Source organism: Maylandia zebra, linkage group LG6 (genome assembly GCF_041146795.1).
Source record: "Maylandia zebra isolate NMK-2024a linkage group LG6, Mzebra_GT3a, whole genome shotgun sequence".
Classification (NCBI taxonomy): Eukaryota; Metazoa; Chordata; class Actinopteri; order Cichliformes; family Cichlidae; genus Maylandia; species Maylandia zebra.
Window position 1 is genome coordinate 41,193,295 of NC_135172.1, and position 280,911 is coordinate 41,474,205.

General features: G+C 41.4%; 15 protein-coding genes and 1 long non-coding RNA gene across 25 annotated transcripts; 9 read left to right on the forward strand and 7 right to left on the reverse strand.

The window, feature by feature from the left end:
• Positions 1 to 5,553: 5,553 nt before the first annotated feature.
• Positions 5,554 to 33,491, forward strand: LOC101467624 (integrin alpha-L). The gene is made up of 28 exons (XM_014411956.4): positions 5,554 to 5,659; positions 7,090 to 7,164; positions 8,986 to 9,115; positions 10,606 to 10,688; positions 10,773 to 10,858; positions 10,945 to 11,059; positions 14,353 to 14,483; positions 14,585 to 14,727; positions 14,872 to 15,022; positions 15,245 to 15,380; positions 15,480 to 15,553; positions 16,133 to 16,247; positions 16,436 to 16,578; positions 17,082 to 17,228; positions 17,315 to 17,512; positions 23,498 to 23,628; positions 24,379 to 24,533; positions 24,626 to 24,792; positions 25,097 to 25,213; positions 26,411 to 26,481; positions 26,565 to 26,706; positions 30,307 to 30,405; positions 30,561 to 30,640; positions 30,722 to 30,802; positions 30,912 to 30,987; positions 32,379 to 32,486; positions 32,581 to 32,622; positions 33,277 to 33,491. The coding sequence occupies exons 2-28, from the start codon at positions 7,122 to 7,124 to the stop codon at positions 33,415 to 33,417; spliced, it is 3,105 nt and encodes a 1,034-aa protein (XP_014267442.3). The 5' UTR covers positions 5,554 to 5,659; positions 7,090 to 7,121; the 3' UTR covers positions 33,418 to 33,491.
• Positions 33,492 to 34,202: 711 nt separating this feature from the next.
• Positions 34,203 to 90,013, forward strand: dnah6 (dynein, axonemal, heavy chain 6). Its single transcript, XM_024802720.2, has 84 exons — positions 34,203 to 35,530; positions 35,618 to 36,586; positions 36,722 to 36,798; positions 38,579 to 38,649; positions 38,799 to 38,981; positions 39,880 to 40,029; positions 40,621 to 40,959; positions 41,098 to 41,232; positions 41,356 to 41,449; positions 42,461 to 42,521; positions 42,728 to 42,914; positions 43,035 to 43,136; positions 43,219 to 43,326; positions 43,491 to 43,577; positions 43,663 to 43,783; positions 44,814 to 44,965; positions 45,134 to 45,286; positions 45,410 to 45,661; positions 45,792 to 45,920; positions 46,082 to 46,195; positions 49,147 to 49,290; positions 49,452 to 49,607; positions 49,800 to 49,850; positions 50,325 to 50,417; positions 50,524 to 50,643; positions 50,920 to 51,100; positions 51,492 to 51,588; positions 52,368 to 52,593; positions 53,260 to 53,424; positions 53,764 to 53,874; positions 54,022 to 54,147; positions 54,275 to 54,430; positions 55,156 to 55,317; positions 55,690 to 55,827; positions 56,551 to 56,718; positions 56,849 to 56,997; positions 57,735 to 57,842; positions 58,170 to 58,296; positions 58,431 to 58,643; positions 58,735 to 58,956; positions 59,160 to 59,282; positions 59,883 to 60,065; positions 60,383 to 60,526; positions 60,988 to 61,209; positions 61,995 to 62,142; positions 62,586 to 62,743; positions 63,793 to 63,924; positions 64,273 to 64,444; positions 66,209 to 66,355; positions 66,477 to 66,550; positions 66,656 to 66,810; positions 67,764 to 67,995; positions 68,081 to 68,233; positions 70,814 to 70,954; positions 71,406 to 71,648; positions 71,860 to 72,027; positions 72,155 to 72,390; positions 72,847 to 72,991; positions 73,179 to 73,295; positions 74,316 to 74,439; positions 74,576 to 74,772; positions 75,118 to 75,321; positions 75,634 to 75,759; positions 76,022 to 76,186; positions 76,684 to 76,751; positions 78,263 to 78,443; positions 78,583 to 78,762; positions 78,908 to 79,141; positions 80,181 to 80,316; positions 80,527 to 80,693; positions 80,929 to 81,119; positions 81,827 to 81,987; positions 82,679 to 82,767; positions 83,211 to 83,357; positions 83,485 to 83,623; positions 85,434 to 85,553; positions 85,697 to 85,818; positions 86,163 to 86,292; positions 86,442 to 86,569; positions 86,768 to 86,953; positions 87,835 to 87,907; positions 88,143 to 88,294; positions 89,376 to 89,598; positions 89,824 to 90,013. Exons 3-84 carry the CDS (start codon positions 36,732 to 36,734, stop codon positions 89,925 to 89,927), a joined length of 12,258 nt encoding a protein of 4,085 aa, XP_024658488.2. The 5' UTR covers positions 34,203 to 35,530; positions 35,618 to 36,586; positions 36,722 to 36,731; the 3' UTR covers positions 89,928 to 90,013.
• Positions 90,014 to 90,967: 954 nt separating this feature from the next.
• On the forward strand, positions 90,968 to 117,307 carry LOC101466075 (integrin alpha-L-like). Its single transcript, XM_076885255.1, has 25 exons — positions 90,968 to 91,023; positions 93,129 to 93,246; positions 95,438 to 95,526; positions 97,611 to 97,693; positions 97,790 to 97,886; positions 98,230 to 98,354; positions 100,068 to 100,210; positions 100,337 to 100,487; positions 100,768 to 100,903; positions 101,011 to 101,063; positions 101,971 to 102,076; positions 102,151 to 102,281; positions 102,376 to 102,518; positions 102,645 to 102,795; positions 103,076 to 103,211; positions 103,319 to 103,371; positions 106,197 to 106,281; positions 106,434 to 106,573; positions 106,778 to 106,924; positions 107,037 to 107,234; positions 108,672 to 108,796; positions 108,885 to 109,024; positions 109,122 to 109,252; positions 116,133 to 116,249; positions 116,435 to 117,307. Exons 1-25 carry the CDS (start codon positions 90,987 to 90,989, stop codon positions 116,444 to 116,446), a joined length of 2,847 nt encoding a protein of 948 aa, XP_076741370.1. The 5' UTR covers positions 90,968 to 90,986; the 3' UTR covers positions 116,447 to 117,307.
• Positions 117,308 to 117,906: 599 nt separating this feature from the next.
• On the reverse strand, positions 117,907 to 124,651 carry LOC143419069 (uncharacterized). Of its 4 annotated transcripts, none has more exons than XM_076885252.1 (11): positions 124,309 to 124,650; positions 124,165 to 124,231; positions 123,244 to 123,534; positions 122,904 to 123,014; positions 122,691 to 122,806; positions 122,480 to 122,588; positions 122,241 to 122,377; positions 120,420 to 121,942; positions 120,248 to 120,340; positions 120,062 to 120,135; positions 117,907 to 118,716 (listed from the first exon to the last, which is right to left on the reverse strand). In XM_076885252.1, exons 1-11 carry the CDS (start codon positions 124,389 to 124,391, stop codon positions 118,396 to 118,398), a joined length of 2,925 nt encoding a protein of 974 aa, XP_076741367.1. In that variant the 5' UTR covers positions 124,392 to 124,650; the 3' UTR covers positions 117,907 to 118,395. The 4 variants fall into 4 exon arrangements, 3 of the variants coding, with proteins under 3 accessions (XP_076741367.1, XP_076741369.1, XP_076741368.1); XR_013099046.1 differs by having other exon boundaries at positions 118,653 to 118,716; positions 120,248 to 120,329; XM_076885254.1 differs by lacking the exon at positions 117,907 to 118,716 and having other exon boundaries at positions 120,001 to 120,135; positions 120,248 to 120,329.
• A 1,189-nt stretch (positions 124,652 to 125,840) lies between these two features.
• Positions 125,841 to 130,209, forward strand: LOC101465303 (group XIIB secretory phospholipase A2-like protein). Its single transcript, XM_004538746.6, has 4 exons — positions 125,841 to 126,195; positions 127,839 to 127,927; positions 129,214 to 129,379; positions 129,514 to 130,209. Exons 1-4 carry the CDS (start codon positions 125,928 to 125,930, stop codon positions 129,630 to 129,632), a joined length of 642 nt encoding a protein of 213 aa, XP_004538803.3. The 5' UTR covers positions 125,841 to 125,927; the 3' UTR covers positions 129,633 to 130,209.
• A 1,430-nt stretch (positions 130,210 to 131,639) lies between these two features.
• LOC101464820 (uncharacterized) lies at positions 131,640 to 139,267 on the reverse strand. Its single transcript, XM_004538745.4, has 7 exons — positions 139,050 to 139,267; positions 138,217 to 138,704; positions 137,720 to 137,857; positions 136,485 to 136,637; positions 133,745 to 136,303; positions 132,608 to 132,708; positions 131,640 to 131,977 (listed from the first exon to the last, which is right to left on the reverse strand). The coding sequence occupies exons 2-6, from the start codon at positions 138,682 to 138,684 to the stop codon at positions 132,613 to 132,615; spliced, it is 3,414 nt and encodes a 1,137-aa protein (XP_004538802.1). The 5' UTR covers positions 138,685 to 138,704; positions 139,050 to 139,267; the 3' UTR covers positions 131,640 to 131,977; positions 132,608 to 132,612.
• A 1,262-nt stretch (positions 139,268 to 140,529) lies between these two features.
• Positions 140,530 to 145,587, reverse strand: LOC101464160 (uncharacterized). 2 transcript variants are annotated; one of them, XM_004538742.5, is made up of 4 exons: positions 145,415 to 145,587; positions 143,924 to 144,552; positions 143,686 to 143,793; positions 140,530 to 142,626 (listed from the first exon to the last, which is right to left on the reverse strand). In XM_004538742.5, exons 2-4 carry the CDS (start codon positions 144,542 to 144,544, stop codon positions 141,421 to 141,423), a joined length of 1,935 nt encoding a protein of 644 aa, XP_004538799.1. In that variant the 5' UTR covers positions 144,545 to 144,552; positions 145,415 to 145,587; the 3' UTR covers positions 140,530 to 141,420. The 2 variants fall into 2 exon arrangements, with proteins under 2 accessions (XP_004538799.1, XP_004538800.1); XM_004538743.6 differs by lacking the exon at positions 145,415 to 145,587 and adding an exon at positions 145,221 to 145,354.
• Positions 145,588 to 151,494: 5,907 nt separating this feature from the next.
• scrn2 (secernin 2) lies at positions 151,495 to 162,972 on the reverse strand. 2 transcript variants are annotated; one of them, XM_004538740.3, is made up of 9 exons: positions 162,736 to 162,965; positions 161,461 to 161,623; positions 160,113 to 160,294; positions 159,515 to 159,714; positions 157,212 to 157,427; positions 156,954 to 157,119; positions 155,693 to 155,873; positions 153,420 to 153,576; positions 151,495 to 151,885 (listed from the first exon to the last, which is right to left on the reverse strand). In XM_004538740.3, exons 2-8 carry the CDS (start codon positions 161,620 to 161,622, stop codon positions 153,424 to 153,426), a joined length of 1,260 nt encoding a protein of 419 aa, XP_004538797.2. In that variant the 5' UTR covers position 161,623; positions 162,736 to 162,965; the 3' UTR covers positions 151,495 to 151,885; positions 153,420 to 153,423. The 2 variants fall into 2 exon arrangements, with proteins under 2 accessions (XP_004538797.2, XP_076741371.1); XM_076885256.1 differs by lacking the exon at positions 151,495 to 151,885 and having other exon boundaries at positions 153,437 to 153,576; positions 155,693 to 155,829; positions 162,736 to 162,972.
• Positions 162,973 to 175,666: 12,694 nt separating this feature from the next.
• Positions 175,667 to 187,709, forward strand: sp6 (Sp6 transcription factor). Its single transcript, XM_004538739.4, has 2 exons — positions 175,667 to 175,876; positions 182,965 to 187,709. The coding sequence occupies exon 2, from the start codon at positions 183,085 to 183,087 to the stop codon at positions 184,003 to 184,005; it is 921 nt and encodes a 306-aa protein (XP_004538796.1). The 5' UTR covers positions 175,667 to 175,876; positions 182,965 to 183,084; the 3' UTR covers positions 184,006 to 187,709.
• A 2,753-nt stretch (positions 187,710 to 190,462) lies between these two features.
• Positions 190,463 to 194,400, forward strand: cwc25 (CWC25 spliceosome associated protein). Of its 2 annotated transcripts, none has more exons than XM_014411940.3 (9): positions 190,463 to 190,637; positions 191,124 to 191,296; positions 191,392 to 191,628; positions 191,720 to 191,789; positions 191,921 to 192,081; positions 192,425 to 192,497; positions 193,193 to 193,401; positions 193,668 to 193,835; positions 193,944 to 194,400. In XM_014411940.3, exons 1-9 carry the CDS (start codon positions 190,620 to 190,622, stop codon positions 194,053 to 194,055), a joined length of 1,221 nt encoding a protein of 406 aa, XP_014267426.1. In that variant the 5' UTR covers positions 190,463 to 190,619; the 3' UTR covers positions 194,056 to 194,400. The 2 variants fall into 2 exon arrangements, with proteins under 2 accessions (XP_014267426.1, XP_014267427.1); XM_014411941.3 differs by having other exon boundaries at positions 190,464 to 190,637; positions 191,921 to 192,069.
• A 2,134-nt stretch (positions 194,401 to 196,534) lies between these two features.
• On the forward strand, positions 196,535 to 200,441 carry psmb3 (proteasome 20S subunit beta 3). Its single transcript, XM_004538736.5, has 6 exons — positions 196,535 to 196,694; positions 197,913 to 198,097; positions 198,723 to 198,830; positions 199,056 to 199,233; positions 199,476 to 199,570; positions 200,244 to 200,441. The coding sequence occupies exons 1-6, from the start codon at positions 196,692 to 196,694 to the stop codon at positions 200,290 to 200,292; spliced, it is 618 nt and encodes a 205-aa protein (XP_004538793.1). The 5' UTR covers positions 196,535 to 196,691; the 3' UTR covers positions 200,293 to 200,441.
• Positions 200,442 to 201,641: 1,200 nt separating this feature from the next.
• LOC101487008 (phosphatidylinositol 5-phosphate 4-kinase type-2 beta) lies at positions 201,642 to 216,983 on the reverse strand. Its single transcript, XM_004538735.6, has 10 exons — positions 216,363 to 216,983; positions 210,871 to 210,968; positions 208,316 to 208,412; positions 208,076 to 208,228; positions 206,894 to 207,040; positions 205,109 to 205,147; positions 204,639 to 204,752; positions 203,370 to 203,631; positions 203,152 to 203,255; positions 201,642 to 202,757 (listed from the first exon to the last, which is right to left on the reverse strand). The coding sequence occupies exons 1-10, from the start codon at positions 216,504 to 216,506 to the stop codon at positions 202,677 to 202,679; spliced, it is 1,239 nt and encodes a 412-aa protein (XP_004538792.1). The 5' UTR covers positions 216,507 to 216,983; the 3' UTR covers positions 201,642 to 202,676.
• Positions 216,984 to 220,666: 3,683 nt separating this feature from the next.
• On the forward strand, positions 220,667 to 233,296 carry LOC101486725 (polycomb complex protein BMI-1). Its single transcript, XM_004538734.5, has 9 exons — positions 220,667 to 220,934; positions 221,515 to 221,642; positions 224,745 to 224,841; positions 224,944 to 224,999; positions 225,089 to 225,218; positions 226,691 to 226,730; positions 226,842 to 226,940; positions 227,876 to 227,956; positions 231,799 to 233,296. The coding sequence occupies exons 2-9, from the start codon at positions 221,525 to 221,527 to the stop codon at positions 232,171 to 232,173; spliced, it is 996 nt and encodes a 331-aa protein (XP_004538791.3). The 5' UTR covers positions 220,667 to 220,934; positions 221,515 to 221,524; the 3' UTR covers positions 232,174 to 233,296.
• A 420-nt stretch (positions 233,297 to 233,716) lies between these two features.
• LOC143419071 (uncharacterized) lies at positions 233,717 to 257,052 on the forward strand. 2 transcript variants are annotated; one of them, XR_013099047.1, is made up of 3 exons: positions 233,717 to 233,814; positions 255,133 to 255,190; positions 256,923 to 257,052. It is a non-coding gene; the product is annotated as an uncharacterized LOC143419071 (long non-coding RNA). The 2 variants fall into 2 exon arrangements; XR_013099048.1 differs by lacking the exon at positions 233,717 to 233,814 and adding an exon at positions 253,771 to 253,811.
• On the reverse strand, positions 234,544 to 242,786 carry LOC101486242 (uncharacterized). Of its 3 annotated transcripts, XM_004538732.2 has the most exons (4): positions 242,581 to 242,786; positions 240,218 to 240,334; positions 235,671 to 235,787; positions 234,544 to 235,105 (listed from the first exon to the last, which is right to left on the reverse strand). In XM_004538732.2, the coding sequence occupies exons 1-4, from the start codon at positions 242,671 to 242,673 to the stop codon at positions 234,920 to 234,922; spliced, it is 513 nt and encodes a 170-aa protein (XP_004538789.1). In that variant the 5' UTR covers positions 242,674 to 242,786; the 3' UTR covers positions 234,544 to 234,919. The 3 variants fall into 3 exon arrangements, with proteins under 3 accessions (XP_004538789.1, XP_076741373.1, XP_004538790.1); XM_076885258.1 differs by lacking the exons at positions 240,218 to 240,334; positions 242,581 to 242,786 and adding an exon at positions 236,371 to 236,660; XM_004538733.3 differs by lacking the exons at positions 234,544 to 235,105; positions 235,671 to 235,787 and adding an exon at positions 238,821 to 239,479 and having other exon boundaries at positions 242,581 to 242,785.
• LOC101485764 (MLLT6, PHD finger containing) lies at positions 244,495 to 277,831 on the reverse strand. The gene is made up of 20 exons (XM_004538730.4): positions 277,302 to 277,831; positions 276,201 to 276,280; positions 274,853 to 274,907; positions 274,623 to 274,732; positions 267,811 to 267,914; positions 266,509 to 266,602; positions 266,104 to 266,214; positions 262,733 to 262,822; positions 262,497 to 262,644; positions 259,301 to 260,110; positions 258,682 to 258,878; positions 257,652 to 257,769; positions 257,388 to 257,454; positions 256,886 to 257,034; positions 252,626 to 252,826; positions 252,313 to 252,389; positions 251,780 to 252,150; positions 251,086 to 251,173; positions 248,682 to 248,894; positions 244,495 to 247,447 (listed from the first exon to the last, which is right to left on the reverse strand). Exons 1-20 carry the CDS (start codon positions 277,408 to 277,410, stop codon positions 247,412 to 247,414), a joined length of 3,228 nt encoding a protein of 1,075 aa, XP_004538787.2. The 5' UTR covers positions 277,411 to 277,831; the 3' UTR covers positions 244,495 to 247,411.
• Between the last annotated feature and the right edge of the window lie 3,080 nt (positions 277,832 to 280,911).

The window sequence follows — 280,911 nt, forward strand, 5'->3', positions numbered from 1 at the left end:
CTCAAAGAGGCTGCTTTATTGCAGTGCAAAAAACTCCATAAAAACAAACACACAAAAAACAAACCCAAACTACAAACTGGAAACTGATACTAAACACTAGGAAACCTGGAACGAGAGACTAGGGACGCGGATCACAGGGAGCACGGAGGGAACCACACACAGCATGACGAGGGTACGACGTGACACAGAGCAAGGAAAACACAGGTCTTAAACACACTGAGGGACACCGAGTGAATGAGACACAGGAGAAGAGCAGAGCTGGGAGTAATCAAACATGATGAGACATGGGATGGGTAAAGCAAAAGTAGAAACACTGACATAAGACAAGGGACCGTCAAAGTAAAACAGGAAGTATAACACAGAGACGGGGACTTAATGATAATACAAAATCAAAACACTGGGTCACTGACCCAGGACCGTGACAGAAGGGTTTTAATATGATGTTTATGTGATCCACTAAAGTGAAACTTAACACTATATTTTGTGAGAGGGGTCTGGAGGTGACTTTTATTACCTTTGGACAGGTAACAGAAACTGGAACAGACCAATCTCATTTTTAGCTCTACAACTCCAGGAAAAAGATACCACATAAGAGATGACCTTTATGTCTTTCTGCTACTTAGCGCTAAAAGACGAGAAGATGAATAAATCATTAGAATTTTCTTCGCTAAAACTAAATTGCAAACTTGTTGGACACACAAAACAAGCCACATCATATTATTATTATTATTTAAATCACGAGCGTTACCAGTGAGTATACTCTGGATAATGTTTCTTTCTGACTCTAAGAATGACCAAAAATTACCCAAAAGTGGGCTCAATGTTTTATTCATTGTGATATGAAATGAGTGACAGAGCCCATAAACTCATCACCAAAGTGTGTGAATGTCAGATTTAGTGCTATGTATTCATCAGTTGGTTCCAACTATAGCTTTTATAATGGCTCTTTGAAGAGACTGTAGTTGTAAAATCATGCTGTTAACAGTGAAGTGTGATCTGCGTTTACTTGTTTAGCTCAAGCCTCTTTAACCCTTAACCTGGCAAAGTGCGAGTTTGGGAAAGCTGTCGACATATCTAGGTAAGCAGGTTGGACAGGGGCAAATTCGTCTCATAACTGCATAAATGGATGCAATTCTGTCCCACCCTACACCCAAGACAAGAGATGAACTCTCTTGTTTTGGGCGGTTTCTAGGTCTAGCTGACTATTACAGGTGTTTTTGCCACAACTTCTCTGTGGTAGTAGAGCCACTCACCACTCACACCATTGTTCTTAATATATCTTCTCCCCCTCCAGCACATAATGGGCTCTTTTGAGGAGATTTCTTATCACTGTTATGCTGATGATATTCAGTTGTACATCTCTTTAAGCCCCAGGATTTATCTAAGCTTCAGCTTTTAAATGACTGCTTAAATTCTATCAAACGTTTGATGGCTGTAAATTTCCTCCAACTCAACGAGGGGAAAACTGAAGTCCTCATATGTGCTCCGGACAGATTTGTATCCCAGATAGTGAAAGCCCTTGGTCTTCTTTCTGTGTATGTTAAATCCTCTATCAGGAATTTAGGTGTCACTTTTGACTCGACTCTTACATTGGATGGGCATGTGAAATCTCTGGTTCAGTCTTGTTTTTATCATTTAAGAAATGTGGCTAAGTTAAGCCCTATTTTATCTCGCCCTGAACTGGAGATAGCTATACATGCATTTATTTCCTCACGCTTGGACTATTGTAACTCTTTGTTTATGTGTCTAAGCAAAGGTTTTCTGGATCGTCTGCAGGTTGTGCAAAACGCTGCAGCTAGACTTTTGACAAAATCCTCCAAGTATTCTCATGTGACACCATTGCTATTTCAGCTACACTGGCTTCCTGTTGAACTTAGAGTACATTTTAAGATCCTGGTCTTGACATTTAGAGCCTTGCATGGACTGGCACCTCCCTACATCTCCGATCTGCTACAGCCCTATGTCCCTAGCAGGTCCCTGAGGTCATCTGATCAGGGCTTACTTGCTATAAAACAGGCTAAAATGAGAACTAATGGTGACAGAGCTTTTGCCACCGTGGCCCCTAGACTGTGGAACTCTCTCCCCCAAACATTAAGAACTGTGGACTCAGTAGTTGTTTTTAAAAGAACAACTCAAAACTCACCTTTTTAAAACTGTGTTTGGTTAAATTTCTGCCTGTTTTATATTGTCTGTTTTACCCTTTTATTATTTGTTATCTTATGTGCAGCACTTTGTGATTCTGTCTAGAAAGGTGCTATAGAAATAAAAATGTCTTTATTTATTTATTTATTTATTTATGTACAATCACAACCAGAGGTTGATCCTGATCAGATGTGTTCTTCCATAGACTTCTACAATATCGGAAGTCTTTATAACCTCATGTATCATCCCCTCTGGGAGGAAAAGATGACTTGATGCTTGTTTAGTCTCCAACAAGTTAACAGGTTGGCAGCTGAATTTTCTATGCAGTTCAGTGTTGACCCCAAAACCATTTGGGAAGAGAAGGGGTTGAAGATTTGATTGTTTTATCATGCTCTTAATGAAACGAGGAAGAATAATAACGCCTCAAGATATTCAAAGATTCAAAGCATTCATTGTCATGTGTACCAATAAAAAGCATTTCTCTGTACAATGAAATTCTTTCTCTGCTGTCCACACACAGATGCTGGTTAATATGTACAATAGATAGAATACAAATAGTATGAATAAATAAATGGAGACAAAAAAGAAAAATTGAAGTATTGAATAGATAGATTTATGTGCAAAAGAGCTATGAGCTTAATATGCTGGTTGATATGTGAGATGACCTGAAGTGCAAAAATTATTGATACTGTTAAAATAGGTCAGCTGTTTAAGAGTCTGATAGCAGTGGGGAAGAAGGAGTTGCTGAGTCGAGATACAAAATCAAGTCGAGTCTGGATTTCACACTTCTAAACCTTCGTTCCGAGGGCAGAAGTGTGAACAGTCCGTGTTGGGTGTGTGGGGTCTTTGAGGATGGAGGCAGCTCTCCTATGGACTCTGCGATGGCAGATGTTCTGCAGAGAGGGCAGCGGGGTCTTGCGTTTGTTATCACTCTCTGCAGGCATTTGTGGTCCATAACAGTAGTGCTGCCATACCATGCAGTGATGCAGCTGGTCAGGGTGCTCTCCACAATCCAGCTGTAGAAACTGCTGAGGATCTTGGCCAACACCCCAAATTTCCCCAGCCTCCTCAGGAAATACAGCTGCTGCTGAGCCTTCTTGACCAGCTGTGTGGTGTTCAGTGTGCAGGTGAGGTCCTCAGACATGTAGACGGCCAGGTACCTAAAGCTGCTCACCCTCTCCACTTCAAGCCCCAGGATGAACAGCAGCTGGTGAGGCCTCTTCTTCTTCCTCATGTCCACAATCGTCTATTTTGTCTTATCAGTGTTGAGGGTGAGATTGTTCTCCTCACACCATGACACCAGACCGGCCACCTCTCTCCTGTAAGCAGCTTCGTCCCCTCCAGTGATGCAACCGATCACTGCAGTATCGTCCGCGAACTTTAGTATGGTGTTATCCCTATTGGATGCAACACAGTCGTGGGTGTACAGGGTGTAGAGGATGGGACTGAGGACGCAACCCTGTGGAACGCCAGTGTTAGTACTAATGCTGCCTGCCAGTCATAAAGTCCTGTGGTGGGTGGATAGGGTTGGGTGTAGGCCGAGTGTTGCCAGCTTGTGAGTGACACCATCTGGCTGAGGCCTGTCTATGCGCAGTTTGCATGTTCTCATTGTGTCTGCATCGGTTCTGTCCAGGTAGTGTGGCTTCTTCTCACAGTCCAAAGACAAGGAAATGGTAAATGGACTGGTTCTTATATAGCGCTTTTCTACTCTGAGCACTCAAAGCGCTTTACACAACTCGTTCATTCACCCAATCACACCCATTCACACAAGCACTTTTCTAAGTTTGTAGTGCTATCTAACTAACTAACATTCATACTCTGATGGAGTTAGTATATTGCCAAAGGATATTTAGCATGCAGATTGGAGCAGACTAGGAACGAACCACCAACTTCCGGTTAGTAGGTGACCTGCTCTGTAGCTAGTAGCTAGTTAGCAGGATTAGGTTAACTGGTGATTCTAATATGCCTGTAGTTGTGAATGTGAGCACAAATGGTTGTTTGTCTGTGTTACTCCCGCGACAGACTGGTGATCTGTACCCCAACTCCCACATTATGGTAGCTGGGTCAGGTCCCCCCCAGTTGATGAATGGTGTGGATTGAAGCCACGCTGTTGTAATAGATGCATCATGGGATTTTTCATTGTTCTGCTGAAATATGAAAGTCCTTCCTTGAAAAAAGATGTTGTCTGAATGGGAGCACGAGTTGCGCAGGTTATCCTGCCTTCTGCACATGTAGTTATAGCACTTAAACTGTCACTTATATTATACCCAGAGGTGGGAAGTAACAAAGTATCAATACTTTGTTAATGTATTTAAGAACTTTCAGGTATCTGTACTTTACTTGAGTAGTTATTTTTCTAGCATTTTTTACTCCCTACATTTTTAAACAAATATTGGTACTTTCTACTTCTTGTGTTTTGAAAATAAGCCCAAACAAAAGTTGAGCACAAAAAGAGCAATGTTTTTTTATTGTCAGGTATTTTCAAATACATTTCTATCATCTCAACAAACATCTGTGAACACACAACCTGTTTGTGTGTAGTTTGTCACACGGTGTGTTGCTAGCTAAAGGTTCAGCTGCTTATTTCAGAGGGAGAGAAAAGAAAGAAAGCTTACATGTAAGTTCACATATAATCTTGATGTTGTGTTCACTCTGATGTAAATTAGCCCCATCTGAGTCTGTGAGTTTAACAGTTACAAAGTCGGCTGCCTTTTTGTTTACTTCGGTCTTTAAAAGGTAATTTTAGATCTCAGTGACATTTTCAACTGGATGAACAAATATAATAAAATATTTGCACTACTGGCTTTTACAGCTTATTTCACAGGAGTGAATATATATATATAGAGAGAGAGAGTGAGAGATAGAGATAGAGAGATCTTAATGCTGAGAAAAACAAAACTGCCCACATAGACTGTGCTTTATTCACTTTGAATAAACAAACTTGTAAAAGCAACTTTAACAATATTATTTTGGACTTAAATGCACAAAAAGGGCAATATTTGTGTGGGCTGAAGTCATGTGCAGTGTAAAAAGATCTTTTAGTGCTCCCTCCTGGCAGATCTGTGTATATGCAGAAAGAGAAAAAGTCACATTAAGTCGTTTTCTGTGTACAAACGTCATGTTTGTCAGAAGCAGTAACCAATGAGGATGAACTCCAACAAGTACAAGCTCACCTTTTGAACTGCACATGTTTTAAGTTAAGCCTTTAGTCAAAACAACACCTCTGAAACGGACTGACAGGACTCAAGTGCAGCCTTTTTTCTAATGTGTGTGTGCGTGTGGAGTCCTGCCTGTGCCCCTCAGCAATAACATTTAGCTATTAATCACAATTTTGGTAAATAAAAGGAACGGGCGCGCATCAGTCACATGATGACCATTAACCAATCCTCGCCATTGACAACAGAGGAGCCGGGAACGAGCACGCAAAGAGCACGCGCATTGTTTTCCTCCTGGACTGTGCGGAGCTGTAAGAGAAACACAAATGAACTGGGAAACCAGACTGATGCCGCAAAAAACAGTAAGCAGGGTGTACAACGTACACTTCAGTCTTCAGCACACGGGAGTATTAGCTTATTATGTACACGTTGGCAAGTTGTCTTGTGGCAACTGACGAATTGAAACACATGAGCGTGCTGTGTTTGCGACACACAACAACTGTCCTTTTATAACCCCACAAGTAGTGCTGGTCATGGGTCTGTAGCTCTGTCCACCGTTTTAGGGACATATTTAGTTTTAAAGTAAGTTACAGGGCTTTCCCCTGCCTTTCTGGGGTGCTTATTTTTCACTGAAAACTATCTAATATGCATAGCCACGTAATTATGGATTATTATAATTACGCTATAAAATCACTGTAGTTTAAAGAAAATACATTAAAAACAGATTATATTCGATTAATATTTCAAATATGACCAAATGCCGATTTTACAGGAACAAAATTATTGTATCTTTACACAGATAAAATAACAAGCTTTCTGCCTTGCGCAGTGGATAGTCAAACAAACTGAATAATCAAAAAGACATATTGTTTATAGAACTAGGAATAAATATTAAGGGAAGGATTCTGGATCAGCACCATAATGCAAACTTGTGGCCATAGTATATACAGTATTCTGGAAAAAGTATAAAATATCACTGTGTGTGTGTGTGTGTGTGCATGTTTTATGTAACAGACTTTATTTAAATTAAAACTTATAAATAAAAACAATAATAAACACAATTACAATAGTTTGGTTCTATAACATTTTTCTATCATTATTATGGATTAGGCGCAAGAATTGTTAAATTTTGATTATTAAATAATAGATGCAATAGCAAACTGTGCCTTGTTATCAGATAAACAGCAAGTGGAGAGTGATAGATCACATGAGGAGATGGAAGGAGGAAGAGTCGCCAAGAGTGAGTCACATCAGAGACTAGATTATGTCCCACAGTTTTGTTTTGTTTTTAATCTGTTGCCTTATGGTTCCAAACGCTGTCACCAATCTTTGCATTTTTATTACTATCTCATAACACTTGTTTAATCAGCTAACACCTCTACTATGGACTTTTTAATGGGAACATATTAAGTTTGTCAGATCAACACAGCCCTGCCCATCAACACTATCAGCAGCAGGAGCAGCAGCAACCCCTCAACAGCAACATTGTTCCCCATCAGGTTAAAAAAAGGCTACGTTTGCTTTGCGTTGTCCCCACCTGATGACAATGATATATTTTGATAAGATTCCATATTAGATTATTGATGAATGTGGGTTTTTGTTATTCGGCCTGGTTCTGTGCGCCCCTTTTTAACTTTGAGAACCCGCCCCTTCAAAGATCTCTGCACGGCCCTGTGTCCAGATAAATGAGAGGTGTGACCCTCCCATTGTTTGTGTTTCCTCCAAGTTCTTGAACCGGGCATCCTGTTTGGTGCTCACTAAAATGCTGGCTTGTGTCTTAATCCTATTTCAGACTAAGAGATCGGACTAGAGCAACACAGGACGATGAAGGACCACATAGTCTGGCTCATCTGTACAGTGGCTGTTGGTAAGATTTGAAACAGGTTTCCTCCATTTGAAATAGACAGAGATCCTTTGTTTGTCTGGGGAAAGAGTTGTGGGAGTTTTTCTGAATATGGACTTTGTGTATGCACTTCAAAAACAGGCAAGTGATTTCTTCCACATGCTCCCACTTTTAGAAACAAAGCCAATTCAGTTCTATTTACATAGTACTAAATTAAAACAACAATCATTATATTATAAGGTAAAGACCATACAGTAATGTGGCAAAAAGGACGCCTCTGAAACTGATGAAATCTTCCCTTAAACCTTTGTGGAATTGTTTGTGTTACGTTAAAAGAGCAGATTGTATGAGTATCTGTGTTATAGATCGAAATTTATTGTATTATTTTTAGACACTCTCTCATTTCAAATGTGTAAAGAGTAATAAATATATCCAATGTTCCTCTGATCCTCTAGGATAAGCTAGCTAACTATACGTAATCACATTCAGGAGCTGGAATTCCTGAATGTGTTATGTGTTCCTGCACATGTGTTATTATAGTTAACAAAAAGTGGCCTCCTCCTAACCAGAGAGGGAATTGTTTTACTATGGAGGGAATGGTTTTTTAACTGATGAAGTACACAGAGCTCACATACAGTGGAGGAAATATTTATTTGATCACTCAGAAAACAATGAGTTGCCGGGGGGGAGCGACAGCGCAGCTCGAGAGAACCCAGCAAACAGATTTTCCAGGGCCTGGGTCTGGCGCTCTGCCTGGTCCTGTAGCTTCTGCAGTTGTTGTCAGCTACCCAGTCAGAGCGCAGGGGTTTCCAGTAGTTTATTGACTGTGTTGTCATCTCGATTGAACAGTAAAATATATCGGTCACTGGAAATGTATCAGGAAAGCCCACCCAAGTAAACGGTGTGTGAGAAACACCATATATAGAAAAACGTGTTCATAGATAATGAGTGTGACAAGGCTCACTCATGGATTCCCTCCAAGCACAGAATACCAACAGTTCATTCAGCTCTCACAAACACATTATCTCAGCTCACATATACAGTGTTGTGGAAAAGGCTTTGCCCCCTTCCTGATTTCCTAATTTTATATGTTTGACATTGAGTCCTTTACAGCTCTGTGGAAGAATTTTGGCCCACTCATCTTTGCAGTATTGTAATTCAGCCATATCAGAGGGTTGCTGAGTTAGTTTTATGCCAGATATAATGGGACACACAGCTTCCAAAAAGTCAACTTTTGTCTCTCCAGTCCACAGAGTATTTTCCCGAAAGTCTTGGGGATCAAAAAGATGTTTTCTGGCAAAAATTTATATTTCGCACATAGCCATATAGGGTTAGATTATTTCTCACTCCATAAATACAATCATTTAGAATATGCATTTTGTTTTTACCTGTGTTATCTTTGTCTAATATTTAAATTTGTTTGATGATCTGAAAGTGTGACAAACATGCAAAAAAAACGAAATCAGGAAGGGAGCTAACATTTTTTTACACCTTTGTACATCATATTCAGTGGACCTGCCCTGTTATCAAGTCCAGTTCTGGGCGTGCTCTTTTCATATTCCTTTTTTCACACTAGCTTCTCACCCCGTTCCACCATGTGCTCTTTGTACTGCCTCTTCTTCAGGCCCCAGCATGATACTGAAATAGGAAGAGACTGACTGATACAAAGTGATCAGTCTTACCCGACTCACTGCCCCCAAATGATTCAGGCACACCTTTCCCATCTGCAGCAGTGCAAAAACCATTTCCCATATAAGCTGTGCTTTTTGTTTATTGGTGATGCAGGTTTCATTTAGGGTATTAAAGTCTTAGTTAGTATCAATTTCATGCTTTTCACTTTCTCAGCTTCAACCATCCCTGCCTGTTTGGCTTTTAATATTGACACAAGAAATCCTGAAGTCTTTCTGGGTGAACCAGGTGATTTCTTTGGATACCGAGTGCTACAGTACTTGAACAAGTCTAGTAATAACAAAGGGTAAGTTTGACTCAAGACATCGTATAATACTGTATCCTGTGAGTGATCTAACACTGTTGAAAGCACTAATTAAAACTCTTCTGCTGCACTTCAAACCCAACGTTCAACGTAATTACATAGATTTAGTAGAAAATTTAGTAATAATTTAGTAAAAATCTATTTTTTAAAATAAATATTTAAGTTTCTGTAACATTTCTTCCTTTTTAAGTGCATGAAACTAATTGTTTTTGACTAATTTGAAATACTGCATGGATGAAGGGAACCACATTTAACAGTAATTTCAAGGAACTGAAGTCAAATGTCCTTTAATACTGTAATGAGCAGGCATAAGCAGGCACGAGGCGCAGTGAGTGAGTAGCTAGTTATTTACTGTGACTGGTATCACATGTTGGAGTGTGCAGTGTGATGCTTTCCTTATTAAAGAAAAAATATATTTCGGATGAATTTAAACCATTCTGATCCTTTTACAAAGTGTGTAATCACCTTTGGTGTTCTGACTCTGTTCCTCCAATCTTCTCTCTGTGTTTGTTTGTCTGTTTTGTTCCCCCGCTTATGTCAAGTTAATCTCATCTCCTTTTTCAGTTTTCTTCCTATTGTAAGTTTGGATATTAATATAAAGGAGTACAAATATATCCTAAAAACTTTCATATTTAATGAACCATCTATTCTTCAAAGCCTGAATATCTAAATAAAGGGGGAGGAGAGATGGTAAATGGACTGGTTCTTTAGCTGTTTAGCACTTAAACACTGATGACCCATCATAGCAGAACAGAATTCCAGCAGTGATAGGGGATAGGAGAGGACCCCCTGGAGTTTAGACACTGGTGGTGGTGTTGAAGATGCAGAGGCTTGGATGGGGGTGAGATAGGTTTTACAAACAAGTGAATGAGTACTGAAACTTAAAGCAGTCAGAGTGGAGAGTGATTGGCTCACAGAAGGCAGGCAAGAAAATGACTGGACTAGAATAATGAGGTTGGTATGAATTTGACACGGCACGGTGGTTAGCACTGTTGCCGCACAGCAAGAAGGTCCTGAGTTCAATTCCACCATCAGGCCGGGGTCTTTCTGTGTGGAGTTTGCATGTTCCCTCCGGGTACTCCGGCTTCCTCCCACCGTCCAAAGACATGCAGCTTGTGGGGATAGGTTAATTGGATAATTCAAATTGTCACTAGGTGTGAATGAATGTGAGTGTGAATGGTTGTCTGTCACTTGTGTGTTGGCCCTGCGACAGACTGGCGAACTGTCCAGGATGTACCCTGCCTCTCGCCCTATGACAGCTGGGATAGGCTCCAGCGCCCCCCGCGACCCTGAAAAGGAGAAGCGGAAGCGAATGGATGGATGGATGAATTTGACAGCGTGGGAAAATGTAAGCAATGTAGAGAATAGACTAGGAGCTGAAGACCCAGGAAAGCAGGCAGATGATTACAGACCCTCCCCATAGAACTTATGCATAAACTTCATTAACTAATTAGTGTCATCATTTTCCACAGGATAGTCGTCACTGCACCTCTCAGGCTAAATGGATCTGGAGGAATTTACGAACCTCACCAAAACAAGTGGTTCAAACCTACTGGTATCAACAGAATATTACACAATTTACAACTTACAACTAAATACATTACTGTAAAAGTTTGTATTTTATAATAAAATGCTTCAGTTGCAGAGGACCTGCAGTCAAACACAACAGCAGTCAAACATCTTGGCTTGTCGATCGCTGCTGATTCCTCCGGCTCCAGATTCACTGTGAGTAAATCACTCTCTCTCCTCATCACTGTGAGCAAAACAAATTAATATGCAGAGCTTTATTTAACTTTTATGCTCTGATTTAGGTTTGCAGTCCAAGTTTGGTGCATGAATGCAATGAGAACTCCTATCTGAACAGTATTTGTTATGAGCTCTCTGATCAACTCCAGAAAATCTCCTCTTTCAAACCTGCGTATCAAGGTAAAGTGTTCCTCCATGTTTATTTTAGTAAAAGTAAGTAAGTAAAATGTATTTATATAGCCCTTTTTACAGATAAAATGACAAAGTGCTTCACAATAAAACCAGAAATATAAATATAACCTTTGTGCCGCTGCCTGAAAAGCCCACATGCTTTGAACCTAGTATGTGGGACCAACAGTAACCTCTGACCTGAAGACTTAAGAGTTCGGGAAGAAGGAAGAGGTGCTCAAAGCTCAGAGATATACTGGGGAGTTTCATCATGTTGTACATTCTGTACAGTCTGAAGGCGATCCAATGATGATTCGCTGAAACAAGTAATCAGAGCATTACAGTAATCTGAAGAGAGATGAAAGTAGAATAATCCTTTTCTCTCCCCACATGCCACTGCCATTCTTGTTTATAGCCTGGTCACTTCCCGGATCGATTACTGCAACTCTCTTCTTTTTGGTCTTAGTCACAAATCTATCCATAAGCTTCAACGTGTCCAGAACTCTGCTGCTCGTATTATCACCAGGACCCCTTCTATGCACCACATCACCCCTGCTCTGCAGTAGCTTCACTGGCTTCTGGTTAAATACCACATCAATTTCAATATAATTTTGTACATATTCAAGGCTATACATCATCTCTCGCCTTCATACCTCTCTGACCTGGTTCAAATCACCATCCCTTCTCGGTGTCTCAGATCCTCCTCTTCTCTTTCTCTGTCCATCCCTTCCCACCGGCTAGCCACCATGGGGCGCAGGGCTTTCTGTTGCTCTGCCCCCCGTCTTTGGAACTCCTTCCACCTGAGATAAGAAACATCACTTCCCTCCCTCTTTTTAAGTTCAGACGCAAAACTCAGCTATTCACATTAGCCTATTCCACATAAATCTTTCCATCCTGCTACTTTAATTTATTTTATATATTTGCTCAACATTTTATCCTTATTATTTTGTAAATTGTTACGTTTGTTGTTGTTATAGCTTGTGTACAGTGTCCTCGAGTGTTTTTTAAAGGCACTTTCTTAAATAAAAATGTATTAATATTATTATTATTTTGATTTTGTCTGTATTTAACTGGAGGAAGTTGCCATTAACCATTGTTTGATTTCTGACAGACAATTATTTAAACAAGACCATTTATAAAACTTAGAAGCTTTGAAAGAACAATATAACTGAATGTCATCTGCACAGAGGTGATAAGAACTATTACTGCAACGTCTGATAATTTGGCCTAGAGGGATTATATAAAGCAAAAAGAGAATCAAACCCGAAACAAATCATTGAGGGACCCCACAGGGCAGAACTGATGTTTCAGACAAAATTTGATACATACAGACAGTAAAAGATCTTTCACATATATGCAACATGAACCATTTCAAAACAACACCAGTAATCCTAAACAAGCCCTTAAGCCTATTTATCATGATCAATGGTATTAAAGCAGAGGTGAGATCCAGTAGAACCAGAATTGTTTACTTTCCAAAGTCTGCTGTGATCAAAATGTCACTAGGCATGTTACAGTGGGGCAAAAAAGTATTTAGTCAGCCACCGATTGTGCAAGTTCCCCCACTTAAAATGATGACAGAGGTCAGTAATTTGCACCAGAGGTACACTTCAACTGTGAGAGACAGAATGTGAAAAAAAATCCATGAATCCACATGGTAGGATTTGTAAAGAATTTATTCGTAAATTAGGGTGGAAAATAAGTATTTGGTCACCTCAAACAAGGAAAATCTCTGGCTCTCACAGACCTGTAACGTCTTCTGTAAGAAGCTTTTCTGTCCCCCACTCGTTACCTGTATGAATGGCACCTGTTTGAACTCATCATCTGTATAAAAGACACCTGTCCACAGCCTCAAACAGTCAGACTCCAAACTCCGCCATGGCCAAGACCAAAGAGCTTTCGAAGGACACCAGGAAAAGTATTGTAGACCTGCACCAGACTGGGAAGAGTGAATCTACAATAGGCAAGCAGCTTGGTGTGAAAAAATCAACTGTGGGAGCAATCATCAGAAAATGGAAGACATACAAGACCACTGATAATCTCCCTCGATCTGGGGCTCCACGCAAGATCTCATCCCGTGGGGTCAAAATGATCATGAGAACGGTGAGCAAAGATCCCAGAACCACACGGGGGGACCTGGTGAATGACCTGCAGAGAGCTGGGACCAAAGTAACAAAGGTCACCATCAGTAACACACTACAACGGCAGGGAATCAAATCCCGCAGTGCCAGACGTGTCCCGCTGCTGAAGCCAGTGCATGTCCAGGCCCGTCTGAAGTTTGCCAGAGAGCACATGGATGACACAGCAGAGGATTGGGAGAATGTCATGTGGTCAGATGAAACCAAAGTAGAACTTTTTGGTATAAACTCAACTCGTCGTGTTTGGAGGAAGAAGAATACTGAGTTGCATCCCAAGAACACCATACCTACTGTGAAGCATGGGGGTGGAAACATCATGCTATGGGGCTGTTTTTCTGCCAAGGGGACAGGACGACTGATCCGTGTTAAGGACAGAATGAATGGGGCCATGTATCGTGAGATTTTGAGCCAAAACCTCCTTCCATCAGTGAGAACTTTGAAGATGAAACGAGGCTGGGTCTTCCAACACGACAATGATCCAAAACACACCGCCCGGGCAACAAAGGAGTGGCTCCGTAAGAAGCATTTGAAAGTCCTGGAGTGGCCTAGCCAGTCTCCAGACCTCAACCCCATAGAAAATCTGTGGCGGGAGTTGAAAGTCCGTGTTGCTCGGCGACAGCCCCAAAACATCACTGCTCTCGAGAAGATCTGCATGGAGGAATGGGCCAAAATACCAGCTACTGTGTGTGCAAACCTGGTAAAGACCTATAGTAAACGTTTGACCTCTGTTATTGCCAATAAAGGTTATGTTACAAAGTATTGAGTTGTATTTTTGTTATTGACCAAATACTTATTTTCCACCCTGATTTACCAATAAATTCTTTACAAATCCTACCATGTGGATTCATGGATTTTTCTTTCACATTCTGTCTCTCACAGTTGAAGTGTACCTCTGGTGCAAATTACTGACCTCTGTCATCATTTTAGGTGGGGGAACTTGCACAATCGGTGGCTGACTAAATACTTTTTTGCCCCACTGTAAGTAAAGTGGTTTCAGTGGAATGCAATTTGCTCAAACCAGACTGGAAAAGGTCCATTACGTTGTTTTCTTCAAAAAGTAGTTAAGTTATTCTGCTACTGTTTTTTTCAACAATATTTAATACAAATGGTAATTTTGACCTGTAACTGCCTGGAAGAGTTATGATTAAATATGTTTTATTTTTCCAGAATGCACCAAAAAGACAGTGGACCTCGTCTTTCTGTTTGATGGATCAGCGAGTATGACTGAAGAAGAATTCAACAGAAATAACGATTTTATTGTGGAGATAATGGACAGCCTGAAGAACATGTCGATCAAGGTCAGTTCACTACTGCAACATTTAAGCATTCACAGCTTTTATTTGTTAAGATATATTTACCGTTTAGTGTCGTATCTAAATAATTTATGTTGGTTTTTCAGTTTGCAGCAGTTCAGTTTGCCACAAGAGTCCACAAAGTGTTTGACTTCAATGACTATAAAGCCGGACGTGCTCTTGATAAACTCATGAAAGAAAATCATTTAAAAGGTCTCACCAACACACACAGAGCCATCGAATTTGTTCTGTAAGTTCAGTTATAATAAAAGAAGAAAGGCTCAACACAACTGTGACATTATTTGCATCTTAAGTTTGTTGATTTACTGTTAATGTGTTCATGTTCACAGCTTGGTTTATTGTGTTACAAAAGCTGTTTTTACTTTTGTTTCAGTGATGAAATCTTTGACAACAAAGCTGCAGGCGCCTCTCCTGATGCAACTAAAGCTCTGATTCTAATCACAGACGGAGATCCCTCTGATACAGACAGAAAAGGGATAATTAAAAAATATGATGAGAAAAATATAATTCGTCTTGTTATTGGGGTAATGCCATATATCATGTCTCCTTTTTTGTCACGTTTGGTTTCTTCTGTTCACTTCTGTATAACAATCAATGCTCTTTTTAATATATGTGATGAATATGAGTTTATTGTTGTGGGTCAGAACAAGTAAATTCCAATTTTTATTCTAATATTGTGTTTTTTTTCTTATGCTGATGTCAGACTTGGAACTCCTTCATGTTTTAAAGCTGTGTTCTGGTTTCAGATCAAGGATGCAAAGCTGGATAAATTTAGGGCCATCGCTTCAGAACCAAAAGACAGAAATGCCTTCAAAATTGAGAATTATGATGGACTCACAGGAGTACTGGAGAATTTTCAGAAAGATGTCTTTGTTATGGAAGGTGGGGTCTAATTTCTTTCAATCAAGAATCAAGAATTCATGTCATCTCATCTTCCACATGTGCAGCTGTAACGTGTACTCCCTGATGGTCCATATTTAGGTTCCAAAGGGGCTCAAGCAAGAAACCTGACTGATGAAATGTCTCAGAGTGGATTCAGCGCTATTTTCAACAAGGTGAGCAAAATCTATCTGAGCACCCTAAAGAATCATCTGGAAATCAGACTAAAGCAGGGGTCTCAAACTTAAATGAGCTGTGGGTCACTGCCTGCACTGTCATCTCATGTGAGGGCCACTTTTAGTGTTCAGTAGTACAAACAAGAAAACACCCACAAATATTTCCCAAAATGTAGTGTTTTGTTTGTTTGTTTTTTAAATTTCAAATATTGTATAACAAGACAAAACTGCAAACATGAATGCACATTTTTTCTCACACTTAACTAACTTAAGCCTTTCATTGACCTACCAAATAAGCGAATTGGTACTCTCTTTCTGGCCAGACACAAGTGCAGACATAAATGTACAGTGAAGGGCCAAATTGCATTATATTTCTTCATATCAATATACGGAGTTTGAGTGAAGGACTTTATCCATGCTAAATTTAGCACTTCAGCATCCTTAAAACTTTTCTGCTGCTGACTAACTGGAAAATGAGTCCAGCTGCAGCAGGTCAGATGACACAGTTGATCTTCCGCTTCCTTTTCTAACCATACCTGGGATTCCTGTTTCATTACACCTGCACATTCCTGTTTATAGGATACACTGATTCTGGGTTCAGTGGGAACAAACAGCTGGCGTGGTTCTCTCCAAGAACGTCGAGATAAAACAGAAACAATTGAGGATCAAGAAATGGAGATGGACTCCTACATGGGTAAACTTTATTTACACATTATCTGATGTTTCTTTTTTAAAAATAAGATTTCGTTATTTGGCTCAACACTTGAACAAATGAACTTTGGAAGGTTCCAGTCTAAATCAGTTTTAATATCTTCCAGGTACAACAAATACACACATTAGTTTTTCAAATAAAAACATGTGTGTTATATTTGCCTCTTGCAGGATATTCTGTCTCTGTTGGAGAGAGAGGTGGGGTTTCTTTGTATTTCACGGGTGCACCCCGGTTTCAGCACACAGGACAGGTTGTACTTTTCAAACAAAACAGCAACAACTGGACCACAGCACAAAGAATAACTGGAGACCAGGTCGGTTACTTATATGGTAATTTTACTCTTCATATGGCTCAGTTTGTTTTTCGAAGTCATTGTGTGTCACCATGTCATTGTTGATACCTGATTGTAGTGTTGCCTTGAAATAAATGCAAATTTTCTTGATCAAATCTACTGTTATTTCTATTTTAAATCACTTCTATGTGTAGATCAGTGATTCACATTAACAATTATAGAAAGGTGCTCTATATTATAAAGTAAAGACAGTGAAATATTAGAGAACCACAACAAGCAGACGATCAGCATGATCAAACACTTGATTGAACTCTAGTAACAGGAACAGACATCTAGCAGACTGGTTGAGATAAAATAAGACAGAAAATAAGAGCATGGAGATAAACCACAAATGTCAAACATGACAAAACACAAGCTAAAGGAGAGAGAAGACAGAAGTCACCAAGGTGCTTTAGTGATATCCCTAAATGATATAAATCTATAATTAAAACAACACTGAACTAATGATATAACTAACTTGTCAGATCGGTTCCTACTTCGGCGCCGAGCTGTGTTCGGTGGATATTAACTCAGACGGTGACACTGATTTCCTGCTGGTGGGAGCGCCAACGTTTTACCAGCTTCAGGAGAAGAAAGAAGGTCAGATCTACATCTACACTCTGACTGATGAGGTGAGCCACCACTTTGTGATATTACAGTGTGACATTCAATGCTTTCATGATCAAACTCAATGAACTAATCTCCTCTTTTCTCATAGCTGCAACTGAAAAGTGAACTGATTGTGATGGGACCATCCATGGGTAGATTTGGCACCACCATATCCAGCCTCGCAGACCTGAATGGAGATGAACTCCGAGACGTTGCTGTCGGAGCTCCGCTTGAGGATGATAACAGAGGTGCTGTGTATATCTACCATGGCAACAAGCAGAGAGGAATATGCAGCACTTTCAGCCAGGTGAGAGACGGACAGAGGCAAAAAGGTGACCATAAATAATCAGCAATTTCAGTTTCCCTTCTTATGAATCCCTGCTTATCAAACTATATAAACATAAAAGATATTTAAAGCTACTGTGTCATCTTCATCTGGTTATTACATTCCTCAGGAGCCCCTTGAAGTTAAAAACTTCATTCTGCAGGACACTGGGCCAACAATTCCAATGACTTCAGATATGAAAACACCTTATTTTTATAAAAATTCTTGGTCTTGGACCTGGGGTTTAAATATTGGACTTTATTGTTCTATATTGGTTTCTCAGTTGCTTATCAGTAGTATATAACTGATAGGTTTGCTCGTTCACGTACGTGCACGCACACATTCACATTCATGCATGTGAACGTGTGCGTGCACTACCCTATCCAGAACTGACAGGCTTGCTCGTTGACGTAAACCCCGCACCTGTTTCCTCCTAGTGGGTGTGTTTTAATTAGGTTTTAATGTTTTCTCTGTTGATGATGTATTTCGGTTTTCAGTGTGAATTTATACAAACAGGAATTACTTTTTTATAGATGGAGGATCCAATTTTTTAATGTTGTTTTATCCTAACACTATGGAAAAGCCCTACAACAAGACTTGTTTGTTTTTAATCAGCAATCTGAAAGCTACATTTTCTGGATTTGTTTTTTAACTTGGAAAATAAAGCCTTATAAGAGTATTACTATTTCTAATTGTGGAGTGGAAGACCTATTTGGTTTTTTGGATGTTAGAAGCAACCTTATTGGATTTGTTTGACCCCCGTTATCTTACCCTCTGCAAGTCGAATTGTCAGTTAGACCAACACACGATCTTGCTCAACCTCCTGTTTTGCTTTCCTTTTATAGCTCTTTCCTGTTGGAGGACGTATTGTTTAAATCATGTGTAGTCTGTCTGAGAAAACGCAGTCCAAACCTTTGAAATGTCCTTTCATCAAAAACATTTGATGTCTGATGGCCAGCATTTGTTTCCCGAGAATTTGGACACCTACGGACATGTGAGGGCGTCCTGGTGTGTATCCTCAGTTACCCCCACCCAGCTGACACGTTTGCTCATCCATGTAAATGAAGTATTTTAGGGATCTACATTTCTAAATGTAAGACAAATACCATGTATTGAGTTCGGTGCCATCTTCAAGCGTAGACGTGTTATTAACAGGCCATATATTATTTAATTCAGTGTAATTATACGTAGTACACTAAGTATTTCGGTTTTCAGTGTGAATTTTATAAAAAAAGGAATTATTTTTTTAAACATGCAGGATCAAATTATTTAATGTTGCTTTATCCTTACACTGTGGAGAAGCCTTAAAGAAAGGCCTTCCTTGCGTTTGCGTATCAGATTTGTTTTTAACTTGATAAAACACAGTGTTAATCTTTTTTTTTTCTTAAATCAGCTTTTTCACAGGTATCTGGGAAAACGCAGGACAACTTGCGTGAACTACCCTCCAGAACTGTCTAGAGTTCAAAGACTATGCGTCTCTTTTTTTTGCCTGTCCCGTTTGGCTCTTTTGCCATCAGAATTATTGTTTAAAGGCGAAGAAAGATGCCCAACGGATTTACTTTACCAAATGGACCATCCCAGACTTGCTGTAATGGTCTATTTGATTCACCTTTTATTGTTTATTTTATTTTCACTTGCTAAATACGGGACAGACTTGACTGGGGAAAAGAAAGGGGAGAAAGAAAGAGGGAAAGAAAAACAGCGGGGAAGAGTAACGGTGATAAAGGGCAAAAAACAAAAACCAACAAAATAAACAGACAAAAAATACATATATCAATCACCTGGATCACCTGTTGAGAAAGAAAAAAGAGAAAACAAGCAGAAAAAAAAACAATATAATAAACAACATCATCACGATGATCTATGGGAATATGACAGTAAATACTAAATATTAAACATTATTGTGCAGCACGTAAGATCGACAGCACACAGTGTGCTTTGAGGTAGCAGCCAAAAAGGGTGTAGTTTGTGGGTGTGATCACCCGTGTGTACACCTGTGAGCATGAGCGCGCTTGTATTTAAAAGGTTCCCTCATGTAATGATCTGCTAGAGGGTGTGGGGGAGCCACAGCCCTATCCCCCAGGGCATGAAGCAGGTATGGAGGAGATCAAGACTCCAGACATCCAGAGGCCCCAAGAGCAAAGGAGACCAAGGAAGAACAAAAGAGGGGCAGCCGCGCCACTATCCCAGAAAGAGCTGAGGAGAGTCCCAGATGAGGGGTCACACAGCAGCCGCGGAGCAGAAGACAGGGGGGGTTGCAGTGACGCGCCCGGGAGCTCCGCCGGCAGCCAGCCGTGCCAGAGTGACCGAGCCCCAGGCTGAGAGGCCGAGGGCACCCCACCCCCGAAGTGGCCCGAGCGAGCCACAGGCGCCAGGCCCCGATAAGCGGCCGCCAAGGAGTGAGTCGGTGTGTACCTGGACGCCCATCCCCGGACACAAAGAACCACCAACGCACCGATGTCTGAGGGAGTCCGCCACTGGCAGGGGGAGTGGTGGTAGGGGGAGATAGGCCTCCATACCTTGGAGGGCCTGAGATGTCCCCAGAGAGGTGGCGTCTGATACCCAACCTGACATATAGACACAGACATACAGGCACACACAGATACAAACATCCATTCCCACCCTCATGCTCTCATATGCAATTACTCAACACTCACCCAACGTGGAGACAGACATAAAGAGACGCTGTACACACGATCACACTCCCCAAGCGTACTCTAAGCCCCAGGTCTAGGTACCCTTGCCCCTGGAGGGGGAAACTGCACCCAGACCCAGGTGGTGTTACCCTTTTCCCTGCGGTGGGGAGAGGCAGACCACCCCGACTCCGCAGCAGCAGGGAGGCCCCACATTCCAGACCCCAATTGGACGGCCAACTCCTCCTCCTGGCCCCCCCGCTCCAGCAGGCAGCAGAGAACGGGGGTTTGTGAAGACTCCAAACCTCCCTCCGCCCGCTCATTGTAGTGTTGATGCATGTGTGTTCTAAGGTGCATTTAAAACCCAGGAGGGCATGGAGCTGCCTGCCAGAGAGCAGCAGGTAAGCGCATAGCCCCCCCTGATAGCCCTCAATGTCTACGTGTATTTAAAATTGAGAGGTGGGCAACGACGCCAGGGTGAGGTGTACACCCTGATGGTAACTTGGATTCCGTGTATCGTGCCCACCCCCAAGATCCTATATGTATGTGTAATGAGAGTGTGAGTAATGTGAATGTCTAAGTTGTGGGATAAAATTGAGGCAGAGGCAGCCAGAAGGGGACGGGGGGGGGGGGTAGCCTCCTCTGCACCCTGGTGACATACCCCTACTCCAAGGCCCTGCATGTGTGGGCGATTGTGGTGGAGCGGGAAGAGGGAGGCAGCTGGAGATGGGGAGGGAAGGCCTGTGTGTCTCTTTAAAATCGTAGATGTTGAATTTTAGGCTACATGTTATTTATCTCCCACTGAGTCTGTTTGTCATATGCTATGTATAAAGGCTCTGGACCTTTCCAAAATGGCGTAGATCTGGCTTTAGTGTGATTAATTTACCACAATTTCAATTTCTGGGACGTTTTCAATTTTCACTCCTGTGACTACGACGAGTGTGGCTAGTTTTTTGTCTATTTGTGAAACTGAGCATGGGTGTGGACACTTCAAACTATACTGAGTGATGTGAGTTTCGTGCTGGATCACTTTCTTCAATTGTTAATTTTCTGGGAGCCCTGAAGACCCAAATTAGGGCTTTCAAGTTTTGCCCTGCCCCCCGGTCTGTGCAAGGTTGTGCGGCAAATCCCAATGTGGATGTTGAAGGTCCAGCCAGTCGGCGGAAAGACCAATTGATGCCTGGACGTGCATTGGAGCCGCAAAAAAAAATTGGATCCTCCATCTATAAAAAAACAATTCCTGTTTGTATAAATTCACACTGAAAACTGAAATACACTCCTAATCAAACAGATAAAACATTAAAACCTAATTAAAACACACCCACTAGGAGGAGACAGGGGGTTACGTCAACGAGCAAAGCTGTCAGTTATATACTACTGTTATCTACGTTTCTGCATAGAACATATTATATTTGTTCCCTTAGTATTTCCTCCCTCATTCTCAGGTGTCTTTATTCATGTCAGATAGCTGAAAGGCTACTACGTGCAGTGGACCCAAAAACAGACTCAGAGTCTGCTTACTTGGAAAGTGGGGAGTAGGGATGGGTATCGTTTAGGTTTTATCCGATACTGGTGCCAAACCGGTACTTTTGAAACAGTGCTGGTGCTTAACCGGTGCTTAAAGAATGGAAAACACAAACTTTGTCCAAAAACCTCTCATGTTTAGCTGTTTTTTTGTAAAAAGATAACAATGTTAGCCTTTTTTGCAGCTATGGGGCATATATGGCATCACTCTTGGCTTGAAGCAGTGCTTAAACAATGGAAAAACACCAACTTTGTCCAAAAACCTCTCATGTTTAACTTTTTTCCACTTTTTCTTTGGTCATTTTAGCCTTTTTGGCCAGGGTGAAGGGAGTATCTGCCATCAAACAAGAAGACAGCCGCATGTAGCTATGATGGTGTTTGCTAGTTCACCTTACATGCATTCATTTAATAACGTGGTTAGCCTACTCAACGTAAATTACACACGAACAACATTAAGCTCCTCACGCAGAGAAGAACGGCTGCTGCTGCCATCATCATCCTCATCATTTCTGCTACACTGGCAGGGCTAGGGGCCAGGACTCTCCTCTTCGGGTTCTTGGGGATGTTGCTAACTCCGGGTCTGATAACAGGCACCACACCCGCAGTAGATGTGCTCGGTGTGAGCTCTTGCAGCAAGCTATCAAATACGGTGCATTTCTTGGCTTTTAAAAAAACGCTATGCGTTCCCAGGTGTTTCATCAGATTCGAGGTGTCACCTCCTTTGACAGTATCAGCTTAAAGCACTTGTTGCAGGCTGCTGAGTTTGCATCTTTTGCTGTGAAGTACAGCCAGACTTTTGACCGCTTCGCCTTGAGCATTTTTAATCTGTAGCTCTGCTCTAAAAGAACGTACGTACCTGGGCCCGCCTACTATCCTTGGAAAGGTAAAATGATTGGCTAGAATCCAAAGTGTACGACATCTCAGGAAAAATAGCACCGAAATAAAGCACCGAAATAAAGCACCGAAATAAAGCACCGAAATGTGCGCTGCTTTTCGGTCTGGTTACTACCGTTTACCGGTACCCATCCCTAGTGGGGAGTAGTGCGCTCTGAGGGGGAGTGAACTGGGTGAGTGTCCAGGCTTAAGGTGAACTGAGCAAACCAAGATGTCTGACCTTTTCTCTCCTTTGCACTGACCTGGAGGTAAATGGTGAGAAGGAGGGCAGGCAGGTGAGATGTTTGAGCTTTTGCTTTTTCCAGAGCAGTGATCGAGGAGTAGACTAGCAGCAGAGAGAACCAGTAGAGCAACAGGTAAGTTTCAATGCTGACCCAAGGAAGAGGAAACTGGAGGTGCAGGTAGACTGATGTTAACACTAGGAGTAACAAGGTAAAGCTTAAACATTGAGGCCAATTTATCACCAAGGGGTAGCAGACGATCTGGTGGAGAGTAGAAGTCTGTGCTGTTTATAAATAGCGTCCCGCTGAGTTATTTGTTTCCTTTGCCTTGTGTTTAGTTTATTTCCATCCTTCTATCTCATTGACTTGATTTTCATGTCTCATTATCCTCCTCTGTCCACTTAGCCTTAGCTATTGTCCACATAACAATATTTTCTATTTACACTTTGCCACAGCATCGTATTTCCCTCCTCACAGCAAGCAAAATTATTTGTCCATTTCCAGGTCAGTGACTCCAGTTAGCTGAGGTAAAACCTTGCAGACAGCTAGGAGCACAGTTGTCCAAACAAAACAGCCATCTATCTGTAAACAGAAAAGGCTTCGATGAGAGAGTGAAGAGGAAAATGTATAAATACAACTTTTGTCTCCACCATGCAAGATGAGCATTGTTTTAGCTGTCAAATCTCTTGTTCCAGAGAATCACAGGAAAAGAAGTCACACCTGGGATAAAATTCTTTGGACAGGCCATCGATGGAGCTATTGACCTTGGAGGGAACGGACTCCCAGATATTGTGATTGGATCACAGGGTGCTGCTGTTGTCTTTAGGTATCAGAACTCTGTGCACGATTTATGTTGCTAAGTATTGTACATATCTACCTTACAAAGGCTTGATGCCAAACTACATACAAGATGCAATTATAAAAAACAAAAAATCTTTCCTGACTTAAATTTACTCTCCACCGCTCAGTTTAACTCATTTTGCCCTTTGGATCACTTCCTGTGCTTCTGCTACATGTCGTCCTTAGAAGCCTTGTTCTGACCAGCTGTCTGCACCTTTGCAAAGCGCTCTGCTTCTGCTCTACTATGTCAAAATAGCAACCCTCATACTTTGTGTTTTTTTCCAAAATTAAAATAAAGTTGGAGTTATTTAAATGCAACCTCAGATGGATAGCCACATAACACTCACCAATTAGTTACACTGTGGGAATGTCTTAAAGGCAAAGACCTGGATGGCCTTCAGCTTGCAGGCCCGTCTTTTTTTGGAACCAGCTCCCACATTAGATTCTGGAGATAGCTACCATCACTACTTTTAAGATTAGGCTTAAAACGTTTCATTTTGATAAATTATAACGTTGAGGCTGGATCTGGTGACCCTGAATCTTCCCTTAGATAAGTTAGAACTAGAACCAGCATGCTGTGGATTTTGTACAGTCTTTACCTTACAATACAAAGTGCCTTGAGGTGACTGTTGTTGTGATTTTGTGCCATAAAATTATGTCCTGGCACATAAAACCTTACTACTGAAATGCGGAAGTACGTTCTATTTTGACACGCCTGTTCATAAATGTCTTTCAGGGCCAAGCCCATCTTTGACGTGATGGCTCATCTAACTTTCCAACCTAAGGAGATAAACACTGAGATATTTGATTGTCTGGGTGCCGATGAAAATTTACCTATGGTTACCTTAACAGCCTGTTTTGAAATGGTAAAAGTAACAAAGAGCAAACAAGGTAGGTACCACATCCAGTACAGATAAACAATTAAAAACTGCTGATTGCATCCTGTAAATGCATCATTTCAATTTTGCTTTTCGGGTTTACAGAGGCTGTGAGGTCTGGACTGAACATCACATTCACAGTCGCTGTGGATCCGATGAGACAAAAATATCGAGGTTTCTTCAGTCAAACTGATAAGACAGCCAGAAGTCTTACCTCCACCTATGAGATGCTTGATGAAACAGCTTGTTTTAACTTCTCCATCTACATGCATGTATGAAGCTAATAATATTTGCAAATATACTTAATCTGTTTATAATAAACTTTCCCATTCTGATCTTTGACTTAGCTTTTCTTTACTTTTCCCCATAAAGATGACATTTAATTACTTCAAGAGTTACTCCTAGTAGGCTTTCAAAGGGGTAAAGAGATAAAAGAATAACAGTAATGTTAACCATGATCCTAATCCTTTGTTATCCTGTCCTTTAGCTTTTTTTAAACTCAAACTTTCAGAGATAAACAAATAATTTCTAACTCTATATAACAGATAAACCTTTTGTTCTGGTTTTGCTTTACAGAAATGTGTGAGTGAATTATTGTCACCTATCAGCATCAAATGTAACTTTTCCCAAGCTGACAATGAGACTGCAGCCACCACCCTGAATGTGGACAGCAAACGGCAGTCCGTTGTTGAGGTATGTACGGTGGCAAAACACCATACAATGAAATTAAATGTTAAATGGATCGGTACTTATATAGTGCTTTTCTACTCTACCCTGAACACTGACAGTTGCATTTCAGGGTCAGGGTACTGGGCCGGGGGCGGCATTACCTGGGCTAACGGTACTCTGGGGTCTTGGGTTGCTTAGGGTTAGCATGTGGTTTGTTCAGGTGTTTGCAAAGGCCCAAAGTTCTGTTAGCAACATCATGCATTTGTTTCTGTTCTCGATGCAGTTTCCACTTTACCATCGCATTCTTGTCCTTTGTCCTTCACTTTTGTAAAGATGATGTCCATAACCAGGCTGTAGACTCCGCCAGAGTGATGCTAAAAAAACTAGTTTCATACATTTATTACTTCTAGGCTGGACTACTGTAATTTGTTATTATCAGGATGTCCTGAAAACATCCTGAATCACTTTCAGTTGATCTAAAATTATATAAATGAATTTAAAATCCTGCTCCTCACATACAAGGTCTTAAATAATAAACTTATGGGATAGATAAAGCTTTTGGAATGGCCTTCCCGAAGCCCAAACCTCAGCTCTATTGAAACCTTGTGGACTAAGCTTAGGAGCCAGGTGCGTGCCAGGAAAGCAACCAAATGAACTCTAAAAGTTCTGCTAAGAAAAGTGATCCAATATTCAGCCCTAAGTTTCTTGATGGCTGCCAAAAACATCTGGTTATGTTGCAGCTTGCTAACTAAATATTAGTGGGGTATACATATGTATTTGGGTCGGTATGTATAGTTTTTACCTTGTTTGGATAAATTAAAACTTGTACACCCAATTTGTATTTTTTTTTTAATTAATTAAAGATATTTCAGTGAACTGTGGCTAATTCCACAATAATACATACCAAGAAAGAAAAGAAATTCTTAAAAGCCCCAAATTACCATTACATTCATGCCCATAATAAGCATAGGCAAACTTATAAGAGGATAACAGGCAACAGAGCCTGTAAACTACAAAGCTTTTGGCAGCATATTAATTTCTTTACATTTGACGGGACTTTAACATACTTACCAAATTAAAAGTTAACTTAGTTTGTCACATCAACATCATTTGGATCCAATAAGACATCGAAATTGTTCTACTCCAACTTTTTAGAACTTTATATTTTGATACAAACCAATTCTCTGACATCAGATAAACAGATGTATTATTTTTTCACAGGTTCCCTTTAAAAAAGCGTGTAGAAAAAATGACACTTGTATCGCTGAACTGGATGTGGATTTCAGTTTTATGTACGTATATGTGACAATCATAGCATAGAAACTATAAGACTGAAGTCACATGTTTAATGTAAAAGGTTCTTTGTTTCTCTCAGGACTACACAATTATTAGTGGCAGAAGATGCGTACTTCAACGTGTCTATAAAACTGGCCAATCACGGTGATGACTCGTACAACACCATGCTAGCGATGCACTATCCTCCAGGCCTCTCCTTCAGTAGAATGACACTTATAGAGGTAACTCAGACTTTAAACTCATCTAATCTGATTAAATGATCTAATTTAATCCCAAAATAGATTTGAATAACAACTGCTATTTAAAGAATCAAGCCATGGTTTTACACATCACTAAATTTACAGGTTGTGGGGAGCACTGCTGTATGTGCATGAGGGGTGTGCTATATGCATATGTAAAAGTGTGTTCAGAAACTGAGCTCTCTTAACTTCTTCCATGTTTCTGCTGGGATTAAGAAAAGCATCTAAATGTATTTGGTGTAAATACTACAAGTTGAAAAATAATATTGTCACATAATATTTCAGTGAACAATTCTTTTCATGAAAATAAAGTTACTATGATTTTGGAGCAACTTAATGGTCAAAAGTATACAAACCTTTGAAGAGTATTAGTTGTTCCCTCAATTGCTGGTTCATGACAGTAGTAGTAATATTATTATTATTATTATTATTATTATTATTATTATTATTATTATTATTATTATTATTATTATTATTATTATCATTATTATTAATAATAATAATAATAATAGCAAATTTTGTTAAAAAGTTACAAAGTGCTTCATAAAAAGAAATATATAATTTATTAAAAATCCAGAAATAGTGGGAAAAAAACAAGACAAATAACAGAAAAATAAGGAGAGGAATAAATAGTGGAGCAGATAATTTTAAAAAATTGTGCAAATAGTAATATAAGCACCAAATCTGGCACAATTCCTCAGATTAATACACATTTAAAGTTTACTTGATTATCCACTTGAAAATCCAAGATGGTGGATTTTTTAAGACGGCCACCAAAAAACTCTCAATTGTTTAGTTTTTAGTAATCTTGGTGTCTAAACAGACATTTTCAAACCTCCCAAGTTCATTTTCCCATTATCAAGAGCCTAACAGCAAGACGTATAACCAGATTTATAATATTATTTTGAAAACAATATGCAGTCAGTTATGTCGTGTAGATGTTTGCTATTTAGCAGATCAACAGATTGCTGCAAGAAACAAACACATTTTAATATAAAGCACAATGGTGGAAATGCACCTGCCAAAGCAAGTCAGAGTTCACTGCACATTGTAAGGGCAGTGGCACAGTGTCGATGACATCTGCCCCTGCATACTCAATATGTCAGTTCCTGGAAGCGTGCAGTTAATTGTAGGGAGTGTTGTCCATGAAACTGCCAAGGCCTTTTTTCCTGTCTGCCCGGTCATCTGGGTTCCCATTGTTTGGATCCTAATTGACTGCTTGTTCACAGATTTTTCCGACCTAGCAGGCAGTACGTTTCACATGCTCCCTGAGGGCTGCAATGGTGGAATAGCATCATAACCCTTGTTTCCATGCAAATAACTAACCTTATTTACCAGTAACTGAATTTGTCCGGTCCTATATATTAATATGGTGAAGTGGCATAGACGTTCCCAGGGAGGCTGAGGAGTGTGAGTCTGTATTGGAGCACACCCTCTTCTTGAGGATGAGAACCCCCAGCTAAGTCTGCCAATCAAGAAGTACCGCCAAAATATCCATGCAACATTGTAGAAGTGTGTCAGTCAAGCCCTACAACATCCATAGCCTTCAGGAACTAGTGGTCTCACCCCCAGAGATAGACAAGAAGATGTGCGAGTGGAATTTAGGAGGTCTTCGAAGTATTCCTTGCACCGCCCGACAGTGTCCTCAGTCGAAAGCGCTCCACCCACACTATACATAGTGCAGGTAGAGTACTGCTTTCCCCTCCTGATATGCCTATAGGTTTGCCAGAATCTCTTAGAGGCAGTCCAAAAGTATTTTTTCCGTGGCATCTCCAAACTCCTCCTGAGGTTTTGCTTCAGCCACTACCTGAGCCACGTTCCGCTTGGCCTATCAATACCTATCAACTGCCTCCAAAGTCCCATAGGCTAACTAATCCCAATAGGACTCCTTCATCTTGATGGTTCCCTTTACCTCTGGTGTCCACCATATTGTTCAGGGGTAGAGGCAGTTACAACCACGACAGGGACCAACCACCTTGCGGCCGTACCTCAGTGTAGCAGCTTCAACAATGGAGGTGCTAAACATGGTCCATTCAGACTCAATGTCTCCAGTCTCCCTCTGAATGCTGTCGATGCTCTGCTGGAGGTGGGAGTTGAAGATCTTATGGACCGGGGCCTCTGACAAGCATTTCCAGTGCACCTCACTATATGTTTAGGCATCCCAGGTCTGTCCAGCATCATCCACCGCCACCTTCCCAACTCACCACCAGGTGGTGATAAGTTGACACCTCAGCACCTCTCTTCACTCGAGTGTCCAGTACATATGGCCGCATATCCAATGATACGATTACAAAATTGATCATCAACCTGGGACCTAAAGTGTCCTGGTGCCACGTGCACTTATGGACACCCTTATGTTCAAACATGGTGTTTGTTATGCAGTTTGCACAGAAGTCCAGTAATAGAACACCACTCGGGTTCAGATCTAGCAGGCCATTCCTCCCATTCATGCCCCTCCAGGTCTCACTGTCATTGCCCACATGAGCTTTGAAGTCTCTCAGCAGGATGACAGAGACACCACCCCGCACAGGGGCTCCAAGAAGGCCAGGTACTCTCAATAGTCTTTCAATGCATAAGCACAGACGACAGTCAGGATATGTTCCCTTACCCGAAGGCTCAGAGAACAAACCCTCTCGTCCACTGGGAAAAACCACAATGTACAGGCAGCAAGCCAAGGGAATACTAAGATATCCACCACAACCTGCCACCTCTCACCAAGGACAGCTCCAGACTTAGGCAAAGTTCAGCCCCTCACCAGGAGAGTGGTTCCAGTTAACTCTTAACCTCACGCACTAACTCAGGCTCCTTCCCCACCACCTTAATGTACTTCAGAGCAAGGCCATTTAATGCTTTCTAATGCTAATGAATGGAAAGTCGGTACTAAATTTAATCGACAACCAGTTTAAATCCACCAGTACTGATTACTGGATATAACGCTTAAGTCAATATTAGGATTCAGCAAACAGCAGCAACTTTAAAGCAATATGGCTGACTTTGGTCTTGGCAGTAGTTGGCTACATCACCCATATGAACAAGACAATTTGAACAAAGAAAATTAGACTAGAACTAAATTACCTTAAAGTGAATTATTTTGTACATTAATCAAATTTCCATTAAGAAAACACCCAGACCTGAGTCTGGGTGCTGAGTTTTGCAAACACTTCGCTCATTGTTGTCCCCACTATTCACACATTTCAGATGATTTTAGAATTCAGACAGCTCGGGGGACTCAATTAACTTTGTACCTCAACAACACTTTGTACAAACCAATGGGTTTGTGGCTTATTTTGGCTGTCTGGTGTTTGGCAGGGGGCTGGTGTATAGCAAATAAAAAAACAGAAAAACCTCTAATTTATGTTTAAGGGAGACATTTGTATGAAACACAGAAGACTTAAGGAACTATTTAGTGGGACTTGGAGTTGTTTGTAGGTACAAAGAGCTCTTTCTTACAGTCTACAATCTTCAAAATTTTAAACTCAGTCTTACAGAATATCAAAAAAACTGTCACAGTAGCTGAAAAAGTTGTTATTCTAAAGAGTCTCAGCAGAGACTATTCTAAAAGTCTTTTTTTTCTTAAAACAGTCATCAAGATCAACGCCCCACAAATGCTCAGATCTAGAAGGAGTACTTGACAAAACCATATGTGGTGTGAGCCTTCCTCTGTTTCGCAGCAGATCCTCTGTGAGTCACAAAACACACAGATATCCTCCCAGCAGACAGAACTCAAGTTTCACAAATGGGGAACTGTCACAAGCTTTCTGAAACTTTTTGAGAAATATTTTTCTCTTCGTCTATGAATCAGGCCTAACCTCTTTTTAATTTCTTCCCACAAAAAGGCAACGTTTGAATCTTCTTTCTATGTCATGCATGACTTTGAATGGGATGATACAATCTCCATGACAATTGATGCAAATAGGTACGGAAATACTTAACATACAAACCATATCTTTAAAAAATTTGCTTCTGATATTAAAAGACACTGCTTTCTCATCTACAGTAATAATCAAGACTCTAATAGGACCAGTGCACTGACCAAAAATATCCCAGTACAATATGAAATTAAAATGATATTAACAGTGTAAGTTTCACTATTCACACAAAATATTATGGAATGCTTCTATGTTATTTATTTCTGCAAGTCTGTAGTTGCATACTTGTTCAGCTGCATGCTGCGAACATATTTTCAGGAAGCAAGACAGCGCTACCTATCTGAACTTCACAACAGAGGACCCTGCACCTAAAGAAATGGGTATTACATACAGGGTAAGACATAATTACACTGTCAAAAAACCATTCAACAGAACTGATGATCAATGATCAAAATGAATACTTTTTCTTTCATTTGAAGTTTGAAAAGGGCATTCACTATTTTATAAAAATATATATTTTATTTATTATTTAATATATATTATTGACCACTATCCAGGAGCATGTTCAGTTTGATAAAAAACCAAACTGAACTGAATTTCACATTTTCATTGTTGAATCCGATTGTTCAGTGATGACGTGACGAATCCTACTTCCGGGCCTAAAGTAGTCTGCGTTTAATATGGCTTTTGTGTTGTTAACATGTTTAATGTTATGTATTTTCTTCTATTTAATCTCAAAAAGCTCCTAAAACAGTCAGTGATCCCTGTTGACCTCCCTCGGCTTTTATTACCGGTAATCATTTATTTAAGCTCAGTTTTTAAAACCTTAGGATGTAACTACAGCCCAGCCCATGCAGCAGTATATGAATGACTAACCTCGTATTGTGGATGGATTATCTCAGTTGTTCTCCTTGGTCCTTTTACAGCATCCTGCCATGCGATTACATTTGTTCCTGACCACTGAGAACACTCACGTTAACTTTTATCGAGTGGAAAAAAAGTTAGCTTGTTTATATTATGCTAACATAGCTGTGTCGCTAGCGGTCACGTAGCACATCATTATATACCAGCTAGCCCAACTTCAGTAACCCTACAAACGTCACTGCTGTTTAGTTTTCTGTCTTCATTTATGCTGGAAGTGATATCAGAGCTGTACGTTTTAATTTGTTTCCAAAACCCCGCAGTCAGGACATGCTATATTGTATTTAGATAGAAGCTAGCGAGCTAACTCCCTGCTAACTTCTAACTCCGTTAAATGTCATAAATTCCGTTTTCATGGATGCCTGGATGTTAAACTCAATTGTTACACCTGGTAGAGCAGAACGCTGATCATTTTATTAAAGATGAAAGACTTTAGACAGTTTTTCAACTCTCAGTAATGCCATAGTGATCGTTTGATATATGGACCTGCAGCGGAGTTTAGGTCCAGACACGGCTAGTGACGTCAGACTGAACAACCGGATTGCCATGTGTTCTCTTGACAGTAGCAGTTTATAAAGAGATAAAAAAATATTAGCAGAAAGAAGGTAATTCAGCTTGTTGTTGGTGCGGCCTTCTGCGCTGGACCGAGTGATCATTTCACTGGATCAATAAAAATACCAACATTTACTTTGGACAGTGGTCCCAAAACAATATCGATAGGTTCAAGTAAATGTTAAGCTACACTTACTGACTGTAGCTGGCAGATGGGAGGGTGGTATCAATATTTTGATATTCATACATAAACTAAAATATACAAAAAATGTATGTATTTAAAATGACCATTCTCTCTCTACCAATTTACAGATAGATAACTTTGGTTTTAAGGATTTTCCTGTCAATGTTACCATGTTCTTCCCAACTGAACTGGAGCATAACTTTGAAATAAAAAGCTATGAAGTCTTTGTCAAGGAGGTAACTTTGTGTCTGCCAGAACATTTCTCAGTCATACTGGTGCTGGATATGAAAATATAGAGCCTTAAAGCTTACCATACTCTGTCTCTTTAAGAACAAAACGCAGTGCACAGCCACTACTAACCAGACGTCTGAGGTAAGTACAACGGATTTCACATAAAAAATATTGCTTGTATATTGACTATATGCTTAAACTTTCACAACATTGTCAAATCATAAGCGTAACCTGTTGTGTTTGTTTCTGTGTTTTTATGCTTGTACTCTACTGGAATCACTCTGCATTGTTCACAGTTCAGAATAATGACATCATTTTCTTACAGTGGACCTTGCTGTAGCCTTTCAATCGAGGCTCTCTCTTAAATAAGCCATTTTAGCTAATTTTCTTACTTAAGCTAACTTTTATCATAATCAGAAGGTTCCAGGAACATAATACAAAGCAGTCTCCTCCTGTGCCCACCTCTTAATCTAGCTTGGTATCCGGTGACAGGTAGGATGGTTGGGATTGATGGCTTGCATCTTATTATACCTCTTATATTTTATTTAAAGTCACACAAATCACATAAATAATCCCAAATCTAATGCTTAGATTGAACGCAATCAGGTAATCTTGACAAAGTTTACATGTCTAAATGCAATGTATTGCGTGCCATTTGATTGGCTGATTAGATATATGTGTTAAAAAGTAGTTGAACAGATGTAACTAAAAATGTGGCCAGTGAGTGTATGACAGAAAGTCAGGAAAAGCCTAATAGGTCTCTCTTAAAAAACTAAACCTCTGGTTCCATTACAGGATTGCTTGCTAGAAAATAAGTGCATAACCATGGTCTGCAAAAGTTTCAATTTGGAGAAATATTCAGCCGCTGAGTTTACCCTGTTGGGAAAAGCAAATTTCCGAGACCTTGAACAGAAGCCAGCCGTATGTAATAACTAAATATGCAGACAAAATATACTCCACATATACATTTTTATATTAAATATAGAAAATCTTGTTAATCTGATCTTAACTTACAGAATCTTCCTTTTCTCAAAAAATACACTGGAGACAGTGGAAATGTAAAATTTGTAAGTTCTATACATGTTGGCTATAACAAGGATCGGTTTGTGTTGGAATCTCTTAAACAAAAGGTATGTCTAAGTTTGACCACAACATATTTCTGTCATTGCTTTTTCAGTAAACCTAATTTATTATATTTATGACCCACAGAAAAAAGACGATTTTACGCCGTTCCAGTTTCCAATGAGAAGGGTACCTGCAGTCTTCACTCATTCAAATAATACTACTAGATGGGTCAACATTAAAAAGAGTTGGGTAGCACTTAGATTTCTTTTCTGTTTTCTCTGGCAACAGATTGAAGTTCAGTTTGATTTCATTATCCCTCCAAATAAACTGCTGATTATTTCAACTGGAGTTAGTTTAGGACTCGTGCTCCTGATTGTAATCACAGTCGTGCTGTTTAAGGTGAGACTTAAAGACTTTTATCTTTATGTTAATTTAAGTGTAACTTGATTAAGCATATTGAAATAATGGTTTTACTATCTGGTCTAATGATTCTTTTTTTCTTTCGTCTCTCTCAAGTTGGGCTGCTTCAAGAGGAGAAAACTCACATATCACATACAACGAGAACGCATCAAAGCAACTGAAAATGTGGAGGAAACGAAAGTACAGATATTTCTAATATACAACTACAGTGAAGGAGTAAATTTGAACATCTAGAAAATGCATTTAATTGGTTCCTTAAAATCTCAACAATTTCTAATCTACCTAGCAACAGCTCAATGAGAAACAGTCCCAAAACCATCGAAAGAACCACTGAACTTTGAAAATGAAAATTGTCCATTTCCAAAGTTGATAAAATTCCCCTTCAAGCTCCTACACTAAGCCATGTGATTATGCCATGCGGGGGGGTTTTGTCTTTAAAAAAAACAAAACAAGAGACCAAGCTTGGACCAGTGTACCAAAGTAGATCATCACTGATTATGATTGAAACCCTAGTCCCATTCCAAAACCTTAAACTTTTGTTTTGGAGAATAGAAAATGATATTTCTTTCTAATAAAATGAAGTGTCTTTGATGAACAGAGAAAACCATGTAAGTGACTGCTTATCTTGTACTTAAAGTTCAGTTTAAAGGGCTATTTCATTATCATTTGAATGTATATTATTTGTGTCAGATCCTTGTATTGAGTTCCCTTAAAGACAATGGAAATGCCAAAACATTGGACACATTAGTGATGTCAGCTGCATTTATGATATCCTAATTATTAATTATATGATGTCTTTATTTCGATGTGTAGAACATATCGTTTTATGAGTTAAGAGTTGGATGTTTGAATAACAAGGAGAGTATTTCTGAGTAATGTAAAATGTGATGGAGTGGCTGTTTGGTTTCTCCTATGTCGAGATCCAAACTTTAAATAACTGCACAGCTATTATTTTAAAGGTTCGGCAGATGCTTTCGATTATATGAGCTCTAAAATGATATTTTATGATTTTTTTAAATGATTTTTTTTTCACATAATGCATATATAAGAATAATATGTCCTGTGCTTAGTAAATATGTATAGAATGAACCTAGAACTGAAACAAACTGAGTTCGTTTAGAAACGAATGAATTGCACTGATATTGTGAAGATTCACTGATGATTGTGAAATGCAAAGCTTGCATCTATGAACAACAGTCTGGGAAAATAATTATATTTGTGGTAATGGAAAATTATAATTCCACCATATGTGTCAGGGTCCTGGGACTGGGCGACCCAGGATCCCTGAGCAGTTATGTATTATATTATTATTATTATTATTATATGTATTTTGGTATTGCTGCTGCTCTCCTCCATGATTGTAGATGTGAGTGTGTGTGTTTATGTCTGCGGGGATGCTTGGAGGATGGAGCTCAGCCACCTGCAGGCCTGAGGGGTGTGGCCCTGCGGAAGGACTGGCCACACCCGAAGCCACACACCTGCCGCTGATCAGGGCTCGTCGGGGGAGCTACTTAGGAGAGTCTTGGAGCTCCCACCGACGCGGGATCATTGCTTGGGACTCCACGTTAGTTACCCAGTTTAGGTTTTGGTCGTGTAGTGTATGCCTGCCATTGTTCAGTGTCCTGACTGCTGCCGCTATTGTTTCCCGCAGGAGGAGCGTGGAGGGCTTAAGGAGCAGCGAGCACCGGGAGTGCAGACACGGGAGCAGAGAGCACTTGGAGGACACGACACGGGAGTCTGGGGAGAAACACGGGGATTTATTGTTGTTTGATATCACCCTCTGTAAATAAACACTGTCTATACGTAGAGCACCGCGCCTGGGTCCTCCTTCCCCACTCCTTCCACGGTGTGCCATGCCGTACCGTGACAATATGTCCCTTAGTACTTTTAGATGCTTTAAAAAAGTAAAAGATTTAACACTGAGATATTTGTGGTTTACTCAGTGTATATCTAACTGACATATGCAGTATGACAAGCTGCCAGCAGATGATCCCTGTAAAGGACTAGTACAATAGTCTCATGATGTCAGTATGATAAGAAGGACACCTCAATTCCAATTACATTTTGCGTAATAAATTAGGATATTTATATTCCGTTGAATTCCGTTTTCCAAATTTTGCCAGACATAATGGGACATAAACGTTGTTTTTACTGCCTTTTACTGTATATTTCATTTAACTCTTAGCTGTTATATGCCTGTTAAGGGGATGAAACTCTTTTGTTTTGCTCAGCTGTGGAAGAAGATGAACGTGTGGAGCGCTGACACCCTGTAGTCTCATACAAATTACACGGATGCTTGCAATAACTGCATATAGACCACTTTCACTCGAGGGGTGTGTTTGTAGTAAAATGCCAAACAAGGGACGTTAGGCTGCGTTGCATGCTGGGAAATAATTTTGTTGCTAGGAGACCGTAAACCTCATTCGGTGACGGTACAGCGCTTTGTAGCTAGTTTGACAAAGCTCTAAACACTAAGGCAGTTTAATTATTATTTTGAGAGAACAATAAGATATTCTGGTGCTGAATATTTGATTCGATAGCCTGCTTAAATACAAGGTGACTGCAATCACAACACTGTCATCAGGCATCAACGAAGTTGAAAACGTTTTCTAACTTAACGGTAGGTTCAGTACAGGCCAACTGTCAGTTCGCTTCGACGTTTTCCAGCGTTTTAAGTACGTGACTTTAGCTAGTTGCATCACACTGTGCACTTGCTTTTTGCACTTCCTGTCCTCTTGTCTTTTTACTCTCTCAGGGACGAGAATATGGACTCAACTACGAGGGGCGCGCAGCCGATCCTCCCTGCCCAAAGAAGTGCTAGTGGCTCCCCAGGTGGGTACATCCATTATTCTGTTCATTTGTGTTCATACAGCGCCAAATCACAACAACCGTCGCCTCAAGACGCTGTATATTGTACAGAGAAAACCCCAACAATCAGACGAATCCTTGAGCGCAAACACTTGGGACAGTAGGAAGGTAAACTCCCCATTTAACAGGAAGAAACCTCCGGCATGACCAGGCTCAGGGAGGGGCAGCCATCAAGAGTGTGAGAGTGTGGGGAGTGAGACAGGACAAAACACGGGCTGTGGAAGAGAGACAATAATAACCAATGAATAAATGCAGAGTGGTGTATTTAAATAAGGTGAATGAAGAAGAAACACTAAGTGCATTGTAGGAAGCCCCCAGCAGCCTTGGTCTATTGCAGTATAACTAAGCAGGCTTCAGGGTCACATGATCCAGCGCTAAACATATGCATTGCAAAAATAAATTACAGTTTTTAAGTCTAATCTTAAGAGTAAAGAGGGTGTCTGTGTCCTGAATCCAAACTGGGAGCTGGTTCCATAATAAAAGGGTCTAAAAGCCTTAAAGGTCTAAAAGGCTAGTCTCCTGTTTTACTTTTAAATATCCTAGAAACCTACAAGTAAACAACCAGTCTGACAGCAAAGTCCTATGGTCCTATGATGTCTTTAAGATAAGATGGGGCGTGATTATTCAAGACCTTGTATGTGATCAGAAGGAGTTTAAATTAAATTCTCAATTTAACAGGGAGCCAATGAAGAGAAGCTAATGCAGGAGAAATATGCTTAATCTCTCTAGTGCCTGTCAGTACTCTCACTATAGCATTTTGGATCAACTGAAGGGGTTTCAAAGCTTTTAGTTAATGAATTACAATAGTAACAAATATTTCTGGCACAACTACACCTACTGCATGGAGAAGATAAGGATCTAATGACGCAGAGACTCCAGCAACACTTAAAAGTAATGAGAAACAACTTTATTAAGTGACCAACACATTTCGGCTTGTAGCCTTCATGAGGGTCATTGTAAAATGTAAAACAGTTTGTGTTTAAGTAAAAGCCAGGAAACAGAAAACAATTTCAAATGGATAATTAAACCTTCACAAATAAACCAGCTGACCAACTGACATTTAACGAGGTGGTATTGGTCATTTAGTTAAGTCACAGCCCAAGTCACAGCCTTCGATTCTGGACTAAACCATTAAAGATTAAAAGGGGAGGGAAAAAATCCCCACATGTCTTAACGTAATACATACTCAAAATTACACAGAAAGATGCAAATAAGTTAATATAAAGAATAAAAAAAGATAAAATTTAAAAGTAAATATAAGTACAGGAACATTAAAAGAGGAAGATGATGGAAAAATGTAGTTAAAAAATCAGTTGGTCACTGAATAAAGTTGTTTCTCATTACTTTTGCTTGTGTAGTGTTGCGGGAGTCTCCGCATCAAATTAATTACAATAGTTCAGCCTAGAAGTAATAAATGCATGAAGTAATTTTTCAGCATCACCCTGAGCAAGAATGTTTTTAATTAAAGGGATCTTGCGTAAATGCAAGAAAGCAGTCCTACATATTTGCTTAATATGCACATTGAAGGACATTTCCTGGTCAAAACTTCAAGATTCCTCCCAGTGTTACTGGAGCCCAGGTAATGCCATCCAGAGTAAGAATCTGGTTAGACACCATTTCTAAGATTTCTATCTGAATTTAGAAACAGGAAATTAGAGGTCATCTAGGCCTTTATGTCTTTAAAAAGTCAACCTCTTTTGCAAATGTTAGGAATAAGTTTGGTTTCTACTTGATACTGTCACAGAGCTGCTGCAAAAGCTTCCTGAACTACAGAAGCCCCCTGACCCACCAAAGCCTCCATTCAGAGATCCCCAGGTGAGACTTGGCTTATTAAGTTCAAATGGTAGATGGTATGAGATCCAGTTTACTGTATACCCAGTGTCATCCATAGGAGTTTTTGCTTATCCATAAAATAAATGAAATGATAGGGGCTTTTGCATGTCTTTTGCTTTCCTTAAATGTAGGGTGTGTTGAAGAGATGTGTAAAACGAAACGAGCCCAGTGTTCTACATTTAAAAGCTCGCGAAGAGATGATTTTTCCAGGTTGGTACACAGAGCCACAGTCATCTAAAAGTCTGGAGCAACGGCGCCGTGAAGTTATCGACCTAACTTCTCAGCCATCCTCTAAAGATGCCACTGACCAACAGGTATTAGACGATAATATGTATGAAAAAAGCCTACTATGAGCTTTAATTTGTATCATATTTGCTACATCAGCATTTGTGGCAATTTGTTGCTTAATACTGTGTTGTACAATTTATTTAGTTTGGTTTGTTTGGGGGGTTTTTTTTAGAAGGTGCCTCTTACAGTGATAATGTAAACGTCTCAAAACTATCAAATATTCACCTGGGATTAAGGGTTTAAGGGATTCATTCTGCCTGGTTTCTAGGCTAAAACTGTATCCAACTATGCATTGCTTCACTTTTTGGAATTGCATTGTCTGCACAAGGGGCCACAGGTGACCATATTCCACATAGCCAGAGTGTAGTGGCGCAAGAACAAGTCCAACCATTGGGCCTTTGATGGGTGTCTTCGCCCTCTGTCTCCCCACGTTCCTGTCCCCCAGTTTGTTTTCACTGCTGAGCTATCCAATAAAGGCATAAACATGCCCTATTTTATGAAATCATGTGAATGCAATAACTGAAAAGGAAGTCACTGAGGATGTATGTCATAGCTGCATCTACTAGGAGGCTGAGGGGTTATTCTGGTGGCTGCCAGTGTTTATATATTTAGCAGTACACGCTTTGAGTTTTTTTAATCAAATCCAGATGAAATATTAACACTCATTCTTCTACATTTTTGTGTGCAAACTTTGGCTTTCACCAGTTCTGCACTTTGGAATGATTTAGTATATTTCAACAGCTTCAACATGTTCCTTAAATAATTCAATAATTACAGCAGTTCAACTCAAACCATTCAGCTTTCAGCATTCACACTGCATTTTCTTTAGGAAGTTAGTCAAGCTATCGTTATAAATCTTTTCACGTCCATAAAAGAATCAAACTGTTATGGGCTTATGCAGTTTTTTGCTTACCTTTAATGTAGGTTGTGCCAAAGAGGCTTGTGAGACCTAAGAAACCGAGTCTCCAACACTTAAAAGCCTCTGAGCAGTCATCCACACCAAAAGATCTGAAACAAAGGCACCATGAAGCTGTCCACCTACCTCCTCTGCCATCCACTAAAAATGTCCAACAGGTATGAGAAGTCAATAGGTATGATTTTAAAAAAGCTTGCCCTTTAAAATATTGTGTGACCAGCCCTTGTCTGATGTCGCAAGCATTGCACACACAGTACAGAAAGTACTCTAGTCTAGTATTTATAAGTTAAAGTTAGTTAAAGTAAATACTGTATCATAAAAGAGGTCCCTTGACATATTCAGGCAGCTTGATAATGTAGCGGTAACACTACACACCTTTGGAGTGGGAGTCGGAAGTTCGATTCCCACCCAGTATCCATTAAGTAAGGGTCCTGGTTAGACCCCCCATGCTAAAAACCAAGCCCTGGAATGGTGTGGCTACTTCTGCAGCCTGTCAGCAGCTCAGACGCGAAACATTTCACTGCGTATCGTACTCTGTATGATTGTGTAGGTGACAAATAAAGCTTGTTTGAGGAATTTGTAATAATGGTAGCATATTTTACATTAAAAAGCAATATAGTGCTGTAGTACATCAGTAAACAATATCTATAGTGTACAGTGAATAGGTAGTTCCAAAATATGTCTAAAGCAATTTTCTGTCATAATTGCCACTATAACTGGAAAACTTAACTTCTCTCTTCTTTCCTCAGCCCTTAAAGGGTGTGATGTCAACCCCCCCTCTCCCAAGGCTTCCCATTAAGAGTTATATACAGTGGGACTATACTTCCAAATCTCAACTTAATGAGTACCACAGTACTGACTTTGTTTTGACTGACAGTCAAACTGTGATTTCGGAGTCTGATGGTGATGATGCAGGATTGCTAATTGTGAAGCGCTGGGAAAAGAACGTATGCAAGCTGCGATGCATCCCCTTCTTTGCACGCTACAGACTATGGAAACCTTTCTATGTCTGGCACAGAAATGTTCGTGCCAACAAGATGACTTTGGCCAGGGAGTCACTACAAAAAAATTTGTTTATTGTCATCCCGGTATGTGTATGTACAAACTGAAGTCTGTTTTTAGTGAGCTCTAAATATTTTCAGAGAGAGAAAGTCTTTGAATTATACAGATTTTAATAAAAGTGTGGTTCTTTTATCATGTTCTTTACATTTGTCTATGTTAATCAGAATCTAAGTCCTGCACTGATGGATATTAGGAAAATGTGCTGCCAACTTATTGAAACAGGCTTCTGTCACGTGAAGAAAAAGTATGCATACACACTGCAGGAATTCCAGGACAGTAAGATCAAACAACTACAAGAGGTGCAGTTGTATAAGAACTTTTCATATATATATGTGTATGTGTATGTATATACTGATATTGTCTGTTTCATTACATTGGTTATAAGGTTATTATTACATTATTGCTTTCTTTCTTATTATCAGGCATACAGCGACCTGAAGGGGTTTCATGAACTAGTAAAGGAGGAGACAGTTTATACCTGTGGCCGCTACTTGATGGATGCTAAAGCTCGTGTTGGTGCGTACATGATGTGGATACTGTTTAAGACACATGCTGGTGGCCACGAACTAATTGCCACTGTGGCTATATAAGCCACATAGGTTAACCTTGGCTTGAAGACCTTTCTGAGCAGGTTGGAACTGGAGAGATAGTCTCTTCACTCTGAGAATCTGGGTTACAATGTAACCAACTGTTCTCTTTCATCTCTCTGTCTTACATATTTCATATGTAAGAGTCCATATGAACTCCATGTGTCCATAGGCTTATATGGACTCTGTATAATTCAAAGACTTCCTTCAGTGGACTCTGTAAGACACCATGAGAAAACCAAGCATATGCAGCTGTTCAGGCAGTTCAGGCATTAGGCTAGACCCCTGCTAGCCACATGGGCACGGTCTGGGCCTAAGTAATACACACACTTACCATGGCCACCCTCTATAGGCATATTTATTCCACAACTTAAATAGGTGTCGTCCACTGGGCTAGCCATATTCTGTCTGGGAAATGTGCTGGAGTAATTTGGGTAACAATCACACGTCATATACTTAATGTTATACAGGTTCTAAAAACTATGGGTGTGATGCAGTTTTCTGTCGCTGCGACTGTTGAAATGTGACTCTGAGAGTCAGGTAGCAATTGCCAACAGCACAATGTTTTTTTGTAACTGTCTGGTGAGTTGGGTAGGATGAATGAAAGCAGCCTGACTTTTCCTCTAACTGGCCAGATTTCACGTGGCAAAAATGGCTACGACAGCAGGTTGGTGAAGCACCCAAGCTTTTCACTAGTTTGTGTAGGGGGAGACAACAGCCATCTCTGAAGAGGTCGGGGTGACCAGCTCTCTTCTTACAATTTAAGCAGACATGCTGATGTTACGCACACTACACGCATTATAGGTACTTAAAGAGTATCCATGCTGCGCTGTGGGGATGTAGGTTGCAGAGATAGTCTTGACACAATAGAGAAAGTTGATTTGTATATCCAGATGTAGATCACAAAGTTCAAAGCCTGTTCATGCTCGGTTTGTCACAGAACAAGAAAAGAAGATCGCATCAGGGACCAACATGTCTTTTTTCTTCAACCACGTCATCCAGTGGGTGCATTTTATTTCTGTCTTTGCTTCCCAAAATGTAATATGTTTTCTGTATTGATTTGTATATTAAGCATACTGTACTTTTTTGTTTTAATAACAAAACACTCACATAAGTAAATAAGCAAAATGGCAAAAATACAGAACAGATAATCATGGCTCAAGCACATCTGTCACACTAACGATGTCTTTGTTTCTTACCTGCCCAGCTTTGTTCGACTTGTTGACTATTTGGTTATCACCACCTTGCACAGCTGTGCAGTGATTGCAGTGGATGAAATACTGACTCTCCTGCAAGTGCAGGCAGGTCCAACACCCAGCAATGCCATCATTCAAAGCTGGACCCTTGACTCAGACGCTGCCACTGACTGTACTGAAAAAGAGATGGATGAAAAGGTAGGGGAATTATTCAGTACAAGTAACTGTAAAAATATTGCATTTATTTTTGTAGCCATGAGAAATCAAGATGTCAAGAGAACACATTCTTGTTTATGCCAATATATGTATCTTCATCAGACTATTGAGTCAGAAGCTCCTCAATTCCATCCTGTATTCATGTCTGAGTTGATCCTGGACACAAACAGCTTGACTTATAAACCCTCTGAAGAGAACTTCTGGGTATGATTAGTTTTTACACTGTATAGTTTTTTTGTTTCTAATCAGAAAATACCCATCAACATTATGTTTCTATTTCCTACAGGAGACTGTTGCAGATTTTATCAAGCATTTTGAGAACATGGTGACGTCAGTTAAGGATCTTACTAAAGATCCTATTTTTAATTCAGTGATTGAACCTCAAAGGGGTGAGGTTAGTGACGTTCTTCAATCTATTTCAACATATTTTCAACCTGCCTCATATTTATACTTAAAATTGTCAGATTTTTTGATATGATTGAAGTATTATGGTTATGTTGAATTTTAATTTGCAATTAATATGGGATTTTATTTGAATGTTTTATATGTTTCTGGAAGGTGGTAAATAAATATGAAAATGCACCCTCTTTGAAAGTTATCCTAAACAATGACGTCTACCTGCAAAGTTTAAAGCAAAGCATCCAGGTCAGTGTTTTTACTGTGTTGTTTTCCTAAGGTCTCATGGCGTCCTGATAGCTTTGAACTGAGCTGCTGTATTTTTCTCCTTCAGAGGTCATTCCAGATTGTATTTGCTGCTGCAAACGTGTACTCACACATGTTTGAGCACTTTCTGAGAATCTACAAGGAGAATGAAAGTTTGGATCTGGATGCACTGCAGGGACAGGATCAAGGTAATGTGCAGTACATCAGCATCAACACTGTTAGAGCTTTCTGTAAATTTCTGTGTTTTTTGTCTTTGTTTTGAAAAGATAAAGGTTTTATTTGTCAGATAGTTGGACACTTAAAAACAGCACATTCATGTGTTGTCACTGGGTGTATCGTTGAAATATGACAAATGTCCTCCCTCATAATATGCTTTTTAATATTTATTTAACTTTTGCATTGGTCCTTTCGGTCCTTTCTTGGCCTGCTGCTTTTCTTTAATGCGTTTTTTTTTTTGTTATGGAAATGTTTTATAGTTTACTGCCCAGACAGGATCCATATGACTCAGTGTGATTTCAATTGTGTCCTTACAAAACATATTTCATTTTGTCTTTTAATACTTCAAGCTGTCACCAAATTCACATACCTTCAGAGACCATTACATATTATTATTTCTACTCCATTAAGAAAATTATTATTCTCTTCTTGTAGCCAGCAGTCAGTTTGCAGCAATATTTTGTTTTAGCATATTCATTCCACTCTCTGTTGAAGCCTCTATATCTTAGATCATAGCTTGGATCATAGACCCCACAGTTTGATTGTTCTCAGCAAATTAAATTGTTCTTTACAAGTTTGGCAGAGTCTCTCTACAAGTAAAAGTCAGTGTACGTAATGATATGGATATGACATGGAATCTTTCTTATCACTGTAGGTTTAGGTAACAGTACAGGGTCAATCAATTGTTGTAGCCTATACTATATTGATTTTTTAAAACATTTTTTTCATTCTTAGTTTGATGGTTGTTATGTTTATTTTAGAACACCTTACATTATAAATGCTTTTAATATTCTTGGGAAAACGTTCGGTCTAAAAAAGCAAAATGGGGATATTGGACATGTTTCTGAATAGGAGAAAATAAAATAAAGTCACGAAGAATAATAAGTTAATAAGTTTTACTTGTTAACTTATTGTTCTTGTGGTTTGTTTACAAAAAGCAAAGAAACCACAAGATACATGTTATTTCCTTTTTTGCTGATAATTCTTGATTTTATCTCACAGATTTATCCTTCTTTCAAAAAGCGCTCAAGTTATACCCCACACAGCAAAAGGAAGCCGCGGGTATTCAGCAGAGGACACATCTTGGTTTACTGGTTGTGGACAAAGGACAGCTCAAAGAGAAGCTTGTGTCATCTTCCCTCCGAAATCTGGAGGTTAGGATTAGCCTATCTGCACATGCATGCAATACACTCAATAAGTTAGTCCACTAAAATGTATTTTTTTTCCCATTATTATTTTGTTTTTTGTTTTTCATCTAAATTTTACTCTTGATTGTTTTGGAAACATTTGGAAATGTTTTTGACCATAAAATGTGATTTAAGGTCATCAATCACATGCTCACCCAACTCGCTAAGAGGAAAGTAGACGCCATAGTGACGGAAGTTTGTGAGGCCGAAGTTAAACTAGGTTTCAGTCCTTCTACTACAGCTCAGCTGGCTGACTTTCTCACATTTGTGGATGAGATTCAGGAGAGGGTGAGACGCTCCTGTTTAATAATCAAATCCGATAAACCAATAAAACAGCAGCTTGTTTTCTTTTTCCTCAGCTTCCTTTCTCTGCTTTACTTGACTCCATATTTCCATTTTTTGTTTTGCTAGATTATAGAAATAAAAGAAGAGCAGAAATCAGTATCCAAAATGTACGATCTGATCAACATGTACTCAGTTCCCACACCACCAGAAGATCTTGTGAAGTTTGCCGCACTGGAACCCTTTATTGAGTCGTTAAGCTCTGTCATGCTAAAGGCAGTGCTACAGCGGAATGGTACTATGGAAAAGTTTTGCAGCTGCTTGCAGAAGGATATAAAGGAAATCAAACAGGAGGACATGAAAATCCAGCTTAAATTGCAGGTATAAAAAGATGATGACTTTGTTTTTAATTTTGTTGTTATTTTTCTTTTTAATAATGCTAACTAATGGACAATTAAAAAAAACAAAATACATTTGGTATAATTAAAAACTTGTGGATTTCAATGTGTAGGATCCACAAATTCTAGACATCAATGCTGATTCATCACAAGTGCATCTGCTGTTGAGGGAGATCAAGATTTCCATAGAAAAGCTACAGGCCAAAGCATCCTCCTGCATAGCCTACCAGAAGAAATTCAAGGTATTTCTTCTTTCAATGTAAACATATTTCATAGAAATTAGATCAGGCCATAACAGTTTCAATGTGTGCTAAAAAAAAGTTGTTACTTTAATTTTGAAAGCCAAACTTCTGACCACCTGAAAACAACTTACTCTCCCATTCTCTGTTTTTAATTAATAAAGATGGAGGTGACCAAATTTGAGTCACTGGAGCAGCTGACGGCAATGTTCAAGCTAAAGCAGTTGCTCTGGACCTCTCTGGAGCAATGGGACCCTTTACAGAACGGATGGCAGCAGGTGAGGTGCAAACGTTTAATTCTATATCTACAGCACTGAAAGTAATTCTTTCACCACCTGCTCAATTTGTGAGTGGGCGCAGGGAGGTTTGGGGTCTTCACTCACCCCGGTTCTGTTAGCCGTCAGGGCTGGGGGGCTGGGAGGAGGTGCTGGCCGTCAGATTGGGGTCTGGGATGCGGGGCCTCCCTGCTACTGCAGATAAGGAGGTGGTCCGCTTGCCTCCACCCCAGAGAGAAGGGTTACATCTCCTGGGTCTAGGTGCGGCTTGCCCCTCTGAGGGCGGGGGTACCTGGACCTGGGATATAGAGTATGTTTGGGGAGTGCGACTATCTGTGCAGTGTCTATTTGTGTCTGTCTACACGTTGGGTGAGTGCCGAGTATTTGGTTGTGCATATGGGGTGGGAATGCACGTCTGTGTCCGCGTACGCCTGTTCGTCTGTGTCTATATGTCAGGTTGGGTCTTAGACTCAACCTCTCTGGGTACATCTCAGGCCCTCTAAAGTACGGAGGCCTATCTCCCCTCACCACACTCCCTGCCGGTGGCTGATGCCCTCAGACGTTGGTGTGTTGGTGGTCCTTGTCGTCTGGGGCTGGGCGCTCATGTATGTACCGGCTCACTCCTGGTGGCCGATTGGCGGGGCCTGGCGCCTGTGGCCCGGCTGGGCCCCTTCCGGGGGATGGGATGCCCTCAGGCCTCTGGCCTCTGGGCCTGAAGCTCGGTCCTCTCTGGCACAGCTGGCTGCCGGCAGAGCCCGCGGGCACGCCACCGCAACCCCCTCTGGCCTCTGCTCCGTACCCTCATACCCTGGAGGACAGGGCTGTGGCTCCCCACACTCCCTAGCAGATCGTTACATGGAGAAACCTTTGGAATACAAGCATGCTGATCCACACAGGTGTGCATACGGGTGTTCACAGACGCGGACTACACCTTTCTTGGCTGCTGCCTCAAAGCACATTGTGCGCTGTCTATCTTGCGTGCTGCACAATATCGTTTAATATTTAGTATCTACTGTTATCTACTGCTAGCTAGTTTGTTGTGATGGTGCTGTTTTTTATTATGTTGCTCTTTTTTTGTTTGCTTTCTCTTCTGTTTTTTTTCTCCATACAGGTGATCCAGGTGTTTTGCTTGTTTTTCTTTCTTTCTCTCCCTCTCTTTCTTTCATTCTTTCTCCCTGTCCTATCCCCCAGTCATGTCTGTCCCATTTGTAGCAACCGAAAATAAAATAAATACATAATTATAATAAAGGTCAATCAAATGGACCAATATGGCAAGGCCATGATGATCCACTTGGTAAAATAAATCCGCTTGGCATCTTTCTTGGCCTTAAGACAACAATTCTGATGACTAAAGATCCAAACGGGACACAAAAAAAGAAAAAGAAAAGAAAAAAAAAGAAATGTCTGCAGTCTGAATGTCTGAACATACACTCACAAATACAAATGTTAAAAATGTGGAGCTGCTTTAAACCATTTTCGTGTCACTATATAATGAAATAAAAGCTGTCTGTATTTGACAAATATTACCCTGTTACCAGGATGACAGACAGCTAGTATGAACCCACAGAGAACGTGACTTTTTGGAATTGAAATGAAAGTACTTTGACCCACCCACAGCTGAGCCGTGTCATAGAGGCCACTCTGTGTGTGAGTTTGTGTGTGTCAGTCCTTCATGTCAGCATTCATCAGTTTGTTTGTGACTGGCAGAAACTTTGATGGCAGCAGCACAGTTGACCATGAGTGGTGTCACAACTACCAAAGGCTTAGTTATGATTTTGACTCTGATGTGTCTGCTCCATCTTTCAAGTGCACTGATAAACAAGGACAAACTGGAGGAGCTGAAGGGAAATGTTGAAACATCACAAAAGGAAACTGCGAGAAGGAAGGCTGAAAATAATTTAGACAGAGCCTATGTTCCAGCTATCTTTGATGATTTTGGACGTCTCATGGATCCTTTGTGTGAAGTTATGAAGCCATTGTTGATTTCTACATCACTGCTTAGACCAGTGTTGGATGCAATGGATGACCTAAAGACTTGTGATGGCAACACTAACACAACTAGAAAATAATAAAGATGAAATGTAGCATGTTAGTCAGCGTCTGTCTCTGGTATTAAATGTTCTGTATCTGTAAACCTTCTCTTTCATACTGTGCTGCCTCAAAATCAAAGCTAACTGTACACTTGACTTATAAACTTTGACAAGAAAAAAAAACATCTAAATGATTCAGAGAAGACTTTGAAGAAATTGCTGTGGTTGGATAAAAGTAATATCAAGCTGGGACAGGGCCCTATACACAAAATCTTGGGAATTTAGTTCCCTCAGCCAGAACACTGAAGAACACTGTGGATGGATCTTCCAGCATGACAATGACCCTAACATACCACCAAGGCAACAATGGAGCGGCTAAATAGGAAGCACATTAATGTTATTGAATGGCCAATTCAGTCTGTTGACCTGAATCCCGATAGAAAAATCTATGGAAGGAACAGCCATGCGACTGTTAAGATAGCTCTAAATCTTTTAGGATTAGAGAGTTTTCCATTAAAGAGAAGTGGGCCAAAATCCCTCCTGTGTGCAAACCTGGTGATAAATTACGAGAAAAATCTTACCGCTGTGCTTACCAACAAAGGTTTCTCTGTAAAGTACAAAGTCATGTTTTTCTTCAGGAACAAATACTTTCACTTAATGATTTCAATTAATTACATGCAAAATAATTTATAACTTTTATGCACTGTTTATTTATATGGATATTTAGATGATATTCCGTCTCTCACCATGAAAACAAGACACTGTTCATTTCTTTGTAAGTGAGCCAAGTTACAAATTTAGCAGGGGATTAAATGATTATTTCCTCCACTGTATAGCAAGTCTGTCCATGCATACACTATAAAGTACAGTTTATAAATGAATGCCATTAGCTCTACTGTGTTCTTTCATTTTATCCATCACTAGAGCACGCTTCAACAACTGGACATGGAGCAGTTTAGCTCACAAGTCAACAAATACAACAAGTACGTCAACCAGCTTGAAAAGGGTCTGCCACGTAACAATATAGTTCCCTGTCTGAAGAACAAGGTGGACGTGATGATGCACAGAGTGGGTAGAAAAAAGTGTTATGAAATATCTCATATTTTTTGTTTCATAGATAATGTTGCCAGCAGCCTCTTTATAAAATCATACCACATTAAAATATGGGCTGAAAGTAATAGACTGTTTTTGTGACTGCCCAAGTGGTATTTATGTGTTCTTTTTTTTAGCTGCCTGCGATCACTGATCTTCGTAACCCATGTCTGAAACCGGAACATTGGAAGACTTTGGAGTCTTTGGTGGGGACTTCCCTCAATGTGGATGAACTTACCATAGCTGGTTTAGAGGAGCTCAGTGTTTTCTCATATGGCAAGGAGATTCAGGAGGTAAAATGTATATAATATGAGATTTGCTTGTTCTGCTTAGGAGACTCTGGGTACTACTGAGTACACAACACATCCTAATACCTAATAAAAGTTACAGATTGATTAGAGATCCCAAATTTATCAGCTCATCATTAAATTGCAACTATAGTTATGGCAAACTCCTTAGGAACTGACACAAATATTAACTTTTAGGTTTCAGGACAAGCTTCAGGTGAGGCATCAATGGAGACCATTATCACAAAGGTATGTGGGTTAAATATAACTATTTATACAGATATTACATCTCATTAAAAGTACTAAATTAGAAGTTACATTTACATATCTCTCTATTTAATATACTATCCCCACATTTTATACCCAAATATGAGTAAAAGCCACTCAAATGTTACTTGATTTCAGAGAAAAAATGCTAATCTATTAGTGTAAAAGGGAAGAAACAGTTAGCTACGTTTGCATAACCAATTAAAAAGACAAGATACGACACGTTACATGGCTATAACTATAATAGCATAAGAGCTCTAATGCAGCAGATGTTTCCACCATAGACAGGTTAACTGTTTTGGCTGCAGTGACAGATTTAGCACACTACTCAACACAATATCTACGCTCCTTTTGGAAATTCACGTTTATGGGAGAATAAACATGCATGCAAAACGATATTTAAGAAATTCCATGTGTTACTGCGTGTTGATGAAGCACTCCTAATGGGTCTTGCAGGTGGAGGATTTGTGGAAGAACACAGAGTTTACTGTGCTGTCCCATGGTGACACTAAGGATGTCTTTATCTTGGGAGGCACGGATGATATCCAGGTTGTGATGAGTTGCACTTTCATGCAGTCTATTGTAAAACATCACCAGTGTTTCAGTATCTCTAAATGTTTATGTTTCATCCCTCTGTGTTTATTTATGTGTGAAGGTACTCCTGGATGACAGCATTATCAGTGTGGGCGCAGTGGCATCCTCACGCTATGTAGCTCCCATCAAGGGGAGGGTCAAGAAATTGCTGACACAGCTGATCCTTTTTAACCAAACATTGGTAAAGTCTTTTAAAATAGTTTATTTCTAAGTGAAACTGGTTCAGCTGTAATAAAGGTTTGCTTTCTTAAATGCAGATCCAGTTTCATTCACATTGGCTTTCCTCAGTGGCTGTAGAAAAGAAAACAAAATACTTGCAAAATATATGATTTTTCAAAGTTTACTGAGTTCAGTAGATGGTTTAAGGGAACATTGTTGAGTTTTTTGTCTTTTTCATTAATTCCTATGCATTTTATATACTCTGTCTGCTCACTGTGTTTCTTTTTTTCCTTTCTAGGAGGAGTGGCTTACATGTCAAAGGAACTGGTTATACCTAGAAAGTATCTTTTTGGCTCCAGACATAAAGAGACAGCTGCCTGCTGAATCAGAAATGTTTCTTAAAGTTGACAAGTCCTGGGAAGAGATCATGGCTAAAGTTAACTGGATGCCCAATGCTTTTGATGCAGCCACACAGACTGGTATGTGACTGTAAATGATTCATGACAGACGCGACTGTGTTTCAGCGGTTTTCAGCATTCTTCATTTTCATGGTTGCTGTTTTACACACACGGCTGTAGCTTTGCAGCTCACAGCTGAACACATCACCCACAACAACAACAAAAGACAGACAGGACCCAGTTCAGACTTTAAGCCGGCGAGGCATGATTGCGGATGTCGCTCAGGTGTCGTCTGTGTGGTCTGCGGTGCCCCTGCAGCGCCACAGTGACCAAACACGATGCATTAAAACAGCATTGTAGGGATGTTAATGCTGAAAGACGAAGGCAGAATTACTGTACATGCAAATACATGCATTCATGAAGGCGACTATGCTGACACACTGCATACAAGCCTGTTGTTTTATTCCAAAAGGTCTGTTGGAGACTTTGCAGCAGAACAATGCTCTTTTGGATGAGATACAGAAGTGTCTGGAAGCTTACCTGGAGTCCAAGAGAGCCATCTTCCCAAGGTACTATGCACACATGATTTGTTTGTTTGTTACATGATAGAAAAGCAGGCCTGTACACTGTATTGCAGCTAGAAGCCTCAGATAAGAGTAGAAAAACAATGCTGTCAACACCAGACACCAGCAACTAGTATCTTCAGTTCCCAGACATCCCAGTTAAAATAAGATGGGATGCTACACAGTCATAAACACGGCCCTGTCCTCATTTTTTTTAAATTTGTTGTGACATTTGATGTTTTCTGTTGTGTGAATAAAATATGGTTGTATGTGATTTTAAAATCCCTTATTCCACCACGCCAAGTATATCATATTTGATATGCAAGTTTTGTGCATTCTTTGAGTTTTTGAGACTTCTACAACAACAGTGTAAATTTTGAATTTACACACATTTTGAATGGACTGTTTTAAACTTCACTTTGCTTGATCTTCATAAAAATCTCATGCTGCCAATTGATTCATAAAAATCAATCGGCAGCATGTTTAATTTTTAAATGCAATTAAAGATGCGGAGTTTGAAAGATTATTTGTGGATGCCGCGGTAATCTGGGTTCACCAAAAGTACATTTTGAAAGCAACAATTTTCATGTTTAGTCTATCGACATCTGATTGAAGATCATGGCAATGTAATATTCTTTTCCTTCCTTTAGATATGTTTCATAGACAATCTGATCTCTTAATGTCTAATTATTCATATTTTACATTTTTTGTTTTTAGAAAATGACAAACATTATTGTTAGATTGTTTGCATGCTGTGCTATGTACCTTTTGTCTGTGACTTACAGGTTTTACTTCTTATCCAATGATGAACTGCTAAAGATTCTTGCTCAGACACGTAACCCTCAGGCAGTGCAGCCTCACCTCAGGAAGTGTTTTGATGCCATCACTCGACTGGAGTTTGCTTTATTGCCTGAAGAACCTTCTGGTGCTCCAGAAATGTTGGATGATGGAGAGCAGAAGACCATATATAGCACAGACATCCTGAATATGGTGTCCCCTGAGGGAGAAAAGGTCAGGCTTGAGGAACCTTCAGTCATCTGGTCATTATTATCTGTGTTTTATTCTGCATGTTATTCTCTCTTTAGGTCTTTGTTATAAAGTAGAAAAACTTTCTGATGTTTTTTACTCATTTGGCAGGTTAGAATTCCTAAATTGAACCAGTCATTGAGATACAAGTAAGATATGATTCTTAGGTAGCCAGTCATTTGAAAGCAAGAAGCTCACATGCACAAAATCTAAGAGAACAGTCTTAAAGAATAATATTATATCCTAATCACAAAGTATATGTAATTTTTAATGCAAGTGTGGATTTTATAGTTTGAGCTCTCTTTAATAAATACTACTTCTCTCTCACTTGGCAACCATCTTAGTATAGTAAGAACTACTGTATCTCAAGTGCAAGGACTTAGCAAGTATCAATTAAGGCATAAAAGGGACATCCCAAGTCTTAGTTTGCACCCAAAACTAGAAACATAATAAGACATGAATGGTGATGTTATCATGGACATTTGTTTTACAAGAATTCTTTTGTTGACATCTGTTTGCTGCTCTGGGTTTTCTTATTCACATGAAAAACTCCAGTCTTTGCTCAGGTGTCAATTACAAAATAGTATAATAAGCACAAGAGGTGTAATCAAATCCTCAACCCTAACTGATTCTGTGGTTCTGTGCTTGAAGGTGGGTTTGGCTAAAGGTCTGAAAGCACAGGGAAATGTGGAAGACTGGCTTTGCAAAGTGGAGGAGGCTATGTTCTCCTCACTGCGACAGCTCAGCAAGGCTGCCATTGTAGACTACCAGAAGAAGTCTAGAGAGGAATGGGTGGTGGCAGGACACCCGTCACAGGTACACAAATACACGAACACACACACACACACGTGTGTTAAAGGAAAGTTGGGTGCTAGAGCCTTTTAGACTTTCGAAGGAGCACAGGTGCATGCTATCCTGTGTATAGTCATTTATTAGATTGGCACTGGAACAGATCAGGAAATCATTACTACTAAATTCCATTTTATAGGTATATTAACAATTAGCACTGCATAACTGTTTATGAGTCAACCAGACTCTTGCTGTCATATCTAAAGCTTTCATAGGTTTCTCAATTTATTTATATACTTTTTTGATACTTTTTGCTCAGTTTTGTTTATAAAAGATTTAACTTCACTTTGTCTTTATGCCCACCAGGTGGTGCTGACCATATCACAGCTGATGTGGTGCAGGGACATGGATGCGTGCCTGGAGGGAGACCATGACCATTTTGCTGCCTTGCAGAAATTTGAAGGCACCAACTTTGAAGTAAATCACAGTACAGATTCTTTTACTGCTTCTTTAATTCTGTGGTTACATTTTAACCTCATCAAACAAACCTGGACTTTTTTTGCTCTTTAATTTCAACGTTATAACCCAAGGATGCTTGCTTGATTATGTTTCTGTGCACTCCAGAGACTGAATGCCCTAGCAGCATTGGTACGAGGACAGCTCCCTGCTTTACATCGTAATATCATCACAGCCCTCATCACCATTGATGTTCACGCTAGAGACATAGTCACTGATCTAGTTCGACAAAAGGTACAACAGTGTAGTGTTAGCGGGACACTGACTATAGTTACCTGATTTTTCCTGTGATCAGTGTTATAAAAACAAAAACAAGTTAGTAACAAGTCACCACCTTCAACTGACTTAAGGTTTTCTTCAGGTTGACAACAGGTCCAGCTTTGAATGGCAGAGACAGCTGCGCTACTACTGGGACATGGACCTTAACAACTGTGTAGCCACAATGGCACTGTCCACTTACATTTATGGCTATGAATATCTGGGAGCTTGTCCTAGGCTGGTCATCACACCACTCACGGTAATGGAGAATATAAAACTACATTCACACAAATGTAGAGTTCCAGTTGTAAGTATATTTAGACTGTTCTTCAATTTTGTGTGATACTTAAATAAAAAATGTCTAAGAATTCAATTTTAATTTAATTTAGTGCCAATTCACAACAACAGTCACCTCAATGTGTTGTAAGGTAAAAGTAAGACCCTATGATTTTATAAAGGAAACAATCAGATGACCCCTTTTAGCAAGCGTTTGGTGACAGTGGGAGGAAAAAGCTCCCTTTTAGCAGGAAGAAAACTCATGTAGATCCAGGTCCAGCGAGGGGCAGCCATCTGCCATGATTAGTGGGGGGTGGGGAGAAGGAGAAAGCAGCGGAGAGGGACAGGACAGAAGACACTGTGGGAGAAGGAGGCAGAGTTTAATGATTAAATGCAGGAGTGCTGTAAAAACACAATGGAATACATACAGTCAAACGGGCCACAAAACAAAATACTAGCAAAACCCCCATATGCTACTGGCAATAACTTATCATTAGAATCAAAATACAGATTATATATCCAAAACTGTTTAGATAAATGTAAAAATTAGTTAGAAAAACTTACACTTGGCATATTTTTGTAAACACTGTTTTATTTCATTTAGACTTCTTTAAGTGTTAGTTGTTTTATCTGTCATCTTTTTAAATTCTATAGAAACATGGATCCTTTTCTTCATTTTTGTGTTTCTCTGTCTGCCTTGGGACGCAGGACCGTTGCTACCTTTGTCTTATGGGAGCTCTTCAACTGGACTTGGGAGGTGCTCCTGCAGGGCCGGCAGGGACGGGCAAAACAGAGACCACAAAGGACTTGGCAAAGGCGCTGGCCATCCAGTGTGTGGTCTTTAATTGTTCAGATGGACTGGACTATAAGGTCAGCTACAAGGAGTTTTATGAACCTAGATCGCTTTTTTGTCATTGCTAGACTACACCTGAAATAGATTACAGCTGGACAGGTGCTTGGAATCACTGTGACCAGCATAAAGGGCCGTTTCTGGTATTTTATAAGCCTGTTTATGAACTGCAAATAACTTTGAACAATGCTTTATGTCATCCATTAAAGTAAAATTACTGATGTCCTATTTACAAACACAAAAGATGTACAAAATCCTCTTTGAATAATTACACTTAACAGTGGAATTGAGTATTTGCCACTATTTGGAAGATAAGAGTAGTAACTACTTTTCAAGTCTTGGTATTCCACACATAATATCTGTTTTTAATGAATCACAATATTCTTATACAGATGATGGGTCGGTTCTTCAGTGGGCTGGCACAGTCAGGAGCCTGGTGTTGTTTTGACGAATTTAACAGAATCGACATTGAAGTGTTGTCTGTCATCGCTCAGCAGCTCATAACCATAAGAAATGCCAAAGCTGCTAAGGTATACAAACACATGCACACAGTTTTGCAAGAAAAAATCGGCTGTCATGTCCTAGAGTCACCTCACATAAAGTTAAATATTTCAAGTCTAATTTGTTGTTTTGATATTTCTGGCTTTTGATTTACAAAATACAAATTAGTAAAAGTTTAATTTAATTTCAAGTTTGTTATAAGTTACTCAAATTTGAATTGCCACCAGGTTGAAGACACCGAGTGTATGATCACGTCCATTTTTACCACCATTTCCTCCACTGATTTCGGGTGTTGGTGATAGTTGGTCCACTGTGTTTTATAAAGGCCAAAGTCAGATTTTAGAGTATTTCACCAACTGCTGACAAGCTGTATGGAGGTGCCAATTTCCTTTTCCAGTAGAAATAATTACCTGCCATTATTAATTGCAGTGCCAGACTTACTAGCAGATGGATTGCTGGCCATATTATAACTCTCCTTGAATAGCCATGGGTATTACAGTAGATGGGGTGTTGTCAAGAGGAAGATACAAAAGACTGCACTCACACTTTTTTTAACCCTTATTTAACCAGGAAGTGAACATCTTAAAGAAATACAGAAATACATTTCTGTATTGTAAAGCCTTATTTGATTGCGCTTAAGAAAAATGGATGGATGGATGGATATTTCACTTTATCCATAGTGAGTATATAGTTTAGGATAATAAAGTTGACCTTTTACTAACAAGAGTGTCTCTTTTATCTTTGTTATGTAGCTGTCAAGGTTTCTATTTGAGGGCCGGGAGATCAAGCTGGTGATGACATGTGCTGCATTCATCACTATGAACCCAGGCTATGCTGGAAGAACAGAATTACCCGACAACCTTAAAGCTCTCTTTAGACCAATAGCAATGATGGTTCCAAACTATGCTCTTATTGCAGAGGTAACTTCCAGTTTGTGTGTTTATGTGTCTTATTCTAAATTCTCTGATATTTCTCCACAGAATAAGCTATCATTTTCCCTCTTTTATTGACTTAAGCTCAGCTGCATTTGTTTCTCTGTTCTCCCTCCAGGTGATTTTGTACTCAGAAGGATTTGAGTCTAGTAAAACCCTTGCAAGGAAGATGACCCAGATGTACAAGCTGTGCTCAGAGCAACTGTCCCAGCAGGACCACTATGACTTTGGGATGAGAGCTGTCAAATCTGTCCTGGTCATGGCAGGGTCAGAGCATTACACGGACACATATGCATTGAATAATCAGGGCAGACAACCATCTTCTCTGAAATGTCTTTCTGCGACTGCTGTGATTTTAAATAGTCTCACACACATATACATGGATATGTTTAGCATTTACCATTTTGTGTATTCTGAAGCTACATGTACATTATGTTTACTGTGACATGTTTCACATTTTAAGTAGATAATTTGTTTTTCAAGACAAAGTGCTGCTGTCCACAATAAGACCAGTGAAACTGGTGATACTGGTGATTACTCAGATTAGAGGCTAAGAGCTTAGGATCAGAATCAGACTTTATTTATCCCCAAGGGGCAATTAAGAGCTCCCAGCACTTCCTCATTTAAACTCTAGTTCCTCTCTGAAAAAAATAATTTACATTTATTTTATTTATTTGATGCTTGTCATAACAAAGTGTTTGAAACACATGAAGAGATGAAGAAATGACACATTTTGTAATTACAACTATTTAAATGAACTACTTTAGAAGAGATGCTCATACTGGTTCTTTAACCATGCGGGTTTCCTTTTATATTTTATCAATTTTTTGTGAATATGACCAATATGAAGACAAAAGACAGATTTTAGGATGCCCATTACTAACACAGAACTATTTTCATTGTATAGCAATTATTTGCGAACCTGGAGTGACTCTGCAATATTAAATATAAAAAAATGTTTAGGTCACAAAGAAATCCATATAATTTTTAATGTTTGCTCGTAGGTCACTGAAGAGAGAGAATCCTCACCTTAGTGAGGATGTGGTTCTAATTAGAGCACTGAGAGACTCCAACCTGCCAAAGTTCCTCACTGATGATGCCGTGCTGTTTGGGTAAGTCTATCTGACATTGTAAGGGACTGTTTCTTGCTCTGCAGCATAGGGATTTATACATTTGGCTGCGAAAGATCCTTATTACAACCCTGGGCGCAGACACAAATCCTTTTGGGGTTGTGTCCTCTGCCAAATTAAACATGTGGAGCTACCCACCGTGGTGAATAAGGGAGCAATAACTGAAGTAGCTTTGTTATTTCTTGTTAAACTGCACAATAACAGTAAGAACATTAAGTTCTAAAAGTAAGAGTTTGTATGGTACCTCTTCTTTCTTTTTTTTATATATCTGTATGTTTATGTTCATGGCAATCTTCCATTCCTTTCCAGTGGTATCCTGTCAGACCTGTTTCCTGGTGTTTGTATCCCTGAACATGACTATGGTGTGCTACACTCAACCATTGTGGAGTCTCTGGTTAAGCGAAACCTTCAACCGTTGGATAGCATGACTAAGAAGGTAGAGTACAAGTGGAAAATATTCCAAGACAGACACTTCAGCTCAGTTAATTCCAGCTGCAGACGTAAATCTTTTTAAAAGATCAGAAATATTTTGAGTATTTAAAAAGCCTGTTCCTCTTATCTTCCTATTAGGTGATCCAGCTTTATGAGACCATGTCAGTTCGCCATGGAGTTATGTTGGTTGGACCAAGTGGTGGAGGTAAGACCACTGTCTACACCATCCTGGCAGACACTCTGGAGACCCTCCATCTCAAAGGACACCAGGCTGTCAACCCCTTCTATCAGCCTGTCAAGACCTATGTGCTCAATCCAAAATCTGTCTCAATGGGAGAGCTCTATGGAGAGGTACAGCACACAGGAGACTAAATCTGACATCAGCAGTATTTCCTTTTCTCTCACTGCAATTATTTATTTAACTTTTGTGTCAACCTCTCAGATTAATACTTTGACATTGGAATGGCGTGATGGACTGATGGCACTGAGTGTCCGTGACGCAGTCAGTGACACTAGTGATGACCACAAGTGGGTTATCTGTGATGGACCAGTTGATGCCCTTTGGATCGAGAACATGAACACTGTATTGGATGACAACAAGATGCTCTGTTTGGCCAACAGCGAGCGAATCAAACTTACTCCATCCATACACATGGTGTTTGAGGTTAGAGCCAAACAGAGTGAAAGTGGAACTGGATCACTTTTGTTGACAGTAAATTGGATTATAAATTAATTTGCAGGGTCTTAAACATGAGCTCAAGAATAAACATTTAATGCTTTACTAAGAATATGAAGCTGGATTATAATGGACTCTCTTATAATAGGAGCTTGTAAATCTTAAGTCGTCTTCATAATGTGTATTTGCAGGTTCAGGACTTGGCTGTGGCATCTCCAGCCACAGTAAGTCGCTGTGGAATGGTTTATGTTGATCCTGATGAGCTCAAGTGGATGCCCTACGTGCAGACATGGATTACTGGGCTAGGGGACAGGGTATGTGCATGTTATATCTCCAAATTCTAGATTTCTCTTATATTATACAGATAGGATCTTAAGTATTTTGACAGCTGCTCCTTTGCTTCTCCATGGAACTGCGCAGCCTCCTTTATGGGATTTTTAGACAAAATCCATCCTGTTCTTCCTGTCCTTCAGTGTAACCAGGTGTTGCACCTTGTTGTAAACCCTCTGGACTTATACTGATATGAAGATATCTCTTGATTGCTGACTACTGCAGTCATATAGCCATTATAACTAGTAACAGATGCAACATATTGTATATAAAGTTAGATCACCTAAAACTAATTCCCTGTGGAGAAATGCATTTAAATTTAAATGTATTTTTATTTTTTATCCCTATAGGTTAATTTTTACATTGTAGTCAAATTGTTGTTTTTTTGCAGTGCATAGTTCTTCCCTCTTGATGTCAGTCCTACCTCTGGGCATTAAGAAGACTATTACTAGGGAGTCTAAGCCAAACTAGCAAGGTTACTTTATAAATTGTGTAGATAATGTAAATGCATGACTCTGCATACACTTAATATCCTGCTACAAGCTTCTCTGTAAACCTCATTTAACTTTCTCCTGTCTCTCCAGCTTCCAGACCCAGTGGGTGCATACCTGATGGAGATGTTCAAGCAGTACGTGGAGAAAGGTCTACAATTTGCGTCCAAGCATTGTGTCCAAGCAATTCGCCAAGTGGACATCAGTAAAGTCAGCACTCTGTGCTCCTTGCTGGAGGCTCTTCTGCTGGGTAACGGAGGACCAGACCTCAAGATGGTACATTTAACACAAAATGTAGCTGTCATGTTTAGTCCTTTTTTTGTAGGATGCATCAAAAGAATCAGTCATTTAGTTCAAACAACAATTTTGCAAACTTGACAATGAAATAAAAAAAGTTAATTTTTTTCCACAAAGGAAAAGCAAAAAATGTACAGGGAGCAACTTTGGTTAAACCAGCAATGCGTTAAAGATGAGAGTGTGCTACTTCTGTTCGACAAGACAAAGCCATAAGTTATATACATGCTTCTTGTAGAATTATTGACTTACTCACCCATGTTCTTACTTATTGATATGTCTTCTTTTTGTGGTGGCAGAATCCCAAGCACCTTGATGGTGTACTATGTCAGACCTTCATATTTTGTTATCTATGGGCCGTAGGTGGCAATCTGACTAGTTCTTACTGGGATGCTTTTGATACCTTCATCAGAGAGCAATTTGAAGGCAACAAAAATGCAAAGGTATGCAGCTGTGACCACCACACCTACAGAAATGGATGAGCTGTGAGGATAATGCAATCTAAATTATTTATTTATTATAGAACAAAACTGGGCAGTTTATTCAAATCGGTCAAAATTCATACACTTGTATTCAATGTATATAAAGTGGAATAATTTAAGCTGTTCACAGAGTGCCGTATCAAGCTATGTTAATGGAGCATTGACTGGAAGGAAAAGTGTATTAAGAATTCCAGATGTGAAACCGTAATTTGAACTTAACACACATAGGCACTCACATCCACACAAAGAATTGTACAAAGCAACACTTCACCAAAACTGCTGTTACCAAAGCTATTAAACAATGTGAGTGAAACTGAACATTAATGATTTAATGTTTTTTCTAGCTAATGGCATTTGGGCTGATACTTAATAAGACACCTAATAATTTTGTAGTAAGTTTTTTACATTTGTGTGTTTTGTAGCTCCCGACGTGTGGTACCTTGTGGAGTGTCTACATGAATTTTAATCACAGGGATCTGCAGTTATGGACAGCTATAATCCCTTCATTTAAATATAATAGGGAACAACCTTTTTTTGAGATGCTGGTTCCCACTACAGACACTGTTCGCTATGGATATCTGATGGAGAAACTGCTATCCGTGCGCCGTTCTGTACTCTTCACTGGTGACACGGGAGTGGGAAAGGTAAAGAATCTTAGAACAGATAATAAACGGATGACAAAGGGTACATTTTATAAATCCAAAGCTTCTCTGATATTAAATGGTAAAATGGTAAATGGTCTGTATTTGTATAGCGCTTTTACTTGGTCCTAAGGACCCCAAAGCGCTTTACACTATACACAATCATCCACCCATTCACACACACATTCACACACTGGTGATGGCAAGCTACAGTGTAGCCACAGCCGCCCTGGGGCGCACTGACAGAGGCGCCCCAGGGCATACTTGATGATGCAAAAAGAACAGCTGAAAAAAAGCACATACGTCTAGGATACTTCAGACTCCTTTTTGCACTTCATAAACAAAGACCCACTGCATGTGTTGCAGATGCCTTGCTACAGCCACACTTAGCTTTGGACAGAACGCTGCACATACATGTCATATTTTGTTGAGATTTGGTTCTGTGTGATTTGTGGAACAAACATTCCCATGCTTTTGGCATGACATATGTAGAAGGTTAATTGTATATATTAGTGCCACTGTTTATTTCATTCACCTGAATGACTGTGTGTACTGATGGATCTGGCAGTTTCCACTAAATTACTTATTATGATGGTGACGTATTAATAAAATGCTGAGGAGTTTTAGAGGGGAAATAGCACGAGTCTGCAGCAATGCTTAGTTATAGTTTCATATCCAAAATATCCATGGTGCTAAAGCAAAGGTAATATTTTGGTGTTGCAATTTAGAAAGGAATGCAGATATCAAAATTTATATGTGAAAAGTAATTGATGAACATGTTCTTGCAGACTGTGGTGGCCCGGGGCCTTCTTAACAGGATCCAGGAAAGTGCAGGATATCTTCCTGTCTTCATCAACTTCTCTGCTCAGACCTCCTCTGCCCGTACACAGGAGATCATTGAGTCCAAACTGGAGAAAAAGAGAAAGAACATTTTAGGTAAAAGAGCAAGTTTGGCAATGACAACATAAAAGCAAACCCAAGAACCATACATGTTGTGTCAGACTGTCATATGCATTTGTTACAATTGTTTGCACCATCTGGACAGCAATGTAGCTGAAAGGAAATCCTTTGAGAAACTCCAACTGATAAAGTTTTTCAGACAAAAGCTACCATCTTATTGTTTGAATTATAGGTCCATGCTTGTCAATGACATGTCTTCAGGGTCTAACTTACAGATAACACATTAAGAGGCCTTTCTTCAGCACATTCCCAAATTGTTCTGGAGCTGCTTAACACAACCATAGAGTCGCTTCCTTTCCATTAGTTTAACAGTTGCTTCCACTATTCATCTACACATCTACTGCCTGGCCATTCATCCAATAGTGCTTACACATTTACTTTTTTCTTCTTGAATATTTATTATTTTTCTCTCCATGTAGGTCCTCCAGGAAACAAGAAGTTGGTGGTCTTTGTGGATGACTTGAATATGCCTAAGCTGGACAGTTATGGATCTCAGCCTCCTATAGAACTCCTGCGTCAGTTCCAGGACTTTTCTGGGTTTTATGACAGAAACAAGTTCTTCTGGAAGGAGATCCAGGTATGCAAATAAGATGAGCTACACTGTAATGAGACATTAAAATATAAATGTGCGTGTGCATATGTGAGACTATGGTTGCAGTTGAGGTTATCTATTTTAGACTTTTCCAAGCAGTTTAAAAACAAAACCACAAGAAGGAGCATTTTCAAATTTTCAGATTTTAGAAAGATTATGGGGCATGTTTCCTATAAGTACAAGCACGTATCTAAAACAAGGGTAGGACAGTTCCACTAGCACAGCTGTTCTAGACTAGCTATAAGTTAATTGCTCATAAGTCTTAACCTTTTGTTTTTAGTGTCTGTACATTCTACGTTCCCATAAATATTGCCTACAAGTAAAGACAAAATCATTCTAGTCTGAACTACTGTGGATGTTTTCCCCGTGTTCAGTTTTTGAGCACAGTTAAAAACCTCATTTGTTCTGTTTGGTGTTTTTAATGAATACTAAATCCTTTTATGTAGGAAACCCAGTCATCTTGTGGGCTATTTGTTAGCTTTTTTATTCGCCATTTATAGAATGAGAATCAGAATCAGAATGTCTTTAGATTAGATTAGATTAGATGAAACTTTATTAATCCCTCGGGTGGGTTCCTCCGGGAAATTCCGTTTCCAGTAGCAAAGCACCGAAAGAAGTTGCATGTTACAGATACATTAAGGGGAATGAGAGTAAGGATATAAGCATAAATACACCATATATACACATATACACATGTATAGATACAGAATATACAATATGGATAAATAGGATTGCTCATTTGAGTGAGTATTTATTGTCATCGTCGCAGGTACAACGAAATTAAAAGTGGTCTCTGATCAGTGCATCATCCATAGAATGTTTACTACCTTAACTTGTGCTATACAAACACACATATACACACAGGCACAACTGATTTTAGAACATTTCTGTACTGTCCTTAAATGCCCCACACAAGGAACCCCTCTTCTTAAATGGAACATTTTATTGTCAATGGTGACATGTCAGGAAAAAGTAACATACTAGCGTTTTATCAGCTGTTTAGTAGTCCCTTTATTCTGTCTTTTTCTTCTCAGGAAATGACCATTACAGCAGCATGTGCTCCTCCAGGAGGGGGGCGAAATCCTGTGTCCCCCAGATTTATTCGCCACTTCAGCATGTTGTGCCTGCCAACACCCTCGGACACCAGCCTCAAACAGATCTTCAAAGTCAGGAGTCCTCCAAAATACTGACACACACACACACACACACACACACACACACACACACACGTATGTAAAGAATTACATTTTAGGGAGTAGTGTTTACAGTTCAAAATATATCATGTCCGTGCTTATTTATTATTATTTCAAGTTAATCTTGACAGATTAAGAATCTTTATTGAGTAGTCTGTATGTGTTATGTCCATGAACTTCTCTCTATGAGATGTTGCGCTTACTTTAAATGTTTTAATTTTTCCATTTCCTGCTCCGCCAGTATATGTAATTTTCAGTATACCCCTCTTCATGCCCTCTCATTTGTGTTACAACCACTTTTCATACCCAACCTCCTTCCAGGCTATACTGAACGGTTTCCTCAGTGAGTTTTCCCAGGCAGTGAAGGACTGTGCCGGACAGATTGTGGATGCAGCTGTGGAGATTTATAACTGTTTAAGTGTGGATCTGCTGCCCACCCCGGCCAAGTCCCACTATGTTTTTAATCTCCGGGACCTCTCCAAGTGTGTCCAAGGTGAGTATTCCTTTGGTCTTTGGCTGCTTTTTCATTCATTGGCAATCCAGTCCTTGTATCTGACTATTTTCAGAGAATTATTTTCTTGGTTTGTTAAGTGGCTTAACACTGACCTGTGAACCATTCAAGCAGGAAAAACGCCCCTAACTGAAGAGCTGAACCAGCATAAGTCTACACATAACAAACTTCACAAAGAACCAATTTCAGATTGTATCTTCGGGCACTTTGTTACTAGCAGCCTGTTGCAAAAACTCATAATTTGTTGCCATCTCTTGAATCTATGAGAAATGCCAAAAATAACACAACTTGACCATCATAAAATTTTACTTTTACAATGACAAGGTGAGTCGCAGATTATTAACCGAATTTGACCTATCTCAGGATGGTGTGCCCTTAAATAATCTGGGGAAACAGGACAAGTAGAGCACAAAAGAACAACCTACTTCAGATATAAGATAAGATAAGATAAGATAACCTTTATTAGTCCCACACGTGGGAAATTTGTTTTGTCACAGCAGGAAGTGGACAGTGCAAAAGTTATGAGGCAAAAATTAGAATACAATAAGAATAAATACAGTACACAACTGTACAGAATAGAATAAAATAAAATACTATATACAGTAGAATAAAATAAATATACAATAAGATAAAAATAGAATACAAATACAAATACTATATACAACTGAGTAAAAATACAACGATGACAGAAAGGATTATTGCACTTAGTATTATTGCATATGTATGGATGTGTGTGCTTGATCAGTTAAAGTCTTTATTATGGAGTCTGACAGCAGTGGGGAGGAAAGACCTGCGAAATCTCTCCGTCCCACACCGTGGGTGCCGCAGTCTCCCACTGAAGGAGCTGCTCAGTGCTGTCACAGTCTGCTGCATGGGGTGGGAGATGTTGTCCATCAGGGATGACAGCTTAGCCGCCGTTCTCCTGTCACTCACCACCTCCACTGGGTCCAGAGGGCATCCTAGAACAGAGCTGGCCCTTCGGATCACCCTGTTCAGTCTCTTCCTGTCCCCAGCAGAGATGCTGCCGCCCCAGCAGACCACGCCATAAAAGATAGCAGAAGCCACCACAGAGTCATAGAAGGTCTTCAGGAGTGGGCCCTCCACTCCAAACGACCTGAGTCTCCGCAGCAGGTACAGCCTGCTCTGCCCTTTCCTGTAGAGGGCGTCTGAGTTATGAGTCCAGTCCAGTCTATTGTTCAGATGAACACCAAGGTACCTGTAGCTGTCCACAGCCTCAATGTCCATACCTTGGATGTTCAGTGGTTGCAGTGGAGAATGCTTGTGCCTATATAGTATCTAAATGTCCTTAAGAAATAGAAAAAATATGCAGGAAAGTCCTGACACAGGACCTGAGAGATGCATTTCAGAGCAACACCCACACAGTTTTTATCAGAAGTGGTCTCGTTGGAAGGGTGGGTCTCAAAAAAATTCCGTTTTAAGAGAGGGAGAAATAGTTAAGGTTTGCTAAATTACACAAGAACTGGATTCCTCAGAGTTTGTACCTTGACATTATTGAAGTAGTGTGGGATCATCTATACAGGGAATAGAACAAGAGGAAGTCAAGCTATAAATAAGAGCTTTGAATGTCTTCAACAAACCTGAAGAACTATTCCTGAAGACTACTTTCAAAAACTGCAAGAAAGCTTACCTAAGGGTTCAGACTGTGTTGAAGAATAAAGATAGTCTTACCAAATATTGATTTTCAAGCTTGTTGTGAGTATATAGATTCTCTCTGTTGATTACCAGGCATACTGCAGTGTGAGCCAAGTCAAGTAAGAGACAAGACCCAGATCTTTCGCCTTTTCTGCCATGAATGCCAGCGTGTATTTCATGACCGACTCATCAACACCCAAGATAAGACCTACTTCAACACCATCATCTGTGAGATGGCCAGTAAGAACTCTCACAGTCCAGCCTCTGACTTTATTTTCTGAATGCTCAGTTAATTGTTATCAGCTCAAAATCTATATTTTGGCTTTATGGGTTTAAGATAGACCTCTCTCTTTTTTGCCAGGGCGATATTTTGACATCCACTTAGAGTCTTCACATTTTGTGTCTCATCCCATAATATTTGGGGACTTCATCAAGGTCAGGTTTTCCTCCAAGCAACTTATTTACAGGTCGACACAAAAATACTGTACATTATTTACTGATTTGCAGTTTTGTTCTGTGTCCACCTAATCATCCACATAGATGCATGCAGAAAAAGAAGATCGCCTGTATGAAGACCTGACAGACATGAATAAGATCCAGACTGTACTTCAGGACTATCTTGATGATTACAACATGACCTTCTCCAAGGAGATCAAGCTGGTTTTCTTCCAGGATGCCATTGAACATGTCTCCAGGTGAGTGAATTTAACTTATAGTTATAGTTTCTTAACAGGTAGTTGATTTATTTTAGCTGTAGTTGGGACAAACTGAGTCACCCAAAGGCAGTAGCTGTCACGGTTTGCCGGGGCAAGCCGTGTGGAATATGAAATAGGACCCAAAATGCGGCAGCTCTGGTGCAGATGAGTGTTTATTTACAGGGGTGTGAGTACAAACAGCGATGGCGACAAAACATGAAACCGGAAACCTAAACTGGGTAAACTAATAAGACAAACCAGAATGAGGATGCAGGGAGGTCCGGAGAAATACATACAGGGAGAGCGAGGGGAAACAACACAGACGAACCAGCAACTACTATGACAGAAGACACAACTTAAATACACTCAGAGAACACAGGGGGATTACATACAGGTGGGAACACAGCTGGGAGTAATTAACATGACGAGACTAGGGAGGCAAACTGAAAACACTCACATAAGACACAGACCTTCACAATAAAACAGGAACTTACACATGAAAGGACACAAACTAAGAAACGCGGACTAGATACAGGAACACACGGGCAGAACAGAGTAAACACTAACCAGAGGAAGAACAGAACCAAAATCGCGAAGAGAAAACACAAAACGCTGGGTCAAAAGGACCCAGGATCATGACAGTAGCAATACGAGTGATTGTGTTTTATTGGTTTTTAAAATAGAACATGCAATGACTGTGATATGGACTGTAAGGATCATTTATCCATAATAATAATTACTTGCATGTCTAATTAGTAGACATACCTTCCACATAAGTAAAATGCAGGCACTCTTATTTTAACATCAGTAATAAAATTTAACTGCACATCTTCTGATTTTTTTTAAAGGTAGTGTCATATCAAGTGATTTGATCTGATTATAGCTTGCAGTACATTTTCTAAATGACACGATGCATGTGCCATATGGAATGAAATAATCTTATTATTTTTTAGGATTGCTCGTATGATTCGCCAGGAGCGAGGCAATGCCTTGTTAGTCGGGGTGGGAGGTACAGGCAAGCAGTCACTCACTCGCTTGGCAGCCCACATGTGTGGGTACCGCTGCTTTGAGATTGAATTGAGCAGAGGGTACAACTATGACAGCTTCCATGAAGACTTGAGGAGGCTCTACAAGATGGCTGGTGTGGAGGGCAAAGATATGGTGTTCCTCTTTACAGATACTCAGGTATTGCAAAAAGATTGCAACAAAAGTACTTACAGTATTTAAGTTTCTGTGTACTTACTGTGTTTAACTATTAAATCTGTTGTAGATTGTAGTAGAAGAATTTTTGGAGGATATAAACAACATGCTAAACTCTGGTGAGGTGCCTAACCTTTTTGAAAAAGACGAGCTAGAACAAGTACTTGCTGCTACCCGCCCTAAAGCCAGAGAGGCTGGAATCAGTGAAGAGAACAGGGATGAGGTATGTACGGTACTTATGTAAATACATAAAGTGTAGAAAACATGTGTCATTTAAGCAGTAAAGATTAAATACAGTGTCAAGTATATCTACTTTATTTGTGAGAAAATAAATGAATTAAAATTTTCTGTGAAAGTTTCGATAAAGTTACAGTCAACAAAAATTAACAAATACAATCTCGACACAGAACTTTGTTTTCGGATACTACCCAAAATTTTAACAAATTAGAAAGTGGGAAGAACGTGGAGTCATGAATGTTCATATCCTGAAAAGTGTTGTTTTCTAATCGAGTGGCTTTTCTTAAATGTAGGAAATCATTCTTTAACTACCAGATATAATCACTTTGTTAGGATGCCTGGGTCGTTGACCCAGGGGTTTTGAGTTTATGATATTATTTATACTTTCTAGTCTTTGGTTTCTTTGAGTTCTGTCTTATAGTTTATGTCTCTGTCTTCTCTAGCTGCTCTGTCTCCCCTGTCAGCTGTATCCCCTTGTCTAGTTCGCATCTCTGTGTGTCCTTAGTGGCTATATCCCCGTGTCCAGTCAGTGTTTGTGTCTGCCCTGGTCCCACGTCTCTGTTCCCTCTGTTGCAGTGCGTGCGAGTCTGTGTCTTTGTTCAGTCTGTGTTATGTGTTTCCTGTTTTACTTTGAAAGTCCATGTCTGATGTTAATGTGTCTGGTGTTGCTTCCCCTTGTCTCGTTAGGCCTGATTTGCCCCAGCTGTGTTTCCCTCCTGTTATTCATTCCCTGATTGCTCCCTCTGTGTATTTAAGCCCTGTGTTTCTCTGTGTCTGTGTCGTGATCTACCGGTTACGTTGCTGTGTGTTTTGTCAATCCGCTGGTGTTAGTTTATTTTTGAGTTTTTCCAGTTATGTTATGTTTGCGTTCAGCATTAAAGCTGTTTTGGTTAAGTTCTGTCTCCGGAGTCTGCACCTTGGGTGCCGCACACAGCCGACACCTAACACTAGTGATGGGCAGATGAAGCCCCATGAAGCACTGAAGCTTTTCATCCAATTGGTTCACCCCAACGCGAAGCTTCATGAAGCTTCATTTGCTCTAGCAGGACACCTACTGGACGTAAAAATATTAGTTGGCATGAATTTGAAGAGTGTGGCATTTTGCACACAGCCTGTAAATGTCAACAACAAAAGGAGTGTGTAAAACATGTATATTGTAGTGATGGCAGTATACTGTGTATATTTATACTGGCAGTATGGGAAATGATTATTTGGAAATGCTTGAAATGGAAACGATCATTTACTGTGAGGTGAGGTGTGGTTGGGGTGTGGACAGTGGTTGTGCTTTTGTAACGTTGAGGTATGGACAGCTACACACTGAGGCTTTGAGCCTCAGTCCTGCCTGTTCACATTTTATTCTGTAAAAACTAAATTTTCACTGCTTTTATGACCTTTTTAGTGGGGAGAACATAGCTGGGATCTAATGATTTAACAAATCTTTTGAATCCTTTGTCCTCCACAATGCTAAATGGCTGGGAGTCCTCAATCACCATGCTGACCAGGTCTTCATCTATTTGAGATTGTTCTCCTGAGGAAAGACAATAAAGATAAAGCACAAATATAAATATCACACACGTAACTTATAACAGTTGTATAATATTGTTATATCATTTAGTAACATTACTGCATCCTATATTATCATTGCATTTGATGGCTCACCTGGTCTTGCTCCACAATCGGTGTTCCTCTTATTCTCATGCAAAGCTCTGTAGTGCCTAAGCATGGATGAGGTGTTGTTGTTATATCCCAGCTCCCTGGCACAGAGCAAACACTTCACCTTGTACAAAAGTCAAGACAGCTCAACATAAATTGTATTGCAGCATCAGTATTATGGAAATACATCTTCTGTAGAAATTTACATACCTTGTTGGGAGGAATAAGATCAAAATGTTCCCACACAGGGGAGGACATCCTCCTCTTCTTAGCTGGCTCCATTCTCTCCTGACTTTCTTTCCTCACTCTCATAAACCTCCAAACTGTCTCCAAACTCTCACTAACAACTCTCCATCAAACACCCACATTTTTGAATGAAGTCTGAGGGGTTTATATCGCTGTCATATCTCGCGGCAAAGTTCGAACCACTTCATGAACCAGTCACGTGGTACAGCCGGGCAGCGAGGCTTCGGACGTCATCATTTTCAGCTCCTCCCATAAATGAAGCAAGCCTCGATACGCGCTTCGCGGAAACGCCCCCTCCATTACTCGACACACGCTCCGAAGCCTCGATACAGAACGTCCCATCACTACCTAACACACTTAGTGTTTTCAGCAACAGTACATAGATCTGCAACAAGATAAACAAAATGAAATTAAACATTAATTTCTGATATAAGAGAAGTATGATGAAGCCTGACCTTTGTGAGTTGTTTAAAGAAGATAATAAACACCTAGCAAAGCATCTGAGATTCCCACTATGGGCTAAAATTTCCACAGACTGTATAAAAGCAGACAGTTAAAATCAGTGTCCCAGGCAAAAGGAAAGAACACATGAGAGCTGATGCTATTTGCCTGTTGTGATCTTCTATGTGTGTGTGTCTTTTTTACGTGTCTGTGATGGTGCATTCAGGTGTTCCAGTTTTTCATCTCCCGTGTACAAGAAAAACTACACATTGTGCTGTGCATGAGCCCTGTGGGCGATGCTTTCAGGTCCCGATGTCGCATGTTTCCTTCACTGGTTAACTGCTGCACTATTGACTGGTTTGTGCAGGTATGCTGATATAACTCTGTTTCTCTGATATATATGAATCACTCAGTATATACGTCACTACCCTTGTCTATGGAATCACTCTTGTTCATGTAAAATATTTCTAATATAACCCTTTTTTATAACACCACCGTCCCTTTAGATTGAATTCTTTTTCATAATCTATAGCTTTAAGGTAATCCTATTCATGTCCCTTTTTATAGAAAAAAAATTGTTTCATCATCGTCATGGAAGTTGTAGTTTCTATATTTTTTAAAACTTCTTTTGAACTTATTAGTTTAAAAAAAACTTTTTACAATTTCTGTTTTTAAATAAATGTTTTATGTCCATCTGCTGGCGCTCTGCTGAATAACTGTTCAGTTGACAGGAGCTAAAGGTCAAAGCTTCAAATTGTTGTCCTCGCTGCTAACTTTATGTCACTTTCCTCTCTTTTGCTGTTCGTTCTGGTGCTCAGTGGCCCCGGGAGGCGCTGCTCTCTGTCTCTGAGGCCTTTTTCCAGAATGTGGACTTTGGCAATGAGAAGCTAAAACAGAACATCTCTGCGATGTGTGTCGAGATACACGTTAGTGTCACTGAAATGGCTGAGCGCTTCTACTTAGAGCTGAGACGCCAGTACTACACCACACCTACCTCCTATCTAGAGCTTATCAACCTCTACCTCAGCATGCTTGGCAACAAGAGACAGCAGTTAGTTCTGGTATGTCAACACAATAATGGGCAATTTTTCACATATGTTGTTGATGATGAATTGTTACCTGATATTGTGTAGGAAAAATAGCAGCTAGATACATTAGCTGGTGGTGAGTGCTAATAGTCAGTTTTATTTTTACTGTGACGGTAATGCATCATGAGTTGTTATGTTGATTATATCAAACATGATAATTATTTATGCGTGTGTTACTGTATAGGCCAGGGATCGTGTAAAGAATGGTGTCACTAAGCTGCTGGAGACCAATGAGCTTGTAGACAAAATGAAGGTGGACCTTTCTGCTCTGGAGCCAGTCCTCAAACAAAAATCTACTGATGTTGATGCCCTCATGGAGAAATTGGCTGTAGATCAAGAGAAGGCTGATGAGGTCTGTCTGTGTTTTATCAAAAAACTTTCAAAAACCTGTCTGATGTTGCCTATATTTCAATTATAAATCATGGTAACTCTTTGTCATTACTTCATGAGCATAACTAAAATAATTCTCCTTGTCACAGGTACGTAAAGTAGTAAAAGAAGATGAGGCACTGGCCCGAGTTAAGGCTGAAGAAACCCAGGCCATTGCAGATGACGCACAGAGGGACTTAGATCAGGCTCTGCCAGCTTTAGAGAGTGCCAACCAGGCCCTCAGATCTCTTGACAAGGCTGACATCTCTGAGATCAAGGTGTTCACTAAACCCCCAGCCCTAGTGATGACTGTCATGGAGTCTGTCTGCATCTTGCTTGATTGCAAGTGAGTGTGCACTATTTTCTTTAAAAAAAATAATAGATAAATAAATAGCTTCTTAACATGATATACTTTTATTAGGTATCCATCCTGCACTGGTGATGGTTTCTAAAAGTGCAATTCTTTATAATGACAATAATAGAAACACAATAATGTAATAACTTTATCACTCCTTCACTTCACCGGGACTATTTTTTCAATCTTATGTATTTTGCATTTAACATTAAACAGAGATAACTTGAAGATTTCACCATTCACTAATCTACTGCATTGTTGATCTGAATTAAATCTTCACAATATCATATCCTCTTTAGGATTTTGAAACTTGCTGTTCTGCCCAAAGAATTTTCAGTACTTTGAAAAGATCAACTAATGTCACGGTCTAATGTATCGAGCAACCGTGACATTTCTTTAGTCCTTATTTGTTAACAGTGTCTCACTAACTTTCTTCTCTCCTAACAGACCAGACTGGCTAAGTGCCAAGCAATTACTGGGCGATCCCAACTTTCTCAGGCGTCTGACAGAATATGACAAGGACAATATCAAACCTAGGATCCTGCTGAAACTACAAAAATACATCAATGACCCTAATTTCATGCCTGAAAAGGTCAGTTTGGATATTTTGGCAGATTAAAAAATGTCATTGTACAAACAGAGCCAGTGAAAATAACAACTTCTTACTGTATTATTATGACTAAACATGTGGTTTTCAGATAGTATAACCTATCAGAAATTCTGAAATGTTTCAGTATGTTTTTGCTTGGCCTAATTTCTTATTGTGTCGCTCTTGTTAGGTGGAAAAGGTATCAAGGGCGTGCAGGTCCATGTGCATGTGGGTCAGAGCTATGGATCTGTACTCGAGAGTCTTCAAAGAGGTTGGCCCCAAGAGAGAAAAACTGGCCAAGGCACAGGTCAGTTACAGAGTGCATTGTTGGTGTGCCGTCATTGTTAGCTGAAGCTGAAATAAATTCATGCTCTAGGTTTACCTCACTAAGGAAAAGTATGTTCTTACAGGCTTATTCAAATGTAAATTATTAAGTGTTTCAAAGTAATTATAAGGATTCAACCTGTAAAACAAAATAACAGATTTGTCCTGTGGGAGCCCTGATTTAGGGTTTTAACATTATCTATCAGAGTTGTGTTAATTTTAGCCACATCATACAGGTTAAGGGGGAAAATATAATTTAGATATGAAATAGTTTGTAATATTTTGGGGTTTTTTGGTTTGTTAATAGTGTTACACTAAACCAGGACAAAAAATATCTGCATTTGTGGGACTATGACTGCTGACATTTAAGTAAAATGTTGATCTAAACATTATTTCTTCTTCATAAACATAAGAAAGAGTTAGTGTCATCTGTGTTACCTGCTATATATAAGCACAAAGCAACTTAGTGTCTTTAGCAGACATATTACCAATGCACCAGATCATGATAGAATGATGAGGTCTAAAGAAGGAGATGATCAGTTTGACGCTGTTCACTAGTGGATCATGAATCACAGTTTACATAATGGAAGTTTGTAAGCTACCCAGTCTAAGATGGGTCACTGCAAAGCCAAGTGTTGGTGGTGGTCTTCAGCTCTCTCATTAGTGTTTTATTCCACTCGCTGTTTCAGATTATTGGGGAATTTTAGAAAATTTAAGGCAGGAGACTCTTATTTTCAAGACAAACGCATTGCTGGATTTCTATGGGCTTGTAGTACTGTAGCTAGAGCTATGCAGCTTATTGCTTTAAGGAGCAGTCAAGATTTTGGCCAGAGTACGTTACAGCACTAAGTCTGATGTGGGTTTGGCATATGTGCACTAAACTTAATGATGAGAAATAAAAACCAGACCAACACGTACAGTACTTCCAAATATTGCTTTAATGATTCCTGTATGATATTACCCTACCATTTCCCTCTTCATCTGTGCTTACTCATTTGTGCAGGAAGAGCTGGATGTGACCATGGCAACCCTAAAAGAGAAGCAGAAGAAGCTTCAGGAGGTGGAGAACCAGATCAAAGTCCTGCAGGAGCAGTTTGATAGCAGCATGAATGAGAAAGAAGATTTGGGTGAGAGTTGTGCCAAAAAGTACAACATAAAATATACTCTGTGAAATAAGTTCTACCATCTGTCTTTTATTAAATGTTTGATGTACCTTGCTGTCTTTGGCTTGCTAAAATTCTTTCTCTTTCTTTTTCATCAAAGTTAATACGATGGCTCTGACACAGGCCCGTCTGATCAGGGCAGGGAAGCTAACGTTCGCTCTTGGTGACGAACAAGTACGCTGGGAAGAAAGTGTAGCCCTGTTTGAGCAAGAGATCATCAATGTTGTGGGAAATGTCTTCGTTGCAGCTGCTTGTGTGGCATATTATGGTGCATTTACTTCCCACTATAGACAGCTGGTAGGTACAGGTTTATTCTGTGCTTTTTAAGGTTTTACAGGCTGCTCTAACAAAGAATTAGCAGCTTGTGCCTTTAGTATGAGTTTAGTCTAATTTTTGAAAATCAGTAGAAAATAGGACACTACATAAGACAAACAAAAGCTGGGCCCAGTTTTCTCATTACTGCTATTGTGCTCAGTCACACGCAATCCCCACTATCGTAATGGCCTTACACCTTGTTTGTTTTTATTATAAGACAGGAAATAACATGTAATAATAAGGGATGAAATGAGGAAAACAGTAGAAACTCTGGAGGATACAACCTGAGTTGTTGTGCTTGTGTGCGCTCTGTTTCCCTCTCACCAGCTAATTGACCAGTGGATAACGCAGTGCCAGAACCTGAACATCCCAATCAGTTCCACTTTTAGCCTGATTAACATTCTTGGTGATCAATATGTCATCCGCCAGTGGAATGCAGAAGGTTTGCCTCGTGACACTGTTTCTACAGAGAATGGCATCCTGGTGACTGAGGGCCACCGGTGGCCTCTTATGATCGACCCACAGGATCAGGTGAACTAGAAACAAGTTTCCAGCAGCATCCATGTAGTGCCGATAATTCCAACACTGATTACTTTATGAATGAAATGGGTTATTTTTTTTAACACTTTAACTTCTCAATTATCTGTATAATCCCAAGTCATTAATATTCATTTCACACATTTATTACACGAGAACCTTAATTTTAAAACTAATTTTGATTTTGAAAATAGTGGTATACAGCTGCATAACAAGGATAAATAAGTTTAAATTCGTTCTTACAAATTTTTTTAAAGAAGTCATCTTCATCACATTAGGGATTAAGGATATTTCTTTCATTCTCAGGCCAACCGATGGATCCGCTCCAAGGAGGCTAAACATGGTCTAAAGGTGATCAAGCTAACGGACTCTGGCTTCCTTCGTACCCTAGAGAATGCCATAAGCATGGGTGTCCCTGTACTGCTAGAGGAGGTAGGATTGCACCACTCATGTGACAGTAAAACAGACTTAATCATAAAAAAGACAATTTGTGGTCAAATGTTGTATTGTAATTGTGTATTTTTTAAGGTGGGCTAACACTGGGCGACATTAAATAAGTTGAAGACCTTTATTGGACAGATTGTTATTAAATAGTGTTTTTAATTTTGCGTTGTCCCAGGATATCATTATAAAAGAGTTAAGAAAAGCATGTGTACTGTGAATGGCTCTGTTTGGGTATTTTGTGGGTGTATAGTTAAAGGAGACCCTGGATCCAGCACTGGAGCCCGTCTTGTTGAAGCAGACGTTTGTGGCTGGCGGCCGAACAATGATCCGACTGGGAGACTCAGATATTGACTATGACAAAAATTTTAGGTTCTATATGACCACAAAGATGGCCAACCCACATTACCTGCCAGAGGTAAGGACAGCAGCACACCTACTCAAACCTACTTATACTATATGTGTACAAAAGAAGATACTGTAAAGAGACGCAGTCATATGTCAACCAGCAAAACCCTATAGCTGAACAGTCTAGGAGAATAATAATAATAATGGATTGCATTTATATAGCGTTTTCCTAGGCACCCAAAGCGCTTTACAATTCCACTATTCATTCACTCTCACATTCACACACTGGTGGAGGCAGCTGCAGTTGTAGCCACAGCTGCCCTGGGGCAGAATGTGGCTACAGTCTGCCCCAGGGCATTTAGTGTGAGAATGGGCTCACACTAAATGCAGTCATGTACTGTCTCATTAGTTCAAGCCAACAGTGCATGCATACATCACAGACATTATAAAAGAGAGACATGGACTCCAAAGAATCCTGAATTAAAACCACAAAGACGATCATTGAGACCAGCAAAGTAGTTCAAGGTTTCATTGTGATTTAATGAGTTTCTGTTTCCACCTTTTAAGGTTTGCATCAAAGTTACAATTATCAACTTCACTGTCACTAAATCTGGCTTAGAAGACCAACTTCTCAGGTAAATACATGCACACACATGAAAAAAGCTATTGCATTTCAACTATGTAACAAGTAGAGATGGACCGATACCGATGGTCCGATACTGACCTAAATTACTGGATCGGATATCGGAGAGAAATAAAAAATGTAATCCGATCCGAAGTATCACAAAATCATCTCACAAAGGCGCTACTTGGCGTAACCCAGCTCGGCGCATCGGAGCAGTATGTGTTACGTGATAGAGCAGCTGTTGTCTGCAGGAACTGTCGGCGGTCTGGTGGAGCATGTGGAGCCTCGCTACATGCTTCCAAACCGCGACATGTTATCTCGGCGAAAACTATCCCAGAGAAGTAAAGCAAGTGCGTAAGTTCATCCCTGAATGTTTGCATAGTATTTCCACATTAAGCTTAACAACTGATATATGGAGCCACAGCTGGACTGGCCATCGAAAGCGATTTGTCTCGTACTTAAGCTAGAATGGAAAAAAGACACAAAGCTAGAGTTATTCTGTTCTTGCTGCAAAGCTGATTCTTCTTCTCTCATTCCCCTTCCTGTTGCTACTTCAAACATGAAACTGGTCAATGATCAGCTGGTCGGCTTTTCTGTCGCAAATCCTGCCTTTCTTGTTTGTTTATCGCCCACTTTGTGCCAGAGAGAGGAGACCAGTGGATAAACAACAGCAGCACGTTTAAGCTTAATTAGCTGTTGTTAGAATTTATTTAATATTACTTTCTAGTATCAGTTGATGTTTGCTGGAGCCACAGCTGTAAAAGCTGCTGGTCATGATGTCGGTTTGGATATGTGGTGAGAGGGAAACTTGTAGATGAAACCAGGAGATGTCCTTACTGAATCATCAGAGCTGAACAGGTGATGGAGAAACAGGTTTACCTTTTAGGTGACATGAATGAGTTGAAGGGAAGTTATGAACTTATGCATTTGTTTTACAGGTGCATTAAATTAAAGTTGATTACGTCGATTAAGCATCGAGGGTGGGGGGTGGTTCTGGGAGATTTATGTTAGGAGTTGGCAACCCTATTAGTTAGGTTGTTTAATATTTCTGCTAAGGACTCTTTAAAATACCAGAATAGGAAGGATGGTGCAGGTTTAAATTTATTAGATTGATCAGTGTTGCTGAACTATAAAATATTTTGGGTGCAGTGTATTTTTTGCATACAAGTATAACAGAGTAGTTTTAGTGTCTTGTTTTTTAAAACTTGAGTATGAACTTATATAAAATGCAGCAAGATATTTATTTAAAAAACAGTTTTGTTGATTAAAAAAAACGCTATATCGGATTCATATTGGTATCGGCAGATATCCAAATTTATGATATCGGAATCGGTATCGGACATAAAAAAGTGGTCTCGTTTATCTCTAGTAACAAGCATTTACAAAGCCATCTACATTTTAAAAAATGGATAGAAATACTGCACATAATTTTATGTATCCTAATTGTATGTATCCTTTCCCCCCTTTCTGATAATGACCTCTGGAATCTCTTGATTCAATCTTTTTTCAATCTGTTTTAAGTGATGTGGTGCGTCTTGAGAGTCCGCATCTTGAGGAACAGAGGAACGAGCTGATTGTGCGCATCAACGCTGACCGCAGCCAGCTGAAAGATATTGAAGACCGCATTCTTAAGCTTCTCTTTACCTCTAAGGGGAATATACTTGACAACGAGGAGCTAGTTCAGACTCTCCAGGAGTCAAAGGTAGGGATTAGGCTATATGGATATGGAGTTGTGGTTGTTGAATTTAACATTCCCTGCAATGACCTTTTTTTAAACTTTCCTGTTTTTCTGATGCTCATCCTGTTTATTTCCATGATTTTTTGCATCCTCTTGTCTCCAGGTGACTTCAGAGGCCATAAAGCACCGTCTGGAAGAGGCAGAAGCAACTGAGCTGATGATAAACTCTGCGAGGGAGCGCTACAGGCCTGTGGCCACTCGAGGATCTGTTTTGTACTTTGTCGTTGCCAGTCTGTCGGAGATCGATCCTATGTACCAGTTCTCACTCAAGTACTTTAAACACGTGAGGGAAAAAAGAGCTGGGCTTTACTCTCAAATTTACAAAGCTACTTGTACAGGAATGTTTAATGAAAATGTGTAAGTACCCATTTAAAGAAATTATTTTCTTTTTTTCTCTGTTTTTTGTTTATTTCTTCCTTCATCTTCAGCTCTTTAATTCCACCATCGAGACATCAGAGCAGAGTACTGTGCTAGAAGAGCGCCTTCAGATTCTCCTGAATCAAATCTTGCTAAACTCCTACATTAATGTGTCACGTGGACTCTTCGAGCAACACAAGCTTATCTACAGCTTTATGTTGTGCGTAGAAATCATGAGGCAGCGTGGCGAGATCTCTGATGGGGAATGGTGGCGCTTCCTAAAAGGAGCTTCTTCACTGAAAAAGGTGAGGTGGGAAATCCAGCCATAGAAGTTCAGCTTGATAAAAGCAATAATGAATAAAATAATTAACTAAAGAAAAAGATTTCCTATGATTGTGCTCATGTTTTTTTATAACCTCCTAGGACCTGGCGTCCAAATATGTGGACATCACATTTTGGGTTATTTAGACCAAAATACTCAATTTTGCTCTACAAGGGCCTGATATCCACTTACGAGGACATTATACTGCTACTGTTCTATCGAAATTTTATATGAATATCCTCATACGTGGCTCTCATTTTTCTTAGAAACAAAAATTAGGTGAAAAAAAAATCTGGCAATTCTTTGTTTTGACATTTATCGGGTCCCAATCAGCCCAAATATCAAAGAGAAATAAAAAATGCATGCTGTGGAAGAGTTCGGGTCTTAGGAGGTTAAAGAAGTATATAGTGATGGTGTTAACCATGCCACTAGACTGGAGGCACTGATTGTTAGCAGTCACAGTCCTCATGCTAGTTCTGTTCTTCTTTCTCCTACACCTCTGTTTTAGGTCTCCCGTTTATTGCCTCTTAGCATTTACTGCTCAAAGGTTTGGAGTAACAGGGAAATGTATGTTTCTGACAAAAAGCAAGCTTTTTAAAAACCAAAATAAAATAATAGTAGTTTGATTGAATACGCTAAAAAGGAGTAATGATTAATCAAATCATTAAGTATAAGGGATTTTAATGAAATATTTACACAGGTGTATAGAAGCGAATTTTCAGACTCATCACCCAAATATCTGAAAGCTGTTAATCCGAGTAAACACTGAATGCATCTGACTAGTGGAGTGCCTGCAGGTGTAATCGTAGTTGGTGATTCAAACAAGAACTTTTTAGTGATCCCAAGTATTTCAGATTAAAGTGTCATTTTTACTTTTTAAAGCTGCTTGTCATAGAAACCATTTGTCATCATCCCCTCACTCTTTTATAATTCTAGTTAACTTTCTCTTTACTTACACCAGTCGATAACAATATGTCTACTAAATTTGTGGGCATAAACTTTTCTTTTTCTGCATCTTCCAGGAGTATCCAGAGCAACCAGATGTGCCATGGCTAAGTGATTTTTACTGGCAGACATGTTGTGAGCTGGAGGACACACTGCCTTGCTTCAAGGGCATCTCCAGAGAAATCACTAGAACCCATATCCATATTAAGCTAGGTACCCTATCCCCATTGTTATTGTTGTTGAGCTGATAAGGATCTGTATATGTCAGCATGTTACTTTTAAATATAAAACTAGAATGTTTGACCTACATACACTGTCATTTTTCATTTTTATAAAGAGATGTTCTAATCATTCTTATCATTTACTTACCAAACTATGTACAAATCCTATGTCTGATTCCATAGAATTCCTTTTCTCTTATAGGGCATTTTGAAGCATCTTTAAATCCAGAAAAATGGAAAGGCTATGTGTCAGAGTTTCCTTCTCTCGAGGAGTCCATAAAGGAGAAACGGGAGATGAAAGGCTACTGGAATGAGCGATTGGGATCTTTCCAGAAACTAGTTCTTATCAAGAGCTTCATGGAAGAGAAGGTGAGCCTGGATGAAGTCCGGGGAAAGATATTTACTGAGGTTTTTTTTTATTGTTTTCCAGGTGAAGAGGATCATTTTAAAAAAGTGTAACTTTTGTCAGTATTAAAGAAAGGATCTCAGTAAAAGAAATAAATGACATGGGTTTATAGCTCTCCGCGGAGCTTTCCCATCACCACCAAAGCTTGGTCAATTTTTCCCAGCTTTTCTGTGACTTATATCCTCTTTTTCCATCCAGGTGGTTTTTGCAGCAACTGAGTTTGTGATTGTCAGCCTGGGGAAGGAGTTTGTGGAAAACCCTCCAGTTGACCTGGCTAATCTCTATAATGACATGTCCCCTACCACCCCATTGATCTTCATCCTCAGCACAGGTTCTGACCCAATGGGTGCCTTCCAGCGCTTTGCAAATGAGAGAGGGTGTCTTGACAGGTAAGGGAGAAAAAATGGTTAGAGGTCCCTCCAACATGACTCGCAAAAATGTCTTTGTTTTGTTCACCAGGCTGTGACATCTGAGATATAGACATATATAGCTGGTTGGGTTTTTATTTTTATTTTTAATAGTCAGTAGCTTCTGTCTTCTGTAAGCCAAGTAGTGGGAGGTTTTTAGGATGATGCCATGAATTTGACTGCACCAAGCAATAATCTGCAACTTGCACTGGGACAGTTCAGCCATGTGGTTCTCTGCCAGAAAAGGGTGGATTGTCCTCTTCAGTTTGAGAATGAGTTGCTTCCTCAAATGAACAAGTTCAAGTTTAAGACTACAGATACAAGCAGTGGAAATGAGCTGTCTTATAAAGGGTGTCTAAGCTCAGTCTCAGACATAGGATGAGGAGTTTGGGAGGGGCTCAGAGTAGAGCCACTACTCATCCACATCCAGGAGGCCTTCTGGACACCTCTTACACGAAGGGCATGCCCAAAGGTCATGCTGGGTCATATCCAGAAGACATGTTCCCAAACCAGTATTTCACTTCGATATCTGCTTGGGGTATTGTATTGGGGTAGTGGCTGGGAAGAGGGAGGTCTGGGCACCTCTGTCTAAACTGTTGTCCCTGTGATCCTGGACTAGACAGGTTGTTGCAAATGAATGAATAAAGTTTATAAAGGCATCAAAATGGTGATTTTTCTGTGTTTTTCAGGGTCGAGGCTATCTCACTGGGGCAAGGCCAGGGACCTATAGCGGAGAAGATGATCCATTCAGCGCTGACGAGTGGCAACTGGGTCTTCTTGCAGAACTGCCATCTGGCAGTGTCTTGGATGTTAGCCATGGAGGAGCTCATTAAGACCTTCACTGAGTCTGGTACTATTTTTAAATTGAGCTCAAAAGTTTCTGTTTATTTCAGCCTTCTGTCCTAACATTTGTGACATATTTTTTATTAGTTAAGGCTTATGAGGGTTGTATGAAAAAATAGTATTAAATTAGAATAATTACAACATTTGCTTCAAACTGGGAAATCCCAGCGGTGGTAATTTTAGTGTTTATGGATGGGGATACCCAAGAAAGAGATGCTGGGCTGCAGTTTAGTTTCAGTTTAGTTACACTTTGTTTGTACTCAGTTGGAACCCATTTGACCTTCAAAAAAACTTACTTTAGTTCTTCATTGTGCAGACTCAACAATGCTTAAAGCATTCCTCAGAGGTTTTGGTCCACATTAACATGATAGTGTCACACAGTTGTTGCAGATTTGTTGATCGCATTATAGCCACTAGATAATGGGTACGCTGTGGTCATAAAGGGATGAACATTGTTAGCAGCAATGCTCAGGGACACATCTAAACAAGTTCCTTCATATTTCTAATGTCATTAGACATCATTTGTAATTTACACGTGCATTTCTAATCTCTGAGAAACAGAAATGAGTAAACTGTGATATTGTATGCTTTGGTTTTTCAAAGTGTTTGTATTATTGATAAAAAATACTGCAGGACCTTTTTAAGGCCTTTTCTTTTTTATGAATATGCAAATAATTTTCTCATCTGTTTCTCTGCAGACACATCAGTCCATGAGAACTTCCGTTTGTTTCTCAGTTCCATGCCGACCAAAGTATTTCCTGTTACAGTGCTCCAGAACTCCATTAAGGTAGTCACACAGAGACCCAAACACTGTAATACTATATAATAAAGCTATGGATGATTAAAAATACTGTTTTTAAAAAAGAACTTGTCTATACTGGTGGATTGAACATGAGTGAAACATAAAAATGACTTTGGTAATTACCAGTACTGTTTATTTAGGGTATCTGTGGCATAAACGTTAGTTAAGCACTGCCTTCATAAATATGGGTCGAAATCTTTGATGTCAATTAAACGTACATTAACTACCAGCACTTGATTTATCGTCATCATGACCATGACCTGATCATTTGAAGAGTGAGTCACACGGTACACTGGTTACCTTGAAGAGTCGTTGGGATTGTATGTGCACTTGAAAACAGCCTGAACAACAAGGAGGAGATGCTAAACCAAAAGGTTGTCAGGATTGCTGGTAGTCTTCTCAGTAGGTCTCTGTGATGTCATTGCCAGGTGACTAACGAGCCTCCTAAAGGCCTGCGAGCCAACATGCGACGAGCCTTCACAGAGATCACCAGCAGTTTCTTTGAACGCCACATTTTGGGACGCCAGTGGAGGAAGATTGTCTTTGGAATCTGCTTTTTCCATGCAATCATCCAGGTTACATACACTCTTTCTCAGTATTTTACATGTAAAGTGCCTCATCATTATTACTTTGTTTTCTTGGATGTGTTTTACTTTGTGTGTGGTCGTACAGTACTTCTCTGCCTGTGTGTCTCGTGTTTAGGAGCGGAAGAAGTTTGGTCCCCTGGGCTGGAACATCCGCTACGAATTCAATGACAGTGACAGAGAATGTGCTCTGCTCAACCTCAACCTGTACTGCAAAGATGGCACCATCCCTTGGGATGCTCTGGTCTACATCACTGGTAGGAAGCAAATATCAACAGAAATGTTCTTGTATCTAAATTCAACAAGGTAATAAGTTAGGGACTGTTTGTGTAGCATCTTATTTCCCATATGTAATGCATGTCTTATTTGTATTTTGACATTTTATATTAATAGAAAGCCTTTTCACAAAACAAACATGATTGCATGTCCTTGAACCTAAACATGCAGCCGTTTCATAAAAATAAAAGTGTGGGAAGAATAATAGGACACTTTAAACCAGCGGTCAGCAACCTTAAACACCCAAACAACCATTTGGACCTGGTTTCTATGGAAAAGGAAACACTGGGAGCCGCAAATACTTTTTGACATCTAAAATGAAGATAACACCGTGTATATTGTTGTTTTTTTACCTTAATGCTTTGTATAAACAACTATAGTGTGTTGCTTATGAAATCCATGAAGTGCTATGGAGAAAATTACATTTTATTTATGTAATGAACACAATGTCAACCCTTAAAAAGTAATAACTATAAAGAAAGTCAACCAGTTGAAGGTGTCTTTAAAATGAATTCAAAAGCTGAACTTAAATTATCCATGTAGCAAACAAAAACAATGAGCCGTCATCCTTGTATCGCCTTCTGGGCTTTCGGAGTGTAGCGGAGCCTTGACCAGAATTAAAAAAATAATTGGAAAAAAAGCACCATGCTCCTAAAAAATTTAAAATAAATATTTTCAAAATATCTGCATAATATTTATTGTACCTGGTTAATGTGCTTCGCGGGGCGTGGCCCGCAGTGACGCTGCAGGAGAGGCAGACGTACCTGAGTGGCATCCGCAATCACGCCTCACCGGCTTACTCTCTCTGCTGTTGTGTTGTTGTTTGTGTCGGGCTGTGAGCTGGAAAGCTACAGCCGGCTGTGTGTGAAAAGTGGTCAATAAAGAGATGCTGAGGAGCATGTTCATGTAAACATCGTCGGGTCTGCCGTGATGTGTTTACAATCGGACTTCTGCTCCTGAACCTCTGCGCACAGCGTCTGCTGTACGATCGGGGCTGTACGAAGTCACTTCATCTTTACGCAGGACTGTAAGCTGTCGTCTGTGAGGCGTGAGCGGTGTTTGTTTTTAACATAGTTCATGGTGGAGAACAGCTGCTCACATACGTATGTGGATCAGGTAGGTCACTCTCGTCAGAAGTAAATACAAATGAATCTGCCCAGCCATCATTAAATGTTGTATTTTCTTCAGATATTTTTCTTTTCTTACATTTCTCCATACTTGGCCTACCTGGGGCTGAAAGTCTCGGTAAATGCATGTCGTTTCGGCGGGTATACCGGCTTCCGCAAGTGTGACGCTAATAAAATCTAACTTTATTTTTATTATTCAAGATCACAATAATCTTCCAATTTAGAACTACAAGTTTTAAAAAAGAACTAACTCAAATAAAATACACTTCAGTTAAATACTTATAATTTATCTTTCCAAACCATGCAGAGCCGCAATGTAAGGCTCCGGCTCCGGAGCAGTTTCCCCTAAGTTTTCTGTTCTGTAATAGATTTCTCTTTTTAGTGTTTCATCTTTAAATTGAATGACCTGGATCCAACTTCTTTCAAAATTATCTGTATAAGAACGGGAATTACACATATCTATGTAAATATACTATATGCATATTTTTTAGTTTAAAGTTGTTGCTGTTTTTTCCATAACTTTTTTATTTTTCTGATTCTGAGTGAGATTTTGATCAACTGAAACTAGAAGAGGGTCTGGTCTTTAAAAGCAATATCTCCTGCATTCATAAACAAAGAAAGCCATGAAATATCTCAAATCCTACTGTGTTTTTTTTCTCTTCAGGTGAGATCACGTATGGAGGGAGAGTGACGGATGCCTGGGACCAACGGTGCCTAAGGACAATCCTCAAAGGCTTTTTTTCTCCAGAAACTCTGCAGCCTGGCTACACCTACTCCCCCTCAGGTATTGTTCTTTCTGCCCTCTTTTGTATGTATATGTGTGTGTGTGTACATGTATGTGTGTGTATGTGTACATGTGTATGTACGGGCGTGTATGCACAGTGAACGCTATGCATATATCTCAATTAATGGTTTTCTCCCTGTAAGGTGTTTACTACGCTCCAGAGTCAGATGAACTCGAACAATATAAGAAGTATATTGAGAATCTTCCAATCATTGATGATCCTGAGGTCTTTGGTATGCATGAGAATGCCAACTTGGCTTTTCAGGTGAAGAACAATACTGTAACAATACCAGTACATTACAAGCGAATGTCTCTGTCTCTATTTTATACCAGACTGCCAGTTGTTCTCTTAAATATAAATGACTGTGCAATTTCTTATTTATACGTAGTTTTTCAAAATTTGTTAAATTTTTCACTTCACAGCAATTATAAGAAATGGCTTGTGGTCCTTTTAGTGATTTAAACTTATGTTTCTCATGCAGTTTATGAGCTTTGGGAGTGCTATGATAAAATATCAATACATGAGTGTGTGTGTGTGTGTGTGTGTGTGTGTGTGTGTGTGTGTGTGTGTGTGTGTGTGTGTGTGTGTGTGTGTGTTTGCCTCTGCAGCGTCAAGAAACTATAACTCTGATCAATACCATACTGGATGTTAATCCTCGTTCTTCAGCGCAACATGGAGCTAAGAGTAACGATGACATAGTCTGCGAGCTCGCCGAGCTGATTCTAGCCAAACTGCCCGGTACGCTGACCCCACATAGATTCACCTGCACATCGATCTCAGTTACTGCTGAGACTTTGCATTATTACACTCACTCTTTTTCCCCATGTTTTCATTGGTTTGTGTTGTCTTTTGTCTCTTTGTGAACTTGTCTTTCTTTTGGAGTGCAGAGCGACTGGACATGGATGAAGCAATTGGCACACTGTTTATCAAAGACACCAATGGGCACCTGAACTCCCTCACAACTGTTTTGGCCCAAGAAGCAGACCGATTCAACAACTTGCTTAAAGTTCTCAGGGTGACGTAAAAACCACACACATTTAATTGGTGGAGATCATCTCATGACCACTTCAGGAGTTGTTTTCTTTGGATTGTTGTTTATTTACTTGATCTTAGAGAAACATTCAAATAGAAAAAAACCTGAACAATCGAAAATATGCGTTCTGTTTAGTTTCAGAAATACTGTGATGTGTTATTCTCACTTTCTTTTTCGTAGATGTCTCTTATCACTCTGCAAAAGGCAATAGCAGGTCTTGTTGTGATGTCAGAGGAAATGGACCGAATCTACACAAGCTTTCTGAACGACCAGGTCCCCACCCACTGGGCAAACTCTGCCTACCCTTCCCTCAAACCGCTGTCTTCTTGGGTCAGAGACTTGACTCTCAGAACGTCCTTTATCCAGGTTTGCATACAGATATTAACAAAAACACACACGTTTTCAAGTTCAGTCCAGAGGAATTATAGAAGTTTGTGTGAAATGTGTCTTTATAAAGCTAACATACATTGGATTAGAATAGAAGTCTTTTCTAGCTCAGGTCTGGGATATTCGCTGTGTTTTATTGGTTCGGGTGTGTGCATGTGTGCACGTGTGTGTGTCTGTGTGCATGCATATGTACGTTTGCATACATTTGATTTGTGTGTTATCTCATTAGTTTGGAAAACTGTAATAACACATGTACATTCTGAGTTCATCTTTCTGCCTCTCTGCACATCCTGGTTTAGTGTTTGGTCCATTTTCTCTGATTTAAGCTGCTCTTAAGTCTGCTCTGAACATGTATCGTACAGTCACTATAATTCACTTAAACAAGCACAAACAGGGTAAAGTCCTGTTAGTTTATACAGCAGTGGATAAACACTGAGTCACACTCCACATGCTGATTATCTTAGGAAACAAAATCCAATGTAAACTGATTCACTGGGTCACTTACAGCACAGGTGTTGAACTCCAGGCCTCGAGGGCCGGTGTCCTGCAGGTTTTAGATGTGTCCTTGATCCAACACAGCTGATTCAAATGGCTAAATTACCTCCTCAACATGTCTTGAAGTTCTCCAGATGCCTGCTAATGAACTAACTATTTGATTCAGGTGTGTTGACCCAGGGTGCGATCTAAAACCTGCAGGACACCGGCCCTCGAGGCCTGGAGTTCGACACCCCTGACTTACAGGATGCCTTTAATGCACTATATTGAATAAAAGAAGGAGATACTGCATAAACAAAGATATCGTTATTTAAAGATACTTATATTTTAATTGCATCTCTTCTTCTCTTTTCCTCTCTTGCAAGACTTGGATCACACGTGGTCAGCCCAAATCACTTTGGATCTCAGGGTTCTTCTTCCCTCAAGGCTTTCTTACTGGTAACACACTGAAACATGCTCTATGTTTTTTAATAATGCCAACAGTAAAGCACAGTTTTAGAGCTGAGCTTGAGGATTACAATGATCACTCTGACTACTCTTTCAAGTATACAGTGTAAAAATAAATGAATGAAGTTTAAAAGAGAGCTATTAATTAAATTTGTGTTTATTGGTAGATTTTGCTAAACAGCACAGTGACTTATTTCAATGCTCTTGTGTCTTTGATGGCCTGTAGGAGTGTTGCAGAATCATGCCCGGTGTTACAGTTTGCCTATTGACGAGCTTAATTTCCGCTTCAGCGTGGTGCCGGCGTACAGGGATGAGGAAGCAGTCTGTGAGGCTCTACGCACTCTTCCCATTGGTGCAAAACTGAACATGGATGAGGAGGTACTGTAAGAGGAACAGTACTCTTAGTTATGCTTTCAGTAGTGCTTTAAAAAAAGGGCACAAATATTCTTTTCTCCAGCCCTTCAAATATTAGCAGTACTTTAAGATGCTATTTTTCTGGCTAATAGCAGGAGAGCTAATGTGGAAGAGCAGATCAACAATCTCAAGATGCAATCTAAAATATTACATCAGTTTGGTTTCTCTACAGTTAAAGTTTGTTGCTCCTTATATTTGTTCAACTTAACTTACTTAACTGCAGTTAATGTTTTTATGTGCAATATTTTATTCAAAATTCTTCTTACATTTTTACACAAAATCAGTTATGTTATCAATTGTGTTTGTGTTTGCATGATTTCAGTTAGAGTCCTTGGAAGCAAAACAAACCTAGCAGGCTGAAGATAAATCCTTTAATCATTAATATGACCACTAGCTTGTTTTGTTTTTGGGCAAGCATTTGAAATGGTCAATGTAAAATGTGAATTAGATATAAATACATATATCAAATAGGTCAAATCATGACCTATTTGATATATGTATTTAATTCTTGTATTAATTGATTAATGTTTTTGTGAAATTACTTTATCCTGAATCTCTAAATCTGATCTGGTGATCTCAAAGTTAGCACCACAGAGCAAATATATCCTAAATGATCAAATTAAATCCATTATTATCCATTATTTTTGATTGGACTACATACTGGTTTCTTTAGTAAGGTTGTGTTATACTTGACTCCGGTGTGAATCTGGAGGGCAGTACAGCCTCCAGTATTGTTTTCTTTTTTAAAATACTGAGTTTATTTCCTGATGACATATCAGATTGATGCCCTCTTAAGCGTCATAAATAGTGAATATCAACCGCAGCAAACATCGTGTCAACTCTTCTTTAAATCTCTGTTCATGAAAATGAAATCCTTAAAGAATAAAAAGCTCTCGATACATCTGATAAAAGCAAAGCCACATGTTCTTTGTTTTATTTTCTGGCTTTGCAAGTCTTGTGTTTACTTTGTTTCAAGAGTTTGTCAGTAAAAAGTTAAAGTAAAATAAAAAGGTAATTCCTTTAATATGGTTACTTGTTAAAACAGTTACCAGAGCCGCAGGATGGTGTACTTGTTCACGGTATGTTCATGGATGCCTGTCGCTGGGATGATGTCGGCATGGTGATGGATGATGCGCTGCCTCGGGTTATGAACGCCATGCTGCCGGTGGTGCACTTTGAGCCACAGCAGAACTACGTCCCAGAGCCTGACCTCTACCACGCTCCTCTGTACAAGACCTCAGCCAGAGCTGGCACTCTGTCCACCACAGGTACACACCTGATGTATCCAAAGTCACTCACTCGAAACCTTTTTACATTTAAAGTCATGACACATTTTATACTATCATAAGGCCAAGAGCTAGTTTTTGGGCATCGCTGGGAGTTTTGGTGGGATACAGCGCACGCCCCTGTTACCAACATACAATGTCAAAAAAAGAAAGAAAAGGATGTTTGCTCAGATTGTTTCCTCACCCTTCATGTCTCTCTCCCTTCAGGTCACTCAACTAATTTTGTGGTGACAGTAATGCTTCCCTCCAAGCGACCCAGCAACTACTGGATATCCAAAGCCTCCGCACTCCTGTGCCAGTTGAATGATTAAATATTTATTCGAGGACAAAGCATTGAATTAAATTAAACTTGTGTAATAGCAACACAGACCGTAATTAAAATTTCACCCCAAACTGATGTTTCTGCGTCCTTCATCTCATACATGTGTTTGACTACATTTATTTATATAACAAACTCTTTAGAAAGGAGACGTCCCAGTTTCACAGTGGAAGCACTACACTGCCTTACACTGCTTCATTTCATCTGCAAGTTAACAAGTCACAAGAAGCAGAGGTAGCCATCACCATCCAAGGCAGCACACGGTGAACAAGAGAGGCAAGGTGGAGTGGGTGGAGACGAGTGACAGAAGGATAACTGTAAAAGTGAAAGGAATTTTTTTTTTAAGTTGATGACTTCGTGAAAACAAGAAAAGAAATGTTTTAGAAAAACTAAGAATTCTATTTTTTTTTTTTTTTTTTTTTTTATTTAGGCATTTATTAGACAAATAAGACTAATATACCCAAATTTGAAGCAGGAAACTGGACTTCTCAGAGATTAGTCAAATATAATCAACAATTCTCTGGTGTCCTGGATTGTTGATTACCTGACAGGAAGACCACAATATGTGTGACCACAGTGTGTGTCTGACAAGGTAATCAGCAACACAGGGGCACCACAAGGGACTGTCCTCTCCCTCTTCACCCTTAACACCACAGACTTCAGCCACTGCACAGAGACCTGCCATCTTCAGAAGTTTTCTGATGACTCTGCGGTGGTTGGATGCTTTATGATTATTCATAAAATATTAACAAAAAGACCTAAAAACTGTGAGAATCTGAATTTTAGCAAACAATATACAATTATTTATACCTATATTTCAACTTTTCTGAGTCAGGAGTCACAAAGTGGTGCACAAAGTTAACAAGTTCATAACATTTAAACTGTATATTTCTGTCAATACATAATTCAGTCAAAACTGAAGCCATGCACGTGATGTGTAGAAGGATTCCTCTCAAAAATTAATTCAAACTGCGTGGGCCCTCCTCGTTTTCTGACTCCTCCTTAGCCTTTATCATTTTCTACCATTCTGTGGAAACGACCAGTAGAAAAGATGAAGTTAGTCTGGCTCATCTGCACAGTGGCTGCTGGTAAGATTTAAACAAATACATTTCTACAAAATCATATCAAAAAAAGAAGCTGAGTGTGGGGAAAGAGTTGTCTTTTCAATTTGACTGTTTGAAGGCGTAATTCAGCATTTGGAGAAATGTCTTTACTGATTTTCTTTTTAAGAGTTGGATTAAAAGATTGAGAGGAATCTCATGTCTGTTTTTAAAGTAGAAAGATCCAGTCAGTGTGCATCTGGCCTGATTTAATGCAAAAGAGAAAACGGCCGACTGTAACTGTGTCAGTTTAAAGTTCAGACCTGTGCACAAACAAAGCTTTTGTGTGGGTGATACATGCTAAAATCAACAACAGAGAGAAATGTTAGGAATACTATGGCCTTTATTTTTTTAACCATCTTATATCATGTTGTGGAAAATGTGTCACACTTTATCCTCCGATCCTCTGGATGCTCAAATTAGAACACAGTATTTGTAGTATGTTTTTGTCACGAGCTTCTTTGTATGTAGACAAAAGTTCGTAAGAAGCCAATACACTTAATCAGATGTGTATTGTGTATCAGGACCCCCTCTCGCCACATCGTCCCAATTTTGATTTACGGCCTCAGTCGAACCGTTTCTGTAACTTTCTAAAACCGATGATCTCAAATTCAGTGTGTTACCATTGCCAACCAAACGTTTTACACACATTACTGAAGCACTTGGAACACAGGAACACCTATGCACGGCTCCTCTTTGTAGACTACAGCTCGGCTTTTAATACCATCCGGCCATACAAACTCCGTCCCAAACTCCACCAACTGGGACTTAACTCTTCTCTGTGCAACTGGATTGTGGACTTCCTCACTAACCGTAGACAGAGTGTCAGAGTGGGTAAGAACACCTCTTCCACCCTTGTGGTCAACACCGGTGCCCCTCAGGGGTGTGTTCTGAGCCCTCTGCTATACACTCTCTTCACCCATGACTGTATTTCCTCCTGCGCGTCCAATCTCATTGTTAAGTTTGCAGATGACACTACAGTGCTTGGACTTATATCCAACAATGATGAGACAAACTATAGGACAGAGGTGCAACAACTAGAGTCATGGTGCCACGACAATAACTTGGTCTTAAACACCAAAAAGACCAAGGAGATCATTGTAGATTTCCGGAAGAGGGGTCATAACAACCATCTGCCTCTCTTCATTGGCAGTGAGGCGGTGGAGAGGGTGAGCAGTTTTAAATTCTTGGGGGTAACTGTGACCGAGGACCTGTCCTGGGGCAACCATATCACCTCAGTTGTACGGAAGGCCCAACAGCGCCTCTACTACCTGAGGAGACTGCGGAGCGCACACATTCCCAGATCTCTGATGTTGAACTTCTACAACTGTGCCATCAGCAGCGTTCTGACGTATGGATTTCTAGTGTGGTTCCCCAGCTGCACCAAGGCCGATCAGCAAGCACTCCAGCGGGTGGTGAAAGAAGCTGGCAGAATTATTGGAACAAGTCTGCCAGAGATCAGCAATATCTTCCCCACTCGCTGTCTGAGGAGGGTGCACAGTATCCTGCGGGACCAACATCACCCTGCGCGCCACCTTTTCCATCTGCTGCCCTCAGGGAGAAGGTACAGGTCTATACAGGCCAGAACATCCAGACTGGCCAAAAGCCTGTATCCACAGGCTGTGAGGCTCCTGAACTCTCTGCCCCCCTCTCACGGACAATAACCATATCCAACTTCTTAATAGCAATGAACTGGTCTGCATTGGTGCATCATATCTTTATTCTCTTCCCCCTCCTGCCCCCCCCCCCCCCCCTCTTTCTTAAATAGATAACTATCATATCTGATATCATATCTCACAGTACAATAATATTGAATGGGTTGCATTGTTGTATTTTGTCATGTTTCTCAGGTCTTTGTCTGAATTTCTACGAACATTATTGCTAAAGATTGTCTTATTGCATTGGAGTCACACTGGGTTAAATATGTACACTTGGGTTTTAAGGGGTATTTATTATTTTCTTCTTTTTTTTTGGGTTGTATGGAAGCCCCAAACGCAATTTCATTGTTCTTGACAATGACAATAAATAAATAAATACTAAATACTAAATACTAAATGAAATCATGATTATTTTTTTTTTATGACGTGCTGCAGCCACCTCCGTATGTCTGGCTTTCAACATTGATACGACAGCCACCCGCATCTTTACTACAGAACAAAAAGATTTCTTCCAAAACAAGGTGCTTCAGTTACTGTCTGACAAGAACAATGGGTGAGTATCAAAGCTAATCTAAAGATGCAAAGTATCAAAATATTAAATCATATCTGCATCATTAATGTGGTGTACAGCTTTTCTGTGCAAATCAGTGCATGTTTTTTGTTGTTGTCTTATTTCTGTCTGATCAGATCTCACTAAGGCACAATAGAACTTTTTATTTAACGTTTCTCATAGAGGATGGGGACAGGAAATGGACTGGAAAGAAAGTAGGGGAAAAATTTAGCTGGGATTTGATGATCAGAGCACGTTTGATGTCCCAAAAGTGCAAAGATAAAATGAAAGGTCATGTAACTCTAGTTGCTGTCTTAAACTTGGGTAAAAGTAAAGATTACCTTTGTCCTGATCGAGGGAAAAATAAATAACGCCCACACAGCACATTTACTTTCATTGACCCCGAGAGTATTCGTGGTTGTTGTCAATGTGGTCCAGGGGCGTTTTCAGAGACGGTGCCTGTATTGTTGCTACTGCCCAAGTAATTGAATTCAAATTCAACTGAAAGGTTAAAGTGACATACAGTGGCTTGCAAAAGTATTCGACCCCTTTGAACTTTCCCACATTTTGTCACATTACAGCCACAAACATGAATCAATTTTATTGGAATTCCACGTGAAAGACCAACACAAAGTGGTGTACACGTGAGAAGTGGAACGAAAATCATACATGATTCCAAACATTTTTTACAAATAAATAACTGAAATGTGGGGTGTGCGTAATTATTCAGCCCCCTTTGGTCTGAGTGCAGTCAGTTGCCCATAGACATTGCCTGATGAGTGCTAATGACTAAATAGAGTGCACCTGTGTGTAATCTAATGTCAGTACAAATACAGCTGCTCTGTGACGGCCTCAGAGGTTGTCTAAGAGAATATTGGGAGCAACAACACCATGAAGTCCAAAGAACACACCAGACAGGTCAGGGATAAAGTTATCGAGAAATCTAAAGCAGGCTTAGGCTACAAAAAGATTTCCCAAGCCTTGAACATCCCACAGAGCACTGTTCAAGCCATCATTCAGAAATGGAAGGAGTATGGCACAACTGTAAACCTACTAAGACAAGGCCGTCCACCTAAACTCACAGGCCGAACAAGGAGAGCGCTAATCAGAAATGCCCAAGAGGCCCATGGTGGCTCTGGACGAGCTGCAGAGATCTACAGCTCAGGTGGGGGAATCTGTCCATAGGACAACTATTAGTCGTGCACTGCACAAAGTTGGCCTTTATGGAAGAGTGGCAAGAAGAAAGCCATTGTTAACAGAAAACCATAAGAAGTCCTGTTTGCAGTTTGCCACAAGCCATGTGGGGACACAGCAAACATGTGGAAGAAGCTGCTCTGGTCAGATGAGACCAAAATGGAACTTTTTGGCCAAAATGCAAAACGCTATGTGTGGAAACTAACACTGCACATCACTCTGAACACACCATCCCCACTGTCAGATATGGTGGTGGCAGCATCATGCTCTGGGGCTGCTTCTCTTCAGCAGGGACAGGGAAGCTGGTCAGAGTTGATGGGAAGATGGCTGGAGCCAAATACAGGGCAGTCTTGGAAGAAAACCTCTTGGAGTCTGCAAAAGACTTGAGAGTGGGGCAGAGGTTCACCTTCCAGCAGGACAACGACCCTAAACATAAAGCCAGCGCAACAATGGAGTGGTTTAAAACCAAACATATCCATGTGTTAGAATGGCCCAGTCAAAGTCCAGATCTAAATCCAATCGAGAATCTGTGGCAAGATCTGAAAACTGCTGTTCACAAACACTGCCCATCTAATCTGACTGAGCTGGAGCTGTTTTGCAAAGAAGAATGGGCAAAGATTTCAGTCTGTAGATGTGCAAAGCTGGTAGAGACAGACCCTAAAAGACTGGCAGCTGTAATTGCAGCTGCGAGGTGGTTCAACAAAGTATTGACTCAGGGGGCTGAATAATTACACAGACCCCACTTTGCAGTTATTTATTTGTAAAAAATGTTTGGAATCATGTCTGATTTTCGTTCCACTTCTCACGTGTACACCACTTTGTGTTGGTCTTTCACGTGGAATTCCAATAACATTGATTCATGTTTGTGGCTGTAATGTGACAAAATGTGGGAAAGTTCAAGGGGGCCGAATACTTTTGCAAGCCACTGTAGAAATTCTGAGAGCACAGGTCAGAAAAACTCTCTTTTTAGTGATTATCACGAGTGTTGTTGTGTCCACAGGACACTTGTCACTGCACCAGAGCAGCTAGGACATGAGGAGACATGCACATCTGATCTGAACCTGACCCACAACTGCATCATTGTTCCAGGTACATTAATGCGGTTTTTGAAATGCAAATGACATGTTTAATCAGGACATTAAAAATTATTGCCACAGTATGGAGGTTGTATATGAAACAAAGCTGTTTTGAAACCATTACTAAACTGGATTTGTAAGAGTTAGCTCACTCAAACCGAATGAGCACCTACTCTGCAGCTGCTGCAGTTTCCAGAGTCACATTCAAGATTTTATTTTAAATTCAGCTTTGTTTTTTGTTTTTCTTTCATATTGCACCAAATCACAATAACAGTTGTCTTACTGCACTTTATATTGTAAGGTAAAGACTCTACAATACTACACAGAAAACAGAGAAACTCCAACAGTCATATGACCCCTTTGACCTAACTAATGATTTAATGCAAATAGGTGTATAAACACATATCAGTGAGTGAAAAAGAAACACTCAGTGCATCATGGGAATCCCCCCCAGCAGCCTAGACCTATTACAGTGTAACTAAAAGAGGATTCAGGGTCACCTGATCCAGTCCTAACTATATGCTTTTTTTTTAAAAAGGAAAGTTTTAAGCCTAATCTTAAAAGTAGAGCTAGTGCCTCCAAATCCAAACTGGAAGCTGGTTCCACAGAAGAGGGGCCTGAAAACTGAAGGCTCTGCCTCCCATTCTACATTTAAATACTCTAGGAACAACAAGTAAACCCGCAGTCTGAGAGCAAAGTGTGTCGGGTCACAAATTTGGAACCCAATATGATAACCTTATCCCACTAACGCTGTGGAGGTCCAGCGTTTCAGATCCAATTAAAATCAAATCACTCAAAAAGGTCCTCTGGAAATGAGTGGAATTCTTTGAACAGAGTTTATTCAACAGTGATGAACAGCAGAACAGTACATTTACAGCAAAAATAAAACATAGAGAGCAAGCAAAACAAATGATAGTGCCTTAAAACACAAACAGAAACAACACACAAAAGACAGACAGGAAAGAAGCACCAGCGGGGGATAATGACCCTCCTCCTCCTCCTGCAGGTACCCTTTCATCCTTCATTCTTTCTTTTCATCTGCCACTTCTGATACATACGACCCTACACCATAACTTCTCACACACCAGTCTTTCATCCGTCATTGAATTTGTGAGTTTTATGGCCAAAGTCCAAAAGTCTGCAGAAAGGCAGTTAACAGTTAATCAGTTCAACAATTATGTTGGGTGTGCAAGCCAGACATAAACTGCTATCTATGCTGAGTAAGGATTTTTTGCTTCGCCGCCTGGCGTTTGAGGCAAGAACCAGAATCTCAGGTACATGTCCAACGAGGACCAAGTTTGTTTGCTGTACAGCCATTTAAACGGCTGCATGCTTTTAATGTACAGCCATGGAAAGGGAATACACATTTTATATACACATATATGTATAGGTCTGAATCCGCTCAGTGAGATCTTTAACAAGACTGGCTACGGAATGGAACAGTTGTCAGCCACCTCCTGTACATGGATGACATCAAGCTGAAACTCAGTGTGGAGAAGTCTGAAGGGATTGAATGTACAAACTCTTAAGACTTTATTTTGCCCATGTTTAATATTAGCAACTACAGTTATAACAGGATATATGGCAGAAAGTAAGGAGAAGTATAATAGGTTTATTGTAGGGTCTACCTTACAATATAAAGCACCTTGAGGTAACTGTTGTTGTGATTTTGCACTGTATAAATTCAACTGAATTCAATTGAATTATAATAGGTACCCTTTAAAGGGACGAATTTATAGGATCAGCCTGTCCAAACAGCTAATCTTGATATTTTTATTAGTCATAGCAGAATAAATTCTCATACTTTTACTGTTTTACTGTCATATCAGTAGTGCTATTAATTATTGGCACAATTTAGACATCACAATGTCTATGAAGGCCATGTGAAACTGCAAACTGCAAGAAACATCATCTAGATCACGGCAAAGACTACAGTTCACCTGGTCTGGTCCATTTAAAATCAAAGTGGACTGTATGTGTCCCACAATGTAAAATGAGTTTTAATTCCCAGAGCGAGACAGGGTTTTTTCTATTGCAGAATGATGTAGTGTATTTGTATTTTTAATATAAGGTACTAATCTGATGTTATTGTCACAGAAATTTGGCCCGAACACATGCAAGTACCCATCAGGCAATTTGGACTGTCGATATCTGAGGACGCCATGCGCTCTCAAATCACTGTAAGAAACACTCAAAAAACATTTCCTCTGACAATATTCAAAACAAAAAAATGATCTCAGATCATACTTCTTTGTCTCGTTTAAAACCTGATGTAGGTTTGCAGCCCACGTGCAGTGCATCCACACAGTGGGAACTCGTCTCTGAACAAAGTGTGTTACAAGATGAAACTCGACCGTGGACCGTCCACCCAAGGTAAAAAAAATATTGGGGACGGCGGGTTCTAGCAGTAAAGGCACTGTCTGTGTCCAGCAGACCGTAGTGGTCAACAAAATGTTTGAACTTGACAACTATGAAGCTTCAAGTGTCTCACCAACACACACAGAGCACTCTGATTGATTCTAGTTCAGTTACATTAGAAACAGTGGCTGAGTACAACTGTGAGATCATAATTATTGCATTTGTTAATTAAATAATGTTCATGCTTATACATGAATCTTTGTTTCATCAGACCAGAAAATCTAGTAGGACTGTTTGAGGTATATTTATGTCTGTTTCCATCTTCCAGGCTAAATATTTTCATGCTTTTTTCCCCCAGAACGAACAAATAAGTCTGTGGAAGTCGTTTTTTTATTTGATGGATCAGCGAGTATGAGCGAAGAAGAATTCAACAAAAATAAAGACTTCATTGTGGAGATAATGGGCAGCCTTAGGGACACGCCAGTAATGGTCATTATATATTGATGTATATAAACTATACATTATACAGTGGGGCAAAAAAGTATTTAGTCAGCCACCGATTGTGCAAGTTCCCCCACTTAAAATTATGACAGAGGTCAGTAATTTGCACCAGAGGTACACTTCAACTGTGAGAGACAGAATGTGAAAAAAAAATCCATGAATCCACATGGTAGGATTTGTAAAGAATTTATTCGTAAATCAGGGTGGAAAATAAGTATTTGGTCAATAACAAAAATACAACTCAATACTTTGTAACATAACCTTTGTTGGCAATAACAGAGGTCAAACGTTTACTATAGGTCTTTACCAGGTTTGCACACACAGTAGCTGGTATTTTGGCCCATTCCTCCATGCAGATCTTCTCGAGAGCAGTGATGTTTTGGGGCTGTCGCCGAGCAACACGGACTTTCAACTCCCGCCACAGATTTTCTATGGGGTTGAGGTCTGGAGACTGGCTAGGCCACTCCAGGACTTTCAAATGCTTCTTACGGAGCCACTCCTTTGTTGCCCGGGCGGTGTGTTTTGGATCATTGTCATGTTGGAAGACCCAGCCTCGTTTCATCTTCAAAGTTCTCACTGATGGAAGGAGGTTTTGGCTCAAAATCTCACGATACATGGCCCCATTCATTCTGTCCTTAACACGGATCAGTCGTCCTGTCCCCTTGGCAGAAAAACAGCCCCATAGCATGATGTTTCCACCCCCATGCTTCACAGTAGGTATGGTGTTCTTGGGATGCAACTCAGTATTCTTCATCCTCCAAACACGACGAGTTGAGTTTATACCAAAAAGTTCTACTTTGGTTTCATCTGACCACATGACATTCTCCCAATCCTCTGCTGTATCATCCATGTGCTCTCTGGCAAACTTCAGACGGGCCTGGACATGCACTGGCTTCAGCAGCGGAACACGTCTGGCACTGCGGGATTTGATTCCCTGCCGTTGTAGTGTGTTACTGATGGTGACCTTTGTTACTTTGGTCCCAGCTCTCTGCAGGTCATTCACCAGGTCCCCCCGTGTGGTTCTGGGATCTTTGCTCACCGTTCTCATGATCATTTTGACCCCACGGGATGAGATCTTGCGTGGAGCCCCAGATCGAGGGAGATTATCAGTGGTCTTGTATGTCTTGCATTTTCTGATGATTGCTCCCACAGTTGATTTTTTCACACCAAGCTGCTTGCCTATTGTAGATTCACTCTTCCCAGTCTGGTGCAGGTCTACAATACTTTTCCTGGTGTCCTTCGAAAGCTCTTTGGTCTTGGCCATGGCGAAGTTTGGAGTCTGACTGTTTGAGGCTGTGGACAGGTGTCTTTTATACAGATGATGAGTTCAAACAGGTGCCATTCATACAGGTAACGAGTGGGGGACAGAAAAGCTTCTTACAGAAGACGTTACAGGTCCGTGAGAGCCAGAGATTTTCCTTGTTTGAGGTGACCAAATACTTATTTTCCACCCTAATTTACGAATAAATTCTTTACAAATCCTACCATGTGGATTCATGGATTTTTTTTTCACATTCTGTCTCTCACAGTTGAAGTATACCTCTGGTGCAAATTACTGACCTCTGTCATCATTTTAAGTGGGGGAACTTGCACAATCGGTGGCTGACTAAATACTTTTTTGCCCCACTGTATGAGTAATGAGTAATGAGTATAAGTAGTAACGTATATTTTTGTTGTTGTTTGTTCCGTTTCCAGTTTGCAGCAGTTCAGTTCTCTTTTACAGTCCACAAAGTGTTTGACTTCAACGACTATGCAGCTGGACTTGCTCTCGATAAACTTATGAAAGACAAACATTTAAAAAGTCTCACCCGCACACACAGAGCCCTCGAGTTTGTGTTGTAAGTTGTGTCAAAAGCAGCAGGATCAATGCAGCTGTGAGATAATGAGCACTGTATTTGTTCATTTATTCATATTTTTAAATGTTGTTCATTCTGAGTGTTGCTTTGCTTTCGCATTTGATTCAGAGATGAAATCTTTGACAACCCAGCTGCAGGCGCCTCTCCTGATGTTACCAAAGTTCTGATTCTAATCACAGACGGAGATCCCTCTGATACAGACAGGAATGGGATCTTTAGAAGATACGATGATAAAAATATAATTCGTCTTGTCGTTGGGGTAGGATGTGATGTGTTACACCAGTCCCAACAGAAAAATCAGATTTATCCGTTAGACAAATAAATGTGATCATTTTGTGTCACATAAACACTCTTATAGTATTAGACTGTTTTATTCACTGTTATTTAGATGATACACAGTCATACTAAAGTAGAAATGCATCATGGTGTCAGTCTCAGCACAAACAGCTCAGCAGATTTCAGTTCTTAGTCCAGTTTTTATTTCCCATGCTGATGTCAGACTTTGAATTTCATGTTTTCAAGCAGTATTCTGATTTCAGGTCGGACATGCTACGCTGCATAAATTCAGGGCCATCGCTTCAGAGCCAAAACATAGAAATGCCTTCAAAATTGAGAACTATGATGGACTCACAGGAGTGCTGGAGAATTTACAGAAAAAGATATTTACTGTGGAAGGTGATGTTAAACTTTGTTCCCTGTTTTGATAAATACATTTACAGAAATCACTGTTATCTTCCTGGTGTGGACCAGTGGTGGTCACATGTATCTCTTTATTTATTTAGGCTGCACAGCTCCTCGGGCAGAATTCAGTGGATTCAGTGCTGTTTTCAAAAAGGTGAATATCTAACTTCAACTCAGCTCAGGTCAATTCAGTTTTATTTATATGGCAGCTAATCACAACAACAGTCACTTAATATTATAAAGTAACGACTTTAAAATAATAAAGAAAATCACATAATCTCCACACATTTGATGTCCAGATAAGTTATTGATCTATAATCCAGCAGCACTGATTTTATTTCTGTGAAGTAAAATCAAATTTTCACTGGTTTGTGGCAACCTGCTCTTTCGAGTGACAGTTCAGTAATTTTTTAAAGCGATAAAATAAAAAAAATAGCTTTACTTTTTATTTCTATACATCCTTCTATCAATTTTCTGAACTAGTGAGCACCATTTGTGGTTGTGGGGTCCTGGAGTGTATGCTGTCATGCTGCGTGAGACTTTTTGTGTAATTGAAACATTATGTGATCATCTCATTGGTGTAAATATTGATTCTAGCAGTGTGACATCAGGGTTTAGAAAGGCTGACGAAATTGAACAATTCTGAATAAGCGCTGAATGATTTGCCTTGAAATCATGTTCTCCACAGGATGCAGAGTAATCACTTTAATTATGCTCATTCATCTAAAGGGAGTTTTTCCTTCCCACTGTTGTCAAAGCGCTCGCTCACAGGGGTCATCTGATTGTTGGGGTTTTCTCTGTTTTATTGTAAGATCTTTACCTTACAGTATAAAGCACATTGAGGCAACTGTTGTTGTAATTTGGCACTTTATAAATAAAATACAATTGATTTGTAGCTATGTAATATTCTAAAGTCAACATTTTAAGTTGTATCTTCTGTTATGATTACGCAGCACAGATGGATTTCCCGTAGATTTGAGCTATGCTCTGCATTTAGCTGTACTGTAACTGCTAAATATTTCCATTGTTGGACATTTAAGTTCAGTTATAATTTGTTTTAGGTTTGCAGCACAACTGCAGTCAGCAACTGTTCCGACAACTCCTACCTGAATATTGTCTGTCACCAGATCCCAAATCTTCAACAAACCTCTTCTTCTGTTGTTGAAGGTAAAACTGTTTTTTAAAGTTTTATATGTTCCTGGTTACATTCTCTTTAAAATTGTTCAAAATTTTCCCCCCAGAACGAACAAATAAGTCTGTGGAAGTCGTTTTTTTATTTGATGGATCAGCGAGTCTGACCGAAGCTGAATTCAACAAAAATAAAGACTTCATTGTGGAGATAATGGGCAGCCTTAGGGACACGCCAGTAATGGTCATTATATATTGATGTATATAAACTATACATTATATGAGTAATGAGTATAAGTAGTAACGTATATTTTTGTTGTTGTTTGTTCCGTTTCCAGTTTGCAGCAGTTCAGTTCTCTTTTACAGTCCACAAAGTGTTTGACTTCAACGACTATGCAGCTGGACGTGCTTTCGATAAACTTATGAAAGACAAACATTTAAAAACTCTCACCCGCACACACAGAGCCCTCGAGTTTGTGTTGTAAGTTGTGTCAAAAGCAGCAGGATCAATGCAGCTGTGAGATAATGAGCACTGTATTTGTTCATTTATTCATATTTTTAAATGTTGTTTATTCTGAGTGTTGCTTTGCTTTTGCATTTGATTCAGAGATGAAATCTTTGACAACCCAGCTGCAGGTGCCTCTCCTGATGTTACCAAAGTTCTGATTCTAATCACAGACGGAGATCCCTCTGATACAGACAGGAATGGGATCTTTAGAAGATACGATGATAAAAATATAATTCGTCTTGTCGTTGGGGTAGGATGTGATGTGTTACACCAGTCCCAACAGAAAAATCAGATTTATCCGTTAGACAAATAAATGTGATCATTTTGTGTCACATAAACACTCTTATAGTATTAGACTGTTTTATTCACTGTTATTTAGATGATACACAGTCATACTAAAGTAGAAATGCATGATGGTGTCAGTCTCAGCACAAACAGCTCAGCAGATTTCAGTTCTTAGTCCAGTTTTTATTTCCCATGCTGATGTCAGACTTTGAATTTCATGTTTTCAAGCAGTATTCTGATTTCAGGTCGGACATGCTACGCTGCATAAATTCAGGGCCATCGCTTCAGAGCCAAAACATAGAAATACCTTCAAAATTGAGAACTATGATGGACTCACAGTAGTGCTGGAGAATTTACAGAAAAAGATATTTACTGTGGAAGGTGATGTTAAACTTTGTTCCCTGTTTTGATAAATACATTTACAGAAATCACTGTTATCTTCCTGGTGTGGACCAGTGGTGGTCACATGTATCTCTTTATTTATTTAGGCTGCACAGCTCCTCGGGCAGAATTCAGTGGATTCAGTGCTGTTTTCAAAAAGGTGATTTCAAAAGGTTAAAACTGCACACATTCAAAGTGTAAATTATTTACTTGTGACGAGATTAAAATTTCTCAGTCACGGCTAACCTGACATACACAGGTGCAGCTAAAGCGCAGATAATAAAGCACTGACTACTGCTAAACTTTACTTTTACTTTCTAAAATTTTAAATTCTTATTGTTTGTAAAATAAAATCCGCACTGACAGACTTTTTGACACAAAGAGAAACACTGGAAATGTGCTAGAATTGTAAAATGTACTCTTCAGTCTTTCTGTTTGTAAAACAAGTTGTTTTAGAAATCAAGAACTTTAATTTGAACCTGTACCCGACAATCCACTAATATTGGATTTTGAATATCTCACCAGCTACAGTACAGCATATCACCAATAGATTCAGTGAATCAAGAGAAATCTGTACACAAGGGACGAGGCCAAAAATTAATATTGGATGTCTGTTATTTTCGGGGCCCCAGGCAGCAATGCATTAAGATGGTGAATAATTATTTCATGGAAATCAGATGAGCATGGGCTCAGGAACACTTCCAGAAATCACTGTCTGTGAACAGAGTTCACCATTCCATCCACAAACGCAGGTTAAAGCTCTCTCATACATATGTCTGTGAAGGTTCTCAGTCATCCAGGTCATCGTAGTCAAAGGAGCTTGCAAAGAAAAGCGTCTGGACTTCTTTAAGTTACTTGAAGACGTTTCACCTCTCATCCGAGAAGCTTCTTCAGTTCTAAGGTCAAATGGTGGAGAGTCCCAGATTTAAACCCAGTGGGAGTTTCCCCCCACAGAGGGACAAAAGGACCCCCTGATGATCCTCTAATCACATGAGCCAAGGTGGGAAACTGGGCGTGGGTCCCAATCAGCCAGAGTTTCGGGTGTGTTCATTGTGAAACCTGGCCCCACCTTATCATGCGAATTCCTGAGGTCAGATGGCCCAGGATGTGAGTGGGCGTTAAGGCGTCTGGGAAGGGATCTCAAAACTGGATTATAGATGGCAGAGAGTTGGTGTCGTAAACCCCGCCTCTGTTCAAAGATGGTCGCTCACAGTGGATATAGATGGCTTCTTTCACTCCTCTTTCAAACCATCTGTCCTCTCTGTCCAAAATGTGAACATTGGCATCCTCGAAAGAGTGTCCTTTATCCTTAAGATGCAGATGGACTGCTGAGTCTTGTCCTGTGGAGGTGGCTCTTCTATGTTGTGCCATGTGCTTGTGAAGTGGCTGTTTGGTCTCTCCGATGTAGAGGTCTGAGCATTCCTCGCTGCACTGTACAGCATACACCACATTGTTAAGTTTGTGTTTTGGCGTTTTGTCTTTCGGGTGAACCAGTTTCTGTCTGAGCGTGTTGCTGGGTCTGAAATGCACCGGGATGTCATGCTTGGAGAAAACTCTCCTGAGTTTCTCTGATACACCGGCTACATAGGGGATGACAACGTTGTTGTGTCTGTCCTTCTTATCCTCCCTCGCTGGTGTCTGGTCTTCTTTTCTGTGCCTCTTTGCTGACTTTAAGAACGCCCATTTAGGATAGCCGCACGTTTTGAGTGCTTCCTTTACATGTGTGTGTTCCTTCTTTTTTCCTTCAGGCTTAGAGGGAACATGTTCTGCCCGGTGGTGTAGGGTCCTAATTACTCCAAGTTTGTGTTCCAAAGGGTGATGGGAGTCAAAGAGGAGGTACTGGTCTGTGTGTGTGGGCTTCCAGTAAACTTCGATGTTGAGTTTGCCGTTCTCTTCAATGTGCACGGCGCAGTCCAGGAAAGGCAAACAGTTGTCCTTTGTGTCTTCCCTGGTGAACTTGATGTTTTTATCCACAGCGTTAATGTGCGCAGTGAAGGATTCCACTTCTTGTGTCTTGATTTTGACTCAGGTGTCGTCTACATATCTGTACCAGTGGCTGGGTTCCTTTCCACTTCCTCCATGTAAAGGTTGGCTACAATAGGTGACACGGGGGAGCCCTTGGCGCAGCCATGTTTTTGTCTGTAGAAGCCTTCATTGTATTTGAAATATGTGGTGGTAAGGCAGAGGTCTAACAGTGTGCAGATCTGATCGGCTGTGAAGTTGGTCCTGTCTTCTAAGGAGCTGTCTTCTTGTAGTCGACTACAAGAAGACAGCTCCTTAGAAGACAGGACCAACTTCACAGCCGATTCTGTTCAAAAATTTGATATCTTTCCTATATTCTCTTGTGAATAAAACAATGTGTAATGTAATGCAAATAACTGCAAAATTCTGTTGTTAATTACATTTTCCACAGCATCAGCATCAGCAACATGAGTTGCATCTCCACTGTAGTTATTGAAATACAGAAAAATCAGTATGCTGCTGTTTTTTTTGGAGTGATCGGATGCATTTTATGTACAGCAAAGAAAACAAACCATAAAAGCTTTACTTTCCCCAAAAAATCCAAAATGTATATCAAACTCAAAATATGAAAACAGTTTGAAGAAACTCTAATAATACATTTTAAACTGTCCGTCAATACAACTACAGAATGTCGATTATTAATTAAAATAATAATTACAGTGGATCATTAAACCCATGAATGAGACTATAAATGCAATTTCTCTGCTTCAGATTATAACCAAGCGTAGCCTTAGTAGTGTGCTTTAAGTGATAGTGGAAAAACATCATTTTCCTACAGTTCCTATCACTTAATGTGAACGAGGCAGCTCAAAATCTCCTTTTTAGCTGAGCTTTGCTTTTTTGTAAGCGTTCTTATTTTAATTCATGACTGATTTGTGACATTACCTCATCACTGTTACTGGTATCTCAGTTCCTCTCTGTCTCTGTTCAGCCTGAACTGTAATCAGATGTTTCTGTGAGCAGGATAGCCTGATCGTGGGTTCTGTGGAATCGAACAGCTGGCGTAGTTTTCTCCATAGACCTCAAGAACGAATGCAGGGTTACCTGGGTAAACCCATTTCTTTTTTTTTATTATTACCTACTATCTATATGATACCTGCTACTTTAATAAGATTACTTTTCTATGACTTGAGATACCATAGTGTAGCACATATGAGATCCAGAGTGAACATTTAGCAGATTATTATTTGGCTGTTGCAGGAAATTCCATTTCCATCGGAAAGAAAAACGGTGTTCCTTTGTATTTCGTGGGTTTACCAGAGTTTGAGCAAACAGGACAGATCGTTTTCAGACACCACTGCATACACTGGACAGAAGTGCAGAAAATTCGTGGAGAACAGGTTGGTAACTGGAAATATCATGATTTTTAAAAATATTCAGATTTGAGCTAAAGCATGGAAATATTTGTGCCAAAACTTTTGTAAAAGTTTGGATTTTGTGTCATATTAAGAGGACAGCTCTTAATAACTGTACTACTTTGAAGCTGTGTCTTTGGGTTTGGTTTTGACTTTCTAAATCATCCTTTACACTCAAAACATTTTTAGATTGGTTCCTACTTCGGTGCTGAGCTGTGCTCATTAGATGTTGATTCAGATGGGAGCACTGACTTCCTGCTGGTAGGAGCTCCACAGTTTCATCTGCCTCAGGTGAAGAAAGAAGGCCGGGTCTACATCTACTCTGTGAGTGATGAGGTGAGCTATAATAAAAACTAAGATCCAGTGTGACACTGTGTGAGCTTTAAAGCTGATAAAATACATGCATGTGTTTTCATAGTCCATTATTAACATCCTCGTTTCCTATTAGACTGTACTGGAAAGTAACCAGGATGTGACGGGACCATCTATGGGTAGATTTGGCACCACCATATCCAGTCTTCCAGACCTGAATGGAGATGGACTCCGAGACGTAGCTGTCGGAGCTCCGCTTGAGGATGATAAGAGCGGGGCTGTGTATATCTACCATGGCAACAGGCAGAGAGGGATAGTCAGCACTTTCAGCCAGGTGACACCGACAATACTACTGTGCAAAGGTCTTGAGCCACATGTCATGTCTTTATATTCTGCTTTTAAAATGCTAAGTAGGTGTAGTGATTTCTTGCAAACATGTGCAAAATACATGGAAACACGATATAAGAGGCAAAAATAGAGTTTGTACAGTTATAACAAGCTTTGGACTGCCTCTATTCTTTTACACAGCCCGAACTCTCTTAGGCAGGTCATTTCTTTCTTGCAATTGGTAGTCTTCAGGATTAGTTCCTTAAAGGACATTCAAAGCTTCTCTTTGGATGTTGGCTGCCTTTTGTTCTCTATAAAGATGATCCCACACTGCTTCAGTAATGTTGAGGTCCAGGCTCTGGGGAAACCAGTTGATGACTGTTAGTGTTCCACTGTGTGCTTTTCTATAAAGGTATACTTTTACTGTGTTGGCAGCGTGTTTGAGATCATTGTGATGCTAAAAAAAAATGTAGCCATCGGCAATCAGGCGCTTTCCAGGTGGATCAAAATCTGACTGTACTCTTCCGTGTTCATAATTCTGTAAATTGTGACAAATCGTGAACCCGACTGGCCATTTAACGACAGCCCCGAACCATAACAGAGCCTCCACTGTGTTAGTTCAAAAGAAATTATCTTTTTTCTGTCCAACTCTGTTATCTTTGACATTTTTGAAGATTCCACTGAAAATATTGTGTGGAATTTCCTGCAACTCTAAAAAACAAATCAAACGACACGTGTCAAAAGAAATTGAATTAGAAGAACAATTTAGATAATTTCAGTCTTTGAGTTTTGTTTATGCTTTAATGATTCACAGGTCAGTGTTAGGTGGTTTTAAAAATGAAAAAAATGATCAGGTACAAGAACTGGACCGAAAATGAATTAAAAAGCAGCCAATGTTTTTTTTAAAAAAGCCTTTAAAAGACCTTTATTACTTACGTTATTATCAAAGATTCAGGAGGAAAATTATTTCTATAACCTTCAAATCTTATAAACCATCAGAGAACTGAGGCACAAACGATGGATCTGCACAACACTGTTGCCCCTCCATGCTTGCCTCTTGATTGTTTTAGTAATGCTGTAATATAACTTCAAAGATATGACAACCTGCCCAAAGAACTTTGTGTCCAACACTAGTTCAAATGGTGGGTTTAGAACATGTAGAATCTCTGTTTCTCTGTCAGACTCCACAACCTGCCAGCCTAAATGTATTCAAGTCAAAATATTGTAGAATAACGACTGAACGACGTGCAGAGCCTTTTCTCTTTTTTGTCTGTGCTTATGGAGTTGTGTTCGTACACTCTCAAAACCCTCTGTGCATTTGCATTGAAGTTTAATTATCTGCAGCATGATAATATTATCAGACTTACACTTATGAGAGCACACAGACATGTAATGTCATCTGAAAGAGGTATTTAGACTCGGCTCTAATATCTTCTTATTTCAGAGAATCATGGGAAAAAATATCGACCATGGGCTGAAATTCTTTGGAAGGGCCATCTTTGGGGAGCTCGGGGAGGATGGACTCCCGGGTGTTGTGGTTGAATCACGTGGTGCAGCTGTTGTATTCAGGTGAATATTATATGAACACTGCACCTATAAAAGAAGCTAAGCGACAGAAGAAGCGACAATCTATTTAAGTTCATTCGCTTCCTTTCAGATCCAAGCCGGTCTTCAACGTCTTGGCTCGTCTGTCTTTTCACCCTGAGAACCTTGACGCCCTGAGTCCAGATAAAAATGTAGCTTTGGTTAAAATAACGGCATGCTTTGAAAAGGTCGAAGCAACAAAGAGCAAAGCAGGTAAGTTTGTCGTGATGAGCGGACAAATGTGGAACATTTAAACTGTTTTTTAAAAATCCAGATTAATGTGTATTTATTTAATGTGACTTTTTTTCAGGGCCAGTGAGCTCAGCATTGAACATCACATACACACTTAATGTGACGAGTCAAGCAAGTCAAAGTATGTTCAGTCAGACCCTGAAGCTGAGAGATGAAAACACCTGCGTCAGCTACTCCATCAACAGAGCAGTAAGAATGCTGAACATCATCTGTTTATTTATTCACTCTCTGATGACTTTAACACATCGTTCAATCACCACTTTTCCTTAAAGCGCCAGTTTTGTGAGCTGTTTTAAGCCATAGCACGCACTATGGACATGTCACATAAGATTCTGAATTTAGCCGAGCCTCAAAGGGCTTGGTGCCATATAAAAGACATTTTACATGATTATTTTACACTTTACATTTACCTGACTGACTGCCCCTCGCAAGCTTGGGGTTTAAACCATTGAGAAAAGGTGGGCGGGGATTTGTCTACAAGTCCTTTTCTTTTTCCACGCCCTTTAGGGTTTGCCACAGGAAATCATTTGACTGCAAGCTTTGGACATGCTTAATTAAAGGCATTATATATCGCCCTTAATATCAATAATCAGGTTTATTTATATTGTACCAAATCACAATCACCTCAATAAAGATCCTACAGAAAACACCAGCAATCATGCAGCTTCCTATGAGTTGGCACTCTGCAGCAGTGGAAAGCAACACTTCCCTTTCAACAGGAACAAACCTCAGGCACAACCAGTGGAGGGACAGCCATAGATCTCCTGTTACTGGTTGGGGGTGAGGGGAGGGAGACAGGACAAGCTGTGGAAAACAGACAGAGATTAATAATAACTAATGATTAAATGCAGAGTGCTGAAGAATGAAGAGGTGCTTGCGGAACAAAATCCCAGCAGCATAGTCCTAATGCAGCGTAACTAAGGGAGGATTCAGGGTCACCTGATCCAACCGTAACTATAAGCTAGGGGCAGGCAGACCCTGATCCTGTATCCAGAGACCAAAACACCACAGACAACAGCAGGATAATGTCGTCTTTTTAATTTAATTTAATTTAATTTAATTTTAAAAAAATCAAACAAATGGGTATTAAAATGGGTAAATCTGCTCATTTAGCAGCAGTGTGTGTGAAATGTTAGGTGGATAAGATGAGGCGATTTGTAGCTACATTAAAAAAATGAAATAAAAAAAAATCCCAATGAATCTACCTGAATGATGCAAACGGAAGTGAAAAACTCATTTTCATCAGTATTAATGCTTAGTTTTTAAGGGTTACTCTAAGCAGTGGCAGTCCTAGCCAGGTGGCGGAGGGCTTTCACCTCAGAATCTCATCTCTGCTTTTCGCGGATGATGTGGTTCTGTTGGCTTCATCGGGTGAGGGCCTCCAGCTTGCGCTGGAACAGTTTGCAGCTGAGTGTGAAGCAGCGGGAATGAGGATCAGCACCTCCAAATCTGAGGCCATGGTTCTCAGCCACAAAAGGGTGGAGTGCCCACTCCGGGTCGGGGATGAGTTCCTGCCCCAAGTGGAGGAGTTCAAGTATCTCGGGGTCTTGTTCGCGAGTGATGGGAGAAGGGAGCCGGAGATCGACAGACGGATTGGTGCTGCGGCTGCAGTGATGCGGACGCTGCACCGGTCCGTCGTGGTGAAAAGAGAGCTGAGTGTAAAAGCGAAGCTCTCAGTTTACCGGTCGATCTACGTCCCTACCCTCACCTATGGCCACGAGCTGTGGGTAGTGACCGAAAGAACAAGATCTCGGATACAAGCGGCGGAAATGAGCTTCCTCCGAAGGGTGGCTGGCCTCTCCCTTAGAGATAGGGTGAGAAGTTCGGCCATCCGGGAGGGGCTCAGAGTAGAGCCGCTGCTGCTCCACATCGAAAGGAGCCAGCTGAGGTGGTTCGGACATCTGACAAGGATGCCTCCTGGGTGAGGTGTTCCAGGCATGTCCCACCGGGAGGAGGCCCCGGGGCAGACCCAGGACACGCTGGAGCGATTATATCTCTTGGCTGGCCTGGGAACGCCTTGGTGTTCCCCCGGATAAGCTACTTGTGTCAAGCCAGCCTCCAATTCGAGACTTGCAGTCAAGCCAGCCTCCAGTTTGTTTTACGTTCCCTGTGTATTCAAAGTATTACGGGAATGGATGTGGAAACCGGATTTCAAAATAAAAGCCAACTTCGAGTGAATTAACAGATATGTTAAGAACATAATAACATATAATTTAGTTGTTTTTGGGTTTTTTTTACAAACTCTAATGTTAGATCTATATGACACAGCCTTGTACCCTAATTGTGCCCTGTCACTATCAAGGCCATCTTATTTTGGATTTCAAAGTAAAAGCCCTGTGAATCTTCATTTTTGAACTACTCTTTCAATGACTTAATAATGCTCTTAAAAGCAAAAGTCGTATTTCCAAATACTATTTGAACATTATATCAACACTTTCCAACCACAGTCTTTTTCACAGTGATACCATATCAATATCAAGTCAGTCTGATTTTGCCTTTCATAGTAATGGCCCTTTGAAATTGCCGATATTTGACTTAATCTTCTAACGATTCAAAATGCTCTAAAATGAAAAATTCTTGTTTCCACAGGGTAAGTCCACTTTAGATCAACAGTATACAGACCCACAGTGATACCATATCAATATCAAGTCATTCTGATTATGCCTTCCAAAATAAATGCCCTTTCAAATTGAGCATATACGACCTACTTTTTTAACGATTTCAAAATGTTCTTAAACAGAATTTTGCGGTTTCCACAGGATAATTTCACTTTAGGTCAACAGTATACAACCTCACGATGTTACCATATCAATATCAAGTCATTCTGATTTTGCTTTCAAAAATAAAAGCATTTTCAAACTGCCCATATCTGACTTGCTCCTGGAACAATTTCAAAATGCTCTAAAATGGCAAATTCCTGTTTCCACAGGCTAATTCCACTCCAGATCAACAGTATAGAGCCCCACAGTGATACCATATCAATATCAAGTCATTCTGATTTTGCCTTCCAAAGTAAAAGCCTTTTCAAATCCATAATTGACCTACCTTTCAGTGATTTCAAAATGCTCTAAAATGGAAAATTCCTGTTTCCACAGGGTAATTCCACCTTAGATCAACAGTATACAGCCCCACAGTGATACCATATCAATATCAAGTCATTCTGATTATGCCTTCCAAAATAAAAGACTTTTTAAATTGTCCATAATTGACCTAACTTTCAGTGATTTCAAAATGCTCTAAAATGGAAATTTCCTGTTTCCACAGGGTAATTCCACTCCAGATCAACAGTATACAGCCCCACAGTGATACCATATTAATATCAAGTCATTCTGATGATGCCTTCCAAAATAATGGCCTGTTGAAAATGCCCATAATTTACCTAACTTTCAGTGATTTCAGAATGCTCTAAAAAGGAAGATTTCAGTTTCCACAGGGTAATTCCACTTTAGATCAACAGTATACAACCTCACAATGTTACCATGTCAATTTCAAGTCATTCCGATTTTGCTTGTCAAAATAAAAGCTTTTTCAATTTGCCCATATATGACTTACTCTTGGAGCGAATTCAAAATGCTCTAAGATGGAAAATTGCTGTTTTCACAGCATAATTCCACTTTAGATCAATAGTATCCAACCCCACAGTGATACCATATCAATATCAAATCAGTCTGATGTTGCCTTCCAAAATAAAAGACTTTTCAAATTGCCGATATATGACCTACTCTTTTAAAGAATTCAGAACGCTCTAAAAATGAAAATTGCTCTTTCCACAGGATGAATCCATGTTAGATCAAAAGTGTACAACCACACCATGGTACTATGTCAATTTCAAGTCATTCTGATTTTGCCTTCCAAAATAATGGCCTGTTGAAAATGCCCATAACTTACCTAACTTTCAGTGATTTCAGAATGCTCTAAAAAGGAAATTTTCTGTTTCCACAGAATAACTTCACTTTAAATCAACAGTATACAACCTCACGATGTTACCATGTCAATTTCAAGTCATTCTGATTTTGCTTTCCAAAATAAAAGCCTTTTCAAATTGCCCATATACGACCTACTCTTTTAACGATTTCAAAATGCTCTTAAATGAAAAATTCATGTTTCAACAGGAGAATTCCACTTTAGATCAACAGTATACAACCCCACAGAGATACGATGTTAAGATCAAGTTACTCTGATTTTGCCTTCCAAAATAAAAGTATTTTCAAATTGCCCGTAGACGACCTACTCTTTTAACGATTTCAAAATGCTCTTAAATTGAAAGATGCTGTTTCCACAGGATAATTCCACTTTAGATCAACAGTATCCAACCCGACAGTAAAACCATGTAAATTTCATGTTGGTCTGATTTCGCCTTTCAAATTAATGGCCCGTCGAATTTGTCCATATGTGATATACTCTTTGCAAGAGTAAAAACTTGTACCTCTTGTGCAAGAGGTTCTTTCTTTTGGGGGGGGGGGGGGGGGGGGGGGGGTTGTTGCCGATGCCCATGATGCCACCCCCCACCATGATGCCATCCTGGGCAACCGCCCATGTCGCCCGTATCAAAAACCGCTACTGACTCTAAGACTTATCAAATAACAGTGCTTGAGTTTGTTAGCATCGTAGTATTTTTAGGCTTTGAAATACCGCGGTAAAGTGAGCCATCATTTGTGAGCCGCCTCCTATCCGCCGCATAAATTTCCTTGCGCTTTTACACCAGTCTTTACGGTAGCGCCTTTTCGCTTTATATCCCACACGCGCGCACACAAATTACAATGGAACAGCCCAATACAGTCAATACAATTATGGAAATTTCAGAAATTCATTAAAAATCATCCTGAATAGTTGAGGTCCAACTTTCAACAGATTCCTTCTCTGGGACACCTACTGTACCTGTGTGCCAAGTTTCAGCCAGATTCACTGTAATATTCCACAGAAATTAATGGAAACTTCTATTCAACCTAATACAGTCAATACAATAGGATTATGTCAATTTTCAAAAATTCATTAAAAATCATCCTGAGTAGTTGAGGTCCAACTTTCAACACATCCCTCCTCTGGGACACCTACTGTACCTGTGTGCCAAGTTCCATCCAGATTTACTGTAAAATTCCTCAGAAAATAAAGGAAACTTATATTCAATCTAATACAGCCAATACACTACAATTATGTCAATTTTCAAAAATTGATTAAAAATCATCCTGAGTAGTTGAGGTCCAACAACAACATAGACATCTATATTTGCTCAGAAACTCTACTTCATTGATAAGATGAATCCACTACAAATAGTCTTCTGAAAAAATATTTTTCAAGTTGTTTCAATTTTTAAAAATATGTTCTTAAAGATTACCGCAAGGTTTAGAATGGAATATGTTTTACTTACTATACAGCGGGTGAGATGATGTAATTTAAAAGCAGACTAAAAAGCAGGACATAGAGGACAACAAAACTGTGATGAACTAAAAGAGAGCCCTTTATTGTGGCTGATGGAAGAAACTTGAACATACAACAAGGCAAAAGCAATAGGTTACAATAACTGTAATTAATCCTGAAATGGGCGAGACTAAAATACGACTGTTATTAATATTACTGTGACTATGTCAACACTACTACAGACCTGAACATGATGGCGACCAGCAGTATGAGATAAAATATTAAGGGGTACACCCAAGACTTGAACATGAGAAAGGAAAACAGACTCTTAAAACAGGAAACATGACGAATGTATACCTCACATTAACAAACAAGGGCGATTGGAATGAATTGTAATGGTAGGTGACACGAAACGATCTATTTAAACAAAGCAGTAAAGAATGAGCAACTATGAGCTGTCAGGGAGAATTAGAAGAACGTAACAAAGTATCGCCAAATTAAAAGTACTAACTAATAACAGCAAAAACAAGAATTACATACATTGATCAATAGTAATCTTAATCAACAAATACCAAAACTAATGCAAAAAGGGTTGGGTCACAAACCCAAACTGCGAGAATCACATTATTTTCTAAACTTAGTGTAATTTTTTAGAAAAGGTATTAAAATGAAAAAGAATGCAATACAAAATCTAAACGAACAAGCTCTATTTACATTTCTGAAATACATAACCTACATATGTACAGAAAAATCAGAATCGGAGAAGCTTTATTAATTTGACGGTGAAATTGAATAAAAGTTTCCTGTAATTTCTGTGGAATATTACAGTGAATCTGGCTGAAACTTGGCACACAGGTACAGTAGGTGTCCCGGAGAAGGAATCTGTTGAAAGTTGGACCTCAACTACTCAGGATGATTTTTAATGAATTTTTGAAAATTGACATAATTCTATTGTATTGACTGTATTAGATTGAATAAAAGTTTCCTGTAATTTCTGAGGAATATTACAGTGAATCTGGATGGAACTTGGCACACAGGTACAGTAGGTGTCCTAGAGGAGGGATGTGTTGAAAGTTGGACCTCAACTACTCAGGATGATTTTTAATGAATTTTTGAAAATTTCCATAATTGTAGTGTATTGGCTGTATTGCATTGAATACAAGTACCCTTTAATTTCTGAGGAATTTTACAGTAAATCTGGATGGAACTTGGCACACAGGTACAGTAGGTGTCCCAGAGGAGGGATGTGTTGAAAGTTGGACCTCAACTATTCAGGATGATTTTTAATGAATTTTTGAAATAAACATAATTGTAGTGTATTGACTGTATTTCACTGAATATGAGTTTACTGTGATTTCTGAGTAATATTACAGTAAATCTGGGTAAAACCTGGCCCAGAGGTAAAGTAGGTGTCCGAGAAGAGGATTGTGTTGAAAGCTTGGCATCAACTTTTAAGAATGATTTTTAATGAATTTTTGAATATGCAACCAGACTGTCACGATGGCTGTATTGGGCTGTTCCATTGTAATTTGTGTGTCTAGGCTTTCAATCAGGATATAAAGCGAAAAGGCGCTACCGTAAAGACTGGTGTAAAAGCGCAAGGAAATTTATGCGGGGGATAGGAGGCGGCTGGCTTGACCGCGGCTCACAAATGACGGCTCACTTTACCGCGGTTTTGAAACGATGATGACAACGACTTTGTTTCTTACAGAACTATGTGGATGACACATCAACACCTCTCAGGATCAGACTTAACTTCCTTCAACCTGACAGCGAGAGCGCGAGCGCCGTCCTGAGCGTGGACTCTGAAAGAGAGGCTGCCCTTGAGGTAAGTTCAGTCGCCCGTACAGTCTGTATTTACATGCTTATTGTATACAACCAAAGATACAGCTATAGTCATGTCCTATTATATTTACCAAGAGTATTTAGTAGGATTTAATATGAGGTTTGAAGCTTTTTTCTGACCTGCGGTTTAAGTTTGACCTGTTTTGTTTTTTCTTTTACTTTTTACAGATTCCCATTTAAAAATAATGCAGAAGAAGAAGTGAGAGCTGAACTGTTCAAGAACGTATTTCTGATTTTTAGCAAGTAAAAAACATGTTATTATCATGGAGTAATTAAAAGACTTATTGATGAAAACAATGAGAAATAACTTTGTCTTTAAATGTAAAACTTTTCAATTCGTTCTTTCCTAATTTTTAGTTATTTAATTTAGATTCAGTTTTGTTTTATTTACACCCCACATAATCACAGCAACAGTCACCTAAAGCCCATAAAGACTCTGCACAAAATAGAGATGAATGCAGAGAAAACCCCAACAATAAAAACTACCCCCCATTAACAAGCACATGGCAACAGTTGGAAGGAAAAGCTCTCCTTCAACAGGAAGAAGCCTCCAGCATAACCAGGCTCAGGGAGGGGCAGCCAGCTGCTGTGACCAGCTGTGGGTGAGGGAAGGAGGGAAGGACAAAAGACGTGCTGTGGAAGAGAGCCGGAGATTAATAATGACTCATAATTAAAAGCTGAGAGGTGTGTAAACACACAGAGAGTGAGGAAGAAACATCATGAGAAGCTATCAGCAGCCTGGGCCTTCAGTTAACCAGAATCTATCGTTGTTTCACAGAGACACTCTGCTGATGTGTTTAAACGTTTGTCTTGTCAAATGCAAAAACAATAAAATAAAACATATCAAAGCCTGTCACATCACACAGCACTGTCACTAAGCTCCTGGCCCGTTTCTATGCATTAAAATTACTGCCATCTTGTGGCCACAGTCAGCTACTGTCGCTGAAAATCTGAACTCTAAAGCATAAACGTGTCAGTTCCTGCCTCTCAATATAAAAAAAGGAAAAACTGTTTGTGCACTAAATAAAACGTTACACTTACCTTGAGGATTTTTCATTTTGTTTTGTTCGTTCTTATTTTTCCACCCTTATCTTTATCTATCTTATTTCCCATTTACCTTTTTTTACTTCCATCTTGGGAATTTGTTTGTACCTTTTATTTATTCCTTTAAATTTTACCTTTTATAATAATTTTATTCAGACTTGTTTCCCATGTTTGTGTTGTAGAAGCACACGTGGTTGTCTCCTTTGATAATCAGCACCCAGATTTGATCCACCGCCACCCTGGTGTTAGTCATGTTCCTGTTCCACTTGGCTATCTTCAGTACTGGATGACAAGCTGGGTTTAAAGATTAATGAGCTTCATTTTATTTATTTTACCTGCATCGTTAGGATTGAATGAAGAATCCTCCAGAAGGGAAAAAAATGTCTTCCACCAAGAATACCCATATGAACACGTGTTTTATGTATGTTTTTTCATTTAACTATGCACTTAGTTGCATAGATGTTCATCTCTTTTTTACGCTTCCTGAATCATGACCTGAACTAATGCTGTCAACATTTTATTTGAGAAAAAAACTTTTAAAAAAACTGGCAAATATTCACTGAAAATGGAAACAACAAATGCTAAACATCAGACAATTTGGAATATATGCATAAAGTTTACTTACAGTATCAAAGTAGAAGATTTTACACCTTTACCAAAACGTTTGAGGCACAAATGAGTGTTTGGGGTTATTTAATTAAAATAAACACGTTTTTAATAAAAAAATCTCTACAGTGAGCTAAATTTAAGTCACACAACAATAACACACAATGAGCCTGTTAAAACACAGGATTTACTTAAATGTGTCAGATGCTGAACACAGTTACGCGACTGATCACAAAGCAAAAAATAAAAAAAACACTGCAGGAAAAAAGTGTCAGTTTTAGTGTCATTTTCAAAAAAAACCCAAAAGACTGACAGGACTGTGCAAACACTGGTAATCTGGTTTGATGCACCGATGTGATTTAGTCAAAACTTTGGTGATGCATGGATGAACAAGCAAACGTGCAGGTTTAGTGCACACTCACAGTCCCATCACTAGTATGATTTTCGCTATGATTGCATCTAACAGAGGAAACCCAACGTTAACGTCCCAGGTGGAAAACAGCGCTGTCCAGAGTCTTAAAAAGGTCCTTCAGTGGAGTCACCCCCACCCTCCCACGCCCCCTCTTTTCTTTCCTAGAGCAGTGCATCTCTCTCGGGTCGGTGTGGTGGTTGATCTCCGGTGTTGCTGGTTCCAGTGGCAGCTTGTACGTGCCAGAGTTTCTAACCTGAGGTTCGGTCACACCTGGACTGCTGAGGGTCGGCCCTGCTGTTACCTCTGAGGAGTTCTGAGGAGTTTGAAAAGAAAGCTGGTCATCTGTTGAGCGTGCAGACGCCTTCACGGTGGGCCGACTGCTGGACGTCTGAGGAGCAGAGCACAAAGAAATAAATAGAAAAACTCACAATATTCAGGTGTAAATCATCTCTGATCAGTGTCTGTGTAAAAACTCTCACACGAACACTAAACCGCTGAAATAAACAGACTTCAGAGGCCAAACTGCTTTTTTACAGCAGTAACTACCAACTCCAAACAGGGCCCCTCACCATTTGAAAAATACTAACTAAATACTAACCAAACAATGCTGAAATGCAGTATTATATTTGACTGCCGATGAACAATAATATGAAAGGTGAAACCTTTTTGGATTTTGAACAGTTGGCCCTGCAGCCATGCCAGCCCATTGTGACCAATTTGTCACATTTTTATTTTGTATTTTTCTCTCCAATTATTCGATTAGCTTAATGCATACGTACCTAAATCTTAAAATAGATAAATGTGTACAATCACCACTGAAAATAAACAGACAATAAATGTGAGCAGTAACAAAACTTAAGTTAAAAGCTGTATTTTCTTCCTACCAGTCTCAAAAATATAGTCTTTCATCAAATTTATGGGAAATTTAAGTCATTTTATGCTCTTAATTTTGTTGATTTTTCAGGCTTTAAAACTTTTGAAGAACTCTCGGGAACCTTGTCGATGTAAAGAATTACTGCCTGTGGAGGCTGATGAGGCTGAAGAGAGCATCTCTGGACCCAGTGGAGGTGGTGAGTGACAGGAGAACGGCGGCTAAGCTGTCATCCCTGATGGACAACGTCTCCCACCCCATGCAGCAGACTGTGACAGCACTGAGCAGCTCCTTCAGTGGGAGACTGCGGCACCCACGGTGTGGGACGGAGAGATTTCGCAGGTCTTTCCTCCCCACTGCTGTCAGACTCCATAATAAAGACTTTAACTGATCAAGCACACACATCCATACATGTGCAATAATACTAAGTGCAATAATCCTTTCTGTCATCGTTGTATTTTTACTCAGTTGTATATAGTATTTGTATTCTATTTTTATCTTATTGTATATTTATTTTATTTTATTCTACTGTATATAGTATTTTATTTTATTCTATTCTGTACAGTTGTGTACTGTATTTATTCTTATTGTATTCTAATTTTTGCCTCATAACTTTTGCACTGTCCACTTCCTGCTGTGACAAAACAAATTTCCCACGTGTGGGACTAATAAAGGTTATCTTATCTTATCTTATCTTACTTCTCTTCCACACTAACAGTCTTGCAGATAAAGAAGTACAGTTTGAACTGATCCTGATTCTTTGAAAACAGCAGATTCTTTCTGCTTCTTCTTCTTCTTTCTGCTCAGTTTGGGGGCGTGGCCTAAACCTAAACTGTTTTATGTTAAACATGCACTCACGTACCCGATGCTTCTTTTCTTCGTGCTGTTGTTTTCCAAAAGTGTGCCCGACGCGACCTTTGTTGCTCATTTCTAGTTCTGAAATTAAAAAAAAAAAAAAAAAAAAAAAAAAAACAGATTTCTGTTTCATTCCACTAAAATTTTATTTAAAGTATTTAATGTTTTTAGGGGGCGTGAATAAACGGCGCACCACTGATCTGAATGCCGCCCCGCTGCTCTCCATCCTCCTGGTATGGGCTCAGGCTCACAAACAGGGATTTCAGGACTGAATCCTTAGGCGCCCCTATGGCAGACGTTAAGAGCACATTTCAGACACACAAATGGACATTAGACATTTTTGTACGTGTTGAGCGCATCCTTACTTGTGGGCGATGAGACGTGAGGCAGTTGCTGCTGTGCCGGAGTTTCAGATGGATTCGGACCACCCGGAGCTGGACTGGAGGAAGTCTCCTTGATTGAATCCTGCACGATGCTGCAAGCTGGATCTGCTGGCTGCTTCACAGGATCAGGCTCAGCTTCAGAGGTTGTGGAGCAACTATCAGGACTTTGTTTAACATCAGTTTGGACCTGGCACGAAGGAGCCAACTCTACATTAGAAACGCTTTGAAAAGGACTTTCAGCTGACGCCTGACTGCAGGGAGGCAAACTCAAAGTCTCAGAGAGGGGGTTTGCAAAAAGGCTGAGGAAGGAAGCAGCAGAGGTTTTCTCAGGTTTGACTTCAGTTTTTAAATGTCCTTCTTTGCTGGTGAAATGTGCAGGCTGTGAGGCTCTCACTGGGTCAGGTGTCGGTGTCACGCTCTCAGCGATTGGGTTTTTAAAAAGGCAACTGAAGGGGATTTTCTGAGTCTTTTTACGTCCAGCTGAACAATCGGATAGAGTTGGAGTCTCCCCGCTGCACTCCGGTGACATTTTAGCAGAACAGCGTTTCTGTGTACCGGGTTGGAAGACAGATTTGGTCTTTCTTTGGTACCGAGGGATCTCAGCAAGCTGCTTTGCTGCAAAATGGTGAACGGCAATGTTTGCAGAGTCACTCGTCTTAATGGAGCCATCTGCAGGTTCAACAGGAGCAGAAGTTCTGCTTTTAAACTCTGAGACGCCTGAAGAGGGAGAAATACCCGAGAGATGTTTAGGAGGACGGGTGTTATCTGTAGGAAGCTGTGAGCTTTCATTCATGTCCGATTTGCTTTTGGAAGATGCAGGATTATCTTCATCTATAACAGGAGGATGCAAACGCTCCAGTTTAACTTCATGAAAAGCCATTTCAGCAGATTTCAGGGACTCTGGTATAGCTCCACATTGCTGAGTACCAGAGGAAAGAATAAGATCAGAGCTAGAAATCAGGCTGTCGTGCACTTGTAGGGAAGACAGGCTCTTGTACATTTTCTTGAAGGGTTTGTTTGGCTCATGTTTGATACTCAGTGAGACTTTTTGTACTTGATGTTGTGAACTTAAGAGAGGATCCTGGATTTCCTCAGTTTTTACACTTGAAGCAGTGAGTCTTTGACCAAGGGTGTAATTTTCCACTGATTTTAAGGACCTGAGGACAGCATCAACAGAATAGGGAACTTCCTTTTGTGTCGTGGAGCCTAAAGTGGCCTCGGTGGTGGTCTCTGCGGCAGAAGGGGTAGTAGATTCTTTGCTTTCAGGAGTATTATAGAAGCTAGGGAAAGACCTGTACAGCTGAGGTCCAAGCATGGCTTCCACTGAATAACAAACTGGCTCCGGGCAGTTACTGCTGGTTGATGAAGGGCTGTGAGGTCGGGCGGTGTCTGCTGCACACCGAAGAACAGCTTCATCTGTAACTGTGGCCATTTCTTGTATCTGGTGTACTGAGGGTTCCCCTTCTGTAGCTGTAGCTGCATCTGCGCTGCGGTAAAAGTTAGGCCTGAAAAATAAAAATGTCCAGTGAAGGTAACGTGCATGGATTATCAGAAAAATTCCTGTTAAAGGCTAAAAGCATCGTAACAACTTAAGTTCCTCTTAGAATACAGCAGCGAGTCGTGTTCAGATTAATGTTTGCTGCTCTGTAGTCCAGAGAAATGTAATCCATCTTTTATGTACAGTCTATGCCTGCACATAAAAGCCCATCTTCTGTGTCGTCGGTCTCATATTCATGAACTAATCCTTCAATTACACTTACTGCACGTGAGGATGAGGACATGTTTAAATTCAGAGGTGCATACCTGAGCGGGTCCATGAAAACATTGGGGGTCCCCTTTGTTTCTGTCATTCCTGCCTCCTCTTTGCTCGCCGGCTGTCCCGGAGGCTCATGCTCAGCTTTTTTTGCAAGCTCAGAGAGGTCACGTTGCCATTTTAATAACTGCAGTGAAAAGAAGCAAAGCATTTACATTTGATTTCAGCACAAAGCAATGCATGCAAAACATTTTGAGACCATTTTCATGCCTGACTTCTCCATGCACACCTCATCCAACAGTTTTCCTGTGACGTCAGTAAGCGGCTCGTGAGAAAACTTGCAGTCTTCTCCTTGATAGCATTTTCCTTTTCTATGGAAAAACTTGCAAGGAAAAGACTGTGCAGCTTGGTATAGGAAATACAAGACAGCCAACAACCTCCGCTTTCATTTGGTTAACGAGATGTGTTTGTGGCAGCTTACAACAGTATATCAAAGGATATTGTGCATGTACGGACAGCTCTCCCCTTTTGTGCAGAAGCCTTGGATGTAAAATTTACAGACTTCTTTGATGAGATCGTTGTAACCCTGAATATGCTCCAGCTGGCAACTCTCAGCCTGTATCCAGGAAAGGAAAGAAAGCACATTTTTCATTTTTGCAGTCTGAAAAAAGAGATTCGGGTAAAGTTAAATAACCAGCTGTGATGCAACCTGCCTTTAGGCATCGTCCGTAAAGAAAATGTCGACAAAGTAACCGCCCGTCCACCAACAGCGCATTCTGGTCCTTGAACTCCTGAGTCATGAACCTTGGCTTCACTTGAAAGTCCTAAAAGAAAGGAGACGAGTTAAATTTGATTCCACTGAAGGATTACTTGAATTAATGTGTCCGCTTCAATAAATATTCCAACTAACGCCGAAGGATCCGAGTATCTGTTTGTACTGATGGCGTGACATGAAATGGCGAGCCAATCCATCATAAACTCAAGCTGCTGCAGCTCTAACCAGCTGATGGTGGATGGCGTTTGTAATTAAAGCCATCCTGGAGTCTTGCTTACCATCATGTCATTTTCATGTCCTCTTCCGCCTCTCCCACCTCTTCCAGACATCGGTCTTCCTTGTCCACGGGAAAATCTCCCTCTCCGTCCCTCCTTGTGCTGATATGGATCTTTCTGTCCATCCTTCTTCTTCAGATGTTTCTGCCTTTGAGATTGACGGCCTCTGTTACTGAAGCCTTTGCTCAGTCTTTGCTCACCATCGCTGTTCTGCATTAAACACACTTTGTCCTTTGTGTTATCAGCTTTGGCGTTACTTCGAGTTCTGGGTCCCTGGGCTTGGACACACGGCTTCTGCAGAAAAATAAACACATAAAAATTTGATATAAAAAAAATAAAAGTTCTACATTTTATTTTATTAGCAGCTACCGGCTGCTCCTTGGCCACAAAGGCTCACCACAGCAGGTAGGTTGGTAGAGTTTTACACCAAATGTTCACATTATAGCACTCTTCAAGCTCTTCCCTTATCCTGCATGTTGTTGAACAGCGAGAGATCATGCAAACCAGACACTCTTCAAGAAGCTCCTTTCCACCACTCCTTCAGGCACTACCCACACCAAAACAGAGCGTCTACAGCATCACTGCCAGTGCTTCCCCAATTCATCTCCTGTCTTCTCTTTCCCTTACTCATGAAGGAGCAGCTCATTTTCATCCCAGCTACCACACATTTGATACTAACCCCCCAACACTTTGATGCCAAACCCACCAGTGGAAGCTGGAGGTCACCGATTGATGAAGCGAACACATCTACATCATGATACATTAAAAGAAACAGCGCTTATCTGACACTGGCCCTCCTGTTTTTAAGCAACTCTCTTATGATTGGCTGTCGTAGAGACAGGATGGGTTGAACTCAAACTATGACAAACTAAAATATATTGTTTTAATGTGTTATGTCAAACCTTAATGCCAAGGTTAGCTCACCTTTTTGTGAGATCCAAACAGCTCGCACTGAGTTTTCCTCTTTCTCCCACCTCCCCCAGGCTCATTCCTGCCAAACAGAGAGAGTGAGTGATGAAGAGGAGGCCATAAAAACAGATCTAACCCCGGTAAACTTTCATTAAGTACCGCTGCGTGACGGCAGGCTGACCCGCACTCTTCACTCCTTCATCCACAGCGGAGAGCCTCGAGAACAGGTTCGCAAAATCCATCTTACTCCTAGTAATGTGCGTCTCTGTGTGTACAGAGCTCGGTCCGGAGTTATAAAGGTCCGATATCGAAAAACAAACAGGAAATAAACGTCTTTCACTTTACGCCGTCACGCGGATCACTTTATCAGAGGTCGCTCCAGCGATCGGGGTTTCGCTTGTGTACATGACGGGACGTTATTCAGCCGTTCACATTTAATTCCGTGTAAAAAAAAAACAAAACCATTTAATTCCGTGTTCGATATTTACGTCACTCCACGTCACTTCCGTACGACAGGGTCATTGGGTTAACGCTACGGACGCTTGTCGCCGCCTAGCGGTGAAGATTTGTATCGTCTCGCGTTAAACCTTGCAGTAATGGCACAGCCCTGAAACTTTTTGGATTCTCACTTGATAACAGCGCATTTTTTGAAGTTATTTACCATATTTGATCGGACAGTAATATAAAATACCAAGCCAAGTGTGTTAGACTGTCTCTCACAGAGTGATACTGAAATAAACAATCAGTGCAATCTGAGTTATCCACCTTTGTTACTTTTTTTTAAAATGTAAGATACATTATTAAAACCATGATGTTATGAAGTATGTAAGATAGTTGACAATTCAGTTTAACTGGTCCAACCCTGGTCTCAGAGGTTCAAGGAGTCCAGCAGGTTGGGAAATCAAGAGAGCAGGAAGGATGTAGAAGAGCTGAGCATCATAAAGACCAGACAGAGGTGACAGCTTAAAAGTGGTTGTTGTGGCACACTGGCCCTAACGTTTAAAAGTTGAATTAACACTGTCAGCATGTGAGCGTGCCAGACAGAAGCGGGCTTACATCATCATGCAGGTGAATCAAAGAAAGCAGTACTTTAGACAGCATTGAACCAATACGTACACACACCTAACCTCAGATCTTGTGCCACATAAAGCACCTGGCCAAAAATATTAACTCCAGCTCAATGTACAGGGTGGGCCATTTACATGGATACACCGTAATAACATGGGAATGGTTGGTGATGTTAAAGTCCTGTTTGTGGCACATTAGTATATGTGAGGGGGCAAACTCCTCAAGATGGGTGGTGACCATTTAGAAGTCGGCCATCTTGGATACAACTGTTGTTTTTTCAATAGGAAGAGGGCCACGTGACACATCAAACTTATTGGTAATGTCACAAGAAAAACAATGGTGTGCTTGGTTTCAACGTAACTTTGTTCTTTCATGAGTTATTGACAAGTTTCTGACCACTTATAAAATGTGTTCAATGTGCTGCCCATTGTGTTGGATTGTCAATGCAATGTGTCTGCTTTGTGTGTGATTGGATCACCTTGTGTGAGCTACTGAACAAACGCACTTTGTCATCCGTCAACAGGAACAGCACAAGTTCAGATATGCTAAAAAGATGAGATAGAAGCCGGACTTTGTTCCTCCACATATGAGGCCGTCCCTGAGTCAGGTTTAAAGTTCAGGTCACGCAGACAGTTTCAGTATTACCTCACTGAGTGTCGCTCCCTCACTCTCTGAACTCTCTGTTCACACTGAGCTGCCTGTATCACAGGATGACCCGCTGGGCTCTTCTCGCTCCCGTCCTGCTGCTCCTGCTGGGCCTGTTCATCCACAGCGCTCTCAGTCAGGAGGCCGGAGACCCAGCAAATGCACCACCTGCACAGGGCCAAGCAGCTGACAGCACACAGGGAGAGGATGAAGATGGGGACTGGGGACTAGGGACCCTCCGCGACAGCTTTGAGGCCGTCGGCGGATACTTTGACTCCATGCTGGAGTTCATGGGCGGACGTGACGGAGTGTGCCAATACCGCTGCAGATATGGTAGGTCTGCTAGGTGAACATGTGGTATAACATAGTCTGGTATAAGGCCATGTGTGTTTGTATTATTGTAGGGCCTTTATAATTAAAAGCATACATAAATAAAATTATTGATAAACAGCAAAGCTAGATACCTGCACTGGAAATGGTCAGAGTTTCAAATTACGAGGTCAGTAAAGATAAAACGCTTCAGGCTGCTCTAAACATTCAGTTTCAGGCAGCTTTTTTTCTACTGCTGGCTCTGTATGATGTCATCCCTCATCTGCGGTCTGTGACGAGCAGCAAATTAAATCCCCGATCCTGAAAAAGTTTGAAAAGCTGTGTAAAGTGTACATAACAAGAGAATGGAAGGATTTGTAAATCTCATAAACTCCTATTATATTCAGAATAGAACATTTGACGCTGAACGTTACACATTTTTAAACTGACAAAATGCAACATTTTGAGAAAAATGTTACGTTCATGTTAATTTGGTGGCAGGAACAAATCATAGAAAGGTTAGCAGTTCAGCACCTGAAGCCATGCTGCTGGAACAGCTTGTGGTTTAGTGTTGTTTTGCTGAAATATGCTTGGCCTTCCCTGAAAAAGGCATCATCCTGATGGGGGAAGCATGTGTTTCTCTATAACCTGTCGATACCTTTCAGTATTCATGGTGCATTTCCAGATGTGCAAGCTGCCAGATCCAAAGCCACTGATGCACCTGAGCGTCAGAGATGCAGGCTTTAGGACTGAGCACTGATGGCTGAACAAACCAGACAGTCCTGTCCTCTATAGTGTGGAGGACACGGCATCCATGTTTTCTAAAAATAATGTCACATTTTGATGAATCTGACCACAGAAGAGTTTTTATCTTGGCCTCAGTCCATTTCAAACGTGCTCTGTCCCAAAGAAGACAGCAGATGATGTTCAGCTTTGCCCCTTCCCTCCTTATTCTCTGAATGTTTTAATGATAATCTGAGTCGTCAAGATTTTATGTTGTGTACATTACTCTGAGATTGTTTCAGACTGGCGCCCCACGTTCTTACATGTTGGAGAGTCTCTGTCTCGAGCAAGTAGACAACGGTCTTAAACGAACTCTGCCTCCTTTTTTGAAGCATTTAATATTTAAAGCTTGAACAAAGCCGCTCTTCACCTTTGAACAGCCAGCTCTTTTAATTGTAAGAATGCCCTAAAACTGAACCCTTTATGAATACGATCATGATTCCAGTAATCATCTTATGATATTTCTAATAAACACAAATCAGCTGATTACAAATGTGCCCAGTTAGTAAGTATGTACGCACAGCTTTTGCAGATCCTCCTCTCTCACTCTGTCAGTTATCTCACCTGATAACTTCTTGATCACCTCCTTCTCTCGGCGCTAATAGGATTTATTCAGAAAGGTCTTGTACACGCTGATATTTGTCGCGGTTGTTATCTGAGCCTGGAAATGGACTGTGAACTCTGATAGGAGAGGTTTTATGTGCTGACTGGGTCAAACATCAAGTGATGTGCAACATGTCATCTATGTGCAAACATGGATCTATTTTAAATCCACGGGGGTATCAAACAGAGCCCAGCACAGTCCTGCTGGCCTGTTGCAAAACATGACCTACATTTTAATTAATTTTAATTGATTTATTTATTAATTGCTATTTCTCCCTCAGGTAAAGCTCCTGTTCCTCGTTCGGGCTACCAGATGCCAGAACCAAATGGATGTAGCTCCTACTTCTTCGGTCTTCCTATTCCAGAAGGGGTAGGTCTCTTCTGTCTGTTTAGAGCAAATTTATTTGGAAATCATCAATACTGTTATGAAAAGCTGGATCCATCTTCACAAGGCGCTTATAGAGTTTGGGTGGAGGACAATCGAGGCCCCATAGAGAGTAATGAGCATTTGCTTCTAATCAGAAAAAGTGTAAGCCAGTTTCAAGAGCTGCTGGAGCTTCGTCTTCTTTAGACTTCATGTGTCTCTCTGTGAATCTTGAACATTAGAAGCCTCTGCTCTGTTTCTACACATTTTATTGTTTTCAGTAACCAGGACATGATTTTAGAAACATTGTTAGTGTGTTGCTCGTACATATCTTAGGATTGAGCTCCGCGCGGTGGGGCAGGCACCAAAACAGATGAACAAACAGCAAGAGAGCAAACCTTAAATTAAAAAGAGCACACGTTTAGGTTTCAAACTCCAGGAGCAGGTTTCTGGGTATTATTGGTAATAAAACAAAAATATGTGACTTTCCATAACTGAGCTGTGTACAGTTAATATTTTGTCTTATCCCTGTTCTTTTACAACGCTGTGTTCATTTGTGCAGCTCGGAGGAAATCTCGTTTTGATGAAAAATTGCTTCCAGCTTGTTATGTTACTTCAGCACAGCTGGAAACAGGAGACTTGTGATTTTTACACTTTATTGATTCTGGGAGCTAAATGTCTGCTCAGCTCTACTCAAGAAAACAACTCCTACTGTGCATCTGACAAGCAACACATGACACTCAGTTCAGCATTATTTATTTATTGGTGTCTGCTAAAGTCTACATCTTTACTGTGTCTTCTAAGTAAAGAAGTGAAGTGATGAAGTGACAGCAGTAAAGACAGGAGGAAGGCTCTGTCTGCAAAGTATTATATGCACTACATACATGCCAACACCGACTGTATATTACAGCTATTAATTAGTGGAGTTTCCATGAAGGAACAGCAAAGCAGGAGGCTGTGGGAGATGCTTTTAAAATCCAGGAGAACTTGGGAAAAACAGGAGTGTATGCAAGTAGACTGGAGGAAAAAGAGGGTGAACTCCACCTTTAATAAAGGCACTCAATCTAAAAGCATCTGAGGTGTTTACTAAAGAAATATTACTTTGTTTATGTAATAAAAAAGTACACAAAAAGTCCACACAGAGAGGCGACAGCAGAGCTGTAAAAATTCGTCCGATGAAAACCAAATAAAACCTGATCTCAGAACAAACAACAAACCTATTTCTGATGGAGCTAATAATGCTAATAATGCACTTGTACACAAACACATTGATCTTTCCTGCTGTGTGTCAGATGGACATGGGCATCCCTGCCATGACTAAGTGCTGCAATCAGCTGGATATGTGTTACGACACCTGCGGCTCCAACAAGTATCGCTGCGACTCCAAGTTCCGCTGGTGCCTCCACAGCATCTGCTCGGACCTCAAGAAGAGCCTCGGCTTCGTGTCCAAAGTGGAAAGTCAGTAATATTTTAACCTTCCTTTCATGCACCGTCATGTTCTTCTTCGTGATATTTTAATCACTGATCTCTGACTGTAATCCGAGTACATCAGCTTCCGTTGATCCTGTGCTGTCCTGTTTCTTATTTCTCAGCATGTGAGACTGTAGCAGACACCTTCTTCAACACAGTGTGGACTTTAGGCTGCAGACCGTACATGAACAGCCAGAGGGCAGCATGCTACTGCCCGGGAGAGGAGAAGGACGAACTTTAGATGAACAACTGGATCTTCTGTGTTTATAAAACAGTGTCAGCAGCGACCGCATTCCCAGGTGATTTTGCTCTGAGTTGTGGTGTTGCAAAGGTGGAGTAATTTATTAGGAAGTTCTTGCTTTTATCTTTTTTGAATTCCTCATGAAAACTGTATTTGTGTACATGTAGAGTTGGTTTAAAACAGTCTTTAACGATACATGACGGAGTTTCAGAGACAGTAACTGGTTCACAGCACACAGCTGCCATTGAGTGTGTGCTGCCTTCTTTTATTTGATGGCGCATTACTGACAAAGTCAGCCCTTAGTTAAAACCATAAAAATACAGGAGAAATTTTGTCTGTATGTATGTGAAGTTTCTTCCTGTTAAAAGGGAGTTTTCCCTTCCCACTGTCACCAAGTGCTTGCTCACAGGCTTTAATGCGATTGTTGGAGTTTCTTTCTAACATTGTCGGGTCTTTACCTACAATATAAAGCGCCTTGAGGCGACTGTTGTGGAGAATTGGTACTGTAGAAATAGAACTGACGTGAACTGAATTTCTTTTGCATTAAAAACAGTTTCAAAGATAAACAAACACTAAACCTTTTGTCGTTCCATCATTTGCTTTGCACACTGAAGGACTGGACAGATGTTTTCACACATCTATTAGTGCTAGGTGTAACTTGCCACTGTAATCACATTACATTTTTTGGTCAGGCAGTAATATGATTCTGCATGAGCAGTGATAAATTACAGCAATGCAATCACATTACAGACACTAGTAATCAAGCAATTACGTTATCACTCACAGTGCGGAGGGTCTTTAATTACCTATAATGGACGTCAAGTGTGTCAAGTTTGTCCTTTTAACACAAAGAGCACATTTATCTCAGTTTTCATCTTATCTGTTTAATTTGCTGATAAAGTCTTGTGTGCTGAAACACTTCAGGTCAAACACGACAATGCTGTGATTATAACGGTATTCTAAATTTTATTTAAAATGTGGGTGACTTGGAATTTTGTGATGTTTTCTTCATCTCAGGCCACTTGTTAACCAGTTCCCAAGTAACTCAAGTTTCAAACCTTCCCCGAACATGAACACGACTCAGGTTACTTCCTTTATGAAAGACATGTTCAACATAATGTGAAAAACAGACCAGAAGGTGGCGCTACATAAAAAGCCTGAGGATCCTTCCACCATCAGCTGTAATTTATGTTATTTAGGAACTCAGCCACAAGCTGTCAGACCATGTGAAGCTACAGAGAGGAGTCAGAGGCTGTGTCCCAATTCAGGGTCTGCACGCTTGAAGTACGCGCACTACGCGTACTACGTACGGTGCGTACTATAAGTACGAGAAGTGCGGAAGTGAGAGGCTTGTGAAATGGGACGCTTCGTCGCGCTGTTCAGGTTGCCTAGCAACCATGATACTAACCGCGAGACACGTTACATACAGCTTTGTTTGACAGAAATGAAGGAGAAAAATGTTTTGTTTGCGGCAAAATTATCCACACCCACCGCCGCGCTGTGAATTGTGGGATATATGGGACCACGAAGCGTGGACCGGACCACGCTTGATATTTGGGGAAATCGACGGCGCATTTGGAGTATGCATTTGAAGCACACTTCGAATTGGGACAGCCGTCGTCGCGTGGCGGTGACGTAACCGCACTTGAAATGCGTACTTCAAGCGTGCAGACCCTGAATTGGGACACAGCCAGAGTCACCAACACCTTGCCAACTAACCGCAGAGGTCCAACCCTCCTCTGTATGTCTCAGTGTGTTTGTGCAGCTGCTGTAGGTCTGTGGACTCAGTGGACGTTTTTATTTGTTCTTTTAAGAAACAAATAAAAACGTTTTTGTTTTTTTAGACTTGCATTTAGCTAACACTTTTCTTTATGCTTTCTTGTGAAGCTGGCAAGTGATTCTTGTCTTGAAGGGTGCTATATAAATGAAATGTTCTTACTATGTGGCCCAGTGGTTTTGTCCATATTGTGTAAATGTACAGTTAGTTATGGGTCATCAACATGCACGCCTGTTTTTGTAAGATTTCTTTATTAGTGTGACAGAGTGAATGTAAAACTGGAAACTGTACAGGCTGAAACATTTTTAACGATGAAAATATACATTTCTCATTAACAAACTACAGTACGGCCTACAAAAAATAGTTCTTGTAATCAACATTAAACAAAACTGGTGACATTCACAGAAGCACAGAGCTAAAACATGAAAGCAGACCAATAATGAACTGTGCAAAAATCTATTTCAGATGACAGAAAGGTGTTGGAGGTCAGGGACAAATGTAGAGGAAGAATTAAACGTTACATGTGAACAAGGCTGAAAAAATAAAAATCTTCACCGGACACAGACGCCTGGAAAAAGGGGGAAAAATAGTTAGCAGACAGGATCAAACACATTTACATCAGCAAGCAGTTAAAGAAAAATGTAAATTCAACAAGAATTTTTCAGGACTTAAAGACATGCAGCTCTTTTTCACTGAAGCTGTGCTAATGCTGAAACCACTGCTGATAGTGGCTCTGCTGCATGAAATCAGCACTTGCTGCCAACAGATTTCATTAAAAAAAAATTGAACCCCAGTTCTGCAAAGAACTGCACGTAACCATCAGCACGTAAACCTTTGGAAAAGTGAGCTGGTTCTCTCCCAAGGAAGAACTGGAGCCGCACTGGGACATGCAACGCTACTGAGAGCAATAACCTGCAAAAATATGCCGGCTGTAACAAAAGTTGATTTTTTTTACAGACAGAAGGTTCAACAAACATTCCAATTTCAACAAATTTACATTTCTGAAATGATTTCATGGTTCAGGCTTTAATATTACAGTCACGCTGCACGAGCTGTGCGTGATTGTTCAGCCAGTGCTCAAAAACAAAGATGGAGAACTGTAACCTGCAGAACCAGAATAACCTTTTAACTATGAATCATAGGAAACGTGCCAGGCTGAAGTGGAATTATCCTTTAATTTTCCTTTGAATATACTTACTTCGTTCAGTCTATCTCAGAGATCAGGGAGTTTGCCGGCTGCATGACTTTGGACTGAGGCATCTGGCTCGTGTTCTTTACCTTCTGGTTAAAAGCTTCAAGCTAGAAAAATAACCAAAGAGAAAAACGATTTATGATGACACGATGATGACGGCTGTCACAACAGGAAACTCGGAGCATAAAGCAGGGAAACAATTCCAGATTATAGCAGCGATAATGTAAAACATAACGACAGACTGAGATCAGGATTATGAAACTGAGATTCAGATGAAGTAATGATACTCAGAAAAGTATATCTAATGACATGATTGACAACTGTTACAGATGCAGGGCATCAGTCATGTCTTCAAATGTTTAAAATTCTAAAAATGGAAATGATTTTAGTGACGTGTGACAGCGTCTGCTTATGCTTAAAATACATATTGACACATCTTAAGTGTCTCAGACTGAGTACTGGGAATTCTGCTGAAGTTGATCCTCAGACCAAAAACACACATCAAAGAAATACTTTGAGCTTCCTACAGTTTTAGTTTTAGTAAAGAAAAAAATAAAGTAATAATCCATCCCCAGAATTAGATCTTTTTTCATTTTTTGCATAACAAAATTTAATAAAGTTGGGCTAAATTTTACCATCGTACTACTAAACGTTTCTGATTTAGAAGAATCTTAAAGTATATATGGAGCATTTTATTATGTAAAATACATTCATAAGTACAGGAGATAAAACACATGAAATTTTTAGGGCTGATAAAGCAGACAAAGCATCCATGGTACCAATACTCTGTTCCTCTATGCCACAGATATCACATCAGTGAGAATCTGACACATCCAAGATACTGATGCTCACACTGGGATTAAGAATTTCATGCTGATATCTCCTGCACTTAAGAAGTTATGAGGGTCAAAAATATATTTTAAAAAAAGAAAACAAATTTGAACCCCTTCTAACTGAAAATGTTTACTGGATGAAGGTAACAGCATGCATGGCTTCATTAAATATACTGAAGTAATTGTGCTCAGTGTCCTCTGAGTCACTACATTTCATTATCAACAACAACAAGCAAGGCAAATAATGGCACAACCTAACCTCTTAGCATGGCATGGCCTCAAGAGCTGGCCAAACCGACTGAACACCAACCTTTTTCCTCAGGTTCGCCTTTATTTCCTCCTCTGTTAGCTGCGGCTTCTCCTCTTTTAACTCCTCAGTGCAGGGGTCATTACCCACAGTCTTGGTGCATACCTTTGAGTCCTGTGGTGCCAGTGGTGTCTTCAATGCATTATTGTGTTTCTCTAAAATACTTTTGGGATTCCTGAAATCTCCCATAAGTTTTTTGCGACCCCGTCTCCAGTTGTGTCCACCTGTGAGGCTCTGAGAGGATGCCTGCTCGGTATTGATGACTCTCAGGCAGCGAGAAACAGAGGCTGACCCATCTTGGCCTTCGCTCACAGACAGGTCCGGGTTTGGAAATGAGGCACTGTTTGTAAGAAGGCTGGGATCAGGGAAAGCCATGTTAGGTGCCACTACAGAGCCAGGAAAGTGCGGGTAAGGTTGGCTGCTGGCAGAAAGAGAGGGAGGAGTGTTGTACTGATTGTATGACCAGTAAGGATTTGTAGCACCGCTGTAGTGGCCACTCTGGCTAAGAGCAAAATGCGAGTACTGAGACAAAATGTAGTCTGGATATGGAGAAGCAGCAGGATGAGGAAACACGGGATTTTGTGAATATGGATAAGCAGAAAAATGTTTTGAGTCTTTTCGCTCTCTGTCCCTCAGTGTTTCTCTGCTGTTCCATCGATCTCTGTGTTTCAGTCTCTCTCTGCTTCTTTCTCGCGAGCGGCTTCGTTCGGCCTTCCGCCTCCGTTTCAAATCTCTGCTGCGAGAGCGTCGACGGCATGAGGGGCTCGGGCTAGAGCTTCTAGAGGTTGACCTGGAGGAAGATGAGGACGAGGAATTTCTGTGATCTCTAAGAGAGCGCCTCTGCTGTGTCTCGTCCTCCCCTCTGCTCTCAGTCCTCCTCCTCCCTTCACTCTTCCTCACCCTCCCTTCGCTCTTGCTCCCATGCATTCTCTCCTGACTCTGGTCTGTTTTGCTGCTCCGCAGAGGAGAGCCTGATGAGGACTTCCTGCGATCTCGGTCACGAGAGTGCTTCTGGCGGCTCTCGTGCTCCTCTTTGCTGTTCACACGTTCGTTTTTTCTCCCGCACAGCCTCTCCTGAGTGCGGTTTGCCAGTTTGCTCAGCTCGTCCACGTCCAGGTTCCATCCCAGAGTTTTAAGAATGCTCTGCAGCTGTTCATGCTGCTCACTCACCGATGAGGTTTCTTCCTCCTCCTTCTTCTTCAGTGCCACCGGAGACTTTAATCGATTACTAGAGCCCAAACTGTGGTCTCTTTTGCTCTTCTTCTTCTTCTCCTCCTCCTCACCAGGTAAGAAGAGCCTCTCTCGAGTAGATGAGTCAGTCTTTTTCTCTCTACTGTTGGTCTTGTTGAGGCCTGCCAGCAGGTTTCTACCATTTGACTCGCTGTCACTGTCATCACCGAGCCCGGGAATTAGGGCACCACTCTTTAAATGCTGGCTCTTACTGTCCTGGTTGAGACCCTTCAGCAAGGGTCCACTTTTCAACGACTGGCTCTTGCTTGCCCAGTTGAGGTTCAGCCTAATGGGCTTAGTGTTTGAGAGTTGGTTCTCACTGGGTGATGTGGCTCCAGTATTTAACTGTTGGCTTTCATTGGCTTGGCTGAGGCCCGTCAGCCGGACTCCACTGTCTGACCGCACACTGTCTTTGGCTTTGTTGAGTCCAGGCTGTGGAGCACCACTGCCAGTACCTTCACTGGACTGGCTGAGGCCCCTCAGCGAGGCTCCAGTATTTAATCGTTGGCTTTCCTTTGACTGGTTGAGGCCCGGTTCACCTTCATTGGCTGTACTGAGTAGACTCTCATTTTTCTGACTGAGATCCTTCAGTGAGGATCCACTCTTCGATCGATGGCTCTCACTTTCCCATCCGTGGCTTAGAAGAATGGGTCTAGTTTTTGAGTGCTGGTTCTCGCTAGGTAGGCTGAAGCCTGACAGTGAGGCTCCGGTATTTAACTGTTGGCTTTCACTGGCGTGGTTGAAGTCTGTCAGCAGGGCTCCACTGCCTGCCCGCTCACTGTCACTGGTTTTGCTGAGTACTGGCTGTGAGGCACCGCTGCCAATACTCTTGCTGGGATGGCTGAAGCCTTTCAACGAGGCTTCAGTCTTCGACCACTGGCTCTCACTGGCCTGGCTGAGTAACAGAATGGCTCTACTGTTTGAGCACTGGTTTTCACTGGGTGGGCTGAGACCTTGCAGTGAGGCACCACTAAACAACCGTTGGCTTTCCTTTCTCTGGGTGGGGCTCGGCTCAATGTCATTGTCCATGCTGAGTATACTTTCACTGGGCTGTCTGAGGCCCAGCAGCGAAGCTCCACTATTCAGCTGTTGCTTCTCAGTCCTAAAGGGTGGATCTGATTTGCTCTCCATGTCAGGGATCTGAATGTTCAGGGGCTCCTCACCTAAAGGAAGATCCTCTCTATCATTGCTCATAATCTTGTTAAACTTTTCGATGTCCACGCCTTTGTTGAGGATGCTGAGGAAGCGCTCAAAACCCTTGTTGACATTATTTTCATCCTTTGCTGGTGAAGAAATGCTTCGGCCGAGAGGTGGCAGTGACACACCAGGGACCTGAGAAGGAAAAAAAGAGATTACTGTGTCATTACTCAGAGAAGAGTAGAAAAGTAAAGCATTCTAATGTTGATCAAAGCTTCTTCTTATTTTATGATTCATTCATATAATACTGCATGTAAGTGGAGGTATGGTGTGGTTGAAATACAAAGAAAAAGCAGAAAAGCATCAACTGTACAACCTCGCCACAGTCATCCTCAGGTTTGAGCAAGTTGATGTCGACTCCTTTGTTGAGCACGCTGAGGAAGCACTCGAAACCCTTGTTGATGACGTCCTCTCTCTTAGCCGGTGATGTAACGCTTGGGCTGGAAAGAGGCCACGCAACGTCAGGGCCCTGAGAAAGGTCAGAAATTCACTTTACTGTTGAACCAGCAGATTCGTGGTGAGAAGCTCAGATGCTGTCATAAAAAGTATAATTACATGCTGCCATGATCCAGGTCTCAGGTAAACACGTCTGAAATTGTTCTCAGCACTTCCAAATCATCAGCCACTCAAAAGATAATGGCCATATTTCAGCGTTTTATAGCACATTAATAATGTTAAGACAAAAGATAACATTAGCATTTACTACTTCATTGCCATGACACAACAGAAAGACTGTCAACTGCTGGATCAACAACATAAGGACTGTACAGTAACAGCAGCTGGTTATTCCTCTGTTACAGAGGCACCTTGAACGCCTTCGTCACAAACAAACACTAACACCACAAACACATTGTAATTTGGGGGAAAACACTGTTATTCACACACATCCTGGTGGCGGTCAGAGGGCCTGGTGGCGCCAGTGTCCGGCAGCCTCGCCTCTGTCAGTGCGCCCCAGGGCAGCTGTGGCTACAATGTAGCTGCCATCACCAGTGTGTGAATGGGTGAATGACTAAATGTAGCGTAAAGCGCTTTGGGGTCCTTAGGGACTAAGTAAAGCGCTATACAAATGCAGGACATTTACATCCATCCGAAATGTTTGTTCCAATCACTTCAGCTGTGAGGGCTTTGTGTGGCACGATATTAACCCCCGATTCTTTTGTCCCCGTGATAGAACAGAGAAAACCGACTCAGTGTGTTAAAACATCTGTATTTCTTTTTATTCAATAATCTTCCGGAAGAGAGAGACCCCTGCACAGCTCAAACGCCAGCTGCAGGATCTCTAACATTAGAATCATAAACTGTGCCTCATATAGGTTTTATTTTGGTACTTTACACGTCACACAGTTTCAAACATTGCTTATATGGAAAGTTCCTCTTTTCTGTGTCTTATCTATTAATATATCTGTGCACTAAAACTTCCTGTTTTTCAGTCTGGCTGAGCACTTTGTGAGTCAAAAGTGGCCTTGCTCTACAAGACTTCATTATTAAAGTACATAAAACAATATAATAGGAAAATAAGGATACTAACGATATTGATTTCATGACACATACCTGTTCACTGTAAGGTGGTACAACAGTGTGTCTCTTCTTCATTAGAACCTTCACTCTGAGCTTCAGAGGATGCTGTTCCTGCAGCACACCGCCTTTGCTCGGGCAGGAGGAGCTCCTTCTCTCTCTGGCCGACTGCACCTGAATAATAGAAAAAGAAAGCTTTACACATGAACGAGATTTTTGAAATTGTGACAGTGAGTCAGTACGAGTCTACAAGTGATGAGGTTTCATTTCTTTTCTTTTATATTAGGCCCTGTGTTTTTCAGCACTGAAAATCTCATGTAGATATTCCCTGTATAAAAAAAATAAGGCAAAAATCCTATGTACCCTACTTCATCTAAATCTCAAGTATTTATAATATGAAGGTCATATTTTTTGTTATCCAAATAAACAAAAACAAAAAAAAGAACAAAAACATCTGATTCTAAGGGGATCAGGTGGGTCGTGAAAAAAAAAGAAACACACTTTACTCTGAGAGTCTATTCAGTGCTCCTCACCTTTGAGAAATAGCTGAGGTATTGTCGCTGCATCAGAATCTCCTTCACTCTGTCTCTTAGAGTTTGACCTACACACATAGCCGGAGGCTCGTCACCGGAAACACCTGGTGGTGTCTCCACAAACCGCGTTTTCGTGGCGAGTGTAGCTTTCTTGTGCATAATTCTCTCCTCCATCTCTCTGAGGAGCTGCTTGTTTCTTGCTAGCTCTACATCCTCTTCACTGTATGGCAGCGGCTCTCCGTCCGGGTCCTCCACCTCTGGGACTTTACTATGAACATGATGAGATGAAGAACTGAGCTCTTTCCACCTCACATCACTCCTATGTGGTTCAGGAACAGTATATCTCGAGTGTTCGTGGTAAGTGTCCCACTCTCTGTAACCTCTGGAGGCATTCCCCATGCTGTGGCGGCTTGGCTCCAGAAGTCTCTGGAGTCTGTGGACAGCATCTTTCCACTCACGTTGATTCATTCTGCAGTCTCTCCAAGTGTCTAAAGCAGAAACAGTAAGTAAGAAATATGCAGCAAGTATGGGTAAAGATAGATGTGTATGTATATTGTGAAGCCATTACATCCTCCCATAATGTAAACACAAAGACTATTTTGGACCAGCTTCGAGCTTTCATGTTGTCTTTATGCTTGTTTCACAGCAAAACTCTCAGCGTTAGCTTACATGAACGCTCCTAATGAGCAAACACAGACCCAACCAAAGTAACCAAGTAACAACCAAACCCGGCAGCCGTCACATCACACTTGTTAACGTGTGGACAGTCGGTCTAACATACTGTAAGGTGTTTACACAACTTAGCATCGTTGCTAAAAAGACTGGTCACCTACTATTGCCGTGGAAAACGAGAGCTTCTTCTTTTACATCGTGGAAAGATTTTTCATTTTTAAGCTAAGAGCCACTCGGAGAAAGAACAGTGAAACTCCAACATTAATGACGTTTCGGTAAAAAAAAAATGGGAACCGTTAAAGCTAAACGAGCTTTTGGTGTTAACAGAAAGAGGCCATTACTGATCACATTGCTTCGGTGGTGTAGGTGAGTGAAATGTGACAGCAGCGCCCCCTGCAGGACAGAGTACTGACACTGCAGGAGAAAAACAGGTCAGGTGGTCGTAAGCCCCCCCCCTCTCCAAAAAAAAAAAAAAAAAAGATTCCTGGGCTGCAAAGAATTATCATTTTATAAATTTACTTACCAAATAAAACTATTTATAAAAATAAATGCATTTAGAAGCAAAAACATTTCACTATCGCTGTTTAAAGATTGCCCTTCAGACTCCAGCCTCAGATGGTTTTAAACTAACAACTACTCCGCACCTTTTAGCTGTTTGTAAATGCTCTCTACATCAGTTTATTTTTTTTATTTTTTAACTATGACGATGTATTGAACCATTATTCCTGAGATTAAACCTTAGAGAAAAAATTGCAGTTGCAACATGCCTTTTTCTTCACTCAGTATATTTCCCTTCATTATATACACACATTTATTCATTCAGTCATTTATCCTCTACTGTCCTCCTTCAGGGTCGTGAGGGTCTGGAGCCTAAAAGCTCTGATTTGATCTTTTCTGTTTGAAGTTAGTATTTTGCTTCAAAGCATTTTGTATACACTGTTTTTTCCATAAATAAGGCTATCATCATCATTATTATTATTATGATTAACTTCACCTCACTATTATTTAAAGTTACATGTTGAGTCTTGGCTCTATTTTAAAAAATCACATTTTTAGAAATATATCCAAATACTTTATTCAATATTACTGCTCTAATTTTATATTGAAAATGCCATTATTTATTAAAATTTGTTACTTTGTGAGCTAATTTGTTATATTCATTTCTTTTATTGACCAAAGTACTTTCATGTTTTGGCTGCTATAACAGTAATTTCATTTTTGAGTAGTATTGCTTATAAAGCATCTATAGAGCATCTTATACAGCCTCTATAATTTAAACCTTTTAACCAAAATAATTCTAAATTATTATTTCAAATAAATTTCCCCTACCTTAGACATTTTAACATGATTTTATAAAGCTTTTAAAAAAACATTTGTATTCCTATCTGCTGCTTGTGGTTGGACTAAACTGAAGGTTAACAGCTGAAACCAGTTTTGCCTCTCTCGTTGGCCGAAGGCTTTTTTCTCCTGTAAAGGAAATGTGCTCTGGGTTTAAAACGTCAGTCAAATTCATTGATTAAATCATTGTTTAAAAACAAAATTGGAAATTCATATTTTCTATTACAGAGCCTTTCAGGTTAGTTGTGGCGAGAACAGCGCCACAGTAAATCTGTACACGTTCAATAACTCAGCACACAGTCAAAGTATTTGCTTTTTTGTTTAATATTATCCAGTTCAATATTTATACAGCAAATTTCTGCATGTTTACAGAATAAGAAAAATATGTAAAGAGACAGAAGTGTAGAGCATGTCTTGTAGTTGTAGGTTGGCCTTTGAACTAATTAATGAACATAAAGGCTCCTATATAAAGACAAATATGATGTCCACAAAAATAAAATGCATCAAATTTTAGTAAAACTTTAACAAAATAACACATTTTTGTACTTTCAGTATTTGTTTTTTTGTTTTTTCCTAGAGTGACCGGGCTATTATAAGCTACACCAACCAAACAACATTAAAACCACCTGCTTCATACTGCCTGAGGAGTCCAGGCATGCATGCAGGACCTCCGAGCGGACGCTGCAGTGGATCCTTTGGGTCCTGTGAACCTCTGAGAATTACAGTGGTCCAGCTTCGTAGGCTGGCTTAATAACTTGTTGTAGTATAACGGGCTGCACTGCCATACAAGAGGAGGCTGCTGCCATCAGCCCAATGCCTGGTCTGCATCAAAGCTCTAACAATGTCAAAATAGCATCCGTGTGAATTCAAGGACCCGAGCTGTTGCTACTTCCACTGTCGGCAGTTTTAATGTTGTGGCAGACTAGTGAATGTGTGATGGGTATGAGAGCAGACCGAGAATCAAGAAGAGCTGCAGCACCACCTACAGTTTGTCATCAAACTCACGATACAGTAGCTGATAATGTCATTGTGTTGTTCTCTTAGTTGCTGCTGGACTGATTGCTTGCAAATGTTCACTGTGATGTTCTCTGATGCTTCAAATGCGTGTTTTGTGGTTAAAAAGAGACTCCCTGAAGGCCCAGCTGTTTCCATCAGTCAGTTTCAAAGTCTCACTTCCACCCTGCGCAGCCTCGTTTATCTAGGCTTTTTTTTGGTTTGAATAACCTGCAAACAGCGGGGCCTTGTCAGTGGTTTGGATTTTTGCGTTGTGTTCACTGGCTGAACTGCACTTACATTTGATTGGCTGAAATACGGCGGCTGTGGATGATTAACGTGATGCGGGAACATGTGGCTCGCTTGCGGGAGCATGGTTGGATACATGTTCATAGGCGGGATGCCGGGGTACGGGACGAAGGGTGGCATAATAACCCCCGGCCCAACATGGGGCATTGGTGGAGGCACAGGAGGTGGGTATGGCATCGGTGAGCAGTTGACCGGAGGGTACGTCGGCACCACCGGAGCAGATGGAGGTTTGGATGAAGGGTATGAGGAATTAGGAGAAAATGGTTGTAATGCAGCAGCGCTCTCCTGAGATTTCCCTTCGCAGTTCTTACTGTCCTGTACTGTGCTGCTGCTCGTCTTCTGGTCATACTCAGCAGATTTGTATACTTGATGCACATCTGTTACATCCCTCTCTGCACTGTACGAGTCTTTTTTACTGTAATAATTCTGATTTAAGGGGCTAAAACTGGATCTGCTTGATGATGATGATGCTCTACTTTGACGTCTCGGGGAAATCGGTCGCCCCGTGCCCTTCTCCCTCACAACTTTACGAGCCAAATCACCATCCTTCTTCCCATACAACCGCTCCTGGATTCTATGAGACATTTGGCCAAGCTCTTCAAATCCCAAATCCATGCCAATGGCCTGCAGCACATCCTGCATTTGCCTACGCTTGTGTTCATCCTCAGGTGGCAGCGGCACCCTTTCCACCACCAAGGGGGACCTGGATCTGCTGCGGAAGTAGGCTTCCCTGCCATCATTCCCCTGAAGGGGCTTTTCATCAGAGAGTGGGCACCGTTTTGGGCTGATGGACCTTCGATGAGTCTGCGGGGAAACTGGTCTGCGGGACCTTTCGCTTTCACTCCAGTAGCTGTTATCCTGGTGGCTTCCTTGATTCCTCCCAGCATTGTGAGTTGGAGACCACAGATGATCAGCAGGGCTCGGTAATAAGGTTTGAGAAACGGGTTGATCGTCGTCATCCGAGGTCTGAGTCACAATCTTAGTGAGAACGTCGACATTCACGCCCTTGTTTAGCACGTCGAGGAAACGCTGGAAGCCTTTGGTTGACTTCTGCTCAGAAACAGCTGCACTTCGACTGGGTGCATCACTCTCAAAAGACTGATGGGAAGCACACAAACGTCACAGGTATAAGAGTCAAACAAATCTCTGGAAAGTTAAACATTTTCACACAATTTTCTGAGACACTTCTGAAAGCAAATCAAACACGAAACAGCAGTGTACGTGACATCTGAGAGCGGATTTGTAAAGCTACTGCAGAATAATGAGCAAGTGAAATACAATTACAGCCTATTACACCTTGTTTTCTTCTTGTAGCCGTTTATTGTGTTAATCAATATTCTGTCTGCTTTGAGGCCAGTTTTGATGTGCATCCCGTTTTGTTGTCACACTCATATTGATAAACCGTTAGAGTGGTCATTTCATTTATGTCAGGTTACAGGTGAACAGGGCTATGGGATCAGAGCCCAGATATACTGATATTCATGGTGGTGTTTTTACTGTGTGTTTTGTGCTGCATGTGTTGTAGATGTTGTAAATGCAGACAAAATTAAAATGTTAAAAGCGTTTGGCTCGGTAGACTTCTATTTCTGCATCATGTCAGAAATTTCACAAGTTCATAAAGAATAAGAAATACACGTGTGCTGAAGTGAAGTGCCAAGCTATTACTAATAAATAGGCCTATCAACTCGAGTTACACTTCTGAGAAGGTGCCAATCTACAGCAAGGTGGCTACAGCATGAGTGTAACGTTTCATGCAGTAGAAGTATTCAAGAAATATTCAAGAAGTATTTGGGATAATGCAAGAATACAATAAACACTCTCTGCAATTAGCCAAACTGCAGGCTGAGGAGCACCGGTCCTCCTCCTCCTCCCTCAGATACATGCAGGAGTGAATGCAGTGTGGTAAATACACTCAGCATTTACCACACTGCAGTAATAAAACCTGTCTTATTATGCATGTATTAATTATTATTGTTGTTGTTATTCGGCTACCCAGCAGCGTATGATGTAATGAATATTTGCTTCTTTTATTACAAATCAGTAAAACCACACAAGGGGCCAGTAAAGCTCTGATCTGGTGGCCAGAGACAAGTGGAATTACAAGGCATAATGTCTGAAGTGATAAAGATTTATCAACATGTGTAACGTCAAACCCACCTGTCGGTTCGAACCATTCAATGGATATCTTGTTCCAGCTTGGCGATAATCCTCATCATATACAGACGTGAGAGGACTGTCCGTCCTCTCTCTGGGATTGACATAACTCTGTTTGACATGGATAAATATTTTTAATCAAACCACAAAATGATTACTTGGAATTAAAACACTATTCAAACTGATGCAAACACACAATTGAAACCTGTCCAACCCTCATTAAGCAATCATGTAAACTTACCCTCTCCTGTGATCGTGCCCTCTCTTGTGATGGATCCCGGCCCCTCTCATATTCATCTCCATCTTTGTAAGACCCTGACAGTCGTCTGTATGTTAACTCATTTAGCTGCCTGTATGGGAACTCCTCATGCAGAGGCCTGTGCCTGGAGTCCTGAGGTGTTTTCCTGTACTTGAAATCCTCATTTTGTGGTGACGCATCTTCAACATTCCTGGTTAGATGCGACCGTGAAAAACTGTCCGGTGAAGGCCTGTACGTTTTCTCCTGAGCCTCACGCCTGTACCTGTAATCCCGCTCGTCGTCATCTGCAAACCTCTGCTTTTTGTTGTCAGAGGGGTCCCGCACTGGTGAAGACATGCGTCTCCTCGCCGGGCTCTTCCTGCTCCGGTCCCTGTTCAGTGTATCTTTGCTGTACAGCCTCTTCGGAGACTCACTGTACTCCCTACTTCTTTTCCTCTCTGTGCTGCTGCGTCCATCCCCACCATATTTATGATACGACTCCCGTGGCATGTCTCTGGGAGGGTCACGCCTTTTCTCCCATCTGTTGTCATATTCATCCCGTTGCCGTGAACTTCTCTCGCTGTACTGCCGCCTGGAACTGTGTTCAGATCTGTTTGAGTACATCCTCAGACCTGAGTGATACAAAAAGAGGATAAACTTGAATAATGTCCGACTTCAAATAAACACAACCACTTATCTTGTATTAACAAGGCAAACAAAGTGCTCTCCACTTGGAATATGTCAGGATTTCTACAGTTGTTCTGTGCCTGTGGCGGTACTCCAAAGAAATTGGCTCCAAAAATTTGTGATTCTAAACTGTGTGTCTCTGTGCCAGTTATGTGACAGACGCATGTATACTCCTCAGGTTAAATGTTTAGCATCAGTTACCATGGTGATCGAGTCAGGTTAGAAGAAAGCCACATTCATGCTAAACCATTAATAGCGTTCTGGTAATAACTACCCTCGCAATTCTTCTAAGTCGGGGTTAAACTGAAGATAGCCTCATATGCTGCCTGCAGAGCTGGCCTATGAGGTGGTAAAACAGGCCAGCTCACTGTTCAATGCTACTACGGTTTACATTCAGAGATCACACTGACAAACATTCCCCCCTAGATCATAAATGCTTGATAATCACAACAGGATTGAAAGAAACAAGCAAATGTAGGTCACAATGCGTCTACAAAAATATCCAGCAAAACATAAAATAAACATTTTTTAAAATATGAACAAACAGCAGGAGTCACAAACCAACAGTATAGGCGCGGGTGTGTCTTTAAATAGAAACTACGTGTAAAAGCACCTGCTGTAGAATTCTCTGAAAGGACGCTCAGGCATCCCAGAGCTTAGATAGTTGGCTTAATGGAGCTTTCGGTATGCCGTGACCGAGCTAACGTTAACAGCGTTGAACGTTAGCGTTCGCTGCAGCAGCTGCCTGTTAGCAGGCCACGGAATAGCTTCAGTTGGCTTTAGCAAAAGGAGAAATATCAAACTTACAACTGTATCATCGACGGGATAGTATTTCCAGCTAAAATCGCTGCGTCTGTGAAAACTTTCTCGTCCTAAAGTGCAGTTAAATCAGCAGGAATTAAAGCTTTGCCCCTGCTTTTGATTAACCTACTTAGCAGCATTCGCGGTGGGCTAACGAGCTAACGTAAAATTACCATTTCCGCTGGATGACTCCACTTTCATTGCAAATCAGGAAACACACACTCCCTTGGGTAAATTAAACCAGGGGAAACTGCTCAAAATATGTTTAGCAGTAAGTACGTTTCCTAAAAACATTCACAAAATGTTAAATACAGTCGGACAGCATTTTAAAAAACAGGCACTGACTGAATTCCAGGAGGTTTGTTTTTCTAATCTCCCCCCGGGGATGAAGAAGTGGGTTCGGCTACTTTTTAACGCAACTTTATTGATAACATTTAAACACAAGAAATTATCGTCAAAAAGTAAGAAAATTCACATTTAATTGTCTTTTTAAAAAATGTTTTTCTTTATTTTCTTCAGTTACACAGAAAATACAAGACAACAGAGGCACAGAGAGGCACTGTATACATAAGTACATAATTGTGGGGTACGTACTGGCATACTGTGAAAGCACAGTATGTAGAAGAGGATGATGTATGGTTTCTGAGAGGACCTTTAAGTCATTCCTTTTTGTTGTGAGATCAAGGTGACTGGTCAGCCAACACATCAGGCAAAAACAATCCTCTGATTTCCTGATTCAGCTCTGCAGCCACAAGGACAGGAGGCTTTTCCAACATGTGAGACTGGGCGCTGATCTGCAGTACAGGAACTCCACAGGGCACTGTGCTGTCTCCATTTCTTTTTACCTTACACAGCTTCAGAACAACTTCTCATCATGCCATCATCAGAAATACTCTGATGAAAGTTCTACAGTGGTTAGATGTGTTAGTAATGCGCAGGAAGAGGAGGAAGACAGAGCAGAGGATGATTTTGGTCTGGAATGTTCTGAATGTGGATAAGATTGGAGAGATGGTGATTAACTTCATATGCAGGGAAGAGGACAGCTACATTAAGCCATATAAAGTGCTTTTCTACTTTAACTGAGCACTCAAAGCCTCAAGCCTCGTTCACCCAATCACACACTTTATTCTATCTAGACACAAAACCCCGAGGCTTTCATTATTATATCTGGAGACTTTAACCATGCCACACTGGATTCTACTCTGGCTGCTTTTCACCAGTTTGTGAATTGTCCCACAAGGAGCAACAGGACAATTGACCTACTGTATGCTAATGTGAGAGATGCATACAGAGCCACCCCCCTCCCCCCACTAGGGAAGTCAGACCACAACCTGGTTTACCTACAGCCACAATACACACCCCTCGTCCAAAGGCAGCCTGTCACAACGCGCTCCATCCGGAGATGGACCCCAGAAAAGGAGGATGCTCTGAGAGACTGCTATGACACCACAGACTGGGATGTGCTCCTGAGCCCACATGGTGAGGACATAGAGGGGGTGACACACTGTCTTACAGACTACCTCAACTTTTGTGTGGACACGGTCGCCCCTGCTAAGACGGTACGGTGTTATCCTAATAACAAACCGTGGGTAACACAGGAAGTCAAAGCTGTCCTCAACATGAAGAAGAAGGCTTTCAGGAGCAAAGTGAAGGAGGAGATGAAAGCAGCACAGCAGGAGGTGAAACGCTGCCTGAGGGAAGCAAAGGACACCTACAGGAGGAAGGTGGAGCAGAAGTTGGAGAGGAACAATATGAGGGAGGTCTGGAATGGTGTGAAAACCATCACAGGCCACAACACCAAGAAAAGCACAGTGGGGGGAGACTGTGGAGAAGGCAAACGAACTTAACAACTTCTTCAACAGGTTTGACCAGCCCACAACCCCCCCACCCTCACCCTCACCTTCACTACAGAGTCCTCTCCCCACTCTCCTGCCTCCCTCGCTTCCCCCCCTTCCTGACACCATGACACCCCCCTCCTCCAATCCCTCTCTCAGCAGCAAGACATCTCCCCCCCTCCCCTCCTCCCAAACATCTCCCAGTGTCACAGTGGATCAGGTCAGGAGGCAACTGAGGAAGCTTCGCCCCAGAAAGGCAGCAGGCCCAGACAAGGTGTGTCCTAGGATGCTAAAGGCGTGTGCTGCTGAACTTGGGGAGCCGCTACAACGAGTCTTCAACCTCAGTCTGCGACTGGGGAGAGTGCCCGCCCTATGGAAGACATCCTGCATCGTCCCGGTCCCCAAAAAGAACCGGCCCAATGAGCTGAATGACTTCCGACCGGTGGCACTGACGTCACATCTTATGAAGACTCTAGAGCGGCTCTTCCTCAACTTCCTCCGACCACAGGTACAACATGCCCAGGACCCACTACAGTTTGCATACAAGGCGGGTGTCAGAGTGGAGGATGCCATCCTGTACCTCCTACACAGAGCCCACTCACACCTGGATGGGGGAAAAGGCACGGTCAGGATACTGTTTCTTGACTTTTCCAGTGCCTTTAATACCATCCGGCCCTGTATGCTTCAGGAAAAACTGAACAGGATGGAGGTGGACCCCTGCCTGGTGGCTTGGATCTCCGACTACCTCACCGACAGACCACAGTACGTCAGGCTGAAGGACATCACGTCTGACACAGTGGTCAGCAGCACAGGAGCACCACAGGGAACTGTGCTGTCCCCTCTTCTCTTCACCCTGTACACCTCTGACTTCTGCTACAACTCTGAATTATGCCATATTCAGAAGTTTGCAGATGACACGGCCATCATGGGGTGTATCTGGGATGATCAGGAAGAGGAGTACAGAAGTCTGGTGAGGAACTTTGTCGCATGGAGTCACACAAACCACCTGCAACTCAACACCTCAAAGACTAAGGAACTGGTTGTGGACTTCGGGAGGTCCAGAGAAGGTCCACTGCCAGTTCAGATAGAGGGGGAGGAGGTGGAGGTGGTCAACAAGTACAAGTACCTCGGGCTGTGGGTGGACAATAAACTGGACTGGTCATGCAACACAGAGCACCTGTATAAAAAAGCCCAAAGCCGACTGTACTTCCTCAGGAGGCTGAGGTCTTTTAACATCTGCAGGAAGCTCCTGAGGATGTTTTACCAGTCGGTGGTTGCTGGAGTACTTTTCTATGCTGTGGTGTGCTGGGGGAGCAGCACAGCAAAGAGGGACTCATCCAGGCTGGAGAAACTGATCAGGAAGGCTAGCTCTGTGGTCGGCATGAAGCTGGACACTCTGGTGACAGTGGCAGAGAAAAGGACATTAAAGAAACTGATGGACATTATGAACAATGCTGGGCATCCTCTGCACACGGCCATAAACAACCAGAAGAGTCTGTTCAGTGACAGGTTGCTTCTCCCCAAGACAAGAACTAACAGACTGAAAAACTCCTTTGTCCCACACGCCATCAGACTGTTTAACTCCTCTCTGGAGGGGAGAGGGAGGGGAGACAGGAGGACAAAGGAGGGGGGAACAACTAAGCTGTAGTGCCTCTTCACCTCACTGTACAATACCTTGTGCAATACTTTTTGTAAATAGTCAACAGTGCAATAGACTCAATACTTGAAATGTGCAATTCACTTGTATTTTTATTTTTTATTCCTATTTATTCTATTTATCCCCTTTGTATATTTTATTTATATTTGTCTCTGTATTTATATATGTGTGTGTGTGTGTGTGTGTGTGTGTGTGTGTGTGTGTGTGTGTGTGTGTGTGTGTGTGTGTGTGTGTATATATATATATATATATATATATATAACAATTCTGTAACTGTAACTTCGGTCGTTGCTGTGCTTTTTGGAAGTCGAATTTCCCAGAGGAACCCACCCGAGGGATTAATAAAGTTCTATCTTATCTTATCTTATCTTATCTAATATTGTCTTATCTAAAATTCATGCACACTTACAATACTGGGGTTAACTCAACATTCCAAGGGTACTTTGACATGCAGCCTGGAGGAGACTGAATCCTTGACCTTCCAATTAGTATACTTCCCACTCTAGCTCCTGAGCCATAGTTGCCCCAAAGGACAAAACCAAAGCATCCACATCAAAAGTGGGCTGAACTGGAAGTTGGCACACAAAAGTGAATAAGCAAACTCTGTTCCTAGGGAAGCCGAGACCCTTCAGTGTGTGCAGGTAAATGACACTGAGACTTTCTACCACTCAGTTGTGGTGAGAGTATTATATTTCCCCGTGATCTGCTGGGGAAGCAGCATCAAAAATCTTCAAGGAGTCTTGCTCCATTGCTTCGCAAAACTCCTCCCATACTTGAGTTTTTGCTTTAGCTACCTTTTAGAACTGCTTTTGCTTTCAGCCTGCCACAGGAGATCAAAAGGCCAGTCACTCTTCCGTTTCACCTTTCACCCTACAGTTGCTGCTCCAGTCGCCTCAGCAGACGTGTGGAACATTTAGTATTTTTTACTATTTTCACTTATTGTCTACAGCCATCCTGCTGTCAGAGTTCTTCTGGAGAAGATCTCCCTGACTGAGGTCTCTGACAGACGGTGCACCCTCAAAATATATATGTCAACTCACAACCTGGGGGTCCTGTTGTCAAGCGCACTTAGGGATACCCGTATGCTTGAACATGGTATTCGTTACAGGAAACCTGTCAAAGAAGTCCGATAGCAAAGCAGGATACAGACTGAGTAGACTGCACGTTTAGGAGTTCCCAGATGGGTCACCTACCACCACACCGTCCAAGAAGGCCAGGTAGTCAGGACACATTCTCCAGGAACTCTGGCCCCTGTGCTCATTCAGACTTACCTCAACTGAGCCCTTCAGCCAAAAGGTGTTATTTTTAGAGTCCCTTATCCAGGCCTTGCTGCAGGGTGGGACCCTCGGTAACTCCATCCCAGAGAAAGTCATATATACCACTGTTATTAGGGAACGTCTCTCTTCTCTTCTCCCAGAACTGCAACGCTGAACAGAGGCCTACAAACCCCTCCACAGTGATAGGGTCCTCCTAGAAATAAACTGTATCAGCTTTTCAGTTTTGTTAGTAATAAAAGCAGTTTTTAAAAGAAGCAAAATATCTTTTAATTTAATTATTCAATTTCATTGTGGTTGTTTTAGTTTTATTAATTCATAAACGTACCAAAACATGGGGTTACTGTCATGCATAAATAGACCACTGGAAGGCAGTCAGATGTGGTTAAACGCTTTAAATATTTACACCCATAATGCTGATAGGCTCATTTATACTAATGCTCTTTATAACATCACCCTCATTATAACACTTAATTATGATTTGGGGCAATCGTGGCTCAAGAGTTGGGAGTTCGCCTTATAATCTGAAGGTTCTTGGTTCGAGCCCCGGCTCGGACAGTCTCGGTTGTTGTGTCCTTGGGCAAGACACTTCACCTACCGCCTACTAGTGATGGCCAGAAGGGCCGATGGCGCGATATGGCAGCCTCGCTTCTGTCAGTCTGCCCCAGGGCAGCTATGGCTACAACTGTAGCTGCCTCCACCAGTGTGTGAATGTGAGAGTGAATGGGTGGATGACTGGGTGTGTAAAGCGCTTTGGGGTCCCTAGGGGGGGACTAGTAAAAGCGCTAAACAAATACAGGCCATTTACCATATTTTTTGGGTGGTCAAGGTTACCAAGCTCTTATTTTGTCAAAGGTGGAGTGAACTTAATTGCAGTAAATCCAATCAACCACTAGATGGTGGCAAACACTGTTGCACGCGCACGCGCACACACACACACACACACACACACACACTGAATTTACATATTCACAATAGAACATTGAATTAAATTGCAATATCTAAAATATTTCATGCAGCGTCCAACATCCCAATAATATTTTTGCTAGAACAAAGCGATACATTTTTGTTTTAATGAGAAGTACATTATAGATAGATCACCATACTATAATTGCAGATTTGTTTGGGTTTTCTTTTCTTTTTTTTCTTTTTTTACACAAATTTATATTTTAATCTTTGTTTTCACTTCACTATGAGTCAATGCAGCTTTGCTGACACAGTTTTTATTGTGCAACCAAACCCTCCTTCAGCTCAGCCCCTGCTGACCGTCCAGGCAGACCCACCATTAGTGCAAATGTGAACAAAAAGCTCACAACACACTCAGGACTTTATTAACTTTATTATAGCCTTCCCTACAGGGAGCCACCAAACGAATGACAACCCGTTCATTTGCAACATGAAACAAAAAGTTAAACGAATGCCGTACTCACAGTATTTGTGCAACGTCACACAGCTCTACATAGGCGCCTGTGTAGTCTACATCATATTTCTCACTAATGAGGTGCAGTCATTGTTCCCTGGGCGACACGGATGATAAATATGCTCCAATCACATGTGCTGTTAAGACATTCTGTGTTAAGGATGGAATGGGGACAGAGATGTGCGGTGCAGAAGTGAGGCGGAAGCCAACACGAGAAACGCTGGAGTCTGCAACAGTCCCAGGGCCTTCTCCTGCCACTCTGTGAGCACAAAGAGTATCCACCTGAGGGCGCTGTAACAGAGAACCATGAAACACAGCAAGTTAGGAGCTTAATTAGCTTTGCTGTGAGCAAAGCAGCAAATCCCACTTTAACAGGAGGATATTTCAATAAGTAGGAATCACAACCTCTGAGTTCTCTGACCGTTTATATCTCCTCCTAAATGAAAGGCTTTGTGTTTGTGTTTGACCTTCACGACGCTGTCAAAGAATTTATCTTTCATCAAAAAAGGGATTTAAAAATGATCATCTCAATACCTTAAATTACATTTTAACCACTGCAGACTATATGATTACGGTAAGATGTGTCCACTTTACCATTAAAACTATTGCAAAATTCTCAACTTGAATATGTGGTACTGTGCAAAAGTCCTGAGCCACTCTTCATGTCTTTATGTTTTACTTTCAAGGAGCCAGAATTTCTTGTAAATAGTCTTCAGTGATAATTATTTGTAATCTGAAGGTCATTCCAAGTTTTTCTTTGGACATGATAATAATAATAACTTTATTTATAAAGCGCTTTCAGACAAAGTGCTGTACAGCTATAAAGAGATACATAAATAAAAGTGATGCATAGCAATACAAGTTAAAAATGCAATAACGAGTTAAAAACATAACAAAAGTTAAAAACGATAAAAATGTAGAAAAAACAAAAACAAACTAAAAGGCATAGAATTAAGACATGTAGGACAGGGTGAACAAGCGGGTCTTTAAAAACCTCCACAGAGCATGCCTGCCTGATATCTTGAGGGAGGTTGTTCCACAAAAATTGGGCATGAAGAGAAAAAGCACGCTCTCCAACAGTCTTTGTTCTGGCTCTAGGAACTTTTAAAAGGCCAGAGTCCTGAGATCGGAGAGCATAGGATCGAACATAAAGGTGCAAAAGATCAGAGAGGTATGAAGGTGCCAAACCATTTAAAGCCTTGTAGGTGAGCAGCAGGACCTTAAAATCTGCTTAAACCTGACAAGGTAGCCAATGAAGGGATTTCAGTACAGGGGTAATGTGCTCAGATTTTCCAGTTTTAGTCAAAACGCAAACAGCTGCATTTTGCACCATCTGTAAACCTCTAAAACTTTTCTTTGGTAGCTCAGAAAGGAGAGCATTACAATATAATATATGATATGTGAAGGCAAAAATGCTCATTCAAATCAAATAAACGAGATATGTGGAATTTTATCTTTAATTCAACATGTTTAACAAAACTATTGCTATTTTTAGCCCGCCATTTTCAGGGGTACAAAAGTAACTGGCAATTGAATAACAGGCAAATTTGATGGTAAGTGAAGCCTGTTCTCTTCTTATTTCATGATAAATTCCCAAAGGTTGTGGCATTATCCGAGTACTTATGGACCTAACTGTCTGCAGACATGAAAGAAATCACCTTTTGTAGCAGGTCTTGCATGTTTAAAAAACATCCTGCATATACATGTTAAATTTGGTTTAAAAAGAATATATTAAGACAGTATGCATTCATAAGAGACAATAATCCCAGCCTAAAGCTCATTCGTGCACATCATACAACACTAATACATCCCTGCAGCCTCCCACCTCCTCACTGGTAGAACTTAATCTCAGTGTCCACGCAATCAAAAAATAAGTCCCCCAGTTCCTCTCCGGGTATCTCTCCGCTGAGCATGGCTGCGATCTCGCTCAGACACTGAGACTCCAGGTCCCTTAAAATGTTGTAGACAGCTAGACCTTCATCCTGAGACAGAACAGAGAGAAAACCCACAGAGATGCCATGAGAATAACAGTAACACCCAGGTTAGATCATACAAAGCTGTGAAACCTGATTTGATGTGACACCCTACTTTCTCCTCCTAAATTGATGCGTCTTTCATCATCATAAGCTTCAGTCAGATTTTAAAAAGGAGTCAGATCCTGCTGAAAACAGTCCTGAATCCAGTACAACCCCACGTCTATGGTGGGAGATGCAGTCTGAATAACCGCAACTACAGACCTGCTTTTCTTTACCCAAATCCCACTGTGGTGTACAAAATGCACTTTGTATTCACTCTCGTGGCGTATTTATATTTTAAAATAACAAAATAATAAATCAGCGCTCTGTACAAATGTGAAATGATAAAATATTTACACCAACATCCAATCAACCATCAAACAATGATTGAAAGAGTGACAGAAAAGTTATATTCAATGAATTATAAGAGAACTGAGTCTCTGAGTCAGTGGAGGAAGGTGCACTGCTGATGAATACTGTGTGGAGTCCAGTGAGAGGTCAGCGAATAAACTCCAAGGAGAGTCTGTTTGGTTAAAAGGAGCCTTACAACTGTGCTCCGTTTCATTGTTGGACTCTAGTAGAGTAGAGTATACTGGGCCGTATACTGGAACAGGCTTTAGACAAGCTAAACAAAGATATTTTAGCTCCACCCCCATTAAGGTGACCTCCCTTTAAACCAAACTTTCCTGATTGGCTTTACCTTCCAAACAAAAGTTTGAATATACTTTAGTTAACTAACAGGAAAGAAAAAACTAACACAAGTATGAAAAAACATGTTTCCTGAGACGTCGACACAACTGTTTAGTTTTCATAAAAACTGCACTTGACGAAAATGTAGAAAGTACCAAACTATGGTAGCAACAGAGTTTGCAGAATAACAGAAGTTAGGAAAATTTTAGCAAGATGCCAATAAAAACTAAACTAAAATGCACAGCCAGAGCCAATGGCCATATAAGTACTCAACCTTTTTTGCACCACGGACCAGTTTATGTCCGACAATATTTTTACGGACCGGCCTTTATGGTGCTGCGGATAAATACAACAAGATAAAACCAAAAAAAGAAAAGAAAACTTATTCATTCACACAGGAAAAGACCCAGAGAAACAGAGTTAATAATAAAAACTATTTTAAGCCCAGCCGAGCCTCAACTTTTGCGGCTAAGTACCAAACAGCTCACAGACTGGTACCGGTCTGTGGCCCGGGGGTTGGGGAGCGCTGATATAAGGGATATCCACTCTCTATGACATCATACAGAGACAAGAGTTTAAAAAAGAGAGAGAGATAGAATAGGATTACTTGTGCACATGCTGAGATAATAATTTGAAACTTTGGCCATTTTTAATATTAAATATAACAGAATATATGCGAATACTAAATAGATCCACGCTGAATAATTTCCATTTAATTCTTCATCTTCTGGATCTTTGTCCTAACGTTTCCGCATTGGAACAGACCAATTTTAAAGGCGGGCTTTGTCACTTTTTAAAGAGAAAAAACTTTTTCCTCAAACTACAAAAGAAAAGTTGAAGTCATGAGTAAAAAAAGGAAACAACACTTATTTGGTGTAATGAGCAGCTTTTGATAGCTAACATTAGCAAAGCTACAAAAACATTTTGTATGCTCATTTTGTGCCGAGCCAAAATTCCAGCCCAAACAGGGCGCTGACCTTCCTCTGACTTCAGGTTCAGCTTGTAATCACGCACATAATGCCAGACAGGAAATCAGCTAAAATGTCTAAATGGAAAAACTGTTTGGAAGTTCTCTGGTGTCAGTTTGAAACCCTGCTCTTTGGCTTTGAATGTGCACTTGTAGTGTGTTTATGTTTAGTCTGCACTGATGCCATGTGTCTTGTCTGCACCATCTGTGAGGTGCTGTTGTGTTTGGCTCTGCACTGGGAGTGTCTACTCTGGGTTGTGCAACTCGCCTGTAATTTATCAGCAGCAACTCATCCGGATCGACTCTTTAACGAAAATAAATAAAAAGTGATCCTGCTGTGAATGTTTACTCAGTGAACCGGAACTTCATGCACTGCCATTATCTGTGCAGGACTATCATTGACCTAGGTCATCCATCAGTGCCCACCGGGTTGGTCTCCATGGTGTTGAGTGCCACCTGATGGGCCTTGTAGAGGTCGTGTCTGCGGTCCACCTGGCTCTGAAAGCGAGGCTGCTTCCTCGCAGGGTCGTCCGGGCCAAACTGTGGGGAGACCACCCTCGGCACTGGGGTGGGACAGTCCGAGAAGATAAAAGGCTTGAATACAGACCTAGCAGGGTGGTAGGATTAGACAGGGAGAGAAAGAGGAAAGAGAAAGAGGAGACTCAGAAATTCCCATCAACCCAAAGAAGATACAGAGGATAGAAAATTAAAGATTAGAAAGGAAAGAAAACACTTTTCACACTTTCATATCAGAGGAGCTCATAAAGTTCTGTCGCTTAAGATTTCAATTTGTTCAGTCTCCCTTTCAAGATCATCCTCTAAACTGTTTCCAGCTCTTCTGCTATTTTATTGCCCACTACAAGTCCCACTCACACCACTTGCCTATCTGTGATACACGTGAGGGGCAACGTCAGGCTCTGAGAAATGAAAAGTGAACATGCAAACGGCAAAAACTGCAGTCCTCTAATGGCCACTTGATTCTGTCCCCAATCTCAACAGACTCCCATGTAAAAATGTCCAAATATACAGAATCCAAAAAGTGCGCTTTAATGAACTTAATATTATTAGTGGCCTACTTTAAGACCAGGAGAAAACATAAACCCAGCCTCCGAGGGTTGTAAGTCTAGGTAAGCGTGAGGGTTGCGTGAGGAAGGGCATCTTGTATAAAACCTGCACCAAATCAAACATGAAGATTCGTCCACTGTGGCAACTCTCAGGGACCGTCTTCATTTAATTAATATTATTACGGCGTGCTTCGTGGAGCAGACCAACCAAAAGTTGAGCGAAAATCAGCATAAAATCTACGTAAAAACTCCTCCGTTTAAGTAAACTTGATGTTTGCTCTCTGGAAGTTTGAGATCACAGATGGTCAGAATTAGACTTCCACAGAGGCTTCTGGAATTAATCCACAGGTGCACAAAGTGACCACCTTGAGGGACGTTTGGGGAATTTAGATGTCTTTTTTAATGGTCAGCACATATTCATATTTTATGCTTTTTAAACATTAACTGGTTGTTACATTTAATTTTCTAAAACTTACTTAATACTAAAGTTGTATAAACAATTATGAGGAATTCCAGACCTTTAATCTCACAATATTATAATCGTTCCATGAACATATAGTGGATAAAACAGGTTATTCAAGTAGCATTAAGTGGAGGAATTCTTAGTTTAGTGAGTGGCAAACCTGGATGGGTCTGGGGTGGCAGTGAAGAAGTGGATGCAGGGCAGAGCGGTGTCTCTGGGCAGGATGGAAACCATGCTGCCTGTGGTGCAGAAACCTCCAGAGTCCATGCAGATGCCGCTGGGTTTGTCCCTCAGAATGGACATCATCACCTCTGCCGTCACTGATCCTGAAAGCAGGACAGACAGAGAGCTGAGTGTCTCTGTAGAGAAGTTATCGTCATGTTCGGCAGCTCTACGCTCCGCCGAGCTCTGTACCTACCATCGTGTTGCTGGAGCAGCTCCGTGCCTCCCCTGTAGCGCTGCTTGGCCAGCTCCATCCTGGCCGGCGGGTTCTCGGGACTAAACACATGCGAGAAGTTAAATTCTCCCTCACCGTCCCACCAGCCCTGAGCCTTGGCCACGCTCCGCAGGTCCGGGTGCTCTGTGGAGATCTCGCTGCCAATGGTGAGCTGGTTGGAGATGTTCTTAACACCCTCTGGAAGAAGCAGGTAGATGTCAGTCTTTGAGATACCAGATCAACTGAAATCCTATTTAGCCAGAAAAGCTCTGTTTGTGTGTATGTTTCACACAAAGCAGATTGATTGCAGCTGATAAAAATCACTCCATGAGGATTCCCATACATGCATTCCCATACATGCATTCTCAGCTGCTAGAACCTGATTTCAGCCAGGAGGCCAGTCTTATCACAAGAATGGACCTAGTTTACTTTTTTTATTTGAGTTTGTTAAACACACAGACCGCTGCAAACACACAGTCACAAACAGTTTTTTTTACACTTGGCTCTGTGTGATGTGATACAGAGCTGAGGGGCAGCCAATCAGAAGAAAGCTAGATTAACAAAGTGGATCTAAAGCTCTGGGGTGGGATCACCTGGAGTCACTGCAGATGTGTAGCACATCTATCAGCTAAACACTTTCTTTCTATTCATTAAAGATAGACACTGAAACCAGAGAAAAAAACATCAGAGACAAAAACCCCACAAAGACAGACTTATTAAAAGCTCATGATTTCGTCTTTCTAAAAGCAGTTTGCCCAAAAAAACTAAAGCTGACGTCCTGTTTTTCACACCGATTTCTGCTCAGTCTGCTTTCTGGTGCATTGAGGGGATATCAAAAATCAGGATTTACTTTTCTGCCCACCGGTTACGGTTTACAAATGCAGATAAATTCATGTGAACTAATAAATAGCCAATCGAAAGCAATTAGGCAGTGGCATTCCTAAAGGTTTTAGCTTTGAGTCAATACATCTTCTTCTTCCTGACTCAAACTGGATGACGCTTCATGTTTGTGAGCACAGTGAAGTAGAGTAGTAGACCAACGCTGGTCTCATTGTCCTGGAGCTGACTGACAAGAACAATCCCATCTGCGTACTTTAACATGGTCCTGTTATCATCATACTCTGTAACACATCTGTGCAGAGGATAAATAACAGAGCACACACATCCCTGTGGAAACCAGCAGAGGAGCAAACCTGAGAACTCCATTTAAACTAAATTTCTGTGCCCACAAGTTTTAAAAGCAAACTGTTAAAATATAAGGTTAAAAAGTTAAAAGCAGAGGAAAAAAACAGGAAGTCTAGCATGAGACCCTTTTCCCTCCAAGTGTTTAAGTGTTTAAGCTCTGCTCCTCTGTGTGGTCTCTAAGCAATCTACAGACCACACAGAGTTTAACCTCTCCTGTAGACGCTTCTGCCATGTTAGCAGCACGGCAAGGACAGACTGATAATCAGTCGAGACAGACGTACGCATAGATATTCATCATCCTCAGAGGATGAAACTGTTGTTCAATATCTCTGTTCGAGAACAGGTTTCAGGATTGTTCCCCTCCCCCCTCTAAAATAAAATCCTTTAAGCAAGCATGCAATAAGAGGCTTTATAAAAATTTCACTAAGGAGATGTTGGTGCATGCACACCATGAACTTTTAAAGACATCCTCGTCCTTGTTACGACTGTTACTAAGGAATCGCACCTGCTTTCAAACACAAAATCTTTGCTTCAATTATAACAACCGGAGAAAAAAGCTGGATGTGGTTATAAATGAAGCACATTCAGTAATTTTGAGCTCTATGGATGATCACCCCTTCATATCAACACTGAGTGGGGTGGAAATTTTTTTTAAACTCATCTACTTGGACCTATATTGGGGACGTGGTTGGATTGATGAACAGGTGCCCTGATAGAGACCTGAATGGATTATCTGACCAACAGTATGGCAACAACTGTGTGGTACAGACCTCCAAGACATTTGTACTTCAGTTCTGGTGAACATTCTTGTTCTTATTAGTATGTTACTGCACTAATTACCCGATAGGTGTCTCCTTACATTGGACCCATACAGTCTGTGAATGTAGCTTACTAATCACACTGACTAGCATTAGCTGATAAATTAGCGGGATGATCCCTTTGATCCATATAAGGTAACTTTTGGCTGCCATACTATACTGCAGTGAGTGCACAGAAACAAACTCTTTTAGCACCTCCCCCTTTAAGCCAGAGCAACGTGAGGCCTGAACTTTTGGCTCACAGTTGTTACTTCTTTAGTCTTTTCAACCCTTGGTCCTTACCTGAGACTTTCTGTGCCACCCAAAGCCTCCCGGCTGTCTCCAGCACCCAAGCCTCACTGCGGTCCACAAGGAGGAAGGTGTTGTGGTAGCTGAAGGGTTCGGGAGCCTCCCTGCACTGCCCGCCCTGGCCATGCTCTTCCAGGAGGCTGGTGATCACCGTCAGTGCTGCCCGGGCACTGTCACCACGCTCCAGCCCCAGTCTGATGATCAGAACCCATGCTAGGTTATGTGTGTGCCAGGTTTCGTCTATTTGTTTATCTAGTGTTTGATCAGTTTCACACACCATGAATTCACTTTAACTGCTCTGAAGTGTGCATTGGAGAACAGCTGATCAGTTAAAGAGTCTCTCTTTGCTGCTTGAGTATTTTTACACAGAATAACTTCAACAGTCATCTCTACACCTGCCATAACATGCTAGTGACAATCTACACACCCTTCTGATCAAAGCCTCAGAGGATTAACTTAGTACTTCTACTGAATACATGCAATCCAACTTTAATAAGGTGCAGTCAGCAGTTGGATTATTTTCCCTTTATTGATATCCTGTTCTTAATCCATACAAATTTCTGAGAAATATCAAAAGTTTTCAGCAGCTCACCGGACAAGGTCCATGCCCAGCAGAGCCTCTCCCGGTGCGACGGGCTCTCGGGTCCAGACTGCCTCATTCCCAATACAGACCCCTTTGTCACTGGCGCCCATTTCAGCTCCCCACATCCATGCAGGTTTGCTGAGGACCACCGCGTTGGTCTGCTCCACCTGAGGGATCTGGATGTACGTGCACTGCAGATTGCAAAGAAGAAGAAAAAAAAAGGATTGTGGCTTCAGGTATGAACAGTGGAGCATGAACAACATTTTCTTACAAATGTGCACATATTGATGTATAACAGTGGAAGAAAAGGAAAAAGATATCTTAGTACCAAAATCCCAAACAGATGTTTCGGGTCATTCAGATCAACGATGACAAAAAGCAGTACAAGCACACGATCCAGTGTTAGATACAGTTCACTTACATCATCACTCATTTAGTCAGGCTCTTAAATATCCAGCAATTGTCAGGATACAATGAAAAGGTAAAAGATTTGTATTCTACCTGCATGTTAAATTATCCTAAGGCTAATTTAACATTAGGGTCACCAGGATTGCAATACACTCTCAGAAACCTGGACTTTTTTTTATAATGTTTTACTTTCCAGTAATGCATTCAACAACTTATCATAAGGACATCATTAGACCCCACAGCACCATCAGATCACTGTGATGCATACTTTGCTTCATGAGCTGAAAACAGCTATAAACAATGTATTCAGAGCACAGACACTATACAAGACGGATAAAGCCAGTGCGCCATTACCCACTGGTATCTGAAGACCAGTTTTGAAACCCAGTGATGAGCGTTTTTTCGCTGTGGTTTCAAAGGGGATGTGAAAACCGAGGGACGATAATGCCTGTGAAACCAAACACTAATCGGCTGTTATCGATCACAAGTTGTTGACCAACGAATAAACCCAAGATATCCCCTTAAATTAACAAAATATACAACATCTACTTAACTAAAATCTATTTGTTTTACTCTGTATGACCTGAAATTAGTGGCTGAGCTCAGAAACCCAGCAGGAAAGTTGTTACTGACTTCTGTAGGACTGTAAATGTTTTTGCAACCACAAGTATCGACCCTGGTTCCTATTAAAAACAAACTGCATTAATGTGAAGCTTGGCTGCGCTGACCTAGCTGAGCTAACAGGATAAAGTATTTCATCACAGTTGCTTCTCTTTAATTATTAACAGGAAAGGTTTCCACATGAAGTCCGTGTGTAAATATTCAACATCCCTGCTTCAGACTTCAGCCTTGAAAAAGGTTGTTTTGAACCCAACAGATATGAAATGTATTAGTCAGACGGTGTATTTAAAACACAGCAGCAGCTGCGGCTTTTCCTGCGCTGCTTTACCTCCAGCATGGAGCCTGGAGGGTGGGAGGCTGCAGGGTAGTGGACCACCTCTTGCACCTCATCTCGAGGACGGTCTGAGTTCTTTCCAAAAATCACATGGTCATCACGAGAGCCAGGGGGCAAGGAAACAAAACAGTCACATGACATGGGGGGCTCTGCCATCCTGCAACAAAGACACAGAAACAAAAAAAAAAAGGAAGTGTGGCTGGCTGTGGGGAACAGCGGCGTGATTGACCCCCACCCCCCCGCCCTACCCAAACACGCACTTAAGAGTAGTGGTATCCAGAAACCCGACTTGGTACTGTTAATCTCACAATGCCAAGTGACATGACAGAATCAGCGATAAAGCTGCTCAAGCAGTTATTAAAATCACCTCCAACTTTAACGTTAAAGTGATTCACACATTAATGAATCATTCATTATAACCCAGTGATTAACCTTTTTGGTATTTTAAGCATATTTCTGTACTGTTTCACCACTTTTCTGAACAGTTATTGAACACAAAATTGTGTATAAAGTCTCGTGCAGCCACTTTTCACCAAATACCATCTGATTAAGAGCACGAGGATCCACCATATTTTCAATACGCTCTACTTTCATCTGATCCAAGTATTGTGATTTCCTGTCGTTCCTTCGTGACACCCCTAAAAAACCCGTAAACGCCCCTGGTGGGGAGTGAACTAAAGAAGCACCACGAGCAGCACTGATTTCACGGCCTCATGTAAACAAGCTGATTTGAAACTAATCATAAGAGTCTGACGTTGTGTTGGATCTGCAGCACTACACCCTGCTGTAACCATAATGTGCATGTGTGGATCAGAGAGGAACAGCTCTCTCCATTCCCCACCCAGCTTTCTGCAGAAAGTCAGATCCAGCCGGTGCACTGCCCATCCCTTTCACACAGGGATTAGGAGGCAGTCTTGTGCAGAGCACTTTATTGACTGTAATCTTCACAAATCCGGCCGCCACGTTGCTCTATTGTCGCTCCTTTTCTCTCGTTTGCGACCACGAATCGCTCACATTCCGGAAACAATGTCACCCAAAGTGCCCCGGCTAATCGCAGCTGTAGCCTGTGACGGAGCTCGCTTTGCGATCAGTGTTTATTTCAGAGATAAGGCCCACACTCCCCGTCCCTCTCTCCGGAGTAGCGACGCGCCTGTCTCTTCGTGTCCTTTCGCTTTTAATCTGGGGGGTGAGAATGGGGCTCAATTTCGGGGATAATAGTGCGTAAAGTAGAGCTAGGCAGCGGCGGGTGGTGCTGGAGAAAATGTTTACCTTTGTTTTTCAATGGTGAGCGCGCACGGCCGGCTGGGAGAAGGCAGGTTGTAGATACAGAGCAGTCACGTGACGAAGAAATCCAAAGGTCTGTACTTAAAGGTCTCGTCTCGTCTGGCCACAAGCACAGCTCACCGTCTCACAGAGTCCAGTCCACACCTGTGCAAAGCTGCACAGCAGGCCTGAGCGATGAGGTAGCTCTTCATCATGAGTCTGCCTCCCCTTCGCCTGTTTATCTGCAAACCCGCAGTCAACACGATCATAATTACATCCACCTTCGAGGAAATCCCTGCAAACACTGCAAGTTTTTACAATCCGCTGTTTCCACCGTGGAAGTAACAAATCAAGTCTGTTTGTTTGTTTTTTATTTATTCGCTCAGATACAAACAAAGACTGTAAACAAGTATAATTAAATGCAAAATGCTTCTGAGCTACACTTATGACCTCATGTCTGTGTGACTTAAAGGATGAGCCGGACAAACCTCTTAGCTTGCACTCACTAAAGTAAACAAGTTAACGTTTTCATAAGAATCACAGGTCAGTAAAAACTGTTTGCTTTACACGAAACTTTCACAAGCCTGAAAAAAAACAAAACAAAACAAAAAACATATAAGCCCTATGATGACATCAGTGGCATCGTGGGAAATGTAGGATCTACTGTTTTAAACCCAGGATATCGCAGCCTGTGGTGTTTTGATTTTGAGGGCTGTTTTACGAAATATGTCATATATACAGCATATCCAAGCACACATCAAGTACTAACTACAGACTACATAAAAGTGGTAATTACAGACTGACCAGCAGGGGGCGACTGCTCTGGTTGCAAAACAACTTCTGGTTAATAAATGGGGAAAACAGCCCCCAGCTCCCTCTCTGTGTGACCTCAGTGAGATCTCAGTTCCTAGTTTTAAAGTCTCAGTGATGGATACTTTATAAACCATGGATTTGTTGGTCACAGGTTGTCAGCCAATCAGTGTGGCGACTTTGTTTTCCCAGTCAAACTCACCCCTTGCTTTTCAAAACTCCAAGATGGTGATGGCTGAAAACATTCGGCTAACTAATGGGTGATGTTACGTTACGTCCATCTGTTCTGGGAATCCATCCTACCTCAAAAATCATTTCTGCACATACGCTGCGCATATGCACAACACAAAACCCAAATTAACTTCATTTTTTAACCCATTGTAAATATTTCTTATGGTTATGGTTTGGATTAGTCAGAAGTCACGGTCAAATTATAATACAGGTAGGACGATTTGCCAAAGTAGGACGGTTTCTTAGAACACCATCTTTTATATACAGTTTGTAACCCCAACCTATGAGACCGAAATGAATTAAGACTAAAAATTTGGGTTTCTGTAATGAGCACTTGAGGCTGAATCCCAACCAGAGTGTATCAGACAAATATTTGAAGTATCACACAGCACTACCTTTACCTCCACTAACTGGAGTCACTGAACTGGACCTGTCTGTCAGACCTTTAATGGAAATATCTGACAAATAATTTGACTTGCTGTGACGTAAAAGTGCATCCAAGAACTTCATGCTTCAGTTTTTGGTGGCTGATTTCTAGTATTTATTAGCACTTAGCACTTAGCACTAATTAGCATCTGTTTGTGCCATTGTGATGCACTTGTAAACGTCATATATGCAGCTTCCTAACAAAGCTTATTACTGTTAGCTGATGATTTTTACATTCCAGCCTATTGTTTAAATACAGCCACTTCCACTTCAGTAAAAATGCTAATAGTGAGGCTTTAGAATGTAGAGTTTAGAAACAAAAGGGCGACATCATAGTAACTAGAATTAGTCCTTTAGATTAGCATGTTTCTAACATGGAAAGGTAGGTTAATATTAACTTCCAAGTAATATAAATGGTGACTTTTTTATAACCTGCAAAGTCATAGCTAAAAAGCTGAGGCTCATCTTAAACACAGGTAAGTAGAAAAATGGACGAGCCAGCAAGCCACAAAGCTAATAAGATAATTTAACTGACAAAGACTTTGGAGTTTATATGAGTATAAGTCTATATTTAGAGTTATATTAGGACATCAAGCTGCACAACAGCCTGTGTTAATCTTATATTTATTTCCCCACCTCACTGGTTATTGGCTTCCAGTTGCCACCACAACTTTAAATAATAATCCTGAAAATCCTCTTGTTTAATATCTCTGTACAGAAGGACCGGGTGCATCATGGACAGTCCATCACAGGACTTTTTACAGTGTTTCTCTACTAAATGCAGTGGAAACATAAGGTCAACAGTGAAATGGAATCAGAATTGCTGTTTACTACATTTGAGCAGTGGGTGAAAAAATAAGATGTGTAAAGACATTTGTGTTTATTTTGCAGTTTAACAAGTCACCTTCTTTGGCGCTGTGACACCAACGCTGTGTACGCCACTGCTTTTTAGCAGCACTCTGGCTCACATGTTGGCTAATCAGTGTAATTAAAGTTGGGCGAATTCATGTGTGTCAGTGGTTTATAGAATGGGTGTCTCCCATCACTGGTGTTTCATTGAATTATGTCTCTGACACTCCCTGTCTCAGTCGTCGGAGACAAACTCACTCCCCACCAGCTTCCACCTGCTGTTTGCAAAGCATTGATTGATGACCCATTTCTCTCTGTCGGTTTTCTTGTTTCATCAGCAGAAAAAAACCCTCTGCACTGACGGCAGGAGACAAGTTCTGTATCAAAGCTTCCCAGTGAGTCCTAAACCTCCCTTATATTTGTTTTGAAGCTGTTAAAATACATCCATTATTGTGCTTTTTGCTTCTGGGCCCACATGTCAGGCTGGAAAACTCATAATGTTGCCTTCAAGTACCAGAGATAGAAAGTTAGGCACAGAAAATAGGTACAAAATAAATTAAATTAACCTTCCAACCATATAAAGATACAGGAGCCACCGTGATGTCATCACTGAATAGTGAAATCCATTTTCAAGCCTCATTCATTGAACTTATATATATATCACCTGTTTTATTCCTTTAGTTCTCAGACTAAACAACGCTTCAGGAAATCATTCCTGCCGTTGCCTGTGAGAGTGTACAATAACTCATATTTCTGTGACAGGTGAACACACCTGTCTGGCATAAGATAAGAATGCAATTTGTATTACTTTCTTAGTTTGAGCAAGAGATTAATGCAGATCAGTATTATTTTTTAGTCTTTTTTAAGTTAACCTCATTTTTATTAATTATTTTTCTTTGGTTTTTCTCACAATATAAGGCCCTCACTATGTCATATGTCTATCTGTCTAATCTAGAAGAAATGACAAATCAGTGCACTCTTTTACTTCGCAACATCTACTTTTTGACTCTCACAGGTACTTATAGTTACCTTAAATAAGCTATCATACCTACAGTGACAGAAAATGAATTTTATGCAAGCGTAGTTTGAATAAATGTGATGGACTACAAACAGATAATCCATCCAGCTTCTCTCTGAGCTGTAGTGAACACGTTGCCTAAAAATGGTAAGATCTAGCTGAAAACAACAACAACAATAACACAGAAACACTCAAAATGCTGAAGTTGAAGCTTGAAAAAGGTTGAGTTCAGAAGTGAGCTGATGGCTTCAAAGTGGCTGTCAAGTACGTATATGTTTGAACACAGCCAACAGAACTCCTTTCACTTTTTCTCTATTTGTACAGAAAACTGTAAAACAAGATATCATAATAACTGACAACTCAAACTGGTAACACAGGTCCCAGTCGCCCAGCCAAGTGAACACAAACGCACAGGATGTGCTAAAATAATAAAGAGAACTGGCTCTGCTGCATTACAGTGACTGACATCTTCCATCATAAGTCATTTCCAGCATCAAAACCAGCGTGTAATTGTGTCATTGTCACTCATCAATATGCATACCAGCAGATCCCATTCTTAAAACTGACTCATGCTGGCATCTGTAAATGTTTGGTGACGCAAGTTATTGAAGTTCTTAAATACATAGGTGAGCGCATAGGAAACAAGGAGTGGCCGCTAATCCGCTCCAAACGTTCCACAAAACGTCGCGTTTTGAGCGCGCACACCTGGGTCCTGCTGTTGCTGACTTATGTCAGACTTGGAGGAGGTGTTGAGTTACTTTTTGAAGCAGGACGGTGGTGAGTGGTGTTCCCCCGTGGCTCACGAGGAGCGCTGAAGGCAACGCGAGCTGAATTCTTGAGAAGTTTCCTGAGAAGACAACCTGTTACCTGAACGGCAACCGACTACTTCCACTCCCTCTCCGGCCTTTCATCTCCTGGAGCGTGCTGACAAGCATCACACATCCTGTCTGCCCTTACACAAAACACCAAGCAAACACCTACCTGAGCCAAAAGCGGACACACCCAAGCAAGAGCTAGCATATGTGTACAGTAACACACACACACACACATGCACACAAGCACATGGGTGCAGAAACAAGCAGAGACAGAGTGAAACTAAACAGATGAGTGAAAAAGAGAGCTTGTAAATACACCCACACATTACACCCCTCTGACAACAACATTTGTGTTGACTGATGATGACTGATGAAGAGTGATTTAGGACACAGATTCAATCAAGCAGAGCTGAATACAAGATTGGCTCTGGACTTTTATTTTTTATGCCTTTGCTTTGCTTGTAAAAACTTCCTGTTGCATGTTATTTAACATCGCTCTTGCTCTGAGGTGCAACTTTTAACCAACAAAAAAAGTAACTGATAAAATTACATCTGTCTGGGTCTGTCGTTCTCTAAGTGGGTGCAAATAAGATGGTGTAAACCACGCACGTTCGAAGATTTCATTAACTTATCAACATGGTGTCTGGGCACTGTGATGGATTTCAAGTTGCGTGGACACCAGACCCAACCTTTACCTCACCTATGTGAACACAGACACACACAGCGCCAGGCGGCGGGCCTCATCTAAAGCCACGCAGGCCAAGTTTGTAATCCGTGCCATGTGAAGCGGAGGGCCGGCCGGAGAAAAATGAGGGGTGTTAAGGGACGGAAACAGCTGGTGAGAAGCCCAGAGCATATTAATCTGACGGGGGAGACAGGATGGCAGCAAAAGAGGACGTCTAATAAAACATGGTATTAAAGGTGTGTGTGTGTATGTGTCTGTGTGTCTTCCTGGAGGATTACTGGTGAGTTATTGCAAAAAAAAGTTGGGTGTCTGTGTCCATGCGGCTACTACACATTTAAAAACTTTCTGCATCCTGCATTCAATCTGAGAGCATTTTTGGGGGCCGTGCGCTCAGTTTAAAGCTGTTAGGAAATCTGTGATTATCTCAGCCGATAAATCCAGCAAGGGAATTTTTAACAACATTTTTACAACCCTTCGCACACAGCACACACACAAAAAAGGGGGTTTTGAAAATTAGATAAAATAAAGCAATCCAAATTTTCTCTGAGCAATTAAAGTTCCGGTTAAAAGGCAGAGGTGGAAGATGGGAGGGGAAGCTGGGCGGCATCAGTCGCACAGACAGTAATGACGGCGCCACTGCTGTTTAACAATCAAAGATGGGAGGCGGGGGCTCGCGAGGAAGTCTGTCCTTGAAAAATACAGGTGTTTGGTACAATCAAAGCTCAGCTTGCAGAAATGACTGGGTTTGAAGTTGAAAGGGGAGGCAGGAGGGGAGGGGGGGGGGGGGGGGGCCGTGGTGGTGAGTGAGTCCATGCATGAGAAAAAAAAGTGAGTCAGAAGACAACTGTGGGCTGGTCTCTCCTCTGGGATTCTGAATAATTAACAAGGATAAGGAAGTTGACTACTAGGTGCTTACTGTTTACTTTGCTTGGATTTTTTGTTGCATGTGGAGGGGAAGTGAGGCTTTAGCTGGCCTAGCTCTCTGGAGGCTGGCGTGTTCGCAGGAGGATTTGTCTGAGACACGAGTGTGGTTCCCGTGGGACTAGAGGCAAGTCAATCAAGCCACAGGCCAGTAAATCGGAATCAGAACCAGCTTAATATTGTGGAAATTCTGTATACAAAACACGTGTTCTTTAAGGAAAGTCCCACACTGAAATAAACTCACACACTAACTGCGAGCCCCAAAATTCCAAGACTGCTGTCTCATGTAAACTGCTTTGACCTTCAGAAAGCTCACAAAACTAGTTCCTGCCTAATTACTGTAATTAGAAATACAATAGATGCTAACAAGCAAGAAACAGAATGTTGATACGGTAAAATAGTTATAACACACATAGTAAGAACCACTTACAGACATAAAGAAACTGTTTTTTTAGTACAACGTATGTGTTAGATACTACAAACTCCAACATGCAAAAATGACAGTCTGTGGGGATTACCTTCTTTATTTAAACCTCCTCTAAGCCCGAGGCTATTTTTTAGAGTTCCCACATGAAAAAAGGAAAAAAAAACATTCCCAAATTGAGGCTCCACAACTGTGAGGCCAAATTTGAAATCTCTGGCTTTAAGGATAACAGAGAGTTCAGAGAAACATAAAAAGACTAAATGACTGTATTAAAAATTTATATTTTTGTAACATAATCTACCTCCACCAGTCAAAACTCACAAACAGGGGTTCTTGAGCGTATCTCTGCCAGATTTGATGCAATTGTCAAAAAACACCCTGATTTAAATCAAAAGTCTCACATTTTATAGTTAAAATAAAACTGTAACACTTTTTTTATTTACATAAACTATAAAGAGAAAAAACTAAACAAGCCCATTCAAGCAAACCACAGCATGATTAGATTAACTGTGTATAAAACTGCATCTCTGTTGGACACAAGCTCAGAGACTTTTACATCCGTTTTCTTCCACTTAGTTGAGTTTTGGCTGGAGCCTATCCCAGCCGCCACAGAGCGAGAGGCAGGGTACATCCAGGACAGGTCGCCAATCTATCACAGGGCTAAGACAGAGACAGACGACCATTCACAGTCATACCCAGAGTTCATTTAGAACCACACCTTTGGACTATGAGAGGAACCTCAGTTCCTGGACAGAACCTATGTCTAAAACACAAAACACCACATAGAAAAGAACCAGCCAGTGGATTAAAACCAGGCCATTCTTACTGTGAAGCGATGGTGCTAACTACCGCACCATGAAACCTGAACCATAAAATAACAGCCATGAAATACAGGGTTGTTCTTTTTTCTGACGAAACAATTAAAAATGTGTTAAATATCTTTTTACACATATGAGTTATAATTTGAATCAATTTTGCAACATCTGGCATTTTTATGCATTCGGGTTTTTCAGAAAAAGAATAATGACATCGATGATGTCGAAGTCTCAAAAACTCACAACAACTGCATTAAATATGATCCACTTGGCATGCTAGGGTTAAAGCCAGTCGTCCCAGTCCCAGGCACAGACAAATGAGGAGGATTGAATCAGGATTTTAGCCAAATCACACACGCCAATCATCAAGAAGGAGATTTTCATGCTATGTCAGTCGGGGTCTGGGTTAACAATGACCTCCACTGATTGTGTCGACAACAGAGTGCAGTGGAAACTGTGCTACTGTTGGTGAAAAGCCAAATATGAGGAAATGGGGAACGCATAGCTAGGCAGCATCGGTTGGCAGTCTGTAGGATGACTTTTAAAATCAAGAAGAGGAAACAAGTGAAGAGTCAGTAGACTTGGTGAAATCAGGAAGTTTAGAAAAGTATTCAAAGGACAAGATTAGCAAAGAAAATGTGGGTGGGATAATCAGGGAGAGAAAGAAAATGACTAGGCAGCAAGATTGAGCTGCCTAGTCATTGTGCAGCAGGTTAGGGTGATTAAGGACAGAGATGGAAAGGTACTAATGACTTAAGAGAGTCTGCAGAGAAGATGGAAGGAGTACATCGAAGAGTTCATGAATGAAGAGAATGAGAGTGAGGAGAATAGACAGAGGAGAGTTAGTGAATCAATACGTGGAGGAAGTGAGGGTAGCTGTGAAGAGGATGAAGAGTGGAAAGGCATGTGGTCCGGGCGGCATACCTGTGGAGTTATGGAGATGACCAGATGGCCAGATGGTTTGATACAATCTCAGAGAGTGAGAGGGGCACCCGAGGAATGAACAAGGGTCATGTGCAAAACTGCAGGAACTACAGAAGGATAACGCTGATGAGCCATAACATGAAGACATGTGACAGAGTTGTTGAAGCTAGGTTATGAGAAGAGGTGACCATCAGCGACCAGCAGTACAGCTTCATGCTGAGAAAGAGCACAACAGATGTGCCGCTTTCTTTGAGAGTGTTGATGGAGAAGGTCAGAAGGCGCTTCACTGTGTCTTTGAGGATCTACAGAAAGCATATAGGATGCCAAGAGAGGATCTGTGGTACAGCATGAAGAAGTCAGGACTGGCAGAGAAGTATGCGCGGGTGGTGCAGGACATGTAGCAGGTGGAAAAGAGCCTGGAGAGAAGAGGAATGAACCTCGGTAAAAGCAAGACGGAATACATGTTCGTGAATGAGAGGGAGACAAGTGTAACAGTGAAGTAGCGGGAAACAGAGGTAGTGAAGGCAGTGGAGTGTAAATACCCATGCACAAAGGAGGTGAAGAAGAGCATGCAGGCAGGTGGAGATGAGTGTGGGGGGTAATTTGTGATAGAAGGATGGGAGCGAGAGTGAAAGGGAAGGTTTACAAGTATGGATTGAAGAGGGTGGCACTGATGAAAAGACAAGCGGTCGAGCTGAAAATGTTCAGTTTTAACTGGGAGTGAGCAGGACGGACAGAATTAGAAATGAGTACATTAGCAGGACAGCTCGGGCTCAGGAAGACAAAGTTAGAGAGATAAGGCTGAGATGATTTGAGGAAGAGGAATAGTGGATATATTCATGGATGTGAAGGAGGGTTGATGTGACGTAGAGTGATGCTGGGGACAGAGCTGGAGGACGATCATTTGCTATGGTGGTCCCTACGGGGGGCATTCGAAAGAAGAAGAAGAAGATGTAGAAAGTGTGATGTGGTTGGTCTTTATCTGACGCGTCAAAGGTGCAGCAGTGGCTCAGAAACTCAGTAATAAAGTAAAACATCAACACTGGAGGCAAAGCTTCCTTTCAAGAATGTTTAAGTAACCAAAAATATATTCATGTACACACAGCATAAAGTCACACACATATACATAAAAATAAAAAGATAAAAAATATGTAAGCAGTGACAGAAATAAAAACTGTCAAACAAGCTATCCAAACACGTTTAAATCATTAGGAGAATTTGTAAGCCCCCGCTCGAAATCTCTCTGTAATTAAATGTTATTAAGCAGTCTCTTTCTAATTGTGCTGCATTGTATTCATGAGGAAATATGCTTGACTATTTAAAGATGTCGGTAAACACCATTTAGGCGTGGTGTGTGGTCTTCAGTTTAGTGGCCTGATTTCTTCTGTGAGCGTAAAGGATACTGAAAAAAATCTGCAATATTATCCACATTTTAATAAAGATTTATCAAAGCAGGTTTGAGATGTTGCACTTGTCCCTGAAGTTACATCAAAATAAAACACGTTCAGATAAAAAAAACTTGTGTTAAAATAAGAACACTGAGGGGGAAAAGCCCCTGATCTTTAAAGCTTCGAAATGTGCTTAAATCTAACAAGCTGTGTCCTGAATCAAGATGTTCTCAGTATTAGTCAACCACTCTGTGCTTCAAATCCACGCCGTGCTTTCGAGCTCAGCGTTTGTAGAGCGCCGTTCTAGAGAAAAAGGGAGCAGAGAGGGTAGGAAGTCACTTCCCGCCGGCCTGTCTGTGGTCTGTGTTTGTCAGTTGATTTGAAGCTGCTCCACCAACATGCTGTGACAGGAAAGGAATTAACTCAGAGAGGAGACAAAATTTAAAATAACACCTCAAAGGCAGAAGATGTTAAAAACTATTAAATGTGTGATGCATGTTCAAAGCCACAGACTGAACTTTGACATGTTACAAGAAATGCAACATTTAGCGTGTTCTTTAAAGCTTTTGTTTGAGTTTAATCAGCATGTTAAAGAGAGACAGAAAAGAGCTTTCAAGTAGATCTGTGCAGTTCCCATGTTTTAGTCTGAGCCAAACCAGCTTTAGCAGGGTGACCTGATCCCGCCTGGCCAAACATGAAGCAACGAGCAAGTGGGTCTGAAACAATGTGCGACGCAATAAAGACAGAGAGTCCTTATAAAGAAAAACCTCCACTAACAAACGGGAAATGAAGTGATTTTTAGTATTAAAAGGCACATTTTCTCATACATTCATACAGAGTCTGTTTTTATGTATTTCTGCTTCACATCCACACACAGTTAAGCAGTTAAACCTGAGTACCTGCAGACAACATGCAAACTCCATTTCATGTTCTGCATGACTATAAAGTGTGTAAGTATGTATCATGTGTATCGCTCGCGGTTTAGATTCAGCGTTTTTCTTTAACATTTGGTTTCATTTGTATACATCAGAACTGCGTGGTTAGGTTTAGCTTTAATTATTCTTAAAGTATGATGCGTCAGGAGTGACAGCGGCCTCGCTTTTCTTGATGATTGTGTGTGTCACCGTGACGTAGGTGTCAGTATTTGACGCCCTGGGAATTATTAAGCAAATCTTACTCATTTTTCCTGCCTTGACCGTCGTGCGTCTCTTTATCAGTCAGAGCTCACTTCACCTACTCCGGGTGAGTCTGCTGCCCAGAATTTAAAATGTATAGAAAAATATGACCATACAACTCCAGTATGTTCACATTTACACTGAATGTCTGTTAAATCCTGTACAGATTATAAACTCTTACAAACCACTTTTAAAGCGTTACTTGGCCTCAGTCAGTGGAGGATTTAACCCCATGCATGTTTGGGTCTATGATGACCAGTCTTTGCTTTTGTTTCCCCAACTGTGAATCATAACATTAGATGAAATTTATTGTCTTTAAAATCTCTTTTTACTCTTTTATTGCCTTAATTTTTACTTGTAGCAGGTTTTTGTTTATATTTGACTTCTTTATTCCTCATTATTTGTTTATTCACTTTATCATTTCTGCTTTTCTATAATTTAGGTTTTTTTTATTTTGATGTTGTAATATATCTTCTTTTTTTGTAAAAGAACATTTTAACAGTGTTTAGAAACTGCTATCAGTTTATTGCTGTTATCAATGTTTTTTTAATTACAAAACTCATCACACATGCTTCCAGTTGTAATTTTTTTGTCCAGTTGAACTGACAGAGAAAAACTAAAATACTGATTTGTTACACGTAATGGTAAATGTAATAATTATAACCACATTTATTATTCTTAATTAACTGTATCATTTATTAACTGTTGTTATCATAATATATTTATAATTTTTTGATATTTTGATATAAACACATAAATAAAAACAATGGAGGTTTTTAGGTTTGGACCTCAGGAGGACAGATCTATTTATTTGAATTAATTTCTGTAAAAAATAAAGACAACAAAGACAGATTTCATGCTTTAATGTTTTTTTGAAAACTACGACCAGTCAGTCTATAAGGAAGATTTTAAAATAAAGGTGTTTTTCTGGCACTAACAGGGCATTTGGGGAAGGGGATGGTTACATAAACCATTCCCTTAGAGTCTGTCTAAGCTGACTTTACAGAAATGTGTTTAGTTTATTTCTTATTTCAACCACAAAAAAAATCTATGCTTTAATTTTTAAAAATAATTTATTAAAATGCATGTGATTGTCCTTGGAGAGAAAATCAAAAGCAAAGACTCAAAATATTTTGGATGCAGGAGAAAAAGTCTGTGTGTGATTGCCCTACGTGTCACGAGTATCTGCAGTCACAGGATTCGTGAGCTCATCTGTCTGACTGAAAGGCTGCAGTCCGACAGTAAACCCAGTTCTGTTTTAAACAGATTGTGACTTCAGACATCAAAGCAATTAAGATAAACTGTGGTACATGTGTTTGATATTTGTGTCAAGTAACAAACTGTCAGCAAATTTTGAATGCTTTTGCAGATTATTATCAAAGAAGAACAAAGCTTCTGCAGGAGGGCAATGAAAGACCTGGTAGAAGATATAAAGTGGACCTGGAGCTAAGCTTATTAGTCCATATATACATTTCTATATGTTTCTCTGTGTAATTTCTTACAACACATCAATGTTAAGAAGGAAATGCACATAACATTTTAGTACAGATGCAGACATACATAAATCTACTTTATTTACAAGCATCGTTTTTTGTATCTAAATAAATTAGATCACTACAATTATTTTTTCAAGGCTTAACAACTGAGTATATGTAGCATTAACTAAGAATCGATTTATTTAGTTAGTTCTGTTTTTCTATACGTGCATACTAATGAAACAAACCTAAACAAATTAAAAACTGTTCTTAAAGAGTAAATGTTTTCAGTGTGGAGATTGTTTCACAGTCTTTACTGTTTTTTTAAAGATATTATTTTTGGTGGCAGATACTTTTGCATTGTTCATATTATGGAAATGCAGCTGTTAGAGAAACAAATCTGTAGGTGAGTAAGAAGTCGAAATGTAAGAATATAGTTTTGTCTTTTAACATTAAACACTGGGGTAGCAACACAAAGTGAAAACAGCTGATCACAAGCATAACATTTCTGCAAACTCCATTAAGGTCAATGCAAAAAAGAGCACAAAAGCAGTATATATTATATATATAGTAGTATATATCATCAGAGCATCATTGGTAATACATTATCGTGTATAGCTGATTCATCAGGGGCCAGTTTATGTTTCTATGTGTCTGTCTCTTGGTGGTCTGACTGATCTGTAGCTGCATAATCCCACTGAAGTAATCAGAGAATAAAAACTGCAGTATTTCCTCTTAACTGTTTTGGAGGATGTATTAATACGCTGATGAGTAAATTGACTTGTATCCCACCACTGCAGCTCTGACAGGCTGTTCCACTGATCCCCTGTTTTCCTAAAGCGAGTCGTTTCCTCACCTCCAGCCGCCGAGAGCACATCTTCAAAGGGAGGGGTGTGGGGGGGCAGAGACGGAGCACCGGCAGGAGGGGGCGGAGCCTGGAGGGGCTCAAGACGCGCAGCCTATCATAGACTGTGTCACAACTGAGAATGCTGCTTACCTGTGCGCCAAAACTCTGACAGCCTTTCGCCTCACCTGGACCGTCTGCGATGGAGAAAAGCAGATGAAATATGATGAGGATTTTACTTTTCTGCGCGCATTTTTCCAACAAGGGCAAGAGCAGCGGAGCAGAGCCGAGACAGAGTTTACTTCCAGAAGAAACGCACAGCGGCAGCACCTCTGTAGGGCAGACAGGTAAGGCTGTATTTTAACTTTCTGACATCTGCTGCGACCTCCTGTGTGGTACCGTATGTCTGTTATATACAAAAATCACAATGAAGTGTTTTAAGTCTTCATCAGGCTGATGGAAAGTTTTCCAGGCTTCAAGTTAACTGGAGGGTTTTATTTATAAATTGAAAGTCTCAAAATACAACATGTTAGGTAACGTACGCAGGTTACTTACTGGATAAATTCACGTTATAGAGGCTAACCAGCGACTGGCACTTAATTTTAGGTTATGTATTTAGATTTTGGACAATAAACACCAGTGTTAGAAAATAGAAATTCGAGATTGTTAAATTGTTGTTTTACAGCCGTAATTAGATCAGAATATTTCTGCAGGAAGAAAAAAACAACAAGTTGACCCAGTCTTGTATATTAAATAACTAATGTGATGATGAAATAAAAGCATAAAGTATTTGACCTTAAATTTAAGACCAAGATTTCACTTAATAAATTAGAGGGAAATCAAATCAGACTTTAGTCTAATCTCTGTGCCATCAGTCTGTTTTTCCTATTAGAAAATTATTGCCTAACTAAATAAATGATGATACTGTAAATCCCTAATTTCCTGCAATCCAAACTGGGGGATTTTTAAAAAAAAAAAAAATTTTTAAAAAGTATAGAAGAGTGGAAATTAAGTTATAAAAAAAGTTTTTAAAAAATGAAAGATATCTTTCCACGTGAAGCTTGATTAGAGTTTTTTTTTTAAATTAAATTATTTTTACTCTGAAAATGCCAACAGTGCTGAGAAATCAGAGCTTCAGATTAAGATCTTTGTTTGATTAAAGCAGCTGAACCACACTGTAGGTAGAGTGTTACTCAGAAGTGTTGATTTGATTTATTTGACATAGATATTGATGTCATGAAGAATGTAATTGGCAGTTTATTGTTGCAAATGATGAAAGTGCTGCTAATTTAAAGTGTTTGATAGACTTATGACTATTTTAATGTAAAACAAAGCATCATATTTTACTTTACTTTTACTTTACTTTTTACTTTTTTACTTTGTTAAAAGTAAAAACTATTATATCATATACATTTTTTTAAAAGTCCTAAAAAAGGGAGTGGTGGGGGTGAGCTTGAATAATATATTAGTAATTGCACAGTATATGACTACATTTTGCTGGACACTAACTAAGAAGCAGAACAGGTCTGATCTTTTTAAATGATTTAAAATTTCTTTGTCTAATTATTTAAAGTGTATAAAGAGAAGTTTGTGCTGAAGGACAACTTGTGACTGAGAAGATCTGAGAAACAAAACACTTTATAAAGTTTGTCAAAATCACCAAAAATAAAGTACCTTGTCGCTTCTAGTAGAGCGACCAATTCTAAAACCTCGGTGGAGTCACTGTGAAACAGATTTTTGATTGAAAGTACCAACAAAAAAAAAGTGTTGCAGGAAATTAATTTTACGCAACTGAGTATGAATCAGTGTCTCACATGTAAAGCTGTCACTCATATCTAAAGCATCTCTGTGATTAATAACACAGTTAAAGTGCAGAGGGAGAGATTAGCAGCCCCCACATCTCAAGCTTTGCTCACCGCACAACTTGATCCTTCACCCAGGTGTGCAAATCGTCTCGGACTACGGTCGCTGCATCATTGTTTTCACATCTATTTGTACTGATGGGGAACATTCGCTCACGTACGGCCACTCTGCAAAGTTCAAAACATCTGGTGTTGAGAGAAATGTGTTTGAAGCTCATTTTTTATTCACCCTTCTGACAACAGCCGTGACTCCTGCACAAAGGTGGTCTCCTCTCCACCCACGATGTATTTAAACAGGTTAAAACAAACTTCTTCTAAATGTCATTTGACACTGAGCTTGTCTTTCTGGAGTGCCAGGATGTTGTTGTACATCTGGACTGCAGTTAAACTGGACCACTGCTCAGGCCACTACACGAGATTTTAATGTTTGTTTCAACATTGTTTTCTACTAATGGCAAATGTTTTTCTCACATCTGGTCACTCTACAGAGTTCAGAATGTTTTATTTTGAAGTTTGCCATTTATATATTCTCTGCCATAAACATGCACTCCACTCTGCATGTCATGCACTTCTTGCAGGTTAAACCAAACTCCTTGTGAGTGTCAGCGTTACCGTTTTAACTGTGTGGTTCTACGTCTCTGATGAGATGGGAAAGCAGACGGATGGTTGTTAAACTGGATGTGTAAATGCCATCGGGTACTGGAGAAGTCAAACTTTTGTCCCTAAAAGAGTTTTTAACTTTTGTTCTGCAGCTGAACAGCACAAAGTTTAGAAACGTTTAATTTTGATAGACACGTGTTTGAATCATATATTTTATTCCGTCTTCTGAAAACAGATGTGACTCCTGCCACAAATCTGAGCTCCTCTCCATTTATAATGCACCTCATGCAGGTTCAAACAGACTGCTCTAAAAGCCCTCGCACTGAAACTGGTCTTTTTGGAGTATAGACGATGTAACTGTTTGTTCTATATCTCGGATAATATGGGACAACAGATTAAAAGGGACAGCAGATCTTCCACAGGTCTGGAGTCAGACTTTGGACTTTTAATTGTTCGTTTTAACATCTTCTGTGGGCTAAATGCTATTTGACCCACAGTGGAAACAGAATGGCTATTTTACCTGTTTTATCCCCGTGTGGGAGATGAGATGATGGACTTTAAATTTCCAGATTTTTGGTCTAACAGTGTAAACAACAAGATAGTCCGTCAGTCTAGGGGACCTGTAATCTATGGAAGAAGACAGTTTGCAAGGCCCACCACATCTTTTACATGTCTGGAGTCAGACTGTGATCATTACAGGACTTTTTAATGTTTGCTTTAATGCCTTTTGTAAGCATGGCAATCCTTTTCTCACATATCCGCTATAACTGTTTGAAACACATGACATGACCTCCACTCAGACCTCCATTCCCAAACTAGTCTTTTTGGAGTACTAACATTACTGTTTTTACAACTTTATTCTTAAATGTGACAACAGACTTATAGTTAAACCAGGCCTGATGAAAACGTCCAAGATTTGTTGATTCTCAGTTACATTTTCTGAGTAGAAACAATTAGAGAAGCGCTTTCACGCTTTACTCATTTAATTTTGAAAATCACCAGCTGATGGACTAACAGTAGCGAGTTCTGTCTTTCTCGTCACTGCTTCAATCTGCCTCTTGTTTCTCAGTGGCAGGCTCGTAAATTGCGGCTCTGCTGAGTCTTGGTCAGACAGGTTTTATGACCAGAACTCTGTCATTGCTCTGAACCATCCTCCCCCGGGGGCCTCCTCTCACTCCCTCCCCATGCCAGCTGTTCCTCTTAGGAGCCTGCAGTGCTTCCAGCACTTTAGCAAAGAGCTTGATTTGTTTATGTCAGTAAGAGCAGTTTCGTGGAGGGACTGTGCCGCTGTGCCGCCATGTCACATTCTCAAAAAATTACAGAGCAGTATGTAGCTCTGGCTCCAGGCTGACAGGAACTAAATCAGCTGGACCTTTTAAGACAGACGTTTCATGTGGGAATTCCAAACTAATTGCTTTACGATTTCATTGAGACAAGAAAACATCTCTGAGTGGCTTTGGGTGAGCTTTTGAGAAGGAAATGTAGTATGCATGGTTTGACTGTAGTGCTCCAACGTTCAGGATGCACCACACACGCAAAAAACGTGCAGAAAAGACAAGCAAAGGAAAAGGTCTAAAACGGTCTTTTTTGCTCATTGAAAAAATGTCTCTTTATCACTTTTGATATATATTTGTGGATGTTTATTTATAAAATGAATTTTAGCAATGATAAAGAATCTTTAAAAAAAATGTTCTGGATAGGGTTTTGTATCCAGATCAACTCCAAAAACAAATTCCTCTGAACTCAGGCTGAAAATTGTCATACTAACTTGTAATCCTGCTAACACACAATCTGAACCAATCACACGGAGTCTTTAGTAGAGTTAAAAAGTGCAGAAATAAGAAATCATACATAAAAATAAAGAAAAGAGAAAAGAAAAGTAAGGACTCAATCACACTTTACCTTTACCTGCACTCTGGAACAGCTACCTAACCCACCTGTCGAAAAAATTCATTTGCAGGTGTCTAAACGCTTAATAATTTAGACTTTACTCTGGACTATTTGAAGCGTACGATGCAGCCTGTTACCAGCATTCACAGCTGTGTCAGTGCAAGTGTAGTTACATCTACATCAGGTTACAGCTACGGCTATGAAATAAGTTATAGCTTAGTGTTTCAGTAGAGTTTGCAGTTATGACGTACCTACAGAAAAAATCCACTATAATGCTGAGTAAATAAAATAAAAGTAAATAATATAAAAGATTTCACATAAAATATAATGAATACAAATATTTGGTAACATCTAAAAAATACCATGTAAGTGTGACTGAAATATCTACTATGATGTACGACTCAACTTCTAACCACTGAAGCATCCTCGGTGGTTGAAATTAGGTCAAATTCAGATCTTCGTAAGAGCCAGAAAAGATGACTTTTAAACCAAATTTAGATGTAAAGTGACGTCTTTTTAAAGCAGGGGTAAGGAACTCCAGGCCTCAAGTGCCGGTGTCCTGCAGGTTTTAGATATCACCCTGGGTCAACTCACCTGAATGATTAATGATTAGTTCATTACCAAACCTCTGGAGAAATCCAAGACATGTTGAGGAGGTAATTTAGCCATTTAAATCATATCAGCTGTGTTGGATCGAGGACATGTCTAAAACCTGTGGGACACTGGCCCTTGAGGCCTGGAATTCCCCCACCTCTGTTTTAAAGGCTAAAAAAATCACAAAATAAGAAAATCACAGTCACAGAATAATGTGGAGGAGTAACTCAGGGGATACTTCACTGTCGGCAAGCCCAGCTTCACCTACTTGCTACATCTGATGCCAGTTCGACCTGCTGCTAATTGATCTGCGCATCAGACTGGATGTCCATGAAGCTCGTGTTTTCACACAACCTGTCAGATATCACCAAATGATCTCCAGACTGCCATACCAGCCTCTACAGCTTCAGACTACTTTATTGTTTCCTGCTGTAAAGATAATTACAGATGTTCATGGTTGAGTTGAGGTGGGTGGGGGTTAGTGGAAGTCAACAAGATCATCTTGGGCCAAGGACAAACCTCACAGGCTGGTAGCTTCTTGTCAAAGCTTCCACAGACTTGTCCACCTTTAACAAGCTTTGTGTCACCTGGAAATCTGAGCCCATCCCACTGACGCTGCTGCGGTTTGCATTCCTGGAGCGTGTTGGGCGCAGGATGCTATTTCAGCGCGTGTGCCTGTGATTATGGACGTAAAGTAATTGTTCTCATTTTGTCGTCGACTCCCATTCTCAGGCTCATGAATGTCGTCAGTCTGTAACTGTTGATGCTTTCTGCCTCCGGTGTGTAAGGGGCAGGGCGCTTCACGGGTCTCGCCTGGAGAGCTGTTGTTGTAAATCATGTGTGATTCATAAAAAAAACTGGTTCTCCTGTCTGCCAGGTTTCATCTCCAAAACCTCAGAGACGTACAAATAGACCTTGGCCTGCAGCCATACCTCCCTGGAACTTCTTCCTTTACCAAACTGCTCTCCTGTCAACACCCCCCTCCGCTCTCGTCCCTCCCCCCATCTAACCATCATTATCCTCCCCCCAGCGCTGCCTCAGTGCAGGCCGATGATGTTGTTTTCTTTGTACTTGTCTTTGACCGTCCTCCATGGGAAGTACCTGGCAGCGGATGCACGTAGCAGGCCTCTGCCTGGACACGTCCGGCTCCCCCCTCTCCTCCGTCTCCACGGCCATGCAGCGTGAGAACTGCAGTATCCATGGCGACGAAGGGGGTGTGCTTAGGGTTGGTTATTTAAATGTTGTAGACAGGCGGATTTAGGCCTGAACGTCAGCTCTTCAGAGGTTCAGAAACACACATACACACAATATGACAAACAGAAAAATGGTTTCCAACAACTCGGGAATATTCTGAAGGTCAAAGAAATGTTACAGAAGAAGTTACTCTTGCTTTTATTTCCTCCTTAGCGAGCTGTTGAGCTGTTAAGTTTAGCTCAGCTTTAGACTGCAAAACTCTGCAGCCTGACTTCTGATAAAAACCACACGCTCTTCTTACATTACCCGGTTTTGGCCTCCTTGCACTGGTTGCTAATTTAATTTTCAGTCCATTTTAAAATTCTGCTCATGACTTACAAGGCTTTACTTTTTCAAGCGCCTGAGTTTATTGATGAAGTTTTAATTTCTCATTACCCTCTTTGTTCTGCTGGGTTCCCACCACCATCTGGTCAACCAGTCAACCATTACGTTTCATTACATTTTTCCTGGTTGGGCATCCAGGTAAAGGTCTGAGCGTGTCCTGGTAATTTAGCTCTGGACCTGTCTGCTTTTACGTTATCCTAACGTCATCCTTAAGACACAGTTTTACAGACTTCATGTCTCAAACTTTTTTAGAAATAGACTTAAAATAAATCTTAATTTTGTGCTTCCTGTCCGAGCAGAAAAGGTTTTTGGATTGGTTTATTTTTTAACAGAGGTGGGGCTTTTGACCTGATTTGAAAGTGATTAACATATGGAGTCTTTTTTCAAATCCAGATCCAGGAATTTTTGGACAGATTGATTAGAATTGTGTGAAGGAAGAACAATTGTATCCTCGTTGCTCAACAAGTTTTACGTTTGACCTTTTTGTTATTGTTAGAACGTTAAAACAGCAGAAGTTGAATCCTCTCCCAGCTTTTTTGGAGTCAAACCCTATGTTTAGTCAGGTCTCACTCTTTTGGGAACGGCCTGAAAAGGTCAGACTCGGTGGAGCCTGCTGCATCACAATGACGTGTTTTCTATCTGTTTGACACAGGTTGTTTTTTTCCTCTCTGAAGGGCGTCAAAAGCAGCCAGGCTGCTTTTAATAGTGCTTTCAATTTTCTTTAGAAGGCTAAAAGAAAACTCATAAAGATATTTAGTATAGAAATGCTTGATAGGAATGAGAAATGCTCATTCCTGTCAAGCATTTCAATAATAAATGTCTCCATATTTTAGACTTCTCGTTTGTGTCTCCTGAAAAATAAACTTGGTCTCGTTAGTACTTCCATAACAGTCTTCTCTTTCTTTCTGCAGGTTTTTAATGCGTCACCATCCTGTCATGTGGTAATCATCTCAGCGTAACCCAAAAGACACTGAACAACACTTTGAGCAGGTGACCTCATCCACAGATTTGCACCTGCACGAGCTGCTCACATGGCCCACCCATACGAGCCCTGGTTACGGACAGCACCACCTAGTGGCAGCTCAGACGACATGAACATCGCTTCCTGGTGGGACCTTCACAGAGACGTCCAAGCAGGCAGTTGGATAGACCTACAGACGGGTCAAGGTGTGGGCCTGCCTTCAGTGAATCCAGGCGGCTCCATGGGTTTGCAGCCTTCTCTGGGGCCCTATGGCTCTGACCCACAGCTGTGCACCCTACCCCCGGCTCAGCACGCTCCACCCTCGCAACCATCCCATCTCTTCCCCCAGGACGGCTTCAAGATGGAGCCACTGGCCCCTGAAATGCTGCAGCAAGAAACCTTCTCAATGGAGGAACCTCAGGAGACGTCTGTGTCAGCTCGCCCCAAGCCCCAGCGCCGCTCTTCTTCCAGAGGCGGCAGCCAGGCTGTGTGCCGCTGCCCTAATTGCGTCCACGCTGAGCAGATGGGCCAGAGCACTGACGACAGCAGGAGGAAGCATATGCACAATTGCCACATCCCCGGCTGTGGCAAAGCCTACGCCAAGACCTCCCATCTGAAGGCTCACCTGCGCTGGCACAGCGGAGACCGGCCGTTCGTCTGCAACTGGCTGTTCTGTGGCAAGAGGTTCACGCGCTCTGATGAACTGCAGCGACACCTACAGACGCACACTGGAGCCAAGAAGTTCAGCTGCGCATTATGTCCCAGAGTGTTCATGCGCAACGACCACCTGGCCAAGCACATGCGCACCCATGAGTCCCCGCCAGGACAAGGGGAGGACAGGCTAAACGGAGATGGGAGGGGGGATAAGAGCTTTGATGCATCGACACCTCCCCAGTCGTCCGCAAACGTGTCTGACAGCACAGATCCTCCACTGAAGCTGAAGTGTGAGACAGACGCCTCCGTCTCCAGCGTGACGGGGCAGTCAGGCTAGCTGCGCCGCGTTCAGTTAAAGGGTTGCCATCACCTCACAGAGGTGTCATAGTTTCACGATAGATTAGAGAGTAGAAGGAAGGTATGAACACTCTTTCACTGATGAACACTGGATGGAACAAAAAATATGTATGTGTGATCCTGTGAATTTATCACACAAATGTGATAAACCGTGATGTCACGGCACGCTGAAAAGCAGGAATCCTATTGATCTTGTGTGTAAACCTTTCGTCTGTGACTACTAAAGGTGAAAGGTGGCGAAGGAGGCGACGGAGCTGAAGCTGCAGCTTGTTGCTGGACTTCGATTGCTGCTAGCGCTACAGCCACCAGTAGCCCAAGAGACTGACCTGAGTTCATGAGAAGGTGGTTGGGTAACTTGTTTACAATCAGATCAAATGTGTAACTGGAAGAAAAGAGCATTAAGTTTAACAGTTTCAAGGAAAGCAGACAGTAATATTGATATTTTCCTTATGTTCAGACTGTTACCACATGTGTGTGTAGCCTACTGTACTGGAAGAAGATGTAGGTTAGCAGCCATTTGAATGGGTGAAAGTGCAGAAGACCAAAGAGTGTGACAATAATTAAAATGGTCTGTAATTCAAAGGAAATACAACTTTAATGTTGTACTATGGCCAAAATAAGGCTGGTGATAATATAATATAATATAATATAATATAATATAATATAATATAATATAATATAATATAATATAATATAATATAGAAAATTATGCACTACAATGGCTAGTGTTTACCGAAAATACTGTGTTTATGTCACTGCCATAGTGGCACTTATTAACACACAGTAGGAGAATGTGAAGAGGTGTTCCACTGGGAGCGCAACAAAGAAAAAAACTACTACAGTGATGTGAAAAACTCACAAGGACGGAGGCTGAATGGCAGGCGGACGGGAAATGCCGGCTGGTGAAATGAAGCCCGGTTTCTGTCGAGACACGCCGATGAGAGAAGTCACATCTGGCAGCAAGACAAACACAACTCCACAGATCAGCCCTGTCAACACGACAGGCTTGCACAGAGAAATACTCCTTCTGCTACATCTGCCATTTAAGGTTACGGATAGAGCTGATGTTCTTACTTTTTTATGAGTTGTGGCTAAAACACAACCAAACCGTGGCCCCAACATTAAATGGGTCACTGACGACGACTGCTAAGAGGTTAATCCGGAGCCCGATGCAGTCCCGCCGTTTAAAGCTGCATTTAACTGCAGCTTTTGTAACAATGGCTCAAATGTGTAATGTGAAAGAGCTCACTTGATGAGTCACCACTCATTCATCTCATCTGTACTCTATGTTTTAGCATCTTTTAGGTCATTGTTTTGATTTATCTGCTCTCACCTTTACTGTTGTTTCAGCTTCACCCATGAATCATGCTTCCAGCTCACTGCTGCCTCTAAACAGAGAGAGTGAGCAACTCGCTGCAAAACATAAAACTACAAAACTTTATTTTATTTTATTTTAATAAAAGGGAGTCAATATTAAACTCACAATATTCAAGGGACAAAAAATACACTATATGGATAAAAGTACTGGGCCACCTACACATTGCATCTGCAGGAGTAAACTCGTGCCACGAAGCTCCCGATGTACAGTTTTTGTGCTGACGTTAATGCCAAAGGATGTTTGGAGTTACGGACTCACTGGAGCGTTCAGTTTTTTTCAGTGTCTGTAAAAGCAGCCTGCCTGTCGTGGTGCTTGATGTTACACAGCTGTGCCAATGCAACTGAAAAAGGTTAAGACGTGCAGCTCAATACTTTTACAAATATAGGGTATAATTCTAAAAATCAAATACAGCTTTAAAATACACCAGCATTTACTGGTTTTCCTGCTACCCCCAAGTGGCCAAAATTAAAATAACACAAAAGAAAATCTTTTAAAAAAAAACAAAAAAACAAACATTTTTTTAAAAGCATAAAGATGGACTTTGCCACCGTGATAAAGTAATGGTTTTGCACTCATTTTTAAGGTGAAATTAGCACCATGTTGTTTTTTGTTTTGTTTTCGTTTTTTTGTTTGTTTGTTTTTTAGCTAGAAGTAACCGTGTATGGATAAAAGGGCGGAGTGCTAAGTTATCAGCAAACTGTAAAGCTCACGTGTCAGTCAACACAGCTGCACCATTAACTTAATTAAACAAGTAGATGAGTTCTATAAACACATTTTTTTTTTATGAAAAGAGAGAAAAAAACACTTTTGGAGTCCCTCAGGTGGACATTAGAGGTACTGCATTTTTGCCTTTTCCATGTTGGCTTTGTGTTTCAGCTCTGGAGGCTCCCCCTATTGTTTTTCACACAGATATTCCACCTTGAGGCTGTCAGGTGACACCCCCGTCGTTATGACGCCTTTGCTTGTTCACACTGAACCACAGCGGGTCAGTGTGGTTAAACACAGACCGGCTTAATCAGAGGGCCATGACGTCTTATGTGTCCCAGCGAGTTTTCGGAAGGGCTGGCGCCACATTCCAGCATTTGACACTTGATGAGTGTGCTGTTAGGCAGTGTTACGGTAGATGGTTGATAACTGCTCACCTTCTCAATAAAGGTGCTACAAACACACAATGACACACCTCTCATGGGTTTTCTGTTCCAAACTGGACCGACAAGGTTGCTTATTTGAGAACTTGTGTGCCTTTGTTTTATATTAAAGAAAAAAGTGTTCTAGACCTCAGCTTATTGCAAATGAGGAGCAACCAATGCAGTGCAGCATCTCTCAAAACACAAGCGGCCTACACTAGAATATGTTGCACAGGAAGGGTGGAAATAGTGGATCGTGTGGACCCAGGTTCACACTGATTCATGATTACTGTCTGCCGGCTTGAACGTGAAAGCCCTCTGGTTCACTTTTGCACCTTTAACACAGAAGGTGTCCTCATACTTGAATCTCCCTGCTGTGAACAGGCAGTACATAAAAGAGGTGGAACATGACGGTCATAAATGTCATAAATATGTAAAAGAAAATGTCAAAATGGCTCAAAATGTTCACGCTGTCATCACATACATCATCTGACAGAGGGGTACACTGCTGGATTTCCTCATTGAGTGGCTTCATATAGTTCTTCCAAATGTTTCCTGCCCCCATTTCCATTTCAATAAGAGCTGCTGCAGTTTTGTTTTCATTTTCAGAGACACATCATTTACCAGAACACGTTGTTGAAACACGAGCACCGTTCGACTCCTTTTTTCTGCAGCGTTGACATGGAGAGAAAGGCTGCGCCGGCAGACCAGCAGCAGGAAGAGCTTTGGTTACTTGTTTTGGGTAGTTTTCATAATCGATATTGTATGATTGGTAGTTGTGTAGCAAGCAGTGCGAGCAGCTTTACAGTGTAAAACACTTTTAGGATGTATGTAAACCGTCATAGACGTTAGGCAGATTTTTATATATTAGAGAGCTTGAATTACTGGAGGCTCACAGTTGCTGTATTAATGTATAGAAAATAACAAATGAAAGACAATGCTTAAACATTAGTCAATTATTGTGTATTGACTATTATTATTATTAATAATAATAATAGTAATAATTTCTGAGTTCTTTCCTTTTATGGACAACATTTTGAATTGGTTACTGTAGTAAATGTAGTAGTTGTGGAGACTGTAATAAAATAAGTTCAAAAACTTTTAATAAGTTAAATATCTTGGTGTAATAACGTATTTAATCTATTATTGCCCTTTATTAAATAAAGATATATGTATATATTCTGTGTTCATGTTTAACTTTTATTTATAGGAGGCAGAATTTCTGAATTTCTTTTCGTTTTAATTTGCACTCAATTAATAAGAGACAAATAATAATAATAATAATGCTCTCACTTGTTCCACTGCTTGTTAATGCAAATATCTAATCAGCCATTCACACAATAACAACTCAGTGCATTTAGACATGTAGACATTGTGACGACAACCTACTGAGGTTCAAACCGAGCATCAGAATGGGGAAGAAAGGGGATTTAAATGACTTTGATTGTGGTATGGTTGTTGGTGCCAGACGGACTTATCTGAGTATTTCACAAACTGCTGATCCGCTGGGATTTCACACACAACCATCTCTGGGTTCATAAAGAATAGAGAAAATATCCAGTGAGCGCAGTTGTCCGGGTGAAAATTCCTTGTTTATTCCAGAGGTCAGAGAGGAATGGCCAGACAGCTTCGAGCCAATAGGAAGGCAGTATTAATTCAAGCTTTGCAACCAAGGTATGCCGGGAAGTATCCCTGAGCATACATGTTGAACCCAGTAGCAGAAGACCACACTGAGTGCCACTTTTGTCAACTAAGATAAGGAAACTGAGACCACAACTCACAGCCTCTGCAAAGTTGGACCATAACAGATCGGAAAAACTTTACCTGGTGTTATGAGTCTCAGGTAGTAGAGTCATTATTTGGTGTAAACATCATGAAGCATGAATCCACCTGCTTTGTGTCAATGGTTTGGGCTTCTGGGGGTGTTGTGGGGGATATTTTATTGGCACATCTTCGACCCCTAGTACCGACTGAGCATTGTTTAAATGCCACGGCCTACCTGAGTATTGTTCCTCACCATGTTTATCCTTTTAGTTTTTTAACTTCTAGTGTCGGTGCAATTACATCTTTCTTTCTTTCTTTCTTTCTGAAAATCAGCCCACAATTTCTGGCATTCTTATGCTCCATATTTGCTCCATAACTACATGAAATGAGAGAAATAAGGACTAACCAAACATAAATAATAACATCCGCCAGGGGTCATAAAAACACTCTGAGATCTAACAGTATGGATCATATATCTATCAATTAGGGACAAGAAAGGTGGTGGTGGGAGTAAAAATCAGAGGAATTAAAGAGGAAGTACCGAGGTTCATTGTAATGAAAGTAAATTTGTAAACCTCCTTCACCCTCTCCTTCTATTGACCCACCATTGAGGACTGTGGCCTCAGCCAGGTTACTGTGATCATCTTCTTAGCAATGAATAAAACAACTTTCAGTAGGAATATCCAATTGTTGCTTTTTAATCCATCTGGTGCCCAACGTATTGATCTAATAGCTCATTTGATTGTTAACATAAAGAATTGCTCCATACTTGGTGGTGTGGCACATAGCTTGTCCCGTTCTTTGTGTTTCTGTACATATAGGCTCTCAGCTATAAATACCTCTGAAAAATCATGTGCTGCATGTTTGAGCTGAAGCTGTTCAGAAGACATCAGCTCGTCTGCCTCAAATAGCTGACCCAACATTAGAAGTCCCTTTCTTGCCACCTTCTAAACCCCGCCTCTAATTTGGAGGAAGGAAAGTGAGAACGATGTGCAATCATCTTGCTTACGAGTCTTAATTTCTTTTTCACAATGGACCATTTTTAAAGATAGGTTTTTCACAACAATTATTTATTTGATTTCTTCTCCAGATGACTTTACTCATGAAGGGGATTGTATCTGCTTCGTGGGGTACATCACACCTTGACACAAAATATTTGAACATGACATTGAGTTTACTGTAATCAAATGACCTCCACAGTCATCAGATCTCAGTCCTATAGAGCACCTTTGGTGTGGTAGAACAGGAGATTCTCATCATGTGCAGCTGACAAATCTGCAGCTTGGGATGCTATCATGTCAACATGGACCAAAATCCCCAAGGAATGTTTTAAGCACCTTGTTGATTCTACACCACAAAGATTTGAGAAAGCAAAAAAGGGAGTCCAGTGATATTAGAAAGGTGTAACTAATAAAATGGCCAATATGCAAATAATATTAAGCTTTGAAACAAACAAACAGTTGTTTGGCCACACAACCTGACAGAAGGTCTGTAATAAAATACAGACATTCTTTAAATCAAACTAAAATAATAAACTGTAAGGCAAACATTGATTTAAAAATAAAAATTTCCTACTAAAGGATTAAAAACAAAATATTTTAATAATTAATTGTGTGGAAATGGTTACTTTCAGAACTGTCAGTTTGACTGGTAAAAAATAGTTTTTCTGGAAAATATAAAAAAAATTACTTATGACTCACCTTTGATGGGAGATTTTATTACTTTGAAGTTTTAGTCATATTTTACACCGTAAATCTTGGTAAGACGCATCTAAGGATGAAAGTCTAAATGACCCAAATTAACCCCCTGAGGGTGTTGCGTTCAGGGACAACATACGGCTCTTAGATAAATATTTAAACAGGCAGAACTCATGGCAGGATTTTAATGGCTTCATTAAAGGCTTCTTAGCTGGACAAAATATATTGTTGTAATTTTAAGTCAGTTTCAGCAGTAGACTGTATATCGGTTTCATTTTCTTTTAAAAATAACTATGTATAATAGTGCCTTTAATATAGAAACCTATATGTGTAATATAATAATACACACATATATAATTTTAATAAAGATTTTACACATGTAGTCTATGCTTGCCACCGAAAGCACCTTATTTAACTGAGTTTTTTAAAGGACCAGTGAAAGCACCATGAGCTAAAACCGGAAGACGAAATATTAAAAACAGGATATACACAAAACGCGTCACACTCAAGCGTCGGCAGCTCCATTTTCCAGCTGGTGAAAAACTTTGGTGGTTTCACCTTCAGTCGCTAACGGTCAGTTTTGGCCATTTCCATTTCTCTTTGGGACTGAAAAGAAACGTTTTTCAAGATGGGAGGCGGCGATCTGGTAAGTCTGAGTCTTAATCTTTTACTACGGGCGCATGCGCCGGGGAAGAAACAACGCTAATACCAAACTCCATTGAAATTAATGGTTAATTTATAGATGTTTGCTTACATGTCATACACAGACATTTAGGGCTTGAATTAAAAGCTTTTGGAATTCTGTAGGAAGCATAGTTAAGTTCGGCTATAATTCCTTTAATTTCGGTCTTCTTATTCTGAACTAGTTGAGGATTATAAATATGAGTACATTTTTAGATCAGAAACCTTTAATAAATATTTTACTTATTTTTCTGTGTAGAATGTACTTATAGATATGAAATATTATAGATTTTGTTGTCAAATAACATTTGGATCATTGCGGTAGAATAAAATAATTAAAATTAAGAACTATAGATATTAAAGGCTTCGGCTAGTTATTGTCTACTAAAAGGGAGCTCCTGGTGGTTTCCAATGATGTAGCCGTTGATGGTTTTGACGTGTTTTCTACCAGAACTTGAAAAAGAGCTGGCACCCCCAGACTATGAAAAACATTGAGCGTGTCTGGAAAGCTGAGCAGAAACATGAGGCTGAACGTAAAAAGATCGAGGAGCTCCAGAAGCAGCTGAAGGAGGAACGAGCCCGAGAGGAAATGACAAAATATGCGGAGGAAACCGGCGTCTTAAAGTGAGTTATCTCCTGTGTTATGAGGAACGATAAGTTAATGGTTCAAAGAGGAACGTTGTGTCTGAGATATGCTGTACTTTATTGGATGGTGACAGAAAAAAAGATGATCGGTTGGACTGGATGTACCAGGGCCCTGCCGGTCAGGTGTCCAGGGATGAGTACCTGCTTGGGCGCCCCATTGACAAGCAGATCACTGACCAGTATGAGGAGCCAGAGAGCGGTCCCTCAGCTGAGACAGGCCTCCTGCCTGGGTCCATATTTAACCCCGCCACCCCTGCCTCCAGCCTCGATTTGGCTGCCAAGATCAGGGAAGACCCCCTGTTTGAAATCAGGTGAGTGAACGTGCCATTCTCTTTTGATTTGTTCTGAAGATATTGTTAAATTTGCAGATGATCATGTTTGCGTTTTGTTGGTGTTGTAAAGGAAACGTGAGGAAGCAAAGAAGAGAGAAGTCCTGACTAATCCAGTAAAGATGAAGAAAATTAAAGAAATGGTAACGTTAAGGTCCAAAAAGCTGGTATCGGTGTAGGTTAATGAGATATAACATCCTAAAAAGCATTATTATTACAGGCTGATGATTTCTATCATGTAAATATTTGTATTTGTTTGGTTGTTTTTAAATAGCTTCGCCAAAACCTTGACAAGAAAGACAAGAAAAAGAAGAGGAAGAAGGAGAAGAAGGAGAAGAAAGGAGACAAAGACAGAAGGAAGGAAAAGAAGCATAAGAGGAGTTCAAGTTCGAGCTCGGAGGAAGACGATGAGAAGAAACACAGGCTAGTAAAGAGGTTGTTTCAGAAATGATTGCAGTATGTTATGAGACTTCAGAATCAGAATCAGAATCAGAATACTTTATTGATCCCTGGGGGAAATTATTTTTTGTTACAGTGCTCCATTTTAAACCAACATTAAGACAAGACAGACAATACGCTAACTAAGAATAGTACAATATATACATATATATACATACATACATACATAAGTCACTTATAAATAAATATTTGGAAAAGAAACATGTGTAGTTGTAGCAGCAAACAGTGTGTTAAGTGGATGCGTTGTACTTCTGTGTAAACCAGCAAATTGCTCATAAGTACCACTTTTTTTATATATCATTTTTTATTCGTTTTTCAGGTCACACCCACGAGACAACTCCTCAGACACCAAATCTCATTCTCATCATCATCATCCAGGCTATGGTCTACAGGTCTGTACCACAGCTACTGTGATCACACACATGCACATGACTTATCCTGCATTTTCAGCATCTGATCTCTGAGACATCCACTGTGTGGGAAACAGTCCTAGAGCCTCTAAAGGGAAAGTCTGCGGAGTGTCTTAAGTTCAAGCTTGTATTTGTGAAAAGTAAAGGTGCCATAACTAAACAGCAAAGCTCATCAGTTTAAAGGGTAGAGTCATGCTTTGCTTCATTAGTTCCAAATTAAGGGAAACTCTCTGCATCATGAGTGGGTTGTAACTGGTGTGGAAGTGATTAATCAGATGTGCACTGGCAAAACCAATCGCTTCATCTTTAAAGTGTTTTTAGTAAATATGCTTATAAATATCCACAAAATATTAACCTTCTTCAGCATGCCTGGAAAACTTTAATATGCATGCATGAGTGTGTTCACATTCTGCCATTCTGACCCACAGTTCTCTGTGTAAGCTGCACACACAGCACGAGAGTAGAAGTTGAAAGCCTTCAACAAGTAGAAATAAGGGACTCCCGGTGACCAGGGAGCTAAAGTTTCTTTGCAAGTGTTGTTGGGTTTTTGTTGTTTCTTTGTTTTGTTTTTTAAAAGCAGCATGCAGCTTTTCTTTTTCTTGGGGGTTTCTGGCCCAATCCACTGTAAGGGGAGACCCTCCTGAAATGTGTTGCTGATTATTGGTCTTTTCCCTCAGCTCCCAACAGACAGATATCAACAGACCTCGACCTCCTCCGGTCACTCAGGGCGGCGTGAGAGGAGCCGATCCCGATCACCTCACAGGAATTACAAGGACAGCCGCTCCTACTCTTCATCCTCCTCACATCGGAGTGAAAAGAAGCAGGAACCTAGAGCTCCCAGCCCACAGAAGGACCGCTACCAGAGACAGAGGAACCACGTGCCCAAGTAAGAGTGTACACATCTCCAAAAAGTATGTTTGTGAACGTATTTGTATGATAACTGATTAAATATTGCAATAACTGCTTTGATCTGCTCTTTTTTTTTTTTTTTTTTTTGCAAGCACTTGTAAATATTATCGATGTTGTAACTGTGATACGTGTGTTAAGATGAGCAGATGAGCTGCTTAAATTGTAACATGTTACATAAAATCTCATCTTTATCACCACCCACGCTGAACTGGTTAATTTTCCATGTTGTTCTGTCTGATGTAGGAAGCTCTCTGCAGAGGAGATGGAGCGAAAGAGGCGTGAGATGATGGACCAAGCCAAGCAGCGGGAGGAAGACAGGGAGAATAATGTGAAGCGCTATAAGAGGCAGGACGAGCAGGAGAAGCAGAGGGAACAAAACGCCAAGCATGACCGCCACGCTGGCTTCATCCAGTAAGTTCAGAGTGTGATGTTTGTGGACACAAGTCTGATAATCAGATCAGTTATTTGTGTGTGTTTGTGCATTTTAAGTTTCAGTAACTGACCTTTGTCATCTTGCAGCAACATGAAGCTGGAGAGTGCCGCGAGCTCCTCCTTAGAGGACAGAGTGAAGAGAAATATCCACTCCATTCAGAGGACGCCAGCCTCCCTGGAAAACTTCATGAAACGATAAAGACAAAAAATCACATTACAGTCAATGAACTGACTAAAAAGACTGCCACACACCATTTTTTGACTGGGGCAGGTGAGCTGCGAGCCTGTCAGGAATTCAAACACAGGCTTTTAATTTGAAAAGCAGATGTCATAGTATTCATATGTACAGTACAAAAGGCCTGTTGTTACTTCATGTGTTTTAGCTACTTTCTTCAAATCAAATAACTGTTTATAAGGTTAAAGTAAGTTTGTGCAATTTACTGTTTTTGTTTTTACATATTGATAGGACCTCTTATCTCAAATGCTTTTGTAATATTCGTTTGGTACTGTGAGTAACAAATGGTATAAAAACTACATTTCTGGATTTGTACTATTCATTCTTTTTTAAATGCCACTTGTCACTGATCGTAGACTGTTATTTAAGAGAAAATATACTTTGTATACCCTGAAGTGGGGAAATTCCTTTACTTAGCACCTGAAAGTTAACATCAAACAGATCAAATAAAGAGAGTGGAAAGAGAATAAAATGTGACAAAATAAATATATTAGCATGGTAAAGCTCATTTGAAATCAAAGTAAAGCAGTTATGTAACTATATAATAGTTAACTAGCTTAGTCAATGAGCTGTATAAGCACATCACACAGACCAGCTAATTCATGCAAACTAACCAAGAAAATGTTAACAGTTCCCCAAAACCAAAGTTCTGTATCTCACTGCAAACCATAAAGGTTGTCACAATTGCATCAGTGGACCAACAGCATCAAGAGCACTCCGTGAAGCTCAGCAGACACAGCAGCAGTACTTGCATCATTTTTCTTTTCTGAAAGTTGCTGTTTAACACAGACCCAGCCACACACTCAGACAAAAATGGGTTCATCCCAAAGACAAACTTAACAACATAGTATTTTCTGTACAGCAGCGAGGAATGCTCAGACCTCTATGTTGGAGAGACCAAACGGCCACTTCATAAATGCATGGCACAACATAGAAGAGCCACCTCAATGGGACAAGACTCGGCTGTCCATCTGCATCTAAAGGACAAAGGTCACTCTTTCGAGGAAGCCAATGTTCACATTTTGGAGGAAAGGACAGATGGTTTGAAAGAGGAGTGAAAGAAGCCATCTATGTCCACTGTGAATGGCCATCTTTGAACAGAGGCAGTGGCTTACGGCACCAACTGCCTGCCACCTATAATCCAGTTTTGAGATCCCTTCCTGGAAGCCGTAATGCCCACAAACATCCTGGGCCATTTGACCTCAGGAAATCACATGATAGGGCGGGCTAGGTTTCACAATGGGTTCACCGGAAAACTTGGCTGATTTTGACCCACACCAGTGGGTCTTGGCTTGTATGATTAGGTAGAGGATCAATAGGAAGTCCATGACCCTCTTGGGGACACTCGCATAGGGCTTAAAATCTGAGGCTCTCTACCAATCGCTCTTAGAACTGGAGAAGCTTCTTGGATGAGAGGTGAAACATCTTCAATAAAAGAAGTCCAGATGCTTTTCTTTCCAAGCTCCTAAGAGTTTAACACATACAGCTTTACCTGTTCTCCCCTCCACTAATTCAAGTCCCAGGAGCCAAATCAAAAACCCAACTTTTGACTTCTGTGAGGAATCTTTGTAGAGGCCATTGATGTTGCCAGCATTCATGCTTTTGCTGCTGCATTATGTTTTAATTACTGTGTGGTCATATCCTTGTGTCTTATATACAGTGCCAGCCACGGCAGATACAAATAAAATCCTGGGACTTTTTCCCATCTTGGATCCCTGTGTGATCAGCGTTTTCTCAGGAGCAAACATATTTGTCCCTCAAGTTTTTCCACTTCTTTTTACCTCCTCTCCATTCTGGTATTTCAGAATTTCCCTCCAGGAATTTGCTGACATTTGTGAGTCCTTATATGAAATCATTATTGGTGCCATTCTTATTCATTGTGGGCTGCGACCGCCAAAGGTGTAGTTAGATTTCCTGGAAAGTCAGGTTATGCTGTAGTTTGCAGCATAGACTGAAGCATAAATCTCCAGTAAGGCCATGTGTTTGCTTTCACCTTATGGCAACTATCCTCAGCTGGAATAAATTGTTCTGCAGGTTATGTGGCGTATGATGAGCAGCAAAAGTGTTATTGTATGGCAAAATAATAATAAAAAAAAGATTAGCTGACCTCTCTCTATTATATGGTGGCTGTGTCACATGAAGTGATTGTACACGTGTAATTACAGTGGATTATTTCTTTTTTTCCCGTTCATTATCAAATAAAGTGTAATCTTTAGTTCACGACATTTTTAGCTCTGGGTTAAACTGTATGTCTAACTGCCTAAGCCTTATTTTAACCTGTTGTGTTTACAGGGGAGTGACAGCACAGTTTTAAACTACCTTACCGCTCCGCTGTGTTTCAATTTCGCTTTAACGTGCCTCTACCAAACTATGCACGCTTTGGTCACGCTGCATTTCTCACCCAATCACAGTTGCACATCGCTGAGGATGTCAGCCAATCATATCTGAAGGCTTCCGTTACGTATGTAGATAGTTAGTGTGATCTCGTGTTTCTAAATCGTGTAGTCACTGTCGGAAGCTAACGGCAATCATTCACAAAGCTGGGAAGCAGCAGAGTTTGTCCGTTTTAGCAGTTAGGAATCTAAACCAGCGCCTTCACAATGGTAAGAACATTAAAAATAAGTTAACATCCGCGCGGCTGGTTGGATAAAAATTATATTAAACTGAGTTTGTAGGCTAACAGAGACTTGAGCTAACAACGGTAGCATCAGACATCTTTAGCATGGTCACTAAAGTTACCTACCGGTAACATCTGAATTAATTCTGAGGAAAATGCGAATTTAGTTTTACAGTAAATCATTATTTAATTACTGATAATGTCCTAATGAATAATTTAGCTCTCGATTCTGGAGAATAAAACTAGAGAAAACCTGGAAGCTAAAAGCTTAGCTTCTGCTACTCTTGAGCTAGCGTTGATTTTTGTGCAGGATTGTTTTTTTTTTAACTCACTTTTTTGGCTTTGGTTTTAGTGTATTTCGTTTTTCAACGCTAGTGAGCGTGTTTAGTCTCAGCCAAAGCTCACTAGACACTGTAAGATTAAACAGACACTGACAGATTAAACTTTAAAGCGATGAAAACAGTTAAAACTGGATTTTCTAAAGCTACTGTCAGAAGCAAGCATCAGCAACCTGCATCTCAGGAGCGCTGTTCTCCACTAGAAAACCTCATGAATTGACAAATGTATACATGCAATATTTCACACACTTTCTTACTGTTTATGTGGTAAGATGGTAGCTCTTGTGAGAGTTACACTTTTTGGTGTTAAAAATTTCTGCTTAGTCAGTATACGTTTTGCTTTTGATTTTATAATGTATTAAATAAACGCTATTTTTCCACTGTAGCCAAGTCAAGACTATTATTTCTACAGAAAAAACAGAATACATTTAGATACTTTTTAGACACAGAAAGGGAGAAAATACGAATATGACAAGTTATACCACAAAAACAATATCAGTAGATGTCAGTAGATGGTCTAATCCTAATAGAACAAAATCCAGGACTTTTTTTTTTGGTGGTATTCTAACTAAAACACAGAAATTGATTTGTTATACATGCTGTATACATGTTTGTCATTTTTGATACCCAGTTTTTAAGCATGTACATTCCCCTGATTCAGTTTTATGGTAAGAGGAGACAGTGAAAGTATGAGACTTTTATCTTTAGTAGTTTTTCAGATATTCATGTTCATCCAAACTTTGGACCAAAAAATCTTCAGGCAAATCTGATGACCCCAGTCATTTGAGGTGATGTGACCCTTTTATAGATTTGGTTGATCAGGTGATTGATCCATTTTTGTCCTCCATCCTCTTCTCCTCTCCCAGTCTATTATGTCATATAATGGCGGGGCTGTCATGGCCATGCGGGGGAAGAACTGCGTGGCGATCGCAGCAGACCGGAGGTTTGGCATTCAGGCCCAGATGGTCACGACAGACTTCCAGAAGATCTTCCCCATGGGAGACAGGCTGTACATCGGGCTGGCTGGTTTGGCGACAGATGTTCAGACAGTGTGAGTGGGAATCTCGTCCTCTCAAAATGTCTTTTTTATGCCTGTATTTTATTTGCTCTGCTCGGAATCAGCTCATTGGTTTGCGAACTTTCAGCTCAGTTTCTTAAAGTTTGAAGTGAAGCAAAATATGTTGAAAGAAATTAAATACAAGGGTAAAAAGTGATTTTTCTGTGTCCTTTCCTCATGTTTTATTCTCATCCACCTGCACACAAGGAGTCTTAACTAAATGAGACACCCTCACTTCAGAGACCAATTTTTTTTTTTTTGAATGATGTTAAATATATGTGATATTTGGCACAGCTGGATCATCTCTCAGCCTGCTGCTGATGTATTTTATGATCACATCTTAACAGTTTGGCAGCAGCTCTTCCTAAAGGGTTTGTTCCTGCTGTCTCAGCCTGTACCTGGGAATAACTACAAAGTCATGTCAATGGGAGAAAAATTAACCAGGGTCCAGTTTAACCAGACTAAACATTGAGTGTGAAACCACCCAAATTTAATTACCACAGTCTTCGTGTTTGATAGCAGAAGATGGTAGTAACAGACTTTACTGAACTAATTTCTGATGCTGAATCAGGACAGATCAGTGGTCGAATGATTTCTTGTCATCCATCCCTTTTTGCAGAGCCCAGAGGCTGAAATTCAGACTCAACCTGTATGAGCTGAAGGAGGGTCGCCAGATCAAACCCAAAACCTTCATGAGCATGGTGTCCAACCTGCTGTATGAAAGGAGGTGAGTACACTGAACTGCCGAAAGCATGAATACTAATTTGTCTTTTGTTTCTGCCAGTTTGTTTGAACAATGAACTCAAAAGGTCACCTCAGTGATGTTCTGTGTTTATACTTGCACAACAATCTATTGGACGACGTACTCCTGGAGTCTGAGCTCGGTCCAGTCAGTACTTTAATGCGAATGTGGGAATGCTGGACACTTCTTCATGTCTGATTCTCTCATTAGGTTTGGGCCTTACTACATCGAGCCTGTGATCGCCGGATTAGATCCTAAAACCTTTGAACCCTTCATCTGCTCCTTGGATTTGATTGGCTGCCCCATGGTGACAGAGGACTTTGTTGTGAGCGGCACCTGCTCGGAGCAGATGTACGGCATGTGTGAATCTTTGTGGGAGCCGGATATGGTCAGTATTAAACCTGAAACCACCTGTACTTGGGTTTAGTTTATTTGTGTTCAGATAAGTCTGCAGGATTGTTAGTGAGCTTACCTTTTCTTTCTTTTTAAATTTAAATATCTGTAGTTTTAACTTACACTGTTCAACATCCAAGGAATTTAAACGCAACATGGTGATTAAAGACGCAGTAATTCTTCTGAGGTGTTGAAACTCTAATGAGTGTTGATTTGAATTTTGTTCTGGTCGTGCAGGAGCCGGATGATCTGTTTGAGACCATCTCCCAGGCAATGCTGAATGCAGTTGATCGAGATGCAGTTTCTGGCATGGGAGTCGTCGTACATGTCATGTAAGTATGGCGTGCAGGTTTGCATCCACACTGTCTTTCAGCCATGGCTGGTGTAACAGGTGGGGCTTTCCCTGAATGAGGGGTCCGAGAAGAATTAATCTTATAGTGGTGGTACACATCCACAAGATCCATCATTTCTATGCTGCTTGTTCTTTGTCTGTAACTAAGCAACCAAGAGACAGACCTCAGTCTCCCCTCTTAATACTCCTCATTTATTTCTTCACCTTTCCTGCGTGGCTTTAACTTTTTTCCCTCTCCTTTGTGTTTTGGTAATTGTCTAAATGACCAGAAGTTTAAATCTCAATATGATTTAGACTTCCAGCAATTATGAAAAAATGACATGTTTGCACTAATTTTTGCTACAAAGATCAATTTATTTTTTGCTATAAATCACACCGTTGGTTTACAGCAGTGTTTTCACCCCTCCCTGACAGCTCAGTCTGTTTAGTTCAGCTCAAGACAAGATGACTGACAGAGGGTTGTTGGTCAATGAGGTCCAGAAGTAGGAAAAGGTTAGATGAATCTGTAGAAGTGTTACCCAATCAGCAGTTATGTGCATACAAGTCAGTCCACATGACGAACATAACAAAGTATGTATTTTGGGGCTGAGCACAGCGCAGAGCTGCTGGGTGGAGTCTGCAGTGATTGACAGCTGTTTTCTTTTGTCTGGCAGTGAGAAAGACAAGATCACCACACGAACCCTGAAGGCCAGGATGGACTAGAGCTCCTTCTTCTCTTCATACGTCATTAACTCAGATATTTTGTACAAAAATAATAAGAAATCCTTGTATTGTGTCTCTTTCCTCATTCGCACTGTTCAATAAATGAACTTAGGTTTAAACAATAAACACGACCGATGTCATTGTTGGAGGATCTTGTTTAAAGTTGCTTCTAATCTTAGAAATCGAGTTCACTGTCGAAATCAATGCCTCAAAGTGAAATCGCAAACTGATTGAATGAGCTCATCAAAATCCTTGATGAGTTGTTAAAATGCTCTAACAAATTACATTTTTAAGGATTGAGGGTGAACCACAAAGTTTAGACTTCACCTTTGACATTTGTGCCACTTGTTCCTTCAGACCTTCACCCTTGATAACACACCTGTGTGGAGTAGTGGGAGAGCAGTTGAGGGTTCAAGTCCAATCAGGCACACCTTCCAGGAAAGCTCACCAAGAGCACACAAGTCTCCCACAGAATATGATGATGTAGTTTAAGGCACCAGTGGGAAAGATGTTGAAAAAGCACAGAAAGAAAACAAGCCCCTTAAAATGCCATTTACAGAATATTAAACTCACATAATGTCAATATGAGCTCAAGAGGGCTGGACCAGTAAAGCCATTACCTATAAAAAAGGAAAAAAACTTTTATTTGTTAAAGTAGTACACATTTAATCCCCAAGTTACAAAAAGTGCAGTTTCAACAATTTTTTTTCCACATTATAAAAGAAATACTGCTGTAGTAAATCACAGGAAATGCATACAAAAAATGCAGAGACTGCCCAGTAATCAAAAACGTTTCATGCCAATTCACAAAAATATCCCGTTCTTACTGTGAACCTACTGTATTTTTATATGCATGTAGTAAATACTCAAACATGAACACTTCTGTCATTTAACAGTTTTTCTTCAGCTGAGCCACAGGGCATGTAAGGCTGTAGAGTTGACAAAACAAAAATACTTTGCCCTCCTAATTTTCACATTTTCCAAAATCATCCAAATGACCCCCAGACCGTTGGGATGACAGCCTGGGTTTAAAGCAAACTGGAATTTTTCCTGGTTCCAGAGTCAAAATCAGGCAGGAAGTTTTCACCTGCCATCCAACAGCATGTTGGATTAATGGTGCCCATCTGGCCTCTGGACACGCTCACAAAACAGCTTCTTAATGTAAAGAGTTTGTAACAGTATAGCAATAAGAAAAAAAGCATAATAGATTCACTAGTGTAAATGCAGTCTGGACTAATAGTTCTTATTGGTATAGTAATCAGATTACATGTAATCCATTACCCACCAAAGCCAAGTGTTACAAATATGAGACCCAAGAAGCAGAAAGAAGCACAGCCAAACCACAAAAACAAGATAAAACTCCCTTTAATATGCAATGAATCATTTTCAAGTAACCTTTTTTCCTAATGTCTGCTGGTAACAAAACAATACTGTATACAAACACAAAGTTGCTACATTAATGTAAACAAGATATAAAAATGATCCTTATGGTAATAAAACAAGTATTTGCTGCAGAATTCCCCTTTTTAAAGTGAATGTTTTTGTTGTTTTTTTGTCCTCTTTGACCGACCTCCACCAAGTTCACGGTTAAATTGGAAAAATATTCAGAAACAATATGGCAACAGAACATTCAAACACGGATTTTTTTTTCCTTTTTTTAAAAAGTTTTAGTCGTAACACTCAGATGCCAAGTTCAGTGGTTCGATGTTTCAACTGGTGGAGTCTCATGTACAAGTCAGCCATGCATTTTTTTGATATTGCATTCTTTTACTTAATACACCATTATATATTCATGTGTTCATCACCCTGTCGTTCCAAATCCATCAGAAGAACTTGTAAAAAAAACAAAAGAAAAATTGTTACCGAGAGAGAAGCCTGATGGCGACTGTCGAAGAGTTTGCCATGCAATCAGACCTTTCTTCATCTGCGTGTGTGCTGCATGTGTGCGTGTATGTCTAATAGAAATTATAGGAACAACAACAACATGAACAGAAACTAAAGAGACTCTACTAACGAACTGGTAACTGCTGAAGCTGACACACTCATTCAAGGCATTAGTGAGACAGTTTCCGTGCTGGCGTGAGGAGCAACAAGGTGGCTGAAGGAGAGCAGGTTCTTTTTTTGTTGTTTGTTTATTTGTTTGTTTGTTTTTTAAGAAAAACACCACAGGGAGAATACCAGGAACCAAATTCAGTGAGAGGGGTTCACAGGTGGAGTCGGGATAGTGTAACAGGCTTGATGCTGAGGAGAGGTGGTTTAGTTTTAACGATGGGAGACTGACCTACACTGAGGTGAGGGAGGAGAGAAACGTGTGTGTGCGCGTGGGCGTGGCATCTGACAGATCTGACAGGGAGAGACCAGCTGGCTGGACTGGAAGATGATGTTTACGATAAGATGTTGGACATGAACTCGTAGAATCGTTTGGAGTACTGCTCCGGGTTCACTGTCGAGATCTCGGCCCCCGCCTGGGAACAAAAAAATAAACATAAACACGATTTAGATGAAGTGACACATGTGATAAAGTACACAGCACCACACATTTCAAGAGGAAAAAAACAACAACAAACCTTTCAGGGAAAACCACACACAAAATCTGTTACCACGGTGACTGTGTCAGACAAAGCGATAATAATTATAAAAGCAGTCTTTAAATGACAGAGACATTAGACTACAGGCTGCGGCGATCAATCGCGCCATGTGATTAACGTCATCAGGAAGGAGGTGGTGGTTAGAAAGAAAGGCTTTCAGTCCACGGGGCCACGCCTGGGCAGCTTTTGTCTCGTCGTGTTTACAGCGGCACACAGCTGAGCAGCAAAACAAACAGTCGGTGGCGAGCAGAGCGCTAATCTTAACACTCACCCCATGTTTCACAGTTTTGGCAGCATGTGCAGCTTTTTTCTTAGCGTCATAGTGTGTGAGAATGTCGATGATAGCCATGAAGTATACCTCCTTCTTCACAGCACCTGTGGAGAACGCCACGAGGAGATTTTATTAAAACAAACAAAACAGCCGATAAAGACGGCGTTAATCTGCTGGCTGCGAATTTCAATAACACTCATGTTAAAGGCGGCGCTCACTGTCATGGCTCTTGATCGCGTAAACATCCACAGAGGGGTCGAACTCCCCGGGGCCGAAAAACCCGCCGCAGTTCAGAGGGTTTCCGGGACTGTCGGGAGGCGTGCCGAAAGAGCCCGTTAACACGCCTCCTCCCATCCCGTCGTTCTCGTACTCCTCGTCCTCCCCCGTGCCCTCCACGTCCATCTCCTCTTGCTCCGCCCGCTCCACATCATGGATGCCCACCAGGAGACTGTAGTCCATGATCTTCAGAGTGGCCAGGAACTAAAACACACAGGAAACACTTGGTTCAAAACCTCTGCATCTCTGCACAGAGCAGTCGCCGTTCCGGTCTTTCAGACTAACGTTTGGAATCATTTTACAAATTAAATTTCAAGTAACAGCTGTTAAAATATTCATCTCACCGGTGTGATGGTTAAATAAGTGAGGCATGCTGTGTTTACAGACAGTAAGGTTTCAGAAACATTTACTGATTATACCAGCAGGAGGCTGATTTGAACTTTTAGTTTTTTATCTTTAGAAATACATGTTGTAGCCAAGGGGGAAAATAAAAGTCTTCGTCAGGCTTTATGCAGTCATGTGGAAAATTAAGTACACCTCATGAACCACTTTTAGCAACAATAAGCTGAAGTAAGAGTTTTCTGTACGGCTACATCCGTCTCTGACATCGTTTCTTTAGCTACAGCTCTCTTCAGGCCCCAGTGCAGCATTTCAACCAAACTGAGGTCTGCTCGATAAAAAAAGTTCTAGTGGCCCGTCATCATTCTGATGTAGATTTGCTGCTCTGCTTAGCATCACTGTCCTGTCACTATGACTCTAGAATACTTTGGTATACAGAGTTCACGGCCCACTCAATGACTGCATGATCACCCCTGCACCACCACGCTGACAGGTGCATTTCTCCAAACACGGTGCAGAGCATCAGAACCTTCCTCTTGGCAACCCTTCGAAACAAGCCACACTTGTTCTGTCTCTTCCTGATGATACTGTCATGAACTTGTGCATTTAACATGCTAACTGTAGAGCCTGAATTGGAGCGCTTGGGTTGTTTTAAGATTACAAGCTAAAATGAGAGCGCATTAACAGAAAAGATCCAAACTGGAGTTCAGACTTTACATAAACGAATCCATAAAAGAAATTATATTTAGGCTTACTCATGCATAACGTTTTAGCGCAGGGAGCCTGTTAACAAAAACAATCTCAGCATTTATGCTGGGTGAAGCGGTTTCATTCCAGAGCAGGAACAATGAAAGCCTGAATGTGTGTTTTACCTCTACATCCCGTTTTAGCTTTTCCAAAAAGTACTTTTTGTTGTCGTCTCCTATCTGCAGCTTGTGGCCTTCATTCAAGAAGTCGTTGTCTTTGAAAGTGGGGAGCTCTTTCGCCTGAAGAGAAGAGGGGGTGGTGTTATGAAGCTGCAGCAGGAGCCGTGTTTTATATTCAAACCAAACCTGTTTTTAAATGCTAATGAAAAACTCAGAGGTGCCGGGGCCCACCTACATCATCGGCTGCTGACTTTCAGCGTGCACTGATGTTAACATTCATATTCATGCAGTCATGATTACAACCATGTGACAGAGAAAATACACAAATTTAAGTCAAATCATGCTGACAGCATCTGCTTACATACAAGCACTTAATTTTAGCAGCAGTATGACAGGTTTGCTTGTGGGGTGAGCTAAGGCCATCTATTTTTATCCCATCGTGTCAGCAGACATCAATGCACAGAAATAAAGCCCACCTTCTCCTTGTCGCTGGCTTCCCTTGAGACTGTCGAACCCTAGAAAAGATGCAAAATAAGAATAAAAATAGAATGAGCGAGACACATCAGAGGAAGCATTAGCATATTTGCACACAGCTGTCAGTATTAGAAACACAAAGATGCTTTCTCCTGAGGATACCGGCATGAAAGGAGGTGAAAGCACCGATTAAAGAAGTGAGCTACATCCACAGTCATCTTCATACAGACCTAGTTCAATCCTTGGGTAGCAATCAGGGATGCAAATATCGAGGAATCTGTCTGGTTAATAGTTACAGAAAAGCCAAAAGCAACAGAAACTGGATGTTTTAAGATTACATTTATTTCTAAAGTTTATAAATTATGGCCTTCAATTAAAAAATACTTCCTTAAAAGAAAAATTATCAATCATTTCTTCACCTTCGCACAGATTGTGATTAATCCTTTATTGTTTTTTATATATTGTATTGTACCCACAGACAGTATAAAAGACAAGTGAGTAGAAGATGAAGACACCGTGCCATTTTTACTGGCCACCAGGGGGCGATACTTGGTTCCAAATAGACTCCAGCTTGTGTGGAAGTGGATGGTAAAAAGTCCCACAGCCTCCTTTCTCTGTGACTTCAATAAAAATCCTTCCTGAGTTTATGGGATTAAGTCTTATTCAGCAGATCATTAATTCCATTTTACTAAGCTATTGTCATTTTAAGAGCCAAAAAAGATTATCTGGGGTATTCTTAATGGCTTCGCTGTTAGTCACAAGCCATTAATCGATGATTGTGCAGTTTCTCAGATGGACCTTTCGCTCTCACATCCGGTTTCAAAACACCAAGATGGCAACAGCAGAAGTTATAAAGACAACCGAACTGCGTTGAAGTGTTTCAGCTCTTTGTCATGGCCTTCATCGTTTAGGGCTGCGCTAATGAACAACGATCGGCGGAACTGATGACAGCAGGATTGCTAATCAAAACAGCATTATCAGTTAAACATTACATTTAATCTCCCTCACTGTAGCTTCATCTCAGCATCTCAACAACACTTTGGACACAATAGTTTTATATTTTTATGCTGCTTTTATAGTGAGTTGAGAATTTGTCATGATTCGGGGGGAGATGTTCCTCGCTGTTGGTCTGATTTGAAATGAGATGGGTCTCATGGGCCTGTGTATTTGCAGAGACACTCGTTTATCTCTTTAACCCTGCATGTGTTGGTCAAAGAGTCTGCTGTGTGTGGGGAGGGAAAGGCATTTTATACCAGTATAATCACGAGCATGGATCCCCAAACAGTGCTTTCGTTCCCAGGAGACTCCTGGCTATATGAAATTGATTTATTGTCTAAAAATATTTTACTGCCAAAGGGAAAAAAAAAAGTTCAGGAGGTAGAGCAGGTCATCTACTAATTAGAAGCCTGGCGTTTTGATCTCCGATGCTCCCGTCTGTATGCCAAATATCCTTGGGCAACATACTAACACCCAGCTGCTCTCTGATGGATGGAAATGTCAGAAAATACTTGAGCATAGAAAAAAGCTTGTATGAATGGGTGAATGAGGCCTGTTGTAAAAAGCACTTTGAGTGCTCAGAGTAGAAACGCACTTTACAAGAACGGGTCCATTTACCACAAGTGCTTAAATTAACACATATTGTTAAATAACCCTCAAGTTTAAAAAAAATGAAAGCCAAATTATGAAACTGAGTTTGAAGAACGTATGCGAGACCGTAAATGTGGCGTAAAGCTCTCTAAAAGGATGATGAGACTCGTGTGCATGTGCGGCGTAGCCAGCGTACCTACCTTCAGGTCGTATTTGCGGTGTACGGTGAGCCGATGGCTGAATACATTCCGGGTCACCACCATGTACGTCTCCACCCCGTCCACCGTTAGCCTGTACATGCCCAGGAACTGAGGGAGCAGCGTGTTGCCATGACACTCCACTATAAACTGGAGACGGCCAGGGGAGGCGAGCACAGAGAGAAACAGGAAGTGTGGGGGTGAGGAATCAAATACACGCAGAATACAAGCTGATTAAAAGTGAGCGCAGCTTCGTTTCTGTGTTTAACTTTAAAAGGCAGAGACCACGCTCTCCTCCAACACTCCTGTTGGGACGGGAATTATTCTGCTCATTTCCAGCGCCACGCGTTTATTCCTGGACTCTGCTAAGCTAGCTTTGCACAATTCACAGCTCAGAATAATCCTTCTTTATCTTATGGCCATGCTGCAGATCCAAGCAATCCGTTTTAGCTCCTCCTACTTCAGGCTTAATTTCCTCCTGATCTGCTGGGGCTGATATGTCCCTAAACTTTTATATTCTCTATGACATCATAAAAAATAAATACTGGTGCCGGAGTGTATAAACACCTGTGCTATCAATTTGAAACTCCTACGTCGCTTCATTCTCGAGTTCTTCCGTTCACACACCTGTGTCCACTCCGCCCGCCCTGCAGGGCGACAGCAATAATCCATCAGCCTTTTACGGCCGAGGGGTAAAAAGTGAAGCTGGGCGTTTCACCTAATTTGTTGTGTTATTCTTCTTTTATTCTTCCCCACTGACTCACACCAGATTTTGCTTGACAACAGGCTTCAGCCCTGCATGGCTTTAAACTGACAAGCCAATTGTTTTACAACATGTTTGACTTATTGGTTTTTAATCTTCTGTCCGTGCGTATATGACTGTATTTTACTGTGCGCATTATCTGTGGCTTAGCGAGAGCCACCTAAATAATCACAGGGATTACTTGTACAAACGCGACCTCGTTATTTAAAACCTCGACCATTTCTGTAACAATACATGGACAGAAAATAAATTAATAACAGGTTCTCTTTATCTTTAGATTCAAATCTAGATTAGAAATTATTTAACAAACTGATGCTCCTGAATTTTTCTCCTCACACCCGACACGTGAGCACATTTCAATACTAGGATAATGAATCACAATAAAAGTCTGGCTCTGCAGTTCCTCGCAGCGGTGCCTCTACCTGGTGATATTTCTTTAGGATGTTGTGCATCTCAGCGATGTCCTCACTGGACACGGTTTTGATGACGAAGCGGTGGTCGTAGCTGGACAGGATGCGGTTGCCGAAGCGGCCCTGGGTGTCGCTGTTGAGCGGGGCGCTCCTGGTCAGAGAGTTCTGCCAAACCAAACGCAACAAGGTGGATTAAGCTCCTGTGAGAGCGAATGAACATTTCTGCTTGTGCGTCAGTGTCTGAGGTCTCACCTGGTAGTCCTGGTCATCAATGCAGAACCTCTCCCTCAGGTTTCTGAACACCATGGGGCAATACTCTTTAAACTTAAAGCGACTAGGCAGGTTTTCTCTGGCAGGAGAGACGAACAGAGTCAACACAATCTAAAACGAGGAATTAAAAATCACTGACTTCAACTTTTTTTGCTCGCTGTTGGATTTATTTCTGCTTCTCTGGAATCAGACTGAACAAAGAGATGGTGTGAAGTTGTCATTTGCAGTACAGCAAAGGGCAGAAAACAGAGAACTCACTCAAACTGATTTAAATGTAAAGATCTCAACAGCATTATTGCCCTGATCACTTATGAAAAACAAACAAAAAAATAGATTTTAAAAAGCTCATGTATAATGTGATGCGGCTACTAATGCAGCCACAAATCAAATATTTCTTTATGTTGCACTGCTTGTCCTCACACTGAAACCACTGCAGAGCCTGATGCACTGGGATATGGACCATCACAGTTTACAGCTTATAAGTGAGAAACGAGCTCTCCTGAGTAAATAAAGCACTTTGGAAACTGAAATGAAACTTAACTAGTTCAGATCTTCTGAACTTTTTCGCTGATGTTGAAAAAAGAAACAAAACAGCACACTGATTCATTTTAGTTTCACTGAAGGCTCAACCCAGAGCAAAGAAATGGAGCCAATGTGGAAGTGCCAAAAGTTACAGTTCCTCTAAGAGCCTTCCACATACAATGCACCGCTGCACTCTTACATCTATTCTTTTCTACTGTTTGCGCCACACAAGAACAGTTTCCTGCTGGGAAACACTTACATGTGCCGCTGCCAAATTTCCACACAGGTTGAACTTTGACTCCAAATTTAAAAGTTTACAGCAAATTTAAGCATGTTGGTATGAAAACCAGTTTCAGCTTCTATGGATAGTTTTCTAATAACTCTGAATATTGTGAGGTTTTGTAACGTATCCACCTGGATGCTGTGGTTTAGGGGTGTCACCACTGTGATTCATAGAAGCAGTTAGAGCCGGTCTCTGTCTGCTGGAGCAAAACTCTGCTACTCCGAGTCAAACTGGACCTTTTCTGTGTGCGTGTGCTGCTGGTGCTTTCTGAAGCATGTCTTAATCAACTATCAGGATAAAATTAAGGCTTGCTGTGAGGTACAGACTATCCAATGAGTGAGATCACGGCGTCCAAGTCCATCTTTTATACAATCTGTGGCTTTCGCGATAAAAGCCCTTTTTCCATTAGTACCTACTCGGATCGACTCAACACGGCACGACTCGGATCGACTCGTTTTCCATTACAATCTAGTACCACCGAATGTGCATGGGGTCGTTATAGCAACGCAGCCAAGAGTCCCACAATTAGCATACGACACGAAGGCTGAACATCGAGGCAACGATACACCTGCTGCTCGGTCGGCTTTACGTCAGACTCGGGCTTTGGTTTTTTTTTTTTTGCGATTTCCCTCGTTGTTGGGTTTGATTTTCGCAAACGACATTCATGACTCATCGAGGCATGACACTGACTAACCAATCGGTGGTATGCAGTCTGTCAATGTCACACTTTTGGATCACCTCGGATTGCGTGGAACCCCAGCAGAGTAGGTGCTAAAAAAAGTATCTGGTACCAAGTACGATCACTTAAAGAAAACCCTGAAAACTGAGGCGAGCCGACCCGAGTAGGCACTAATGGAAAAGGGGCTAAAGGCTCCACCTTCAGCTGATCGATCTACAACAATGGATCCAGTCCAGGTGAGGTGTGTCAACACTGTGAAGGATACTGGCCAATGTTTATTCCCTAAAATCAACCAGTCCTGTAGTATAACTTGCATATAATGTAATATGTGATACTACAAGGATTTTAGGCATTAAAAGTTGCTGCTGTTTTAGATCGACTGTACAAAATACATTTTATAACAGCTGTAAAAGCGCTCAGGCATCCCTTAAAGGACGAGCATACCTGAGCAAAGAGACAAAACCATCTGCACCTTAATAATGAGTCAAACGCTCAAAAACAAACAAACAAAAACCTACACAGAATTCATTAGTGGGGGTGCAAAACACTGCTAAATGTGAGCAACAAAGTGACTCATCTTTGGGGCAGCATTGGCTATATTTCAGTGATGTTTTTTTAATTCCACATTGTTTTGTCCACTCCTGCATGCAGGACCGTGGGACACATTTCTCTACCTCAGCCGTGCAGGGGTTAAGAAAACAGTGCAGAGTTTCAGTGTTCCCAGGTTGGTACTTTGCAGTGAGGATGATTTAAAGCGTTCAGATGAGCTTCAACAATAATGTGTCTAAATGCAACCTCGTCCTGCAATAACATCCTCACCGTGGATTCAGATACCAGGGCGTTCGGAGGGCTGCTTTGTACCTCTGAAAGGATTTCATGAATGCAGAAAGTTAAAGCTACAACCTGCAATCTCTGACCAGCGAGCAGACTTGCAGAGTCCTTTTATGAGGAGTCAGTCTATCAGAATCAGAAGGTGTTCTGAACCCTGCTGGAGCCTTGACACTTTTGTTTACTTGTGGATTACGGACAGTGCCTAAGCTGTGATGTACCTACTTGTTAAATAGGTGGTTGTCCACTTTGATCTTGCTGTAGGCTTTAAAGTCATCTGGCATCAGCATCACTGGTACAGGCACATTACTTAACTCGTTAATCTGAAAGAGGGAAGTGAGAACGAGAGAGAGAGAGAGAAATGAGGAAAGAGCCTGAAGAAGAGTGCAAACAGCTGAACAAACAGACTGCACAATTACTGAGGAATAACACAAACCAAGGGAGCAATATTGGCTTTTGCAATTTTGATCTGAGCACAAAACCAATAAAAAAAAACAAAAAAAAAACAGACTCCTACACAAAGTACTCAGTGAGTAGTGCAGGTTAATTTATAGAACAAAGCCACCACTACCTGTAACACAGCTCAGTATTTCAAAGCCGTTTCAAATCTCTGACAGTGATTAACTCGGGGACCAAAGAACACGCAGGCAGGTTTTCTTGCTGCTGCTGCGCCTCCAGACACTCGGCTCATTTACTGAAACTCATCCAGAGCAAAAGCGCAGTGATGAGCTCCGGAAAAAACCTTGCAAATCGCATAAATCACTTTATAGAGTGATGAAAAGGGACAGCACACAGTCACGGTGCTGCCATTTAGAGGAAATAAGTTCTTCTCATACTGGAAGTAAACAACACAGTTGGGTATGCACAAATAATCAGCTGATACTGGCTCTGCTGACTGATTATGGGATGTTAGACGCTGAAATTTGTTACCAATTTTGTGCTTCCTTAAAGTTCAAACGCTGCGATCAACGTTTTAAAGGTCGTCTAATTTTAGTTTTTCGTCATGCAGAAAAATGAATATGTTTGGTTACTTTGTAACTTTTTTTTGTTTGAACCCATGAAGTGCCAACGTCGCCTGTGTTCAGTTTAGTGGAAGACGATCCTCTTGCTCTTATTTTGAAAGTTCAGCTCACATTTGGTTTAAAGTTCCCTTTAAGCTGCGACTTTCTGGAGGAAATCAAAAAAACCTTTGGGCATGGACAAGAGGCATCAGCTTATTACAAAATGCTTTTATTAGCTTCTGATCCTAACACACTGTCCCTCAAAAGAACGTGGGAAATGGACTTAAATCTCAGCTTTACAGTGGAGGAATGGCATTCTCAGGAATCTGAAAAAATGTCACGTGAATTGCGTTCAAGATTGGTCCAATTTAAGATTTTAAATAGAGTTTACTGGACACCCTCACGGTTGCTGACGATGCATGCTGGAAGTGCCAGCAGGTAGGGCTGCCACGATTAGTCGACTAGTAACGATTACGTCGACTATTAAAATCGTTGAAGACTAATTTAATAGTCGACGCATCGTTTGAAGCTTTGTAAGATCCCAAAAGACGCAGGAATAAGTAGTAGGATTTAAGAGTGTAATAACGGACTGAAACAGAAGATGGCAGCACTGCATGTACAAGGATGCCAGCTGCCGTTAAACCCCGAAGAAGAAGAAGCTGTGTCCCAGAATTCATAGCGCGGCCCAGCTCAGTTGTCAACAATGGCGGCAGCTAGTTAGTTTTAATGTTACTCTTATTATTCTTTCTGGGTCACAAAATAAACGATTAACGTATTTTCAGGCGAGAATGTAGCTGTGTAAACCTCAAATATCTGCTCAGTTTATCAGGACACCGCATATTTTCAAAAGCGCTCCGACGTTTTCAGAGACGTCTGTTACCCACTAGCTCGATAGCGAGCCGGGGGCAAGGCTCACTAGAGCCGTGAGAACACCGGACTCCCGGCAAACAGTTTTCAAACCCACCGCCGTCTTTCGCTACTCAGGTTAAACATGATATATAAGTCACTTAGATAACTTAAAAGTGTTGTTGTTTGCCTTTTTTTAAGTATTTTATTGGTTCCTGATTAAATCGGTTTGGCTGAGATTAAAGTTAAGAGTTTTTACACAGCTGAATAAACGTCAAGCAGATTAAACTCCATCGAAACAATCTGCAAATGTCATTAAAATTTAATAAACTCTCATCTTGTCTTTATTTTTAGTTAGCACATACCTTTGGTGTGGCCCGCGAAGCCACACCAAATTACTAGAGCTGGCCTACTGGTATTATAAAGCTAATATATATATTGTTTAGTATTAAGCTTTGCTTGTTCCATATTCAGTTTTTCAGCAAAACGTGTTTGAGTCCATAAGAAAAGATTCATTCTTATATCTGGAGGAATAAATATATTTCAATAAATATTAATGTTAGCCCGCGACTTTGTTCCAGTTTTGAATTTTGGCCCACTGTGTATTTGAGTTTGACACCACTGCCTTAAACACTTAAAGCTGTAAGCTAATGATAGTTATATAAGAGCAGATGCTGCTGGTGCAATAAGCTGTATGTTTTACGTCTAATGGATGATGATCTGATTAGTCGACTAATCGCAAAAATAATCTGTGACTAGTCGACTATCAAAATAATCGTTTGTGGCAGCCCTACCAGCAGGGAAGCGGCACACTTTTACATTTGCTTTGGGGGTGCGTCAAAGTCCAAGATTATTGGATTCATATTCACACCGTAGTAGAGAAGGTTGTAGGTCAAGGGGTCCCATTTATGAACAGTCTTTACGTATTAGGAGACCCTTCAGCTTTGAGTCACTTACCCACTCCTCTTGCTCATTGGGTACAAACAGCTATTATGCTGGAGAGGAAGCCGTTGGTGAAAGAGTGGAAGGCCTCATCGACTCCTCAGTGGTATACCTCTTTGGGACAAGTGGCAGCTTATGAAAGATTATCATATAGATTGTGGGCGACCGTGGCTAAGGGGGTTGGGAAGCGTATCTGTAACCGGAAGGTCACCGGTTCGATCCCCGGGCTCTCTGTCCTGGTCGTTGTGTCCTTGGGCAAGACACTTTACCCTACTGGTGTTGGCCAGAGGGGCCGATGGCGCAATATAGCAGCCTCGCCCAGGGCAGCTGTGGCTACAACCGTAGCTTGCTTCCACCAGTGTGTGAATGCATTGTAAAGCGCTTTGGATGCCTTGAAAAGCGCTGTATAAATCCAATCCATTATTATTAAATAGACTGGACGACTATAACGACAAATGGGCTAACTACTTTTCATACACAGGTCAGTGACGTATTCGGCTAAAGTAGTTAAGGTCGGACTAAATAGGATAGCTGTAATTGGGTCTATGTGAAATATTGGCATCATTGTGTATTTATGTTATTTTGGATCTTTTTTTTTTTTTTTTGGATGGAAACATGCATCGATTCTCAATTTGTTTTGTTGTTGTGACTGGGAATGTCCACTCTGTTATCTTCTGGGTGTTTTTTGTTGTTGTTGTTTTAATATTAAAATCTAATAAAGTTTGAGTCATAAAAAAAAAGAAAAAAAATTAAGTTCAGCTCACCCCAGCCCTTCCCGCCCACATGATCCCCTCCCCTCCAGTGGATGTTTTGCCAAATGGTTGGACATATTTCAGCTCAAACTTCTTAGACTCCAGCTCACATCAATAGTGCTCCTCCTGCTCTGGAGGGCACAGTAAACACAACCATGCACCGCTACAACAATCTCACCAAGGCTGCAGAGCACAACTCAGACCACTGCAGTCCAAGATGGGGGAGCTGGACTTCATCCGCAGGGGAGAGACTCACTGAAGAAGCTAGCACTCATACCGATCAGTAATGTATTTGCAGAGGGAAAACTTACAAAATTGCTCAAAGAGCTGTACATGTATGCCTCCCCACCATAAACTGAATCTATATTTGAGAGAATATAATGTTAGTATAAAATATTGGTATCAGCTGTAGGTCATACCACTTTCTGCTATCTGATCACACGCAGAGATTAGCTTTTACTTGCTGATTTCTAATTTTAAAAAAAGCACTCTACAGTCTTACCTCAAGCCACCAAAGATAAGTCCAATATTTTCAATTTGACAGAGGTGTTTGCCCATGACGATCAAAGTTTCCAAACCAGATTTTCAACATGCAGAGAATCCAGTTTGACAGCTTCCTCATACCGGAGGCCTTACGTGTGCGCCGATGTGATGCAAGAAAATCAAGATCAGCTCACGCTGTCTTTTAAAAATCAGTGTCGCGCGTCCATGTCAGTGAAGGAGTTTTGTTGGGGGATTAATAACATCACACAGGTGATGTCTCACATCACCTCATACACAGAGCAACAGTAAATCCTGCAGCATCACAGCTCAGGCTGCATTAAAAATGCATACGACTTCTGAGTGGAAGACGAAGGCTTTGATGAGAAGTCTGTTTGATGTCTTGAATCAGCTTCCCGCCCACACCTCAAATCGTCAGGACTTGTGTGCTACACACACACACACACACACACACACACACACACACACACACACACACACACACACACACACACACACAGTTCACCAGCTGAATAATGGAGATGCTGCAGTGATAGCCATATCATTAGCAGCTCACTTAATTCCATAGCAGTGTGCATTTATTTGCTATTCCAGGCAGGCACAGGCACTTCATGTAAATAGCATGAAGTGGGATATTCAGTCTCCCTGTCCGGATCGCCAACATGTCCCAGGGATCCTAACCCTTCTGTTACTACCTGTTAGACTTTGTGTTTTGTTAGTCTAATAATGAAGAATTCAATCAAGTATGACTGGAGCACAAATTAACAGGACCCCGGGAAGAAATGACAGCTTTGTGTGTCAAACAAGCAACATTTCAGCACCAGGAGTTCCCCAAGTCGGCACAATATTTTTCAAAAAACTTCTGTGTCACACCTCAGGGGGTTGTTTTTCCGCGCATCAATCAAGCAAGAGTGCAACCGCCCCTTCACAGCAGGCAGAACTAAACTGCTGGTGCATAGCCCACTCCATCCATCCATCACTGGTGTCCAATCTGCCCCTTCACTGAGCTTTTCATAGGCATAGGCAGCCTCGTCCAAAAGCGAATGCGATAGATTTTCTGCTCTATTTATAGTGAAATGATGTGATGGAGTAAACTGCAGCGAACTGGACGCAGGCGCGGAGTGCGGTAGCTGCAAACGCAAGTCTCAAGAGCAGGTTTATTTGAACAATAGGCAGGCTGCTGTGAGCAGCTGTGTGCAGCTGAAAATCTGTGTAACCTGCTGCTCCGGCTGCCTGTCACACCCCTCCCACCCCACGCCTGCACGCACTTACAGCAACAGCTCACGATACAGCAACAAGATACCGAACACGATGGCAGCTCACTGAATGATCCCTCTCTCTCTTACACACACATACAAACGCAAAACGTATCACAAATATGCACATTTTCTCAAAAGTTAACCAAATAAAATCCCCGCAAAACTCGCGCTTCAGCCACAGCCACCCGCGGAGGCAGCGGCGGCAGCAGTCCGCTATTAACTGCACGAAAACGGCTGGATTACAGCCCAAGTACAGTGTCATATACTTGGCTGAGTCCACGCATGAAAAAGATCAATTACAGGGCATCAAAACTGGCTTGACAGATGAAGGTAGCTGGCTAACAAGCTAGCATGCTAGCTAAATCAAAACAGCGGCGTAAACAAACAGCACACGGGCAGACTGCACAGGTATTTACCGTATGGTTGACACCCCACATTAAAACGCTGAGTATGGGCTCACTGGCGCGGAATAATTTCACTTTCTGTCCTATAAAATGCTTCTTTTTCGTCTTGGTTTTGCTGGCGCTGATGGGCGCTGCGCTGGTGCAGTTGGATGACATGTCTCCGGCTGGGGATTCAGGGTACGCAAGACGGCGGTCCGGGTCGTTCACACAGCGATAAATAAAAACTAAATCTGAAAGTACAGAGCGTTTTTCCTTTTCGAAGAAATCTATAAGTGCATCGTGCTCGTTGACCAACTCGCAGCGAGTCTCTGGGCAGGATGACTGTCTGTTTGGGAGTCAGCGGTGAAGCATTTTGCGCCGTCACCACCCTTCCTCCTCCCGAGCAGGCCGCGGCGTATCCACACAGCAGCTAGCCGGCCATCGGGTTACAGCGCGGCCTCGCTCTAAAAACAGCCTGCAGCGGAGAACCGTCGCCGAGGCAGATCCTCTTCTCTCCGCTCAACGCCTGCAACCCAACACTGATGCCGTTTTACTTGGAAGTGAGTAATCCCGTCATGATGAGCGTGTTGTCACCAGCCCAGCGCTGAGATCGGGGTCTCCTCAAGATGGCGTCCGTGCTGCACTTCACAGTCAACAGCGGCCCCAGCAGGCCAGCGGGGGAATTGCAGGGATTCCCACAGTGTACCGCTCAGGGTTTGCTGCTCGAGCAGTGGTTCTCCCTTTTTTTTCTTCTGACGTGCCCCATTTAAAAAAAAAAAAAGTTCATGTAGACTCCAGAATTTTCTTCGTTTTCTTTGATGGCTGTCAAACAACACTGAGGTGTTCTGTAGCCACTCCTGCTTGGCCGGAGTAATGAAAGGAGACTCCAAAACGCAGACCTGCATGCAGCACGAACTTGTGCATTTAAATTTACACCCAGCTTCACAATATCCATTTAATTTATAGTTTCTATTTCTTTTTCGTCTTCTTTTGGCTGCTTCCTTTCATGGTCACCACAGCAGATCATCTCCCTCCACCTCACCCTGTCATAGAGGGCATGTTATCCCAAGCATCCCCTCTGCATGTCCTCCTTTGCTACATCCATGCACCTTCTCCGAGGTCTTCTTCTCGCCTGGGAGCTCCACCTTTTTTTTGGGGGGGGGGGGGGACAAGAATGTCCGATGTTGGTAGTAATTCTAATAAACGTGAGCACAAGAGAGAGGGAGACACCCTACAATGAACTGAAACATTAACTTGTTATTTATTCCTGCTTAAAACAGATTATCATGGATTTTGAAATCTTATTTGATTTTCATTTGTACTTATTGTACAGGCCAAGTGTGTCGCCAACCCTCCCACTTTATCCTGTTTTGTTTGCTTGTTAAGTTAGTATAAGATGTAATGACATGTGCTTTTGTATATTGTATATTCTGGTACTTTAGCACAAGAAATATCATTTAGTGTGCATATTAGGGTTTGTTTAAATGAAATGGACAGAAAAGGTTTTTTAAAAATGGAAACACAATAACGATGTAGACTGCGTTATGAACAAGGCAGGAACAACTTTGTGTCCTATTGTGTTTCAGCTGCTTTGTTTTCATTTCTGTTGCAATGCTTTCTGAAATTGTTTACACCTCAGGGTCATCGTATTACCGGCACACAATCGATAATGCGTCAGTGTGGTGTGACCCCCCACATGAAAGGCTCACCCAGGAAAATTTTATGGCAGGAAGCATAAACGCTGTTCCACCAGAAACATGTTTCTAAGGGAGGGGAGGCGGCCCTTAGATATAAACAGTGGAGTCATTCTGCTCATTTCCAGCTTCATATTTTTTTTTTTTGGTCCTAGAGTAACTTTACATAATTTCCAGATCATTGACTCTTGGAGCAACCCTCAGTTCATCCTCTGTTTGAAAAAAATGTGTTTTTTTAGCTCCTCCCCATTTTGGCCAACTTTCTTTTGATTGGCTTCCCCTCATAAGCAAAAGGTTTGAACAGCAGGTGGATAGGACTTAGCTGTGTCTGGTGTTCACATGTATCTGGTTGATGTTAATTTTCACTGCTAATTTTCCTGTGATTGTGTGGACTCTACAAGCCATTACACTAAAATACAGCCACTACGCATGTAGCCTTCAGACTGACTCTAAAGAGAAATTCAAAAAGTAAAACAGGAAGCTCTCCATTTCTGCAGCTGTATAATCCTGTACTTAGAGAGATCTGGTCTCAGTGACATCAAACAGAGCCACACTGACTAGGATAGAATAGAATAATCCTTTAATTGTCCCAAAGGGGGAAATTTGGAAATTTGACCACATGATTTGAAACTTGCTTTATGTTTCTTTCTACATTAAGAGTAAATACAGGACAGGAAATAGAGAAAACTACGACATATCCCATGCAACGCTATTGAAAATTCACCCTAGAGACTGTGAGTGTTAGAAATTATCAAACTGACCTAACTTGAAACATTTTGTAACCGGGCAACACAAAAAATCCCAACGTTTATTAAACTGAGACTTCAGTGGGTTGCAAAGATCTCCGAGATCCTTAAAATTAGAATATTAAGTCAGGCTGGTGCAGTTTTACATTTAAAATGATTGATACATGTCCACGAACGTATCAAGACTCAATATGTTCGTACTTTCCATCAAAGAAATGTAATTCCCTAAAATATCTTTGATTTCAGTGATTTGTTTGAAATGCTTACAGAATAAGTCAGAGGTTCAGCCGGAAATTTGTAGATGCTCTGCCCTGAGCGTGTCTGCACCAGGCGGGAGGACACTGGAGAACAGATGGCAGCTTCAGTTAAAAACACGACTGAAGCAGGAGACTGATGGGAAGTGCTGGTAAATGTTGAATTCACTCTCTGCTGCCATAGTTGGTTTTGTTTTGTTTTCTTTACACAAATGACGTGTCCATCTTACATTGATGACGTATTAGGGGAAATTAATTGGTGCTCAAAATTTCCGTTTTATTTGTAGTACTCAGACTCAGTTTATCCTGCTGTTACATTTCTACCTTACGTGACCGCTGTCCGCACTGAGGGCGTCCACACATGGCTATTTAATTATTCTCAGCGGAGACGGGGGCGGGAGCTGGGGGAGGGTGGGGGGTTCATGCCCTGACAACCTGCTTCCCAGAGGACACGATGGCCTTTAAAAGCGTCTAAAGAACAGATGGTAGCCACTGAGGTGCATTATGGGGGTTGTAGTTTTTGAAACTTGGTCCAAATCACAGCGTATTATTTCTTTATCCTGTTTTTTCAGCTTTGGTTGATTCGCAGGTGTAGATTTTGGGCGGTGGGGGTGTTGTCTCAGCATTTAGACGCATGAAGCACATGAATCTACAGCTCCTCTCCCCTGTGAACGACGCAGAGGAATTACCGAAGAGACAAAGACTTTTTTCATGCGTGGATAAAGACGCTTTCATGTCAATGCGGAAAATATGCAATAATTAATAAAATCAAGTGTCTGGCAATCACAGTTTCCTGGGAGATGGATCTACACCTATGGGTGCAAAGGTGCATTTCACTATAAAAAGCAAAAAGGGTGAAGCAGGATGAACAGATCCTGCGGAGCTGCTGTGGAGTCACTTTATTCAACACAAAATAAAAACGATGCTCTCCTTTGATTCACTCAGAAACATTCAGGAGGTCCAAACCCAGCATCAAAGAACTCTGATTTTTTTCCTTTCGATTTTTACACTTTGTGCTTCAAGGTAAATGTGGGACCAGTGAATTTTCCTCTTCCTTTGTGATGTAGTGAATGAGACCGTACTTTCTTAAAGTCAGAAGTAACTTTTCTCATAACCTCCCCCCCCCCCCCCCCAGAGTTTATTTCATGTCTTTAAACATGTGCTGTTATCTCAGCTCTACCTGGGGGATATTTCTAATTTCAGAAATTAGTTAGAAATTACTGCATGTCAACTAATCTGCCCTGAAATCTGTTAAGATAAGATAAACCTTTACTAGTCCCACACGTGGGAAATTTGTTATTTTATGTTGTTAAATTTGTTGAAATCTTTTGAGTATTTGTTTTTCAGGTGGAAATCTATGTCCTCTTTGTAAAACAGTTATTAATTGTGTCTAAAAATGGCATTTGTTCAGTATATTTACTTGTTTCTTATAAAATAATTAAAATGAAAACGGAAAAAAACCCTCTCAGTTCTAATAACATCTCCCGGAGCTGGTGGGCCATCCGTGGGTCTCGGGCCCGGGGACACGAGGCCTGTAGGGCCTCTCTCCCTCGGTCATCCACAGAAACTCAGTCAGAGCAGCGGAGGGCGGGGCGGGGCCGGGCGGGCCGAGCAGCCGCTGACTGACACAAATTAATCACAAGGTGGAAAATCAGAACAAGAAGTGCGGGGCTCGGCGTGTGCGGGACAAACACCGTGGACAAAGTGCGCGGGGCCTGCGGACTCTGAGTCTGGACACCCTCTTCGCCCCGTGAACGAGGCGACAAAATAAAGTCACGTGATCCAAAATGGGCAGTCCTCTGACGGTGCTGAAAAAAGCCATTTTCTGGCGCTGCTGCAAATTCTGTCCAAGTCCCAAATAACTGAGCCGCCCTGCGCCGCGAGGACGCGGACCCTCGGAGGAGAGACCAGGTAGGACCGCGCGTCGCGGATCGCTTTTGTTTATCGCGCTCATCGCGGCTCAGTTTGCGGAGGCGCAACGCGAGGCGCACGGTGTCACATTCGAGTCTCCCTTGTTCGCCTCCTGGTACAGCAGCCCTGTCAGTGGATTTAAGATGGCTGCTTTGTGTACCAGTGTGCTTTTCTGCGGCTCGGTGCCCCCCTCCGAGCCGCCGCTTTCGCCCGCGGTGCTGGGTTGAGGTGCGGGCTCGGACGGCGGAGCTCCGCGGGGAGGGGAAACGCTCTTTGTTGGGCTGGAGGAGATGAGCTGGTGCACGAGATGAGGCCACACAGGGGCGATCGAATAGCCCGCTGCCTGCCGTGTGCCCCTCACAGTCTGCGCTGAGCTGCTCGGCTCCTGCTCCCGGCTCGTCCCTGAACCCAGCACCGGGATTTGTGGGCTTTCGTCGGCTCCGTTTGTTGTGGTTTCGCGAGCCGCTGAAGCGGTGCAGACAATGTGTGAGGAGATCCGGGCACAATGTGGGGGATGACCTGCAGTCTCCAGCAGTAAGCGCTCATAAAAACCCCCTCACGTTCTCTGCTTCTTCTGCAGATCAGCCCAGATGGATAAAATGCAGCCTAACCGGATCAAAATCACAGATCTGAACCCACACCTCACATGCCCTCTGTGCGCCGGCTACCTGATTGATGCTACGACCATCGTAGAGTGCCTGCACTCCTGTAAGTTCCTCACATGAATGCACCACCTTACATGCATGCACACCGTTTCCATCAGACCTCTGCTCATGATGATGTTGAAGGGAGGTGAACAGGCATGATGTTGAGTCACACACTCCACCTCAATTAGGCCTGTAGGAGGTCCACTTCAGGGACCACACTTTCACAGCAGCACATGACTGCATCTTCTGGGTTGTGTTGAAACTGCTTGTGCTGGATGTTCATGTTAAACGTGGGCAAAGTTTCAACTGACGGTCAAGGAATCCCTGTGAGCCAAAACGCCAGGCTTCACACTGACAGACCTTTCTAATCTTGGATCTGTGTGATGTCACAGAGAGGGGATATCCCTAATATGGGTTTCAGGAACCCATCAGAGCTAATTTACGGAGAGCCATCAACTCCTTATTAATGCTGCTGTTCTGAAAATTGCTGCAGGTAGCCTCAATGAATAAGAGCAAATGGAGCTAAATGGCTAAAATAGGTTCTTACACCTGCTTCGAGAACACGGGTGGGAAGCCGGTTTCATTCAGAGAGCCGTACTTACTTAAATGATACAAAGGACTACGCAGAGCTGAAGCACTGTGTGCCACATTTGCTAAACTCCACCACTTTGGTAGACATAAGGATAAGAATGAGTCCCACAACTTTCTGACAGGTTGGTCGCTCTGTGACCGTCTCGAGTACCACGACATAAAAGAATCCACTGAAAAGCTGAATCAGTGTTTCCTTTTTATTTATATTCACCATCTGAGTAATAGACTAGGCCTGGTTTAGGTTTTCTTTCCGTATGTTTGAGGCCGGTTTGAGACAGAGGGCTGGCCTCCTCTGGGACTTATTTTGCTTTTGTAAAGCCATCATTTTCTTTGTTTTTGTAAACATGGTATCAGTTGTGTAAATGAATTTCAATGACTGCCCCTTTTCATTTAATTTTGCCTTTAAAAACACTCTCGTCATACTAGATATTCAGTCCAGGCTCATGTTCTCTGGATGCTGTTTGTTTATAAGCAATAATTAAATCAGACATTAAAAAAAGTAATTAAGAGGTTTCCGTGTGTGGATAAGAAGGAGCTGCTTGTGGTGGTTGATGGAGACGCTATCAGGAGGCTGCTGCTCGCTTCGTGCCTGAAATCAAAATGGCAGATGCCATAAAGCTGCTCATGGTGCTGTGATGTCACTAAAATTTACAGAAAGGTATTTTACTGCAATCAAAACCCATAAAAGAAACTCTTGATCATTGTCCTTATTTCTATTGTCACAGACACGAGAACCAGCGTTAAAACAAAAACCAAAGAAAAGCCGACTGCAAGCGCAAGCGCACGGTTCCCACCCACCTGTGCAAGAGTAGCCAATCAAAAGAAAGATGGCTGGAAGGCAAACCGGCTTGTTTCAGACAGAGGAAGAACTGAGGGGATGCATGAAGGCTCAGAATAGGTAGATAGGGATTATTATGAATTGTGGTTCATGCAAAGCTGCTGTAGTAGAGTCAAAGAGTTAAACTATGAAGCAGAAATGTCTCGTTTCATTGTATGGCATCAAAAGCAGTCAAGAACCTGTGTTGACTCCTTATCACTGAGTAAATGAATAAAGAGAACGCCATCGGCACCAGGGAAGCGTGTCCTGGTATAGAGCGTCAGCCTGTTGCTATGCAGAAAACAGCACAAGCATAAAAACAATAATCATCATAAATTATTGTTATTTATTTACCCAGTCCTTTAGTCTCATCAGGAAGTGTCCCAAATCCTGGAAGTGACCCAGGAATGTCAGCTTAGCAGCTTTAATAAGACCTCTCTTGAATTCTCCAGATAGTAAGGAAAGGTGCTTCAATGCGTCCTTTGTTACCTCCTTTAGCAGAGGACACACCGGACCATCCTTTATGAAAGGGGAGGTGTTCACAGTTCATAGATGAGGCACCATCCAACAAACAGTCGGCGTGACTGACAGGTGCTGCAGAGCATCTATAAGTTTATACGTTTGTTTCCCAGTTCCTGGCTTTATCAACTGGTGCTAATCTTGGTTGAGGTGTTGCCTCACATGAAGTACATGTCTTTATATGAGCTCTGTCAAACTAGTTTGGAAGTTTTTATTAAAGATGTCAAAGTGTGTTTAAGGTTCTGGATAATTAAGCTTGAATGCCTGTTGTCGTATCGCAGCCTTTCTAATTATCATGAAATCTTTTCTTTTTGTCTTTTGGCTCGCTGGAGGAAGTGATGGATGGAGTGATTTAGACAAAGATGAGGAAAAGAAAGATTACTCTGAAATATGTTTTATTTTATAGGTTTTATGTTCTGTTTTTTTATAATGAAGAGATATTTTTCACTGGTGGCTCTGCTTTAGATGACCTGCATGAGGCAGCGTGGTGAGAAAACAGGGGGTAGTGTGATGTGTGTTTTGTAGCAGCAGACATCCTCCATCAGGCTGGTTAGCAGTCCAGTGTGAGCGCAGATGGATTCTCTGAGCATCCAGCTTCTGTGCCTGAGTCCTTCGCACTTCTGCTTGACCTCGTCACACTGAGGTCACGGAAACAGAGGCTGGACTGCATCAACGCAGGGAATTTTCCTTTGTTAATGAATTTTAGGGCAAAGTCTGCAAACATTTAAGCATATTTTCAAAATCAGATGTCCTGTTGAACGTGCACATTACATTTTAAAGTAAATTGAATTCATATTATGCTTCCAGATGGCTGTCGAGTGGCGAGATCTTTTATTTACTTTATCGCGCACATACACCTGTGGAGATGTTGGGTTAATTTTGGGTGCTGTGGACACCAAACACACACAAACACACAGCTCTATGTAAGTGCTTTTTCACTCGAGCACTCACTGAATTTGGTTCAGGATCTTCCCAAAGGACACTTCTGTGTGCAGACTGAAGGAGTCGGGGATTGAACCACAGACCCATGGGGCCTGTTCAATCTCCTGAGCCTTAGCTGTTAAAGAGGCCTCTAATGACACAAAAAACCCTTTAAAATAGACAAACGCATAAAAGAAGCGACATTACTAAAACTGTATGCTTTGCACAGAGTCTTCATCCTGAGGGTAAAGGAGGAGAGTGTTCTGGTCTTTCTGCTGCTCGTCCTCTAACAGCTTGTTCTCTCTCCACATGTAGTTTGTAAAACATGCATCGTTGCCTTCCTCGAGACAAATAAGTTCTGTCCTCGATGTGACGTCCAGGTCCACAAGACGTGTCCACAGCTCAGCATCAGGTAATCCAGTCTGCTTCATGTCAGTTTTTTTTCCTAACCTCTCCAAATTCATGATGTTTCATATCTGACACGAATGTTTTTCTTTTCTGTTTTTCATTCCAGAGCAGACAAAACTCTGCAAGACATTGTTTATAAGCTCGTTCCGGGGTTATTCAAAGGTAATGACCACAGTTTTGGGAGGCAGCGAAGGCTTAGTCATATCTTTGTCATAGATTTCAGTTTCACGATGCGCGTGGCTTTCCCGCAGATGAGATGAAACGGAGGCGGGACTTCTACGCAGAGAATCGTGTGCTGGAACCGGGGGAAGTGGTGGAGACGTTCAACATAGCAGAGGATGAAATTATCAGTCTGTCCATACAGTTCTACGAGAGGAACAAGTGAGTCAGTCATTTCCTCCTTATTTTTATTTTACTCGAGAATAAGAGCGAGAACCGTTAATCTGTGGTCTGTCGCACTAAAAGCTACTGCTGAGAGAACAGCGAGTTCGCCTGCGTGTGTCCTCTGTTATATTTGCTCTTATTTAGCTATTTATGTGCATGTATAGATGGAGAAGATTTACTTCATCCTCAAATTTTGTCAATTATTTTTGTTACAGCAGCCAGAAGTGGAAAAACAACTTGGCTCAATAAAAACGTAGATTTAAAATAAAAAATCTATCTATAGATATCTAGATAGAGAGATAGATACAGATATATATCACTTATTAAATATTATAATTCATGTATAATGGGCAGCTTAGTAAGTAAAATCTTCCTTTAATGAGATAAATGAGAAAAGCCTGTGAGTGGTGCAGAGGGCGTCTCAGGTCATTTGTCATCTATGGGTATGCACAGACATTTGGATGAGCTCTGTTCAGCTGAATCCAAACAGTGTGCTGATTCAAACTGAAATCATTCACCAATGAAGGAGGAAAATTCCCCCAGCAGCTCATATGGACTCAGTCAGACAGCTGCGAGTTCAATATTCAGGCCACACAAGCAGCCAGACCAGACTTCCACCGCTCTTCCTTCACAAACTGGACATTCCCTCCACATTCCTGCTTACTGCTCAAATTAATATCGGTTTGCCCAGAAGTCCCAAAACCAGGTACGGTCAGATCAGTGCAGGCTCAGCTACGTTTCACTGCAACCGAGTGGTTCTTTTTGTCCAAACACCGCATGTTCTCCACGATGACAGCTGGATGAAATGGTTTATATTTCCTCATCTAAGATTTCCATTTAGCTTTAGCTCTGAAATCCTGTGCCCTGCTCTGCAGCTCCTCCAGGGTTGCAGGCCTCGCTCCCATCAGCGCAGTCAGCTGAAGACTCTCCATTGCTGAGAGCGTAAAAAGAAGGAAAACCACACGTAGGCATGCAGAACCTGATTTGACAAGACTTTTAAAACAACAAGTAGTCATTTCACCTCTACATAAAACACAATCTACCACAAAATATGACTTTATCTGTGAATAACGTTGTTAAAATCAGAAATAAAATGAGTTGAGTGAACAGCACAATGCAAACAGTTATGTAGAAGTCCATAAAATACTTTAAAATACTATAAATACTAATACAGTATTTATATGAATCCCACAGCTGTTAGTTAATATTAAAATAACAATATTATCAGAACAGTTTTTTTCTTCTCGCTTCAATGTGTTTGTAACTGGAAGCTTTTGATCATGAAGTGAACAGAAGCAGCTTCCAGCCGGGTCCCAGATTTGTCCAGGCACAATTTATCTGCAGCTCTACGTGGAGTTTTGTTTTTGTTCCACCAGCTGCAGTCTGATTCCTGCGAAAAACTCGTAAATATCATTAAAATGTAAAGAAATTTAATTATTGTTTAACTGCTTTTTAATTTCCCCCTGCAGAAATAATGAGAGGCAGCATTCAGAGATGGAAGGAGACAAGGTAAAGCAAAGATGTTTAAAAGCGGCAGCTGAAGTTAGCCGGTGTAATTATGGTTTTCTGGTCCTCATCCTGGATTAATGCATCCCTCTCTGCTCTTCTCTTTGTTCTCAGTCCAACGGTAAACGCTTCCTGCAGTGCCCGGCAGCCATGTCCGTCATGCACTTAGCGAAGTTCCTCCGCAGCAAGATGGATATACCCAACAACTATCGGGTAATTGGACACACCGCAGCCCCGCACAGTAACGTTTGCAGTATCGATTCTGCAGACAACTTCAAGGCTGAGGTGCAAAAATATAAACGCTTTGTTGTTCCACAGTAGCTGCTACAACGGCGAGGTCATATTGGGTTGCATTTGTGGGCTATAAAAGAGTTCTGGCAATCATCGCGCTGATATGTGAGCTTTCGGTGCAACGTGATAACGAGCAGACGCTTACCTGAAGTGACACTGCTCCGAAAACTGCAAAATTATTAATGCTGCTTTCATTTTTTTATGGAAGCAGTAGATCAAATGAAGTCAAAGGAAACCCACAAGCGAATTACAACCCAGCTTCACACGATTCACCTTTTTTTCGGGGTGGTCTACATGTATGTAGATCCCTTAGCTCAGATTAGCACAGTATATCTGGCTATTCAGAGCCCTGCTTTATAGGTGTGGAGGAGTTGTTCCTCACTCGTGTGGGTTTAGTATTCCAGGTATGTGCCACTTGATAATAAAGTCAGGCGGCTTGAAAGACATTTTTAAAAACACATTTTCTCCACAAAAAGCTGCTTTGATTTCTGCTTGAAGAGGAAGATGAGCCAGGCTGAAGGATTTCACACACAAGTCAAATATGTGCAACTTAATCCTATTTGTATGAAACGGTACGTGATTAAAACTGTAGAGCGACGTGGAAAAAACAAAGCTGCGCCTCAACCTCTTTGTTTTCAGAAACACGGGTGAAGTAAACCGTCAGGAGCATAAACTGGCCTAGACACAGATTCACGTAAAGCTTGGAGTCTGTTTAAATCCAGAATTATCTTATTTGTACGCAGGGAAACAAACCTTTCGCCGTGGTCGTTTATGTCGGTACAAACTTCAAACAGCTCGCCTGGCAGAGGACGTTTTCCCCCGCTAACGTGTTAAATGGGTTTCACGGTGTGTTACAGGTGGAGGTGCTGTATGGGGACGAACCCTTAAAGGACTACTACACACTAATGGATATCGCTTACTTCTACGAGTGGAGACGAGTGAGTGAAACCTTTCATGTCTTTGACTTTGAAACAAACATCAGCAGCTTGATTTGAAATGAGGAGAGTACAAAATGTATTTATTTTTTTTATTTTTTTAAGGGTCTGTTTGGATTCAATCAATATATATATATTTAAAAAAATGCATTTAGGCTTGTAGACATGGTCGAGACAGTCTGCTGAAATACAACTCGAGTATCAGGATTAGGGCTGCCACGATTAGTCGACTAGTAACGATTACGTCGACTATTAAAATCGTCGATGACTAATTTAATAGTCGACACGTCGTTTGAAGCTTTGTAAGATCCCAAAAGACGCAGGAATAAGTAGCAGGATTTAAGAGTGTAATAACGGACTGAAACAGAAGATGGCAGCACTGCATGTACAAGGATGCCAGCTGCCGTTAAACCCCGAAGAAGAAGAAGTAAGTAAGTAAAAGTAAAGTAAAACTTTATTTATATAGCACCTTTCAAGATAAAAATCACAAAGTGCTTCACAGAAGCTAAAACCTAAAAATAAAAATCAACTAAAAGCAAGTTTAAAAAGATGGGTTTTTAGCTGTTTTTTAAAAGCGACCACTGAGTCCACAGATCTCAGGCTCAAAGGGAGAGAGTTCCACAATCTGGGGGCCACAGTTCCAAAAGCTTTGTCGCCTTTTGTTTTCAGCCTCGTGTGCTGGACAGCAAGCAAGCCCTGGTCACATGACCTCAGGGACCTGCTGGGAATGTATGGATGCAAAAGTTCACTTATATACGTTGGTGCTTGTCCATGCAGGGCCCTGAAAGTCAAGGTCAAAACCTTAAACTGGATCCTGAATTTAACGGGGAGCCAGTGCAGCTGAATCAGCAGGGGTGTGACATGGGAAAACTTGGAGGACTTGGTCAGAAGCTTTGCAGCAGCATTCTGAACAACTTGCAGACGATCCAAAGAGGCTTTACATAAACAAGTAAACAAAGAATTACAGTAGTCCAGACGAGATGAAACAAATGCATGAATGACAATTTCTAATTCGGAGCGCGATACAATGGGACTCAGCTTAGCAATGTTTCTCAAATGATAAAAACAGGAGCGAACCAAAGAAGCTGTGTCCCAGAATTCATAGCGCGGCCCAGCTAAGTTGTCAACAATGGCGGCAGCTAGTTAGTTTTAATGTTACTCTTATTATCCTTTCTGGGTCACAGAAAGGATAATAAGAGACGTCTGTTACCCACCGCTAGCTCGATAGCTAGCCGGGGGCAAGGCTCACTAGAGCCGTGAGAACACCGGACTCCCGGCAAACAGTTTTCAAACCCACCGCCGTCTTTCGCTACTCAGGTTAAACATGATATATAAGTCACTTAGATAACTTAAAAGTGTTGTTGTTTGCCTTTTTTTTAAGTATTTTATTGGTTCCTGATTAAATCGGTTTGGCTGAGATTAAAGTTATAGTTTTTACACAGCTGAATAAACGTCAAGCAGATTAAACTCCATCGAAACAATCTGAAAATGTCATTAAAATTTAATAAACTCTCATCTTGTCTTTATTTTTAGTTAGCACATACCTTAAAAACTTAAAGCTGTAAGCTAATGATAGTTATATAAGAGCAGATGCTGCTGGTGCAATAAGCTGTATGTTTTACATCCAATGGATGATGATCTGATTAGTCGACTAATCGCAAAAATAATCGGTGACTAGTCGACTATCAAAATAATCGTTTGTGGCAGCCCTAATCAGGATAAGGAGGAAAGGTGATTTAAGTGACTTTGGATGTGTTGTGGTTGTTGGTGCCGGGCGGGTTGGTCTGAGTAGAAACGGCTGATCTTCTAGAATTTCCCCTCCCAGCAATCTCCAGGGTTTACAAAGAATGGTCTGAAAAACAGAAACTGCCAGCAGTCGTCTGACCTGTGGCTTTAACAGGGTGTTTTTGCCCAGAGGAGAATAAGCAGAATTGGGGGAAAAAAAGATTTCTCAGAGGTAACCGAAGCCGCTGTATCCGCTGTCCTCACTTCAAAGTCACCAGACTTGTTTTGTTAATCTGGGACTTTTTGATTTGAACAAATCCTCACTCACTACTTTCGCTAACTACTTTTACTCCCCTGTCCCGTAAGTTAAAGTTCTTGAATCCAAAGGTGTCTGGTGATTTGAGGAGAGGACTATACCAGCTTCATTTCCCCGACTGTAAGGGAAAAATTGTAGAAATGTTTTAAATGTAGTTTAAATTGTATGCATTAATCTTACAATTTAAACAAGTCTGCATCTCCCAACAAAGGGCTGTGCCGACGGCCGTCTGCTGTCTGTAATAACCGACTCTACCAAAGAGTACCTCGCATAATCCCATTTAAAAAAAAAATCCAAGTAAATCCTTTGAGAAATTAAAAAAACAAGGCAGACTAAAGTCTGATGTGATGGATTACTGTCCTGAATAAACTTCAAGTCCTTACAGGCTGAACTGGTATAAACTGTAAAGCAAAACCAGGAACTGCTGGGAAGGAAACAGACGCTCCTAAAAGAACAAGCTAAAACAGGATGACTGTGTGGCCACGATGACTGTGCTTCATCAGGCCGACGTTGTTAAAACGGCTTGGGTCGAGTGGTTTGGAGAGAAAGTTAGAGAGGCAAGGCTGAGGTGGTTTGGACACGTCCAGAGGAGGGCTGGACAAAGGATGCTGAAGATGGAGCTTCCTTGAGCAGGGAAAGAGTAAGAGCACAAAGATTCATGGATGGAGGGCATGCAGAGGGGAGGCCCGGGATCAGGTGAGATGGAGGGAGATGATCTGCTGTAGTGACGCCCGAGGCAAAGCTTTTCCCAGCGACAGCAACAGTTTACTACTTTAATCAGATGCAGTGAAATCTGACTGAGCTGTTTTCAAACACATATCGCAGCCCTCCACGCTTCAAGCGACTGTGTCAGACTCGCTCACATCAAATGCTTAAGCCACCAGTTTCCCAGGTGGGGTCACAAAGCGAGCAGACACCCTCACCCCCTCGTTCCCAGTAGAGGGGAAGATCTGATGTCCAAATCTCTCTTTCAGGGTTTATTTTCCCGCACATTAAACGTTTTGGTCTTCTACCAAAGAAATGATCACTTGATGACCTCATCGAGCACAGCAACGGCATCCAGATTAAAAATTGCAACATCGCAAAAGAGGGACTTCAATTAGAGATTTGTTCTATTATGTCTTTACTAACTGTGAAACCTGCATCTCAGTTAGCATGGTTTATCCTGCTTTTCACTGCAACTAGGACCATCGTTTACAAAGTGAACTTTATGATGATTTTTAAGACAGTAAAGTCTTCAGCAAAGTGTTTCCAGAGGGAGCAAACATCTTTTTGCAACTACAGATATCACCCCCTGCTGGTCGTTAGAAAGAATGACAATCTGAGGCGTTTTTAGATATTGACGTCACTTTCTTTGAATCCAGAAGCTGTGTACATCTTTTATATACAGTCTGTAATTGTAGGCTGGAATATACAACAGTCATTTATCTGTGTTGACTGTCTTTGTGAGCAGCTGGGTGAAGCATTGCTTTGAATTTATCTTTGAAATGATCAGATCAGTCAGCCCTCTGCTGATGGAGGTAGTAAAAGATGCACTTGTTTTTTTGGGTTAGTATTTTGAGGATTTCAGCTTTTATTTCAGCTGCTGCGTCATTGATCCTGTCCTAAACAAAAGTGGTGCCCAGATTAGCAGAGTAGCTGTTGGGTTCCTAGCTATCAGAGGACAAATACCCTTTTGTTGGTTTAGTGTTTATTGTACGTGTGGGACTAGTTTAAAAATGGACTCTGTGTTTTTAAGGGATTTCTTAAGGTCCTGTACACTCCTGTAAACACATTTTCGCTCTGTCTCTCTGCGTCCGTGCAGACTGGACCCATCCCTCTGCAGTATCTGGTCAAACCCACCCGGAAACGCCGGAGGCCGTCCCAGTCTGCTGCTCAGGGCCACTCCGACGGCGTCAACACCAGCCCAACGTCGGAGAGCGACTCTCAGAGCGACAAAGTCCACAGTCCCGCTGCCGCTCAGCCGGCCCGAGCCTCCTCTCAATCCAGCCCGGCGTCCCACAACCTCTCTCCCGCCATCCAAAGCTCCAACGGTACCACTGTGACCAACAACGCTCAGCGACACGCCCTCTCCTCCAAACAGGCCGCTCGGAAGGTGACTGTCAACGGCACGAGCTCCGGGGCCAGCAAAGAGGAGGCGAGGGGGGGCGACAAAAGCGGCCTGCCTCCCACGACCTAACGCGCGCGCACACGGCGGCGAGGAGGACACTGTTTGAATTGCTTCCTTGTTTCTTTGTGCAGAGCAAAGACAGCTCGGGCCTTCGTCCTTCTGGAAATGCGGGAGGCAGATTTGTGTTATCTTCCAGCAGGACAGACTGAAACGTGCAGCCAAATAGACACTTGTATGTATGTGCGTGTGCGTGCGTGTTTATGTGTGTTAGACTAGAACAGTGCACACATACAAACTGTACAGTATGTATCAAATGTGAGCATGTGTGCGTACATATGTATAAACTTATCTTTTATACAAGATATTGTAATCGTTTTGTATTGTACACGCAGTGGGTCTGTTTCATTTCCATAAGCATCGATTTGGCCTCCGTGAAACTTGAGACAAAATGCTGAAAGGCATTGCAGTGCGGCTCACTGCTGAAGCTGGATGTAAAGACGAGGAAGAGAAACTCTTGCTTTAAACAGTCAGACGTGTCAATAACTGCTGTATAAGTGTCCAGTATAAGCAACAGCTCATCAGGTAACACATGCTCATTAAATTGTTGATGCACTTTGTTACGGTCACTTCACACAAACCGACAAGTATTTTCCCGACAGGAGAAGCATTAATATTTACAGAAGCACTACCAAGCTGTTTGTCAGCGTTCTTTCCTTCATGGCAGTCGAAGAACTCAAAAGGGATTTTTGAATATTTGGCCATGTATGTTGTAGTTCCATGCATTCCAAGCATTCCTTTGATTTTTTTTTTTTTCTTCTTCTTTCCGTTCAACAATGATGCTTTGTTTTTGTTTTTTTCCAATTACAAAAAAGCAGCCATATGTGCATGTTTTAGGTCAATAAAATGTTTACTTACTAGGTTTTTCTGACCCGAGTGTCCTGTTTATGCTCCAAACAAATGTTTGCTTGACATCCATCCCGCCGACTCGTTCTCATCGTCCTCCTGAGAAGAATCAGACCGCCTTCCTTCATTTTAACGTGGTGTGAATTAAATGTTTGGCACAGCTGCATTATAAACAACTACAGCTGTATTTTATAATCTGAGATGTAACAGTGCTCATTAATTTTTTTTTTTTTTTTTTCAAAATATTTAGGGCGACTTCTAATTAAATTCACAACATGGTGCAAAGTGGCAGGACAGTTTTTTGTTTGTTTTGTTTGCTGTATTTAATCATTGCTTTGAATGCAGGTCCTTTCTGTGTCTGAGTGGGTACTCTGGCTTCCTCCCACAGTCCAGAGACGAGCAGTTCGTGGGGTTAGGCCAGGGGTGGGCAACTCCAGGCCTCGAGGGCCGGTGTTCCTGCAGGTTTTAGATGTGTCCTTGAACCAACACAGCTGATTTAAATGGCTAAGTTACCTCCTCAACATGTCCTGAAGTTCTCCAGAGGCCTGGTAATGAACTAATCATGTGATTCAGATGTGTTGACCCAAGGTGAGATCTAAAACCTGCAGGACACCGGCCCTCGAGGCCTGGAATTGCCCACCCCTGGGTTAGGCTCACTGGTGATTATAAATTGCCCGCAGGTGTGAATGTGAGTGTGATGTCTCGTTGTGTTAACCCTGAGGTTAACAGGAGAAGATGAATGGATGGATGGATGGATGACAGCTGTGGAAATGAAAGCAACACTCGATCATCTCAGTATAACACAAGGTCAGTTACACTTTAGGAACGACAGTCTGTCCAGTAGGAAGGATCAACTTTTGTGAGTCTTTGTCACTATTGGTAGCAGGAGACAATATCTGAGCATGCTCCTGGATGGACAGTGCTATTTGGTAGCATCAGATGCATAACATCTGAGAAGTACTCAGTTAAATTCAGGACTGGGGACCTGATCCCATTCTCCTGGAGTCTGATCAGAAACGTGTATGAGCAGCTTGCTGTAGGTCACTTTGTAAAGCTCTGGTAGTGCTCCTCGTGAGCAGATACCAGTCCTGCTACTGGGTTGAAGCTCTTCTACATCGCTCCTCGCATCTGTTTACTGGTATCTCCTTCATTGTCTTGAAACTGTGCTGGAGACATCAAACCCCATGATGGCTCGTTTAGATGTGCTATCATGGAGCAGCTGGAAAACCTGTGCAACCCGAATTGAGTGCAGGTACTGTCTCATGCTACAAGTAGTCAGAAGGACCCCAGCAAAATGCAAAACCAGAGAAAAATTAGGAGGGATGACCAGATGGCAGTGATCTGTGAGCCTTAAGTGGCTCATCTTGTTCTTGCCTCTTCAGTGGAATGTGTTCTAACTGGAGAAACTGATATCCTGAAGGGGCAGGACATGGGGCCAGAGCTGCTTTAGCAAAAGTCCTGTTAAACAGATTTCCCAGCTAGAGCCATGAGAATGACATTTGTATTATTATTTAAAACCTTAACAAAGACATCAGCTCAGAGTACAGACTGCCCTGTTTATTTTTACTTTACATACACCATTCAAAAGTTCAGTGGAAAGAAGAGAGTGACTTGTCTCTGTGGAGTGAGCAGTGTGGGCTAATGACTGTCACAGCCTGCCACCAACTCTAATTTCATCTCATGGACATAAAACTGGAGCTTCAAAATCAAGGCCAGCATAGCACTGCATCCCAACTTCTTCATGGAGCGCCTGCCGGGTTGTTTCCGCAGGAATCTTCGATTCGCTAAATACCCCCAGTATAAACTGCTCGCTGTTTTACCGTAAAGTCATCCTAATGTGACTGCAACAGTGTCTTTGTCATGAAAGTCGAACTGATGAAAACACTGATGGGAAACGCACCCCCCTCCACCCTCAGGACTCTGCTGGTTCATGTAGCGGAGCAGACACAATGAAGTGCTCCTTGTGCGTGCCGTCGCAGTAGGGCGGGTTGCTTGTGTGTTTGCATCCACACAACCAAACCGAGGCGTCTTTCTCTGGGACAAAGCGTAGCGGGGAGAGGCCCTGGGCTCGGGTTTTGTGGCTTCCATCACAGAAAGGCTGAAAGAAATCAAAAATTAAACGCTCATTTAAACAAGAAACAATGTGTAATGTGTAAAACTGTTTTAAATTTTTATATGCTACAGAAAAAAGCTTTCAGCGTTATAAATGGATCGGATTGTTTTGGAATTATGAAACCAATAGATCTGAAAATAATCTGAAACTTTACTCTTTAAAATGTTATAATTTATTTTTTCTTAATTTATTAAACAAAAAACAAAGCAACATTTATGTTTACGATGCTGAGATAATGACTGAATAAAACACCCGTGAAGCTGCCATAGGCTCCAGCGTGAACCCTGAATTTGACCAACAAAAGAAAGCGAATGATTGTGTAGGGCAGGGGTGTCCAACTCCAGTCCGTGAGAGCTTCTGTCTTGTAGCTTTTAGATGCATCCCTACTCCAACAAAGCTGGATCAAATTATTGGATTACCTCTTCAGCATGCTATCACGTTTGGCAACAGCCTGGTAACAAGCCATTCATTTGATTCAGGTGTGTCGCAACAAGGATGCATCTAAAAGCGGCAGGACCTGGAGTTGGGCACCCCTGGTGTAGGGATTCACCTGCTTCCTGCTGTGCCCACAGGTGCACCACGAGTAACGCTTCCCACCAACCAGCTCCACCTTGAAGGGCTTCTTAGCTGGGATGACTGGTTCAGGAGGACGTGTGGACAGCTTGACCTGAGGAAGAGGCAAACTTCTTTTAAAATACATTAAGCCAGTTTATTAGGAATACCATCCAATGTGGTGGGGGCTTGATTTTCACTGTCTCTGTGTTAGTTTGTTTCCTCCTCATCAGCCTTGGCTTCAGCTATCCTTCCTGGGTACACTTATGCATTCACACATATAAAATCTCCACTTACATAAACAAGCAAGCTCTCATACTGATATTACTGAAGTTCATAGAAGGCTACAGGCCTTGAGGGTACATACAATACTGCTCAAAATTCATATTAAACCTACAGTTCCCCACGTGATTTCTATGTTAGTGTAAGAATGCCTGTAGACTAATTAAAATCTAACCAATGAGGCCTCTAACCTCCATTAAAGCAGCTGGAGGAGCTGCGATGTCAAACATCTGTTTTCTATTTCCAGTTTGGGGAAAATAAAAATACAAACTTGGCTCTGCGTGAGTTGGTTAGCTTAAATGTGGTACAGTTTCTCCAGTGCATTACTTTTTAATGTGTGTGAAAACAAATGGCCCGTTAACAGTGCAGCAGCAGTCTGCATCACATTTAGAGAGGCTAACATGTGCAGCGATTACCTTGGAGACTGCCGTAGCGGCTAACCAAGGGTGCCTGAAGGTGAAACTGATCCATTTGGGCTCTAATTTGGTCACCACCGTGTTCATGTTTCCTCTGACAGCTGAAGGAAGATCAGCTTCTGACACCAGCTGACCAGCAACAATTTAAGAATCACGCGACAAACGTTGGAGACAAGTACCGCAAGCAAGGAGAGTCAAACGGAGACAGAAAAGCAAAACATAAACTCGGAGACGCAAGACAGCTAACTGAAGCTGCTAGCGTCCTCAACAGTCACGTGTTAATAGCTCAACCAATCACCGGGCACATGTCGGAGAAAGGCAGACTGAATGGAACTGATTTGGACATATGGAGGACCAAAATTGAAGTATAATGTATAGATTTATACATTATTTTACCAATATTTATAAGTCACAAGCTTTGAAAATATGAGCTATGCTGTAAGTATGTAACAAAATTTTAAAAACAGCAGAGAATAGGATGTATTTTTTACTCTCTTGAATGAAATCCTTCTGTGATTCAATGAAACACACAGAAAAAGATGAAATACGACAATAACACGTACAAACAACTAAATTTCTTTAGGGACAGAAGAAAGAAGCTAACACAATCAATAATATCAATTTAACCTATATACAAAATAAAGACTAAAAAAATACATGCTACTATTAATAAATTGCGTCCCATTTTTTTTTACTATTTTTTTTCTTTTATTTTTTAAGTACACGTCAAAAGCAAACTAGACAATGTAAAATTAAACTAATAATAATACCAATAATTATAAAATAATCCCAAATTTTATTTGAAAATGTCAGATAAATAGTTTGCAAAATATAGTTCAGCAGATCATGTAGAGAAACTTTACACGAAATACACAATTGTGTCAAAACCTGGAGCGGAAGAGCAACTAATCTGTTTCTAAACGAAACTTTTTAAAACTATTCCTACAGAGATGCAGCTTCAGATTCCAGAAGATAGTTTATTGAAATACAGTTTCAAAAGCCTCTCCACAGGTTAACCCTTAACAAACGACTTGAACAAAGGTGCCATACACAGAAAGGCCTTCAGGGGGCGCAGGTGCTCTCCGTCTCCAACTATACTCAGGGCTTTATGTAGAAACTCTTGGGACAATATCAGCACACACACACATCTTAGACAAATACTGATCATTTGCTCTCGAAACAACCTGTGTTGTGAGACAAATGTGTAAATTTCTAAAGTATATGAAGCGTCTATGTGACCAAAAATAATGTTTTAGTACGAAATGTGTGATATTCCCATGTTTAATGTTTACTATGAGATAACTTTCCTTTGGCTGAACTGGTCTAATACACTGATTAACTGAAGATTATTGAGTAAATCATAATAATGGTACTCTTCAAAAATAATATTTCAAATAAAATGGGTCAAAGGGCAAAATATTAACGATTATACTTTCCACACAAAACACTTCAGAGTGCAGGTCAAAGTGGATATGCTAAAAAATATTTAACAAAGCTTTAGATAGAATAAACAAGGCTGACTGATTATTATTTTCTTATTTTGAGGATTAGCTCAAAGCCAAAGCAGATAAATAGAATATAGCTGCCTTTTTCAAAATTATTTCATAGTGTCAGATTTCATGTGAAACTAAACAAGCAAAATATCATATTTACCAAGTTTATTGCATTTGACCTCAAATAACAACACAGAAATTATATTTAACATACAATGCTGTTTCTATCTGACAAAAGCAGGGGCGGACCAAGAAAAATATTCTTAGGGTGGCATGGAAATCTAATGGGGTGGCAAAATCAAAACTTAAAAAAAAAAAAAAAACCAAAATAAACAACACATATGCAGATTCAAATGCAGTAAGTATACACGTTTCATATAAATATAGTCTTAATTATTTTCTGTAGCCCACATGATTAAATATTTCAGTTACTTAAAACGTGATTTTATGTACTGTATAACCTTTATAATAAATAAATATATTTATAAATATATTGCTGCACCACATTTACACACACAAGTTTAACTTAAGTTTCACTGTTTTTTGTTAGACAAATCAAATTGTTACATGGTTAAATTTTTAAAATTGTTTGCGCTATGGTGCTAATGGTGGTGGTGGTGGGGGGGGGACACTATGCAATGTATTCAGTTTTAGAATAGCCAGGCTCAAAGTGTTAATGCTATCTTATCTGTTAATAAACAACACTGTCATATGCAAAACTAGGGTGGCACTATGGGTGGCAAGAGATCATTTTAGGGTGGCACAAGCCACCCCATGACACCCTAAAATGATCCACCCCTGGACAAAAGCAGTAATCTGACTGTGACTCAGTACCACACTGGATAAACTGAATACAGCACTGATGAAATTAGCTATTGTGATTGGTCCGTTCAATGAGTAATTCAGTGGAGTTAAAGATCTTCACACAAGAAAAAAAGTCTCCATAAAAAGAAGAAAAACATTTGTAATTTTTATTTGGACAGCACCAAAAGCAGATTTACAAAAACACAGTGCACATGGTTTAACCTTCTCCTGCCTACCCGTTACATTTTATCATGTGCATACAAGAATACATTTTAAAGCCAACACACTAGACTTTCAAAGGTTACCAAAACTTTAGTAGAAACTCCTCTAAGGGGCCGACTCAGGAGGTCTGGAGTCACGCAGGAGGTGTTGGAAATGCTGCCTCAGGTGATGTCATTGTGACATTAACACAAAGTTTTCCCACAAAGCATTTTAATGGAATATATACTTGTCTGAAAGGTTAACATACAAAAGCAGTTTATAACAACAAAAACTCCATCTGATTTACCCAAAACAAACAAAGCAGCATTACATGATTTTAATATAAAAAAAATATGATTTTTTTAACATGATAAAACTATTGGATAACATGATTATGATGCATCATTTCCTGTAAAAAGACATCATTTAAAGATGCCTTTCAGATACTTCACTACATCCTGGTAGATGACTTTGAGGTGCGAGCCATCGCAGTATGGAGCGTTTTTGGTTTGCTTGCAGGCGCACAGCAGGACTGTCCTGTCTTTCTCGGGGGTGAAGCGAAAAGGAGAGATACTCTGAGCTTTTTTCGTGTGAGTGCCGTCGCAGAAAGGCTGAAGAAGAGGGAAAAAAAGCGGGTTGAAGACACAAACTTGAAACTTACCTTTATTAGCCTAAAAATGACAGGATGCATGTGCCGCAGACGTATGGCAGTAAGCAATCACTGTGGATGAACCCGGCTATAAGCTGCTAATAAGACAGACTGAAAGGTCTCCTGCTGTCGCTCCTCAGCTGACACATTAGGACTTTGAAACTGTGGACTGAAATTGGTTGTTGCTGGTGAGCAGTCTTCATCACCAGTGATGATCCCTGATACAGAACTGAGGTCAGTTTTAAGTAAAAGTTGACATTTTTGCTCTCTGTGAGGTTAGAGGTCACATGGTCCTCCACTGAGGGGTCCAGAGGTGCCCGAGAGACGGGCCAAATTCAACCCAGATAAATCGAAGTGATCACATCTGTGCATGGTTAGGTTTTTCATGCCGTTTAAACATCAGTCAGGTGTTTATCATAAAGGAAAGGATCACGTGTAAACCAGAGGGTCTTTTCTTTCTTTTCCTGGACACACTGAAATGAAAGCACAAAGCCCAGACACCGACGATGGATTAGAGTTAATCCAGTTTCCTTTATGTTACTGGGACCTCATCAAGCACCAGTTGGTCTCAACCAGCACGGTGCTTCTTAAAGCGTGGCTTTCAGACGGGTGGGAACGTAAACAGGAGTAAATGAGGCGAAACTTTACGTGATTGATGAGCTGCATTAGCTTTTACCCCAGATGAAAACCTGAGCCTCACCTGCTTCTTGCTGTGGCCACAAGCGCACCAGGCGTAGTGTTTTCCAGCAGACAGCTTCACCCTGTAGGGAAGCCGGGCGGCAGGGACTGCCTGGGTCGACTCCAGACAGCACTGAACCTGGGGCACAAAGTGAGACACAAACTTAACTTATCGTCCACACTAATGGATACCACAACATCCTGCAGTGACACATCCTGTGTGGTCTAAGCCAAAACACAACTCCAGGCTCTCAGAGGGCTGTTTGAATAACAATCAGAGTGATGGAGTGCTGCCTCACATGACCCGAGGCATTCGCAATCACACAAACTCCTTCAGGTTTACTTTGAGAACACAAATTAAAAACGTATGTTAAACTTGTTTGGCTTACATCACAACATTACACTGTAATCGCTGTGATGTCACTGTTTTGGTTCCACTGGATAAAAAAACTCAAACAAATGAATAATAATGTAAAAACTTTGAATAAGTGGGTCTACATTTTTACACTCAAGCTTAACTCCACAAAGAAAAAGAGGAAGTGGGACTGGGAAGTCAGATTAGTGCTTTCTGATTATAGTTTAAGTTTTTTAACCTCTGGAGCTGAAAAATGAAGCCAACCCAGACTGTCACAAACTGCAGTTCCTCTGAAGTCCTCTAAAAGATGGACAGTCACCATGGCATCGCCTGTTTTGAAGTCTCCAGCGGAGCGGTTGCTTTCAGACGGTAAAGGTCACCAGAAATGACTAAATGTGATGTCATCAGCATGACCTGAAACTAACCTCTGAGTCGATAAACTCAATATGAGAGAGCTTAAGGTCATAGAGCAAAGAGTCGCTCTCAGATAACCAGGGTCTCCCCCTGGCTTTTTGGAAAGCTGAGTTCATCTTTAGTGTCACACGCAGGCCTGATTACAGCCAGACCAGCTGAATCCAGAAATCACTTAAACAGAACCAGAAGTGAAGCAGGAGAAAAGCTCTCATAGAGCAACACATCATGCCACGATCTACAGAAACAGAAGAAACAAAGCCATTGACATGTATCAGTGTGGAAAGGGTTACAAAGCCATTTCTGACAGAGTCCAGTGAATCACAGACTCATCCAGGAGGTCACAGGAGAAACCAGAACAACATCTGTGGAACCGACTTGCCTCAGTGAAGTTTGGTATTCAACAACAAGAAAGAGACTGGGTGAAAAGGAGGGCTCCACAGAGAAAACCACTGCTGACCGAAAAAAACATCTCGACCACCCACAAGAGTCTTGGGAAAAAAAATTGTGCGGACTGACGAGATAAAAGCAGAACTTTTTGGAAGGTTTGGGTCCTGTGACATCTGGGATAAATAGCATTTCATTAGAAATGGTAAATGGCCTGTATTTGTATAGTGCTTTACTAGTCCCTAAGGACCCCAAAGCGCTTTACAGAACCAGTCATCCACACATTCACACACTGGTGATGGCAGCTACATTGTAGCCACAGCCACCCTGGGGCGCACTGACAGAAACCTGACGGACACTGGCGCCACCACCAGTAGGCAACGGGTGAAGTGTCTTGCCCAAGGACACAACGACCGAGACTGTCCAAGCCGGGGCTCGAACCGGCAACCTTCCGATTACAAGGCGAACTCGAGCCACAATTGCCCCATTAGAAGAACATCAAACCAACAGTCAAACACGGTGGTGGAAGTGTGAAGGTCTGGGGATGCTCTGCTGTTCCAGGACGACTCGCTGTGGCTGCTGGAAGCATGAATTCTGCTCTCTACCAGGAAATCCTGAAGGAGAATGAATGAAGCAGGACAACCATCCAAAAACCACACCAGCAGGTCCACCTCTGGGTGGTCTAGTCAAAGTCTGGCCATATATCTGATTAAGGTTATCCTAAATCATCTCATGCTGGAAACCCCCAAAAGTGTCTGAATTAAATCAATTCAGCAAAGATTGGTGGGCCAATTTAGGGGGCGGTTACTCCTTTACACAGGGCAGGTGAGTTTGGAAGAAATCCTCATTTAATAAGTGCATTTTGTTTTTACTCTCGTTATCTTTGACTAATATTAAAATGTGTTTGATCTGAAACTTTAAGACGTCGAGAAGGGAACGACTGCTCCGCATCCATCCTGATATTTTATAACTCCAGTGCGTGCACGTGAGGGGGACCAAGCCCTCACGTGCTGTACCTGCAGGTTGACTCTCACAGAGCATCGGGGCTAAAGGTGACTGAAGGAGGGCGCGTCAGGTTGTTTGTTTGCACAGAAAAAAAGAAGAAAGAAATCGGGAAATGTCGGCAGTCTGCTCCGTGGATGTCCCACCGTGACTCAGCATTCTTTAAACGAGAGCAACACGAACAGCTGATAACACAATAATTAACACGAACACTCGGCAGGCAGACTCACTGTGGGAGAATAAGCAGCCAGGAGGAGCTGAGGTCGTCGGAAGGTCTGCGCACCTCCTCTGCGCATGGCGACTACAAACCGGGCTGTGTTCATGCTGCTGCGGGCCGCTTGTACTCCAGCTCCCGATGCTCCTTTAGAGGAAATCCGCGCACAGCTGGTTCACAAAACTTGAACCGACTTCAGTAAAAGTTACAATATGGCTGAAAATGCAAGCTGATTGGGCTGTAAAAGCCTCCCCGCGATGAGGACACGCCCCCTGTCTCACCGCTCCTCCTCCTCAACTTCCTCCCACGCGCTGCATCCATCGTTATATCGCTCATAGCTGCAATAAATAATAATGTACACACCAGTCGTTAATGAATGACTGACTGCTTCATTACTCAGATATCAACCCTGAATGCGTGGAAGTCCACTAGCGCATTTTTTTAAAAGAACACACATGAATGACTTAAACTAGTGAAGAAATCACATATGTGAAGATGACATCAAAAGCTTTTTATTTCCAAGTGAAAACGAGATTCCACATTAATGAGAGTAAATTTGTTTTTTGTTCTTTTAAAATATATACATTTCAGGGATTTTTTCTGCACTTAAATAATTTTCATTAAAAACGTGTTTTTAATGTGGGGGACATCAATCATATAACCATAATTTATATTTTCGTTTATCTATGGGCAGAAAAAATAGAAAAAGTAAGCACGTAAGTAGTAAGCTAACACAGACTTGGATCAGTCATGTTTAGTGACCCCCCACATCCTGATGGGCTTTCCTCAACTTAAAGCAAGAAAGTCAGTATTAGTAAATATTTTATTAACGTTCACAAACCATTATGTTACATGACCCTTATGAAGTCTAAAGCTTGCCTTATTAAACAGATATAAAAAAGGTTATTCAGTATGTCAAAATGACATAATAACTTTATATAATTGTTTTCACGGTCTGATAATAGCATCATGATGATGCAGTGCTTATGTTGGTGTGTATGTGCATGTTCTCCCTATAAATATGATACGTATTATGAGATTAATAAAGGATGAATCCTCACATAGACCCAATGAAAGGGGAAACATTTTCAGACTAAGAGTAATAAATAAATAAAATAAAAAAGTTTTAAAAGCCACGCAGAGGTCACCAGACTTACTTTCCAAACGTTGCCTGAGGTGAAAAAAAATTCAATATTTTTGAACAACGTAAACGTCATTAAATTGGAGCCTAAAATCACGTGGTGCTGATGAAACCACGCAAGGTTCGATTTCCGATCCCTTTTTATTTCTTGTTTGCTTTTCTGGTAAAACTTTACAGACTCTGTGTCCTTTCACAACGCCGACGATAAACAAACCTTCCCGTGAGGTCCGGTAGAGTCTCAGTGATGCTGGACATCACGACTGGTTCAGAAAGCAACAGCTTGGAGTCTTACTGGTTCAACAGATGACACCACATAAACCTGGGCCCTCATTTTACCACTGGTATTAATCAAATGGCCAACTGGGTGTAACCCCAAACTTCATACCAGGACTGCTGACCCCTTAAGAGTCAAACCCACATCCTTAGATCCTCATGCAGGGCCCTTCTGACTGCAAGCTTAGTCTAATTTTGCCATCAGGACTCATCGAACTGAGGACATGAGGCTCGCAGAAACCCTAAAATCCTTTAAAGCACGTCTTGAAAGTCATTTTAATTGTCTTCCCATTTTAACATGAATAAATCAGTTCATTTCTAATAAACCTCCAAAAAAGGTGAACTTTTCATAAGCTTTACAGCACGTAAGATAGAAAGCATTTTTCTTCACTTTCTGTATTTCTCATAGTGGTGTAAAGTCAATGTGTTCACTTTACCTGAAGTCGATTCCTTTACGGTGAGTAAAATACACCCACAGTTAAATCACTCGACATCCAAGAGAAAATGTCAAAGAACTCAGTAAAATACATTTATTGACAAAAAAAAGTTGTCTTAATCTGTCCTTTTAATTTTACACACAAAAATATCAAAATACTTTACAGGGATTTTAATCTGAATATCGTCAAATTTGCTTCAATCGATTCTCTCAAACAAATACACTGTACAATGACAACGTGCTTGTCCTTTTAAATTCAGTGCTCATTTCATTTCCTTTTTTTTTCTCTTCAGGGAACAATGCATTTAAAATTATGCATAGCTATTACTTGGTATTTAGCGATACATTTGAGAGACATCACTGCATTTCATGCAATTCATATCCCGATAGTTAACTTTGCCGTCCATCAGACGTCACTCGGAGCCAGGTGCTTAAATGTTGCAATACATAAAAGATACACAGTACGACATTCATAACATGAATTATCTTTACCCAAACTTCAAAGCTTAAAAGAATGAATGTGTTTTTACACAAACATATTAAAGTATACAACTCGGATCTCAAAAAAACAAACAAACAAACAAACAAACAAAAAAAACATTTTACAATTGGGCCAAAGCGCCCCAGTGCAACATGAGAAAGAAACTGTTTCAGAAATCCCTCGCGCCGCTCTGCAGGCGATCGTGTGGTCGCGCTGGTCATACTTGGTAAATTGCAGACCTCCCAGCAGGAGTCACGTTGGCTCATGTCTTTGTCAACATTCTCCTTCTGTCATTGCTACAGTATTTATCACCAACCATTGAGCTGCGTGAAGCTTCTGATGTCTACATGAGCTGCTAACAACATAAAATAAAATAAAATAAAAATAGATATCACATGTATGGGAGTTCATGTTCAAGACTCCAAACAGAGTGACAAATGAAGGAAGGAGGAAATTAAATAATCCCTTCATTTGAGGGCGAAAAAGGTGAAATGGTGACGAGCCTTTGTTAGTAAAACTGAGCTAAGCGGAGGTGTCGCCTCATAAAGTGGAAGGAAAAGCTTATTAGGGGAGACCAGGGACACCTGTAACACCCAACGCTAATGTATCCAATCAGAAAGCTAGGGCGACGACACGCCGGCAGGATTAACGAGCTCGTGTCCAAATTGTTGCCTTTTGTCTATTTTAATGCTGCGCAGAAAGAGGAAACGCAGATCGTTCAGTCATGCTACATTAGAGCATCATTTTGACACAGAAGGAATGAAAGCTAGAAGATGAAGTTTTAAAAGTCTTCTCAAAAAACATATCAAACGTCTAGTTTCTGCTCGTCTACACCACAGACGATAAACTGGTGCAGTTTTAATTGAAACTGCAACATATGTCATGTTTTTGATGCAACTATTTTGTGAGTTGTGAAAGAAAATGTAAAAAACCCAAAATGCCACAGCTGCCCCCGGTCGCCCTGCAGCCTCCCTGTTTCCTACATCGATTCTGTTTCTGCAGCACTTTCATTACGAGCGGTTCAAACTGCTGTGCAGATTCTCTACAAGTCCTTTTTCTCAGGTCTCTGAAGCACAAACAACTCAAAAACATTCCAACACAAAACGCACAATAGAAAATGCTTTGACACTTTAGTCACCACTATACGCTTCACACGTTTTTCCACTGTTGAAATTATCAGTCAGCTATCAAAAGTATATAAATGGGCTTAGGAAGAGTGCTTTCGTCGGACAACGCGACCCTCCGTGTACCCGCAATAAAAAAAAACACGTTATCAAAGAAAGACGAGAAGAGAGTGAGCCTTTTGGCTCGTGGTTTCCTCTGTAAATCTAACATCATTAAGGCATTATCTATCCAGTATTGCTAAAAGAACAGCTAGTTGGTGGACATGAAAGGAATATCTATGTATGACAGTAAAAGACCGACACTTCAGGACAGGAGTGCAAAATACTCAGAAAAATCAAAAACCTGTTAGTCCCTAGCGACCTATGAAGTACCGAGCATCCTTTAGAAGGTACTGTGTTGATGGCTAATTTGCTCTGTTAGCTACTAACATGCAAAGTGCACACTTGTTTAGGAAAAAACTATTAATTTCTTACTTACAATTTCCAAATGTTTGGTTTCGTCCGCTTAATCTCGACAGCAACTAGAAGGATATAAAAGTCTTGAGAAACTCTGGTGGTGGTCTGGAACAAAACCCGGCGCTCGCCCGCAGACGATGGCGGCTTTCTGGACACGCAGGTGCTGTGTCATTTTTACATTTACATGAGTTAATACCTTAGAGCAAACACCAAGATATCTTTTTGGTGGGCATTTTATATCCAGTGAAGGCTATTGTGGTAATGAGTCTGCACAAAAGTCAACAATGAAAAATACAAAGTCTGAGGTAATAACTAGCTTAATGTCGAAATGCCACTAACCACACATCAAAAATGATTGTATGTTGATCCTTTACATAATAAGTGCCCGTGAGAGGCTTCACATATAGAAGATCTGGATGAAATTGAGTGGGGTGAACACAAAGGGAAGACACAATATCGAGGAAGACAGTTGAGGTTGCAGGAAGTGGCAGAAGTCCGCTTTTTATTTTTTTTTTCTTGCTTTTTTTCCTCGCTGACGCACTGAATGGAAACTCTGGAGGGAATTCATGAACAGTCAGTGCTTGGGAGGTCAGAGAAGAGAGACTCAGACCTTCGGTTCATGAACTCTGCCTTCATCAGCAGCCCCATTGGTCTAGCTAACAAATTAGTGCAATTTAAGAAGAGACCACTGTATTCATGCTCTCTGAAAGCTGCCTACACACAAAAAAACCCTATGAGAAGAACCTCTGATATCAAGAATTTCAAAACACGAAAAACTTCACCTTGACATTAAAGTCCATCCTGTTGTACATTCATAAAAGAGGGCTTAAGATAAAGACGACAGAGAAGGAGAAAGTCCTGGAAATTTGACCTCTTCAAGGCGGCACGTCATGCCTGATGTTTTCATCGGAGCTGCTCGCGTGTTGTGGAGAAACATCAGCCATTCTTGTCTCCACCTTTCTCTCCAGTAGCCTGAAAACACAGAGAGCAGAGGGTTTCCAGCACATCTTCACCTTCATCTGAAGTATAACAGGACGTCCAGATATGGGCGAAATAAATGTGGACTTGAGGCCACTACACCCCGAGCGCGTAGCTACATGAAATTCAGAGTTTTTCAGATGCGAGCTTGTTGCGTAAGCGCCTTCACACACTGAAAAGTCTGTATGAGGTTTCGTGGTTTGATCCAGGAGCTGAATCTGTATCACGGCCGCTTTCATATGTATTTCATGATGTCAGCGGGTCAGTTCGAGTTGGGATCACGTCTGAGGAGGCAGAGAAATGATTTCAGAGAGCCGACTGACCGGAGCAGCATGGAGCTGTGTGTTAAACTGTACTATTTAACCACACGTAGTAAAGTATATACAGCACCAGTGCACGTTTTGAGCTGCACTGCTAAATGGAGTGCTTTGATTGGTCAGATCTTTTTATTCACATATGAAAAATCGAGCTTTGATATAAATGCAGAAAATTTGTGAGTGTGAATGTAGGGTAGGAATAGGACAAATATTTGTAAAGACATAAAATATTCGCATGGATTTTAAGCGGATTTTAAGGACTTGTGGGACGTGTTACCGAGGTGGGTGGAACATTTTAGATTTCAGCTTCTCTTCATTAGCTCCAGAGCTGGATCTAAACGGCTCCATCTTATCTTAAAGACCTCGTGGTATCGTATCACCCCAACAGAGCACTTTGCCCTCAGACTGCAGCTTACGTGTAGCTCTTTCTAAAAGGAGGATCTGAGGTAGAGCCTTCAGCTTTCAGGCACTCTTCTGAGGAACCAGCTACCAGTTTCCTATGAAGCTTGAAAAGGAAAGCGACTGGACTTCTTCAAGTTCTGCTCCGTAAATTACCTGGATGACTGAGAACCTACACAGACACAGCTCCCAGTTTGGATTTAGGAGACAGGCACCCTGTCTACTTTTAAGACCAGGCTTGAACCTTTTTGATAAAGCAGATCGTTAGAGCTGCATCAGGTGACCCTGAACCTTCCCTTAGATATGCTACAATACGCTAAGGCTGCTGGAGGACTTTCCCACGATGCACTGAGTGTTTCTCCTCTTCTGCCCATGTGTTTATATGGCACTACTTCATGTCATTAACTTTTATCTACTCTCTTGTCAATGATTGATAAAAACTCTTGGAAGTGAGCTGTTGAGTTTCTTGGTTCCTGGAGTTTTTCAGGAGGACAATCACGAGTATTACTCACTCCGGGTTTGTGAAGCGTGTTCTCCTGCAGCCCGAAGAGCCCGCCTCCTTGGCCTCCCTGCAGGGGGGAGGCTGTAGCTGAGGACAGCAGGTTGGGTGACTGGGCAATCATGGGTGAGTTGGGGGTGGAGGTGAGAGCTCCTGTCAGCGTGAGGCGCTGCAGCTCCCGCTGACACTGCTGCTGCAACATCTGGCACACCAAGGCCTGCTGCTCCTGGAGGAGGATGAGAGGAGAGAGGCTTTAAGGGACGAGCAGAGAAAAGGCGCTGATGGGGGTTTGTGTGGGGGCTGACAGTGCTGGGAGTCTGTAAACGCCGAGCAGAAGCGGCAGACCGTCACCAGGGGGCAGTGTTGGACACAATGCTACTCTTGTTCACCTGTGTGTATTTGCCGGTCATGTAGCTCCTGCTGGGAATGACAGCGTGGACAAAGAGCGTCTCTATGTTCAAACTGACTGTTAAAAACAATGAAAACTGTCCCCTGGAGCCACTGCGTGTTTGTGATCTTTGATGGGGTTTTGCATCTTCTCCTCAATGACCTCCGCTGTTACTCCCTTTCCTGTTTGAGCCATCTGGCCTTCATCACCCTTGAGTTACATGCTTTTAGGCCTTGTAGAGGAGAGCCTCACAAGTGTTTTTCCTTTGAACTGCATTCAAGGATTTCCAGGAAATGCCAGTTTCTGTTTAAGTTTGGGGATATTTGTATAAAACAATCGTACTTTGAACAATCACGCTGCCATAACTGAGCAGCACTCCTCTGTCAGGTTTCCTGGCACCCTCATCTGCTCTGGGTTCTTTAAAGCAGCTTCCATCAAAAATAGCAGAACAGAGCACCCCGACACTTAGAAGAAGTGAAATGCTGAGGCATGTCTGGAAGAGTCCAGCTCAGGTGTCTGGGCGAGGATGCACCTGCGCTTGTCGAATTCAGGGTCAAGTAGTCTAAGCTAACTTAAGAGCAGTGGAGAGCACCCGGGGACAGGAGTGGCAGCGAGTGATTTTTACAGGGTTCCTGCCAGAAGGACAAACAGCTACAGAGGCGAGTGCACTGCCTCGCTCTGCTGTTACTGGATTGGCGTTAGTAACAGACTGATAACTGATAACACACCTTATCTCAGGGAAACCTGGAGCAGTTCACATTGACCGTACTTCATGTGTGTGAGTGGGAACTCTCACAAGTACGTTTATTTTCAAACTGCACGTGTTTTATTTTATTTTTTAAAAATTGGACGTAAAAACTGTAAACAAATGTTCAGTCGTTCTGTTTCACTGTCGCCTCGTCTAACAGAAAAGTGAAAGTATCCAGTTCCCCGCTGTCTTTAGTCTATTATATCAAAGTACTTATAGTTTACAGTCAAACAGGAAACCCACTGGTTCCTATATTTACAGTGCCTGACTGGTTTGCACCCCACCAAGCTTTCCTCACTTTGCATGTCAAATAAGGGCGGCTGGTTCACTTCGACACAAAACATTATTGTTGGTACAATCTCTTTCTTAACTAACATAATTGAATCGGTTAGTATCTCTATATGAGGTCTTGCTAATGGTTAATACCACAGTATTAATCTCCCAACTTCAAAATGTGTTACAGCAAGTTCCTAAGTTACAGACAGTAATAAATTCTTTGTAAAAAGTTAGTTTTTACTGAACAGGATTTCTGAATGAGTCTAAAAATAACGCGTGAGATTGCCCCTGATGTTAGCGCTTATTCAAATAGCCCTGATTTGCTCGGTGTTCCCGTCACGACCAAACATCAGAGAGCTGCTCCGTTTCTGAGGCGTGAGCGAGAAAATATTCTGTTCCTTTTCTGATCCTAAATCAATTTAAGCCCTCGGTTAAAAGCTTTTGCAGCACAGATTTTATCGCTGTGATGGTTCAGTGAGCTAATGAAAGTGTTTATTAATGAGTCGAACCAAGCAGCAAACACCGGAAAAACTGCAGTTCCTCTAATGGCCACTTGATTTCAGCTTACACTCCCAAGTAAGTATGACCGACTTTACAGCATGCGAGTTTTTATTTAAGCATAAAGTTTGCATCTTTAGGGGAATGGCTGCTTTGACTGACAAATTGATGCAATTGGATGAAGCTGCAATAATCAGGCAAATAATATATCTTACTATGTGCTTATACGTACAAACAGACCATCCAAGAAATCTGTGGTTCAGTTTTCACCAGACGAATTCTAGCTTTACTTTGACATTTCTTTATACGTGCCATTTAATTATCAGGTACACGGGTCTGTGCCACGCGCCTCGCTAAACAAGCTTTAGCTGATATGCTTGTTTATCTGTTTCATGACATCATCACACCACGAGTCAGAAACATGTGGATAGAGAAAAATGTCAGAGAAGCTGTGAGAAAATGTAAAAATCAGAGAGAACGACAGAGCGACGAGGCGAGTGTCCTTACAGGTGTGAAGTTCTGCGAGGTGAGGAACTGCTGCAGCTGCTGCTGCTCCAGAAGAAGCTGCTTCTGCTGCTCTGACAGGAACGGCGACCTGAAACAGATGTTGACATGTGGAAGCACACCTGTCAGAGAGCGCCACCGAGTTTAAATGTTTCTCACAGATTTAGATTTTGGGGTCAGTGGGCAGGCACACATGTTCTCGCTAATCTATTAATAAACAGTGTTTATAATCTCCGACGGAGCAAAGACGTGATCATAAATAACTGACGAAACAAATATAGTGGGTCTTTCTTCCTGCCAATCAACTTCAGCTGGCGGTGGTTCTGCTGCAGCCTCGTCACGCTCGCTGTGGCGGCACATGAACCTGCTCCTCTCCACCTGCTGCAAACCTGGGGGTGGAGTGGTCGTCCATCTCACCACAGCTCCTCAGAGCAGGAGAAGAACCACCGACAGCTGCAGTCCATGACAGTCCGCTACGTCCTACTATGGGGAAGACAAGAACGTGGCCAGCTGGTGGCAGAAACACTAAAATTTAAAAATAGGAGTGAGGGGATTCTGCGCTTCAAAAGGATAGAAAAAGAAAAGAAAAAGAAATCACTGAATGCTAAAAAAATCTGAAACAACCAAAGTTAGTTAATTCATTTAGAGGCTCTTGTTTTCTTCTTCTGTGGTTTTTACAGACAGATTTTTTACGTACGGACTCGCACTCTTGGGAAGCTGAAAGCCTTGAGCCAGCGCCAGGGGGTTGAGGGGTGGAGGTTGGGGTCGCAGGGCCGGGAGCGCGGGCTGAGGAGCGTTCTGCACAGGCGACTGGATCACTCCGTTCAGACTGCCGAGCACGCCGTTCACGGCCAGCTGAGGACTTCCCGCGATAGACGCCATGAGTCCGCCCACCACGGGCAGTGCGGAGCCGCCGGCCTGAGCGATCGCCCCCAAACCGTCGTTCAACCCTCGATTCAAGCCGTTCAGCAGCGGCTGCCCGAAGGAGGCGGGGCTCTGCTGAGGAGGGGGGGTGCTCTGGAAGGAAAGAGACGAGCTGCTTCGGGACGGACTACCGGAGTGCAGCTCCTGGAACAAACACAAGAGAGCAAGCGAGCAGCTTTTTACTGAGTTTACCGTAAAATTGAGAAAATCTACAAAGAGGCTTAAAAAAGACAAATATACTTGCTAATGGTGCCTGACGGGATTGCACGGTGATTTTGAGACACGAAAGGAACTAAAGTTTCTCACCTCAGACGAGGTAACAAAGGAGGTGTCATTCAGGAAGCAGCTTTTGGGCAGGGGACTCTTATTGGTGCTCAGGGGGTCTAAGGAATGAGAGCCACAATCACAGGGTGAAAACTACCAGGTTTGCACTGAACACCATTTTCTGTACTATCAAAACTGTTCCTACGGTTAATTAACATCAATAAATCATCCGCGTGAGCGGGTGGGGCTGCAAAGGGAGGATGAAGGAATGCAGCTTAAAAAAATAAAAGAAGGCGATGGGATTTATGTGCCCTGAAGTTCGCTTATGAAAGTGGACAGAGGAGCTTAATCTGACCTTGGGTGGATGACAGGAAGTTGATCTGGGCGGACGTGTGCATGGAGCCCTGGGTGGAGTGAAGCTGTGGAGGGAAAGGCACGGCCAGCTCCGTGTTGAGCAGCTGCAGTCGCTCCTTCTTGGCCGTCAGGCTGAGGATCTGGTCCTGGAGCCGCTGGTTCTCCTGCTGCAGGGAGTGCAGCGACTGGAGCATCTCCATAACTGAGGGGACAAGAGGACACGCCACACTTCAGTCCAGTGTTTCCCACCATCTTCAAAGAGGCACACACTATTTTAAATTAATTATTAAATAATGGAGCTGGTGATGCTAGTCTGCATTCTGCGCTGCAGCCTCTGTGAGCTCAGTGCAGAATTTGGTTACGGTGGTCTTCCTGCTCAAAGATCTGCACAGTAAAAGAGGGACGACTGCCCTCAACAGGCACATTTTAAACTGAGAGTTTCTGGAGAGGCAGCTGAAACATATCAGACCCTCCCTGGCCTCTGTGATCACCTCCACTGATTCTCTCACTCTGTGGAAGATTTCTCTCTCTGCCATCTGGGGCTCCAGCAGGTGATCGCGCTCTTTTTTCTATTCAGCTATAATGCACCACGTGGGAAACGGCACCACAATACCACAACGCCCCAGCAGCGCATTTCACTATCAGAGTTCAGTATCGCCTCAACATAGCATCAATGTATGACTCACAAATGTCGTCAGATTCCCGGAGAGATGGCTGAAATTATCGGTCCGGATGTGAAAAACAATTGAGCAGGGACCAAGGACGCAAAAAAAGTCCCAGCACTTTATTTTATTTTTTTATTTACAATATAGTAACTCAGGCATAATGCAGCACACACTTACGTAGGTCAGATTGTGGGCGCTACAAAGGTTCCCCGCGCGAGTCTAAATCAGGCATTGCTCGTTTTCAACAGTCCAGCCTGAGGCTGAGCCTTCAGCTTCCAGGCCCCTCTCCTGAGGAACCAGCTCCCAGTTTGGGCTCTGGAGAATGACTCCCTCTCAACTTCAAACTTTTAGTTTTGATAGTTAGAGCTGCATCCAGTGAACCTGAACCATCCCTCAGTCGTGCTATTTTAGGCTCAGGCTGCTGGAAGACTTCCCATGATGCACTGGGACTCCCACTTCTCTCTTTCGCTCGCTATTGCATGTCAGTGGGTTTTGAGTTCTCTCGCTTCCTGACCCCATTTTGTAAGTATTTCTGGGTTAGGAACTCCAGCTGTCATCATTACTGTAAGCATTATTACGATTACTGCCTGAGAAGTTTTAGGATTGGCTCGGGTTGGTTGTTTTATCATTTTTAGCGGGCGATGGGTGGATCGGCACGAAAGGGATCCAGGAATATCAGTTAAAATTGGACCTTTCACATCACAAACACAGATGAACACTGGAGGAGTTCTGCTCTCGGTATTATTATCATAATTATTGTATTTACTGTAACAACCAGCTGGTGGTGCTCAAACAAAAAATAAGTACTAGCATTGGATGTTTCCTGCCTCTCTGCTCTCCTCTCACCCCAGCCGGTGGGGGCAGATGGCCGCCCACCCAGAGACCGTTTCTGTCAGCAAGCGCTTGATCAGATTAAACTCGCTTTGCTGGAAGAGCTGCTCAATACAATCAAGGGCACAGAGCAGTTGATGGGCGTACAGTTTTCATGTATTGCGAACAGTTAAACTTGCACATCGACCCAAAGCAAACCTTCTGTTTTTGTGTAGTTAAACATCAACACGCCGATTTACTGGACGTACTGGGATAAACTAGTCACGGCTAAACGATCGGAGATATGTTTGACAAGAGTGGACCCAGCAACCTGCACTGTGCTTTTTTTTAAAGTCCTGCACTGTCTCACAGGTGTTTCCAATTATTCTGGCAGTTCGGGCCCCCGCTTGGGTTGAAGTCGGGCAGAGTTATGCTGGAAAATATTAGAGGTCACAAAACAAAGGCTGGGTCCTGAAACATGCCACATTTTGAGCCTTTTGCACTCAAGTTAAGTCACTTATTTTTATACAACACTTTGCTGTTTAAGTAGAAATGAGTGTGTTTATTTTGAGAGTATGTCACAAGTTACTAGTTAGGCTCAAAAAAAAAAAACGCACACAGAAAAATCTGCAAAATAAATGTTACGCTTTCTCATGCAGATAAATATAATTAAGGTGAGGACTGTGGGGGTATTTCCTTTTAGAGAAATACACCTAGCTGAGCGCGATGAGACCAAAAAGAGAAGAGCAGCAACCATGGAAATAAAAAGCCGTGTGCATGCAAGCGTGAGCCAAAAGCACTGACAGTGCTGGGTGTAGGAAGAAAAAAAATGAGCAAATATAGATTTGAAAGCAAGTGTCAGCTGATGATGTCCCTGGAGAAAAAGTGAGTCAGAGCAAAAGGCGGTGAGCAATCTGGTTCAGCGGAGAGACGAGCAGAAATACAACGGCAGAAACAAAGCAGCTGCTGGAGCAGCTTTCAGAACCGAGAGCACATCTGATCTCTTGCTGAGCTTTTTTTTGTCCTCACACAGGTACATTCATCATCTGACGACAGCACGAGGCACACACAGAGGCCGGCAGCGTCTACGTGTAAGGTTCCCAACATTTCTGGCTTAAAATGAAGTGAAAGGTTCAAGCAAAGAGTCCTTTCTGTTTCTCAGATCTGTTTTTGAAGGATTCTGAGAGGCTCAAAGATCTTAGCACTGAGCAAAGTAGTACTAAAACAACCCTGCAGTTCCTCTGATGGCCACTTGAGGCTCCTGTGTTAAAATGCCCAGTTTACATCTCACTGCAGGAAATGGTCTGTAGACATGGTCCATAACAGCTTCATGCTGGAAGAAACATTTTCTTAAGTCACCTGGTTTGATTTTTTTTAATTGATAAAGTTGGTGGCGTGGCTACTCTGACTGGCCAACAACCGATTCTTACAAATAATACGACTGGCCGTGCGGCTAACTGTACAGCACGCCACACGCCATGTTAACAGACCACTCAAAGAAGCACACGCCTCACAAGTCTGTGCTCCAGCCTGCTGAGTAAAGTTCGAATATTTTACGCACTCCTGCAGTTTATGAGGCAACTTGTACATATCACTCTGTTTATGTCCGTCCTTTATGCACAGAATACACTTGCTGGCCACTTCATTAGGTACACCAGTTCAGCAACTCGATGCATTAAGGTCAAGGCGAGCAGCTGAGGTTCAACCTGAGCATCAGCATGGGGAAGAAATGTGATTAAGGTGACTTTGTTGATACCAGGCAGGCTGGCCTGAGTATTTCAGACTGCTGATCTTCCCTCATAAGCATCTCCAGGGTTCACAAAGACTGATAAAGAAAAGGAAAATATCTGTCCAGCAGCTCCCTGGGAGAAAATGCTTTGTTTACACCAGAGGTCAAAGGAGAACGACCAGACTGCTTTGAGTTGACAGGAAGGCAACAGTAACTCAAATAACTCCTGGTTACAACCAAAGCATGCAGAAGAGCACCTCGGTTGCTCTTCTGCACCTCAGAAAATTAGAAAAACGATTCCTGCTCTGATGAGTCTCGATATTTGCTGTGAATTCAGACGGTAGTCTCAGACTTTGGCGTGAACAACATGAAAATAGGGATCTATCCATGGTTCAGTAACTGAGAACTGTTCTTGACCATGTCCATCCTTTTATGAGCACAGCGATCCCGGTACCGGTCCGTGAGTTGTTTCGTACCGCGCCGCGAGAGTTGAGGCTCGGGTGTGAAATTTACGGTTTTCGGGGTTTTTATCGTTAACTTGGTTTCCCCGGGTCTTTTCCCGTGTTGTAGTTGTGTGTCTTATTTTGAAAGAAATATTTACGTGTTACCATAGCGACCAGAGAGCATTAAGGGGCAGAGAGGAGGATGTTACTCTCAGTGTTGTTGGCGCATTTCAGGAGGACGCTGCTCATAAAGTTACACAGTGAATTCGTGTTTATTATTAGTTTTTTAGTATTTTTTATTTTGTTGTATTTCTCCGCGACACCTTAAAGGCCGGTCCGTGAAAATATTGTTGGACATTAAACCTTTGGGATGTGGTGGAAAGGCTGATTCTCATCATGGATGTGCAGCAACTGCATGAAGTTATCCTGTGAATATGGACCAAAATCTCTGTTTGCATGGCACCTCGCTGAATCTTTGCTACGAAACAAGTTCTGAAGGCAAAAAGGGGTCGAACACAGTACCAGCACAGTAACTGCAGGTCCATCAAGTATATTTGCCATTTCATTCATCTTATAAACACTTTTCAATATCTAGTCCCACTGGCCTTACTTACTGTTGACTCCCATCTCTCCGTTGCTGTGTTTCTCCAGCAGCAGATCAATGTGAGAGCTGGCTGGAGGGACGTTCTCAGGACGGGCTCTGACTCCGGCGCCCAGCCCGTCCCTCTGGTCGAACAGAAGAGGAAGACAGCTCATCGGAGACCTGGGCGTGGAAGAGGATAAAGTCAACAGGAAGTCAGAAGCGACACGTCACAGCTTCTGCAGCCAAGCTGGGAAACTACCAATCATCCTCTGTGGCTGTGGTTTGTGTTTTTATCCACATAGACGCTTTGATTGTTAACCAGCTGGTATTTTCCTGTTGCTGGTAATAAAAATGACAAAGGGAAAAATCAACCAAGTGATGATTTGAACAGATGAATGATGCGTCACCAGTGGTTTGTGCATCTCTACTTGCTGACTCATTTCAGTCAGTAAATCTGAAGTGTAAGAATGATGTATTGTTTTCAGGATTTGACACTAAAAAATAACAATAAAGACAAAAAAGCAAAGACTCACTGCGAGGAAAGACTCTCTCTCGGTGAGTTCCCCTGACATGGGAAGCGACAGTCATCGAGGTCAGACTCTGAGAAAAGGAACAGACATTAATTTCATGTGCGCTCACATTTACTGAAAGGCAGCGTCATCAAAGCGCCGTGTTTACTGCGCAACAACAGCACGTTTAATGTTGGATTTCTGAAAGAGGATTTGAGCCAGAGCAAGGTTTTTTTGTGAAGCTTATCTAAAGCCAACATTCGTTTCTCAAGAAGTGCTTCCTGTCACCTGGCAGTGAGGTCTGGGCTTGGCTCAGTAGTGGCGGCAGTGTCAGGGCTGTGGAGAGACAGCTGGTGAAAGGCTGAGTGGAGGTCAGGCTGTAGGAGGCGCTGGAACCTGGATTCACCTATAAGACAGCGAACGTCAACATCTGGCTGACAAAGAAAGCATGGAGATAATCACGAAAGGATTTTAGTTTAAAAAAAACAACTCAAAACTGATCTTATTGTGAAGAAAACATCCATCTACTGGAAACGTAACACACATCTATCAAAAATAACTCGAGAATGAATTGTGCTTCCAGATTCTTCATGACTTCCACATCTGTCCGCTCATCATTGTTTATGAACACACTCACTTTCTTTCAGCTTGTCCCAGCCGTCATAGGCTACAGGGTACCTGCACAGGTCAACCAGACACACTCGCATTCACACATACGTGCACATTAGAACCCAACATGCATGTCTCTGGACGCGAGGTGAAAGTATCCGCACCGCTGTGCATGATTACGCTGCTGCACTCAGTTTTGGTACAACACTCCACTTCTTTTCTTATAAAGCAGACACACCCTGTTCCACCCTGAACTGTGTATTTCAGTTCGAGCCAAGACAACTAAAAGAGAGACTTTGATGACAACTAAGGGAGTACAAGTGAAGACGTGTGGAAGGACTTTGGTGTCTGTCTGCAGCTGCTTTTGTCTCAGGATCATTCGGGGGCTCTTGCGGTCGGCTTTTGGTGCCGGGTGTCAGCTTTGACTCTGCAGCACCACCTCTCTTTACCCCAGTTGCACCCAGTGACTGTAATGAATCATTGACCTGCACCCACAGAGATGCTGCAGTGGAGGCAGGCTGGCACCAGCTCTACAAGTAAAAACACCTGCTAGTCAGAGGCTAACTCCTCCGTTGCTGCTTACTGTAAATCGTGATTATGAATTTTCCTATAATCCTCAGGCCTGAAACTTCATGTGTCATTTAATTTTGTTGAAATGTTGTTTGCTGACACAGACGCAAACAGCACACGTCCTCTCTTTGTGACGTACCTGTGTGTTTGACACAGCGTTGACTGGTGGAAGAGACAGCGAGGAGTGGGATGGAAGGAGTCCTGAGGAGAGAGGGGTGCTACACATGCCCCCTCCCAGGGACAAGGAGGTGCTACACACCCCTCCACCCAGGGAAAGGGGGGTACTGCAGACACCCCCGCCCAGTGTGAGAGGGTCCTTGAGACTGGAGTAGATGCCTGAGAGACATAAAAGAAAGAAAGGAATAAGGTGTTTGTCGTTTTCATCTTAGAAGTCGTATGACTGCAGAAAGAGGAACACGTGAGCCAATCAAATGGAAAGTAGGGCAGGAAATGCACTACAGACACGTGCGGTGCACACAAAAACACCATGTAGGACAATATCACTGCCTCGCACAGATTACACAAACGTTCTGAAAGAGATTTAACAAATATTTTAAAAGTGGTGCCAAGAAACAGTCGACTTATTCCGTTCATTCTTAATTCCAGGAGTTTTTTTCGCTGCGCTTCTGATACAGAGATAAGCTGCTGCGTGCAATGGAAACGCACCAAAGTGCAAAGAGATAGCGCTTCAGTTTTTTTCCTTCACCACACACAGGAAGCTAGAGGGCTACCGCACACGCCCACTCGCTCAGACTCACCAGAGCCGAGCAGCGAGTTGCCGCGGCCTGTAGAAAAACTACCAGTGGAGGACGAGGAGGAGGAGAAAGAAGAGGAAGTGGAAGAGGTGGCGGTGGGAGGCAGCGTCGAGGAGAAGGTGGGGTGGGGGATGGAGGACGGGCTCGGATAGAGCGACGAGGTTAAGGCTAGGGGAGGCGGCGCTATGTGGTGATGGTGGTGGTGGTGCTCCTCCTCCCCCCTCCTCTCTCGGTTCTTGCTCCCCCGTGGGCGCCCCGGGCCGTGGCGGCTCTTCTTGTTGCCACGGTGCCTCCTCTCTCGAGGCAGCGGCGGTGGAAGCGTGACTTTGTCCTCCGGGTCGGCCTCCTCCAGGATGGGCGGCGTGCTCAGCTGGGATGGCTTGCAGAGGGATTTGGAGGGTTTGTAGTCGCTCGACGAGGAGATCTTTCGGATCTTGCTGCTGCTGCCGAGCCCCGACGACGACGTGATGCGCATGATGGACCCGAAGGTGGAGATGGTGACTTTGTTCTCGAAAGGGCTGGAGTTGCCTTCTGGCCTGTCGTGACCTTGCGACCCTGCTAGCGGGCCCTCAGCGGGGGTCAGTGCTGGTGGCTTGTGGTATTTACAGTCCTCCTCCTCCTCTTCCTCCTCCTCATCTTTTTCCTCTTCCTTTACATCCTCCTCCTCCTCCTCCTCCGCCTGGACTGCCGGTCTCCTGTGACGCTCCTTGCGCTCCTCTCCGCTGTGGTCGTCACCTCCTCGGTCATGTTCACGCTCCAGGCGGGAAGAAGATAAGAACTGATGAAACTCCTGAGCAGACGACAGGGAACCACCTGAAGGAGAAAAACAAAGAGTTAAAGTCAGACACAAACGGCCACACGACCTCCCTCCGTCTCCAGGGTTCAACAGAACCCAGTAAGAGAGGAGAAGCTAACTGGTCATGCACAGGGCAATGACGGTGCTGCCACCAATCCCAGTTAGAAGTTTACCTGTGAAACAAACTGGCTTAAGTGAAAGCTTCACTAATGACAGTGTTTTTTAGTACGAGGCCACTGAAAGAAAACCAACTGGTGCAGGACTCTACAGAGCGAGCGTTTCTCTCATATTCGAGACAGAAATGGATCCGTGCTGAACGTAAATTGAATTTAGGGGCACGTGTGTGGATGAAAAACCCAGTGAGCTTCTGTTTTTCTCAACAACACAACAGCAGCCAAGATGATGCAATCACCCCTGTTACAGTGGGGCAAAAAAGTATTTAGTCAGCCACCGATTGTGCAAGTTCCCCCACTTAAAATGATGACAGAGGTCAGTAATTTGCACCAGAGGTACACTTCAACTGTGAGAGACAGAATGTGAAAGAAAAATCCATGAATCCACATGGTAGGATTTGTAAAGAATTTATTCGCAAATTAGGGTGGAAAATAAGTATTTGGTCACCTCAAACAAGGAAAATCTCTGGCTCTCACAGACCTGTAACGTCTTCTGTAAGAAGCTTTTCTGTCCCCCACTCGTTACCTGTATGAATGGCACCTGTTTGAACTCATCATCTGTATAAAAGACACCTGTCCACAGCCTCAAACAGTCAGACTCCAAACTCCGCCATGGCCAAGACCAAAGAGCTTTCGAAGGACACCAGGAAAAGTATTGTAGACCTGCACCAGACTGGGAAGAGTGAATCTACAATAGGCAAGCAGCTTGGTGTGAAAAAATCAACTGTGGGAGCAATCATCAGAAAATGGAAGACATACAAGACCACTGATAATCTCCCTCGATCTGGGGCTCCACGCAAGATCTCATCCCGTGGGGTCAAAATGATCATGAGAACGGTGAGCAAAGATCCCAGAACCACACGGGGGGACCTGGTGAATGACCTGCAGAGAGCTGGGACCAAAGTAACAAAGGTCACCATCAGTAACACACTACAACGGCAGGGAATCAAATCCCGCAGTGCCAGACGTGTTCCGCTGCTGAAGCCAGTGCATGTCCAGGCCCGTCTGAAGTTTGCCAGAGAGCACATGGATGATACAGCAGAGGATTGGGAGAATGTCATGTGGTCAGATGAAACCAAAGTAGAACTTTTTGGTATAAACTCAACTCGTCGTGTTTGGAGGAAGAAGAATACTGAGTTGCATCCCAAGAACACCATACCTACTGTGAAGCATGGGGGTGGAAACATCATGCTATGGGGCTGTTTTTCTGCCAAGGGGACAGGACGACTGATCCGTGTTAAGGACAGAATGAATGGGGCCATGTATCGTGAGATTTTGAGCCAAAACCTCCTTCCATCAGTGAGAACTTTGAAGATGAAACGAGGCTGGGTCTTCCAACATGACAATGATCCAAAACACACCGCCCGGGCAACAAAGGAGTGGCTCCGTAAGAAGCATTTGAAAGTCCTGGAGTGGCCTAGCCAGTCTCCAGACCTCAACCCCATAGAAAATCTGTGGCGGGAGTTGAAAGTCCGTGTTGCTCGGCGACAGCCCCAAAACATCACTGCTCTCGAGAAGATCTGCATGGAGGAATGGGCCAAAATACCAGCTACTGTGTGTGCAAACCTGGTAAAGACCTATAGTAAACGTTTGACCTCTGTTATTGCCAACAAAGGTTATGTTACAAAGTATTGAGTTGTATTTTTGTTATTGACCAAATACTTATTTTCCACCCTGATTTACCAATAAATTCTTTACAAATCCTACCATGTGGATTCATGGATTTTTTTTTTTCACATTCTGTCTCTCACAGTTGAAGTGTACCTCTGGTGCAAATTACTGACCTCTGTCATCATTTTAGGAGGGGGAACTTGCACAATCGGTGGCTGACTAAATACTTTTTTGCCCCACTGTACATCTTAAAGTGGAGCAGCAGCCTCTCCTCCCACAGAGGCAGCCAGCAGAAGTCCTGCATAACTCCACCTCATCCACAAGTTCCCAGCCGCTCTGTTCGTCCTACAGAACCACAGCACGGCTGGATGAAGATCAAACTAAAACTCTATTTGCTTTACGTTTGTTGGTCTGTATTTGCCGGGGACGATGTAGAGCAGGCAGGAAGACGACGTGGGGCACACTCAAACTTTTACTACAAATGATACTGTAATTATAAAATATCATTCGGCTAGTGTATACAAATAATTCAAACTGTGCTGTCGATGTACCGGGCTGCATGGGCATCGATCACATCTGAACTCGAGAAGAAATCGAGCGCTGACCCTTCATGTGGTACCTGTGTTGAATGGACTGGAGGAGCAGGACGATGAGGAGCAGCTCTTGCCGGTGCTTCCGGTCTTCTTGCTCCGATGACTGTGACCGTGCGAGCTCAGCTTCTTGGACTTTCCCTCGCCGTCCTTGCTGCTGTGGTGACTTGAGGAAATCTGTCCCAACACAGACGGGTCAAAACCATTAAAGCACTGACTGAGACATCGCGGCGTCTCTCAATCACTGTGTGGTGTCCTCGGATACCTTTTCTATGCCGCTGGATGTCACAGCGGAGCTCAGGTTGTCGCTCGACTTTTTGTGGCGCTCCTTTTGCCGAATCTTGTCTTTATGACTCTGAAAAAAACAACAACAACACACACATACAAATACACAAGCTTGAGCCTAGAATCAAGGCTGCAGAGTCAACACTGGCACATTACACAAACGCAGCGAGTGGAATATAAGCGAATCACATTTGCTACAGTCAACCAGCTTCAACAACAATGTCTGCAGGGATACGCTAACAGCACAGTCAAATCCGTTTGTGCATCACTGTAACTGCATTTGATGAAGATTATTCTGAATAAAAGCGTCTGGCTTTCTGTCACAGCAAAAACTACTGATTTATTTTTTTATATCAGAATATCCCAGACAGCCTTTTTTATCATATCAGACTAAAATCAATGATTACAAGCGAGCCTGCGATCAGTATGACTCAGTGCCACTAGCTAAATGATAAGAAATACTGGTCTCTTCTATCTGCTACTGGCTTAAAAGCAGGGTGTTAGATTCAGTTTCACAGTGGGTTATACTGAAAATGGCATCATGTAGCGCCAGACGTTGACTGAAAATATATGCTTCACACAGCCGTCTCACACGCGCTACTGTGTCAGTCTAAAACCTACAACCGAAAAAGTGCAAACAAGTGTATTCCTGCAAAATTCTGTTCATAGCAACAAGACAACCGCACAGCCAACTTTTAACAGCCTGAATCCGCCAGCTGCCGCCAACATCTACGCGACACTAGATCATATATCTAACCAGTCCAAGGTTGCCATAAAACCGAGCTTTCTGCAACAAAACCTGCTTTTACAGCTCAGCTGAGATTTGACTGGAAGAAACACGCTTTTCTTCTTCATCTCTTTTTCAGTTCAACAACTGCGTGAAGCGTCCGCTCCCTGACTGTGGAGCCATATCTCTGCCAGAACATCAAAACGATAACAACGATGACATTCTTTGAAGACCGGAATTGTCTGGTGGCGAAAAAATATGCGGGTCTCTTTTTACACTTGACAAAGAGCTGCTCAGCTGGAACCGTGTGCCGTCAGCACTATCTTTCCTGTCTGCTGAATTCTCTGCTAGCTAGTCTGTTAGCTTGCAGGGGCTTTGAAGGTGCACCTGTCTGCTTAGTTTTGCATGCGTGTGATGGGGTCACGTGCACGTGAGCACCGCACCTTCACAGAGTTAACTCGGCCCAGAGAGATCATGATGTTATTTCATGATATGTATTTTATAATATGGTTTTTTATGTCTTTATGACCAGAGGCAGGGTACGCCTAAATGCGTTAGCTTTTGTTTAGCCAGGCTGTACCTCCAGGTATCTCTCTGAGCTCATAGTTTGTATTCAGATTAGAGTTTGACGTCAAGGGGTCGAGCTTATCACTGCCTGAAATGATGACACCCGGAAATCGGGAGTGATGACTGAACGTTCCCCAGGAGCCAACAGATGGAAGCTGTGAGGTTGAAAGCGTAGGACAACTGGTGTGTCTGGTGTATGTCTGTGTGAGGCGTGCTTACACAGTGTAGCTCAGCTTGCTCACGCCCATGCAATAAAATCTAAATTAGCTCTCTGCTTATTTGATGATTTTATCAGGAAGAAAATGCATTAAAATTCATCCTTTTCTTCTTTGCCAATTCTGCTGTTATTCAATCGTTTCAAAATAAAAGAGTCTGTGTGCCAAGCTGGTCTGGATCAGACTGGCTGGTCTTATTAATCTGACGATGAATAGACAAAGTCTATTTTTAACTCTTACTTTTGGTTTTGTAGTGTACAGTTATCCACTAATATTAGCAAGCTGCAGACACAAACTGCGCAAATACATCCTGTTAATCCTGTTAATTAGTGCTACAAAATTATTAAATCCTAGCATTTCCCAGTTCCAAACAGTAAAACCTTATTATTTGTCTGATAATTCAATAAAATGCTCCAAAATGATTTCTTTCTAATCACAATCACAACAACATGTCACCTAAAGTCACTTCATATTGTAAAAAGACCCTATAGTAATACAGGGAATACCACAGCAATAGATGACCCCCTATGAGCAAGCACTTGGCAATAGTGGGGAGGAAAAACGCCCTTTCAACAGGAAGGAACATCTGGGTGACGTAAGCTCGGGGAAGGGCAGCCATCGACCAAACGATGCCAACAGAACAAAAATAGTCAGCAGGTGTCTAGTTAGCGGCTCTAGTTAGCTGAGGTGAGGCCTAGCTTGCAGCCAGCGCCTACATGGCGCCTGACTGGTTGTGCCACAATTTTCTCCAGCTAAACAAACACAAAACTGAGGTAATAGTCTTTGGCGCCAAAGAAAAACGATTACAGGTCACCAGAGAACTTCAATCTATACATCTAAAAACCACAAACCAGGCGAGAAATTTGGGTGTAGTGATGGATGCAGACCTAAACTTAGAAAAACACATTAAGACAATAACAAAGTCAGCTTACTATCACCTCAAGAATATATCAAGGATAAAAGATCTGATGTCTCAACAGGACCTGGAAAAACTAGTCCATGCATTCATCTTTAGTAGGCTTGATTACTGTAACAGCATCTTTACAGGTCTGCCTAAAAAATCAGTCAGACAACTACAGCTCATTCAGAACTCTGCTGCTCGAGTCCTCACTAAGACCAAAAAAGTGGACCACATCAGTCCAGCTCTGAGGTCCTTACACTGGCTGCCTGTCCGTCAGAGGATAGACTTTAAAGTTCTGATGCTGGTCTATAAAGCTCTGAATGGTTTAGGACCAAAATATATCAATGACCTCCTGACCCAGTATGAACCTTCCAGATCCCTCAGGTCATCTGGATCCGGTCTTTTATCAGTTCCCAGAGTCAGAACCAGACACGGAGAAGCTGCATTCAGCTTTTATGCTCCTTATATCTGGAACAAACTCCCAGAAAGCCTCAGATCAGCTGAAACACTCAGTTTATTTAAATCCAGGTTGAAGACTCACCTGTTCTCAGCTGCATTTGAATAAAGCACCAAATCCACACTTTAAGCTTAAATTTCAAAACTTACATTTAACTACTGATTTTATCTACTGTTCTGATTTTATCTGTTTTGATTTTATATACTGTTGTTTGTTTGTTTGTTAATTAGTTAGTTAGTTTATTTGCTTGTTTTATTCAATTTTAAATCATGCTTTTTATTTGTTTTTGTTTTTAATGTCTCTGTAAAGCACTTTGAATCACCTTGTTGTTGAATTGTGCTATACAAATAAACTTGCCTTGCCTTGCCTTACATCTGACTGAGTCCCTTTTTTAACAGCCTCAAGTGGACATTAGAGGAACTGCAGCTTTTGGTAGTTTTCAGCTCTGGAGACTGCCTTCTGATCTGACCACAGCTGTGCTTACCTTCCTCTGTCTGTGGTGGTGGTGCTGTTTTTCCTGTGACGGAGAGCTGGAGCGCCCCCTGGAATGACTGAAGGAGCTACTTGTATTTTCACTAGAACGCAACTTCTTCTGCTGTAAAGTCCAAAAGAAGGAACAGCAAACAAAACGTTAACAGCTGCTAATTTCAAAGCAACAGTTTGACATTTAAAAGGTTCTCTACAAGCACTTCCAATGACTTAACAGGAGGTTTATCTCCTGAATTATTTATTTTGGTTGGGCGTATTCCAAGAATCATTTAGCTGCCTTGAGCTGAGTTAGAGGAAAAAAACAGCCGGGCACAGAAGCCCTTATCAATCATGTTAGCTGTTAACTGTGCAGTGCAGTAAGAAAGGCTTTTCTGGGGTACAATGTCATTGTGTTCTTTACCATTTTGTTGTAGTGATGCTTGCAGTAGCCACAATACTTCACGTTATCAGCTTCTGGTCCTTCCTCCTCACACAGCAGACCAGCCATCTGAGCACTACAGCGCAGGGTGTCGGAGGGTCGGAAAGGAGATGAAACACGAGAGCCAAGTTAGCACACGTGCACGGACTGAGACGGCAACACCTGGCCGAGTCACCTGAGAGCTTCAGTCACCGATCGTCGCCAGATTGATCGAATGTCACATTAAAATCTGAGCCTGTCAGTGTCTCGGGATTTACTTCTAAATAAATCATCTTTCTCTTGTAGTAGGAAACAAAATAAAGGCAAAAAGCAAGATGAGCAGCATGAAAGGTAAAAGACTGTAAATGAAGAAAAACCAACTGTAGCCCAGAATGTCTGTGTGAGTAAACTAAGGCTGTAGCCAAATACACATAACATATGAGCACGTATTCAATCTTGGCAATTGGAGACGGAATTTCTTTTCTATTCTTGGCCTTATTTTCAAAAATGATATGACACAGGAAACAAGACAAACATTAACCTGCTTCGATTAGCACACAAAGTAATCACCATTCATGATATCCAAGTTAGGGTGTGAGGCGGGGTCCCTGCGAACGGGTTGCTAACGCAGACAGACGACCATTCACACTCACGTCATTCCTATGGCCAATTTAGCGTCACCAGCTAATATGCATCTCTCTGGACTGTGGAAAGAAGCTTGAGTGCCCAAAAAGGCTAGGACCTCCTTGGTGTTTGCCAACCATCACAGTCCTGCCCACAATATTAATCATATGCTGAGCAAAAAAAAGTGCCACCAGTGGAGATGTGCCCTAAACTTGCATTCTTTCTAACGGGCAGCAGGGGGCGACCCTTCAGCCTGCAAAAAAAGAGTCCAGTGGTGCAAAGTCTATGAAGAGATTACTCGGTGGATCGCCTGATCTGTGACTTCAATAAAGACTTTACTGATGACTTTATGGTCTCACCTGACAGTTTTAGGTCGTATTGAAAATAACACAGTGCTGTTTTTTATGATTTCTTTTTTAAACTTCGTCATAGTTTTTTCAGGTTGTTTCTTTTCCAGGTTTAAACATGGTTAACGGGAACAGTCGGCTAACTAAAAATAACCCTTAATAAAAGTTTTTGCCCTTGAACTGCTTCTTATCACACTCGGTCCTCACGCACTGTTCATTCATGTTGATGTCCCCACACTTTCACATAGGCACACACACACACACACACACACACACACACACACACACACACACACACACACACACACACACACACACACAATTTAACACTGACCAGGTGACGTGGAACGCTTGTCTGCAGCCCTGTCTGTTGCAGGTCATGCACGCGCCGCAGGCGGCCTTGCTCTCCCTCCCGTGGTCCTCGCAGATATAACAAGTCTGTTGAAAGAGCACAAACGGAGAGTACAGGAGATGCAGGGACTCAAACACATCAGTCATCATTATTATTATCAACAACAGGTGCCGGATTGCTTTTCCATCTGTCGCACGAGCAAAGCAAGCCGTCCCGTCTGACGGCCATTAAAATGAACTATTGTGATTGCGGCGCAGCAGAGATGAAACACTCCTCGACTCGAGTCCAGCTGCAGCTGCAGTGCAGATGATTAGGAAGTTTTTCTTGTCAAGACAACAGATGAGGTTTTCAAACAGAGCACAGCTTCTACAGAGAAACTGTTGACCAGATGTTTGGGGATGTTGTAAAGAAAGTTGACACAGATCGGCCTGCAAACTGCTCTGAATCTGCTTCGAAACAGACGCTACGCTTGGAGTTTTCAGCCTCCCGTTAATCTTTTTCTTTGCACCAAAGTGAGGTGGTTTCTAACGAACTTCAGGGTGCCACGGAGCATACGCTGACACGACAAAAGACTCATATCAGCCCGTCTCCAAAAGACATGTAAGCATACACACTCGAGCCCCCAAAAGCAAACAATCGCATGCACGAACACACACGCCGCTTTTGTACTTCTTGTTCAGCTTTCCTCAGCGAGCAGGCCCGACTGGTGGGGGGTAGAAGAGGCCTAGCAACAGGTGCGGGACAAAGGAACAGCAGGCTCTTTACCTTTTCACTTCGGCCCTCTCTGTTTCACCTTTTTCTCTCCCTTTCTCCTTCTCTCCATATCCTACTCAGCTCTCTGTTTCCCTTCAGAGGATGTCTGCTGTGCAATGAAAGGCCGGAGACATAACTGCACCGGGCATGTAAAAGGAAGAGTGGCTTCTCGAGTTTTCAGTGTCCATTGTAACGTTGTCTAGGAATGCGGGCAGCAAAGTCTGAATGAATGGCCCTGACGGGGGAAGGCTGCATGCAATTTACTGTAGCTGACACAGTAATATGAAACCGGGCCCTCAAACACTCACACATGTACATTTATATGCAGGCATGCACACACACACACACAGAGCATCTAAACGACGCACAATGCAAGATGCTCAGTCCATGAATCAAATATTGATTTCTTTGTAATGTGCTTTGCTTTGAAAGGCTTGCTCTGCTGCACACACTGCAGATGTCTTCTGAACAGTTTTTGTAACTTTGAAAACAACTGCAGTGTTGTGCAATCAAACAACCAAGATGTGATACAAGTTCAGACTTTCATCTTTAATTCAAGGAAGTTAACAAAAGTATTGCATAAGCTCTTGAGGAATTGCATACATTTTTATTGACATTCATCAATTTTCAGAGGATCAAAATTAATTGGACAAATGACAAATTTACAAGTGTTGCAGCTGTTCATTGATCCAGCGAAACGTGGCTGCAAGTAAAGGAGGCCCTGAAAAATAAACCTATCTAAGAGGTAGCAAAAGCTTTAGGAGTGGTCAAAGCAACAATCTGGTGCTTTCTTATTAAAACAGGAATGCAATGGCCAGCTCAGCAACACCAAACAGCCTGAAAGACCACAGAAGACTAAAGTGGACAAGAAAAACTTCAGACCAAGTCAAGAGCAGGAAGGCCAGATTAAATTTCCCAGGAAACATCTGAAAGAGCCGGCACAGTTCTGGAAAAGTTCTTTGGACACATGAAACCAAGAAGAACTTGTACCAGAACGATGGGAGGAGAAAAGAACTCAGAAAGAGAGAAACAGCTCATGATCTGAAGCATATCACATCATCTGTCAAACACGATGGCGGCAGTGTTATGACACTGGCACGTACGGCTGCCAGTGGAACCGGGTCACGGGTGTTTATTAATGACGTGACTGCTGATAGAAGCAGCAGGGTGACGTGAAGCGTACAGGGCTGCACTCTCTGCTCAGAAAGCACTTTGCAAAGAAAGCAAAATGCAAAAGCAACTCAAGAAATGGGTCATTCTTTGATGGCCAAGTCAGCCACCTGATCTTAACCCAGCAGAGCAGCTTTCCATTTACTGAAGGTAAAACTGAAGCAGAGAGACCCACAAGCAAGCAGCAAGTGAAGGTGGCTGCAGTAAAGGCCTAGCAGAATACCTCAAGGATGTCCACGGATTACACACTTTCATCCAAGTGTAAAAAATTATGCAAAATATTTGCAACAGCCCTTAATGTGAAGATGAAGGTCTGCACTTTAATCACATACACCACTGTGGTGGTGCACAGGGCCAAAGATCCCTTCACTTTTACTTTTGTCTCAATTTTCCATTTGAAAATATAATTTAACTTCAAAGGCAAGTTTATTCTTTTTAATGAATCCACAAAGCCAGTGAGTAACTGGCTTCCTGTAATCCTGTAATATTCCTGTAATCCTCAATACGGACCAAAAGACCCGATTATGGTTTCTGCCAGTATCGGGAAGCCCTAATAAGAGAGTAAAGTTACCAGAGAGCTGATGCATGTTGAAGCTGTACCCGCCTGAAACTAGTCTGTGGTTAAACTGTTTGTGTGCAAAGTAAAAAAGAAAGAAAAACATCATTAGCAGAAAATTTCAAAAGCTAGCGTGAGTCTATGTGTGACACGTCCTCTTATCTTTGAATCTTAACAGCCGATCTGCAGCATTCATTAATTATACATGAAGAACACAGAAAACAAACCTGAGCCGAGTAAAGCAAAACTACCATCACTCTTTCTGTGGTAAGAGATATTTAACAATATAAAACGATGCAAAAAGAAAACACTTTAAACATCCATCTTCATTCAACAAAGGATGAAGATGTCAAAAAGCACCACTGACACCAGGCTCCACCCTCCCTGCACTTTCTGTTCCCTTTTAGACTCATCTTCACTACCTTGCAGCTTCAGCGTTACACCCGCCCCCCTCTCAGTCACACACACTATCTTTAATTCCTCTCCTCTCCACTGCACACCTCCAACAGCTCCCTACAGTCATTACAGGTCACAGTGTCATCTGCAAACATTGTAGTTCACAGAGACAACACTCCTACAACAGACGACTGTTTGGGCTATTAATGTATCACTACTGAAACACTGTAACAACTGTGAGGCATGAAACAGCAGTGCAGAGTGACATCAGCACACAATCACAGTTTACATCTTTCACATACCGCAAAGAGCGATTTAACCCATTCATTAACTAATCAGCGGACAAACAGGCACAGATATCAGCTAAACAGGTACAACTACTTTGTATATAAATAAAACTGCTACTTTGTAACAGCCTGATTGTTTCTTTTTTACCTTTTTTAACTTCTAAATACTGAAAACAACTTCTAAGTATGTTTTCAAGCTTTTTTTAATGTGTGAAACAGTCAGCTAATAAGACTGATCAGATAAAGAAGCTCCTTTCACGAGCTTGTAATAAGCAGAGGAAACGTTTTGCCTTCAAAAGTATAAGACAAACTTTTATGTTTTCACTTTATATTTACTCTGCTATAATCTTGGAGTACTTAGTTGACTTAGATGCCAAAAGTATGAATGAAATGAAATGAAAATGTGCTGTCAGAATTAAAAATGGTGGCCTCACATTCAAAATGACCTTTCTGTGTGACTCAGCATCCGGCGCTGTCGCTGCTCGTCGTCTCTCAAACCCGGGCTTTAAATTTTAAATCTGTAAATGATTCGACTGCATTCTGTTTGTCTTTGCGTAACAGTTTTGAAAACAGGAGAGCGGCTCGGCAATCTAACACGTTTTTCATTTTCTAGTTAAAATTATTAAATGTATTTTTTTTTTTTAAATCCTTGAATTAAAGCTTATTGAAGAATATTTTTTAATTATTCAAATTTTTTTAATTGGTAAAAGTTCAAACCATGAGAAGCTTTTCGTGTTCTTTTTCTATCATCAGTCAAAACTCCAAGAGGAATAAATACTTTTTGATGTGAAAACCAGAAAAACTTTACTTTCACAAATCACTTCAGGGTATTTTTGAATCTTTGCACTTATGGTAAATGTGCTTTGCTGTTTACTAAACATGCCACATCTACTACAGCTCGAAATCTCCCACATTTCCCAGAAAGGCTTTCAGCAGCCTCCAGAGAACAGGCGTGACCTTGCCACGCTGAGCTCCGGGTTAGTACAGGACGTGTAGGTGGAGAGAAGAACGGGGATGTGAAGCAAAACTGGTTTTCCCGTTAAGGAGGAAAGCAGTCGTGCAGTCTCCCACGTGTCGTCTGCTGCATTGCATCATGACTCGTCGAACTTGGTGCTGAGGACGGAGATGACACTTTTTCTCTTTTCCCTCTGTGTGACTGCTCATTCTGAAAGTACTCTCTATGTTTTTGATGACTGCTGACACACCGTGTGACACATGTTGCATAACCTGTTTAGCAGCGTTTCATATATGTAAACACGGATGCAGCTTTCTGTGTATTTATACATTTTACTGTTGAGGATTTTCAGTATTACTGATTACTGGTGCTGACTTCTTCTACCTGTTTAAAGTGTTTGTTTATCAAACGCAGGTTTGTGGGGTCACCTTGTGCCAGTTTCAGGGGTGCGGTGCAGGTGTGCAGCTTTACACGTTATCATAGGTAAGAGGATGTGTTTACATTTTTCTCTGTGATCGGATGAGAAGCTGGAGACCCTAAATCAAACTGTATCAGAAAACCTTTTAAATCTTATTTTGGGTTATTGACAAACTTTTGTTTGTTTGTTTTAATTAAAATTTGCCTGGTGATACAGGTTTTAGATCCTGGTAACAATGGAAATTATTAGTTATTCTCTCCATTAATTTAGATTGGAGCTTTGGGGATTACAAATTACTTCATATGCAGAGGTAAAAAAACCTCGTTTAAATCTTTAAATCAGCAAACACTTGCTGATGGGGCTCTGGGATTGCTTTGTATTAACCTCCTAAGACCTGAACTCTTTCATGGCATGCATTTTTAATTTCTCTTTGCTATTTGGGCTGATTGGGACCTGATGGATGTAAAAACAAAGAATTATCTTTTTACCTGATTTTGCCCTACGAGGGCCTCATATCCACATATGAGGACATTCGTTTTAAATGTTGTTAGAACAATGGCAGGAATAGCTCAGTAGGTAGGGTGGTTGCCCCATGATCGGAAGGTTGGGGGTTCGACTTCACTCAACGGCTACCCTGAGATACCCCTGAGCAAGGTACCGTCCCTACACACTGCTCCCCGGGCGCTGCACTGGTGGCTGCCCACTGCTTCACTGGGTGAATGGGTTAAATGCAGAGGAACTATTTCCCTATGGGGACTAACATGCACACTTTACTTTACACTTTTTTTTTGGCAGTATAATGTCCTCGTAAGTGGATATCAGGCCTTTGTAGAGCAACATTTAGCATTGTGGTCTGGACAACCCAAAATGTGATGTCCACACACGTGGATGCCAGGTCCTAGGAGGTTAATGTTATGCATTTAACTATGACGTCTGGCCCTTTAGTTGCTTCCCCCGAGAGAAGCCCACCTTCACTGAGCAGCATCTTTTAGCCCCACTGTCATCTGCAGTCGTATTAACTGCTCATCTCGATCTAATCTGGATTAAAGTGGCTTGGATGTTTAAGTTGGACCCATATTTAAATGTGCCTTTCAGTCTCAGACTGAACCTGAAGCTGCGCTTGGTAAGACCCGGTTTTACTGGCAGGATCGGAAAGAAATGGGAGTGGCCCCCCCGGATGACCTTTTCTGTGACGTCTTCTACACCATTTTGGAAACCTTGGATCTGTCGTCTTCTATCAGGGCTGTTCAGACCCAATACAGAAGCTCCTACAGTTTCTAAGCATTTAGATAGTTTTGAACGCTGGGAAAGGTCATGAAGTGTTATTCTCTGCTGATCAAGAACTTGGCTCAGGAAGGTTTTCCAGATCTCAGGAAGAACATGGGAGATGATTTAAGTCTGACATGAGACAAGAGATTGTTAATATAAATATTATTAGCAAAATGAAAATGATCAAGGGATGGATGATGAGACTTTGTTGTTATTCTTAGCTTCTTAGATATTCTTATTTATACTTGGATAAAAAGATATACTGAACTGCTGGTGAACTATAAGAAGGAGAAATTCACTCTATGCCTCAAAGTCAGGTAATAAAATTATCGAGTTTTATTACCTGAAGAGTTCTGGACTAGATTATGTGAAATTAAGATATGCTAAGGATTCATAGGCAGTCCAAGACTATTTGTTTTAGGCGATGAGACAGACTTAGTGGGAGATGACAGAGAGATTAAGCATCTGGTCCAGACTAGCATCGTGGAAGTAGTAGAGGTGGCCAGAGCTGAAGCATTGGAAAAGATGTCAGAGAGGACTTAAAGATGAATAATTATTTTAGAAATGGAACGAATATATTGTTTCCTTTGGAGGACACTTGGTTTGGGGTCGTATGGTGTGAAGAGTTCTTTGTTACCTGTTTAGCTGCAGGTACAAACAACGTAAAAATCCGTGTGCTGAATGTGTTCGCAGCCATTTTTGAGTTATGAACAAGGAAACGATTTTACCGAAGGATTGAAATGTCACCACTTTATAAGAGCACAACAACAACAACACACCCTCACAAACAAACTAACAAACAAACAAACAAATAAATAAACTCCAAAGTAAACCCTTAGTTCTACTTTCAGATTAGGCTTCAAACTTTCCTGTTTGATGAAGCTTATCTTTGGGGCTGGATCTGATCTCTCTGTGCTCCTCTTTTCTCTCGCGCCTCTAACTTCCTGTAGACTAGTCCAACTTTCCCGCTCAAACAGCGTGCATCCCTACCTTGTTGTATCTCTCGTGTGGGACATACTGCAGGATGATAGGCTCCATGGTGAGGACGTTGGCGAACTGCACCTCGGGGATGTAGAGTGCGCACACGACGTGGGCCCAGCCTGATTGGAGGAGAGATTGGCAGCGGATCAACGATATGACAAGACTCGGAATGACTCGAGTGGAAATGCGCACTCGGTTATGCCCTCGGGAAGAGTGAGCGGGAACATGATGATATTTACCTCCGCTGTCTGTCCTCTTGAGGGCGCCATCTTTGTGGGGACACAGCTCACACCTCTGAGGAGACACGGGAGAGAGCGGAGCTTGTTGGAGTGGATATCTGTCTGACCATGACTCCAAACGTTAGGGCAGATACAGGAAACAGTGGGTCAGTCTATTCGATGCAGTTCTAAGCTAACATAATATAGAGGAAGTAACAGTTCAGAGGCTTTATTTTGCGCCTATGACATCAGCTTTTCTGTATATCTCTGCCTCAGTTTATGGCTTTTATTGCGCTTCTTGTAATAAAATGTGTTGTCATCAAGCTTTTTAATTTATAGTTCACTTCATCTGTCGCTACTCAGCTCCACTCTGCAGGCAGCGCATGTGCACGTGAGCTGTAACCACCTCCACACACAGGAGGACAGCTGATAGGTGGGCTCAAGGCTTTATTGTTGGGTCTTTACCTTTGAGTACTGAGCACCTTGAGGCGACCGCTGTTGTGATTTGCGCCATATAAATAAAACTGAATTGAATTGAAAAATTAAGAGTAACATGTTGTCGTGTCCTATGATTTTGCTCACTTTTTTAACAAGCCCTGCCCTTATTTGGTGTCTATATATATGTAAAGAAGGAATCAAACAGCTCTTGCTGTCCACAGACTGTAAAAAGGAGAATCAGGAGAATCCAGAGTCAGCTGATAATTGTGACACATCAAAGTTAAAATCCGTTTTAACTCTTGCAGATGCAAAGACAGTTTCTATTTTATCCTCTACGATCTTCTTCTTTCTCCCCTCGCCAGCCCATCTGGTCATGGCAGATGGCCCCGCCCCTCCCTGAGCCTGGTTCTGTTGGAGGTCTGTTCCTGTCAAAAGGGAGTTCTTCCTTCCCACCGTCGCCAAATGCTGCTCGTACGGGATCATCTGTTAGCTGTGGGGTTTTCGCTCTTATATTATACGGTTGTTACCGTGTAGTATAAAGAACCTTGCTGTGGGAAGTGTTGTGAGTTGATGTTATATGAAAAAAAATGAATTGAAATGAATAGACTAAAATCAGACTAGTCCAAAAAAACCATGAAGGGAGAAAAAGTCCTCACTGAAAGTTATTATTTAATAATAAACACAGTTTCAGTTAATGTGTACATTTCTTTTATGTTCGATTTTACTTAAGAAAGGTAGGAAAGCAATGTTTAAATCACGCCTGAGGCTGCTTCACACATAAACACAGAGGAATCCAGCTTATTGGTTTAACTCAGCTTTAGGGCATCAGTATGGGACAAGCTGGCTCAGTACACCTGAGGCAGACTGCTTGTAGGTGAAGGTGAAGCAGGAATGAATGAATAAATTGTGTCATTCGTGTTGGCGTACTCACCACACGTGCCGCCCGCTCCTGTGACTCACACTTCCGACAGAACCACGGGCCAGTTGGCACCTGCACGATGCCGTAGCATGCTGCGACAAACACACAAGCACGGGAGTGTCAAACTGGACCGGCACGACCCACGGTAACACACCTGTCTTTTAATGTAAACTACAGGTACAAATGAAAACATGCACATTTAATGAGTCATTCATTCATTCACAGGACAGATGTTGAACAGCCCGAGGGTCAACAATTTGTACCTTTAACAGTGTTTAAAAGTTTCACGTTTTCTGGAAATAATATTTCACTTTTTATGATTGAAACGACTTGCCAAGCTCTATAAATACTTTAATAAATACTAGTAAAGCTGGCAGTACCTGTCCAAGAATACTACTCAAGATAATACTGACTTGACACTTGGCACAGCCATCCTGCTTTAACAGATGAATAGAAAATGATTTCAAGCTGATTTTATGTTTTAACTTTTCTCTTTCTAAGTTTAACATCTCTCCCTGTCAGTGGTGAGAGGTGCTGCTGTCATCCTGATCGGATTAACCTTATAATCCTATTTCATTCCACTTTGATATAAAGCTTTAATTTGACTGGGACAGCCCTGAAATCAGCCTCCTGCATCAGCACCTCTCTGGATCAGAATCTTCTGCACTTTTTCAGTTTGGGCACAAATTTCTTTTTGTCTTTTTGGCACATTTGTGCACCAACACCGTCACAGCATCACTGAGATCAGAGGGCTGATCCTCACTCAGAGTAGCCATCCTGCGTGAGGTCCCACTTCAAATCGCTCGAATGCAACAAAGCAAGTGGACACGCGCTGCTGTCCGAACGAACACGGCCTCGCGAACGCGTCGCAGCGTGCCGCACGGTCCACGACGCACGGACCTCGAGGCGCCATCCGGGCTCGGTGTCACGCCGCTCGGCCCTGCGCGATCAATCAAGTGTGCGGAGAGGAAGCAACAACAGCACGCTTACCTACCCGCCCCTCCCGCACGAACACAGAACACGCACGTAGGCAGGGAGGACCAACGCCTCCGGCCGCAAGCTAGAGCCGCTCCGGCTGCCCGGGAATCACACGCTAACAGCAGCTAATGTTACCTTGGTGAACGGCGACGCTGCAGCCGTGTCCATCACAGTACACCAGCGGATTCTCAGCCCAGCCTCGCTCGTCGGAACACACGCAGCAACCACCGACCATTTCCCGCATGCTGCTCCCATATGAAGAAATAGATTTCCCCTCCCGGCAACGGCTCAGACCCAGGCCAGGCCTGTCAGGCGGTCGTCCCGCATCTTAACGCCGCTCTAGGCATGGTCACGGGCCGCCCACGTCGTGCAGTTTTAGTGCAGCGGAGAGCCGAAATCTCTGCGTTTGTGGTGCTTCTAGTAGATTTTCCGTGATGTCCTCCCCGTCCCATACATAAGTGCGCATGCTCAGATCTTCGCCGGAGTAAAAGTCACAGCAAAGGTAGCAAGTTATTGTTGAGCAGGAAGCGCCTTTTCAGCGCGTGTTTTCAGGCAGTGACGACTCGATTTCCACGAACCCGGGGAGCAGACGCCCGCACGGCCTCCTGCCCCGGTCCACTGTGTTCTTTACACGAACCCCGCGCATCACGTCGGCCCAAACCGCTGTATGCGCCCGGCATCAACCGCGTCTCAACAGCGCCATCTGCAGGACATCTTGGGGGTGGCTAACAGCAGGAATTACAAGCTATTTCACCATCCGGCGTCCGGACCTAAAATAAATAATGAAACATTAATAATAAGATAACAAAAGATGCGAGATTCCCGTGTGACAGCGGCCAAAACAGGTCAACACAATATCATAAAATATTAAAAGACAAAAATGGTCATAATGGGAAAAAACACGCAAAAGAAAGGAGCTCAATTAAATAGAATAAAATATAAACTTTCATTAAAAAAAAGGGGAGCTCAATAAGCGCAAACCTACATATAACAAAATAGAAGACAAAGTAAAAAGTCAAGTATAATACAAACAGGAGCTCAGTAAATAAATGTACCATTTGAAATTCATAATGTAATGACAACGTTTTATTTTTGCTCATTTGCTTTTTTAAAAATTATTATTTACTAAAAATGAGTACCAAAATAAATACATAAATAAATAATAACAATAATGGATAATGACAGTAATGACAATTTAATTACTAAATAAACCTGATTACATAGAAATAAAATAAAAAAAGACAGAGAGAGAAACACAAACCCAAATGTTTCGTAAACAACGCTAATCACATCTCAGTTTGTAGCTCATCACAACTATTACACAAGTTTAACACTTTGACAGATAAGCATCTACTTTCTGTTATTGGTACCGACCCTGCTTTTCATACGTTCTCTCTCTGACTTCAAACAGCTTCTTTCAAATATTTTTCCATTTCTTTGTTCATTATCAGTTTAGTGCATCAACGAAATCATAAAGATTTAAAAACAGGCAGCATACAAACGGGATTTGCACAAACCTCACCTTCAAACCACCAGTGTGAACCATCAGCGATGTGTGAGGGCTAACACCCTCATTTCCAAGGTTTTACATATCAACACATAAAAAACCCCTCAGATGAACAGCAGCACAGCATATTATTACACGGTATTATTACACACAGCTCTCTGAATTTTAGTTATAAATTGAATTATGTAGACTGGGAAGACTGGCAGGTGTCATCTGCGAATAATGTTTCTCACTCTAGAACGATGGATTTCAATTTATTTGGAGATGGTCTTCGAACTCTTCCCAGACTGATGGATCATTGCTGATGTTTGTCCTCTTTGGCACTGAATTAACACACGGCTGAATGATCTAAAACATCTGCTTTAACACAGGTGTTCATACAAGCACCTGGGTGCTATTCTTAGTTTCCACAGAAATGTCATGTGTTGTTCTTTATCAGAAATGATATTTATCTAATTTTAAGACATGCTAAGGATGAGATTAGTTTTACGTCCTGATATGTAGGATTGGAGCTGAAAGAAGAAGAGGAGGCGTATTTGAAACTTTTACAAGCTCTAACTGGGCTGTTTATGAGTGTGACACCCTGGATTCAGAAAAAATAGTTTGAATCACAAAGACATAAAACACTTTTTCCTTCGGCGGAGCTCATTAGAGGTCACCATATATATCATCTATTCCCAGCATCCTCTTCTGTCATACCAACCCTTCACATGTCCTACATACATCTTCTCTGAGGTCTTTTTTTCCTCCTGCCTGACAGCTTCTACTTCAACATCCTTCATCCAATATATTCATCTCAGCCTTGCTTCCCTAACTTTATTTTCTATTTAAGAAATCTCTATGTGTTTTCCGGGTTTCCCTTAGAGATCCATCGATATCAGTGAATTGAAAATGGCAGCAGTCTCACCATTTGTGGAAAAACTGAAGAGTGTAGCTGAAATCACATTTTTTAAAGATTCGTGCTGTGTGTTCATAATGCTGTTGTGAATGGATGACTCAGGAGACTTTATTCAAAGAAAGAATAAAGACGGGTGGGTTTTTTCCATGCAGGTTGTTATGTAATAGCTTTTGCGGTCTAACCCAGTTGAGATCAAATTGGGCTGTTTTGTGGTCCATGAGCTAAAACGAGACGCATGACGCCCCCGATCTATGGGAGCAAAACTGAAAAGTACTAAACATGTGAAATTTAAATTTGAATCCAGTTTGTCCATCTGAAGCGCCCTGAGGTTTAATGACTCAAACTTTACTGGCTGTCTTTCCACTTACACTAACTCCTGTAATTCAGTCAGCAGATGTCACCAAAAACATCTCATTTTGACTGGTCTTGCGTCATGGATGCTTTATGACTCCTATCTCGTCTGGTTGAGTAATTCTGTCTTTAAGGTGAAAAGGGGACCTCACACACACACACACACACACACACACACACACACACACACACACACACACACGGGTAGAAGCTATCTCGACATAAGCCCTATTCCCGTTTTCCCACGTTTCATTTTAGCTCAGACATGATTTTTCAGAAAACATTCATATCTTCCTAGATTGCCATAATCTGACATGTCTTTCAGCCACAATCTTACTCAACACCATCAAACAACTCGGAAGACATATGCTGTTAACTCAGTGTCTTATAATAGGAAAAAGAGAACCAGCGCAGTTGTACTTTTGAAATGGATGACTGGGCTTTTTATACTGACATATGGACACAAAGCTGTGATGACAGTTTGTCTCACAAGTGTCATTTCTCTTCAAACCCAAAGAGAGAAAAGGGAACTGGCGCTGATGGAGAGGACAGATAGCGAGGTGGCAGCTGGATGAAGCTAACACCCTCTGCTGATCTGAAGGCAGCAAGGCGTAGCCGAGTTCCTGCAGTAACATGTGGGGGCGAAGTGCATCCACATTTGCGCGCGCGCACACAGACACACACACAGCCCCTCCTGCACTCATATATTAAGTTAGCTAGTCAGAACTCATTTTGTGTGCTCACCAAAACTTCCCCAATACAAACAGGAAAGACAGATTTAGCTGTCAGAGGAGGCTCCTGAAGTTTGTCACAAAGAAATTCCCACAAATTTCACATACATTTGTTGCACCTTTGAGATCCCATATCAGGGAGCTTTACTGGCACACGTAATTGATTTCTCTCCTTGCTGTGGGTGAAGTGAAATATAAGTGGGAAGTGGGATTTTTTTTTAAATTTGCATATTCTCTCATTCTTTTCTGGCCCAAAAA

Excerpts from the sequence above, each read along its gene's own strand:
- LOC101467624 (XM_014411956.4), top strand. The coding sequence starts at position 7,122 with ATGAAGGACCACATAGTCTGGCTCATCTGTACAGTGGCTGTTG. Across the intron at positions 15,554-16,132 it reads TCAGCGCTATTTTCAACAAG|GATACACTGATTCTGGGTTC; the intron begins GTGAGCAAAATC and ends TCCTGTTTATAG. Across the intron at positions 32,623-33,276 it reads CTACTAACCAGACGTCTGAG|GATTGCTTGCTAGAAAATAA; the intron begins GTAAGTACAACG and ends GTTCCATTACAG.
- dnah6 (XM_024802720.2), top strand. The coding sequence starts at position 36,732 with ATGGACTCAACTACGAGGGGCGCGCAGCCGATCCTCCCTGCCCAAAGA. Across the intron at positions 56,719-56,848 it reads ACTATGCTCTTATTGCAGAG|GTGATTTTGTACTCAGAAGG; the intron begins GTAACTTCCAGT and ends TTCTCCCTCCAG. Across the intron at positions 56,998-57,734 it reads TCTGTCCTGGTCATGGCAGG|GTCACTGAAGAGAGAGAATC; the intron begins GTCAGAGCATTA and ends GTTTGCTCGTAG.
- LOC101466075 (XM_076885255.1), top strand. The coding sequence starts at position 90,987 with ATGAAGTTAGTCTGGCTCATCTGCACAGTGGCTGCTG. Across the intron at positions 95,527-97,610 it reads CAACTGCATCATTGTTCCAG|AAATTTGGCCCGAACACATG; the intron begins GTACATTAATGC and ends TTATTGTCACAG. Across the intron at positions 106,925-107,036 it reads TCTACTCTGTGAGTGATGAG|ACTGTACTGGAAAGTAACCA; the intron begins GTGAGCTATAAT and ends GTTTCCTATTAG.
- LOC143419069 (XM_076885252.1), bottom strand. The coding sequence starts at position 124,391 with ATGGATTTTGCGAACCTGTTCTCGAGGCTCTCCGCTGTGGATGAAGGA. Across the intron at positions 123,535-124,164 it reads TGTTTGGATCTCACAAAAAG|AAGCCGTGTGTCCAAGCCCA; the intron begins GTGAGCTAACCT and ends ATTTTTCTGCAG. Across the intron at positions 122,378-122,479 it reads CAGGAAAACTGTTGGATGAG|TTATTAAAATGGCAACGTGA; the intron begins GTGTGCATGGAG and ends TTTTCACTGCAG.
- LOC101465303 (XM_004538746.6), top strand. The coding sequence starts at position 125,928 with ATGACCCGCTGGGCTCTTCTCGCTCCCGTCCTGCTGCTCCTGCTGGGC. Across the intron at positions 126,196-127,838 it reads CCAATACCGCTGCAGATATG|GTAAAGCTCCTGTTCCTCGT; the intron begins GTAGGTCTGCTA and ends TTTCTCCCTCAG. Across the intron at positions 127,928-129,213 it reads GTCTTCCTATTCCAGAAGGG|ATGGACATGGGCATCCCTGC; the intron begins GTAGGTCTCTTC and ends GCTGTGTGTCAG.
- LOC101464820 (XM_004538745.4), bottom strand. The coding sequence starts at position 138,684 with ATGAATCAACGTGAGTGGAAAGATGCTGTCCACAGACTCCAGAGACTT. Across the intron at positions 137,858-138,216 it reads ACCTCAGCTATTTCTCAAAG|GTGCAGTCGGCCAGAGAGAG; the intron begins GTGAGGAGCACT and ends TCTATTATTCAG. Across the intron at positions 136,638-137,719 it reads TACCACCTTACAGTGAACAG|GGCCCTGACGTTGCGTGGCC; the intron begins GTATGTGTCATG and ends GACCTTTCTCAG.
- LOC101464160 (XM_004538742.5), bottom strand. The coding sequence starts at position 144,544 with ATGTACTCAAACAGATCTGAACACAGTTCCAGGCGGCAGTACAGCGAG. Across the intron at positions 143,794-143,923 it reads GGGCACGATCACAGGAGAGG|AGTTATGTCAATCCCAGAGA; the intron begins GTAAGTTTACAT and ends CATGTCAAACAG. Across the intron at positions 142,627-143,685 it reads TGAATGGTTCGAACCGACAG|TCTTTTGAGAGTGATGCACC; the intron begins GTGGGTTTGACG and ends GCTTCCCATCAG.
- scrn2 (XM_004538740.3), bottom strand. The coding sequence starts at position 161,622 with ATGGCAGAGCCCCCCATGTCATGTGACTGTTTTGTTTCCTTGCCCCCT. Across the intron at positions 157,428-159,514 it reads GGTGGCACAGAAAGTCTCAG|AGGGTGTTAAGAACATCTCC; the intron begins GTAAGGACCAAG and ends TGCTTCTTCCAG. Across the intron at positions 153,577-155,692 it reads ACACCATGGAGACCAACCCG|GATGAAGGTCTAGCTGTCTA; the intron begins GTGGGCACTGAT and ends GTTCTGTCTCAG.
- sp6 (XM_004538739.4), top strand. The coding sequence starts at position 183,085 with ATGGCCCACCCATACGAGCCCTGGTTACGGACAGCACCACCTAGTGGC.
- cwc25 (XM_014411940.3), top strand. Across the intron at positions 191,297-191,391 it reads GAGGAAACCGGCGTCTTAAA|AAAAAAAGATGATCGGTTGG; the intron begins GTGAGTTATCTC and ends GGATGGTGACAG. Across the intron at positions 193,836-193,943 it reads CGCCACGCTGGCTTCATCCA|CAACATGAAGCTGGAGAGTG; the intron begins GTAAGTTCAGAG and ends GTCATCTTGCAG.
- psmb3 (XM_004538736.5), top strand. Across the intron at positions 198,098-198,722 it reads GCGACAGATGTTCAGACAGT|AGCCCAGAGGCTGAAATTCA; the intron begins GTGAGTGGGAAT and ends CCCTTTTTGCAG. Across the intron at positions 198,831-199,055 it reads AACCTGCTGTATGAAAGGAG|GTTTGGGCCTTACTACATCG; the intron begins GTGAGTACACTG and ends TTCTCTCATTAG.
- LOC101487008 (XM_004538735.6), bottom strand. The coding sequence starts at position 216,506 with ATGTCATCCAACTGCACCAGCGCAGCGCCCATCAGCGCCAGCAAAACC. Across the intron at positions 208,413-210,870 it reads GACAACCACCTATTTAACAA|AGAAAACCTGCCTAGTCGCT; the intron begins GTAGGTACATCA and ends CTCTCCTGCCAG. Across the intron at positions 208,229-208,315 it reads TTGATGACCAGGACTACCAG|AACTCTCTGACCAGGAGCGC; the intron begins GTGAGACCTCAG and ends TTGGTTTGGCAG.
- LOC101486725 (XM_004538734.5), top strand. The coding sequence starts at position 221,525 with ATGGATAAAATGCAGCCTAACCGGATCAAAATCACAGATCTGAACCCA. Across the intron at positions 221,643-224,744 it reads CGTAGAGTGCCTGCACTCCT|TTTGTAAAACATGCATCGTT; the intron begins GTAAGTTCCTCA and ends CTCCACATGTAG. Across the intron at positions 224,842-224,943 it reads TGTCCACAGCTCAGCATCAG|AGCAGACAAAACTCTGCAAG; the intron begins GTAATCCAGTCT and ends TTTTCATTCCAG.
- LOC101486242 (XM_004538732.2), bottom strand. The coding sequence starts at position 242,673 with ATGAACACAGCCCGGTTTGTAGTCGCCATGCGCAGAGGAGGTGCGCAG. Across the intron at positions 235,788-240,217 it reads GTGGCCACAGCAAGAAGCAG|GTCAAGCTGTCCACACGTCC; the intron begins GTGAGGCTCAGG and ends CCTCTTCCTCAG. Across the intron at positions 235,106-235,670 it reads GTGGGCACAGCAGGAAGCAG|CCTTTCTGTGATGGAAGCCA; the intron begins GTGAATCCCTAC and ends GATTTCTTTCAG.
- LOC101485764 (XM_004538730.4), bottom strand. The coding sequence starts at position 277,410 with ATGCGGGAAATGGTCGGTGGTTGCTGCGTGTGTTCCGACGAGCGAGGC. Across the intron at positions 267,915-274,622 it reads CACACGAGAGATACAACAAG|ACTTGTTATATCTGCGAGGA; the intron begins GTAGGGATGCAC and ends CTCTTTCAACAG. Across the intron at positions 247,448-248,681 it reads ACACGCTTCACAAACCCGGA|GCTACTGGAGAGAAAGGTGG; the intron begins GTGAGTAATACT and ends CTGTGTTTTCAG.